Raw genomic sequence first — 270,629 nt, 5'->3', positions numbered from 1 at the left:
GGCAAGGGGTAGAAGGGATGGAGGAGAAGTGACAACTTCAGTGGTCTAGAGGAGCCAAATAGGTAATGTGAATAAAAAGTGGTGTGAACTGGATTTACGATGATCAGTGGTGATCAACCCTCATCCTCAGCATTGAGGAGCAATAGCGAAGCGACAGGAACTGTGAGGATGAATGCCCAAGGTGGTAGGTCTTACATTTGTCAAGAGAAATGGAAATCTTGATTTCTATGGGTGGTCTGTTGGCGCTTAAAAGTTGGCAACTGGTTCAATTTTTTAAAAATGATTTGGGCCGGGCATGGTGGCTCATGCCTGTAATCCCAGCACTCTGGGAGGCCGAGGTGGGTAGATCACCTGAGGTCGGGAGTTCAAGACCAGCCTGACCAACATGGAGAAACCCTGTCTCTACTAAAAATACAAAATTAGCTGGGCGTGGTGGCGTGTGCCTGTAATCCCAGCTACTCAGGAGGCTGAGGCAGGAGAGTCGCTTGAATCCAGGAGGTGGAGATTGCAGTGAGCCGAGATCACACCGTTGCACTCCAGCCTTGGCAACAAGATCAAAACTCCATCTCAAAAAAAAAAAAAAAAATGATTTGGAAGCAGGGTGCAGATGGTAAACTGCAATTCTGTGTCCTCTGATGTAGGTCACATGCCCCTGTCAACAGACATCCAGCACTGGCACCCGTGTGGCATCAGCCCTGCTTATGGTATTTTGTCCCTTCCATTCAGTATAAGGAGCCTTTCATTATGGGGCAGTGACCAGCCAGATAAGCAATGGCGCAGGAGCCAGGCCCAGAGACCCTCCACAGTGTCCCCATGGTTGCTGGGGTGAGGAAGCAGGCTCAACTTGTTCTTTCCCTCTTGCTTTCCCTGAGGGAACACTGCATGGCAGGTCAGGGGTCGCTCTGACCCTTTGCTTCTCTGTGTTCCTGTTACTAGTGGACATTCCAAGGTGGTAAAAGGATGTGTGAAAGGACTGGTTCACTGGATATCTGTATCTGAAAAGGGGAAACAATAGACATCTTAGTCTGCTGCTCTACAACAGTACTGACTGCCTAGGTTAGGAGAAACTGAAGTTCTCTCTGTCTGGAGCAAAAATGGTTGAAAGTTGGCTGCCAAGACCTCAACTAATTGCGAAAGGAACTTAACTCCCACCCCCTGGTCTCACTCTGTCGCCAGGCTGGAGTACAGTGGCGTGATCTCAGCTCACTGCAACCTCCACCTCCTGGGTTCAAGCAATTCTCCTGCCTCAGCCTCCCAAGTAGCTGAGACTACAGGCGTGTGCCACCACACCCAGCTGATTTTTTGTATTTTTACTAGAGGCGGGGTTCCACCATGTTGGCCAGGATGGTCTTGATCTCCTGACCTCGCAATGTGCCTGCCTCAGCCTTCCGAAGTGCTGGGATTACAGGTGTGAGCCACCACACCCGGCCTGACCTTGTTATTTTTAAACATGGGTACTACCACCTTAACTGGACTAAGTCCCATTCATCATGTGGTGTCTGCAGCTTGGTAGTTTTCTGAGAAGGTCAGAACATTGGCCCACAGCCTTTTCCTAGTTCCCTAGTCTGGGTCTAAAATGTTAACATTCTCCAATCTGAGAGTAGTTTGTCTGCTCAGAGAGAATAGTCATACCTTTGTTTTTTTGTTTTTTTGTTTTTTTTGAGACAGAGTTTTGCTCTTGTTGCGCAGGCTGGAGTGCAATGGCACGATCTCGGCTCACTGCAACCTCCGCCTCCCAGGTTCAAGTGATTCTCCTGCCTCAGCCTCCCAAGTACCTGGGATTACAGGGATGCACCACCATACCTCGCTTTTTTTTTTTTTTTTTTTTTTGGTATTTTTAGTAGACACAGGGTTTCTCCATGTTGGTAAGGCTGGTCTTGAACTCCTGACCTTAGGTGATCCACCCACCTCAGCCTCCCAAAGTTCTGGGATTACAGGCATGAGCCACTGCACCCAGCCACCTTTGTTTCATTATAATTCAAGGTAGAATAGTTCCCAAATCTAGATCATTTATTTAAAATACTGGTTCTCTGGCCTCACCTCTTGGGCATTCTGATTCAGCATGTCTAAAAGAAAGCTTTAGAATCTATTTTATTAAATAAAAAAAAACTGCAATTGATTCAAATATAACTCACCCATATATCAGCCACTGGGAACTGTCAACCTGAACTGTTTCAGTTAAACATCTAAGCAACCAAAGTCCAACTTACTCAGCCAACTTGAGAGTTTATTCTAAGCCTTTTTTCTGAATTTTTTTTTTTCATAGAAATTACTGGGGGTTTTTTTCTTTTACTTTTGTTTTTTCTTTATTGTTATTATTTTTTTTTAATGAGACCAGGTCTTGCTATGTTGCCCAGGCTGGTCTCAAACTCCTGCACTCAAACAATCCACCCACCTTGGCCTCCCAAAGTGCTGGGATTACAGGTGTGAGCCACCACACCCAGCCTATAGGTTTATTTATACGTAATGATAACTGAAAGACCAATCGTTTCTTTTTCAAAATATCTTATAAAAATGCTGAAAACGGCCGGGCATGGTGACTCATGCCTGTAATCCCAGCACTTTGGGAGGCCGAGGCGGGCGGATCACGAGGTCAGGAGATTGAGACTATCCTGGCTAACATGGTGAAACCCCATCTCTACTAAAAATACAAAAAATTAGCCAGGCGTGGTGGTGGGCGCCTGTGGTCCCAGCTACTTGGGAGGCTGAGGCAGGAGAATGGTGTGAACATGGGAGGTGGAGCTTGCAGTGAGCCAAGATTGCGCCACTGCACTCCAGCCTGTGAGACAGCGAGATTCCATCTCAAAAAAAAAAAAAAAAGTTGAAAACAGTAGTTTTTATTGATAACAGTAAGGTATGCTCATTTCAGAAAATTTTAAATTCCTCAAATGCCTACCATGTGGAAATAACAGTTTTTATACTGAATGGTCTTCATTGGTTTTTCCATGCAGATATTTACATAGTAGAGATTGTACTACTAATATAATTTTGGCTGGGCACAGTGACTTGGGCCTGTAATCCCAACTACCCAGGAGGCTGAGCTGGGAGGATCACTTGAGCCCAGGAGTTTGAGGCTACAGTGAGCTATGATCTAAGTGAAAAGAATGAGCTTTGACCCCCTACTTAACAACATACACAAAAGTTTATTCAAGATGGATCAGAGATTTAAATGTGGAAGGTGAAACAATAAAACTTCTAGAAAAAAAAGTAGGCGCAGGCACCATGACTTATGCCTGTAATCCTAGCTCTTTGGGAAGCTGAGGCAGGAGGGTTGCTTAAGCCCAGGTGTTCAAGACCAGACTGGGCAACATAGTGAGACTCCGTCTCTTAAAAAAGGCAAAAGGGCAGGATGCAGTGGCTCACGCCTGTAATCCCAACACTTTGGGAAGCCAAGGCAGGCGGATCACCTGAGGGTCAAGAGTTCGAGACCAGCCTGGCCAACGTGGTAAAACCCCGTCTCTACTAAAAAATATATAAAAATTAGCCAGGCATGGTGGCGTGTGCCTGTAATCCCAACTACTCAGGAGGCTGAGGCAGGAGAATCACTTGAACCCAGGAGGTGAAGGTTGCAGTGAGCCAAGATCGCCATCATTGAACTCCAGCGTGATCAACAAGAGTGAAACTCTGTCTTAAAAAAGGGGGGGACTGGGTGCAGTGTAACACTCCTGTAATCCCAGCACTTTGGGAGGCCGAGACAGATGGATCACGAGGTCAGGAGTTTGAGACCAGCCTGACCGACATAGTGAAACCCCATATCTACTAAAAATACAAAAATTTAGCTGGGTGTGGTGGCACATGTCTGCAATCCCAGCTACTCAGGAGACTGAGGCAGGAGAATCGCTTGACTTGGATCTGGGAGGCAGTGGTTGCAGTGAGCCAAGATTGCACCCCTGCACTCCAGCCTAGGTGACACAATGCTATAAATAGAACAATGTCTTTTGTTTCCAAAGTTGATATACTAGAGCGATGCAAAAATAATTAAAAACGAGATATTTCATGGCAAATTTATCTCAGGGTAAATGCTGTGGCCACAAGCGTTGCCAGTTAGTATTCTCGGAGCAAAGAAGACAAGGGTTAAGGATTACCAGAGTTGAGTAATTTATAAAAATAGGTTTATTTGGCTTATGGTTTTACAAGCTGTACAAGAAGCATGACACCAGCATCTGCTCTGGTGAGGACTTCCGGCTTCTTTCACTCTTGGCAAAGGGGAGCTGGTGTAGGCAGACATCACTTGGTGAGACAGGAAGCAAGAGAGGGGCCAGGCTCCTCTAAACAGTGAGCTGGGAAGGAAACTTCTGCCAACTAATAGAGTGAGAATTCATTTCCATGAGGACAGCACCAAGCCATTCAAGAGGAATCTGCCCCCATCACCCAGACACTTCCCATTAGGCTCCACCTGCAACATTGGGGATCAATTTCAACATGAAATTTGGAGGGGTCAGATATCGAAACTATAGCATATTCCTATCCTATGCCCCAGCAATTCCATTCTTAGGTATACACTCAAGAGACATTCATATATGTCAACCCAAAGACATGAACGAGAACATACACAATACCTATTCTTAATTGCTGTATTAGTCTGTTTTCACACTGCTATAAAGAAATACCTGAGAGTGGCTGGGCACGGTAGCTCATGCCTGTAATCCCAGCACTTTGGGAGGCTGAGGCAGGTGGATCATGAGGTCAAGAGATTGAGCCCATCCTGGCCAACATGGTGAAACCCCGTCTCTACTGAAAATACAAAAATTAGCCAGGTGTGGTGGCACATGCCTGTAATCCTAGCTACTCAGGAGGCTGAGGCAGGAGAATCGCTTGAACCTGGGAGGAGGAGGTTTCAGGGAGCCGAGATTATGCTACTGCACTCCAGCCTGGGCAACAGAGCGAGACTCTTTCTCAAGAAAAAAGAAAAAAAGGCCGGGCGCGGTGGCTCAAGCCTGTAATCCCAGCACTTTGGGAGGCCGAGATGGGCGAATCATGAGGTCAGGAGATCGAGACCATCCTGGCTAACACGGTGAAACCCCGTCTCTACTAAAAAATACAAAAACTAGCCGGGCGAGGTGGCGGGCGCCTGTAGTCCCAGCTACTCGGGAGGCTGAGGCAGGAGAATGGCGTAAACCCGGGAGGCGGAGCTTGCAGTGAGCTGAGATCCGGCCACTGTACTCCAGCCTGGACGACAGAGCCAGACTCCGTCTCAAAAAAAAAAAAAAAGAAAAAAGAAAAAAAGAGAAATGCCTGAGACTGGATAATTTATAAAGCAAAGAGATTTAATTGACTAACTGTTCCACATGACTGGGAGGCCTCAGGAAACTTAACAATCGTGGCGTAAGTTGAAAGAGAGGCAGGGACCTTCTTCACATGGTGACAGGAGAGAGAAGTGTAAGCAGGGGAAATGCCAGATGCTTATAAAACCATCAGATCTCATGAGAAGTCACTCACTATCACGAGACTAGCATGGGGAAAACCACCCCCATGATCTAATCACCTCCCTCCCTCGACACATGGGGATTACAATTTGAGATGAGATTTGGGTGGGGACACAGAGCCAAACTATATCAATTGCCAACACTAAAAACAACCCAAGTATTCACCAACAGAAGAATGAATTTTTCTTTTAGAAGAATGGGTTTCTGGCTGGGCACAGTGACTCCTGCCTGTAATCCCAGCACTCTGGGAGGCCAAGGCAGGTGGATCGCCTGAGGTCAGGAGTTCAAGACCATCCTGGCCAACATGGCGATGAAACCCCATCTCTACTAAGAATGCAAAAGTTAGCTGGGCATGGCAGCGCACGCCTGTAGTCCCAGCTACTTGGGAGGCTGAGGCAGGAGAATCACTTGAACCTGGGGGTTGGAGGTTGCAGTGAGCCAAGATTGTGCCATTGAACTCCAGCTTGGGCGACAGAGTGAGTCTCTGTCTCAAAAACAAAAGAAAAAGAAGGATGAGTTTCTTAAAATTCACAGTCATAGGGGGGAAATACATATATAAATAACTACTTAGAGCAACCTGGATGAAGCTCACAGTATTGACCAAAAGAAACTAGACTCCAGTGAGCAAATACTGTATGATTTAATTTATATGAAGTTCATGAACTGGCAAAACTAATCTATGATGACATCAGCCAGAATAGTGGTTGCCTTTTCTAGAGGGGGATATTACCTGGGACACGAGAGGCTTCTGAGATGCTGGAAACGTTCTGTATCAATCTGAGTGGTGGTTGCATGTATGTATAAACACTTGTAAAAATTTCAGTTAAAATTTATTACATGTAAAGTTGTTCCTAACATAAAAGTAAATATATTTTTTAAAAGAACCAGCACAATATCTATTAAAAATGCTTAATCTGGCTGGACACAGTGACTCACACCTATAATCCCAGCACTTTGAGAGGATGAGGCGGGAGGATTGCTTAAGCTCAGGAGTTCAAGACCAGCCTGGGCAATATAGTGATACCCCATCTCTGAAAGAAAGATAAAATTTCTTAATCTGTCATAGGGATAAGAAAAAAAAATGCTCTAAGAGCTGTGCTAGAAATGTTTTAAATCTTGCTCTGGGTCATGGTTACAAAAGTGAATACATAAGTAAAAATTCATCGAGATGTATTGAATTTAATTAGTATATTTTACTCACTTTGCTATATGCATCTTACACTTCCATTTTTTTTTTTTTTTTTTTTTTTTTTTTTACGAAGTCTTGCTCTGTTGCTAGGCTGGAGTGCAGTGGCACAATTTCCCTCACTGCAACCTCTGCCTCCTGGGTTCAGGCGATTCTCCTGCTTCAACCTCCCGAGTAGCTGAGATTACAGGCACGTGCCACCACACCCGGCAAATTTTTGTATTTTTAGTAGAGACGGGGTTTCGCCATGTTGGCGAGAATGGTCTCAATCTCTTGATCTCATGATCCGCCCACCTCGGCCTCCCAAAGGGCTGGGATTACAGGCGTGAGCCACCAGGCCCGGCCCTAAAATAAGCTTTAAAAAATACTAGGAGAAAAAAAGGAATGGGAGAAACAAGGCAAATGAGCATACCAACGCAAGGAAAATAATGCCACAAAGAAAATGAAAATTCTGGCCATAGATTCTCACATATGTTGAACGTACTGAAAGACAATTATGTAAAGTAGAGATCAAGGAAGAAAAAAATTAATAAATAGAGAATTAAGTGAGTTGGCAGAGCTTAGGAAATAAGCGAAAGATAAAAACAAAACCAGGGCCAGGCATGGTGGCTCTCGCCCGTAATCCCAGCACTCTGGGAGGCCAAGGTGAGTGGATCACCTGAGGTCAGGAGTTTGAGACCAGCCTGGCCAACGTGGTGAAACCCCGTCTCTACTGCAAATACAAAAATTAGCCGGGTGTGGTGGCGGGCGCCTGTAATCCCAGCTACTTGGGAGGCTGAGGCAGAAGAATCGTTGGTACCTGGGAGGCGGAGGCTGCAGTGAGCCAAGGTCACACCATTGCACTCCAACCTGGGCGACAAGAGCGAAACTCCATCTGAAAAATAAATAAATACATACATACATACATACCGGGGCCAGGTGCGGTGGCTCACACCTATAATCCCAGCACTTTGGGAGGCCGAGGTGGGCGGATCATGAGGTCAGGAGATGGAGACCATCCTGGCTAACAGTGAAACCCTGTCTCTACTAAAAAAATACAAAAAAATTAGCCGGGTATGATGGCAGGCACCTATAGTCCCAGCTACTCAGGAGGCTGAGGCAGAGGAATCACTTGAACCCGAGAGGCAGAGCTTGCAGTGAGCCGAGATCACGTCACTGCACTCCAGCCTGGGCAACAGAGCAAGACTCCATCTCAAAAAAAAAACAAAAAAAACATGGTTTTATTTAAAATGGTAAAAACTTGCTGTCAAGTCCCCAGTGAGGTGGTAGCCTTGGGGAATCTACAGACAGGAAGTCCATTCTGTAGCTGGGTACAGTAGCATGAGCCTGTGGTCCCAGCTATTTGGGAGGCTGAGGCAGGATGATCACTTAGGTCCAGGAGTTTAAGTCCAGTCTGGGTAACGTAGTGAGACCTTGTCTCTAAAAAAGAATTTTTTTTAATTAAAAAATATAGGCGAGGTGTGGTGGCTCACTCCTATAATCCTAGCACTCTGGGAGGCCAAGGCAGGAGGATCACTTGAGACCAGGAGTTCGAGACCAGCTTGGGCAACATGGTGAAACCATATCTCTACTAAAAATACAAAAATTAGTTGGCTGTGGTGGTGCACTGCCTACAGTCCCAGCTACTCGGGAAGCTAAGGTGGGAGAATCGCTTGAACCTGGGAGGTGGAGGTGACAGTGAGCCGAGATTGCACCACAGCACTCCAGCCTGGGGGACAGAGAGACTCCGTCTCAAAAAAAAAAAATTGTAAAAAGTATATCTACACTAAAGAAAAAAAATGAAATGAAGGCCATTCTCTAAATGTCCAAATCTAAAAAAGGAAGTTACTCAATATCCAAAGACCTTTTTGGACCAATTCCTGGGGCAATGTGAGGAATTTCAGCTGAGAATTTCTGTCAGGCTTATATTTAACAATCCCTTACCTTTATTTACATGGCACTTAAAAATGGACATGATCAGCCAGGCGCAGTGCCTCATGCCTGTAATTACAGCACTTTGGGAGGCTGAGGCAGGCAGATCACTTGAGTTCAGGAGCTCAAGACCAGCCTGGCCAACATGGTGAAACCCCATCATTACTAAAAATACAAAAATTAGCCGGATGTAGTGGTGGGCACCTGTAATCCCAGCTACTCAGGACGCCGAGGCAGGGAGAATCACTTGAACCCAGGAGGCAGAGGTTGCAGTAAGCCAAGATCACACCATTGCACTCCAGCCTGGGCGACAGTGAGACTCCGTCTCAAAAAAAAAAAAAGTACATGATCTTATTTGATGCCCGTGGCAACCTTCAATAAATATTTTCGAGCAAATACTGTGGCAGGTCATTTGTGCTTAGAACTCGAAGGCACCCTTTATTGTTTTCCCCTGTCTTGGCTTTGAGACTATAGACTTTATCAATTAGGGCTCCTTTGGTTGCAAGTGCCAAAAGCCAGCTTGACTGGCACAAGAATAAAAAGGGAATTAGCTCATGTACATGTACTGGAGAACAGCCCAAGGCTGATGTAATGGTAGCTCTAGATCTCTAGCTGCTGGGTCTAACAGCCAGAGCTAAGTGCTCCGTGTTGCCAAGAATCTGCCTCCATTTGTCAGCTTCACTTTTTTTGCTGCTGCTGCTGGCACTGGCTTCAATCTTTTTTTTTTAAGAGATAGAGTCTTGCTCAGACACCCAGGCTGGAGTGATTGCAGTGGTGCGATCTTGGCTCACTACAATCTTTGCCTCCCAGGTTCAAGCAATTCTCCTGCCTCAGCCTCCCAAGTAGCTGGGATTACAAGTGCCTGCCACCACACCCAGCTAATTTTTTGTATTTTTAGTAGAGACGGGGTTTCACCGTGTTGGCCAGGCTAGTCTCAGACTCCTGACCTCGAGTGATCCACCTGCTTCGGCCTCCCAAAGTGGTGGGATTACAGGCGTGAGCCACAGCGCCTGGCGGGTGCTGGCTTCATTCTTGAGAAGGCTGTCCTCTCAACAGTGAGAAGATACTCACTAGCAGGTCCTGGAGTTTTTTCTAATAACTCCACTCCCTCTCAAAAAAAAAGAGAGACAAAAAGAAAGAAAGCTTCTCTTTCTCAATTTCAACAAATGTCTGAAGACCTATTCTGAGTTGGCTCAGTTTAGGATATTCCACAGCAGATGCAAAAGCATAATGGAAGGCCTGGAAACAAGTTAGAGCTCAAAAATGGGAGCAGCAAGAGATCTGCCTAGCGGGGCAGGCAGAGGCCACACCACCAAGTGCATTATGTCTTCTTAAGGAATGACTGGATCCTGTAGGCAAAAGGGTTTAAGGAACAAAGTCATCTGCTCCATCTCAATTTGGTTGCATCATATGAACCTTGATCCCCATCCAAACTCTTAATCTAAACTGGATGAAGTGGAAAATAAAGAACGATTCTTGGCCGGGTGTCGTGGGTCATGCCTGTAATCCCAACACTCTGGGAGGCCGAGGTGGGTGGATCACCTGAGGTCAGGAGTTCAAGACCATCCTGGCCAACATGGTGAAACCCCGTCTATATTAAAAATTCCAAAAATTAGCCGGGTGTGGTGGCGGGTGCCTGTAATCCCAGCTTCCTGGGAGACTGAGGCAGGAGAATCGCTTGAACCCGGGAGGCGGAGGTTGCAGTGAGCCAAGATCGCACCACTGCACTCCAATCTGGGCAACAAGAGTGAAAATCCATCTCAAAAAAAAAAAAAAAAAAAAAAAAAAAAAAAAGAATGATTCTTACCAGAGCATTTTTGAAATGGCAGAATGTGGAAGAGAGAATCCTGTCTTCCATAAAAGCTATGAGAATACTGTCAAAAATTGCCAAAATCAACACTCTGGGAATGAAGCAAAGGCTTCCAACAATCCCAGGAGAGTTTATTCAAGAAAAATGACAATCTCAGTCAGAACGGCAAGACTTGTGTCATTTAACGCCCTATTCCCATCCCCCTCCTCCCAGCTCCATGGTAGCCTTAGAAACCAAAAGACTCAAAACTGGTTTCAGGGACCGGTGCGGTAGCTCATGCCTGTAATCCCAGCCCTTTGGGAGGCCAAGGCAGGCGGATCTCTTGAGCTCAAGAGTTTGAGACCAGCCTGGGCAACACAGTGAAACCCATCTCTACTAAAAATACAAAAATTAGCTGGGTACACAGGTGCACACCTGTATTCCTAGCTACTCAGGAGGCTGAGGCACGAGACTCATTTGAACTGGGAGGCGGAGGTTGCAGTGAGCCGAGATCGTTTCACTGCACTCCAGCCTGGGTGACAGAGCAAGAGCTGGTCTCAAAAAAACTAAGAAAGGAAAAAAAAAATAACTTCAAAAGAAAAAAACTGGGAAATAAAGGTGTCTATAGAGGCCTTTAAAAAGTTTTGAGTGGCTCACACCTGTAATCCCAACATTTTGGGAGACCAAGGCAGGAGGATCACTTGAGCCCAGGAGGTCAAAGCTGCAGTGAGCCATGATCATTGCCACTGCACTCAAGTCTGGATGACAAAGTGAGATCCTGTCTCAGTAAGTAAGGGCCAGGCACAGTGGCTCACAACTGTAATCCCAGCGCTTTGAGAAGCCAAGGCGGGCAGATACTTGGGGTCAGGAGTTCAAGACCAGCCTGGCCAACATAGTGTAAGCCAGTCTTTATGAAAAAATGCAAAAAAATTAGCTGAGCATGATGGCGCACACCTGTAGTCCCAGCTACTCAGGAGGCTGAGGTGGGAGAATCGCTTGAACTGGGAAGGGGATGTTGCAGTGAGCCAAGATTGTGCCACTACACTCCAGCCTGGGGCAACAGAGTGAGACTCTGTCTCAAAAACAGTAAGTAAGTAAAAGTTTGTCATGCTTCTGGAAAACTAGAAAACCATGAACAGTTACAGGCTGTGCACATGTCCAGGTAAGATCTAAGAACATCCTAATCTCTCACTTCTGACTGGCCTTGAGGCTCTGTGCAAACAGTAAGTGAAGTCCAGGACAGAGGGATAAACTGCCAACCAGAGAATTAAACAGACTTTCAGTAAAGGCTGGGATACTTACTGGTTCAAGGCCATTTAAGGAAATTATCAAATTAACTAAACTAACTCAGAGGAGACTTCAGTGACCACACACAACAAAGAATAAAGACTTTACAGAATTAGTCCAGGAAGGTCACTAAACAAAAGGAAGCAGCAACAAACTCCAATTTTTGGATATCCATATTATATTATTTTTCAATGTCTAGTCTTCAAAAACTTTATGAAAAATGTAAAGAAATGGGAAAGTATGGTCCACACATAGGGAAAAAAGCAGTCAATAGAAACTGTCCCTGAGTAAGCCCAAGCCCAGGCATTAGGCTTACTAGACAAAGACTTTGAATCACATAGGCAAAGAATGAAAGGAAATTATGTCTGAACAGCTACAGAAAAGTATGAGAACAGTGTCCTGCCAAATAGAGACTATCATGAATAGATATTATTAAAAAGACCCAAATAGAAATTCTGGAGTTAAAATGTACAATAATAACTGAAATTAAAAATTTAATAGAAGGGCTCAATAGTAAATTTGTGCTGATAGAAGAATCAGTAAACATAAGGATACATCAGTTGAGATTGTCCGTCCTGTGGAAGAGAAAGAAAAAAAATGAAGAAAAATGAGGGCTGGGTGTACCTGTAATCCCAGCACTTTGGGAGGCCAAGGAGGGCAGATCACTTGAAGCCAGGAGTTCCACAGCAGCCTGGCCAACATGGTGAAACCCCATCTCTACTAAAAATATGGAAATTAGCCGAGCATGGTGGCATGTGCCTGTAATCCCAGCTACTCGGGAGGCTGAGGCATGAGAATCATTTGAACCCAGGAGACGGAGGTTGTAGTAAGCCAAGATCACAACAATGCACTCCAGCCTGGGTTACTGAACCAGACTGTCTCAAAAAAAAAGAGGAAAAATGAACAGAATTTCAGAGACCTGCAAGACACCATCAGGCATACCAACATATACATAATGGCAGTCTCAGGAGAAAGAGAAAGAAAGGAGCAGAAAGAATATTTGAAGAAATAATGGTGGAAAACTTTCCAAACTTGAGAAAAACATTATCTACACATCCAAGAAACTCTAAGATAATCTTAAAATGATCCATACCTAGAAACATCATAAACTGTCCAAAGACAGAGAAATTTGAAAGCAGCAAGAGAAGGAACACATACAGGGCTCCTCAGTGAGCTTAACAACTGGTTTCTCATCAGAAACCATGGAGGCCTGAGGCAGTGAGGAGACGCATGCAAAGTGCTCAGAGAAAAAGACCATAAATTAAGAATTCTCATCCAGCAAAACTATCCTTCAAAAACAAGAGAAATTAAGATATTCCCAGATGAAAACAGAAAATTGTTGCTAGCAAGTCTGCCCTATAAGAAATATTCAAGGAAATCCTTAAGGCTGAAATAACAGGACACTTGACAGTAATTTGAATGAAGAAATAAAGAGCACCAGTAAAAGTAACTACATAGTAAATATTAAGAATAGTACAAATGCATTTTTTGTTTATAACACTTTTCTTGTGCTCCCTACTTATTTTTTAAAACAGAGTCTCACTCTGTCCCCTGGGCTGGAGTACTGTGGTATGACCTCAGCTCACTACAACCTCTGCCTCCCAGGCTCAGCAATTCTCTTACCTCAGCCTCTCCAATAGCTGGGACTACAGGTGCACACCACCATACCCAGATAATTTTTTTTTTTTTTAGTAGAGATGGGGTTTCACCCTGTTGCCCTGGCAGATCTCAAACTCCTGGGCTCAAGTGATCCACCCACATCCACCTCTTAGAGTACTGGGATGACAGGCATGAGCCATCACACCCAGCCATGCTGTCTCATTTAAAAGGCAACTGCATAAAGTAAGAATTATAAAACTATGTTGATGGAGCCAAGCTCAGTGGCTCATCCCTGTAATCCCAGCACTTTGGGAGGCCAAGGTGGGCAGATAACTTGAGGTCAGGAGTTTGAGACCAGCCTGATCAACATGGTGAAACCCTGTCTCTACTAAAAATACAGAAACTAGGTATTTTCAGTGTAATGCATGCCTATAGTCCCAGCTACTCAGGAGGCTGAGATGGGAGAATAGCTTGAACCCATGAGACAGAGGTTGCAGTGAGTCAGGATCACGCCACTGTACTCCAGCCTGCATGACAGAGTGAGACCCTGTCTCAGAAAAAGAATTTTTTAAATTTCAAAATAGAACTATGTTGATGGGTTTATAATGTATGTAAACTGTTGTCATATTTGTATGACTAGAGTAGCATATGGGGGAAAGAGAACAAAAGGATATAGAAGCAAAGATTTGCATCCAAGTGAATTAAATTGGTATTAATTCTAGAGTGTTGTTCTAATGTTAATTGTAATCCACAGGGCAACCACTAAGAAAATCACTCAAAACTGTGTATAGTAAATGTCTTAGTCCATTTTGAGTTGCTATAACAGAATACCACAGACTGGAGAATGTATAAGCAATAGAAGTTTATTTGGCTCATGGTTCTGGAGACTGGGAAGTCCAAGAGCATGGTGCTGCCATCTGGTGAGGGCCTTCATGCTGAGTCATCCCATGGCCAAAGATGGAACACTTTTATTTTTATTTTTATTTTAAGACAGGATCTCTCTCTGTCACTCAGGCTGGAGTACAGTGGCAGGATCGTAGTTCACTGCAACCTCAACCTCCTGAGCTCAAGCAATCCTCCTGCCTCAGCTTCCTGAATAGTTGGGACTACAGGCATGAGACAGCCTGCCTGGCTACTTTTCCTTTTCTACAGAGACAGCTGTGTTCACTGGGCTGGTCTTGAACTCCTGGCCTCAAGAGAGGCCTACCTTGGCCTCCCAAAGTGCTGAAATTACAGGTGTGAGCCACTGTCCCCAGTCCAGAACTTGCTTCTCTAATAAGCCCAATCTCATGATAACTAACCCACTCCCACAATAATTATATTAGTCCATTCATCAGGGCAGAGCGCTCATGACCTAATCACCTCTTATGTGGCCCCACCTCCCAACACTGTTGTATTAGGTATTAAGTTTCTGACACATGAATTTTGGGGGACACATTCAAACCATGACAGTAAAAGAAATCACAAGAGAATAAAATGATAGACTAGAAAATATGTACTTAATACAAAATAAGACAGTAATGGAGGAACAGAGGAATAACAACAACGAAAAGACATATAGAGAGAACAAACAGCACAATGGCAGATGTAAAGCCTAACTTACTAGTAATTACATTAAATGTAAAGGAATCAAACACTACAATTAAAAGACAGATATTAGCAGAAGGGATTTTTTTATGTAAAAGATCGAACTATATGCTGTTGACAAAAGACAATCTTTTTTTTTCTTTTCTTTGAGACGGGGTCTTGCTCTGTCACCCAGGCTGGAGTGCAATGACATGAGCACAATTCCAGTCTCGAACTTCCTGGGCTCAAGCAATCCTCCCATCTCATCTTCCTGAGTAGCTGGGACCACAGGCATGTGCCATTACACCTGGCTAATTTTTTTAATTTTTAGTAGAAATGAGATGTCACTATGTTGCCCAGGCTGGTCTCGAACCACTGAGCTCAACAATCCTCCTGCCTCAGCCTCTGAAACTGATTGGATTATGGGCATGAGCCATGGCTCCCAGCCTCATACTTTCAAGAATGGATATAACAACTGGGCAGAACGTCAACAAAAGAGAAGGCTTCAACAATACCGTAAATCAACCAACTACACCTAGTAGACAATCTATAGAACACTTGACCCAACAGGAGCAGAATATGCAATCTTCTCAAGTGCACATGGAACATTCTCCAGGACAGCCCATACATTAGGCCATAAAACACGTCTCCATAAACATAAAAGGACTGAAATCATACAAAGTATGTTCTCCGACCACAGTGGAATGAAACTAGGAATCAATCACAAAAGGAAATTTGGGAAATTTATAAATATGTGGATGTTGAACAGTACACTACTAAATAACATCAGTTAAAGAAGAAATCAAAAGGGAAATTAGAAAACATTTTCATGAAAACACATATCAAATCTTCCGGGATATAGTTAAAGCAGTGCATAGCTATAAATGCCTATGTTAAAAAAAAGAAGAAAGATGTTGGCCAGACACGTTGGCTCATGCCTGTAATCCAAGCACTTTGGGAGGCCAAGGCAGGTGGATCACCTGAGGTCAGGAATTTGAGACCAGTCTGGCCAATGTGGTAAAACCCCGTCTCTAGTAAAAATACAAAAAATTACCCAGGCATGGTGGTGTGTGCCTGTAATCCCAGCTACTTGGGAGGCTGAGGCAGGAGAACCGCTTGAACCCAGGAGGCAGAGGTTGCAGTGAGCTGAGATCGCGCCACTGCACTCCAGCCTGTGCGACAGAGCAAGACTCTGTCTCAAAAAAAAAAAAAAAAAAAGAAGAAGAAAGATCTTAATTCAATAACCTAATGTTCCATCTTAAGAAACTAGTAAATAAAAGATCAAACCCAAAGCAAGCAGAAGAAAATAATAAAAACTAGAGCTAAAATAAATTAAACAGAATAGAAAAATAGAGAAAATCAACAAAATCAAAAGTTTCTTTTTAAGAATCAACAAAATTGACAAAGCTTTAACTACACTGACCAAGAAAGAGAAGACTCATATTGCTAAAATCAGGAATGAGATAAAAGCCATTAATACTGCCCTTACAGAAATAAAAAAGATTATAAGAGAATATTATGAAAATTATATGTCAACAAGCCAAATAACCTACATTAAATGGACAAATTCCTAGAAAAACACTACCCAAACTGGCTAGGCCTGGTGGCTCACACCTGTAATCCCAGCACTTTGGGAGGCCGAGGTGGGCAGATCACTTGAGGTCAGGAGTTCGACACCAGCCTGGCCAACATGGCAAAATTCCATCTTTACCAGAAATACAAAAAATTAGCCAGGCATGGTGGCGCATGCCTGTGGTCCCAGCTACTTGGGAGATGGCAGGATCACTTGAGCGCAGGAGGCAAAGGTTGCAGTTAGCCAAGATCGCACCACTGCACTCCAGTCTGGGTGACAGCTTGAGACCCCATCTCAAAGCAAAACACTACTAAAACTGACTCAAAGAGAAATACAAAATTTGAATAGACTTACAATTAAGAGATTGAATGAATAATCCAAAGACTTCCCACCAAGAAAAGCTAAGGATTTGACAGCTTCACATAGACTACACCACCACCAAGAAGTATTAATCCCAGGAATGCAAAATTGATTCAACATAGGAAAATCAACGTACATACCGTATCAATAAAATAAAGTAGAAACATTACATAATTATCTCAATAGAAGCAGAGAAAAAAAAACACCATTTGACAAGATCCAACACCCATTCGTGATAAAAACACTCAACACACTAGGAATAAGCAGGAAATTCCTACCCTGATAAAAGGCATCTACAAATAATCCACAGGCAACATCATACTTAATAATGAATCGCTGAATGATTGTCTTCTGAAACAAGGAACAAAACAAGGATGTCCACTCTCATCATTTCATTCAACATTGTACTGGAGGTTCTAGTACAGTCAAGGCTAGAAAATAAAAGGAATCCAGAGTAGAAAGGAAGATAAAAATTATCTCTATTTACAGATTTATAATTTTTTTTTTTTTTTTTTTGAGACGGAGTCTCGCTCTGTCACCCAGGCTGGAGTGCAGTGGCCGGATCTCAGCTCACTGCAAGCTCTGCCTCCCGGTTTTAGCCATTCTTCTGCCTCAGCCTCCCGAGTAGCTGGGACTACAGGCGCCTGCCACTTCGCCCGGCTAGTTTTTTGTATTTTTTAGTAGAGACGGGGTTTCACCGTGTTAGCCAGGATGGTCTCGATCTCCTGACCTCGTGATCCGCCCGTCTCGGCCTTCCCAGATTTATAATCTTATGTTGAAGATTCCACTAATAAAACTATTAGAGCTAGTAAATAAGTTCAGCAGAATTGTAGGGTATAAGATCAATATACAAAACTGTTGTAGGACTGGCCCAGTGGCTCACACCTGTAATCCTAGCACTTTGGGAGGCTGAGGTGGAAGGATTGCCTGAGCCCAGGATTTCAAGACTAGCCTGGACAACACAGCAAGACCCTGTCTTTGCAAAAAATTTAAAAATTAGCTGGACATGGTGGCACACATCTGCAGTCCCAGCTGCTCGGCTAGAGCGCAGTGGTGCAATCTCGGCTTACTGCAGCCTCCACCTCCCTGGTTCAAACAATTCTCCTGCCTCAGCCTCCCGAGTAGCGGGGACTACAGGCGCATGCCACCACACCCGGCTAATGTTTTTGTATTTTTAGTAGAGACGGGGTTTCACCATGTTAGCCAGGATGGTCTCGATCTCTTAACATCATGATCCACCCGCCTCAGCCTCCCAAAGTGCTGGGATTACAGGTGTGAGCCACTGCGCCCTGCCAATAAAATAATTTTTAAAAGGTTAAACATAGAGTTACCATCTGATCTATCAATTCCACTTCTACATGTATACCCGAGAGAAATGAAAACATATGTCCACACAAAAAGTAGTCCATGAGGGTGGCCAAGGTGGGCGGATCACCCGAAGTCAGGAGCTCGAGACCAGCCTGGCCAATGTGGTGAAACCCCGTTTCTACTTAAAATACAAAATTAGTCGGGCATGGTGGTAGGCGCCTGTAATCCTACCTACTCAGGAGGCTGAGGCAGGAGAATCGCTTGAACCCAGGAGGCGGAGGTTGCAGTGAGCCAAGATCATGCCATTGCACTCCACCCTGGGCAAAAAGAGCGAAACTCTATCTCAAAAAAAAAAACAACCTGTACATGAATGTGCACAGCACCATTATTCACAGTAGCTAAAAAGAAAATATAACACAAATGTAAACTACTGAACAGATAAACAAAATGTGGTGTAATGAGAAAAACACTGAATTGTATGAAAAGCTTCCCCCCAAACTTGGAGGCAGTCGAGAGACCAGAGAATGACTCAGGCAAGTCCAGCTTGGCGAGTAGATGAGTTTGAGGACTTACATATGGGACACTCCTGGACAGCAGCAGGACAGTGCTACAGATCCGCGCCACCTCCCATCTCTAAGCTGTTTTTAAGCTAATTTTCTAGCTCTTTGCCTACTGAGTGTATGCAGTGGGACTGTTTTCCTTGGTAGGTTCTCAGATCGTGTCCAGGATGTTTGAGTCCTCAGGAATATCTGCTCCTAGGCTGGGCACCATGGCCTTGGCTCACCACCCAGCATTCAGTATTCAAGCAATGGACATACACTCCCAAGTAACCTGATGGGGGACCTGCCACACTACATGTGGTATAGCCACACAACAGAACATTATTCAGCAATAAAAGTGAATGAAATACTGATTCATGTTCCAACTAGGATGAGCCCTGAAAACACGATGCTCAGTGAAAGAAGCAGACAGAACAGGTCACATATTGCGTGACTCAATTTATAGGAAAGGTCAAGAATAGGTAAACCCACAGAAGCAAAAAGTAGATTCAGAGTTGCCAGGGACTTGGTGGAGGGGGAGATGGCGAGTGACTACTAACGGGTTCAGGATTTCAGTTTTAGTAGAGGACGGTGATCACAATATTCTGAAATTAGATAGTGGTCATCATTGCACAATTCTGAAGAAATGCACCTTATTGGACGCATTTAAAGGGTGGATTTTATGGCATACGAATATGTCAACAAAACTTTTTTATTTTTTTAATTTTTTTTTTTCCGAGACAGAGTTTCACTCTGTTGCCCAGGTTGGAGTGCAGTGGCATGATCTTGGCTCACTGCAGTCTCCACCTCCTGGGTTCAAGCGATTCTCACAGCCTCAACACAGTTTGAGGCTGGTCTCGAACTCCTGATATCAAGTGATCATCCTGCCTTGGCCTCCCAAAGTGCTGGGATTACAGGTGTGAGCCACCACACCCAACCAGTATGATTCAATTTATATAAATTTTTTGGAGGCCAGGCACGGTGGCTCATGCCTGTTATCCCAGCACTTTGGGAGGCCGAGACGAGTGGATCACTCGAGGTCAGGAGTTCGAGACCAACCCGGCCAACATGGCGAAACCCCATCTCTACTAAAAATACAAAAATTAGCTGGGTGTCGTGGTGCGCACCAGTAAGTCCCAGCTACTTGGGAAGCTGAGGCAGGAGAATCACTTGAACCCAGGAGGTGGAGGTTACAGTGAGCAGAGATTGTGCCGCTGCACTCCAGCCTGGGAGACAGAGTAAGACTCTGTCTCAAAAAAATAAAAAATAAAAAATAAGATATGACTTGGGTTTCTAAGGATTCCCAGCGTGTCCTCATCGGTTGGACCTCTGATGCATGAAGAGGTAGGTGCAGTGGAGAGCATATCCACAAAACAGAAATGAGGCTATTGGGATGCTGGAGATTACATGACAACTTATGAGTGACACACAACCAAGAACAGAACCGGGACTGGATGCCCGTTTCTTCATTCAACAAGTATTTATTGAGCACCCACAAACCCTCAAAAACTGTTCTAGGACCTAAATCCTGGGGTCATAGTCATGCCCCCAGCCCACTCTCTTGCGGGAAAGACCATGGCTCAAGGTCCCCCACATTACTGGTTAAAAAACACTCCAGTGCTCTGGCCGTGTCCTTGCGGACAGAGACCGGGAGGATAATGAGGCCAAATAGCTTTGGCCCACCGCCCCGGGACTGGCAAAGACGCCAGACCTCCTAACGCTCTTCCTTGGAAGAAGGAGCAGTGCTTGATTTGGTCAAGAGGCCAACACGAACAGTAAGAGGATAAACACGAGCTGGCTGGACGCGAGGCTGGCTCAGGGCAATGCTGTTGGGCTGAGGATTCAGGGAGCTGGTGTGGTCCAAGAGTCACACTTGCGGAAACTACAACTCCCAGCGTGTCCCGCGGCCGCCCAAGCGGGCGTCATGTGATCCATGCTCACGTGTCTCCGCAGCCGGCTCGGGAAAGAATCCCCAAAGGTAAGTGGCCGGAGACAGGCTCTGGAGGGTGGAAGTGTTCGATCCCCGAGGTCTCTGGAGCCCCTCAGCCCCCGCCACCGCGGCAGTGCTCAGGCCCTTTCCCTGCAGAGGTCCGGATCCCGGCGTCCTCGCCCCACGCCCGTCCCTCGGTTGGCCGGCTCTGCCGCGCCTTAGCCCAGCCAGCGGGTCTCCACCCAGTCCTAGGCCGGAATCGAGTCCCGGAGCTCCTCCCCAGTTTACCCCACAGTAGCCCACCCGCCTCACTCCAGGCCTGGGAATCGCCCCGCCCCGGCCTCCTGGCCCGGGTGCGCCCTGGCTCACCTCACAAAGCAGCCCACCCTTTCTATTTCAGGGCTCCAACCCCAGGCTGGACTGGGAGCACACTCCAGTTGGGATCTGAGGGGCCTACATCTCTGGCCTGAGCATGTGGGCATCAGGCTTCTATTCTGGCTCCGCCACCTGCCCACTGTGACCTTAGTCTAACCTCTCCCTCCTGGGCCTGTTTTCCTGTCTGACCTGAGGCTCCAGTCCATGGGTAAGAGTGAGAGCCGCTCAGTCTCCTCCAGCTCTGCTAAAGCCAGCGCAGAAGTAGCCCAAACTCTTCTCTCTGCTGACAGCAAATTGTAGGCAAGGTCTTGAGAAAGAAGAAATTGGGGCCAGAAAGGGAAGTGAGGAGAACCAGATCCCAGACCTTTGGAGAGAAGGAGCAAACCCCCTCTGGCACAGCCCATCAGGGAGAAAGCAGGTAAGGTGCAAAGGTGGACTGAGTAATTTGCCAGTGAGCATTGGGGGTGCCCAGAGATCTTGAACCAAGGCAGAGAGTCCGCAAGAGATGAGACCCCCAGCTTCTGAGTTCCATGAGGACCCCAGCCTGTACTCTCATGTGGGTGGCAGGAGAGGCTGGCAGATGGTGCAGGACTTGGGCAGGGCTGCCAAAGGGAAACATTTTGGTTGGAGAGTCAGGAAGCCGCACCAAGCCTTGTGACCTTGGACGAGTCACTCTGTAGACCTCTGTGTCTGACATGAGCAGCGGGGAGGAGGTGGTCACAGCTCTGGCAGCACTCACTTTGCAGGGTTCCTTCTCTAACTGCACGGGAAGCCTGGGAGTCCCAAGACTCTGCCTTCACTGCTCACTGCTTTGATTTTGCTGAGTTGCTGGCTGGGTGACAGGATGTGTAAGAGGAAGAAGCCCTGTGACATCTGACAGATCTTTCTGGGTTTAGAGCCAGCAGAGGGATGTTTCCTCTGGTGCCATGGTTCCATGCTTGATGACAGATGGTTGAGAGCACATGAATTTTCCCCCTTTCCCTCTCAAGAGTGGATGGTCCCCAGCTTTGTTTGTCCATCATCAGGAGGAGCGATGGGAAGTAGCCCAAGTGGTTTTGTTAACCATTTTAAACCCCCAGTGGGCTGAAGGCATCAGAGAGGAAGGTCCAATGGTTAGGGCAGTCATTATGGCTGAATCTGCTCAGTTCCCTTTTCTTCCCTCTGGGCTGTAAAGACTAAACCAGGCCAGGGGCTGTGGCTCAAGCCTATAATCCCAGCACTTTGGGAGGCCAAGGCAGCAGGATTGCTTGAGCACAGGAGTTCAAGACCAGCCTGGGCAACATAGTGAGACCTCCTCATGTCTACAGAAAATTTAAACACGACCGGCATGGGGGGCTTGTCACATGGGAGAAGTCACATGGGAGAAGAGTTGAGAATTGGCCTGAATTTTGAAGGGCCAATTTTGTTCCCCACAGGAACAAAAAATGTAAAAGGTTGGCCAGGCACGGTGGCTCACTCCTGTAATCCTAGCACTTTGGGAGGCCGAGGCAGGGGGATCACAAGGTCAGGAGTTCGAGACCAGCCTGGCCAACATGGCAAAACCCCATCTCTACTAAAAATACAAAAATTAGCCAGGCATGGTGGCAGGCACCTGTAATCCCAGCTACTCAGGAGGCTGAGGCAGGAAAATCTCTTGAACCCGGGAGGTAGGGGTTGCAGTGAGCTGAGATCGTGTCATTGCACTCCAGCCTGGGCAACGAGAGCAAGACTCCATCTCAAAAAAAAAAAAAAAAAAAAAATTAAAAAGTTAGCTGGCTGTGGTGGCACACACCTGTAGTCCCTGGTACTCAGGAAGTTGAGGTGGGAGGATTGCTTGAGCCTGGGAGATTGAGGCTGCAGTGAGCTCTGATTGTGCCACTGCACTCCAGCCTGAGCAACAGATTGAGACCCTGTCTCTAAATAAATAAAGACTAAACCGGAGAGGGAGTAGGGACTGAAATGGAGTTTTGTATGAGTACCCTGAAATCGGGACTCAGGAATGAGGAGACTCTCAGAGGGGTCTTTAGCAGATTTTGCCAGCCTGGGTGGTAACCAGCTAATAGTAGCCTCTGGGGAAGACTGCACTGGCTCCTCCCTGCCCCCTTAGTCCCTGCCCTTGTAATCTGGGCTTCTTCCTGCTCTTTCTCCCATTAGCTATCCCAGGGCCTCTGTGCCCATTGTTACCTGGCCAATAGCACCAGGCTCTGGTTTGGGGTTTTTTGTTGTTGTTTGTGTGTTTGTTTGTTTGTTTTGAGACAGAGTCTTACTCTGTCGCCCAGCCTGGAGTGCAGTGGCATGATCTGGGCCCACTACAACCTCCATCTCCCGATTTCAGGCCATTCTCCTGCCTCAGCCTCCTGTGTAGCTGGGACTACAGGGGCGAACCACCGCACCTGGCTAATTTTTGTATTTTTAGCAGAGATGGAGTTTCACCATGTTGGCCAGGCTGGTCTCAAACTCCTGACCTCAGGTGATCTGCCCACCTTGGCCTCCCAAAGTGCTGGGATTCCAGATGTGAGCCACCGCACCCGGCCCAGGCTCTGGTTTTGATCGGTGTTCTACTCTTAGCTTGCTTAGGGCTGGAGAGTCTCAGGCATGGTTGGTAGTGGGCAACATGGGAAAGGGCATCTGCAGAAATAACAGCAGCAGTGACCATTTATTGAGTGTTAAACCCTTACTGATATTAACACACGCCCCACAGGAACATATGATGTAAAGGCTTAGAGGGGCGAGGTGACTTGCCCAGGGTCACACAGATAGGCAGCGGAGGAGTCAGCATTCTGAAGGCAGAGCCTACTTAGAGACCCAGATCACAGCCCTGTCCAGGGCTGCTCTTGATCTGGGGGTGGACTTGATTCTTTAGGACCATCATTTCTCTGTGAGTCTCAGGCTATGAGCTGACCCTTGAGAACACTGAAGGTCTTTTTTCAGGGCTGGGCTCCTCAGAGCCTCAGAAGATTCTTGGAAGAAAAAAAAAACTGCATCTCAACAGTGTTTAGCCAGAGAGCAAAGAGAATCATTCGAGTGATAAGCCTGTTATCTAAGTTCCGCCACACCCAAGGTACTGTCTTGGACTCAGGAGTGGGGCAGATACAAACGGATGGATGCCCTGTGCTCAGACAGGCCTGGGTTTGAATCCCAGCTCCACCACTGACCACTGTATGACTCAGGGGAGAATGGTTGTCCCTTCTGGGATTCAGCTTCCTCTTTGGTAAAATGGTGACTGTCATGTCTACCTTTTAGGGCTGCATTGAGGATTGAATGAGAAAGCATTCCATAGCTGCAGCAATAGTGGTTTATAGTAACAAACAGCACTGCATGTTGAGCACCGATCATTGTAATCTAGCCCAGGAGAGCAAGCCTAATGGCCAGTGAGATGCTAGCACATGAGAGAGTACTGAGAAGAAACCAACTTGAGTGGTGCTGGGCCCCTATATGGCACCAAGAAGAGCTCAGTGAGTGACCCAGGAAATGGGGAAGAAATAGGACCTAAAAGGGTGGCTGGCAAAGGAGTTGGGAGCATTCCAAGCATGGGATGAATCATTGTTTTCCTGAAGATGCAAACATGACAGGCATGGGGGCTTGTCACATGAGAGGAGTTGAGAATTGGCCTGAATTTCAAAGGTCCTCGAAAGTCACAGAATTTAGACTCTGGGCCACCGGGAGGCATGCTGGACTGTAATATGTTGAATTTCAGTTCTTGGCGAGAGGTCCTTTTGGGACCCTGTGGTGTGAAAACAGGCTGGGAAGCCAGGCAGATCCGGATCCAAATCCTGCTGTGCAACTTGCTAATATATGACCCTGGGTCAGTGATGGGATCTCTCCAAACCTTTTGACCATAAGACTGTCCTAAGGATTGAATGAGATAAAGTATATCCATGACACACCTGCCCGACATGGGGCCTCTCTCTAGTGCTGATGTGTTAGTACCCACTTTATGTTGACATCTAACTGGCCCAATGAGTCTGTATGCCTGAAACAAGCATGATTTACACCTGATCTGTTTCTGTGTCTGTCTCCCCATACTCTGGCACCCAGTGCACTGTCTGCACAGAGGCATACCTGGGTTTGGATCCTACCCATGTGATCTTGGGCAAGTTATTTCACTTTTTTGTTCCCCAGTTCCCCCATCTTAGGATAACAGTAGTGCTTGCCTTTGTCCCATCTAGGTTGAGAAGAGTCCTAGGCTAACAGCCCCAAACAGGTGGGTGTTGCTCAGCTGCCTGGGGCATGTGGTTGTAAGGCAGAACCCACAGACCTTGCAGGAAGAAGGCTTTTGGGGCCATGGCCCAGGCCAGCATCAACAGTGACTACAGTGAGTGGGGCTTGAGCACAGATGCCGGGGAGCGGGCCCGGCTGCTTCAGAGTCCCTGTGTGGACACAGCCCCCAAGAGTGAGTGGGAAGCCTCTTCTGGGGGTCCAGACAGAGGCACCACTTCCACACTTGGGGCTGTCTTCATCGTCGTCAACGCGTGCCTGGGCGCAGGACTACTCAACTTCCCAGCAGCCTTCAGCACTGCGGGGGGCGTGGCAGCAGGCATCGCACTGCAGATGGTGAGTGCACTGGCCGGGAGGGCAGAGGTGCAGTTCAGGCGGGCACTTTGCCTCAAAAGGGAGGCTTTGAGTCAGGAATGGCCAGTAAGTGATACAGCACTGCTCTCCCCTCCCTCACATGTGGCAGACATGACTAATCTATTCTAGTATTCTTTCTTCTGACCCAAATGAGGCTTCAAAAGCCTTCCAACAATCAGAGAAATTTGAACATCAATTACATCTCTAATTTTTTAGGCAAAACATTGATTTTGTGGTATGTTTACAAAGAGGGCCCTTATCTTTTAGAACTGCACACTGAAATATTTATGGATGAAATGATATGATAGCTTATATTGGCTTCACAATAAATGCAGAGTGGGAGGGAAAGGGAATGATGAAACAGGTTGGCTATGCATTGATCATTTTTGAAGCTGAGTGATGGATACATGCCAGTTCTTTTTAACTATTCTCTTTACCTTTTTTTTTTTTTTTTTTTTTTTTTGAGATGGTGTCTTGCTTTTTCACCCAGACTGGAGTGCAGTGGCCTGATCTCAGCTTACTGTAGCCTCCGCCTTCCAATTTCAAGTGATTCTCCTGCCTCAGCCTCCCAAGTCGCTGGCATTACAGGCACCCACCACCATGCCCAGCTAATTTTTGTATTTTTAGTAGAGACAGGGTTTCACCATGTTGGCCAGGCTGGTCTCAAACTCCTGACTTCAAGTGATCCTCCTGCCTCAGCCTCCCAAAGTGCTGGGATTACAGGCACGAGTCATCGTGTCCGGCCTATTCTCTTTACTTTTGTATGTTTGTAATTTTTCACAAAACTTTTTGTTTTTAAAGAAAATCTCTGGCCGGGCGCGGTGGCTCAAGCCTGTAATCCCAGCACTTTGGGAGGCCGAGGCAGGCGGATCACGAGGTCAGGAGATCGAGACCATCCTGGCTAACACGGTGAAACCCCGTCTCTACTAAAAATACAAAAAACTAGCCGGGCGCGGTGGCAGGCGCCTGTAGTCCCAGCTACTCGGGAGGCTGAGGCAGGAGAATGGCGTAAACCCGGGAGGCGGAGCTTGCAGTGAGCTGAGATCCGGCCACTGCACTCCAGCCTGGGTGACAGAGCAAGACTCCGTCTCAAAAAAAAAAAAAAAAAAAAAAAAAGAAAATCTCAACTCAGCATCGTCTAGCAGTCTCTTAAAATTGCCCTTGGGATTTGGCAAGCTTGCTTTGGGCACTGGCCCAGTAAATGCGAGGCGAGCCCAGGGCGCCCTCTGCTGCCAGGCCTGTCCCACAAGCTCTTGTTCTGCCTCCGCCTGCAGGGTATGCTGGTTTTCATCATCAGCGGCCTTGTCATCCTGGCCTACTGCTCCCAGGCCAGCAATGAGAGGACCTACCAGGAGGTGGTGTGGGCTGTGTGTGGCAAGCTGACAGGTGTGCTGTGTGAGGTGGCCATCGCTGTCTACACCTTTGGCACCTGCATCGCCTTCCTAATCATCATTGGTGACCAGCAGGACAAGAGTGAGCTTCCCCCTCAGTCCCTACCCCATCTCTTATCAGCCCTGCGGGGGAGGGAAAAGGTGCTGAACACCTTTCCAGGACTTACCTGGGCCCAGCATTCATCTGGGAATCCTCCCTCCAGGCAGAGGGAGGTCCTGGGACCCAGCGGAGCAGGAGGGCCACACCCCGTGATGGCCTGGCTTGACATTCCCTCCTTCCTCCCTGTGTAGTTATAGCTGTGATGGCAAAAGAGCCGGAGGGGGCCAGCGGCCCTTGGTACACAGACCGCAAGTTCACCATCAGCCTCACTGCCTTCCTCTTCATCCTGCCCCTCTCCATTCCCAGGGAGATCGGCTTCCAGAAATATGCCAGGTATGGAGGCCCCAGCCCCGGTCAGACAGAAGCTGTGATCCTGGGCAGCTGTAGACCCAAGGGCTCCTGGGGAACCCTGCTCCTCCATGCCACCTTACCTTGGGGAGCAAGAGTAGGCAAAGCAGGGCAGACCGGGGCTTGCAGGGTTTCAGATAAGACCATCCTTTTCTGTCTCCATCACAGAAAAGGATGCATCCGTGAGAGATTCAGTTCTAAGTGTCCTTTTGCATCCGTGAGAAATTCAGTTCTAAGTGTCCTTGTCAAAGAAAGAACAGGTGGTATCTGGATGGTGAAGGCGGCCTCCTGGCTTTCCCTGGGAGGAAGGGATTTGGGTCTTTGAGATTGTCAGCCTGGCAGCATCTTACCTGCAGCTTGGCATGAAGGAAGGAAACTGGTTTCCTGTCTCAGCATCTGAAAGGCTGTGGGATTCTAGGCTTCCCCGTCTGTAAGTGCAGGGGCCATGCTCCACTCTCTCCCAGGCTCCCATAAATGTTGACACAAAAGTGTTTGTACTCTCAACCCTCTTACCTCTGGCATCTCGTAGTTCTCAAAGGCCAGGCTCAGAGGATGGGCTGCCCACAACCCCTGCCCAGGCTGGGCTGCTCTGATTCAAGTCCCAGGTGTGCTTTGGAGCCCTGCTCTCTGCATTGTCTCTGAGCCATGGAGCTGAACCAGCACTTCCCAATGACCAGAGATGATGATCGGGTCCCCTCTTGGCTGTCCAGCTCCCTCCTAGCTGTGGCAGGTTTCTCTGAAACTACTTCTCAGGCATTTACTGAGTCTTTGCTTGGCATAGTTCCTGGTTCATTCAGTGGACACTTGTGGTCACTAGAGCTGAAGGTGGATGTCCCTAGGGGTGGAATCAGATAAGAGGCAGCTGGGGATGAGGACACTTAGTCTCTCCTTCCCGGCAGCTTCCTGAGCGTCGTGGGTACCTGGTACGTCACAGCCATCGTTATCATCAAGTACATCTGGCCAGATAAAGAGATGACCCCAGGGGACATCCTGACCAGGTGAGGGTGAGGGCCCTAGGAGACATGGGGAAGAAGCCACCACTTGGGCCCCAGCAGGTGCTGGGTCAGGAACCAGAAGGCCACACAGGTGCTCTTCTCAAGGCTCATGAGCTCATCAGGGCTGACTTGGTCATTGTAGGAAGGAGGAAAGAGCCCCTGATCTCATGTTACTAGAGGGAAGAGCAAGAATCAGAGACAGGAGGCACTTTGCCACCCACATCCAACAGATGAACCAGTGTGAGGCTAGGCCTGGGTTGTGGAGGAACCTGAGGGTGGAATCCCAGGGTGGAATTGCCCATGTTTCCAGCATGTGCTTATCTGTAATTTCTATATCTTTGAGGGTGAATTTATTATTTAAAAAAAAAAAAAAAAAAAAAAACCAGGGCCAGGTGCAGTGGCTCACGCCTGTAATCCCAGCACTTCGGGAGGCCGAGGCAGGCGGATCATGAGGTCAGGAGATAGAGACCATCCTGCCTAACATGGTGAAACTACGTCTCTACTAAAAAAATACAAAATATTAGCCGGGCGTGGTGGCGGGCGCCTGTAGTCCCAGCTACTCAGGAGGCTGAGGCAGGGGAATGGCTCGAACCCAGGAGGCAGAAATTGCAGTGGGCTGAGATGGCACCACTGCACTCCAGCCTGAGCGACAGAGCGAGACTCCGTCTCAAAAAAAAAAAAAAAATTTCCTTTTTTTGAGAGAAACAAACCAGTGAAGCAAAATCCCCAGTCCAGGAGCCAGGAATTCTGGATTTTGGTCCTAGGGGGCTTTTTGGAGCCTCCAGGCCCCCTCCCAGCGGGGCCTGGGACAGAGGGATGCCTCTTTTCCCTGTTCCCAGAATTCTGTGGGTGGAACCTATAGAATGCCAGTTGCTGGAGACCATGGTAGGCTGAATGAAAAGTGAGGGTGTGGGGTGGGTTGGTGGCTCCGAGGAGTTCCCAGGTGGCAGCACCTTGTGTGTTTGTTCACAGGCCGGCTTCCTGGATGGCTGTGTTCAATGCCATGCCCACCATCTGCTTCGGATTTCAGGTGCCAGTGCCAGTTGCAAGGTCCCTGCTGTCCTCTTAGGTCACCCCACCCCAGGTTGGAACCCAGGAAGGAGGAGGAACCCAGGCAGGATGGAGGAAATCCTGGGGGGAAGGACAGAGCAGGGGCCTCAGGACTTGCCCCTTGTCCCTGGGGTCTTTGTTCCCAAGGTACCTTCCTCTGGAAACTGGGGGTGAGGTCATTTCCCCACCATGACCGTGCCCTTCGCCTGGACAGTGCCACGTCAGCAGTGTGCCCGTCTTCAACAGCATGCAGCGGCCGGAAGTGAAGACCTGGGGTGGAGTGGTGACAGCTGCCATGGTCATAGCCCTCGCTGTCTACATGGGGACAGGTGAGTGCTCCCCCCTAGACCTGGGACTGGAGTGCTCTCACTTCCACAGGTGTCCGCAGGTCCTGGGGCCCAGCTTTCCTGGGGACAGCCCTGCATTCCCAGCATGATTTGTGCAGGCACTGGCTTGAACTTGGCCTGCCTGGGGCCTCCTCCTGCCAAGATGAGAGTGGCGTATTCATCCATTCATTCACCAGTTCTAAGTTGGTGCCTAGGAAGTGCCAGGAACTGTTCTCAGTGTGGGGGATGCCATGGAGAGAGATGGAGCTGGTCTTGCCCTCATGGAGTTGACATTCTTGTTGGAGAGACAGTCATGCAGGAGTAACTAGGGAATCAGTAAGGAATTCCAGATGGTGGCGAGCATCCTGATGACAGTGAAATCGGGGAGGTGTATTTTGTTTTGTTCTATTTTGTTGTGTTTTGAGAAAGGGTCTCAGAAACTGTCACCCAGGCTGGAGTGCAGTGGCATGATCATAGCTCACTGTAACCTCAACCTGCCGAGTTCAAGTGATCCTCCTGTCTTAGCCTCCAGAGTAGCTGGGACTACAGCCATGTGCCACCATGCCCAGCTAATTTTTTGTTTTGTTTTGTTTTGTTTTAGCAGAGACAAGGTCTCACTCTGTTCCCCAGACTAGTCTTGAATTCCTGGGCTCAAGCAATTCTTCTGCCTCGGCCTCCCAAAGTACTGGGGTTACAGGCGTGAGCCACCAACCCAGCCTAAAATGGGGAAGGTATGAATGGGACTGGATGGGTGGCTTTGGGAGTGGTTCATAGAAAGTTCTTCTCAGAGGAGGCCCAAATGATGAGAAAGAGCCAGAAGAGGAGGGGCTGGGGGAGAACGGTTCTAGACAGAAGAACCACAAAACACCAAATCACTGAGGCGGGGCCAGGAAGAAGGTCTGCGTGGCTGGAGTGGTGTGTGATGGGGGCAGGTAACAGGCAGTGAGGCCAGACAGGCACTGGCAACCAGATCCTGTTGGACCTTGAGGGCTTCTGGGAGTCAGAGAGGAAGCGTTTTAAGCAGGGGGGATGGTTCGGGGAAAGATGGCTCTGGCTGCAGTGTGGAGAGTGGTTGGGATGAGTGAGCAAGTCTAGGAGACCCCGGAAGAAGGATCCCCTGAGTTCTTTCCATGGACAGACAATAGGAGCTGCCTGGGCCAGTACTGTTCTAGCCTCTGAATACACAGCCAGGAATAAGAGAGGCAAATAGCCAAATCCCTGTTCTCCTGGAGCTCATATTCTGACTGGGGAGACAGAAAATAAGCCTGTGAAAAAAATTAATTTTTTTTTTATTGTTTACTTAAAGACCAGTGTAATAGTACAGTTTAAAAAAAAAAAATTAGAAAGAGATGAGGCTGATCACTGTGGTTCACACCTATAATCTCAGCTATGGGAGGCCAAGATGGGAGGTTCTCTTGAGCCCAGGAGGTCAAGACAGGCCAGGCAACATGGTGAAACTCCATCTCTACAAAAAAATTTAAAAATTAGCCAGGTGTGGTGACATGCACCTGTGGACCCAGCTGCTTGGAGGCTGAGGTGGGAGGATCGCTTGAGCCTATGAGATAAAGGCTGTAGAGACCCATGATCATGCCGCTACACTCCAACCTGGGCAACAGAGCGAGACCCTGTCTCTAAAAAAGAGAGAGAAATGAGTGTTAGGGGACAGGCACAGTGATTCATGCCTATAATCCCAACACTTGGAAAAGCTGAGATGAGAGAACCGCTTGAGGCCAGGAGTTCAAGACCAGCCTCGGCAACATAGTGAGACTCATCTCTACAAAAATTAAAGAATTAGCCAGGCATTGGCCAGGCACGGTGGCTCACTCCTGTAATCCCAGCACTTTGAGAGGCCAAGGTGGGCGAATCACTTGAGACCAGGAGTTCAAGACCAGCCTGTCCCAACATGGCAAAACCCTGTCTCTACTAAAATTACAAAAATTAACTAGGCGTGGTGGCAGGTGCCTGTAAGCCCAGCTACTCAGGAGGCTAAGGCATGAGAATCGCTTGAACGTGGGAGGCAGAGGTTGCAGTAAGCCAAGTTCACGCCACTGTACTCTAGCCTGGGGGATAGAGTGAGACTCTGTCTTCAAAAAAAAAAAAAATTAGCCGGGCGTGGTGGCATGTGTCTGTGCCTGTAGTCCCAGCGACTTGGGAGGCCAAGTCGGGAGGCACTCGAGCCTAAGAATTCAAGGCTACTATGGAACTATGATTGTACCACTTCACTCCAGCCTGAGTGACAGAGCAAGGTCCTGTCTTTAAAAAAAAAAAAAAAAAACGGCCAGGCACCGTGGCTCACACCTGTAATCCCAGCACTTTGGGAAGCCAAGGTAGGCAGATCACATTAGGTCAGGAGTTCAAGACCAGCCTAGCCAACATGGGGAAACCCCATCTCTACTAAAATTACAAAAATTAGGGCCAGGCACAGTGTCTCACGCCTGTAATCCCAGCACTTTGGGAGGCTGAGGCGGGCAGATCACAAGGTCAGGAGTTCGAGACCAGCCTAGCCAACATGGCGAAACCCCATCTCTACTAAAAATACAAAAATTAGCCAGGCGTGGTGGCAGGCGCCTGTAATCCCAGCTACTTGGGAGGCTGAGGCAGGAGAATCACTTGAAACCGGAAGGCAGAGGTTGCAGTGAGCCGAAATCACACCACTGCACTCCAGCCTGGGCGAAAGAGCGAAACTCCATCTCAAAAAAAAAAAAAATTAGCCAGGCGTTGGCGGCAGGTGCCTGTAACCCCAGCTGCTCAGGAGGCTGAGGCATGAGAACCCAGGAGGCCAGACTGGGCACGACAGAGCAAGACTCTGTCTCAAAAAAAAAAAAAAAAAAGAGCCAGGCATGGTGGCGTGCACCTGCTGTAATCCCAGCTACTCAGGAGGCTGAGGCGGGAGAATCACTTGAACCTAGAAAGTGGCGGTTGCAGTGAGCCGAGATCATGCCACTGCGCTCCAGCCTGGGCAACAAGAGCGAAACTCCATCTCAAAAAAAAAAAAAGAAAAAAGGCCAGGTGTGGTGGCTCATGCCTGTAATCTCAGCACTTTGGGAGGCTGAGGCAGGTGAATCACAAGGTCAGGAGTTCAAGACCAGCCTGGTTTATATGGTGAAACCCCATCTCTACTAAAAATACAAAAATTAGCCAGGCGTGGTGGCGAGTGCCTGTAGTCCCAGCTACTTGGGAGGCTGAAGCAGGAGAATTGTTTGAACCTGGGAGGCTGAGGTTGCAGTGAGCCGAGATTGCACCACTGCACTCCAGCCTGGGCCACAAAGGAAGACTGTTTCAAAAAAAAAAAAAAAAAAGAAGGCTGGGCGTGGTGGCTCACACTTTGGGAGGGTGAGGTAGGAGGATTGCTTGAGCCCAGGAGTTTGAGACCAGACTGGGCAATATAGCACAACCCCATCTCTACAAAAAAATTAACTGGATGTGGTGGCATCTGCCTGTAGTCCTAGCTACTTGGGAGGCTCAGGTGGGAGAATCACTTGAGCTGAGGAGGTCAAGGCTGCGGTGAGCCATGATCACACTACTGCACTCTAGTCTGGGTAACAGAGCAAGACTGTGTCTCAAAAAAGAAAAGAAAAATAGGACAAGGTGATGTGAGAGAGTACCTGGGGTGGGGGTCATTGTATCATGGTAGCTGGACTGGCAGGAAGCATTCTCTGAGGAAGGACATCTAAACTGAAACCCGCATGATGAGGAGATGGCATCTGAAGCTCTGCCAGACAGAACAGTCAGTGCCGAGGCGCTGAGGTGGGAATGTGCTGGGCAAGTTTAAGCTCACAAAGCTGGGGGCTAGAGGGCTTCCAGTGATGGGGGATATGAGAAGTCAGGGAGGGAGGCATCTGATCAGAGCCCCATCTCCCACTCTGAGCCTCCGTCTAAGTGTCCAGAGCTGCTACAGCAGCCTCCCAGCTGATGTTGTCCCTAGGTGGAGTGCACAGTCCACCCCACTACCCTCCCACGGTTGCCCTGACCCAGCTGTTCCGGCCCCCAGGCATCTGTGGCTTCCTGACCTTTGGAGCTACTGTGGATCCTGACGTGCTCCTGTCCTACCCCTCGGAGGACATGGCTGTGGCCGTTGCCCGAGCCTTCATCATCCTGAGCGTGCTCACCTCCTACCCTATCCTGCACTTCTGTGGGCGGTGAGCCCCCTTCCACTCCCCAGGGCCCCTCCGAGCCCCTGTGAGCCCTTCCAGCATGGTCCTTTGGCCTTGTGTGGACCCCATCCTGTAGAAGGAGAAACTGAAGCCTGTAGGAAAGGGTCAGTGCCTAGGATGGGTCCCTACGTATCCCAAGACAGGTCTCAGAAGCGCCCTTTGTCCTGGGGTCACCAGAACATTCCGTGAGTCCTGTAAGAATATCCAGGGCGGCCGGGCGCGGTGGCTCAAGCCTGTAATCCCAGCACTTTGGGAGGCCGAGACGGGCGGATCACGAGGTCAGGAGATCGAGACCATCCTGGCTAACACAATGAAACCCCGTCTCTACTAAAAATACAAAAAAATTAGCCGGGCGAGGTGGCGGGCGCCTGTAGTCCCAGCTACTCGGGAGGCTGAGGCAGGAGAATGGCGTAAACCCGGGAGGCGGAGCTTGCAGTGAGCCGAGATAGCGCCACTGCACTCCAGCCTGGGCGACAGAGCGAGACTCCGTCTCAAAAAAAAAAAAAAAAAAGAATATCCAGGGCATGGCACGGTGGCTCATGTCTCTAATCCCAGCACTTTTGGAGGCTGAGGCAGAAGGATCACTTGAGCCCAGGAGTTCAAGACCACCTGGGCAACCTAGTGAGACCCCCATCTCTACACAAAATAAAATAAATAGCCAGGTGTGGTGGCATGCACCTGTGGTCCCAGCTACTCAGCCACTTGGGAGGCTGAGGCAGAAGGATGGCTGGAGCCCAGGAGTTCAAGGCTGCAGTGAGCCAAGATTGCACCACCGCACTCCAGCCTGGGTGAGAGAGCCAGACCCTGTCTCAGAAAAAAACAAAAGAATCTCTATCCAGATCCTTTCCTGAGCTTTCACGTGGACACCCTGCCCTTTGCATACCCCAGAGAGTTCCTTTTAAGGAAAAAACTATATCAGTTTCCATGTGATGTAAAGCAAAGTGCTAAGCTCTCCACATTCACCATCTCTAGTCCCCATGGTAAACAGAATGCTGGTGGCCCATTTTACAGAAGAGGAAACTGAGGCTCAGGAATGGGGCTTTCCCTGCCGTCTACCCAATTAGGAGTCTGGCTCCTGTGAGCTAGAGGTGGGAGGCTGCTAGCGGCAGGAGCACCTCTAAGCCCCTCTCCATGTGGGCAGGGCGGTGGTGGAAGGTCTGTGGCTGCGCTACCAGGGGGTGCCAGTGGAGGAGGACGTGGGGCGGGAGCGGCGGCGGCGAGTGCTGCAGACGCTGGTCTGGTTCCTGCTCACCCTGCTGCTGGCGCTCTTCATCCCTGACATCGGCAAGGTGATCTCAGTCATTGGAGGCCTGGCCGCCTGCTTCATCTTCGTCTTCCCAGGTGCGGACCCCTGGCGCCCCATCACAGCCCCACAGCACAGACTCCCAGGGCCTCCCTAGCCTCTGCTCCCTACTTAATCCAAACATGCAGGAGAGAGTAACCACCATCACTGACTAATCACCTGCCTCACCTCTGTGATGGCCCCTGTCCAAGCATTATCTCCTGGAAAGAAGGTGTAGTTGTGATCTCCAGTTTACCTGGAAAGAAGGTGTAGTTGTGATCTCCAGTTTACCTGGAAAGAAGGTGTAGTTGTGATCTCCAGTTTACTGATGGCACGTGGGGCTCAGAAAGGGTCACAGACTTGCCTAGAGCTTAACAAACTCGACTAGTAACAAACCTTTTCCATCCCACACTGTCTGGGTTCAGAGTCTGTTCTCTTAACCATTCATTCAGGTGTCTGCTGCTCCCTAACTGAGGGATCTGTCTGGCTGGTTCAGCCCATTACAGCCCAGAGGGCAGTAGGGTCTAGGGGTGACACCCTGACACAGACATCAGAGGACCTGGGTTCCAGACACAGATCTACCACCAGATCCCTGGAGAAGTGTCCTGTTGGCCCAGCCATGAGTTCTACCCTTACCCAACTTGTCTTTATCCAGGAAGCCACCCTCAAAGCCCCAGCTACTTTGCTGGAGCAGGGGAGCCAGATCTGCTCGGAAGTGTACTGGGAAGACCCCTGGGGTTGGGCCACCACTGAGTCACCATTGAGTGCTGTCCCTTTAGCTCTGAGTCTAGCATGCTGCCCAAGGGATCTTATCAGATGCTGGCCTGTCATGGGAGAGCAGATGCCAGACGTCCCCAGGTGGATGTGGCATGGGGGCAGAGATGGAATTTCTAGAAGAGTAAACATGGGCCTTTCTCCATCCAGCACTGCTTCTTGGGAAAGGGGAAGGTTAGGAGGGAGGGAGCCCTCTCCCCTCAAGAATGCTCAGGGCCACTTCTTCTCTTCTAGGGCTGTGCCTCATTCAAGCCAAACTCTCCGAGATGGAAGAGGTCAAACCAGCCAGGTAAAGCAGGGCCCAGTCCTTGATCCTCTCAGGGAGGCACTGGATTGGAACATGGCTTTGTGGGGGCCTTAAAACAGATAGGAGTCAGAGGCTTGTGTACTTAGAAATCATGGGTTTGGTTTTGTTTTGTTTTTGAGACGGAGTCTCGCCCTGTCGCCCAGGCTGGAGTGCAGTGGCACAGTCTCGGCTCACTGCAAGCTCCGCCTCCCAGGTTCATGCCATTCTCCTGCCTCAGCCTCCCGAGTAGCTGGGACTACAGATGCCCGCCACCACACCCAGCTAATTTTTGTATTTTTAGTAGAGATAAGATTTCACCATGTTGGCCAGGCTGGTCTCGAACTCCTGACCTTAGGTGATCCTCCTTCCTTGGCCTCCCAAAGTGCTGGCATTACAGGTGTGAGCCACCACACCCAGCTGGGTTGTTTTTTTTGTTTTTTTTTTTAATACTTTTAAAAATTGGGTAGTGTGCTAGTTGTTAACAATTTGAACATTAATAAAGGGCTTAATAGAAAAAGATGGAAGTCCCAGTTCCCCCACAACCCACTCGCCCCCACATCCCTTCTCCTGAGATAGCTCCATGTTACCAGTACGGTCTGTGTCCTTCTCAACCACTTGTGTACATGTGTGCATGTCTGTGTACACATAGCTATGCAGATGTATACACAGTTGCAGGGCATTTGTTTTGTTTTATGAAAAATGATTTCAGCCTGGTGCAGTGGCTCACACCTGTAATCCCAACACTCTGGGAGGCCAAGGCAGGTGGATCACCTGAGGTCAGGAGTTCAAGACCAGGCTGGCCAATGTGGTGAAACCACGTCTCTACTAAAAATACAAAAAAAATTACCTGCGCATAGTGGTGGCCACCTGTAGTCCCAGCTACTCGGGAGGCTGAGGCAGGAGACTCGCTTGAACCTGGGAGGAGGAGGTTGCGGTGAACCAAGATCGCACCATTGCACTCTAGCCTGGTGACAAAGTGAACCTCTATCTCAAAAAAAAAAAATGATTTCAGGTTCAGGTTTCGCTTTCCTGTTCTAGTCCCGTTGTTCCAGTTTCTAGTCAGATCTCCACCCCTTACAGTCCCATACCACGTTCAAACAGGTTTTGTTAAAGCTCTTATCCCACCTTTCTCAGCCTATACCCCCACTGCCTCAGACCCAGACCCCGCCTCCCCAGCTCCTATAATTTGTCCCACAGCCTCTCTAATGATCCCCTGCTCTTCAGCAGGACCTGGCGCCTGGGCTTCTCTCAGCCCTTTCTGGCTATCAGCTTTTTCCAGCCTCCTCTTCCATATCCCTGCACTGACCAATGCCAGTCCACACCAATCTGCATTTTCTGGACTTAAAATTAGTATTGTATAGACAGCAGTTAATTCTCTTAACTTCCCAATGCTTTCTTTTTTTCCCTCTTGTGTAGGGGGTGAGCTCAGGGACCCCCCCAGCCCCAATCTAGTAGTGGAACAGTAGTTACCGATTGAAGTAACTGACATGTTTATTTTTGTTGTTGTTGTTGTTTTGTTTGTTTGTTTTTGAGTTGGAGTTTTGCTCTTTTTGCCCAGGCTGGAGTGCAATGGTGCGATCTCAGGTCACCAACCTCCTCCTCCTAGGTTCAAGTGATTTTCCTGCCTCGGCCTCCCGAGTAGCTGAGATTACAGGCACGCACCACCACACCTGGCTAATTTTGTATTTTTATTTTTATTTTTATTTTTGAGACAGAGTCTCGTTCTGTCGTCCAGGCTGGAATGCAGTGGTGTGATCTTGGCTCACTGCAACCTCCACCTCCTGGGTTCAAGTGATTCTCCTTCCTCAGCCTCCCGAGTACCTGGAACTACAGGCACACGCCACCACGCCCAACTAATTTTTTTTGTATTTTTAGTAGACACGGGATTTCACCATATTGGTCAGCCGGTCTTGAATGCCTGACCTCATGATCTGCCTGCCTTGGCCTCCCAAAGTGCTGGGATTACAGGTGTGAGCCACTGTGCCCAGCTTAATTTTGTATTTTTAGTAGTGATGGGGTTTCACCATGTTGGCCAGGCTAGTCTTGAACTCCTGACCTCAGGTGATCTGCCTGCCTCAGCCTCCCAAAGTGCTGGGATTACAGGCTTGAGCCACCACGCCTGGCCACTGACGTTCGTTTTTACCATAAAAAATATTTAAAGGCCTTAGGAGGAGTATTGCCCCCCAAAATCATTTGAAGACAGATCTCAGGTCCCATTTGTTTATTTTGTTCAGGTAGTTTGTTTAAAACCTCTGGACAGCTCGAAGGCCAGAAAAAAAAAAAAAAAAAAGATGTTTTGATCTTCAAAGGCCATATGCAAAAACAAGGACTGAGCTCCCCCTCAACACTGTTTTTCTTTATGACACAGGCTCTTACTATGTTGCGTAAGCTGACCTTGCACTCTTGAATTCAAGTGTTCCTCCTGCCTCAGCCTCCTAAAGTGCTGGGATTACAAGCCTGAGCCGCGGCATCTGGTCTGCCACTTGCTGTTTTTCACTCAACTGCATCAGCATAAGAAGATCTGCTGCTTAAAATTTTTATTTATTTATTTATTTTAAGAAAGATTGAATGATGAAGTCTTGGAAGACAAAAAAAATTAAAAATTACAAAAAAATTTTGTCCCAACCCTGTGGCTCACACCTGTAATCCCAGCATTTTGGGAGGCCGAGGCGGGTGGATCACTTGAAGTCAGGAGTTCAAAACCAGCCTGACCAACATGGGGAAACCACGTGTCTGCTAAAATTACAAAATTAGCCATGCGTGGTGGTGCATGCCTACAATCCCTGCTACTTGGGAGGTTGAGGCAGGAGAATCGCTTGAACCCGGAAGGCGGAGGTTGCAGTGAGCCGAGATCATGCCATTGCACTCCAGCCTAGGCAACAAGAGTGAAACTCCATCTCAAAAAAAAAAATTTTTTTAGAGACAGGGTCTTGCTCTGTCACCCAGGCTAGAGTGCAGTGGTGCAGTCATAGCTCACTGCAGCCTCAACCCCTGGGTTCCAGTGATCCTTCCACCTCAGCCTTCCAAGTAGCTGAGACTACAGGCATGCATCACTACACCCAGCTACTTATTTTATTTTTTGTAGAGGCAGCGTTTGTTTTGTTTTGTTTTTGAAATGGAGTCTTGCTTTGTTGCTCAGGCTGGAGTGCTAGAGTGTAGTGGCATGATCTTGGTTCACTACAACATCTGTCTCCTGGGCTCAAGCAATTCTCCTGCCTCAGCCTCCTGGGTAGCTGGGATTACAGGCGCCCACTACCACGCCCGGCTAATTTTTTATATTTTTAGTAGAGACGGGGTTTCACCATGTTGGCCAGGCTAGTCTCGAACTTCTGACCTCAGGTGATCCACCCGCCTTGGCCTCCCAAAGTGCTGGGATTACAGGCATGAGCCACCGAGCCCAGCCAAGACAGTGTGTTACTTTGTTGCCCAGGCTGGTCTCAAACTCCTTGGCTTCATGAGATCACCTGCATCGGCCTCCCAAAGTTCTGAAATTACAGGTGTGAGCCACCACTCCTGGCCATGCTTTTTCCTTTTTTAAATGGCTGTAGAATATACTCTTGTATGAAACTGTCCTGAATGTGATACTCTTATACTTCTTGGTACATATGTTCAAGGATTTGGGTAGATCAGTTCTTAGATGGAAACTGTGAGGTCATAAACCACGTTCATTTTACTTTGGCACATGGGTTCATATTATCCTCCAAAAAGGCAGTGCTAGTTAGAGTCCCAGCAGCAGTGAATGGGAGTCCCCGTTTCCTCACACCCCTGCCTGCACTGGATAGTACAACCTTTCTAAGTTTTGCTAGACAGAGGGACAAAAAACACGTTGTTTTCATGTACACATTTCCCTGAATAGTAGAAAGCTTGAGAACAGGTGCATGCTTTTAAAGAACTTGTTACATAAAAGAGCCAGGCGTGGTGGCTCACGCCTGTAATCTCAGTGGGCAGGTCACATGAGGTCAGGAGTTCGAGACCAGCCTGGCCAACATGTAGAAACCCCGTCTCTACTAAAAATACAGGCCGGGCGCGGTGGCTCAAGCCTGTAATCCCAGCACTTTGGGAGGCCGAGACGGGCGGATCACGAGGTCAGGAGATCGAGACCATCCTGGCTAACACGGTGAAACCCTGTCTCTACTAAAAAATACAAAAAAACTAGCCGGGTGAGGTGGCGGGCGCCTGTAGTCCCAGCTACTCAGGAGGCTGAGGCAGGAGAATGGCGTGAACCCGGGAGGCGGAGCTTGCAGTGAGCTGAGATCCGGCCACAGCACTCCAGCCTGGGTGACAGAGCGAGACTCGGTCTCAAAAAAAAAAAAAAAAAAAAAATACAAAAATTAGCCAGGCATGGTGGCACATGCCTGTAATCCCAGCTACTCGGGAGGCTGAGGCAGGAGAATTGCTTGAACCCAGGAGTTGGATGTTACAGTGAGCCGAGCTTGCACCACTACACTCCAGCCTGGGTGACAGAGCGAGACTCCGTCTCAACAACAACAACAAAAAAAACGTATTACATAACAATACTTGTTCATTGTAAAAAACTTTGTTTGTTCATTGTAAAAATACAAACATGTCGGCTGGGCACAGTAGCTCACGCCTATAATCCCAGCACTTTGGGAGGCCAAGATGGGCCAATCACCTGAGGTCAGGAGTTCGAGACCAGCCTAACCAACATGGTGAAACCCCATCTCTACTAAAAATACAAAATTAGCCGGACATGGTAGCACATGCCTGTAATCCCAGCGACTTGGGAGACTGAGGCAGAAGAATTGCTTGAACCCAGGAGGTGGAGGTTGCAGTGAGCCGAGATCACGCCATTGCACTCCAGCCTGAGTAACAAGAGGGAAACTCCATCCCCCCCAAAAAAATACAAACATGTCTAAAGAAGAAAAAAAATCGGCCAGGAACAGTGGCTCACGCCTGTAATCCCAGCACTTTGGGAGGCCAAGACAGGCAAATCACCTGAGGTCAAGAGTTCGAGACCAGCCTGGCCAACATGGCAAAACCCTGTCTCTACTAAAAATACAAAAATTACCTGGGTGTGGTGGCGGATTCCTGTAGTCCCAGCTCGGGAGGCTGAGGCAGGAGAATTGCTTGAACCTCAGAGGCGGAGATTGCAATAAGTGGAGATCGCGCCACTGCACTCCAGCCTGGACAACAGAGCAAAACTCCATCTCAAAAAAAAAAAAGACGAAGATAAAAAATCACCCTTTTTTTTTTTGAGGTGGAGTTTCACTTGTTGCCCAGGCTGGAGTGCAGTGGTGCAATCTCTGCTCACTCCAACAACCTCCGCCTCCCAGGTTCAAGTGATTCTCCTGCCTTAGCCTCCCAAGTAGCTGGGATTACAGGCATGTGCCACCACACCCAGCTAATTTTTTGGGTTTGTTGTTGTTGTTGTTTTGAGATGGAATCTCGCTCTGTCACCCAGGCTGGAGTGCAGTGGCACGATCTCGGCTCACCGCAACCTCCACCTCCTGGGATCAAGCGATTCTTGTGCCTCAGCATCCAGGGTACCTGGGACTACAGGTGTGCTCCACCACAGCTGGCTAATTTTTGTATTTTTGGTAGAGACAGGGTTTCACCATATTGGCTAGGCTGGTCTCAAACTCCTGACCTCAGGTGATCCACCCACCTTGGCCTCCCAAAGTTCTGGGATTACAGGCGTGAGCCACCACAGCTGGCCATTTTTTGTATTTTTTTTTTGAGTAGAAACAGGGTTTCATCACGTTGGCCAGGCTGGTCTCAAAATCCTGACCTCAGGTGATCGATCCACCTGCCTCGGCCTCCCGAAGTGCTGGGATTACAGACATGAGCCACGGCAGCCAGCCTAATTTTTCTATTTTTAGTATAGATGGGGTTTTGCCATCTTGCCCGGGCTGGTCTTGAACTCCTGACCTCATTGGAGAAGGGTGATCCACCCACCTTGGCCTCCCAAAGTGCTGGGATTACAGGCGTGAGCCACCGCGCCTGGCCGGAAATCACCCTTTATTTCAATTCCGTTTTATCCCTGTTGCTGTTATTGGTACATACATTTGCAGATGTCTACTTTTTGTTTCCTTTTTTAATGAAATAGACCACATTCCATGTGACCTGCTTTTTTCTGAACATCTTTCCATCAGGATGCCTACATTCGAATCCTGGCATGATGTGACCAATCAGTTACTCCCATTAGATCTTGGTCTTCTTACCTATGGACTAGGGACAATACACCTGGCCCCACACTACCTTCGTATTGAAGTCTTTGGGAAATAGGAAGTGTTCTACCAACACGAGAAGTGGGATAATTACAGTAATTAACAGTTATATATATTGAAGTCTGCAGTCACGGGATGGGATGACTGATCAGACCTCTCTCACCCTCTGTTCTCTAGCTGGTGGGTGCTGGTCAGCTACGGAGTCCTCTTGGTCACCCTGGGAGCCTTCATCTTCGGCCAGACCACAGCCAATGCCATCTTTGTGGATCTCTTGGCATAACCACTGCCTCCCAGGGAACACAAGGCCTTTGCCATTGGTCGCAGGAACCCATCTCTTAGAGCTATGGGGCCTTTGTTAGTCCACGATCATTCCAACTGGTGGGATGACATCCGGACATCCTCTTCCAGGGACTGGGGCAAACTCAGGCCCCACACCTCTGGACAGCTCAAACCCGGTCCTCTTCCTGCTCCCCGGTGCTGGCAGTGCTGTGGATGTTGGCAGGAAGTCTCACATCATAGAGGAACCTTCTTCCTCTCCCAGTTCTCAGCTTCTCCATGCCTGGAATCCATGGGTGAAGAGAGTCGGTAGATCTCGTAAGAAAGAATCCAGTCTGACTTCCTGACTTCCCTCTGGAGAATGACTATGGACAGAAGGCCACCATCCTCCACAGAGCACCCTATCCTGAGTAGGGGCTGTGCTTATTACCCCAGGCCAGTGGTAGCTTCCTCAGGAGCCTGGTCATTTCCAAAGGTAGCACTGAAGTCATACAAATGCATAGTCAGGTAGATTCAGGCCTTGCCCACATCTTCCTGGGCAACCCCCACCATGAACCCGTCAGCCTCTTTCCCATAGCTAATGGACATTTCCCAGGCCTTGAGGGGCCTCACCGTGTCTCTTTCACCAAACCTGATGGTCCAGGCTGGGCATCTCTCCTCCATCCCCAGACATCACCAGGTCTATTGTTTACAAACGGTGCCAGCCCGGCTCTGAAGCCAAGGGCCGCCCCGTGCCATGGTGCTGTGAGTATTCCTCTGTTAGCTTTCCCCATAAGGTTGGGGGATATCTGCTTTTCTGTCTGAGATGGGCCCCTCTTTTCAGAGGCCCCAGGGTGGGTGATGGAGAAGGCTGGGAACATTTCAGCCCCTCTGTGTGGGCTGGGCTGATGAGAATCAGGGTGTACCTCCCCGACACCTTTTTCACTGATGTTTTCTCTTCTCCCTGCCTCTCCTCTGCCTCCTCCCCCGCCAGCCCTAGCCTGACTACCCAGAGACCAAAAAAAATAGGCAGGGCCGGGTGCGGTGGCTCACGCCTGTAATCCCAGCACTTTGGGAGGCCAAGGCGGGCAGATGACTTGAGGTCAGGAGGTTGAGACCAGCCTGGCCAACATGGCGAAACCCCTTCCCTACTAAAAATACAAAAAATTAGCCGGGCATGGTGGCGGGCACCTGTAATCCCAGATACTACTGCACTCAAACCCAGGAGGCAGAGATTGCAGTGAGCTGAGATCGTGCCATTGCACTCCAGCTTGGGCAACAAGAGTGAAACTTCATCTCAAAAAAACAAAAACAAAAAGGCAGCTGGGTTGTCACCAATGGGCAGCATTTGAGCCTGCCACACTGGCCTGGAAATTTCCCTTCCAGTCTGGATTTTGTCTGCTCCTTTCCCCTCACCCCGTCACCTCTTCACCTCCCATCCCATTTCACTGTATAGCTCAGTCTCTCCCACGCACATAATTGGGGGCAGAGGGGGGCTCTCTTATCAGCCTCTTCAGCAACACATGTCCATCAGGCCTGGCCTCAGTGGCCAGCCACATTGATGTCACATTGGAATTGTTACCCCAGGCAGGGTGAAGAGATAGGCTATCTCCCCACCTCCCACCCCCCTCCCCACTATATTCTTGTTTTGACCACCTCAGCCCCTCAGCTACCCCCTCTCACTTTGGCCAATCCCAGGCACCAATCAGGCTTCCTCCTCCACCTGGAGCCCCTAGCGTTTCCTTGGCCCCTCTTCCCCAAAACCTCTGTACAGGGTATGAGAGGGACCTCCTGCCCAGCCACCCACCACTCAGGGCAGTCCGATCTAAGAAGCAGAAGCTGGTTGAGGCTGGCCGGGCTTCTGTCCAGTCTCCAGATGGATAAACTGCCTTTTCTCACATCCCCTCTTGGTGCCTGATCTTCTCTGCCCACGGGGTCAGACCCACGGTACTGTTTTCTGTCAGTCTCCGGCACAGCACCAAGCTCTGCCAGCACCAGTCCCTGACAGGGCTAGGAGGACAGCCTGGTCAGCAGGGCTGCAGTCCCCCAGTGCCGTGTTTCGGGGGTTGAGGGATGTAAGTGGAGTCATTGCACAGAGACAGACTAGTCAGGAGAAGGAGCTGGAATCTGGCCTCTTGGCCTAACCTCAGGAGCCCCCTCCCATCCTCTCCCCACTCTCCCTGTCGGGGTACTTCACTGTTTATTTTCTACTTGTGTATACTCGGGAAAGGGAAGATGGTTAATAAAAGGGATTTGTGCTGCTGAGCTGTGTCCCCTGTGTCTGGTTCAGGGGACAGAGTCCGTGCCACTGCCAGGAGGAGGAAGGGCTGGGGTAGGAGGTGTAGATGGCACGTCACTGTCTCTGACCCCGTCTCCGGAATGGCACCACCATGCTCCCTCTACCAAGCAGGGACCTGCAAGTGGCTCTTGCCACCCCTGCTTTCTTCCACATTCTACCTGTCCTTCTCCAATGACTTAGGAATGTATCGCAGTCTACAGTCCTGCGACCTCTGCCTTCACTCAAGCCCTCACTGTGTCTTTCCTGTGCCTTTGTGGTCTCAGACTGTCTCCCTGACTTCAGATCTTGGCAAGAGCTTCAAACTCCTGAGTATCCACCCCCATCTTTTCAGAGGCCTGTGCTGAGCAGGTCCCAGCTGTCTTGATTTTGGAGCCACCAGTCACCATGCTCAGTGCTGGCAAGAAAACCAGCAACGGTGGTCTGGGTGTGGTGGCTCATGCCTGTAATCCTAGCACTTTGGGAGAACAGGGTGGGGAGATCACCTGAGGTCAGAAGTTTAAGACCAGTCTGGCCAACATGGTGAAACCCTGTCTCTACTAAAAATACAAAAAATAGCCGGGCGTGGTAGCGCATGCCTGTAATCCCAGCTACTTGGGAGACTGAGACAGGAGAATTGCTTGAACCTGGGAGGTAGAGGTTGCGGTGAGCCAAGATCGTGCCATTGCACTCCAGCCTGGACAAGAGTGAAACTCTGTCTCAAAAAAGAAAAAACAGCAAAACAGACTCCAGCACTGCTCTCGGCCTAGTTGTGGGAAGACTGATGCCAAGCAAGCAGTGACACAAATATACACTTCCAAACCGTGATACGTGCCAAGGAGCGAAAATACAGTGTGTTAGTCTGGGGTCTTGAAGTTGTCTGGGGAGTCGAGGAAGACTTCCTGGAGGAAGTGATGTTTGAGCTGGCCTGTGACTGATGAGTAGGAATTAGTGAAGAGAGGTGGGGAAACTTTGCCAAGCAATGGAAACTGCATGTGCAAAGGCCTTGAGCTGGGAGGAATATGACTTCAGGAACTGAAAAGTGGCCAAGGTAGGCAGACATTTACTGTGTGTTGGGAGGGTCTTAAATGACTCCTCCTTGCCTTTAGGGTCAAGTCTAACCAGCTCATCTCTCACCACACTTCCCCTCTCTGCTCCAGCCACACTCAAGTGAAGGTCAGGCTCCAACTCCTAGTAAGAGTGGGGGACTGACCTTGCAAGGAAGAAATACTTCAGAAGAGCCTGAAGGCTTTGGGCTTTGGGCATTAGGCCTAACTAGGGGGTGAATAACTGGAGGTTGAGTTTCACCTTCTCTGAACAGAAGGAAGGAAAGGATACGTCTATGCTAAAGGCATACTCCAGTGCAAACAGCCAAATTCATCCACTCATACACTTCACTGGACATCCTCATCCTAGTGTGATGGGTGGATAATGAGAAATTACTTAATGGACACAATGTCCATTATTTGGGTGATGGATACACTAAAATCCCAGACTTCACCACTTATGCAATATAGCCATGTAACAAAATGGTATTTGTACTCCTAAAATGTATACAAAATTCTTTTTTTTTGAGACAGAGTTTCACTCTTGTTTCCCATGCCGTAGCACTCTTGTTGCCCAGGCTGGAGTGCAATGGTACGATCTTGGCTCACTGCAACCTCCGCCTGCTGGGTTCAAGCAATTCTCCTACCTCAGCCTCCCTAATAGCTGGGATTACAGGCACCCACCACCACACCCGGCAAATTTTTGTATTTTTAGTAGAGATGGGGTTTCAGCATGTTGGTCAGGCTGGTCTCAAACTCCTGACCTCAGGTGATCCACCCACCTCGGCCTTCCAAAGTGTTGGGATTACAGGCGTGAGCCACTGTGCCCAGCCTACAGATTTTTTAAAAAAGACATCCCCATCCTAATGTCCCAAATACTCATAAGCACTTGGTTAATGTCTGTCTCTCCCATTAGACTATAAGCTCTATTAGAGTAGGCCTATGTCTTCTTTACCCACCAGTGCTGGTGCCTGGCATGAGCGCTCAGTAGTTACTGAAAGAATGAATGAATGAATAGCAGCATTTGTTGAGTTCTTATATTGTGCTGACACTTTACTTGCACAGTCATCTGGTCTTCAAATTTCTATGAAGAAGCAAAAGCTAAGAGAAGTTAAATATTTTGCCCACGGTCACACAGGTTGTAAGACTGGAGGTAGACGGCACTTTTAACTTGCATGAATAGACAAGTGAGCAGGCCAGGTGCAGTGGCTCAGGTCTGTAATTGCAGCACTTTGGGAGGTGGATTGCATAAGACTAGGAGTTCAAGGCCAGCCTGGGCAACATAATAAGACCCATCTCTACAAAAAAAAATATGAAAAAAGCCGGGCACAGTGGCTCACACCTATAATCCCAGCACTTTGGGAGGCTGAGACGGGCGGATCACTTGAGGTCAGAAGTTCGAGACCAGCCTGGCCAACATGGTGAAACCCCATCTCTACTAAAAATACAAAAATTAGTCAGGCATGGTGGCGGGCGCCTATAATCCCAGCTACTCAGGAGGCTGAGTCAGGAGAATCACTTGAACCCAGGAGGCAAAGGTTGCAGTGAGCCAAGATTGTGCCACTGCACTCCAGCTTCAGCAACAGCGAGACTCTGTCTCAAGAAAAATAAAAAAAAAAAACATATATATATAGTGCATATCTGTAGTCCTAGCTACTCAGGAGGCTGAGGCAGGAGGATCACTTGAGCCTAGGAGTTTAAGGTTACAGTGAGCTGTGATTGTGTCACTGCTCTCCAGCCTGGATGACAGAGCAAGATCCTGTCTCTCAAAAAAAAAGAAAAGCAATGTACAAATTTAACTTCTTCCCAAGAGGACCCATGTTGGGGTCTCCCTGCCACCTCCTGGGAGTCAGGGTGTTTCTAAGACTTTTTTTTTTTTTTTTTTTTTTTTGAAATGGAGTCTCACTCTGACACCCAGGCTGGAGTGCAGTGGCCCAATCTCGGCTCACTGCAACCTCCGTCTCCCGGGTTCAAGCAATTCTCCTGCCTCAGCCTCCTGAGTAGCTGGAACTACAGGCGCACACCACCACGCCCAGCTAATTTTTATATTTTTAGTAGAGACAGGGTTTCACCATGTTGATCAGAATAGTCTCGATCTCTTGACCTCGTGATCCGCCCACCTTGGCCTCCCAAAGTGCTGGGATTACAGGCATGAGCCACTGTGCCTGGCCTGTTTCTAAGACTTTAACATGCAGTGCACACAATTATCACAAATCCCCTGGTGGCTCTCCTTGGGCTACAAATTCTGATTCACTAGGTCTGGAGTGGGGCCTGAGGTATACATCGCTAACACTCCCAAAGATGCCAATGCTCTGGTAATCCCTGGGCCACACTTTTGAGTGGCAGGTGCCTCGAGGACAGTGCAAAGTCATTGGCATCAGACAGACCTGACTTGAATCCTAGTGATGCCTCTTAACATTGTGAGAACTCAGGGAGTTACTTCACTTCCCTGAACTTCCATTTCCTCATCTATAAAGCAGGGTGATGATGCCTACTTTGTAGATGCAGACATTACAAATGCAAGGATGATGGCATAATAGTACATATCAAGTGCCTGGCCGACAGCAGTGACTATGTTAGTCTTTTTGCTGAACTAGAAGGAACAGGGAGTGTGTAACAGCCGTGTCTTCCTTTGGTCAGTAGAGGTCACCTTTGCATAATCTCTGCTCATGAAAGTGGGAACCCTGTGGCCACAGAAGAGACTACAGGCCTCTGAGTCACTGGGGCTCCTGGAGACTTGGCTGCTGCTTGGTACATCTGAGTGACACCCGTATACTAAGGCAAGGCCACTCTCAGTCATGGCCCACAGCCTGGTGGGGGAATCAGACCAACTGAATAATCACAGATGCTAATGTTATAGGTACATATACTAGATATAGATATGGATATTACAAACCCAGATTTGGTACTGAAATAATTTGGTAATAATGTTAGGTGTGATACAATAAAGAAAATGTCGGCCGGGCGAGGTGGCTCAAGCCTGTAATCCCAGCACTTTGGGAGGCCGAGACGGGTGGATCACGAGGTCAGGAGATCGAGACCATCCTGGCTAACACAGTGAAACCCCGTCTCTACTAAAAATACAAAAACTTAGCCGGGCGAGGTGGCAGGCGCCTGTAGTCCCAGCTACTCGGGAGGCTGAGGCAGGAGAATGGCGTGAACCCGGGAGGCGGAGCTTGCAGTGAGCTGAGATCCGGCCACTGCACTCCAGCCTGGGTGACAGAGCGAGACTCCGTCTCAAAAAAAAAAAAAAAAAAAAAAAGAAAATGTCAGCCGGGCACGGTGACTCATGACTGTAATCCCAGCACTTTGGGAGGTGGAGATGGGCAGATCACCTAAGGTCAGGAGTTCGAGACCAGCCTGACCGACATGGAGAAACCCCGTCTCTACTAAAAAAAAATAGTAATACAATATTAGCCCAGTGTGGTGGCACACATCTGCAGTCCCAGCTACTTGGGAGGCTGAGGTGAGAGAGTTGCTTGAACCTGGGAGGCGGAGGTTGCGGTGAGCCGAGATCACGCCATTGTACTCCAGCCTGCAACGAGAGCGAAACTCCATCTCAAGACAAAAAAAAAAAAAGAAAGAAAATATCAGTAGATGTGGAGGAAGGCCAGAGACTTTGCAGACAGGAAGAAGGTAGATGCCCTGTCCTCCAAACTTGTCAAGTTTCCTGGGGGAAACAAACACAAGATTCATCTATTTGATCCTTACCCCATTAAAAACAAAATTGGGGGCCCGGCACGGTGGCTCATGCCTGTAATCCCAGCACTCTGGGAGGCCGAGGCGGCTGGATCACAAGGTCAATAGATCAAGACCATCCTGGCCATCATGCTGAAACCCCATCTCTACTAAAACTACAAAAACTTAGCTGGGCATGGTGGCACAGGCCTATAGTCCCAGCTACTCAGGAGGCTGAGGCAGGAGAATCGCTTGAACCCGGAAGGCAGAGGTTGCAGTGAGCCGAGGTCGCGCCACTGCACTCCAGCCTGGGCGATAGAGTGAGACTCCGTCTCAAAAAAAAAAGAAAAATAAATTGGGCTGGGTGCAGTGGCTCACACCTTTAACCCCAGCACTTTGAGAGGCAGAGGTGGGCAGATCACTTGAGGCCAGAAGATCGAGACCAGCCTGGCCGGCATGACGAAACCTGTCTCTACTAAAAATACAAAAATTAGGCCAGTAATGGTGGCTTACGCCTGTAATCCCAGCACTTTGGGAGGCCAAGGTGGGTGGATCCTGAGGTCAGGAGTGCCTGGCCAACATGGCAGAACACCGTCTCTACTAAAAATACAAAATAAATTAGCCGGGCCTGGTGGTATGCACCTGTAGTCTCAGCTACTCGGGAGGCTGAGGCAGGAGAATAACTTGAACCTGGGAGGCAGAGGTTGCAGTGAGTCAAGATGGTGCCACTGCACTCCAGCCTGGTTGAATGTAAGATTCCATCTCAAAAAAAAAAAAAAAAAAATTAGCCCAGCATGGTGGTACACACCTATAGTCCCAGCTACTCAGGAGGCTGAGGCACGAGAATCGCTTGAACCTGGGAGGCAGAGGTTGCAGTGAGTCAAGATCGCCCCACTGCACTCCAGTCTGGGTGAGAGAGCAAGACTCTGTCTCAAAGAAAAAAAAAAAAGATGCATTAGTTAAGAGATGCTACAGATAAAACCTAAAATCTCAGTGGCTCAACACCATAAACATTCATATCTCACTGATGTCACAATCCAATGCAGGTGGCCCTGCTCAGGCACATGGAAGGCTAGGGTGAGGCTTGGGGCTAGCAGGTGGGTGGTTGAAAATAATACAAATTGCCGGGCGCAGTGTCTCATGCCTGTAATTCCAGCACTTTGGGAGGCCGAGGCGGGCAGATCACGAGATCAAGAGATCGAGACCATCCTGGCCAACATGGTAAAACCCCATCTCTGCTAAAAATACAAAAATTAGCTGGGCGTGATGGTGCATGCCTGTAGTCTCAGCTACTCGGGAGGCTGAGGCAGGAGAATTGCTCGAAACTGGGAGGCAGAGGTTGCAGTGAGCTGAGATCACGCCACTGCACTCCAGCCTGGCAACAGAGTGAGACTCCATTTCAAAGAAAAAAAAAACAGACATCCCCATCCCAATGTCCCACATACTTGTAAGCACTTGGTGTGGGAGTTAGATATGGAGAAAAGCCCGCTGAGCAGAATGCATAAAAGCTTGGGCTTTGGAGACCAAAAACTCAAAGTCTGACTCCCAACTAATTTCTCCATTGGCTCCTTAGCTATGTGACCTCAAGGAAGTTGTTTAACTTCCCTGGATCGTAATTTCATCAGCTGCAAAAACGGGAATAATATCATCTGATGTTTAGCTTTCTCGTCTCTCCAGTTCTCTATTGTTGCATAATAAGCCACCCCAAAACTCAGAGGCTTTAAACAAAAGTTTACTTTCTGTAACAGTTCTGTGGGTTGACCAGGATCAGCTGGGTGGTTCTTCTTTTCTGTGTAGTGTTAGTTAGAGCTAGGGCTGCAGCCATGTGGAGGCTTGCTTGGGGCACGGTGTCCAAGATGGCGTACTCACTTGCTGGCTGCTGGCTGGGAACTCGCCTGAGCTGTTACATGGAGCATCTGCACATGATCTCTCCATGCGGCTTCAACTTCTCATAATGTGGTGGCTGCATTCTTGGGAGAGTCCCAACAGTGCTGTGATCTCGGCTCACTGCAACCTCTGCTTCCCTGATCCTCCCACCTCAGCCTCCCGAGTAGCTGGGACTACAGGGGCATGCCACCACACCCAGCTAATTGTTTGTATTTTTTTGTAGGGGTCTTTTGTATTTTCTTGATGGGGTCTCGCCATGTTGCCCAGGCTGATCTTGAATTCCTGAGTGCAAAGCAATCTGCCCACTTCAGTCTCCCAAAGTGCTAGGATTATAGGTGTGAGCCACCACGCCAGGCCCAACAGTGAGCATTTCAAGAGACCCGGAGAGAAGCATCTTCAGCTACAGGAGTCCCAGAATGCCACTTTTGTAGCATTCTCTCAGGCAAATGAGTCACAGGGCCCAAAAAGATTCTAGTGGAGAGGAACTAGACCCCATCTCTTCAAGAGAGAAGTGACAAAGAACTTGTGGCCATTTTATCTAGCACATAATCTGGAAAATATACACAAATACTGGGATCAAAGGGTTTTTGCAAGAATTATATGGAATTTGTAAAAAGTACCTTGCCCGTAATGAGGGATATTGAAGAAATAAATGAAAAAATAAATAACCATTGACTGTCGTTATTCTTTTAAAAGGTTACATTTGGCGTCAAAGAGTACCTTAAGTAAATCAGGATGGAATTCTTCACATAAGAGGATTCACCTCACATCAGTCTAAATAGCCAGCTTCCCTAGTTCCTGGAAAAGAGGACCTGGGTCGTGTGTCCTTTCACTGACATCCCACTAACTATAGCTACACCCTTCACACTCAATGGGGTCTCTTCTGAAGGCCCAACGTGGAGAAAGAGGGTCTTGCTGGGAATGTGACTAGTTCCATCTCCTGGAGGGTCAGTGGTTGGACCAGGAACCTGATTCCCAGCCACCAGCTAAAACCGAATGACATCCCTTGGGCTTTGGTTGTTGGTCAAAAATGAGAATGGGGTAGGGTGCAGTGGCTCACGCCTGTAATCCTAGCACTTTGGGAGGCCTAGGTGGGTGGATCACTTGAGGCCAGGAGTTCAAGACCAGTCCAGGCAACATGGTGAAACCCCATTTCTACTAAAAATACAAAAATTAGCTGGGCATGGTGGCACACGTCTGTAATCCCAGCTACTCGGGAAGCCAAGGCATGAGAGTCGTTTGAACCCAGGAAGTGGAGGTTGCAGTGACCTGAGATTGCACCATTGCACTCCAGCCTGGGTGACAGAGCAAGACTCCATCTCAAAAAAAAAAAAAAAAAAGTCATAGCCTCATCCTCAATAAACCCCATTTTATTATGGGAGACAGGGAACGGGATTCATTTGTTTAAAATAAAATGATTAAGATGATACAAGAGGGCCAGGCACAGTGGCTCACACCTGTAATCCCAGCATTTTGGGAAGCCAAGGTAGGTGAGTCACTTGAGCCCAAGAGTTCAAGACCAATCTGGGAAACATGGCGAAACCTCATCTCTATTAAAAATACAAACAATGAGCTGGGTATGGTGCCACATGCCTGTAGTCCCAGCTACTTGGGAGTCTGAGGTGGGAAGATCACCTGATCTTGGGAAGTCAAGGCTGCAGCAGGCCAAGATTGCACCATTGCACTCCAGCCTGGGTGACCAGAGTGAGACCAGTCTTAAAAAAAAAAAAAAAAAAAAAAGGTGATACAAGGGCGAAGAAGGAACATGGAATTACACTCTGTCAATAAACAGATAAGGAGCGCCAGAGGACTCTGAACTCCTTCCTAGCTCCCTCATGAATGACCTCTGAGCCAGGAGGAAGTTCTGCAGTCTCCTCCTCTGAAAGCCAGGAGCTTCTCCAACCTTTCAGCATTCCTGTTTTTAGACTCCATGGGCTGTGCTTTGGGTTAGTGATCCTATGGCCAGCTCTCGACTTTTCTCTTCCCAGGTCACCCTGCATTCCATTCAGCCAGTTCATGCACATATGTATCCATGCATCCATCCATGTATCCATCTGTCCTTCATCCATTCATCCATGTATCTTTCTTTATTTATCGCCCCCGCCCCACTCCCCCCACCCTGCCCCAAGACGGAGTCTTGCTCTGTCCCCGAGGCTGGAGTACAGTGGCACAATCTCGGCTCACTGAAACCTCTGCCTCCCTTGTTCAAGCTGTTCTCCTGTCTCAAGCTGTTCTGTCTCAACCTCCCGAGTAGCTGGGATTAATAGGTGCACCACCACATCTGGCTAATTTTTGTATTTTTACTAGAGATGGGGTTTAACCATGTTGGCCAGACTGGTCTCGAACTCCTGAATTCGTGATTCACCCGCCTCAGCCTCCCAAAGTGCTGGAATTACAGGCGTGAGCCACCATGCCAGGACCTTTTTTTTTTTTTTTTGAGACAGAGTCTTTCTCTGTTGCCCAGGCTGGAGTGCGGGTGGCACCTTCTTGGCTCACTGCAATCACTGCCTCCCTGGTTCAAGGGATTCTCCTGCCTTAGCCTCCCAAGCAGCTGGGATTACAGGCATGCACCACTATATCTATTTTTTGTATTTTTATTAGAGATGGAGTTTCACCATGTTAGCCAAGCTGGTCTCGAACTCCTGATCTCAAGTGATCCACCTGCCTCGGCCTCCCAAAGTGCTGGGATTACAGGCATAAGCCATCACACCCAACCTAGTCCTAGCTTTGATTCAAGAGTTTTGATTATGGCCAGGTGCTGTGGCTCACACCTGTAATTTCAACACTTTGGGAGACTGAGGCAGGCAGATCACTTGAGGTCAGGAGTTGGAGACCAGCCTGGCCAACATGGTGAAACCCCGTCTCTAAGAAAAATGTAAAAAATTATCCAGGTGTGGTGGTACATGCCTGTAATCCTAGCTATTCAGGAGACTGAGGCAGGAGAATGGCTTGAACCTGGGAGGAGGAGGTTGCAGTGAATCGAGATCGCACCATTGCACTCCAGTCTGGGTGGCAGACTCCGTCTCAGGAAAAAATAAATAAATAAATCTCAACCTTTTCTTTTTTTGATGGGGATAGAAATTTTATTTATCCAGGCCGGGCGCGGTGGCTCAAGCCTGTAATCCCAGCACTTTGGGAGGCCGAGGCGGGCGGATCACAAGGTCAGGAGATCGAGACCACAGTGAAACCCCGTCTCTACTAAAAATACAAAAAATTAGCCGGGCGCGGTGGCGGGCGCCTGTAGTCCCAGCTACTCAGGAGGCTGAGGCAGGAGAATGGCGGGAACCCGGGAGGCGGAGCTTGCAGTGAGCTGAGATCTGGCCACTGCACTCCAGCCTGGGTGACAGAGCGAGACTCTGTCTCAAAAAAAAAACAAAACAAAACAAAACAAAAAAAACCTGGGAGACAGAGCTTGCAGTGAGCTGAGATCCGGCCACTGTACTCCAGCCTGGGTGACAGAGCGAGACTCCGTCTCAAAAAAAAAAAAAAAAAGAAAGAAAACTGAGGCCCCGTGAGGGAAGGTGACTTATCAAGGTCACCAGCAGTTAATGGCAGCCTGGAAGCCAGGCCTCCAGCCTCCTAGTCTAATGGTTAATGTTTAGCTGGCTGAGTCTCTGTCTCCGCCTATGTTCTTGATGCTCATTCCAGGGAATGGAAAGATGTGGATATGAGGAGGAAGCCCTGAGATCCTTCTCTGTCCTTTTTCCTCAAAACAACAGACTCAGCAGTGACCTATTTCAGAAAAAGCGCAAAACAGCAGCTGGCTGCCCATGGGTAGAGTCTGCAGAATCTACTCCTCCTCTGTTCCCCCAGCTCTCTCCCCACAGGTAGGGCTGTGGTCATGGGAAAAGGACTCAAGCAGGAGCTGCCAGGACAGACAGTGGCGGGACCTACCTGGAATGGAATCTTAGCTTAGAGGCCCTCTGCCACCAAAGAAGCTAAGGTGAGAGGAAGACATTGCATTCTGTGAGGACCCCAGCTCCCAGCATTTGTAGACAAATGATTATTTCCTTTCATCTTCTGAGTTGAGACACAGCCATTCACCATAGAACAAAGGCACTCGCTTTCTGTAGCTACCATCAGGGCTCTTTGCACTGGGAACAGGGCCAAACAGGGGCAAACTGTAAAAATAGTAAAAGGGCAAGATCCCCCAAAGCAAACGCTCAGTGTGTACAAGGCACACCCTCAGAACTGAGGTAGATGCTTCACACAGCAGATGGGAAGACAGACAGCAGACCAGACAAGTGACCAAGTCTGCGGGACTGGTGCAATCTCCATGAAATAAAGCACCAGCCCCGCCCGAGGGAGAGCACGGCTTTTCCCGCTGCCTCCCAGTTCCCTCATCTTCGCTGCCGGGAAGTTCTTTACAACTAATTCCAATCTCTCTGCTGCAAATCTCTACCCTCTAATTCAGCCTCAGGGACTGAAATCCTCCTTTTGGATGGAGCCTGGGCCCTGGCTTCCAGTGCTGGCTCCAGCACTGACCACTGCCTGACCTTGGGCAGGCCCCTCTGCACTGGTCCCTCATTTGTGAGATGGTGAGATTCTGTGATTCCTTCCAGCTCTGGCTGATTAAATTGTCCTCAGCCTTCTCCTCCCCAGAGGTTGTAAATAGAAGCTGTTGTGTGCTGATATTTCGGGGGGAAAAAATAAACTGGAAGAGAAGAAAGACTAAGAAAAAAGAAAGAAGGGAGAAAGAAAGAAGAGGAGGAAGAGGAAGGTAGGGAAAGGGGAGAAGAAGAAGAAACATTTAAAAACTAAGAGCTGGGGCTGGGCGGGGTGGCTCATGACTGTAATCCCAGCACTTTGGGAGGCCAAGGCGGGTGGATCACCTGAGGTCAGGAGTTCAAGACTAGCCTGGCCAACATGGTGAAACCCCATCTCTACTAAAAATACAAAATTAGCCAGGCACAGTGGCATGTGCCTGTAATCCCAGTTACTCGGGAGGCTGAAGCAGGAGAATCACTTGAACATGGGAGTGGAAGTTGCAGTGAGCCAAGATCGTGCCACTGCACTCCAGCCTGGGCACAAGAGTGAAACTCCATAACCCCCCCCACCAAAAAAAAAAAAAAAAACAAAGCTGGGCCGGGTGCAATGGCTCATGCCTGTAATCCCAGCACTTTGGGAGGCCAAGGCAAGTGGATCATTTGAGGCTAGGAGTTCAAGACCAGCCTGGCCAACATGGTGAAACCCCATCTCTACTAAAAATACAAAAATTAGCCAGACATAGTGACGTGTGCCTGTAATTCCAGCTACTCGAGAGGCTGAGGCACAAGCATTTCTTGAGCCTGGGAGGCAGAGGTTGCAGTGAGCCGAGATCACGCCACTGTGCTCCAGCCTGGGCAACAGAGCAAGACTGTTTCAAAAAAAACAAAAATAAAAATAAAGTATCTTAATGTCTGGCTTCTCTGAGAAATTGGAATTTCCGGCAACCCTGGTCCTCATTCCTGCTTGGAAACCATGAGCTAGAGTTGGATGGACCCCTGCCCTCAAGTTCACTACGGTTCCAACCTGGCAGCTTTTCTCCTGTATGTGTCCTGCCTGCCCCCAGGGAACATCTGGATTTTAAAGAACTACAATTGACCTTGAACCAAATCAGCCAATTCCAGCCCACCCTTTGCTTCCCTGCACCCTAGCGTTCACCCTGGGGCACTGAAATGCCAGTAACTGAGCAGAGGTCTGCATCAGAGCCAGCTGTCCGATCAGCCTCTGCTCAGAAGCTCAGGCTGACAAAGGGAATGGGACTGACCAGGAAAACTAGCCAAGGGCTGTGCAGGGAGTGAGGTGAGACAGATGCAGCCTCTCAGCTTCACCATAAATTTTAGCAGTTCACGAATCCCAGCATCTTCCTTACTTGTCTGGCTGCTCAATTAACAGAAGCCCAGGGAGAAGCTGACTCTACCTTCTCTTCAACCACACCCAAGATATTGGTATAAAGGAAGCTGGCACCATGAGTATTAGTATAAAGGAGGCTTCCGAGTTCTGCGCTAATACAGCTGGACCTCAAACAACCAGAACCTAATGACCATTGTATGTAACTGAATTCCTGATTGATATGGGTTTAGTCTTCTAACCTGTATATTCCTTGATGTTTCAAATAAATAATCTTAACATGTGTTAGAAATCCTTTCTTCTAGCCAAGTGTGGTGGAATGCACCTGTAGTCCTAGCTACTTAGGAAGCTGAGGCGGGAGGATCCCTTGAGCCCAGGAGTTTGAGGCCTATCTGGACAACACAGTGAGACCCATCTCTACAAAAAGAAATAAATCCTTTCTTCTTGAGCAAACCTCATGAATAAAACCGAATCTTTTTTGGCTGATTTAAGGTCTGGTAAAGAGCTTCCTTTCCTGCAAAAGTTGTTTTTAAGTACCTATGACGTGTCACCCCTGTCTAGCCTTGAGAACCGAGAGGGTGCAGGCAACGGGCCAGAGTGAGTACTAACCACAGAATGTTCCTGAGAAGTTGCCTTCATAGACTAATTCTAGTTTGTGTTTGTTTTTATTTTGAGACAAAGTCTTGCTTTGTCTCCCAGGCTGGGGAATGCAGTGTGTGATCTTGACTCACTGCAACCTCCGCCTCATGGGTCCAAGCAATTATTGTGCCTCAGCCTCCCAAGTAGCTGAGATTACAGGCACACATCACCATGTCTGGCTAATTTTTGTATTTTTAGTAAAGACGGGGTTTCACCATGTTGGCCAGGCTGGTCTCGAACTCCTGCCCTCAAGTGATCTGAGCCTCCCAAAGTGCTGGGATTACAGGCTTGAGCTACCACGCCCAGCCTATAGACTAATTCTAGTTTGAATGCCTTGCCTATAGACTAATTCTAGTTTGAATGCCTTGCCTATAGACTAATTCTAGTTTGAATGCCTTGCTTCCAGCCCTTACTTCCGGGTTCTAGGTTGATTAGAGCTCCTTAGGGACCTTCACTTCAGTACAAGCCAGAGCTTGTACTGAATCCTAGTTTGTGTCTTGAGGATTTGCTTTTTTTTTTTGTCCTAAGGATTGAAACCCCAGGGGGGGGAAAATCAAACTAATTGTGAGCTCTGGATAGCTGAGTTCAAATTAACTGAGGTTTAACTGAACAGGTCTTGGGCCCTGGGACAGTCTTGATAATTGAAATAGAGCAGAGTTGGAATTGGATACGTCTGAATATGAATCCTGGTTTTACCATTTCCAGTCAGTAGGATCTTACATAACTTACCTTTCTCAAGCATTTACTATGTATGCACTTAGCACTGTGTATAACACTTCCCATGCATTATCATTTGATCAGTGAGCTCTAAAAGCATTGCATAAGAAGCCTCAGGAAAGACACTTTACCTCTCTGAGTCCGAATTTCTACATCTACATGGTGAAAACAAAAATAAACATCGGACAGGTTTCTCGGGTGAATTAAGTGAGCTCAGTGCTGGAACGTCCTCAGCATCTGGGCTGGCCCAGGGCGTGTGCACTGCAGGTGTGGCCACCAGAACACGGAATACACCACTCTATCAAATGCATCCTGCCAGGGTGCTCTGCTGGGTAGTCAGGTTTGGGTTGTTGATTTTCTTTTTTTTTGAGACGGAGTTTCGCTCTTGTTGCCCAGGCTGGTGGCAGGCACCTGTAGTCCCAGCTACTCGGGAGGCTAAGGCAGGAGAATTGCTTGAACCTGGGAGGCAGAGGTTGCAGTGAGCCAAGATTGTGCCACTGCACTCCAGCCTGGGTGACAGAGCGAGACTCTGTCTCAAAAAAAAAAAAAAAAAAAAAAGAAGTTGATACAGCAAAGGCTGGGGCATGATGTTTAAGAGGCAGGAACTGAGGAGCTCTGTAGGGTCCAATTATGGAGGGTCGTTCAAGCCCCAGCAGGGTTAAAGATAATAGGAAGCTTTTGAAGGGTATGAAGCCCAGGCTGTCATGATCAACTCTACTGAGACCAGTGAAATATGCAGATGAGTAGATGACCTGTCTCATCCCTTGCCTGGAGCAGGGAAGCCTGTTTGAGAATCTTTCCCATCATGACCAGCTGCTGGGAGTCTGCTTCCTTTCTGTTCAGGTGGCTGCCGACAACCACCAGGCACTGGCGAGCTTCTTTGGAAAGTTCTCCACTTTTGCCAGCCATGACTGCTGTTTTTGGAAAATGTGACAGGGGTGTGTATGTGCTCTCCCTGAGTGTGCAAATTGTCAAGGGTCTGTTTTCCATCAATTTCAAAGTAAGCCTCAAGCCTCAGCTGAGCAGGAATTAACACCAGCAAAACCTTGAGTTCCTTATCCTTTGCTTCAAGGCTTCCTCGATCCTATAAATATGTATTGAGCACCCCATCTGTGCCAGGAACTGATGTGGCACTGGGAATATGGCAGTGACCAAGACAGACATAATCTCTGCCTTCTAGGTGGGAGGAAATAGGCAGTGAACACAAACACACACATACAAAAAGGTCGTTTAGAACACTAACTGCAGTGAAGGGCCTCCTTAGCATCCTTGGAAGCCTTCCTGAGAAGGAAACAGGTGAGTTGAAGGATGAGGAACAGCTAGAGAAGATTGGTCCAGGAGGAGAGAAAAGGAGTGTGTCTGGGCATGGTGGCTCATGCCTGTAATCCCAGTACTTTGGGAGGCCACGGCGGGCAAATTGCTTGAGCCCAGGAGTTAGAGACCAGACTGGGCAACAAAGTGAGAGTCCGTCTCTACTAAAAATACAAAAAGTTAGCCGGGCGTGGTGGCTCATGCCTGTAATCCTACCACTTTGGGAGGCCGAGGCAGGTGAATCACCTGAGGTCAGGAGTTTGAGACCAGCCTCACCAACATGGTGAAATCCCATCTTTACTAAAAATTAGCCAGGCGTGGTGGCGGGCACCTATAATCCCAGTTACTAAACAGGGTGAGGCAGGAGAATCACTTGAACCCGGGGCGGGTGGAGGTTGCAGTGAGCCAAGATCACAACACTGCACTCCAGCCTGGGCGACAGAGCAAAACTCTGTCAAGAAAAACAAAAAACAAAAACAAACAAACAAACAAACAAATTGGCTGAGCGCGGTGGCTCACGCCTGTAATCCCAGCACTTTGGGAGGTCAAGGTGGATTATGAGGTCGGGAGATGGAGATCATCCTGGCCAACATGGTGAAAGCCCATCTCTACTAAAAATACAAAAATTAGCTGGGCGTGGTGGCACGTGGCTGTAATATCAGCTACTCGGGAGGATGAGGCAGCAGAATTGCTTGAACCAGGGAGTCGGAGGTTGCACTGAGCCAAGATCCCGCCACTGCACTCCAGTTTGGTGATAGAGTGAGACTCCATCTCAAAAAATAAAAAAAAATTAAAAAATTAGCCAGGTGTGGTGGTGCACACTTGTAGTCCAAGCTACTCGGGAGGCTGAAGGGGAGGATTACCTGAGCCTGAGGAGGTCAAGGCTGAGTGATCGCACCATTGCCCTCCAGCCTGGGTGACCGAATGAGACCCACCTCAGTGTTGGGGATGGACAGTAAGAAAGAGGCTCTTGTGGTAGGTGGGGGCCTTGTAAGCCATGTAAAGATTATATAGGGAGCTATTAGAAGGATTTTAGCAGAAGGATAGTTTATGGAGGAGCAGGGCAGAGTACAAAGATGGAGACCAATCAGGGCGTGCTGTGGTCCAGGCAGAGATGACAGAGACACATGGACTAGAATGAGAACATGGGAGATAGAGATCAATGGGAAGAGTGGGGATATATTCAGAGGATAGTGACTGATCTCTGACCTTGATCCTCATCCCCCTCTACTGCAATCTGAAAGGTGTCAGCTGCTCTGAGGTTCTGAGTGTGGCTCTGTGTTAACCCTGCAGGAGGCAATGTAGCCAAGTGGCTACAAGTGTAGATCTGGACATCACACCAATCTGGGTTTGAATCCTGGCACTGCCTCTGACTGACTGTGGCCTTGAGCAAGCTCTTTACCGTCCCTTTGCCTCAATTTCCTTGTCTGCAAAATGGGAATGCACAGGCCGGGCACGGTGGTTCATGCATGTAATCCCAGGAATTTGGGAGGCCAAGGCGAGTGGATCACCTGAGGCCGGGAGCTCGAGACCAGCCTGCCAACACGGTGAAACCCTGTCTCTAGTAAAAATACAAAACTTAGCCAGTCGTGGTGACCCATGTCTGTAATCCCAGCTACTTGGGACGCTGAGACAGGAGAATCGCTTAAACCTGGGAGGCTGAGGTTGCAGTGAACCGAGATCGCGCCACTGCACTCCAGCTTAGGCAGTGGAGTGAGACTCTGTCTCAAAAAAAAAAAAAAAATGGGAATGCACAGAGTAGTACCTGCTTCACAGGGTTATGGTAAATAAAAAAGACAATTAAAATGAAGGACTCAAGGCAGGGTCTGGCAGACAGCGAGTGCTCAGTCAAGGTGTGTCATTATCACTGTCATGATCAAGTAGAGGCATTTACTTGTCCCTCCTGGTTTTAGGCCAATTACACTGACGGAATTTGGTTACAATGGCCTCATTGGCAAAGAGTAAGTTTTGTCTCCTTCCAGTCCTTATCTTTGGCACCTTGTGGTACACCTACTTGTGAGGCAGGTGGCTCTCTGCCATCCTTAAGTCAGAGACAGGTGATGCCACCATGCAGACCAATTTAGAAATGGCAGGAAATGGGGTGACTTCCATGGGAATGGAGGTGGGTCCAGTGGCCCCCTGCTGTCACTGTCCGACTTTCCAGACCTCTGTCCACAGCCTCTGGCCATTCCTCACATCTACTGCTGCTCTGAGGGCACCTGCAACTTCAGCAACACAGAGAACCACTGCCTGAAAGCGGTGAGTCACCTCCTCTCCTCAGAATCAGAGGAAGGTTAGAATGAGGGTGTCTCGGCCGGGAGCAGTGGCTCACGCCTGTCATCTCAGCACTTTGGGGGACTGAGGCGGGTGGGTTACCTGAGGTCGGGAGTTCAAGACCAGCCTAGCCAACATGGAGAAACCCCATCTCTACTAAAAATACAAAATTAGCCAGGTATGGAGGCACATGCCTGTAATCCCAGCTTCTCGGGAGGCTGAGGCGGGAGAATTCCTTGAACCTGTGAGGCGGAGGTTGCGGTAAGCCAAGATCGCACCATTGCACTCTAGCCTGGGCAACAAGAGCGAAACTCCATCTCAAAAAAAAAAAAAAAAAAATTAAACTGAGACAGGGTCTCTCTGCTATGCTGCCCAGGCTGGTCTGGAACTGCTGGGCTCAAGCAATCCTCCCACTTTGGCCTCCGAAAGTGCTAGAACTACAGGCATGAGCTATTGTACCTGGCCAGGAGGTCTCTTTCCTGCTCAGGTGTCAGAAGAGCAAAAAGAGGAGCTTAGAACCCCAGTGCATAGTGCTGTACACACACGCGCACACACGCATGCACAAACACACACACACATACACACACACTCTTCCAATTCACAGTTTACAAAGCGTGACATTTCCTCCTTTGCACCATACAGCAACCCTGTGAAGCAGGCAGATTGGTTGGGCCCACAGTGTTGTTTTAAAAAATCGTGTTCCAGCCAGGTGCCGTGGCTCACGCCTGTAATCCCAGCACTTTGGGAGACAGAGGCAGGCAGATCACAAGGTCAGGAGATCGAGACCATCCTGGCTAACAGGGTGAAACCCCGTCTCTACTAAAAATACAAAAAAATTAGCCGGGCATGGTGGCGGATGCCTGTAGTCCCAGCTACTCGGGAGGCTGAGGCAGGAGAATAGCGGGAACCTGGGAGGCGGAGCTTGCAGTGAGCCGAGATTGTACCCCTGCACTCCAGCCTGGGTGACAGAGTGAGACTCTGTCTCAAAAAAAAAAAAAAAAAAAAAAAACAAGAACAAAAAAAAAAAAATTGTGCTCCTAGGCCAGGCCCAGTGACTCACGCCTGTAATTCCAGCACTTTGTGAGGCCAAGGCGGGCGGATCACCTGAGGTCAGGAGTTCAAAACCAGCCTGGACAACATGGTAAAACCCTGTCTCTACTAAAAATACAAAATTAGCCTTGTGTGGTGGCACACACCTGTAATCCCAGCTACTCGGGAGGCTGAGGCAGGAGAATTGCTTGAACCCAGGAGGCAGAGGTTGTGGTGAGCCAAGATTGCACCATTGCACTCCAGCCTGGACAACAAGAGTGAAACTCCATCTCAAAAGAAAAAAAAAAAAAAATTCCTGGGCTGGGCATGGTGGCTCATGCCTGTAATACCAGCACTTTGAGAGGCCAAGGCGGGTGGATCACCTGAGGTCAGGAGTTCAAGACCAGCCTGGTCAACATGTTGCAACCCCTTCTCTACTAATAATACAAAAATTAGTTGGGCGTGGTGGCATGTGCCTGTAATCCCAGCTACTCAGGAGGCTAAGGCAGAATAATTGCTTGAACCAAGGAGGCAGAGGTTACAGTGAGCCGAGATCACGCCATTGCACTCCAGCCTGGGCAACAAGAGCAAAAATCCGTAAATAAAATAAAATAAAATAAAATAAAATAAAATAAAATATTGTTTTACTGGCCAGGCATGGTGGCTCATGCCTGTAATCCCAACACTTTGGGAAGCCGAGGTGGGACCAGACTACCTGGTCAACATAGTGAGGCTCTGTCTCTATAAAAAAATTAAATATAGGCCGGACGCAGTGGCTCACACCTGTAATCCCAGCACTGTGGGAGGCCAAGGCGGGCAGATAATGAGGTCAGGAGTTCAAGACCAGCCTGGCCAACATGGTGAAACCCTGTCTCTACTAAAAATACAAAAAAAAAAAAAAAAAAACAAAACTTGCTGGGCGTGGTGGCACGTGCCTGTAATCCCAGCTACTCTGGAGACTACAGGAGAATTGCTTGAACCGGGATCTGGGAGGCAGAGGTTGCAGTGAGCAGAGATCACGCCACTGCACTCCAGACTGGGCAACAGAGGCAGACTCTGTCTCAAAAAAAAAAAAAAATAGTAAATTTAAAAATAAATAGGCTGGCACAGTGGCTCATGCCTGTAATTCCAGCACTTTGGGAGGCTGAGGCAGGTGGATCACCTGAGGCCAGGAATTCAAGACCAGCCTGGTCAACATGGCAAAACTCCGTCTCTACTGAAAATACAAAAATTAGCCGGACTTGGTGGTATGCGCCTGTAATCCCAGCTACTTCGAAGGCTAAGGCAAGAAAATTGCTTGAACCCCAGAGGCAGAGGTTGCAGTGAGCCAAGATTGTGCCATTGCACTCCAGCCTGGGCAACAGAGCAAGACTGTCTCAAAAACAAAAACAAAAACAAAAATTAAAAAATATAAAGCAGCAGGAGGTCTCACAAGGAACGGTGACAATTTAGAGAAGACTGCCCTAGAGCAGTGATTTCATCTGTGCTCCCTGCCTGCTGCTGGGCCCTCAAGTTCTGATTATCCGTTGCTGGAATCTGAATATTCCAAGTGCCTTCGATTTCCATTTGACCCTTGACAAAGGATTATTGTGCATGGGGAGTTATTACAGGCCACCAAAATTTGGTTTTCAAATAGAATTAGCATTTGAGGAGTGTTTACTGGGCACAGTCAGATTTCTGCCAAGAAGTTTGGTTGCCATGCAGCCTTGCAAACTTTCTGCTGTGTATGCCCAAGTGGAGATAGTTTTACCCCTATTAAGACTGACAATGGGGGAGATGATAGGACCATAGAGTCTTTGGCTCTACCTAAATAGGCCAATTAAATAAAATCATGGGGCCAGGCACATTGGCCTGTTCCTATAATCCCAGCACTTTGGGAGGCTGAGGCAGGAAGATCGCTTGAACCCAGGATTTGAGACCAGCCTGGGCAACATAGCAAGATCCTATCTCTAAAAAATTTTTTTTTAATTGGCTGGGCAAGTTGGCCCATGTCTGTAGTCCTAGCTGCTTGGGAGGCTGAGGCAGGAGGATCGATTGAGCCCAGGAGTTTGAGGTGGCAGTAAGCTATGACTGTGCAACTGTACTGCAGCCTGGGCAACAGAGTGAGACCCTGTCTCTAAAAAAAGAAGAAAAAGAAAAATTGTGAGCCCTGGCCCCTACAGCGTAATCCAGCCCACTGCCTTGGTGATGCTAGTTGATACTTAGTAGCTCTCTCCTGGGTGGGAAAGGGCTGCAGCTTCTCCCAGCTCCCTGTGGTATGGCATGGGTGTGTCTCCTGGAGTCAGCTCCAAGACTGCCCTTCCCTCTAGGAAGCCACAGGGCACAAGCTCAGGTCCCATATGCTCTGCTGGTAGCTTCTATCATGTGGGATGTCAGAGGGATTAGGACCTTGATGTCAATTGGTGTTGGCCAGGAAGTATAGCAAGTTGTATTTCACCCTCAACCCCAGAAAGACTCTGGACTGATTCTTCTCTGCAGGTCCTAGAAGCTTATGGCATGATTCAGGGCATTGGCCTCAACATTTACCACCTCTACTCACCCTGGTGGAAGGCATCAGGGGCATTACACCACTGTCATGAGCAACCTGTTCCGAAGATACCAGTTCAATGTGGTCACCTGGGTAAGTGGTTGGTGAGGTGGGATGTGGGATGGTGGAGGCTGCATCCTATAATCTGGAGATAATTATTATAGATAATGCTTCTCTCTACCTTTACAACTAGTCCGGTCCACCATCGTCTCTTGCCTGGACCATTACAATCTACCTCTAATTTGGAGATTCCTGATTCCATCCTTGTTCTCCTATAGTCTTTTTCCTCTTGCAGCAGCCTTTATTTATTTATTTATTTATTTATTATTTTATTTATTTATTTTTTTCAGACATAGTCTCACTGTGTCTCCCAGGCTGGAGTGCAGTGGCACGATCTTGGCCCAGCACCCAGCATTTTTGGAGGCTGAGGCAGGAAGATTGCTTAAGCTCAGGAATTCCAGACCAGCCTGATCCATAGCAAGACCCCAACTTTAAAAAAGCAAAATTCAAAATAAATTAATAAATAATAAAGGAGTCAGACTCCTGAGGTTCATATTCCAGCTTTACCCTAGGTAACCATGCACTACGACACCGCCTCTCTGAGCTTCAGTGCCTTCATCTGTGAAATGGGATGACAGCAGTACATAGCCATAGGGTAGAGGATCTTCATGAGGGTTAAATGAGATAAAGTATGTAAAATACCCAATGTCTAGTGTAGAGGAAGATTTTGTTGCTGTCGTTGTTTTGAGACGAAGTATCGCTCTGGTGCCCAGGCTGGTCTGGAATTCCTGAGCTCAAGCAATCTTCCTGCCTCAGCCTCCAAAAATGCTGGGTGCTGGGATCACAGGCATGACCCACTGCATGCTGCACACAGCCTCTTTTTTTTAATTTTTACTTTTTTTTTTTTTTTTTTTTTTGAGACGGAGTCTCGTTCTGTCGCCCAGGGCTGGAGTGCAGTGGCGCGATCTCGGCTCACTGCAAGCTCCGCCTCCCGGGTTCCCGCCATTCTCCTGCCTCAGCCTCCCGAGTAGCTGGGACTACAGGGGCCCGCCACCGCGCCCGGCTAATTTTTTTTTTTTTTTTTTGTATTTTTAGTAGAGACGGGGTTTCACTGTGGTCTCGATCTCCTGACCTTGTGATCCGCCCGCCTCGGCCTCCCAAAGTGCTGGGATTACAGGCTTGAGCCACCGCGCCCGGCCTTATTTTTACTTTTTTTTAGAGACAGGATCTCACTCTGTTGCCCAGGTTGGACTGCAGTGGTGCCATCATAGTTCACTGCAGCCTCAAAACTCGTGGGCTCAAAGGATCCTTCTGCCCCAGCCTACCGAGTAGCTGGGACTACAGGCATACACTACTATGCTCAGCTAATTAGAAGTCTGACTCCTGAGCCCAGACTGTAGTACTCAAGGTACCTCATTCTGGCCTCCCTGGAAGCATCCTTGGGGCCAGTTTTCCGTGCTGAGGCAGTCTTGGACTGGAGACAGCACAGTCTTGAACCTGAAAGGGATCAAGGTGGTGGGATGCTCAGGTGGTGGAAATGAAGGACAGGCAGCACTTCCCCAGGGTCCCCTATCCAAGGCAGGTACACCCTGGGCCCTACCTCTTAGGAATATTGGATGGCAATGGAGGCAGAAAGGAAGGCATGCAGAGGGCCTTACTGCCTCTCCTCTTTCCACCTCACTTTTCCTGGGTTACTCTCTCTGAGAACCCTCATTTGGAGTACAGTGTGGACCAGGGGCTACTGTGACTCAGAACAGTTCCAAGTGGAAATGACTTAGCGATCATCCTAGCCAATTCCTCTGTTTTACAGAAAGATTCTGAGACTTAGAGAGGAAGAAAGACTTGGTCTATATGGGAATGGCATGAGCAAAGGTGTAATTGCTTCATCATGGGTTCTTCCTGCCTGTTGCACAAACAAAATCAGTTCACTGAGACTGTGATATTGCAGGAGAGAGTTTTATTAACTCAAGGCTGGTCGTGCAGTAGTTGGAGTTATTACTCAAATCAGTGTCTCTGAGAAGTCAGAGGCTGGGCTTTTTATGAACAAGTTGGTGGGCAGGGGGCAGGGAATCAGTTGGAGATAGCACAGAAGTGTAGAAAATGGGCCTCCTGTACTGAGTCTGCCTCCAGGTGGGGCCACAGGACTGGTTGAGGCATGAGTCACAGGTTGGGGCAGGATCAGCCAGTTGCCAAAAAATCTGGGGAAAAAAAAATCTGGGCCAAGAACGATGTCTCATGCCTGTAATCCCAGCACTTTGGGAGGCCGAGGTGGTCGGATCACGAGGTCAGGAGTTTGAGACCAGCCTGACCAACATGGTGAAACCCTGTCTCTACTAAAAATACAAAAACTAGCCGGGCATGGTGGCACACTCTTGTAATCCCAGCTACTCAGGAGGCTGAGGCAGGAGAATCTCTTGAACCTGGGAGGTGGAGGTTGCAGTGAGCCAAGATCGCACCACTGCACTCTAGCCTGGGCGACAGAGGGAGACTCCGTCTCAAGAAAAAAGAAATCTCAAAAGACAAATCTTAAATTTCACAAGTAATGTTATCTATAGGAGCAAGAGGAAGTCACAAATCCTGTGGCCTCTGGCCACATGACTGCTGAGCATAAGGGATTATAGAAACTATGCCTACATTTAGCAGAACTCGGGCCCGTCCCATACTCCTAATCTTGTGGACTTTCATTAGTCCTTTTTTGCTTTTTGTGTTTTTTTGTGTGTGTTTTTTGTTTTTTGTTTTTTTTGAGACAAAGTTCTGCTCTGTCGTCTAGGCTGAAGTGCAATGGCATAATCACAGCTCACTGCCTCAAACCATCTTCCTACCTCAGCCTCCCAAGTAGCTGGGACTAGAGGTGTGCACCACCACATATTGCTAATTTTTTATTTAAAAAGTTTCTTTCTTTTCTTTCTTTTTTTTTTGAGATGGAGTTTCACTCTGTCACCCAGGTTGGAGTGCAGTTGCGTGATCTCTGCTCACTGCAACCCCTGGCTCCCAAGTAGCTTAGATTACAGGCATCTACCGTCATGCCCAGCTCATTTTTGTATTTTTAGTAGAGACGGGGTTTCACCATGTTGGCCAAGCTGGTCTCAAACTCCTGACCTCAGGCGATCCACCTGCCTCAGCCTCCCAAAGTGCTGGGATTACAGGTGTGAGCCACCATGCCCAGCCTAGAGGAGGTTAGTTTTAAAGGAGGACTATTATCATCCTTGCTTTCAAATTAAACTATTAATATCAGGGCATGGTGGCTCATGCCTGTAATCCTAACATTTTGCGAGGCCAAGATGGGAGGATCGCTTGAGGCCAGGAGTTCGAGACCAGCCTAGTCAACATAGTGAGACCTCATCTCTTTATTTCTATTTATTTTATTTATTTATTTATTTATTTATTTATTTATTTATTTATTTATTTTGAATCAGAGTCTTGCTCCATTGCCCAGGCTGGAGTGCAGTGGCGCAATCTTGGCTCACTGCAGCCTCTGCCTCCCTGGTTCAAGTGATCCTCTTGCCTCAGTCTCCCGAGTATCTGGGATTACAGACATGTGCCACTTACACCCAGCTAATTTTTGTATTTTTAGTAGAGCCAGGGTTTCACCATGTTGGATAGGCTGTTCTCAAACTCCTGACCTCAGGTGACCCGCCCACCTCAGCCTCCCAAAGTGCTGGGATTATAGGCGTGAACCACCACACCCAGCTGAGACCCCATCTCCATTTTTTTTTTAAATTAAACTATCAACTAAATTCCTCCCATGATTAGCTTGGCCTATGCCCAGGAATGAATGGAAGAGAGCCAGCCTGTGAGGCTAGAAGCAAGATGGAGTCAGCCATGTGAGACTTTTCTCACTGTCACAATCTTTGCAAAGGCAATTTCAAAAGTACAGAAACAGAGCAGGGGTATAGAACTTGGAAAACGTTTGCAGGATTCCAAAAGAGCATCTTCATGGGATTCACCAAGTCTGGGGGGCCTGGTCATGGAACAATGGGATGGAGGGATAATGTGTCTCTGGCTTTGAATTCTATAAACCCCTACTGCACTCTCTTCCTCCAGTCTCCTAATGGTCCCATCCCTGGGGTACCCGAATGCATTAATACCACTGCCATATGGATGTCAGGGATGTGGCTGAAATGCTCTCTGTTTTCCTGACTCCCTCCCTGCCTGGAAACCATGCAGTTGAGTCTAAGATCTGGTCAGCCAATGGTAGAGGCATGACAGCTGGGCTGTGGCCTCAAAGGATTAAGGGGCTTTCTTGAGGGAGAGCTAGGGCACGTAAGCACTCAGTTATTTGTTGAAAGAAGAAATAAGTGAGGGTGTGAAAGGAAAATAAAATCTCAAAATCCTCAAATCACTAAACCAAAGGGAAAAGTCAAGCTGGGAACTGTGTCAGGCAAACCTGCCTTCCATTCTATTCCTCAATAAGATAGCTACAAAGATATGTCCACTGCAGCCTCGACTGCCTAGGCTCAAGTCATCCTCCCACCTCAGCCTCCTGAGTAGCTGGGACTACAGATGTGCACCAACACAAAAATTCCTTGTGGGCCTCAAGGTCCTTACCCTGTTGAATTTCACCCTGGCAATGTAAATTGATAGCTTATCTTCACAGGTGAGGGACAAAGGACAGAATTCAAAGTCATCCCTCTGCTCACCTGGGACAAATCCATATCTGATTGCCCCCTCTCCCCTATTGTTTATGTAAAAATGCAGATTCACTGAGCTGGACTAAGGCATAAGTGACCATTCCTCTACCCCCCTCTCACATGTAAATTGTATGTTTAGTAAAATGCTAATCTGAGACTCAAAGAAATGCAACCTTTTGTCTCTTATCTACAGATGACCCTGATGCAGAAGCCCCCACTTTGAGCTGTCGCAACCTTTCCAGATGGAACCAAAGTACATCTTACACATACTGATTGATGCCTTATGTCTCCCTAAAATGTATGAAACCAAGCTGCGCCCCAGCCACCTTGGACACGTGTTGTCAGGATCTCCTGAGGCTGTGTCATGGGTTAACCTTGGCAAAATAAACTTTCTAAACTGATTGAGACCTGTCTCAGATAGTTTTGGGTTAAGAAGGGAGAGTGCTATGTGGCAGTTGGAGAGGATTCAGGGGTGAAGGTCGGGGGAGTCCCAGGGTCCAGGAAGAGGGTGTGGGTGAGAGTTGTGATCCTGGGAGGAGTGTGAGTGTGCCCATGTCTAGCAGCAACTTTGTGCTGGTTGGGAGGCGGGGTTGACCAGGGCCCCCGGGAATCCCAGTTCTCAGTTTCCCTAAGACCCAGAGTAGACACAGCCATCCTCAGCTGCTTCTCCCTGCAGTACTATGCGGACATGTCCCCTTTCTACCGGAAGCTGCTGCAGCACAACCTCCGTGCCCCATGTGACAAACGCCAAGTCATCTGACTGGGGAGAGGTTTGTGGAGACCCTCTGCCCCAGGGGAGGGGAAGAGTGGATTCTAGTTGGGGGGGTTTGGTGGGGATTGGGGGTGGAGGTGGAGTAGTCCTTCATTCTTCCAGAAGTCGGCAGCCTGGGGAAGAGTCCTAGTGCTGCTCCTAAAGGCAGCCATCCTGGAAGCCTTCTGCCTCAGGGAAGAATCAAGTGGAGGAGAGCTGGGAAGATGATCAAAGTTCAAGCATTTCTTCCTTTTCATGGGTATCCAAAAGGAGATCTTGTCCTTTCAACTATCTAAAGCTGGGCTCCACCCAGATCACAGACAAGAGATAACTTTCCAAAAGAGCTTCATTAGCATTTAAATGTGTGCCAATCTCATCATCTAAAAAACAAAAATAGAACCCTCTCCTCCAGCTATAGCTCTCCTCCCCTTTCCCAGACTCACAGGCCACTTCCATCTGGCTTTGGTCTCCCCTCATTCCACAGAAAGGACTCTCGCTAAGGTCACCATGGCCAAGCTGAGCTGTCACACAGCCCAAGGACCTTGTCAATTCCCTCCTTGCTTGACTGCTCAAAGACACTGAGCCTCTCAGTTCTCTTGGCCTCCAGTAGCCCTCAGGCCTCTTGGGCTGGGCTGCTCTTTCACGCCTTCTTTGCGGGAGGCTCTTCCACACTTAACCTTGAGCTCCAGCAGGATTCTTTTCAGGTCCTGGCTTCTGCTCTCTGCAAGCTCCCACTGGGCGGCAGCTCTACCAGCCTGGGCCTGTCAGTAACTGCATGCTCTGTTTCCAGAGTCTTCCCGAGTGTTAGCTCCTTGGAGGTCACAGGACATCTCCACTTGGGTTGAATCATAACTACCTTCAACACCTGCACTAAACTCACCATCTCTTCTCCCAAACTTCCCCAGTCTCCTAGTCTCATAGGGAGAAAGGCACCTAGTAGCAGACAATTTTTTTTTTTTTTTTTTGAGACAGTCTTGCTCTGTCGCCCACGCTGGAGTGTAGTGTGCAGGGGCGCGATCTCGGGTCACTGCAACCTCCACCTCCCGGATTCAAGCGATCCTCCCGCCTCAGCCTCTCTAGTAGCTGGGACTACAGGTACGCGCCACCACGCCTGCTTAATTTTTGTATTTTTGTAGAGTTAGGGTTTCATCATGTTGGCCAGGCTAGTCTCAAACTCCTGACCTCAGCTGATCTGCCCACCTCAGCCTCCCAAAATGCTGGGATTACAGGCATGAGCCACCGTGCCCAGCCCCTTCATTTATTTTCTCTTACCTTTCACACTCTATCAATTACCAAAGTCCGACAATTTCACTTCCCATATCTGTTGTGGTCCCAGTTCTCCCCATTCCCACTGCACTATCTCCCCTGGACTCTAAGATCAGCTTCCTGGTTAGTTTCCCAGCCCTTCCTCCACTTCACAGCCAATGTGACCTTAAAAAAAATGCAAATATAAGCCTGTCCGCTGCTCCACCCAACCCTTCAAAGGCTTCCCAGAGCTCTTAGGATAAAGGGCTGACCACAGCAGCCCTAGATGGGCTTCTGGCTACCACTCTGGGTTCCAACCTTCCTGGTCTTTTAGCTCCTCACAGATGCCCAAAGATGCTGTATCATCTCTGGAAGGCCTAGCTCTTTGCTAGAATGTAACCCTCCCCTCCACTCTTCCTCTGTAACTCCTACTCCATGCCCAGCCAGGCTTTTACTTTTTAAAATATATATATATATTATATTTTTTATTGTACTTTAAGTTCTGGGATACAAGTGCAAAATGTGTAGGTTTGTTACACAGGTATATATGTGCCATGGTGGTTTGCTGCACCTATCAACCCATCATCTCGGTTTTAAGCCCTGCTTATATTAGCTATTTGTCCTAATGCTCTCCTTCTCCTTGCCCCTCACCCTCTGACTGGCCCCCATGTGTCATGTTCCCCTCCCTGTGCCCATGTGTTCTCATTGTTCAACTCCTGCTTATGAGTGAGAACATATGGTGTTCAGTTTTCTGTTCCTGTGTTAGTTTGCTGAGGATGATGGCTTCCAGTTTCACCCATGTCCCTGCAAAGGACATGGTCTCATTTCCTTTTTATGGCTGCAGGTTTCTGAATTTCTCAGTGGGCTTTTTGCAGTGTGCCTCCCTGGACATTTGTAGCTCCCAGAGCTACAAATGTCCTACTAAAGCTTCAGCGCCCAGGGAATCAGAGGGATTGAGGCAAGGCAGTGGTAATGGGCTGGATTTAGAGTTAGGCTGTCAATGGGTAGCTCTGGATAAGAGAGAGAATCCTAAGGTAGTTAAAACTACTGTAAATTGAAGTTACTGACTAACCTGAAAAATGAGACTGAAAAACAGGAACATGAAATAATAAGGCCTTGTATTTCTTGCATTCTTTTTTATGTATTTCTTTATTTTTTGAGACAAGGTATCAGTCTGTTGCCGAGACTGGAGTGTACTGGTACAATCATGGCTCACTGCAGCCTTGACCTTCTGGCCTCAGGGGATCCTCCCACCTCAGCCTCCTAAGTAGCTGCAACTACAGGTATGCAGCACCATGCCTGGCGAATTTTTCTTTTTCTTTTTTGTAGAATTAGAGTCTTGCTGTGTTTCCCAGGCTGGTCTTTAACTCCTGGGCTCAAGTAGTCCTCCCACCTTGGCCTCCCAAAGTGCTGGGATTACAGGCGTAAGCCACTATGCCCAAAGGCCTTGTATTTCCATTCACCTTTCTTCCAAGCACTTTGAAACATACTATAATATAATTTGCACAGATCTCAAAGCCTCAAAATTCTTTGTCTTCTAAGTATTTTTTGTTCCCCTCCCTAACCTAATTAAACAAGACTTTTGTTTTCAGCATTTACATTTCTCTCTCTGGGCTATTTTGGGAAACAATGAAAAGTTTCCTAAAACCAGAGTCTCCTCTCTAGCCAGGCTGGAGTGCAGTGGCGTGATCTTGGCTCACTGCAACTGCCTTCTGGCTTCAAGCAACTCCCCCCCCCCCCCCCCCCCCCTCAGCCTCCCGAGTAGCTGGGACCACAGGCATGCGCCACCATGTCCGGCTAAGTTTTTGTATTTTAGTGGAGACGGGGTTTCACCATGTTGACCAGGATGGTCTCGATCTCTTGACCTCATGATCGGCCCACCCTGGCCTCTCAAAGTGCTGGGATTATAGGCATGAACCACCACACCCGGCGAGAGTTTTGTAAATTCTTCCAGAGCCTGGGATGCAGTTACTTGGGGAGAAGTGAAAGACTGGAAGAAGATGAAGGAAAGAGGCCAGGAAAGTAATTAACGGCTAGCTAAAATATCCTGTTTCTTTCTTTTTTTTTTTTTTTTTGAGACGGAGTCTCGCTCTGTCGCCCAGGCTGGAGTGCAGTGGCGCGATCTCGGCTCACTGCAAGCTCCGCCTCCCGGGTTCCCGCCATTCTCCTGCCTCAGCCTCCCGAGTAGCTGGGACTACAGGCGCCCACAACCGCGCCCGGCTAATTTTTTGTATTTTTAGTAGAGACGGGGTTTCACCGTGGTCTCGATCTCCTGACCTTGTGATCCGCCCGCCTCGGCCTCCCAAAGTGCTGGGATTACAGGCGTGAGCCACCGCGCCCGGCCTTTTTTTTTTTTATTTAGTAGAGACGGGGTTTCACCGTGTTAGCCAGGATGGTCTTGATCTCCTGACCTTGTGATCCTCCCTCCTCGGCCTCCCAAAGTGCTGGGATTACAGGCTCGAGCCACCGCGCCCGGCCTCACCTTCTGTCTCTTAAAAAAAAAAAATTTTTGGCCGGGCGCGGTGGCTCAAGCCTGTAATCCCAGCACTTTGGGAGGCCGAGACGGGCGGATCACGAGGTCAGGAAATCGAGACCATCCTGGCTAACACGGTGAAACCCCGTCTCTACTAAAAAATACAAAAAACTAGCCGGGCGCGGTGGCGGGCGCCTGTAGTCCCAGCTACTTCGGAGGCTGAGGCAGGAGAATGGCGTGAACCCGGGAGGCGGAGCTTGCAGTGAGCTGAGATCCGGCCACTGCACTCCAGCCTGGGCGACAGAGCGAGACTCCGTCTCAAAAAAAAAAAAAAAAAAAAAAAAATTTTGGCTGGGCACAGTGGCGCATGCCTGTAATCCCAGCACTTTGGGAGGCTGAGGCGGGTGGATCATGAGGTCAGGAGATCGAGACCATGCTGGCTAACATGGTGAAACCCCGTCTCTACTAAAAATACAAAAAATTAGCCAGGTGTGGTGGCGGGCGCCTGTAGTCCCAGCTACTCAGGAGGCTGAGGCAGGAGAATGGTGTGAACCTGTGAAGCAGAGCTTGCAGTGAGCTGAGATTGCACCACTGCACTCCAGCCTGGGTGACAGAGTGAGACTCCCTCTCAAAAAAAAAAAAAAAAAAAAAAAAATCTTAAAGTGGGGTGTGGTGGTTCAAACCTGCAACCCCAGCCCTTTGGGAGGCCTACGTGTGGGGAATCACTTGAGGCCAGGAGTTGGAGACCAGACTGAGTGAGATCCCATCTCTACAAAAAAAAGTTTTTAATTCATTTAAAAAAGTATTTAAAATTATACAAATAAAACATAAATACATACTCTTTGTAAAAAGTTCAAATAGTGGCCAGGTGCAGTGGCTCACGCCTGTAATCTCAGCACTTTGGGAGTCTGAGGTGGGTGGATCACCTAAGGTCAGGCATTCCAGACCAGCCTGGCCAACATGCTGAAACCCTGTCTCTACTAAAAATACAAAAAATTAGCTGGGCATGGTGGCAGGTGCCTGTAATCCCAGCTGATTGGGAGGCTGAAGCAGGAGAATCCCTTGTACCTGGGAGGCAGAGGTTGCAGTGAGTCAAGACCATGCCATTGCACTCCAGCCTAGGCAAAAAAAGAAAAGAAAAAAAAAAAAAAGTACAGTCATCTATAGAATAAAAAGCACAGTTTCCTTTTACCGTTCCTCATTCCCACTTCTATCCCTACAGACAACCATTAGTGTTAGTTGGGGTGGGGGGAGGAGTATATCTTTTCAAATGTTTTGATGCATTTAGTTATATAGAAATATAGACAGTTATTTTCTTCCACACAAATGATAACATAATGATTATATATTTTTTCTTTCCTGCATCTAACTTTCTAATTTAGCAATAAATCTTAGAACCATTCCATATAAGCAAATACAGACTTACCTCATTTTTTAATTATTATTTTTTTGAATCTTGCTCTGTTGCCTAGGCTGGAGTGCAATGGCACAATCTTGGCTCACTGCAACCTCCGCCTCCCAGGTTCAAGTGATTCTCCTGCCTCAGCTTCCTGAGTAGCTGGGATTATAGGTGCCCGCCACCACGCCTGGCTAATTTTTGTATTTTTATTAGAGATGTGGTTTCACCATGCTGGCCAGGCTGATCTCAAACTCCGGACCTCAGGCGATCCACCCGCTTCGGTCTCCCAAAGTGCTGGGATTACAAGTGTGAGCCACAGTGCCCAGCCGACTTACCTCATTTAAACAAAAACAAAAACAAAAAAGCCGGGTGCGATGGCTCATGCCTGTAATCCCAGCACTTTGGGAGGCTGAGGTGGGTGGATCACGAGGTCAGGAGATCGATACCACTCTGGCTAACAAGGTGAAACCCAGTCTGTACTAAAAATACAAAAATTAGCTGGGCATGGTGGCAGGCGCCTGTAGTCCCAGGTACTTGGGAGGCTGAGGCAGGAGGCTGAGGCAGGAGAACCGCGTGAACCTGGGAGGCGGAGCTTGCAGTGAGCCAAGATGGCGCCACTGTACTCCAGCCTGAGTGACACTCAGTTAAAAAAAAAAATTCATAATATTCCATAAAAAAGTACGATATTTATTTATTTATTTTTGAGTCACAGTCTCACTCTGTCACCCAGACTTGAGTGTAGTGGTGCGATCTCGGCTCATTGCAGCTTCTGTCTCTCGGGTTCAAGCGATTCTCTTGCCACAGCTCCCGACTAGCTGGGATTACGGGTGCCTGCCACCACACCTGGCTAATTTTTGTATTTTTAGTAGAGACGGGGTCTGGCCCAAAGTACCATACATTTTAGTAATCAGTTTATTATTGTTTCCAATCTTTTGGGTCCCCATAAACAATGCTTCCATGTGTATGTGTATGCATTCTACACACATTTGCAATGTTCATCTGTGGAGTAAATTCTTAGACATGGAATTATTGGGTCAGTGGGGTTGGCGTTTTCACTTTTGATAAACTCGGCCAAAATGCTGCTATACATAGGGGTTTTGGCAACTTTTACTAGCAACAGGGCAGGGAAGGGCCTTATTCCTCGTCCTTGTTCTGTTTAGGGGACCTTTTACTTCTTCTTTTTTTTTTTTTTTTTTTTTTTTTTTGAGACGGAGTCTCACGCTGTTGCCCAGGCTGGAGTGCAGTGGCGCGATCTCGGCTCACTGCAAGCTCCGCCTCCCGGGTTCCCGCCATTCTCCTGCCTCAGCCTCCTGAGTAGCTGGGACTACAGGCGCCCGCCACCGCGCCCGGCTAATTTTTTGTATTTTTAGTAGAGACGGGGTTTCACTGTGGTCTCGATCTCCTGACCTTGTGATCCGCCCGCCTCGGCCTCCCAAAGTGCTGGGATTACAGGCTTGAGCCACCGCGCCCGGCCTGGGACCTTTTACTTCTAAGAATACAATGTTGTAAGTCGATTTCTCCCTTTAGTACCCTGCAAGGGTTATTTGCACATATGCCTACCATGTGCCAGGCACAATGCTAGGTGCTGAGAATACAGCTATGAACAAGACTGAAGCGATCCTTTTTCTTACTATAGGTGGGGTCCCTGGCTCTTGCACAGTTCTGGCTCTTGCACGGTTGCTTGAAAACACGAGGGACTCAGTAAATGTATGCTGAAAGACCTGGCCTCCAACTAAGGAAAGGTACATGTCGAAAAGTATTTTTAGGCTGGGCTTGGTGGCTCATGCCTGTAATCCCAGCACTTTGGGAGGCTGAGGTGGATTACCTGAGGTCAGGAGTTCAAGACCAGCCTGACCAAGATGGTGAAACCCCGTCTCTACTAAAAGTACAAAAACTAGCTGGGTGTGGTGGCACGTGCCTGCAATCTCAGCTACTTGGGAGGCTAAGGCAGAGTCTCACTTGAACCAGGGAGGCGGAGGTTGCAGTGAGCTGAGATTGCACCATGCATTCCAGCCTGGGCAACTAGAGCAAAACTCCATCTCAAAAAAAAAAAAAAAAAAAGAAAAGAAAAGATGTATTTTTAGGACATTATGTTCAGTTAAATAGGCCAGTCACAAAAAAACAAATACTGCATGATTTCACTTATATGAGGTATCTAAAGTAATCAAACTCAGAAACATAAAGAAGAATGGTGATTGCCAGGGACTAGGGGGAGGGGGAAATGGAAGGTGTTAAACAACAGATACAGTTTCAGTTCTGCAAGATGAAAAAGTTCTAGAGATCTGTTGTACAACAATATGCATATAGTTAATACTACCGTATTCTACACTTAAAAATGATTAAGATGGTAAATTTCATGTGTTTCTTACCATAATTTTTTTGAAGTCTTTTTTTGGGCACCAGAGGTAATATGAGACAGATGGCCAGGAGACCACCTACTGAGCCTAGCCTGAGGACAGGGGTGAGCAGAGGGATAGGTCTGAATTTCTTTTTCTTTCTTTCTTTCTTTTTTTTCTGGAGATGGAGTCTCGCTCAGTCGCCCAGGCTGAAGTGCAGTGGCACAATCTCGGCTCACTGCAACCTCCCCCTCCAGGGTTCACACCATCCTCCTGCCTCAGCCTCCCGAGTAGCTGGGACTACAGGCGCCCGCCACTACGCCCGGCTAATTTTTCTGTATTTTTAGTAGAGACGGGGTTTCACCGTGTTAGCCGGGATGGTATCGATCTCCTGACCTCATGTTCCGCCCGTCTCGGCCTCCCAAAGTGCTGGGATTACAGGCGCGAGCCACCGCGCTTGGCCTTTTTTTTTTTTTTTTTTTTTTTTTTGAGATAGAGTCTCGTTCTGTTGCTCAGGCTGGAGTGCAGTGGCGCGATCTCTGCTCATTGCAAGCCACGCCTCCCGGGTTCAAGCGATTCTCCTGCCTCGCCTCCTAAGTAGCTGGGATTACAGGCCTGAGCCACCACGCCCGGCTATTTTTTTTTTTTGCATTTTAGTAGAGATGGGGTTTCACCGTTGTTAGCCAGGATGGTCTCGATCTCCTGACCTCGTGATCCACCCGCTTCAGCCTCCCAAAGTGCTGGGATTACAAGCGTGAGCCACCGTGCCCGGACTTAATTTCAAAAGGTAATACAGCTAACCAGTCAACACTTCCTTCCCAATCCTTTCTCTTTGGGGTACAGGTGAGTATAAAATCTTACCAACTATCATAGATAAGAAACAAACCAAAGCAAAATATGTCTCTATGCTTTTTCTCTTGAGAGCGAAGGACATGGGTATCCTTTCTTAGAAGGCTTCTAGGACTTAAGCCAGTAAGAGAACTTGCGTCTCCTACGTCTCTGGAAGGCGTCTCTGGAAGGTGTCCTTTCTTCAATAGGCAGAACTAAAACAAAGTTCCCTTGACCAACGCGAAGCAAGCGAGGACAAGGTGGCCACCTGGGTGACTACATCCCCCAGCATGCACTGCTCCTTCTAGGTCGCAGCCAGTGACGGAAGAAGTCGCATTACTTCTGAGATGGGAACGGGGTAGGGGAGCGCGACTACACATCCCAGGATGCAAAGCGCCCCAACTCTAGTCGCAACCTGGCTTGCTTTCTGGCTGGCGTTCCCCGCCAAAGGGACACTAGGGGAGGGGAATGTTTCGGTTGGGAATCCCCGAAGTCTGCTGGATCGTGACATTTCGAAAGAGGAAGGAAAGTGGAGGAAGGCTGTTTCACTGTAACTCAAAGTAGTTCCCGCGCAGGGTGGCGAGGAGTTATGGACCCCTTCCATAATTTATTGTTCCTCAAAGGCAATGCCAAGCCCCACTGGTTGCAGCCCTCGAGGGCAGGTGGGAAGTACGTGAAGCCCCAAATCGAAGTTACTAGCGTCTCCTTATTGGCCCTCGCCTCGAGCGCAGGCGCGAGGGCTCTGACTCTGGTGCCCTGGGCCTGGTGAGCGGCAATTGGCCAAAGTCCGCGAAGTAAGAGTCCGGATTGGTAGTTGCTAGCAGGAGCCTGGTTTCTCCCTCGACTTCTGCAAGTGATAGAGTGTGATTGGTTTAAATCCGCGGGCACCTGTCGGTGATTGGCTAGGAGCCACAGGCGGGGCGCGGCCATTGGCTGGCACTGGGGCCATCCCTCCTCGGGCGGGCAGCGAATGATGAAATGGGAACGGGGAGGGGAAAGGCCGCGACGTGAGCGCGCGACCTCCGGCGCCATTTTGTAGAGAAACAAGCGGAGTTAACCGAAGAGGGGGTCGAGGAGAGCCGGAGTCGGGGACCCAGGAGTTTCCTGTGTCCAGCGCTGCCGGAGCCGCCTGAGGTGAGGCGGGCTGGCGTCAGGGGCTACGGTAGGGTGGCGGTGACAGCTTGGGAACGCGAGTTTCGGTGGGAAGAGGAATAGGGGTGGACCTGGGGCCACTGGAAGCGTTTCCCGGAGCTCCAGGGAGTGAGAGGCAGCCGGGACGGGGAATTGGGACGAGGCGGGAGAGGGCGGACTCTTCTCCGCACGGCTCTCGGAGGCTTCGCGCTCTGAAAATTAGAGGCCAGCCAGAAGGCTCCAGGGAGCGGAGAGCAGAGCTCGGGGTGAGACCCGGGGTGGTCTCTGTCCCGGGCCTGGAGGCTCAGGGGGCGGCAGTGGCGGCAGTTCGTGTCGCTGGGCCTGGCTTCGCGCGGGTTGCACCCTCCTGAGACCTCCACGAGCTCCTCAACTCCTCTGTCTGTCTCTGCTCCCGGATGGTTGCAGTGGGCATCGGCTCCCGAGGCCTAGCGCTTCGGGCGAGGGGCACCGTGTTTGGAGTTTTTGCACGTTTCCAGTTCTTCTCCGTGTACTCGGAGCTGCCACTCTCCCCCTCTGACGCCCCCAGCACGTTGTCAAAGCCCCCCAGGTTTCGGGTGTCCCCGGATGGGAAGGGCGGGCGGGAGCGAGCACTTCCTTATTACTTGCTACAGGTTTTGTTCCACTCGCGCGCCTGGGCGCTCACACTTTCTTTGAAGTCGGCCCCCACCTACTCGGTCCGGTGTCTGCAGTAGTGGCGGCCCTGCTCACCCAGGACAAGTGTCCTGCTAGTGAGCTGAACACTTGTAGGCCTCAAGGCTGATGAGATCCACTGCAGATCTTGTAGAGGTACTTAAGGCCAAACACAAATAATACTTTTTCAGTACCACCTCCTCTGCAGAATTTACCCAAGAGGGCTCACCGATACTAACTCCACGAGGAGTAAGCTTTGTAGATTAAAAAAGAATGCTTGACATCTGTGTGTTTGAAAATGTTGTATTTAAAATAAACTTTATGACAAACTTTTCCCATGAAGTTACTTCAATCAAATGTCCCATTTCTTAGGACTCTAATCAATTAAGGTCTGTTTTCTTCCTGAAAACTGAGCAACAATGCTTAACCTACCCTGCCGATTTCTCTACAATTCGATCGCCTGTGACTACTTGGGTTTTTTTTAAAGTCAATAATTGAGTGAATATAATTATACTGTTTGAAAAAATGCCGAAAGTTTTCCTTATGACAGCCTCCTTGATAGGAATAGGGAATATATGTATTAAAACAAAGAAGGAGGGCAAGTGAAATATTAGGAAGAAGATGAAACAGATTAAGAACAATTTTTTTGTATGGGTACGTGGGTTTAATACTTAAGTGGTCTGTGGTCCAGGTTGGCATTCCTACCCTTTTAGAGATTGGCAGCAGAGTATTTTAGCTATTAAGAAGACGTGGTAACAGTTTAAATAATTATGTCTTAGGACACTGCAAATTGTTACCTTGTCTAAGGAGAACGTGCATTGATGATACATGGTTTTAGGTGACTAGCTGTGTTTTCAGTGAAATGGTAGCATGTTGATAAAACTAGTTTGGGCAGTTGATCCCTTTTCAACAAGTGTGAGTCCCCCAAGTCATAGTGGAAACAAGTCTAGAATCGACTGGGTGCGATGGTTCACGCCTGTAGTCCCAGTACTTATGGAGGCCGAGGTGGGTGAATCACCAGAGGTCAGGAGTTCGAGACCAGCCTGGCCAACATGGTGAAACCTCGTCTCTACTAGAAATACAAAAATTAGTCGGGTGTGGTGGCAGGTGCCTGTAATCCCAGCTACTTGGGAGGCTGAGGCGGGAGAATCGCTTGAACCCGGGAGGTGGAGGTTGCAGTGAGCCGAGACAGAGCCACTGCACTCCAGCCTGGGGGACAGGGAGACTTTGTCTCAAAAAAAAAAAAAAAAAAAGTCTAGAATCAAGGCACAAAGACATGTCTATTTGTAACTGAAAATTTTTCCTTTTCTTACCTAAGATTGTAATCTTAGAAGTTTTAAGGTACAGTTTTGTGGCATTATGGTGGAAAAGAATTGAAATACGTTCTTTTTGGTTCCCAGCTTACCACCCTGGGTTCATTTTCTTTTTTTCTGGTTTCTAAATTTCTCCTGGGGGTTTAGATCCTAGTCTCTTTAATATAAATGTTGTTGGCCGGGCGCGGTGGCTCAAGCCTGTAATCCCAGCACTTTGGGAGGCCGAGACAGGCGGATCACAAGGTCAGGAGATCGAGACCATCCTGGCTAACACGGCGAAACCCCGTCTCTACTAAAAACACAAAAAATTAGCCGGGCGAGGTGGCGGCGCCTGTGGTCCCAGCTACTCGGGAGGCTGAGGCAGGAGAATGGCGGGAACCCGGGAGGCGGAGCTTGCAGTGAGCTGAGATCTGGCCACTGCACTCCAGCCTGGGCGACAGAGCGAGACTCCGTCTCAAAAAAAAAAAAAAAAAAAAAAAAAAAAATATATATAAATGTTGTCAAGCTAAGTAATAAGACATCCTTATTTGGAGTCAAGTCATTAAAAAAAACTATGAAAACAAATGGAAATGCTTGCCATCTTCTCAAAACATGCTTTAAAGTCTGATTTCAAATTATGTTGCATTTTACTTTTTCTGAGTATGTTTTTGGATAGATTCTGATCTGTTTATGATAAACTTTTTTTTTAAGATGGAGCCTCGCTCTGTCGCTAGGCTGGAGTGCAGTGGTGCGCAATCTCGGTTCACTGCAACCTCTGCCTCCAGGGTTCAAGCAATTCTCCTGACTTGGCCCCCTGAGTAGCTGGGACTACTGGCGCCCGCCACCATGCCCAGCTGATTTTTGTATTTTAATAGAGATGGGGTTTCACCATGTTGGCCAGGATGGTCTCGAACTCTTAACCTCGTGAACCGCCCGCCTCACCCTCCCAAAGTGCTGGGATTACAGATACGAGCCACTGCGCCCAACCAAGAAGCTTTCTTTTTAACCAGTTTAAATTTATGAACTTAATTATTTCTTTCTATGAAGTAACAGGTCTTCGATACCCAATGCCAGAGAGTGGAATTTGTCCACAATAATTCTGATTGAATGCTGTCATATTTTGAGACTAATTTTTTTGGCCCAGGCAAGTGGCTCAAGCCTGTATCCTAGCTTTTTGGGAGGATGAGGGAGGAGGATGCTTGAGACTAGGAGTTAGAGACCAGCCTGGGCAATATAGTGAGACCCTTTCTTTACAAAAAAGAAAATTAAATTTAAAAAAATTAAGTTTTTGCAAAATATTTATTATGAATATTTTGTCCCAGATTAACAAAAAGAGTAGTCTGCCATTTTGAAATGCTGTATTTTATGAACTTGGTATATCTTTTTTTTTTTTTTTTTGAGACGCAGTCTCGCTCTGTTGTCCAGGCTGGAGTGCAATGTGGGATCTTTGTTCATTGCAACCCTCACCTCCCAGGTTCAAGCAATTCTCCTGTTTTGGCCTCCTGAGTAGCTGGATTACAGGCACCCATCACCACGGCCAGCTAGTTTTTGTATTTTTAGTAGAGAAGAGGTTTCAACGTGTTGGCCAGGCTGATCTCGAACTCCTGACCTCGGGATCCACCTGCCTTGGTCCCCCAAAGTGCTGGGATTACAGGCGTGAGCCATAGCGCCCAGCATGAACTTGGTATATACTTTTATTAAAAAAAAGACTTTCAAGCCGTATATATTAACTGAGACATTTCTTTAATGACCCTCTGACCAAACTAAACTTCCTGCTGTGAAGTTTCAAAATGGCATCCCATTGAGTGACTCTATATATAGAAGAATCTAGCAATTCCTTTTCTGTTTGCTCACAATTTTAAAGATGAATCTTTGAAAGTTAAAAGGGGCTCAAAACCTGCCCCCCAGTGTATACAATAGTTTTTTTTTTTTTTCTGAGACAGGATTTCACTTCAATGCCTACGCTGGAGTGCAGCGGCACAATCACTGCCCACTGCAGCCTTGGTATTCTGGTCTCAGGTGATTCTCCCACCTCAGCCCCTGAGTAGCTGGGACTACAGGTGCATGCTACTACATGTGTCAAAAATTTTTTTCTTTTTTTTTTGAGATAGTGTTTTGCTCTTCTCCCCCAGGCTGGAGTGCAGTGGTGCGGTCTTGGCTTGCTGCAACTTCTGCCTCAGCTTCCCAAGTAGCTGGGATTACAGGTGTGCGCCATCATGCCTGACTAATTATATATATATGTTTTTTTAAAACAGGGTTTTGCTCTTGTTGCCCAGGCTGGAGTTCAGTGGTGTGATTTCTGCTCAATGCAACCTCTGGCTCCTGGATTCAAGCAATTCTCCTGCCTCAGCCTCCCGAGTAGCTGGGATTACAGGCGCACGCCACCGTGCCCGGCTAATTTTTTGTATTTAGTAGAGACAGGGTTTCACCATGTTAGTCAGGGTGGTCTCAAACTCCTGACCTCAGGTGATCCACCTGCCTCAGCCTCCCAAAGTGCTGGGATTACAGGCGTGAGCCACTGCACTGGCCTGTAGTTTTAGTAGAGATGGGGTTTTACCATGTTGGCTGGTCTGATCTTGAACTCCTGACCTCAAGTGACCTACTTGCCTCAGCTTCCCAAAATTCTGGGATTACAGGTGTGAGCCACCGTGCCTGGCCTAATTTTTGTATTTTTTTTGTTAGAGATGAGGTTTCACCGTGTTTTCCAGGCGAGTCTGAAACTCCTGGCCTCAAGCGATATGTCCACCAAGACCTCCCAGAGTGCTGTGATTACAGATGTGAGCCACCATGCTGGCCTATGATACTTTTTTTTTTTTAAGTGTACTTTTCACTCAAATTTGCAAGAATGTAGCAAACCAAATAAAGCATTGTTCACTGGAAAGCATAGTTTGAGAAGGCAGTAATTAGAGGTGTAGACTTAATATGAAGCCCTTTGTTGAGTTTTTTGTTTGTTTGTGTGTTAATGTGGAGTCTCGGTCTGTTGCCCAGGCTGGACTGCAGTGGTGTGATCTTGGCTCACTGCAACCTCTGCCTCCCGGGTTCAAGTGATTCTCCTCCCTCAGCCTCCTGAGTAGCTGGGATTATAGGCGTGTGCCATCACGGCCAGGTAATTTTTTTTTTTTTTTTTTTTTTTTTGAGACGGAGTCTTGCTCTGTCGCCCAGGCTGGAGTGCAGTGGCTGGATCTCAGCTCACTGCAAGCTCCGCCTCCCGGGTTTGCGCCATTCTCCTGCCTCAGCCTCCCGAGTAGCTGGGACTACAGGCGCCCGCCACCTCGCCCAGCTAGTTTTTTGCATTTTTTAGTAGAGACGGGGTTTCACTGTGTTAGCCAGGATGGTCTCGATCTCCTGACCTCATGATCCGCCTGTCTCGGCCTCCCAAAGTGCTGGGATTACAGGCTTGAGCCACCGTGCCTTGCCATGGCCCGGTAATTTTTGTATTTTTGGTAGAGATGTGGTTCACCACATTGGTCAGGCTGGTCTCAAACTCCTGACATTGTGATCCACTCACCTCGGCCTCCCAAAGTGCTGGGATTACAGGCATTAGCCACCACACCTGGCAGTGATTTAAAGGAATGTAGTGCATATATTTAAGAAATGCATTTATGTCTTTAATTCTGGAAAACACAGCATTAACCTCCAGGATACCTGTTGCTTAATTGTGTTACAGTTGTTACAGGGAAATTCCTAAAATGTTGAATACGATGTTCAACCGTGTAGGATAATTTTTTGTTGATTCTGAGAATATAGATATAAACTTTTTCTTCCAGTATATTCTCACAACACCAGATGCGTGGGGTTTTCCCCTGCACATCAAACAAGCTATTCAGCAATGGACACCACATGGGTATCCTCTAATTCAGTATGATTCTGACATGGTGTACCTGAAGAGAGCATCAGATTCCACAGGTTGAAGGCTCAAGTCCCATAGACAGTCCCCCACTTCCAATGCTAATCTCAAGCCCCAGGTTGTTTTACCTGTGTTTCTGACCAACTGACTGTAAATTGAGTTCCTAAGTACTCCTTCTTTTGTTCAATTAACTTGCTAGAGTGGCTTATATAATTTAGAACTCTGGGAAATACTTAGGTTTTTTTTTTTTTTGAGCCGGAGTCTTGGCTCTGTCACCCAGGCTGGAGTGCAGTGGCACGATCTAGGCTCACTGCAACCTCTGCCACTCTGGTTCAAGCAATTCTCCTGCCTCGGCCTCCCAAGTAGCTGGGATTATGGGCATGCGCCACCACACCTGGCTAATTTTTTATATTTTTGATAGAGACGGGGTTTCATCATGTTTGCCAGGCTGGTCTCGAATTCTTGACCTCAAGTGATTGACCCACCTCAGCCTCCCAAAGTGCTAGGATTACAGACGTGAGCCAGCACTGTACCTGGCCAACACGTAGGTTTGGGTTTATTATAAAGGATATGGATGAGGAGGTGCATAGGAGAAGTAAGAGCTGTGGAACTTCCATGCCCTCCCCTGGCTACACTATGCCTCAACTATCTGGAAGCTCTCTGAACCCAGTCATTTATGGACTTTTATGGAGGCTTCATTACATAGGCACAGTTGATTAAATCATTGGCCTTTGGTGGTCACCTTAATCTTCAGCACGTTTCCCCTCCCTGGAGTTTGGAGGAGGTGGGGCTAAAAGTCCTAACCCTCTAATCTTGCCTTGGTCTTTCAGGTGACCAGCACCCATGCAAAAACTACCTAGAAGTTGCCAAGCTATCAGTCAACTCAGCATACAAAAAGAAATTTACCATTCTAAGGATCTTAGAAGTTGTATGGCAGGAAATGGGATGAAGACCAAATGTATATCTCACAATATTACAGTAATGTTGAACTAATTATTTGAAATATAAAAGTGGGATTAAAGTATTTTCTTTTCTTTTCTTTTCTTTTTTTGGAGGCAGAGTCTTGCTCTATTCCCCAGGCTGGAGTGCAGTGGCACGATCTCGGCTCACTGCAACCTCCTGCTCCCAGGTTCAAGCGATTCTTTTGCCTCAGCCTTCTGAGTAGGTGGGATTATGGGTGCCCACCACTACACCCAGCTAATTTTTGTATTTTTGGTAGAGACATGGTTTCGCCATATTGGTCAGCCTGGTCTCGAACTCCTGACCTTAGATGATCCGCCTGCCTTGGCCTCCCAAAGTGCTGGGATTACAGGCGTGAGCCACCGCGCCCAGCCTCTAATATTCTTTTTTTTTTTTTTTTGAGACAGAGTCTCGCTCTGCCGCCCAGGCTGGAGTGCAGTGGCGTGATCTTGGCTCACTGCAAGCTCCGCCTCCCGGGTTCACGCCATTCTCCTGCCTCAGCCTCCCGAGTAGCTGGGACTACAGGCGCCCGCCACCTCGCCCGGCTAGTTTTTTTGTATTTTTTAGTAGAGACGGGGTTTCACTGTGTCAGCCAGGATGGTCTCGATCTCCTGACCTCGTGATCCGCCCGTCTCGGCCTCCCAAAGTGCTGGGATTACAGGCTTGAGCCACCGCGCCCGGCCCAGCCTCTAATATTCTTAAGCTTTATATTCAGAACTCGGCGGTTTCCCAGTCAGATAATTAAACATTTGCTCCCTTAGATTTATAGCGTCTAGGTTTTGGGTTTTTTTTCTTAATTGGATTATTTTATTTTATAGAGCAGTTTTGGGTTCACAGTAAAAATGATCAGAAAGTACGGAGGTTTCCCATATTATCTCCTGTCCCAATACATGCTTTGCCTTCCCCATTATCAACACCCCCCCCCCACTAGAGTGATACATTTCTTATAATTGATGAACCTACACTGATACATCATTATCATCCAAAGTCTCTAGTTTACATTGGAATTCACTCTTGGTGTTGTATAGGCTGGATTTGGACAAAATATAGGGCCTGGTTTTGCTAACGAATAGTTGCCAGGCGTGGTGGCTCACACCTGTAATCCTAACACTTTGGGAGGCTGAGGCGGGCAGATCACCTGAGGTCAGTATTTTGAGACCAGCCTGACCAACATGGAGAAACCCCGTCTCTACTAAAAATACAAAATTAGCTGGGCGTGGTGGCGCATGCCTGTAATCCCAGCTACTCAGGAGGCTGAGGCAGGAGAATCGCTTGACCCTGGGAGGTAGAGGTTGTGATGAGCCGAGATCGAGCCATTGCACTCCAGCCTAGGCAACAACAGCAAAACTCTGTCTCAAAAAAAAAAAAAAAAAAAACCAGGCTGGGCGCAGTGGCTCACGCCTGTAATCCCAGCACTTTGGGAGGCCAAGACGGGTGGATCACCTGAGGTCAGGAGTTCGAGATGAGCCTGACCAACATGGTGAAACCCCATCTCTACTAAATACAAAAAATTAGCCGGGCATGGTGGTGCGTGCCTGTTGTCCCAGCTACTTGGGAGGCTGAGGCAGGAGAATTGCTTGAACTCGGGAGATGGAGGTTGCAGTGAGCTGAGATTGCGCCATTGCACTCCAGCCAGGGCAACAAGAGCGAAACTGTCTTAAAAAAAAAAACAAAAACAAAAACAAAGAATAGTTAGCTGGGCCAGCGCAGTGGCTCACACCTGCAATACTAACACTTTTGGGAGGCAGAGGTGTACAAATCACTTAAGCCCAGGAGTTTCAGACCACCCTGGACAAACCACCCTAGAGATGGGAAACCCCATCTCTTCTAAAAATACAAAACCTGAGGTGGGAGGATCACCTGAGCCTGGGGGGGTCGAGGCTGCAGTGGGCCGTTATTATTGCACTCCAGCCTGGGTGACAGACTCTGTCTCAAAAAAAAAAAGTTAACCTTTTGTCTAGTTTCAGGCTCTTTTGTCTTTTTTGAAATAACTTTCTAACTAATCTCCGTTGTAGTTTCTTTATCATTGGTTTTTGGGTTTATTTCAAAAATAATATGTGGATAGTCTGATTGTAAAAGATTCTAGGAATGCAGTTAATTTTTTATATTTCTGCCAAGATTCCACCTAAATTATTACTTTGAAAATATCCTGGCCGGGCGCGGTGGCTCAAGCCTGTAATCCCAGCACTTTGGGAGGCCGAGACGGGCGGATCACGAGGTCGGGAGATTGAGACCATCCTGGTTAACACGGTGAAACCCCGTCTCTACTAAAAAATACAAAAAACTAGCCGGGCAAGGTGGCGGGCGCCTGTAGTCCCAGCTACTCGGGAGGCTGAGGCAGGAGAATGGCGTGAACCCGGGAGGCGGAGCTTGCAGTGAGCTGAGATCCGGCCACTGCACTCCAGCCTGGGTGACAGAGCGAGACTCCGTCTCAAAAAAAAAAAAAAAGAAAAGAAAATATCCTTTCTTTGTTCAGAAGTCATTCTAATACCTGAAGTTATAAGTGTTGATTCCTCCTTCCCTGTGGTACTACTGTGTTGTGTTATAGCGAAAAGACTGTTAAGCAGTGGTCCCCAAAAAATCTTTGTCCTTTTTTTTTTTTTTCTTTAAATGAGACGAAGTCTTTGCTGCGTCACCCAGGCTGGAATGTAGTGTTGTGATCTTGGTTCACTGCCATACAACCACCTCCTTCCGGGTTCAAATGATTCTTCTGCCTTATCCCCTGCCGAGTAGCTGGGATAACAGGCGCCTGCCATGCCACACCTGGCTAATTTTTGGTTTCATCATCTTGACCAGGCTGGTCCTGAACCCCTGACCTCAGGTCATCTGCCTACCTCGGCCTCCCAAAGTGTTGGGATTACAGGTGTGAGCCACCGCACCCAGCCTCTTTGTCTTTTTACATCTGGAATGTCATCTCTACCAAAACTGTATCATTCTAGTCCAAACTCAGATGTACTATCTATAAGTCCCTAATTTCCTTAAGCAAAATTGATTTTTTGCCATCCTTGTCCAGTTTCACTTATGTGCACCCTACACTGCCTTTTTAAGTTTTCTGTCTCATAGTGAGTAAGGAGTCTCCCTTTCCCCAGTGCATACATACAGTTGAACTGTAATTGAATAGTGCTTCATTTATTACAGTGGGTAAATTGATAGAATATAGCATTCTTGGAAATCAATACTCTTTGGTTTTTCTTTTTTTCGTACTGCTTGAATGAGCAAGTAACATTTGAGAGGAAAAGATAGATCTATCATTGGTGGTTCATTATGTAGGTCAGGATTTTAGTTTCATTTGTGCATTGGATTTTAGAATATCATGACTAACTCTAGTAGTCTACAGAGTTAACTATTTACATCTTGGCAATTCCTTGAATTGATTAGGGAGATCGATCTTTACCCCCAACCTTTTATTTGGATAGAGTTTTCTTAGTTGTGACCAAAGCAAATAAGGTTTTTTCCCCAGCAATTTTTTAGAGGACTGGAAACAAGATTTGAATTTTTCATTGCCTCACTATGAAAATGCAAAACTCGGCTAGGCGCGGTTGGTCACGCCTGTAATCCCAGTACTTTGGGAGGCCGAGGCGGGCAGATCACTAGGTCAGGAGTTCAAGACCAACCTGGCCAAGATGTTGAAACCCTGTCTCCACTAAAAATATAAAAATTAGCCGGGAGTGGCCGGGCGCGGTGGCTCAAGCCTGTAATCCCAGCACTTTGGGAGGCCGAGACGGGCGGATCACAAGGTCAGGAGATCGAGACCAGCCTGGCTAATACGGAGAAACCCCGTCTCTACTAAAAAATACAAAAAACTAGCCGGGTGAGGTGGCGGGCGCCTGTAGTCCCAGCTACTCGGGAGGCTGAGGCAGGAGAATGGCGTAGACCCGGGAGGCGGAGCTTGCAGTGAGCTGAGATGCGGCCACTGCACTCCAGCCTGGGCGACAGAGCGAGACTCCGTCTCAAAAAAAAAAAAAAAAAAAAAAAAATTAGCCGGGAGTGGTGGCAGGTGCCTATAATCCCAGTTACTTGGGAGGCTGAGGCAGAGAATTGCTTGAACACAGGAGGCGAGGTTGCAGTGAGCTGACATCATGCCACTGCACTCCAGCCTGGGCAACAGAGCGAGACTCTAAAAAAAACAAACAAAAAAAACAAGAGTCCTTGCAATTTCTTATTTTTTATTTTTTTGGTAGTCAGTGTCTTGCTCTGTCATCCAGGCTGGAGGACAGTGGCCTGATCATAGCTCACTGCAAGCTCGGACACTTGGGCTCAAACAGTCCTCCCCCTTTAGCCTCTTTAGTAGCTAGGGCTACAGGCATTTGCCACTGCACCCTGCTAATTAAAAAAAAAAAAAAAAAGTAGAGATGGGGTTATTCTATGTTGCCTAGGCTGGTCTTGAACTCCTGGCCCCAAGCCGTCCTCCCTTCTTGGCCTCCCAAAGCGCTGGGATTAGAGATGTGAGCTACTGTGTCTGGCCTGCTGTTTCTTGAGTACATTAGCTTCTCTTTTCCTTCCATGTTCATGGCTTTCCTGTGACCTTATCTTTCCTTTCTTGGTATTTCTCATCATCAAGAGTAACTTCTAAAAAATGTTCATTTGACCATTTTGTCTGTTATTAGGCAAAACAGGCCTAAAACATATCCAGGATAACGGCGGCTTAACAGAGTAAAAATGTATTTCTTTCTCAAATAATTTTCATTGAGGATGTTTGTGCAAATTTCATTGAGGATGTTTCATTGAGGATCCTGTGCAATAACTCAAGAACTCTGCCTTCATCTGTCATATTGTGACATCCTCCTCCTCTAGGTCTTGGGGCTTATTCATCGAGCAGATAGTGAAAAATGAGAGAATCATGAGTGAGGTTTTATGAGCTAGGTCTGAAAGTGCCACATACCGTATTTGGTGTATACTTTGTGGGTTAGGAACTAAGTCTTGCAGCCAAACCAATACAAGAGAAGCTGAGAAATGTATTCTAATTTTTTAGCCAGGAAGAGGAAACAGTTTGGTGAGCATCTAGTCCATCTCTGCATCACCTTGTTAACTAAAACAGACCCAAACCAATAGAAATAGCTTCCCAGATCATTTTTGTGATAAGATTCAACATTCTTAAATGGATTCTCCATGTGCTAGACAGGAAATCCACAATTTGGGTCCCATTTACCTCCAGAAGATATTTCATCTCTGCCACTAGCTGGGCGAGAGTGTTGGGAGCAGTCCCCAAGTCCACCTGCAGGTTTGGTAATTCACTAGGAGGACAGACAGCCCAGGGCCATGATTTTTTTTTTTTTAATAGCAAAGGATACAGTCCCGCTGCTGTGGCTGACCAGCACTTTAGGAGACCGTGGCAGGCAGATCATTTGAGGCCAGGCGTTCAAGGCCAGCCAGGCCAACATGGTGAAACCCTGTCTCTAGTAAAAATACAAAAAATTAGTCAGATGTAGTGGCTTACGCCTGTGGTCCCAGCTACTCTGGAAGCTGAGGCAGGAGATCACTTGAGCCTGGCAGGTAGAGGCCACAGTGAGCCCAGCTCAGGCCACTGGGAACTCTTCTGAAAGTTATCAGAGACCAGTCAAGGGCCAACTATGCAAGCCTTTCTAAGGACAGCAGGCTCAGGCCATCTGTGTTACCTCTTTTCTTTCTTTCTTTTTTTTTTTTTTTTTTGAGACGGAGTCTCGCTTTGTCGCCCAGGCTGGAGTGCAGTGGCCGGATCTCAGCTCACTGCAAGCTCCGCCTCCCGGGTTTACACCATTCTCCTGCCTCAGCCTCCCGAGTAGCTGGGACTACAGGCGCCCACCACCTCGCCCGGCTAGTTTTTTGTATTTTTAGTAGAGACGGGGTTTCACCATATTAGCCAGGATGGTCTCGATCTGACCTCGTGATCCGCCCGTCTCGGCCTCCCAAAGTGCTGGGATTACAGGCTTGAGCCACCGCGCCCGGCCTGTGTTACCTCTTTTCTACAGTGAGTGAGGTGAATGGCTTCCATAGGTTGGGATTTTGCATAGAGAGTCTTGGAATATGCAAAGCTTCTGGTGTAATATTTTTTGGTTTTGAGAGTTAATTTTCTACTTTGGAAAAAAAAATTCAATTCCTTTCTCAACTATTTTATGTAACTTTTCAAAAGTTATTAGATACTTTGTGTATATAAGAACATAATCTAAATAGACCACTGTTATGTGACCGTTTTTTTCCCCCTCAATAGATAATTTCTATTATTTATGGGTCTCTCTTTTTTTTTTTTTTTTTTTTTTTTTTTTTGATACAGAGTCTCGCTTTTTCGCCCAGGCTGGAGTGCAGTGCTGCAATCTGGGCTCACTACAAGCTCTGCCTCCTGGGTTCAGGCCATTGTTCTGCCTCAGCCTCCTGAGTAGCTGGGACTACAGGCGCCTGCCACCAGGCCCGGCTAATTTTTTTTGTATTTTTAGTAGAGATGGGGTTTCACCGCATTAGCCAGGATGGTCTCGATCGCCTGACCTCGTGATCCACCCACCTCGGCCTCCCAAAGTGCTGGGATTACAGGCGTGAGCCACCGTGCCCGGCTGGGTCCCTTTTTTAGTTATTACATAGTATGCCATTTTATGATTTACTTAATCAGCGCCCTTTTGATGTATATTTAGGCTTTCAGTTGATAGTTTTTAAAGAGTTGGTCTCTGGTTGCCTGGAGAAAAAGTAATGAATTAAAAGGTGACTCCTAAGTATTCAGTGCAGAAGTATAATACAGATGGTTTAGGGGCTGAAAGCTCTTCTGTGAGGGTGGAGATGCTTACTGATAGCAGGAATTGGTATTAAAACAATTATTTAGACTTGTACAAATTGATTTTGAAACTATAATACGAGGATTTTTGCTGGTTTTTTTTTTTAAACTTAGCTCTAGGCCAGATGTGGTGGCTCAAGCCTGCAGTCCCAGCACTTTGGGAGCCTGAGGTGGGCAGATCATGAGGTCAGGAGTTCAAGACCAGCGTGGCCAACATGGTGAAACCCCATCTCTACTGAAAATAAAAAAAAAATTAGCCGGGCATGTTGGTGCGCGCCTGTAATCCCAGTTACTTAGGAGGCTGAGGCAGGAGAATCGTGGGAACCTGGGAGGGGAAGGTTGCAGTGAGCCAAGATCATGCCACTGCACTCCAGCCTGGGCAACACAGCGAGTCTCAAAAACAAAAACAAACAAAAAACTTAACCTCTACTGCTCAATATCTTCAAAATTATACTACTTATTATCTGAAAGTTAAACTATTCTTTATCTGTAAAGTTTGGGTAATATCACCCTTGAGTTGTGAGGATTAAATAAACACGTAAAGTGCTTAGACCAATTCTACTTAGTATTTATTATACTTGCATAAGTTATCCTATTATGTACACAGTAGTTATAACTAAGATTTTAATAAGTGAACCAACCTTTTGGAACTGCCTCATAAATCTAGAATCTTTGCCTCTTGGAGAAGTAGTTAATATCAGTAAGTGTATAATCAGCCTTCCATAGAAGTTTTGCTCTTGTCGCCTGGTCTGGAGTGCAGTGGCACGATCTCGGCTCACTGCAACCTCCACCTCCTGGGTTCAAGCTATTCTCCTGCCTTAGCCTCCTGAGTAGCTGGGATTACAGGTGCGTGCCACCACGCCTGGCCAATTTTTGTACTTTTAGTAGAGATGGGGTTTCGCCATATTGGCCAGGCTGGTCTTGAACTCGTGACCTCAGGTGATTCATCCTCCTTGGCTTCCCAAGGTGCTGGGATTACAGGCGTGAGCTACCGCGCCTGTCCGATGTAGAACATTTTCATAATTGCAGAAGGAGAGTGAAAAAAAGACAAGGCTCAGATTGACCTATTTTAGGTCAGAATGCTTCTTTGGAAGTCACGAATTTTCAAGGTCAAACTTAGTTGGTGTAAGTATTCTGTATTTTTTATTAGTATTGGAAGTTGGCAGCCTTGGGTCTTGCCTACTTGTCTTTTTAAAGTGCCTGATATTTAAATGTAGAGCAAGGTAGGTAGTAGAACATTGCTGGCATCAGTGCTGTGGGAAACCAAACTGCCTTTAGATCGATGTCTTTGCAGCGTGGCATGGTGGCATGTTCTTGTAGGTCCGGCTACTTGGGAGGTTCAGGCGGGAGGATCACTTGAGTCTAGAAGTTTGAGGTTGGCAGTGAGGTGTGGTCACACCACTAGACTCCAGCCTGGATAACAGAGCAAGACCACCTCTGTTAAAGGAAAAAACAAACAAATAGATGTCTTTGGTTCAGTTGGAGGGAGTTAAGGGGAGAAAAAGGAGGTGTGAGGGGCATTCCTTGTCCCCAAAGAAGAGATTGCATCAAACTACAGTATCCTTTTCTTAAATGTTTCTTTTTTTTTTTTTTTCCCCCGAGATGGAGGCTCCTCTGTTACCTAGGCTAGAGTATGGTGGTGTGATCTCGGCTAACTGCAAGCTCCACCTCCCAGGTTCATACATTTCTCCTGCCTCAGCCTCCCGAGTAGCTGGGACTACAGGTGCCTACCACTGTGCCTGGCTAATTTTTTGTATTTTTAGTAGAGACAGGGTTTCACCATGGTCTCAATCTCCTGACCTTCTGATCTGCCCGCCTTGGCCTCCCAAAGTGCTGAGATTACAGGTGTGAGCCACCACGCCCGGCTTCTTAAATATTTCTAAAACCTGTTAGCAAGGAAGAACCTGACACTGCTCCTTAGGTCAGTGGTTCTCAGGAATTGACTGGGGAGTTTATTTATTTTATTTATTTATTTTTGGAGATGGAGTCTCGCTCTGTCGCCCAGGCTGGAGTACGGTGGTGTGATCTTGGCTCAGTGTAACCTCTGCCTCCCGGGTTCAAGCAGTTCTCCTGCCTCAGCCTCCCTAGTAGCTGGGACTACAGGTGTACGCTGTCACGCCCTGCTAACTTTTTGTATTTTAGTAGAGACTGGGTTTCACTGTATTGCCCAGGCTGATCTCAAACTCCTGAGCTCAGGCAATTCACCCACCTTGGCCTCCCAAAGCGGTAGGATTACAGGCGTGAGTCATCATGCTCAGCCTGACTGGGGAGTTTAAAACAGCCTGTACTCCCTTTCTCCAGCAGTGTTGACTCTCTTGGTCTTGGGTGGTGCTTAGGAGTCAGCATTTTATTTATTTATTTAGAGACCGAGTCTCGCTCTGTTGCACAGGCTGGAGTGCAGTGGTGCGATCTTGGCTCACTGCAACCTCCGCCTCCCGGGTTTAAGCGATTCTCCTGCCTCAGCCTCCCAAGTAGCTGGGATAACAGGCGCCTGCCACCATGCCTGGCTAATTTTTCATATTTTCAGCAGAGACAGAATTTCACCATGTTAGCAAGGATGATCTCAATCTCCTGACCTCAAGTGATCCACCTACCTCGTCCTCCCAAAGTGGTGTGATTGCAGGCATGAGCCACCACGCCTCGCCTATTTATTTCTTTATTGAGGCAGAGTCTTGCTCTGTCGCCCAGGCTGGAGTGCATTGGTGCGATCTCATCTCACTGCAACCCCCCACCTCCTGGGTACCTGGGATTACAGGTGTGTACCACCATGCCTGGCTAGTTTTTTGTATTTTTAGTAGAGATGGGGTTTTGCCATGTTGGCAAGGCCGGTCTTGAACTCCTGACTTAAAGTGATTCACCTGTCTCAGCCTCCTGAAGTGTTGGAATTACAGGCGTGAGCCTCCTTGCCCACCTTGCCCAACCAGGAATCAGCATTTTAAATATTGCCCTCTCTCCCCCTTTCCAGTTCTTATACATAGCTGCCTTAGTTGAATAGCATTATAGTAAAGTCAGTATTTATTACATTAAGACTCTTGGTCAATGTTTTCTTTTTTTTTTTTTTTTTTTTTTTTTTTTTGAGACGGAGTCTCGCTCTGTCGCCCAGCCCAGGCTGGAGTGCAGTGGCGCGATCTCGGCTCACTGCAAGCTCCGCCTCCCGGGTTCACGCCATTCTCCTGCCTCAGCCTCCCGAGTAGCTGGGACTACAGGCGCCCACAACCGTGCCCGGCTAATTTTTTGTATTTTTAGTAGAGACGGGGTTTCACCGTGGTCTCGATCTCCTGTTGGTCAATGTTTTCTTTCGTGTATTCTATAATACCTAAAGTGAGTACATGGTGTATAGGTAGGGCTCAAATGTTTGAGTTGTTAGGAATGCTCACTTTAGTAGATAATGATGTATTTGTATGTTTATTAGTAATATGTTAATGTATTATAATATATATATATTTTTTATATATTTTTGTATATATATATATCTCACCCTAAGTGATCCCAGAAGGATATTCCTTCATGATAAAAGAAGGAATGGGAATAGTACAGTTTTCCAGTTAAAAATGTTTTCTGGCCAAATAGTTCATGCCTATAATCCCAACACTTTGGGTGGCTGAGGTAGGAGGATTACTTGAGTTCAGGAGTTCCAGACCAGCCTGGGCGACAAAGTGAGACCCCGTGTCTGCAAAAAAATAAAATAAGTAGCCAGGCATGGTGGCATGTACCTGTAGTCCCAGCTACTTGGGAGGCTAAGGTGGGAGGATCACTTGAGCCTAAGAGAGCAAGGCTGCATGAGCCATGATCACGCCATTGCACTTCAGCCTGGGTGACAAGCTCGAAACTCTGTCCCACCCCTCCAAAATTTTTATTTCCATAGGTTATTGGGGGACAGGTGGTATGGGTTACATGAGTAAGTTTTTTTTTGTTTTTTTTTTTGTTTTTTTTGGAGACAGAGTCTCTCTCTGTCACCCAGGCTGGAATGCAGTGGCAAGATCTTGGCTCACTGCAACCTCCCCGTCCCAGGTTCAAGCGATTCTCCTGCCTCAGCCTCCCAAGTAGCTGGGATTATAGGTGTGTGCCACCACACCTGACTAATTTTTGTGTTTTTAGTAGAGATGGAGTTTGTCACCATGTTGGTCAGGCTGGTCTCGAACTCCTGACCTCGTGATCCACCTGCTTTGGCCTCCTCAAGTGCTGGGATTACAGGCGTGAGCCACTGCACCCGGCGAGTAAGTTCTTTAGTGGTGATTTGTGAGAATTTGGTGAACCCATCACCTGAGCAGTGTATACTGTACCCACTTTGTAGTCTTTTATTCCTCATCCCCTTCCCACACTTTCCCCCTGAATCCCCAAGGTCTATTGTGTCATTCTTATGCTTTTGCATCCTCATAGCTTAGCTCCAACTTACAAGTGAGAACATATGATGTTTGGTTTTCCATTCCTGAGTTACTTCGCTTAGAATAATAGTCTCCAGTCTCATCCAGGTCGCTGCGAATGCCTTTAATTCATTCCTTTTTATGGCTGAGTACTACTTCGTTGTGTGTGTATATGTATACCACAGTTTGTTTATCCACTCGTTGATGGATGGGCATTTGGATTGGTTCCATGTTTTGCAGTTGCGAATTGTGCTGCTATAAACGTGTGTGCAAGTATCTTTTTTGTATAATAACTTATTTTCCTCTGGACAGATACCCAGTAGTGGGATTGCTGGATCAAATGATAGTTCTATTTTTAGTTCTTATTTTATTTTACTGTTTTTTGAGACAGAGTCTCACTGCATCACCCAGACTGGAGTGCAGTGATGCGATCTTGGCTCACTGCAACCTCAACCTCCCAGGCTCAATAATTTTCAGCCTCCCGAGTAGCTGGTATTATAGGCACGTGACACTATGCCCGGCTAATTTTTTGTATTTTTAGTAGAGGCAGGGTTTCACCATGTTGGCCAGGGTGGTCTTGAATTCATGACCTCAAGTTATCTGCCTGCTTTGGTCTCCCATGGTACTGGGATTACATTGTGAGCCACCGTGCCTGGTTCACTGTGTTTTGTAATACAGATTGGATACTCAGGTTTATTTGTTTTAGTTTATTTTTCTTTAAATTCTCTTTTTCTTTTTTAAATTGAGACAGTCTCTCTGTCACCCTGGCTGGAGTGAAATGGCATAATCTCGGCTCATTGCAACCTCCGTTGCCCGGGTTCAAGCGATTCTCATGCCTTAGCCTCCCGAGTAGCTGGGACTACAGGCGCCTGCTACCACACCTGGCTAATTTTTTTGTATTTTTTAGTAGAGACAGGGTTTCACCATGTTGGCCAGGTTGGTCTTGAACTCCTGGCTTCAGGTAATCCTCCAACCTCACCCTCCCAAAGTGCTGGGATTATAGGCGTGAGCCACCGCGCCTGGCCTTTTCTTAAAATTTTCAATCATGCAATATATTTACATGGCTCAGAAATAAATCAAAACCAAAAATAAAAGATATAATCAGTGAATTTTTGTTCTGACTTCTGTCTCTTCTCCTTTTTTCTCACCCATTCCCTTTTAGATAGCCCCTTTGCTTTGCTTTCCTTTCCTTTCTCCTTTCCTTTCCTTTCCCTTCCTCTTTCTTCTTTCCTCTTTCCTCTTTGAGACGGAGTTTCGCTCTTGTTCCCCAGGCTGGAGTACAATGGCATGATCTCCACTCACTGCAACCTCCACCCCCTGGGTTCAAGCGATTCTCCTGCCTCAGTCTCCTAAGTAGCTGGGATTACAGGCATGTGCCACCACGCCTAGCTAATTTTGTATTTTTAGTAGTGATGGGATTTCTGCATGTTGGCCATGCAGAAATGGCGATTGCCTGCCTTGGCCTCCTGAAGTGCTGGGATTGCAGCCGTGAGCCACCTTGCCCAGCTCAGATAGCCATTTTCATAGGCTTGTAGTTTATTATTTTCACAAAAAGGCAACTATATATATGTGTGCATGTATACAAACAAAAGTTAGTGTTTATACAAGTGCTTAAACAAAGACACATGACTATATACACTGTCCAGGATGTTTATTCACCAGTCACCTAGTCCTCGCCAGCCATCTTTCATGCTCTGACAGATACTGCTACAGTAAATAATACCATCCATGTGTTATACTTTTGGAGGTGTGTAGATTTCTGGACCTTTTTTTAGTGGGATTTTAAGTGAAAGCTTCTATGTAACTACTGTTAATCGAGACCTTATTTGGGATCATGCTATTTAAGAGTTCTGCAGCTTTTCACTTAGCGACTTAGTGTCATGAGTATACTTTTTTGTTGACATTTAGCAAACTATGTACCACAGCTGCTCTTGGTTCTTTTTAGCTTGAATGTTCAATAGACAATTAGTAATATTGTATAGTGTTCTCTAGTGAAAATGTGAATGCCATTTTATAATCCTTTTTCCCCCCAGCTCTGCAGTAGGTAGTGGTTTATGTATGGTAAAACTATATTTGAATTGGACATTAAGCATGTGGGTGGGTGTCCCATTGCATGTATGAAGATAATCTTTTTTTTTTTTTTTGAGACTGTGTCTTGCTCTGTTGTCCAGGCTAGAGTGCAATGGCGTGAACTCAGCTCACTGCAACCTCCGCCTCCCATGTTCAAGCGATTCTCCCTGCCTCAGCCTCTCTGGTAGCTGGGATTACAGGTGCCTGTCACCACGCCTGGCTAATTTTTGTGTGTTTAGTAGAGACAGGGTTTTGCCATGTTGGCCAGGCTGATCTTGAACTCCTGACCTCAGGTGATCTTCCCGTCTCAGCCTCCCTAAGTGGTGGGATTACAGGCATGAGCCAGTGCACCTGGCCTGAAGATAATCTTTACACTCATTTATATTTGGGTGATTTATAGTATTTTAGTATTAGGAAAAGTACTGAGAATGGCCTTGTACAATCTTTGTTCCCCTCAGTTGCTGTTTTACTTATTTTTTGTTTTTTAAGGGATGGGGTCTCACTGTATTGCCCAGACTGGCCTCAAACTCCTGGGCTCAGGCAATCTTTTTGCTTGAGCTTTCTGAGTAGCAGGGAGTAACCAGTGTGTGCCATCTCACCCAGCTATTATTTTACTTTTTATTTCTTATATTTTAATTATAGAGACACTGTCTCACTATGTTGCTCAGACATGTCTTGAACTCTTGAGCTCAAGTGATCCTCCTGCCTTGGCCTCCCAAAGTGCTAGGATTACAGGTGTTGAACCACCGTGCTTGGTTACTTTATATTATCGTAAGCATATAGTTGGTAAATTTTTTGATATCATTGTTCAGGTAGCAGTTGACTTGTAGTATATTATTGTCAAATGTCAGTGACCTTTTATTTGCACTGTACATTGTTTAATTGAGAAGTGCTGTGAGAAGACTTAAGGAAACAAGGTAATTTGACTGGGTGCGGTGGCTCATGCCTGTAATCCTAGCACTTTGGGAGGCCTAGGCAGAGGGATCGCTGAGCCCCAGAGTTTAAGACCAGCCTGCGAAACATGGCAAAACCCCATCTCTACAAAAAATACGAAAATTAGCCGTGTGGTGGCAGGCGCTTGTAGTCCTGCCTACTCAGGAAGCTGAGGTGGGAGGATCACCTGAGCCAGGGAGGCTGCGGTAAGCCGTGATTGTGCCACTGCCCTCCAGCCTGGGTGACAGAGACCCTGTCTTAAAAGAAAAATAGATAATTTATTGCTTGGAAAGGATTTAGCATTTTTATTGTACGATTGCTGCTGTTACCTTATTTTCCTTAGAATTATAGTTGTTTCCCATGTTGAAATATCAGTGGCATGATAATGACAAGTCCTCTGGAGTTTTGGAAGGATGTATATATGTGTTTTTATTTTATTTTATTTTATTAATTTATTTATTTATTTATTTTTTTTTTGAGACGGAGTCTCGCTGTGTCGCCCAGGCTGGAGTGCAGTGGCCGGATCTCAGCTCACTGCAAGCTCTGCCTCCCGGGTTTTTACGCCATTCTCCTGCCTCAGCCTCCCGAGTAGCCGGGACTACAGGCGCCCGCCACCTCGCCCGGCTAGTTTTTTGTATTTTTTAGTAGAGACGGGGTTTCACCATGTTAGCCAGGATGTTCTCGAACTCCTGACCTCGTGATCCGCCCGTCTCGGCCTCCCAAAGTGCTGGGATTACAGGCTTGAGCCACCGCGCCCGGCCTTATTTTATTTTTTTTTGAGACAGTCTTGCTTTGTTGTCTAGGCTGGAGTGCAGTGGTGGCGTGATCTCGGCTCACTTTAGCCTCCGCCTCCCGGGTTCGTTCAAGGGATTCTCCTGCCTCAGCCTCCTGAGTAGCTGGGATTACAAGTGCGCACCACCACACTCGGCCAATTTTTGTATTTTTAGTAGAGATGGGGTTTCACCATGTTGGCCAGGCTGGTCTCGAACTCCTGACCTCAGGTGATCCACCCGCCTCAGCCTCCCAAAGTGCTGGGATTGTAGGTGTGAGCCACCACACCCAGCAATATGTGTTTTTAATGATGAAGATTAGGAGATTTGTTGAAATGGTAGCCATTTTTGGAGTGGTGGTGGTGGTGGTGTTTTTTTGAGATGGAGTTTCGCTCTTGTTGCCCAGGCTGGAGTGCAATGGCGCGATCTTGGCCCACCGCAACCTCCACCTCCGGGGTTCAAGCGATTCTTCTGCCGTTCAAGCCTCCCAAGTAGCTGGGATGCTGGGATTACAGGCATATGCCACCACGCGTGGCTAATTTTGTGTTTTTTTTTTTTTTTTAAGCAGAGATGGGGTTTCTCCATGTTAGTCAGGCTGGTCTCCAACTCCTGACCTCAGGTCATTCGCCCTCCTTGGCCTTCCAAAGTGCTGGGATTACAGGCATGAGCCACCACGCCCGGCCTTTTGGAGTGTTTTTTTTTAAGGCTTTGGCCTGGATATGAAGTTAATCATTAAAACTATCTGAGTCCCTGGCATGTAAAGAGCCAATAGTACACAAATAGAATGATCCTGCACTACAGATCCCTTATAGTGAATGAATATCTTGGAATCTCAATTTTAATGATCTTAAAATAATTAACTCTCTAAATAAATATTTTTGTGATGAACTTGTTGGAAAGTGACTATAGCTTTTTGTTACAGTATTTAAAAATGGCCTATAAATAATGACATGTGACCTAACTCTGTATACACATAATGCTAGAGGTTTATTGGAAGGCTGTTTACACCTTTGTAGTAGTATATGCTACTAAGGCTAAATCACTTATTGTCTATTCTCATGTAATTGTTGTATATGACTAGCAGTATTTCAGTGGATTTTCGTGTTTTTTTGGTAGAGTTAAAATACAGGTTAAAAAATCCTAAGCTTCAATTTATATCTTATTCATTGAACAAATATTTAGTGAGTTCTTACTATGGGACATGAAGTATGTATAATAAATTGGCACAGAGTAAATAATTACTATCGTTGTATGTAACTTATATCCTAATATGAGGACACAAGAAAAATATAAATATGATACATGTTAGTTGATATGTGGAAAAATGCATGGGGCAGGGGTGTGGGGATTACAATTTTGCATAGGATAGTCAGAGTGGTCTTCAATGAGAAGGTGATGTTTGAGTAAAGACTTAAAGAGAGGTAGTTAGCCATATTGCTATCCACAAGAAGGGCATTCCAGACTGACGTATCAGTTTGGTGCAGAGGCATTAAGGTGAGAGTGTACCTGAGAAGCAACAAGGAGGAGGCCACTGTGGCCAGACAGAACTGAGTAGGGGAAGAAGAGTATAAGAGGAAGCCAGAAGAGTAACAGTGGTTAGGTTAACATTAACAGTGGTTAACCTAACCACTGTTTATTCATTGGACATTTTAAAGACTTCGGCTTCTTTCCATTCTTTGAGTCAGTGGAGGGTTTTGAGGACAGGGTGACACATCTGAGTTCTAGACACACACACATACACTTTTTTTTTTTTTTTTTTGAGACGGAGTCTTGCTCTGTCGCCCAGGCTGGAGTGCAGTGGCGCAATCTCGGCTCACTGCAAGCTCCGCCTCCCGGGTTCACGCCATTCTCCTGCCTCAGCCTCCCGAGTAGCTGGGACTACAGGCGCCCGCCACTGCGCCCGGCTAATTTTTTTCTATTTTTAGTAGAGACGGGGTTTCACCATGGTCTCGATCTCCTGACCTTGTGATCCGCCCGCCTCGGCCTCCCAAAGTGCTGGGATTACAGGCGTGAGCCACCGCGCCCGGCCACACATACACTTTTAAATTGTAGAGGTAGGGTCTAGGTATGTTATCCCAGGCTGGAATGCACGTGATGTGATCATAGCTAACTGCAGTGTTGAACTCCTGCGTTCAAGCAGTCCTGCCTCAGCATCACAAGTAGCTAGGACTTCAAGTGTGAGCCACCATGCCTGGGTTTTGAGTTTTTTGTTTTTTGTTTTTTGTTTTGGGACGGAGTTTCACTCTGTCACCCAGGCTGGAGTGCAGTGGCGCTCTCTTGGCTCACTGCAAACTCCACTTCCCAGGTTCACACCATTCTGCCTCAACCTCCCAAGTAGCTGGGACTACAGGCACCCGCCACCATGCCCGGCTAATTTTTTGTATTTTCAGTAGAGACGGGGTTTCACCGTGTTAGCCAGGATGGTCTTGATCTCCTGACCTCGTGATCTGCCCGCCTCAGCCTTCCAAAGTGCTGGGATCACAAGCGTGAGCCACTGCGCCTGGCCGATTTTGAGTTTTTTGTTTGAAAATTATTTTTCTCAGGACATTGTGTTGAGAATAGACCATAGGAAGCAAGTGTAGCAGGGAGACCAAGTTAGAGGGCTGTCATAGTAATCCAGGTGAGAGATTGATGGTCTTTATCATAGCTTGGATATTGTGAGCAATGGTTGGATTCTGGTTGTATTTTATAGGCAGAGCCAAAAGAATTTCCTGTCAGATTGGCTATAGGGAGTAGGAGGACTCTTAAGATTTTGACCTGAGTAAGTTAAGGGTGAAATTAGCACCAACTGAGATGGAGAGTGCTTTGCAGGGTGTGACATCATTAAGTGGGGGGAAGACAAGGAGCTTTTTTTTGAACACGATATGTTTGAGATGTGAAGTAGAGATTATATTATACAAATTTGGACACTATGAGAGAGGTTTGGGCTGAAGATAGAACTTTTGAGTTATCGATATAGATGATTTTTTCTTAAAAAATTTTTTTTAATGTATTCTTTTATTTTATTTTTTGAGACAGAGTCTCGCTCTGTTGCCCAGGCTGGAGTGCAGTGGCACAGTCTCGGCTCACTACAGCCTCCACCTCCTAGGTTTAAGTGATTCTCCTGCCTCAACCTCCTGGGTAGCTGGGATTATAGATGTGCACCATCACATCTGGCTAATTTATAGATTTTTTTTTTTTTTTTTTGGAGACAGTCTTGCTCTGTTGACCAGGCTGGAGTGCGGTGGCATGATCTCGGCTTACTGCAACCTCCGCCTCCCAGGTTCAGGCAGTTCTCCTGTCTCAGCCTCCCGAGTAGCTGGGATTATAGGCTTGCGCCACCACGCCCGGCCTATAGATGATTTTTTAAGCCATAAGACTGCAGTAGGCCGGATGCGGTGGCTCACGCCTATAATCCCAACACTTTGGGAGGCCGAGATGGGCGGATCACCTGAGGTCGGGAGTTCGAGACCAGCCTGACCATCATGGAGAAACCCCGTCTCTACTAAAAAAAAAAAAAAAACACAATTAGCCAGTCGTGGTGGCGCATGCCAGTAATCCCAGCTACTCAGGAGGCTGAGGCAGGAGAATTGTTTGAACCCGGGAGGTGGAGGTTGCAGTGAGCTGAGATTGCACCATTGCACTCCAGCCTGGGCAAGAGCGAAAGCTGAGATTGTGCCGTTTCACTCCAGCCAGGGCAACAGGAGCGAAACGGTCTTTAAAAAAAAAAAAAAAAAAAAAAAAAAGACTGAAGTAGATTACTAAGAAAGTTAATCTAGAGAAGAAAAGTTCAAGGACTCCAATATTGTGAAGCCAAAAGTCATCAGAGTAGACTAGAGAGACCAGTGAAATGCCGTATTAGGAACAAAATAAGTGTATCCATCATCTTTTTATTGTTAAAAGTATTTCACTTCTTTTTTTTTTTTTTTTTTTTTTAATAGGGTCTCGCCATGTTGCCCAGGCTGGTCTCAAACTCCTGGGCTCAAGTGATCCTCTTGCCTCAGGCTCCCAAAGTGCTGGGATTACAGGTGTTAGCCACAGTGCACAAGCCTTTTTGTTTGTTTGTTTGTTTGTTTGTTTTAGGTGGGTATGGAGCAGTAGCATATGTAGAACCTTTGATTTGTCTAGATAAAACTATGTAGCCTTTATACATTAAACTGTTACCTTTGCTTTGTCTTGATAAAACTATGTAACCTTTATACATTAAGAAACTGTTAGAGATAAAGGTTTTAAATGGCCTCTTAAAGGGGCTTTAATCTTCCTGAGTTTACTGCATCTTACATGGTGAGTTTCGATTGTAATGAAACTGCAAGTGGACTTCAGAACACAAAGCTGTGGATAAGCTCAGCTCCTTTCCTTCAGAGATTTTTGTGTTTCAGTGGTTCTTGGTGAATTCCTTAAAAAATGGGTGTTGTAGCTGGGCACGGTGGCTCACACCTGTAATCCCAGCACTTTGGGAGGCCGAGGAGGGCGGATCATGAGGTCAGGAGTTAAAGACCAGCCTGGACATCATGGCGAAACCCTGTCTCTACTAAAAATACAAAAACTAGCCAGGATGCAGGCTCCATGACTCATGCCTGTAGTCCCAGCGTTTTGGAAGGCTGAAGCAGATGGATCGCATGAGGTCAGGAGTTCAAGACCAGCCTGGCCAACATGGTGAAACCCCTTCTTTACTAAAAATACACAAAATTAGCTGGGCATGGTGGCTGTTGCCTGTGATTCCAGCTACTCGGGAGGCTGAGACAGGAGGATCAGTTGAACCCAGGAGGCCGAGGTTGCAGTGAGCTGAGACTGCGCCATTGAACTCCACCCTCGGCAACAAGAGCGAAACTCTGTCTCAAACAACAACAACAACAAATAGAGATGCGCTCTCACTATGGTGTTCAGGCTTTTCTCAAACTCCTGGCTTCAAGCAATCCTTCCACCTCCCACCTCAACCTCCCAGAGTGTTGGGATTAAAACACTTTGGTGTGAGCCACTGCACAGCCACATTTGTCTTTTTATAGAGAATAGTTGTCATTCAGTAGATGGCTGGAGTTAAACTGATAATCATCCTGTCATTTTAGCTGTACTGCTACTTTGGGCTTCCCTTTCTGAATTCTCCCAGTGAACAGTTTCAACAATGCAGGACGCAATTTGGCTTCTGGAGTCATTACTTGTACAGCCATTCAAATACCTAAGGTATAAGACCAAACTACCTGATTCTGAAGCAGTAACGTAAAGAATAAAGTGAATACATAGTGTCTTATAAATAGGTCGCAGATACCATGGAAAGAGAGTCTGAAAATGAGAGGTGAATGTTCTTTCCACAAACCTTAGTTTCAAGTAAGTTTCCACTTGCTGCTTCCAAAGGGTGTAGTAGAAATTATTTTGAAATAGGTAAAATAGAAATTTTAAGTGTTACAAGTTGTCTTACTAAAGTGAAACTCTTTGGTTGAGTATTTTCACGGAGTCCTGCTCTCTCACCTAGGCTGGAGTGCAGTGGCATAATCTTGGCTCACCGCAATCTCCACCTCCCTGGTTCAAGCAATTCCCCTGCCTCAGCCTCTTGAGTAGCTGGGATTACAGGCACACACCACCATGCCTGGCCAAATTTTTTTGTATTCTTAGTAGAGACGGGGTTTCACCATGTTGGCCAGACTGGTCACAAACTCCTGATCTCAGGCAATCCACACACCTTGGCCTGCCAAAGTGCTGGGATTACAGGCATATTTTTTCCCCCCAGATGGAGTCTTGCTCTCGCCCAAAGCTGAAGTGCAATGGCGCAGTCTCAGCTGACTGCACCCTCCGCCTCCCAGGTTCAAGCAATCCTGCCTCAGCCTCCTGGGTAGCTGGGATTACAGGCATGCGCCAGCATACCTGGCTGATTTTTGTATTTTTAGGAGAGACGGGTTTCACCATGTTGGCCGGGCTAGTCTCGAACTCCTGCCCTTGTGATCTGTCCGCCTTGGCCTCGCAAAGTGCTGGGATTACAGACATGAGCCACCACACCCAGCCACGTATTTTATTTTTATACCTGCCCTGCCTAATTGAGAAACTTGGCATCTCTTATCAACAGTGGTTGAGCTACTTTATTGTCTTTTTAAAGTCCTTAGTAACATTTTAGGTACTAACACAGAGGTGATGGTAGTTTAACCCTATTCTCTTCCAATTATTATTTTTTTTTATGGCTAGTCGAGTGAAGCAGTGGGAATGGCAAGGAACAAAGAAATCTGCAACTAGTTGTGATCAGTTAGTTGTAAACATCACTGCACTTGGACCAACCTCCTTTTTCCTTTAATTTAAAAAATCTGGATTTGTGTGTGTGTGTTTTTTTTTAAACAGGTGCCATGTTTCAGAACAGAGTAAGACTCCTGGTAAAGAAGAACTGAAGATATTATACAGATACCAGATATAGCCTAATTACAAAGAAAGCATTAACCTGCCTCTGAGGTGACTAAAGGGGAATAATGGTGATTTTGCGCCGGGCTCGGCCGCCTGCTTCCGCCCCAACCAGCAATGAATCTTGACTCGCTCTCGCTGGCCTTGTCTCAAATCAGCTACCTGGTGGACAATTTAACCAAGAAAAATTACCGAGCCAGCCAGCAGGAAATACAGCATGTAAGTAAACTAGCCAGAAAACAAATGCCATTGAAGGAATGAATAGACAGTGGAAAGAAAACCACACATTTATGTGGGCATGTTGCATGAAAGGTAACAAACTTTTGCCCCTTATTTCAAGTGATTTCTGTCATCATCTGTAAAACAGCTCTTAGCCCAGTCTTTTTTTTTTTTGGAGACAGTCTTACTCTGTCACCCAAGCTGGAGTGCAGTGGCATGATCTTGGCTCACTGCATCCTCTGCCTCCCGGCTTCAAGCAGTTCTCCTGCCTCAGCCTCCCGAGTAGCTGGGATTACAGGCATGTGCCACCACGCCTGGCTGTATTTAGTAGAGACGGGGTTTCACCGTGTTGGTCAGTCTGGTCTCGAACTCCCAACCTCAAGTGATCCGCCTCGGCCTTATTCTGGGATTACAGGCATGAGCCACCACGCCCAGCCCAATGTTTTTTTTAAAAAAGATTTTTCAGCCGGGCATGGTGGCTCAAGCCTGTAATCCCAGCACTTTGGGAGGCCGAGACGGGTGGATCACGAGGTCAGGAGATCGAGACCATCCTGGTGAACACAGTGAAACCCCGTCTCTACTAAAACTACAAAAAAACTAGCTGGGCGAGGTGGCGGGCGCCTGTAGTCCCAGCTACTCGGGAGGCTGAGGCAGGAGAATGGCGTGAACCCGGGAGGCGGAGCTTGCAGTGAGCTGAGATCCGGCCACTGCACTCCAGCCTGGGCGACAGAGCGAGACTCCGTCTCAAAAAAAAAAAAAAAAAAAAAGATTTTTCACAGCTTTTTATTTTCCATGGAAATTATAAAATAGGTCTGACCTGTCTTTGGGCTGGTGCTCAGGGCCCAGAGAAACCTGCTAGCTAGGGTTTTCCTTTCTTTACTTTTTTTTTTTTTGAGATAGAGTTGCCCAGGCTAGTGTGCAGTGGCGCAATTTCGGCTTACCACGACCTCCGCCTCCCAGAGGAGCCTGAGCTCTTTCGCTCAGGCAGGAGTGCAGCGAAGTGATCTCGGCTTACTGCAACCTCCTCCTCCTGGGTTCAAGCGATTCTCATGCCTCAGCCTCCTGAGTAGCTGGGACTACAGGCGCCCGCCACCACACCCAGCTAATTTTTTTTTTTTTTTTTTTTTGAGACGTAGTCTTGTTCAGCTTCCCAGGAGTGCAGTGGTGCGATCTTAGCTCACTGCAACCACCATCTCCCAAGTTCAAGCGATTCTTCTGTCTTAACCTTCCGAGTAGCTGGGATTATAGGCATGCACCATCACGCCTGGCTAATTTTTGTATTTTAGTAGAGGTGAGGTTTCACCATGTTGGCTAGGCTGGTCTTGAACTCCTGACCTCAGGTGATCTGCCTGCCTTGGCCTCCCAAAGTGCTAGGATTACAGGTGTGAGCCACCACGCCCGGCAGATTTTTATATTTTTAGTAGAGACGGGGTGTCACCATGTTGGCCAGGCTGATCTGAAACTCCTGACCTCAGGTGATCTGCCCGCCTTGGCCTCCCAAGGTGCTGGGATTATAGGCGTGAGGTCTTGCGCCTGGCTCCCAGGCTTTTCTTAAACAGGGTTGGGGATGGTCCCCAACCAACTTCATGTCTGGGTTTTTCATGATAGTGAAGTCGGAAGCCAGCAGTGCAGCTGCCACCTACTTCTGTCCAGACAGACCCTTGCCCTTGCTGATCACAGTCCTGGGGCTGGACTGCTTCACATAAGTTGTCTTTTGGCCTTGGAGTATCCTTTATCAGAGCCTTGGGCCCCTGGGCTCCTTCACTCAGTACTTGGTGGGCCACCATCACACCCTCCCGTGCAGTAGGTATTGGCTTGCCTGGCTGAGTCATGTGGGAGAGTCCTTGTATGGTTCCTACAGACTTTCCTCTTTGAGATAGCGTTTCTCCATGTTTGATTGCTTAGAGATCAAAGTGCCAAAAACGAACCTCAAGATAGCTGAAAGTTTTCTTTACGCTTTTACATTTATTCTCAACATTTTTTGTGTGTTGGGGAGGGTGGTGAAGTGTTTATCCAGTGATCTTTCTATTTTTTTTTTTTTTTTTTTTTGAGATAGTTTTACTCTGTCGCTGAGGCTGGAGTACAGTGGTGCTCACTGCAGCCTCGTTCTCCTGGGTTTGAGCAATCTTCCTATTTCAGCCTCCCGAGTAGCTGGGATTACAGGCTTCTGCCACCACAACCAGCTAATTTTTTGTATTTTTAGTAGAGAGGGAGTTTTACCATGTTGGCCACACTGGTCTCGAACTCCTGATCTCAGGCCATTTGCCCGCCTCGGCCTCCCAAAGTGCTGTGATTACAGGCATGAGCCATCGTGCCCGGCCAATCTTTGTACTTTCTAGAAATTGTCCTTCAAAGCTATTTAAGCTAGTTAGTCCTTTTTTTTTATCTTTTTCTTTTTAAATGCCCTGGTTGAGCTTGAATAGACCAGTTGTTAAAAAAGAAATAGAAAAAGATTTTAGCAGTTCAGTCCTATTTGGCAAGAGGACTTCCAGTTACCTTCTTATGGTTCTTGACTATCAGGACCCTTGTGTCCTCTGGGGTAAGCCACATGTTAAATTGACTTTCTTTTTTTTTGGGACGGAGTCTCGCTTTGTCGACCAGGCTGGAGTGCAGTGGTGTGATCTTGGCTCACTTCAAGCTCCGCCTCCTGGGTTCATGCCATTCTCCTGCCTCAGCCTCCCAAGTAGCTGGGACTACAGGTGCCTGCCACCACACCCGGCTAATTTTTTTGTATTTTTAGTAGAGACGGGGTTTCACCGTGTTAGCCAGGATGGTCTCGATCTGACCTCGTGATCCACCTGCCTCGGCCTTCCAAAGTGCTGAATTACGGGTGTGAGCCACCGCGCCCAGCCGTAAATGGACTTTTTAGTATGTATACCTTTGCCCCCACCTTCTGATGAGAATACCTTGCCCTCACCACCACTATTTACCTCTCTTTTCCCAATTATTTTTCTACCTTGCTGGAACAAGATAAAGTGACACTTCCACCGTACATCAATTCCATACACTTTTATTAGGTACCTGTGAGGTAGGATTTTATCCTTTCAAACTTACATTTCTCATGCTATAGAGAAAGATAAGGAAGATGAGCAAGTTCCCAGAACGTGGCAGGCTGAGTGGTGACACAGGCATGGAGCACATGCTGAGAACCTAGAGGGAAGGACTGCAGAGTGCCATCCTGGATGCTGCAGCTGGAAGTGGTCCTTCCCGCCACTTGGCCCCTGACACCATGCTCTGTAGTGTGCAGGGGTCTGATGGCACTGCTAGATTGCTCCTTCAGCTAAGGGCCACATCTTAGACAGCTTTACTTTTCCCTTCAGCACTTGTCCCACTGCCTTGCACACAGGTGCTGTATCAGTGTTCATTGAACAAAGGAGGGAAACTGATTTCAATTTCACTTGTTCAGTATCATTCCAGTTTTTTTTTTTTTTTTTTTTTTGAGACGGAGTCTCACTCTGTCGCCCAGGCTGGAGTGCAGTGGCCGGATCTCAGCTCACTGCAAGCTCCACCTCCCGGGTTTACGCCATTCTCCTGCCTCAGCCTCCCGAGTAGCTGGGACTACAGGCGCCCGCCACCTCGCCCGGCTAAGTTTTCGTATTTTTTAGTAGAGATGGGGTTTCACCGTGTCAGCCAGGATGGTCTCGATCTGCTGACCTCGTGATCCGCCCGTCTCGGCCTCCCAAAGTGCTGGGATTACAGGCTTGAGCCACCGCGCCCGGCCATCATTCCAGTTTTTATGTGAAAATTGCACAACCCATTTGGGGTACCTTCATCTCAAAAGAAAAGTACAAGACTGCCTTTGATACCTTTCTGTGGATTCTGTGGTGAAAAACCTTTATGCTTTTCATACTTTTCTATTCTCCGTAACTTTCTTCAAAAGTATCTCTTTCCACCTTTCTTACTCAAACACAAAAGCATTCCTGTTTTAGAGATTCTGGCCCGTGGGTTATCTGGCTAGTTACGGCCTCTCCCGTTCACCTGGTTATACTTTATTACTGGTGACTGGTTGGAGAGGCAGGATCACTGACTCTGTCACCCCTAGGAGCCATTAGGACCCCTTCCCTGGAGGACGGCCTGCTTGTTCTCTGGGGACTAGTCCTCATTTCCCTTCCATGATACAGTGGGGCAGGTTATTTTTATTAAGCAAGCATTTATGAGAACCCCCTCCCCAAAATAAAGTCCCCAAGTAAAGCACAACTCTGAGAGGTTGTGGACTATGAATTGTTTCTAGGGAAGATAAATTTCTGCAAATATATTTTAATCTTTCCCTCTGTCTTGTGATTAAGGGGTTGCTTTTTGGTAAGGATTTTTTTTTTCTTTAAATTGAGATGGAGTTTTCTTTTTTTTTTTTGAGATGGAAAACAAATTTTTTTTTTTTTTTTTTTTGAGACGGAGTCTCGCTCTGTCGCCCAGGCTGGAGTGCAGTGGCCGGATCTCAGCTCACTGCAAGCTCCGCCTCCCGGGTTCACGCCATTCTCCTGCCTCAGCCTCCCGAGTAGCTGGGACTACAGGCGCCCGCCACCTCGCCCGGCTAGTTTTTTGTATTTTTTAGTAGAGATGGGGTTTCACCGTGTTAGCCAGGATAGTCTCGATCTCCTGACCTCGTGATCCTCCCGTCTCGGCCTCCCAAAGTGCTGGGATTACAGGCTTGAGCCACCGCGCCCGGCCACAAAATTTTTTTGATCATAGAGTTAGGCATTATGGAAATTCAAGCCAGATTTTTAAAAACCTGGTCATCTCCGAAGAAGAATACTGACAGTAATAGTGGTGCAGGGAACAATATGGTAGATTATTGAATGAAACAGATTAACTTGAATAAAATGCTGTGACTTGCATCTCTAAAACAAATTATAAAATGTGATCAGACTTGTTTTGGTCTGCTTCCTCTTTTTTTTCTTTATTGGTTCCTTTATTTTTCACATTTTAAAAAAATTGAAATATCCACAGGTTGTAAAAATCCCTTTTTTTTTTTTTTTTTTTTTTTTGAGACGGAGTCTCGCTCTGTCGCCCAGGCTGGAGTGCAGTGGCCAGATCTCAGCTCACTGCAAGCTCCGCCTCCCGGGTTCCCGCCATTCTCCTGCCTCAGCCTCCCGAGTAGCTGGGACCACAGGCGCCCGCCACCTCGCCCGGCTAATTTTTTGTGTTTTTAGTAGAGACGGGGTTTCACCGTGTTAGCCAGGATGGTCTCGATCTCCTGACCTTGTGATCCGCCCGTCTCGGCCTCCCAAAGTGCTGGGATTACAGGCTTGAGCCACCGCGCCCGGCCTTTTTTTTGTTTTTGACGGAGTCTCGCTCTGTCTCCCAGGCTAGAGTGCAGTGGCGTGATCTCCACTCACTGCAACCTCCACCTCTCGGGTTAAAGCAATTCTCCGCCTCAGCCTCCCGAGTAGCTTACAGGCACCCACTACCATGCCCAGGTAATTTTTTTGTATTTTTAGTACAGATGGGGTTTTCACCATCTTGGCCAGGCTGCTCTTGAACTCCTTACCTTGTGATCCACCTGCCTCAGCCTCCCAAAGTGCTGGGATGCTGGGATTACAGGCGTGAGCCACTGTGCCCAGCTTTCTTTTCTTTTTCTTTTTCTTTTCTTTTTTTTTGAGATGGAGTTTCACTTTGCTTCCCAGGCTGGAGTGCAATGGTGTGATCTTGGCTCACTGCAACCTTCACCTCCTGGGTTCAGGACAATCTCCTGCCTCAACTTCCCGAGTAGCTGGAATTACAGGCATCCACCACAATGCCTGGCTAAATTTTTTTGTGTTTTTAGCAGAGACGGGGTTTCACCATGTTGGCCAGGCTGGTCTCAAACTCCTGACCTCAGGTGATCCACCCACCTTGGCCTCCCAGAGTGCTGGGCTTACAGGCATGAGCCACCATGCCCAGCCTCTTTTTTTTTTTTTTTTTAAATGAGACAGTATTGGTCTGTTTCCCAGGCTGGAGTGCAGTGGTATAATCTCAGCTGACTGCAATCTCCGCCTCCCGGGTTCAAGTGATTTCCAAGCCTCTCTCTCCGCAGTAGCTGGGATTACAGGTGTGCACCACCACATCGGCTTATTTTTGTTTGTAGTAAAGATGGGGTTTCACCGTGTAGGCCAGGTTGGTCTCAAACTTCTGGCCTCATGTGATCCACCTGCCTCGGCCTCCCAAAGCGCTGGGATTAAAGACATGAGCCACCACGCCTGGCCAGATTCACCTTTTAAAATACATAATTTGGTAGTTTTTTAGATTCACAAAGTTGTGCAACCATAACCACTATCTAATTTCAGAACATTTTCATTACCTCAGAAAGAAATACCTGGGTTAATTTGCACTCATTATTCTTTTCCTCCTCCGTCTAGCGCTTAGTGACCACTATTCTATTTCTGCCTTGATGGATTTGCATATTCTGAACATTTCATATAAATGGAATCGTACTATATGTGGCCTTCTGTGTCTGCGTTTCTTTTTTTGTTTTTTTGATTTTGGTTTGAGATGAGAGTTTCACTCTTGTTGCCCAGGCTGGAGTGCAATGGCGTGATCTCCACTCACCGCAACCTCCACCTCCTGGGTTCAAGCGATTCTCCTGCCTCAGCCTCCAGAGTTGCTGAGATTACAGGCATGCGCCACCACGCCCAGCTAATTTTGTATTTTTAGTAGAGACGGGGTTTTTCCGTGTTGATCAGGCTGGTCTTGAACTCCCAACCTCAGGTGACCCGCCTGCCTCAGTCCCCTTAATTCCTCTGAAATTAAGCCCTACACATTTTTGCTTAAAATAGAAACCATTCTACCAGTTGGTAAGGGGAGACTAGTAAAATAATTAAAAAACTGTATTAAACACCTTACAATCTGGTAGCAAAATCTTAGGCTATATGAAAAATTAAGTATATCAAAGGCTTTTTGCAGTATTTCTATAATGTTTCGATTTATGACTGTAGTAAAACATATTGTGATCTAGGAGCCACATATTAAGAGGGATATTAGCAAATAAGTCTATGATGTCAGAGATTTAGAAAATTATATGGAATGGTTGAAAAAAATCATACTGAATGGTAGACACTATTTGACCTAAAGAAGACACATGAGGGAGGATTAAGACTTAGAGTGTATCAAACATATGTGCCACACAAATAATGGAGTATCTCCATAGTTAACTTTTTTTTTGAAACGGGTTTCGCTCTTGTTGCCCAAGCTGGAGTGCAATGGCGCGATCTCGGCTTACTGCAAACTCCGGCTCCTCGGTTCAAGCGATTCTCCAACCGCAGCCTCCTGAGTAGCTGGGATTAGGAGAGCACGCCACCACGTCTGGCTAATTTTTGTATTTTTAGTAGAGATGGGGTTTCACCATGTTGGTCAGGCTGGTCTCGAACTCTTGACCTCAGGTGATCCGCCCACCTTGGCCCCACAAAGTGCTGGGAGTACAGGCGTGAGCCACTGCGCCCGGTGTGTAGTTAACTTTGAAAACGTATTCTGCCTCTTAAAAATATTCATTCCAGGTTTTTATTGTATAATTCACATGGGAAAAAAATTAAGCAAGAAACAAATGTAAGGATAACGGGATTTTAGTAAATCTTTGCTGATCCTAGTGAAGCAAAAGCTTGAAACTTTTTTATTCTTTGGCCATTGACAGTGTGATGAAATGTGCCTTCTATTTTTTAGATTGATAACACAGTCTCAGACAAGTCAGTGTATTCATTAACCATGATCTGGCCCCCTGATTCCGTCTGAACTTTTTTCTTATCTTCAGAGTTCTTTTCTGTTTCTGTGCTTTTGCACTCTAGGTTTTTGCTTCTCCCTGGATTGTTTTTTCTTTTCTTTTTTTTTTTTTTTTTTTGAGACGGAGTCTCGCTCTGTCGCCCAGGCTGGAGTGCAGTGGCCGGATCTCAGCTCACTGCAAGCTCCGCCTCCCGGGTTCGGGCCATTCTCCTGTCTCAGCCTCCTGAGTAGCTGGGACTACAGGCGCCCGCCACCTCGCCCGGCTAGTTTTATGTATTTTTTAGTAGAGACGGGGTTTCACCGTGTTAGCCAGGATGGTCTCGATCTCCTGACCTAGTGATCCGCCCGTCTCAGCCTCCCAAAGTGCTGGGATTACAGGCTTGAGCCACCGCGCCCGGCCTGGATTGTTTTTTCTTCACCCGTATCTATGGTGGTTTCAGCTCACAGGTCTCACCTTAGAAGGTCTCTGAGATAACCCCCTGCATCAATATGAGCAAGCTCTGTTTTATTTTCTTTTTGTAACAGATAATGTTGTCAGAAATTTTTTGCCTGTACTTCTCCCACAAAAATTGGCTTAGTGAGAATTTGGATCCTATTAGTCTCCTCTGCTGCTGTGTTTACAGCTAGAATAGTGTGTAGCATATACTCAACAAATGTAGGTTGAACCAGATTATCGTATTTTTTCAAGGGTGAGAGATCTGGTTAATTGGATCATAGTTAATTCTGTTCTTTCTTTATTTATTTTTTGTTTGTTTGTTTGTTTGTTTTGAGACGGAGTCTCGCTCTGTTACCCAGGCTGGAGTGCAGTGGCACGATCTGGGCTCACTGCAAACTCTGCCTCCTGGGTTCAAGCCATTCTCCCACCTCAACCTCCCTGGTAACTAGGACTACAGGTGCCTGCCATCACACCTGGCTAATTTTTTTGTATTTTTTAGTAGAGACGGGGTTTCACTGTGTTACCCAGGATGGTCTCGTTCTCCTGACCTTGTGATCTGCCCGCCTCGGCCTCCCAAAGTGCTGGGATTACGGGTATGAGCCACCTTGCCTGTCCTTTTGTTTTATTTTTTATTGAGACAGGGTACTGCTTTGTCCCCCAAGGTGGGAGCACAGTGGCACCATCATAGCTCACTGTAACCTTGAACTCCTGGGTTCATGTGATCCTCCAGCCTCAGCCTCCCAAGGTGTTTGGATTACGGGTGTAAGCCACTGCGCCTGGCTTCTATTCTCTTTTTTTTATTTTTTGGAGACAGAGTTTCACTCCCTCATCCAGGCTGGAGTGCAGTGGCGCAGTCTCTGCTTACTGCAACCTCTGCCTCCCAGGTTCAAGCAATTCTCGTACCTCAGCCTGTCAAGTAGCTGGAAATTATAGGTGTACATCACCATGCCTAGCTATTTTTTTTGGTAGAGATGGTCTTTCTTAACTTCCATATTTTCTGAATGAGGAGACGGGAAACTGAAATAAGCTAAGAACTTAGCCAGCTTTCATGTTGTTATCGTGATATAGTGGGAAGATCATAGCCTTTGAAGTTGGACTATAAATCCAGATTCTTCAGCTCATAGTCTTGGATTTTTGGTTCAAGGAGTCTGTTTTAACTGTGTCAACCCGTTATCCGTGGGGATAGAGGGTGGTAAATGTTAGCAGTTGTTGAAGATTAAGCCAGGAAAGCTCAGTGCAATATCTAGCCCAACGTGTAGGTAGTATGTGGCTCTTAGTAAACATGATTACTCTGCACATATACTGTGCTCAAGTCTTTTCTAGACTAGATGTGCAGAAGTGAACACAGCTACAGAAAATTTCAGTAAATTAGCAGGTAGTAGTAATTGCTGTGGAGAAAAAGTAAAGCAGAATAAGGAGTGATGCTGGGGCAGGTCATATTGCTATTTTAGGAATGGTAATAAGACCTCACTGATAAGGTGGCTTTAGAGTAGAAACCTAAATGAAGTGAAAGAACAAACCATGATAGCTATCTGGAGTTTTTCATTTAGAGAGAATAACAAATACCAACAAACATGGGTAAATTTGAGGAAGAGCAGGAAACTAATTGAGCTCTAGGGCAGCATCTAAATCACTGAAGTCTGATCTGGTGGCAGCTTCATTTAAGGCTGTGCCGTGTAGCGTTACAGTTGTATTAGCAGAGAGAATTTGTGTTATGTAAAATTGTTGTCTTAAAAAAAAATCTTTGTTACACATTTGATCAATGCTACTTGGTGTTTTTGGTGTAGATGTTGAGCAAAGTACAGAGTTGCATGGTAAAATTACTGTAGTTTTTCTACTCTTCTTCCTGCCAGTGACTGACTATAGGAAACTTTTTTTTTTTTGAGATGAAGTTTCACTCTTGTTGGCCAGGCTAGACTACAATGGCACGATCTCGGCTCGCTGCAACCTCTGCCTCCCGGGTTCAAGTGATTCTCCTGCCTCAGCCTTGCAAGTAACTGGGATTACAGGCACCCACCACCATGCTTGGCTAATTTTTGTGTATTTAGTAGAGACGGGGTTTCCCCATGTTGACCAGGCTGGTCTTGAACGCCTGACCTCAGGTAACCCACCTGCCTTGGCCTCCCAAAGTGCTGGGATTATAGGCGTGAGCCACTGCGCCCAGCACAGGAAACATTTGAAAAATATTGAATTACAGGTGGAAGCAGTGGTGTATGCCTGTGATCCTAGCTACTCAGAAGGGTGAGGCAAGGAGATTCTGTGAGTCCAGGAATTCGATATCAGCCTGGGCAATACGGACCCTCTCTAAAAAAAAAAAAAATTAATTATAACTTATGGGCACTTCCATCAATAATTCCTTTAACTTCAAAAATGAGTAATTAATGTAAATTGGAATTTTGCCTTGGAGGTTGATTTTCTTTTTTGAAACTTTTTTTTCTTTTTAAATTCTCTCTTAAACATACTATGTTTGGTCATTTTAGATTGTGAATCGGCACGGTCCTGAGGCAGACAGGCATTTATTACGCTGCCTATTTTCGCATGTGGATTTCAGTGGCGATGGTAAAAGCAGTGGCAAAGATTTCCATCAGGTATTTGGGGCTTACAAAGTTCGTGTCCACTTAGCTGTAATTGTTAAATGAATTTTGGGCATAGTGTATGTAGCATATGACACATACAAAATAGCATCCAGAAGTAATTGTAGCTGGAGGGTGAAAAGGTGTTAGATTTTTCCTTTTTTTTCTGTGCGTCCCTTCTTCTGCCTGCCTGTAGACTATAACAGGTACCTAGTTCAGATTTCAAGAGGTACGAATCAGACTTGCCTGAAGGAAGCAGGAATGTGGGGGTTCCCTGCCTGAAAAGTTAGTAAGGCAGAGGGGATCTCATGTCCTGGATTGAATCTGTAGCTTTATTTCCCATCTAGCAAGAGTTTGTCATTATACTGTTTCTTACAGTAATCTTATCAATGAGCTCTTCTTTTCTGGAAGTTTTGCTGGTAATAGACTTTGAGTAGTGTAATGAGTTTTTTAAAAAACCTCTATTTTTATAACATTTTTTTTTTTTTTTTTTTTTGAGACGGAGTCTCGCTCTGTCGCCCGGGCTGGAGTGCAGTGGCCGGATCTCAGCTCACTGCAAGCTCCGCCTTCCCGGTTCACGCCATTCTCCTGCCTCAGCCTCCGGAGTAGCTGGGACTACAGGCGCCGCCACCTCGCCCGGCTAGTTTTTTTGTATTTTTTTAGTAGAGACGGGGTTTCACCATGTTAGCCAGGATGGTCTTGATCTCCTGACCTCGTGATCCGCCCATCTCGGCCTCCCAAAGTGCTGGGATTACAGGCTTGAGCCACCGCGCCCGGCCTTATTTTTATTTTTATTTTTTTATTATTTCCTGGTTCCTTTTACCTTGGGTGTTGTTGAGACAGAGTCTCTCGTCACCCAGGCTGGAGTGTGGTGGCACAATCATGGCTCACTGCAACTTCTGCCTCCTGGATTCAAGCGATTCTCCTGCCTCAGCCTCCCAAGTAGCGGAGATTATAGGTGCCTGGCACCACTCCTGGCTAATTTTTGTATTTTTAGTAGAGACAGGGTTTTACCATGTTGGCCAGGCAGGTCTTGAATTCCTGGCCTCAGGTGATCCACCTGCTTTAGCTTCTCAAAGCGCTGGGATTATGGGCATCAACCACTGCGCCTGGTGAGATTTTTAAAGAGCTGATTTTGATAAGATATAACAGTATATAGTGTTAGATCACAGTTTAGTGTTCTGAGTACCTCAGCTTCTGTTTGTTCTTAGATGACGTTTAGTGCTAATGAAAGTCATTTTTTATTTTTAAAGACTCAGTTTCTGATTCAGGAGTGTGCGTTGCTGATTACAAAGCCAAATTTTATCTCGACGCTGTCCTATGCCATTGATAATCCATTGCACTATCAGAAGGTTGGTATTACTATTATCTTTAAGAATGTGATCTCAGGCTTTCTAAAAAGGCCCTAAGCCTTGATCTGTTAATGTGATGTCTTAATATAAAAATTTCAGGTTATTTTGGGATGTCTTTCATAGCTTTGTAACAAAATTAAGACAGTTCATTTAATAATAAATAGAATCTTACTAAAACCAGATCATGTGAAGACTTAAGTTTGTCATAGTTTTAGGACATAGTGTGATGTTTCTAGCAACACTACAGAATTAAGCAACTCCTATGTAGTGCCATCCTTGAGCAAACAGATAGGTTGTTAAAAATTTTTTGAAAAAACAAGTTCTTATTTTAAACTAAAATTTGGTTTGTTTCAGAGTTTAAAACCTGCACCCCACTTATTTGCCCAGCTGAGTAAAGTGCTCAAATTAAGCAAAGTACAAGAGGTGAGTGAGTTAAGAAAAGAGACGTAGACAGAATTAGAATTAGAAACAGCCATTTGACTCTTTGGTTAATCTAACCCTTCTTGTTTCAGGTAATTTTTGGCCTTGCCCTGTTGAATTCTTCCAGCTCAGATCTTAGAGGTTTCGGTGAGTTACTTTTCCAAAAATATCATGAAGTGAGACTTTAAAATACATGGGTTTTTAATCATGAGCCTCTGTGGTTTAGACTTACTAAGATAATCTGAAATTAATTTCTCTCTATGGTAAAAAACACGTAATATAAATGTTACCTCATAACAGAATTTTTTTTTTTTTGAGACGGAGTCTCGTTCTCTCTGTCACCCAGGCTGTAGTGCAGTGGCGTGATCTCGGCTCACTGGAAGTTCCGCCTCCTAGGTTCACACCATTCTTCTGCCTCAGTCTCCTGAGTAGCTAGGACTACAGGCGCCCGCCACCATGCCCAGCTAATTTTTTGGTATTTTTTAGTGGAGACGGGGTTTCACTATGTTAGCCAGGGTGGTCTCGATCTCCTGACCTTGTGATCTGCCCACCTCGGCCTCCCAAAGTGCTGGGATTACAGGTGTGAGCCACCGCACCCGGCCCCCTCATAATTAAGTGTAAATTTCCATAATGATAATTGTATTTAGGTTGTGTAACAGATCTCTAGAACGTTATCTTGCCAAACAGAACTATGCCTATCAACAACTCTCCCATTTTCCCCTCACCACAGCCGGTCCCTGGCCATTACTTTCTTTATACTTGTCAGCTAGAGAAAGCATTAGAGAGATGGGTGAGCTGGTGAATGAGAAGGGTGATTATCTGCATTTTGATGGTATGTGCCTTTTTAACCCATTGTGGTGCAAAAATAACTTGTGGTTTTTGGTTTACCTGACTTCTAGCTGCCCAGTTTATCAAACAGAAGCTTCCAGATCTTCTGCGTTCTTACATTGACGCAGACGTCAGTGGAAATCAAGAAGGTGGCTTCCAAGATATAGCAATAGAGGTCCTACACCTCCTCCTCTCCCATCTCCTCTTTGGGCAGAAGGGAGCCTTTGGAGTTGGACAAGAACAGATAGACGCTTTTCTTAAGACGCTGCGCAGAGGTAAGGGAGTCTTTGTAGCCTACAGTGGATGGTTTTCTTGGATGACCACAGACACATCACAAAACCATTTTTTTCTCTTCTCTTTTCTCTCCTCTCTTTTCTCTTCTCCCCTCTCCCTCTCCCCTTCCCCTCCCTTCTCCCCTTCCCCTCCCTTCTCCCCCTCCCCCTCTTTCTTTCTCTTTTTGAAAAAGAGACAACATCAGCTGGGCACAGTGGCTCAGGCCAGTAATCCCAGCACTTTGGGAAGCTCAGGAGAGCATGACACCATGCCTAGCCTTACATGCTGTTTTTTTTTTTTTTTTTTTTTTTTTTTGAGACAGAGTCTTGTTCTGTCCCCCAGGCTGGAGTGCAGTGGCGCGATCTCGGCTTACTGCAAGCTCCGCCTCCTGGGTTTATGCCATTCTCCTGCCTCAGCCTCCCGAGTAGCTAGGACTACAGGCGCCCGCCACCTCGCCCGGCTAGTTTTTTGTATTTTTAGTAGAGACGGGGTTTCACCGTGTTAGCCAGGATGGTCTCGATCTCCTGACCTTGTGATCCGCCCGCCTCGGCCTCCCAAAGTGCTGGGATTACAGGCTTGAGCCACCGCGCCCGGCCTTACATGCTGTTTTTAGCTTAAAAAATTGGTCACTTTCGATATGCTCACTTCACCTCCTTGGATATTGGCATTGTAAAGTTAAGATAAATTCTAGTTATTTTGTTGCCTCTGAGCTTTCATGTTTGAGAAAGATTAAGAATTCTTTTTAAAACAAATCTGGTAGTGGATTAACATCCATTCTCATGGTTATTTTTATTTACTTCCTAATGTTTATATAGTTTAATGTACATTAACATTCTCACTAGTGGGAAACTCCACTTGCCAGTGAAATAAATAGACTGATATTCTGTTTGTTTGCTTTCTCTGCATGGGAAGTGATAGCCCTGTTGTGAAAATTTAAAGTAATATTTAGGGTATGAGTTGGTCAATAGATGGAATCCCAATATCAAATGTTAAAGGTACACTGATGAGCATTTTTTGTGATATAAAAGTATTCAAATTTTGAAAGTGATGTTAAAGTCATAACTTGGGCTAATAGGCTGGAAAAAATGAAATAAGCTTGCCTTTGATATGAACTTGTGAGAGAATTGGGTTTGAGGGGATTTTGGATAGAGCAAAAGAGGATTGTTTGTTTTTAATTAATATAGCAGTTGTAACCTTTTTCTTCCCTCAGATTTTCCCCAAGAACGCTGTCCTGTGGTGCTCGCACCACTTTTATACCCTGAAAAACGGGACATTCTAATGGACAGGATCCTGCCTGATTCCGGAGGGGTAGCTAAAACCATGATGGAGAGCTCTTTGGCTGATTTCATGCAAGAAGTAGGCTATGGCTTTTGTGCAAGGTTGGTAGTAAAACATGTTAAGTTTCTGATTATTCTTGTGCAAAACATGTATGATGTAATTGTTTAAAAAAAGTCTCTAAAATTCCTTAATCATCTTTTCCTCTCAAGAGGCATGCTTCTAAATTTTAATCTTCCACAAACTAGTATGTGTGACAGCTGTAAACATGCTGGGTGTTAAATGTTTATCTCCTTCACCTCTCCAGTTTCTCAAAATTAGGAGTCAGTGGTTTCTAGGCTAGTTGCCACGATAGGCATATTTTAGCTTTTGGAAGGAAGAGAGAGCATTGAAGCAAGTTAGTATTTATGGAACTTGTATCGCTTTACACTTAATGTGACTAATTTTCTCCTCTCTGACCCCCACCCCTCTAATTTCTTCATCCTGCCTTCATCTGTGGCTTCCTTCCTTTTCTGCCTCTTTTATACCCTGTCTCTTGCGTATTTTTCTCACTTGCTTAGGGCATCAAAGGATATTATTTCGCATTGTTAGTAGCACTTAAGACTGTGATATACTGGATTATTAATATTTTTCTAAAAGCAAATTATTAAGGATGTTAATGTGCTTTGCTTTGACTTAAAAATCCTTATGTTTTAAAAACCCTCAGACAGGCCGGGCGCGGTGGCTCAAGCCTGTAATCCCAGCACTTTGGGAGGCCGAGGCGGGTGGATCACGAGGTCAGGAGATCGAGACTATCCTGGCTAACATGGTGAAACCCCGTCTCTACTAAAAATACAAAAAACTAGCCGGGCGTGGTGGCGGGCGCCTGTAGTCTCAGCTACTTGGGAGGCTGAGGCGGGAGAATGGCGGGAACCCGGGAGGCGGAGCTTGCAGTGAGCCGAGATCACGCCACTGCACTCCAGCCTGGGAGACACAGCGAGACTCCGTCTCAAAAAAAAAAAAAACCCTCAGACAAACCACATTCTCACTTAGGTTTGAAGTAGTGCATTTGTGAGTGTTGTACTTGTGCCTGGCATATAACTTTTGTTAATCAAACTGAATAAGATGCATAGTGAAATGTTAGGATGCAGACCGGGCACGGTGGCTCATGCCTGTAGTCCCAGCACTTAGGGAGGCCGAGGTGGGCGGATCACATGAGGTCGGGGTTCAAGACCAGCCCGACCAACATGGTAAAAACCCTGTCTATACTAAAAATACAAAAATTAGCTGGGCATGGTGGCACGCGCCTATAATCCGAGCTACTCAGGAGGCTGAGGCAGGAGAATCGCTTGAACCCAGGAGGCGGAGATTGCAGTGAGCCAAGATCGTGCCACTGCACCCAGCCTGGGCATCAGGGTGAGACTTCATCTCAAAAAAAAAAAAGTTAGGATGGATGTTCAAGGTTTTGTACATATCAGAATAATCAAACTCACTTGGGATGTTAAAATCTTAATGAAGATTGAGGATAATTTTGTCATTGTGAAAGAGAGCATCACTCATGAGTCTTATTTTCTTCCACTGATTTTTTTTTTTTTTTTTTTTGAGATGAAGTCTTGCTCTGTTGCCCAGGCTGGAGTGCAGTGGCACAATCTCAGCTTACTGCAACCTCCGTCTCCCGGGTTCAAGTGATTTTCCTGCCTCAGCCTCCCGAGCAGCTGGGACTACAGGTGCGTGCCACCATGCCCAGATAATTTTTTGTATTTTTAGTAGAGATGGGGTTTCCCTGTGTTAGCCAGGATGGTCTTGGTCTGACCTTGTGATCTGCCCGCCTCAGCCTCCCAAAGTGCTGGGATTGCAGGCGTGAGCCACCACATCCGGCTCTTACACTGAGTTTTAAAAATCGTTTGCCTTTTAAAAAAATTTTCAGGCTGGGCATTGTGGCTCATGCCTGTAATCCGGGCACTTTGGGAGGCCGAGGCGGGTGGATCACTTGGGGCCAGGAGTTTGAGATCAGTCTGGCCAACGTGGTGAAACCCCGTCTCCACTAAAAATACAAAAATTAGCCAGGTGTGGTGGTGCGTGCTTGTAATCCCAGCTACTTGGGAGGCTGAGGCAGGAGGATGATTTAAACTTGGGAAGTGAAGGTTGCAGTGAGCCAAGATCGTGCCACTGTACTCCAGTACTCTTGTACTCCACAAGAGGTGGAGCCCAAGTGGAAATACTTGCTCACTTCCTGCTGTGTGGATGGTTCCTAACAGGCCACAGACTGATAATGGTCCATGGCTGGGGATTCAGAAGCTCGCTGCATTATATCATTCTTACGCCTTTGCATCCTCATAGCTTATCTCCCATCTAACAAGTGAGAACATACAATATTTGGTTTTCCATTCCCTAGTTACTTAGAATAATGACTTTTGCCATTTTCTTACCGAAGTAGATGGTTTTTACATTCCTAACTGTATAAATATAACAAGAAATGACACTTACTGCTCTGCCTGTTTTATTTAGTAAAACTAAGGATTTCAAACAAGGTTCATTTAATGCCAGAATTTCTCAATCTTGATGTTGAGGCTGGTAGCATTTTTCTGAAGTTACATTTCTGTTTCAGTATTGAAGAATGTCGCAATATAATCATGCAGTTTGGTGTTCGGGAGGTCACAGCTGCCCAGGTTGCAAGGGTTTTGGGAATGATGGCTCGAACTCATTCAGGATTAACAGATGGCATTCCATTACAGGTGTGTTGAATTCAGCTATTTTACCAAGTGAGTTAATGTCCTGTCCTCTTTATTTTTTTTATTAAATTACAATATGATTGATTGCTGTGTCGACCAGAAGTGAACATATGGAGTAGTTGGGTTTGTTTAATTCAAGTTTTACTTCTACAGAGTATTTCTGCTCCAGGCAGTGGGATCTGGAGTGATGGGAAAGATAAAAGTGATGGAGCACAGGCACACACGTGGAATGTAGAAGTCTTGATTGATGTTCTTAAAGAACTGGTGAGTATATGTGATGATGGTTTTTGATTTGTGGTATTTGGATGATATAGTCCAAAGAAAGCAAATTTTTAAGAATTTTCCACCTTTGTTAACTCAAAAAGTAATAAAGTGTCCAAGTTAATTGTGTACTGGAGACAGTACATAATCAAATTTAAATTTTTTCATTAGGGTTGTTACCTTGTAACTTGGGGTGCTACTGCTAAATTACTCTTTGTCTATGGTAAATAAGAATAACGAAAATCATTTATCTTGCCGCTTCTACTTTGGTTGTAAACTGAATGAAAAATAAACAAAGTACCTCTATTGAAATATTGAAGGGCTTAAATAAGACATAAAGGAATTGAACTGTATTTATTTTTGCTTTTGCTATGTTGCCCATATTGGACTTTAACTCCTGGGCTCTAGTTAGTGATCCTCCCACTTTTGGGAGCAAAGGGTTGGGATTACAAGCGTGAGCCATTGTGCCTGGCCTAGAATGGAACTTTTGTTTTTGTTTTCTTTTTTAGATGAAGTCTCACTCTGTTGGCCAGGCTGAAGTGCAGTGGCATTATCATGGCTCACGGCATCCTCTGCCTCCTGGGTTCAAGCATTTCTCTTGCCTCAGCCTCCCAAGTAGCTGGGTCTATAGGCATGTGCCACCATGCTTGGCTACTTTTTTTTTTTTTTTTTTTTGTATTTTTAGTAGAGACAGGGTTTCATTATGTTGGCCAGGCTGGTCTCAAACTCCTGACCTCAGGCAATCCGCCCTCCTTCCAAAGTGCTGTGATTATAGGCATAAGCCACTGCACGTGACCCTAGAATGGAACTTTTAGATATTAAGAGGTAGTGTGTGTAATAAGCCAGGTGTGGTGGCTCACTCCTGTAATCCCAGCACTTTGGAGGCCGAGGCAGGTGGATCACATGAGGCCAAGAGTTTGATACCATCCTGGCCAGCATGGCGAAAACTTGTCTCTACTAAAATTAAAAAAAATTACCTGGGCATGTTGGTGTACTTCTGTAATCCCAGCTACTTTGGAGGCTGAGGCACGAGAATCTATCGAACCCAGGAGGCAGAAGTTGCAGTGAGCTGAGATCATGCCACTGCAGTCCAACCTGAGTGACAGAGTGAGACTCTGTTTCAAAGAAGAAAAAAAAGAATGGGTTTCTTAAAATTCACATTTAAAATTTTGTAAGTAGAACATCTAAATTGAATTTCAGATTTAATATGGCCTTTGGGACAATGTATCAAAATATACACACATTCATTACATTTTAAACTGCTTTGGTCTTTTTTAGAATCCGAGTTTGAATTTCAAGGAAGTAACTTATGAACTGGACCATCCTGGATTTCAAATTCGTGACAGTAAAGGACTTCATAATGTGGTTTATGGCATTCAGAGGGGTTTGGGTATGGAAGTGTTCCCAGTAGACCTCATATATAGACCTTGGAAACATGCTGAAGGCCAGGTGAGTGAGTGAGTGGTATATAGCTATAGAAGGGGGGATAAAACATGACTTATTCGATATGTAGTGCCATCTACCCATTGATTGAAATATTCTTGTAAAGTAGAATATGTTATACATAGCACAGAAAAGCAAGGACTGTCATAAGTATTGAAGGAATATTATCATAGTTTTAGTACTAGTCAGACTCCTTTAAGCTGTAACTGTCAAGGTGTTTTCCCAATAGTTTAATGATGTGTTCGTTTCCAAGGCAACATTAAGTTTCCCTAATTGGCTCAAAAAAGTCTTTTAACAGTTATGATTGAGAATCCACACAGGGTTTCATTGTGCACCTTTCATGTGTCTGAATTGTGTGTGGTTTTCAAAGGGCAGGTAATTAAGAATTTTTTTTTTTTTGAGGCGGAGTCTCGCTCTGTCGCCCAGGCTGGAGTGCAGTGGTGCAATCTCACTACAAGCTCACTGCAAGCTCCGCCTCCCGGGTTCACGCCGTTCTCCTGCCTCAGCCTCCCGAGTAGCTGGGACTACAGGCGCCCGCCACCATGCCTGACTATTTTTTTTTTTTTTGTATTTTTAGTAGAGACAGGGTTTTACCATGTTAGCCAGGATGGTCTCGATCTCCTGACCTCGTGATCCGCCCGCCTCGGCCTCCCAAAGTGCTGGGATTACAGGCATGAGCCACCATGCCTGGCCATAATTAAGATTTTAAAAGGGAAATTACCATGCTAATAACCTTAAGATTGACAATAGCCTAATGAAAACATTTCAGATTTTATAGCATTCACAGTCATTTATGGTGGTAAGCATTTTCTTTCATTGCAGCTCTCCTTCATTCAACATTCCCTTATAAATCCAGAGATCTTCTGTTTTGCTGACTATCCCTGTCATACTGTTGCCACTGATATTCTGAAAGCACCACCAGAGGATGACAATCGAGAAATTGCCACGTGGTAAACACTTTGATTCAGCTTTCATTTAAAGGATTACTTCTTCTTTTGTGAAATATAAAGTTAATAGTAAGCCAAATACATAGTTAACAGGTTTAAATGAAGCAGTAGTTTTAGTGACCCTACTTAAGTATTTATAGAGGGGATTGTTGGATAACTTATTTTTCAGTCCCTATCGTTAGTTATATCTTGTAGGGTCTGTCCTTAGGTGTTCTTTTAAAAGCATCAAATCTGAAAGTATCAAATGTTGGAAAGAGGTTTGTACTTCTTCCTTTCTCCCTTAATGTTGAGATTTCTTCTCTGTAGAGCTTATGCCTTTTTTTTGATTTGTAAGTTGCTCAAGGTGCCCAACCTGTCAAATATAATAGTTTTCTTTTCTTTTCTTATTTATTTTATATTTTTGGGATGGAGTCTCACTCTGTTGCCCAGGCTGGAGTGCAGTGGCACAATCTCAGCTCACTGCAACCTCCACCTCCTGGATTTAAGCGATTCTTCTGCCTCAGCCTCCTGAGTAGCTAGGATTACAGATGTTCACCACCGTCCTCGGCTAAGTTTATATATATATATATATTTATATATATATATATATATGTATTTTTTTTTTTTTTGAGACGGAGTCTTGCTCTGTGGCCCAGGCTGGAATGCAGTGGCGCCATCTTGGCTCACTGCAAGCCCCGCCTCCCAGGTTCACACCATTCTCCTGCCTCAGCCTCCTGAGTAGCTGGGACTACAGACACCGGCCACCACGCCCGGATAATTTTTTGTATTTTTAATAGAGACAGGGTTTCACAGTGTTAGCCAGGATGGTCTCGATCTCCTGACCTCATGATCCGCCCGCCTCAGCCTCCCAAAGTGCTGGGATTACAGGCATGAGCCACCACACCCGGCATATATATATATTTTTTTTTATTGAGATGGTGTCTCGCTCTGTTGCCCAGGCTGGAGTGCTGTGGCGCAATCTCGGCTCATTGCAAGCTCCGTCTCCCGGGTTCACACCATTCTCCTGCCTCACCCTTCCGAGTAGCTGGGACTACAGGCGTCCGCCACCATGCCTGGCTAATTTTTTTGTATTTTTAGTAGAGACGGGGTTTCACCGTGTTAGCCAGGATGCTCACGATCTGATCTTGTGATCCGCCCACCTTAGCCTCCCAAAGTGCTGGGATTATAGGCGTGAGCCACCCCGCCTGGCCTAGTTTTATATTTTTATTAGAGATGGAGTTTTACCATGTTGGCCAGGCTGGTCTTAAACTCCTGACGTCAAGTGATCCATCCGCCTCGGTCTCTCAAAGTGCTGGGATTGCAGGCTTGAGCTACTGCACCTGGCCGAATCTAATACTTTTCAGCTAAAGTATCTAGTTTCTCTGAGTTCTAGTTTCAAATTTTCGAGGTAGAATCTTAGTCCTGCCCAGTGTCTAGATCAGGTTTCTCTTGGAACTCTGTCCCATCATTCCTCTCTGCGAATGTGTGAAGAAAGAATGGTACAAGTACTTTCATCATTGTTGAAGTACACAGGGCTACAGGGAGAGAGCGTGGCCTGAATTTTTCCCCAACGGGATCTAGTTCATAATGTATCTTCAATTTTTTTCTATCTACCCTCCCAGAACACGTTTCTGTTATTTATTTTATTTTATTTTATTTTTTTTTTTGAGACGGAGTCTCGCTCTGTCGCCCGGGCTGGAGTGCAGTGGCCGGATCTCAGCTCACTGCAAGCTCTGCCTCCCGGGTTTACGCCATTCTCCTGAATCAGCCTCCCGAATAGCTGGGACTACAGGCGCCCGCCACCTCGCCCGGCTAGTTTTTTGTATTTTTTTTAGTAGAGACGGGGTTTCACCGTGTTACCCAGGATGGTCTCCATCTCCTGACCTCGTGATCCGCCCGCCTCGGCCTCCCAGAGTGCTGGGATTACAGGCTTGAGCCACCGCGCCCGGCCACGTTTCTGTTATTGATCAAATAATTGTCTTTACTTTTTTTGGTGGTGGTGTGTCCTTTTCTTAGGTGGTAGCCAACATTAGATTTGTAAGCTTGCTTATTTTTTTCCTTATGAGTCTGATGTATATAGTAGTATTTCTTCTTCATTTTATTTGAACAGATAAAGGCCTCTTTCCATTTTTATAAAACTTAAATACCATTATCACTTTAACAAATAACAGTTCCTTAATATACCTAGTTATTTACATTTAAGTTCTGCAATTGGCTCAATAATGTCTTTTAATCTTTCTGTGATTGAGAATCCAGACACGGTCCATAGTATCTTTTATTCTGTAAATCTATCTTTGTTCTCTCTTTTAAATTTATTTTTTGCCATTGATTTGATAGAGAAATATGGCATTTGTTCTCTAGTCTACCCCATGTTATTTTCTTACTTGTTTTCTTGTGGTATTTACTTCATTCTCTATCCCCATGTTTTTCATGGGCTGAGGATAGAGTTAGATCTTCAGGCTCAGTTAAAGTCAACCAGATTCAACCTCTTGGGGCAAAAATAATTCTTAAGAGAGTGCTGTGGACTTCAAACTTCTAATATTAAAACATGACACCAACTTGGTTTTGTGCTTACAAGCTGTTATCACTTATTTTGAAAATTAATCTGTATACTTGGATGTTCATTGATAAAGCATGTTTCTTCCTTTCTCGTTAGGAAGAGCTTGGATTTGATTGAATCTCTGCTGAGGCTTGCAGAGGTTGGGCAGTATGAGCAAGTCAAACAGCTCTTCAGCTTCCCTATCAAACACTGTCCAGACATGCTGGTATTGGCCTTACTACAAATTAACACCTCTTGGCATACCTTGCGCCATGAACTTATCTCCACTCTGATGCCAATTTTCCTTGGAAACCATCCTAACTCAGCTATTATTTTGCACTATGCATGGCATGGGCAGGTAAGATGTGACCTTGTGCTTACCATTTTTTCATCTGAATAATTGACTTTCAGAGTGTTGAGGAAGCTCAAGCAGAGAACTTTTTTTTTTTACATCTCTGAATTATTATGACTTTAGAAGTCATACTGTCATAAAACTTGTTTTATCTGTTAGAATCATGTGAGGAATAAAATATAAGATCCAAAAAGCAAGGAGGCAAAATAATATTTAATGATTTTATTTTCTTTCCCCCCCCTTTTTTTTTTTTTTGAGATGGTGTCTTGCTCTGTCGCCCAGGCGGGAGTGCGGTCTGGCTCACTGCAACCTCCATCTCTTGGGTTCAAGTGATTCTCCTGCCTCAGCCTCCTGAGGAGCTGGGATTACAGGCATGCACCACCTTGCCTGGCTAATTTTTGTATTTTTGGTAGAAGCGGGATTTCACCATGTTGGCCAGGATAGTCTCGAACTCCTGACCTCAAATGATCCATCCACCTCGGCCTCCCAAAGTGCTGGGATTACAGGCATGAGCCACCACACCCGGCCAATATTTAATAATTTCAGTATTAAGAAAGGTCTGTATTGCTGGGGCATCCCTTTTCTTTTTATACTAAGGAACTTAAACATCTATCATGGAGGCAGAAGGTACTGATGTCGTATTTTCACGGGAAATGAAAGAAGATCACAGATCAATTTAATTAGCATTCTTTTCTAATTTATCTAAATCCAACATTTACATTTTATTTCAGTTTGTGCTGAAATGCCTTTCAAGCCCCTGTGCTTTTCACCTCTAATTTTGTAGAATGTGTTTGGCAAGTAAGTATTCTTTTGTCCACTGATTTTTTTCTCTCCCCCACTTTTTTTTTTTTTTTTTGGAGAGAGGATCTTGCCCTGTCACTTAGGCTGGAGTGCAGTGGTGCAACCATGTCTCACTGCAGCCTCAACCTCCTGGGCTCAGTCAGTCATCCTGCCTCAGCCATCCCGAGTAGATGGGACCACAGGCACAAGCCACCATACCCAGTTAATTTTTTGGATTTTTGTAGAGACAGAGTCTTGCCAAGTTTCCCAAGCTAATATCCTACATTATATGATACATGTAGAAAAAAAAATTTTTCTTTGCCTTTACCTCAGGTGTCCTTTTTAGTTACTTTTTATCCTTTACCCATTCTTGTAATAGTTTATATTATATACAAGTGCTTTTTACAACTTAATGAAATAAGGCTCTTTATTGTAAGTGAAAAATGATAGCCTTAGTTCTAGGTCATTCAGTTAGTTTCTCCTCCTTTCCTAGAGACTCAATTAACATTGTAGACTTAACAGTTTACAAAATGCATGATAAACATTTAACCAAGCATTTGCAGTCCAGATGGTCTTCATTCCTTTCTCACCAAAGCTGTGAGGTAGAAAGGGCTGGTAAACAAGCTGCATCTCCTCACTTGTGATTGAATACTTGTTCTAGCAGACCATCTGCCACTCTAGGACAATTAACTGGGATATTACTTGGACATAGCAATAGTAATGATCTTGCTGTTGCTTCTATGATAAATACTCACTGAGTTCCAGCTATTTGCATCATTCATGGTTATTTCTGAAAACCAGTCTACCTGCCAGTAAAAAAAAAGAAATGGAATAAAAAAAAATCAAAGATTCTTGTTTGTGGAAATAAGATTTAGAATGTGTGTACAGGTGCCATTCCCAGAAGTGGTGATACATCCAACACTATACTGTGCAACATGAGAAATAGTTACCTCAAACTGTTTTGTTTTTATTCATATACCAGTAATTTGCATTTTAAGTAATTATGTAAACTTTATGTAACCTCATGTTCACATAATCTAGTTCACATTTTATTTTTGAAAATGATAGGCAGACTTAATATAGGACAGATAAGTTTGATGAATGACTGTATGACCGAAGTTTAGGAACAGGCTTTATTTGGAATATGTAGAGGTAACTTGGCTTTGCCATAAAGAATATCATGGTAATTGCATAGTTTGAGGCCTGAACGTAATGTCAGCACCGGTATACCTGATTTTTATACAAGTTCTAGTAAAATTAACCGGGCATTTGTAATAATATCTATCACAGTGTTTAGCGGTATATCTATTTAATCTTTCTTCCCCTTCTTAGGGACAGTCTCCCTCAATTCGCCAACTTATCATGCATGCAATGGCAGAATGGTACATGAGAGGGGAGCAGTATGATCAGGCCAAATTGTCTCGAATACTTGATGTGGCCCAGGACTTGAAGGTGAGTTCAGCAGGACAGAGTGACACCAATTTATTTACTAATGAGAAATAAAGGCTGGGCGCGGCAGCTCAATCCTGTAATCCCAGCACTTTGGGAGGCCGAGGTGGGCGGATCCACGAGGTCAGGAGTTCGAGACCAGCCTTACCAAAACTTGGTGAAACATCATCTCTACTAAAAACAGAAAAATTAGCCGGGCGTGGTGGTGCACGCCTGTAATCCCAGCTACTCGGGAGGCTGAGGCAGGAGAATCGCTTGAATCTGGGAGGTGTAGGTTGTGGTGAGCCAAGATTGTGCCACTGCACTCCAGCCTGGGCGACAGAGCAAGACTTCATCTCAAAAAAAAGAAGAAAAAAAGGAAAAAAAGTAAATGCTTATGTAACAAAGATGCTCTAGGAATAATTCACATGTAACTAACTCCTAGAATGAGTTGAGATTTAGAGGTTTCTTGAAAAGGATAGGAAGGAGAGTGACTTTAGGTAGATAAAAGTGTTTTTGATTGATCTTCCATATATTGTAAAGCTGTTTTATAGTGAAAAATTAGCTTTTCTCATAAGTTATATTAGATGCAGTTTTTGGAGAAAACTAGGCATGTTTTTCCCCTTAAGCAACTGTCTGAGAATCAACAGGATCTTTTGATGAATTACTCTGTGTCTTTTTTTTTTTTGAGATGGAAACTTAGTCACCCAGACTGGAGTGTCGTGGTGCCTCTTGGCTCACTGCAACCTCTGCCTCCCAGGTTCAAGTGATTCTTCTGCCTCAGCCTCCCGAGTAGCTGTGACTACAGGCGCCTGCCACCATGCCTGGCTAATTTTTGTATTTTTAGTAGAGACAGGGTTTCACCATGTTGGCCAGGCTGGTCTTGAACCCCTGACCTCAGGTGATCCACCCGCCTTGCCTCCCAAAGTTCTGGGATTACAGTCGTGAGCCACCATGCACAGCATGGACTCTATATTATTAATCACTAGGTGCATTAATGTACTGGTGATGTAGTCGTGCTTAAACCTGTGTTTAGATTTTGAAAAATGGGTAGGGATAATTATTCATGCTTTCAGTCTTATTCTGCTCTAGGTTTAGTTATTTTAAGAAGTACGGTAAAGTTTGTTTGGAAGGTAGTGTCATGTATTCACCTTTAAAATGTGATCATTATTTTAGAAAATAATGACTAATGTTACCACCGAATTGTGCTAAGCTGTTTAAATTGTGACCAAGGAAGTATTAGCAGTGTGTTTTATTTGAACTTTGTGGAAAGCAAGAAACAGAATGTGGGACAGAGATAGTTTCTTAATTGCTCCACTTGCATTTTCTAATATGCTTTGTCCTTTAGGCCTTGTCAATGCTGCTAAATGGTACTCCATTTGCCTTTGTTATTGACCTTGCTGCACTTGCTTCACGTCGTGAATACCTCAAACTTGATAAGTGGCTCACAGATAAAATTCGAGAGCATGGGGTAAGCAGGATTTGTTCATTTATTTTTCCTCTTAAATTTTGGTGGCTAAAATGACTAAAGTACAAGTTTCAAAATTTGTGCAGCAGTAATAAACTAAAAGTAGAAAAATTTAAAAGAAACAACTTTTTGCAGTGGCAATGCAGATGTTATATATTTTGGATTTTAGTTATAGTGCTTGGTAGTTATCTTTAATCCAAAAACATTTAATATAAATTTTAAATACACTGAGAGACTTTTCTCTTCCTCAGGAGCCTTTTATCCAGGCATGTATGACTTTTTTAAAGAGACGGTGTCCTTCTATTTTGGGTGGACTTGCCCCAGAAAAAGACCAGCCCAAAAGTGCTCAACTTCCTCCAGAAACTCTGGCGACAATGTTGGCCTGTCTGCAAGCTTGTGCGGGGTAAGAAGTACATGGATGAATATGACTGTCTTTGAATTGGATTATATGAATAATTGTAGATTTGTGGAAGAAGAGGTTCAGTGAAAGTTACAGCAGTTTAAGATGGTCCAATGTTTTTTAAGTCCAAAGTCCTATACTATTTATGATACATACTAGATCCATTTGAGTTAAGGTTTTGTATCTGGTGTGAGATGGAGGTCCAAATTCATCTTTTGCATGTGAATATCCAGTTGTTTCAGGAGCATTTGTTGAGACCACTACTTTCTCTTTTGAATTATCTCAAAGCAATTGCCTGTAGTGCATGGGTTTGTTTGTGGTCTCTCTCTTTTAAGTGGCAAGGTCTTGCTGTCGACTAGGCTGGAGTACAGTGGTGCAATCATAGCTCACTGCAACCTCAAACTCCTGTATTAAGCGATCCTCCCACCTCAGCCTCCCAAGTACCTGGGACCACAGGCACATGCCACCCCTCAGCTGTTTAAATCATCTTTTTTTTTTTTCTTTTTTTAGAGATGAGGTCTCAGTATGTTGCCCGAGCTGATCTCAAACTCCTGGGCTCAAGTGATCCTCCTGCCTCAGCCTCCAAAAGTGCTGGGATTACAGGTGCGAGTCACCACACCCGGGCTGTTTTTGGTTTCTTAATTCTGTTGATCTGTGTCTCTTAGGCCAGTTCCACAGTCTTGATCACAATAGATTTTCAGTAAGTTTTGAAATTGGGGATTATGAATTTCCCAGGTTTGTTCTTTTTTAAGATTGTTGCAGCTCTTCTGGGTTCCTTGAATTTTCCTAGAAATTTTAAAATCAGCTAGTCAAGCCTGGGTGCGGTGGCTCACGCCTGTAATCCCAACACTTTGGGAGGCCGAGGTGGGTGAATCACGAGATCAGGAGATCAAGACCATCCTGGCTAACACAGTGAAACCCCGTCTCTACTAAAAATACAAAAAAATTAGCCACGCGTGGTGGCAGGCACCTGTTGTCCCAACTTCTGGGGAGACTGAGGCAGGAGAATGGCATGAACCCAGGAGGCAGAGCTTGCAGTGAGCCGAGATCCCACCGCTGCACTCCAGCCTGGGCGACAGAATGAGACTCCGTATCAAAAAAAAAAAAAAAAAAAAAAAAAAAAAATGGGAGATCAGCTAGTCAATTTTTGCAAAAAATTTGCAAAACAGCCTACTGGGAATGTCGAGAGTATTATGTTGAATTTTTAGCTCATTTTCGTAAGTACTGCCATCTTAATAATAATGTCTTTTTAATCCATGAATCTGGAATGGTTTTCTACTTATTTAGGTCTTTTAATTTTTTTTTTTTTTCTTTTTGAGATGTTGTTTCACTCTTGTCGCCCGGGCTGGAGTGCATTGGTGCGATTTCGGCTCACTGCAACCTCCGCCTCCCGGGGTCAAGTGATTCTCCTGCCTCAGCCTGCCGAGTAGCTGGGATTACAAGTGTGCACCACCACACGCATCTAGTTCTTGTATTTTTAGTAGAGACAGGGTTTCGCCATGTTGGCCAGGCTGGTTTCAAACTCCTGACGTCAGGTGATCTGCCTCAGCTTCCCAAAGTGCTGGGATTACGTGTGTGAGCCACCACGCCCGGCCTCTTTAATTTTTTTCAATGATATTTTTTCATTTCAGTGTACATCTTGCACTGATTTTGTTAAATTTATTAAGTATTTATTTAACTTAATTTTTTTTTTTTTTTTTTGGAGACAGAGTCTTGCTGTCTCGCCCAGGCTGGAGTACAGTGGTACGATCTTGGCTCGCTACAACTTCTGCCTTGCAGGATTAAGTGATTTTCCTGCCTGAGCCTCCCAAATAGCTTGGACTATAGGGATACACCACCCCTCCCAACTAATTTTTGTATTTTTAGTAGAGATCAGGTTTCACCATGTTGGCCAGGCTGGTCTCATCATCCTGACCTCTAGTGATCTGCCCGCCTTGACCTCCCAAAGTGCTGGGATTACAGGCGTGAGCCACCACGCCTAGCATTAACTTAATTTTTGTGTGTGTGTATGTTCCCCAGGCTGGAGTACAGTGGCATGATCATGGCTCACTGCAACCTCCACCTCCCCCGCTCAAACTTCAGAGTAGCTGGCATTACAGGTATGCACCACCATGCCCAGCTGATTTTTTATTTTTTGTAGAGACAGGATTTCACTGTCTTACCCAGGCTAGTGTTGAACTCCTGGGCTCAAGGCATCCTACCACTTTGGCCTCCAAAAGTGCTTCAATTAATTATAGGCATGACCTTCTGCACCTGGCCTATCTTTGTAGCTCTATCTGTTACTGAAAGTGGAGTATAGAAGTATTCAATTTTTTTTTTTTTTTTTTTTTGAGTTGGAGTTTTGCTCTTGTTGCCCAGGCTGGAGTGCAGTGGCGTGATCTCGGCTCACTGCAACCTCCACCTCCTGGGTTCAAGCAATTCTCCTGCCTCAGCCTCCTGAGTAGCTGGGATTACAGGCATGCGCCACCAAGCCCAGCTAATTTTGTATATTTAGTAGGGACGGGGTTTTTCCATATTGGTCAGGCAGGTCTCGGACTCCTGACCTCAGGTGATCCGCCCACCTTGGCGTCCCAAAGTGCTGGGATTACAGGTGTGAGCCACCATGCCCGGCCCAATTTTTTTTTTTTTTAATTTTTTTACTTTTTTGAGACGGAGTCTGGCTCTGTCCCCCAGGCTGGAGTGCAGTGGTGTGATCTTGGTTCACAGCAACCTCCGCCTCCTAGGTTCAAGTGATTCTTGTGCCTCAGCCTCCTGAGTAGCTGGGATTACAGGTGCTCACCACCACACCCAGATGATTTTTAAATTTTTAGTAGAGATGGGATTTCAACATATTGGCCTGACTGGTCCCAAACTCCTGACTTCAAGTGATCCACTCGCCTCAGCTTCCCAAAGTGCTGGGATTACAGGCGTGAGCTACTGTGTCCGGCCTCCTGTTATTTTTTTGACCGTCTTTTTCTCCCTTCAGTTTTGTCAGTTTTTCCTTCATGTGTTTGGGGCTTTGTTTTTAAGTATATGTTTTTGTAATTGTTACATACTTCTTTATTTTATTATTATTTTTGAGATGGAGTCTTGTGTCTCGCTCTGTCGCCCTGGCTGCGGTGTGGTAGCACTGTCTTGTCTCACTGCAACCTCCTCCTCCTACGTTTCATTGATTCTCCTGCCTCAGCCTCTGGAGTAGCTGGGACTACAGGCGTGCGCCACCATGCCCAGCTAATTTTTTTTTTTGTACTTTTAGTAGAGATGGAGTTTCACCATGTTTCCCAGTGTGTCCTTGAACTCCTGACCTCAGGTGATCTACCCGCCTTGGCCTCCCAAAGTGATGGGATTGCAGTCATGAGCCACCATGCCCGGCCTTAATGGTTACATATTTCTGATGGATTGACCCTTATTGTAAAATGTCTTTGTCTCTATTAACAGTTTTTTTCTTAAACGTTTGTTTTGTGTGATACTAGTATAACCATTATAGTTATCTATAGTGGTTTGCTTGGTATATCTTTGTTTTTGTTTTTGTTTTTTTTTTCCTCAAGCTATATGTGTCTTAATCTGAAGCAGGTCTCTTTTAGAGAAGGTATGGTTGGAGTGTGTGAATTTGTGTGTGTATTTACTACATTCTGCCTGTCTTGCATTTAATATATTTATTGACAATGTAGGGCTCTTTTGCTGTTAATCTTTCTATCTCTTGTCACCTTTGTCCCTCTGTTCTTCTATTATTGCCTGTCTTACTGTTAAATAAATATTTTGTAGCGTACCATCTTAACTCCTTTGTTTCTTTGACTTTATTTTTTGTTTTGTTTCTTAGTGGCTGCCTTGGGTATTAAAACTAACATTTTAACTTATTCCAATCTTTTAGTTTCAGTAGGATCCAAAATTTTCCTTTAGTATGGCTTCGTCCCCTTTGCCTTGATTTTTGCCATTATTGTCATACAAATTATACCTTTATACATTATATGATCACCAAAAGGTTTATAATTCATGCAGTTATTTTTTTGAGGCAGGGTTTCATTCTGTTGCCCACACAGGACACGATCACAGCTCAGTGCAGCCTCAGCCCTCCAGACTCAAAGCAATCCTCCCAGGTAGCTGGGACCACAAACATGTGCCACCACACCTGATAAATTTTTTTATTTTTTGTAAAGTTGAGGTCTCAGTATGTTGCCCAGTCTGGTCTCGAACCTCTGGGCTCAAACTGATCTCCCGTTTTAGCTTCCCAAAGTGTTTGGATTACAGCAATGAGCCACTGCACCCAACCCGGTTGTTCTTTAATTAGAAGATTCATACTGTCCTTCATATTTACCTGTGTATCTTTGCCAGTATTTTTTCATACGGATTCAGGTCAGTGTTCAGTGTCTTTTCATTTCAGCCAGGATTCTTGAATTTTTCTTGTTTCAGCAGGACTGCTAGCAATGAATTACCTCTTTTTGTTATCTAGGGAATATCCTAATTCCTCCTGTATCTTTGGGGATAGCTTTGCCAGATGAAGGATTCCTGGTTGGCATTCCTTTTCTTTGAACATTTTGAATATGCTCCCCCACTGCTTTCTGTCCTCCATGGTTTCTGATGAGACATCAGCTGTTAATTTATTGAGTATTGTATGTGATGAGTTGCTTCTGTCTTGCTGCTGGTAAGATACTCTCCTTGTCTTTTTTCTTTCATCAGCTTGATTATGTTGTTCTAGGTGTGAATCTCTTTGAGTTTATTCTGCTTAGAATTTATTGAATTTCTTGGATGTCTAGATTAATGTATTTTAAAAAACTTACAGGGTTTTCAGTCATTATTTCTACAAATCTTTCCGTACCTTTTTCTTCTCTCTTTGTACTCCCTTTATGTTTGTGGTGGCACACTCAGTGGTGCTCCACATGTCTCTTGAGTTCTCAGCCCCTCCCACCCCGTTTTTTTTTTTTTCTTTTTTTTTTTTTCATTTTCTCAGGCTAGATAATTTTAATTGATCCATCTTCAAATGAACTCTTTTGTCTGCTTGAATGTATGGTGGTTAGTGAAACTTTATTACAGTTACTGTACTTTTTCTGTTTGGTACGTTGTAGAGTGTAGTGTCTGACGGGAAAAAACAAATTTCTGTTTGGTTCTTGGCTTTTTTTTTTTTTTTGGCTAATTTCTATGGACATGCTTTTTGAGATAATATTCTTATGCTTTCCTTCAGTTCTTTTGATATACTTTCCTTTAAATGTGTTCAGTAGTGGCTGGGTGTCGTGGCTTCAGCCTGTAATCCCAGCAGCCCTTTGGGAGGGCTGGATCACCTGAGATCAGGAGTTTAAGACCAGCCTGACCAACATGGCAAAACCCCGTCTTCATTAAAAATGCAAAAATTAGGCAGGTGTAGTGACAGGCAACTGTAGTCCCAGCTATTTGGGAGGCTGAGGCAGGAGAATTGGTTGAACCCAGGAGGCGGAGGTTGCAGTGAGCCAAGTTTGTGCCACTGCACTGCAGCCTGGGCAACAGAGTAAGACTCTGTCTCAAAAATAAATAAAATAAAATAAAAATAAAATAAATAAAATGCAAATAAATGTGTTCTCTGAACCTATTTAAGGTAACCGATTTGAATTCCGTGTCTAGTAAGGCCAACAGCTGTGCTTCCTCAAGGATCATTTCTGCTGATAGCTTTCCAGCCCTTCGTGTGGGACACCCTTTTGTTTCTTTACAGGTCTTGTAATTTTTTTGTTGAAAACAGACAACTTTAAATAATATGACATTTCCTGAAATCAGATCTTCCCTCTTCAGCAGAGCGTATTGTTCGTTATTACCCTTTTTCTGTTTAGTGACTTTCCTAAACTAATTCTCTTCTTTATAATAGTTGGCTACTGAAGTTCCTGCTTGGTTAGCCTTGTTGTCAGCTAAGATTGAGAGATTTTCTTAAACCTAATCTTGGGAATCAATAATTAGTTTTTACTCTGGGAGAGTATTAGATGTTCTTTGGGGCTGACTTTCAGCACTAAGCCAGGCAGTTCACAGCCACCTTAGTCTTTACTTCCAAAGTTTTTTTTCCTCTCTCTCTCTCTTTTTTCTTTTTTTTTTTTTAATTGAGACAGAGTCTCACTCTGTTGACCAGGATAGAGAGCAGTGGCACGATCTCAGCTCACTACAACCTCCACCTCCACCTCCCGGGTTCAAGCGATTCTCCTGCCTCAGCCTCCCGAGTAGCTGGGATTATAGGTGCACACCACCACGCCTGGCTAATTTTTGTATTTTTAGTAGAGACAGAGTTTCACCATGTTGGCCAGGATGGTCTCGATCTCTTGACCTCGTGATCTGCCTGCCTCGGCCTCCCAAAGTGCTGGGATTACAGGCTTGAGTCACCGCACCCGGCCCAAAGTTTTTTACAGATTTTTTTTTTTTTTCCGAGATGAAGTTTTGCTCTTGTTGCCCAGGCTGGAGTGCCAGTGGTGCAATCTTGGCTCACTGCAACCTCCACCTCCTGGGTTCAAGCTGTTCTCCTGCCTCAGCCTCCCAAGTAGCTAGGATTGCAAGCATGAACCATTACGCCCAGCTAATTTTGTATTTCTTTTAGTAGAGGCGGTTTCTTATGTTGATCAGGCTGGTCTCGAACTCCCAACCTCGGATGGTTCGCCCACCTCCCAAAGTGGTGGGATTACAGGTGTGAACCACCGTGCCTGGCCTTCTTTACAGATTTTTAGTTAGCCTGTGGTTTGCTCCAACTGTGATAGTCTTCCATCTCGGACAGGCAGTCAGTTTCAGACAATTACTTTCAAATGTTTTTTGCAAACACCTCATGCAGAAAAGGTTTTTGTTTGGGTCAGTTTTTAGATCAAATAAATCCAACCATGTCATGGTGTTCTCACACAGACTCCCTATACAGGTGAAATCATGACAGTTCACTGAGAAGGAGACTTTGATGTTTTAACCCTGGTTTGACTCACTTCTCAGGCTTCTGGTTTTCATTGTGATTGAGAGCTGTTAGCTTCTAAGCTTGCTGTGTAGCTGGAGATGGGAATAATAGGGTAAATTAATATGCTAGAAAGCTTGATAGTCTCTTGAATAAACGTTTCCTACTTGTTTATAAGCCTTTGGTTAATTTCCAAAGTTCTGAAAAAGTTGATTCAGATACTTTTCTAGTTGCTTGTATGAAGGAGAGGAAGTCAGCCCATACCCTATCGTTTTGCCTTGTGAGAATGTATTTTTTTTTTCTTTTTTTTGAGACGATGTCTTGCTCTGTTGCCTCCGATTAGCTGGGATTACAGGCAAATACCACCATCCTCGCCTTTTTTTTTTTTTTTTTTTAATGGAGCTTCACCATGTTGCCCAGGATGGTCTCAAACTCCTGAGCCGAGGCACTCTTCCTATGCTGGGATTACAGGTATGAGCCACCACACCCGGCCAGCATTATTTCTTTTTGTTGTTGTTTGAATAGTCTCGCTCCGTTACCCAGACTAGAGTTTAGTGATGTGATCATGGCTCACTCACAGGCTCAAACAATCCTCTCTGCATCCTAAAGTCCTGGGATTATTGGCATAAGCCACCTATGCTCAGCCTTTTTTTTTTTCCCCCCTTGAGGTCTTACTGTGTTGTTGAACAGCCTGAAGTTCAACAGGCACAATCATAGCTCAGTGCAACCTTGAACTCCTGGCTTAGTCTTCCTGCCTGAGCCTTGTGAATAGGTGGTCCTATAGACGCATGCCACCATGCTTGGCCTGATGGTCTTTTTGTCATAATTAGAGAGAAACATGCCTCTAACACCTAGTAGTAGAAACCAATGATACTAGGCTGGGTGCAGTGGCTCACACCTGTAATCCCAGCACTTTGGGAGGCTGAGGGTGGGTCACCTGAGGTTGGGAGCTCAAGACCAGCCTGATAAACATGGAGAAACCCCGTCTTTACTAAAAATTAGCCGGGCGTGGTGGTGCATGCCTGAAATCCCAGCTACTCGGGAGGCTGAGGCAGGAGAATCGCTTCAACCGGCAGAGGCAGAGGTTGGGGTGAGCCAAGATCTTGCCATTGCACTCCTGCCTGGGCAACAAGAGTGAAACTCTGTCTCAGAAATAAAATAATAAAAGAAACCAATGATACTGTCTACAAACATTCCACATTGCACAAGACTGCCTTGTACAAGAAATAATTATTCATTCCAAAGCACTCTGCTCTATAAGCTCTAAATGTTCTGCAGTTTCAAGTTCTAAAGTGTAGCCTTTTACATTTATACATTTTAATCCATCTGCAGTGGAATATTCTGCAGAGTTAATTGCTTGCTAAAATTGCACAGAATGTTTTTATTGTAAGAAGGCAGTTTACCTAACTTTTGGGTTTCAATTAATTTCTTTTTTTTTTTTTTTTTTTTTTGAGACGGAGTCTTGCTCTGTCACCCAGGCTGGAGTGCAGTGGCCGGATCTCAGCTCACTGCAAGCTCCGCCTCCCGGGTTCACGCCATTCTCCTGCCTCAGCCTCCCGAGTAGCTGGGACTACAGGTGCTCGCCACCTCGCCCCACTAGTTTTTTTTATTTTTTAGTAGAGACGGGGTTTCACCGTGTTAGCCAGGATGGTCTCGATCTCCTGACCTCGTGATCCGCCCGTCTCGGCCTCCCAAAGTGCTGGGATTACAGGCTTGAGCCACCGCGCCCGGCCTCAATTAATTTCTTTAATTGATCTCTTAGCAGTACTTGTTGAAAAATTTAATAAGATAATGTATCCAAAGTATTCTGAATCTATACTGATGATAATAAATGCCAGAGAAGGAAAGTTATTTCAGCTAATACATACAGAAGTTACTATGATGGAGTTGTAATTGTTAATGTGTGCTAATAGTAATGGGTATATGTTTGAAGAGCAGGATAATTATGTAGTTTGAAAATATCTCTCCACAAATTACATTGTAATTACAAAGGGGGAAAACAACTTCAGCGGAGAAACCTGTCAGATACCATGTTAATCTGTTGATCAAAGTGATCACCATGTGAAACCTACATCATGTGTTTCATAGAATGCACTGAGAAGAATTCAAGGTAATTTATGCCGTAAGGTTGTGATACCTAATTTGAATTTAGAATATCAGACAAATCAAGGGACATTCTACAAAACAACTGACTTGTACTTCCCCCCCTTTTTTTTTGAGGCAGGGTCTTGCTCTCTTGTCCAGGCTGGAATGCAGTTGCGAACTTGGCTCACTGCAACCCCTGCTTCCTGGGTTCAAGCGATTCCCTCAACCTCCTGAGTAGCTGGGACTACAGGCGCACACCACCACACCTGGCTAATTTTTTGTATTTTTGGTAGAGATGGGGTTTTGCCATGTTGGCCAGGCTGCTCTTGAACTCCTGACCTGAAGTGATCCACCTGCCTCTGCCTCTGAAAGTGCTGGGATGACAGGTGTGAACCATTACACTTGATCCTGACTTGTACTTAAAAGAATAAAGTCAAGAAGGACACGTAAAGGCTAAGAAAATCTTTCAGATTAAATGACCTGAAGAGAGGTGACAACTTAATGCAATGGAATGGATCCTGTTCCAAGGGAAAAATAGCTTCGAAGAGCATTGTGGGAATAGTTGGTATAATGTGAACATGGCCTGTTTATTTTATCATTGTTAAGCTTCTGATGTTTGATTTTACATGGCTATGTAGGAAAATGTTTTTCTTATAGAAAATACATAGTGAAGGCTGAGAATGGTGGCTCACACCTGTAACCCCAGCACTTTAGGAGACTGAGGTGGGCAAATTGCTTGAGCTTAGGATTTTGAGACCAGCCTGGGCAACGTCGCAAAACCCCGTCTCTGAAAAAAACATTTAAAAATTAGCTGGGCGTGGTCTGTATGTGTGGAATCGCAGCAACTGGGGAGGCTGAGGTTGGAGGATCATCTGAACTCAGGAGGCAGAGGCTACAGTGAACTGTAATTGCACCACTGCATTGCTGCCTGTGCGACAGTGAGACCCTGTCTCAAAAAAAGAAGAAAACATGTAGTGAAGCATTTAGGGATAAATTCATGATATATCCAAACCAATGCTGCAGGACAAAAAGTATAGAAAGAATGGTTAGATTAATAGGGCAAATGTATACCCTTGGCATGAAAAGCATTTGTGGGAGTTAATTGTAATATTCTTGCTGCCTTGCCACTTCTTTTTTTTTTTTTGTTTTGTTTTTTTGTTTTTTTTTTTTTGAGACGGAGTCTCGCTCTGTTGCCCAGGCTGGAGTGCAGTGGCCGGATCTCAGCTCACTGCAAGCTCCGCCTCCCGGGTTCACGCCATTCTCCTGCCTCAGCCTCCCGAGTAGCTGGGACTACAGGCGTCCGCCACCTCGCCCAGCTAGTTTTTTTTTTTTGTACTTTTTAGTAGAGACGGGGTTTCACTGTGTTCGCCAGGATGGTCTCGATCTCCTGACCTCGTGATCCCCCCGTCTCGGCCTCCCAAAGTGCTGGGATTACAGGCTTGAGCCACTGCGCCCGGCGACACTTCTTTTATTATTTATTTATTTTTTTTGAGACGGAGTTTTTCTCTTGTTGCCCAAGCTGGGGTGCAATGGTGCCATCTTGGCTCACTACAACATCCACCTCCCAGGTTCAAGCTATTCTCCTGCCTCAGCCCCCTGAGTAGTTGGGATTACAGGTGCATGCCACCATGCCCAGCTAATTAATTTTTTTGCATTTTTAGTAGAGAGGGGGTTTCAGCATGTTGGTCAGGCTGGTCTCGAACTCCTGACCACAGGTGATCCACTGCGCCTGGCCAGTTCTTGCCACTTCTAAGTTTGAAACTCTGTCAGAAATAAGAATTTATCCCTAAATAATAAAGGTGAATATTTTAATTTACTATAGTTTATTCTAAAGTGCCCATTTTATTTTTCTTCCTACTTTAATTTCTGAAACGATGTGTCTTATTGGTGATGTGTCTTATAATTGGTGGAATTACTTTTTTTGTTTTTCCATAAGACATAAAATATTAGTGTGGCTTACACAGTTGAAGGCATTTGGATTCAATGTAGTATAATATAATTACCATCTACTGCTTTGTAGCCGGTTTTTCTGACCCGTGGCATTGGTCTTTTTGGAACAGTTTTTTTTAAATTTAATGGTTTGTTTGCTTGCATTTGTTTTCGTGATTGGTAAAACATAGATGTGGTTTTAAAGTCAAAACTCTAAAGCAAGATACATTTGGAGAAATCTTACTTTGAACTCTGATACCTCTACCTTGTTCTCCTTTTCTCCTGTAGTTAGCCACTGTCATTAATTATTTTGCATTATCTTATATTAAAAACACATACTCATTTGTATATTTATCCTTCACTGTAGAAGAGATAATATACAACTTGCTTCTTGATCTTATATCCTAGAGTTCACTCCATACAATTAGAGAGCTTCCTTGTTTCTTTTAATTGCTGCATAATACTCCATTGAATGAGTATTCTGTACTTTAGTCAACCAGTCTCCTACTGGTGAAAATTCACTTTGTTTTCGCTCTTTGTATCACATATAGTGTTGTAGTGAGCAGTGTTTTGCACCCATCATTTTTACCAGTGTGTAATTGGACTACTAGAAGTGGATGTGTCAGAATAATAGGTAAATTCGTGTGCGATTGTGTTAGGTATTGCACAGTTTTCCTCTATAGGGATTTTTCTATGTTGTAAAACCAGCAGTGTTACAGCGTCTGTTTCCCCACAGCCTTGCTAATACAGTATGTCCCCATTGTTATGGTGAGATATGGGACAACATGGAGATACGGTATCTCTATGAAGTTTTAATTGTTGTGGAGTATTTGGAATGCAGATACATTTGTAAGTGAAGATTCAGAGGGCCTCTTGTTTCCTTAAATTTGAAATACCTTTAATTATTTTGAGCATTTTTGTGGAAACTAATGTTCTACTTGTTTCTAAAGTAAATAAGTAGACCAATACCTTTTTTTTTTTTTGACGCGGAGTCTTGCTCTGTGCCCCAGGCTGGAGTGCAGTGGCGCGATCTCGGCTCACTGCAAGCTCCGCTCCCCCGGGTTCACGCCATTCTCCTGCCTCAGCCTCCCGAGTAGCTGGGACTACAGGCGCCCGCCACCTCGCCCGGCTAATTTTCTTGTATTTTTAGTAGAGACGGGGTTTCACCGTGTTAGCCAGGATGGTCTCGATCTCCTGACCTCATGATCCGCCCATCTCGGCCTCCCAAAGTGCTGGGATTACAGGCTTGAGCCACCGCGCCCGGCCGTAGACCAATACCTTTAGGAGTGTGAGGCTCCCTTTTCTTTTTTGTGGTCTGCATAGCGTAACAATAGGAATGCATTTCTGAGATATGTGTCATTAGACAATTCTGTCTTTGTGTGAGCATTATATAGTATACTGGTAACAAACCTAGATGGTATAATGTACTGTATACAGTTTGCCTATGTGGTATGGCCTATTCCTCCTAAGCTACCAACCTGTACAGTGATGTTACTATACTGAATAATTTGAAGGCAATTATAACACAGTGGTATTTGTATATTTAAACAGAAAAGGTACAGCAAAATATGATATTAGAATTTGTGGGACAACCATTATATATGTGGTCCCATATACCATTTTGTTGACTGAAATGTCATTATATGGTACGGGACTGTATTTTTCTTCCTGGCTTCAATGGACATAAAACAACTTGTTTATTTCATTTGTTTCTATGTTCAAACTATTGTTATTTTGCTGGCACAAGTAAAAATTTTCATAGATTTTTCTCTATCGATTTAATGTAATACAGGCTTATTCAGTACTGTTAGCACCCTAGTCTTTTTGTTTTTTTTTTTCCTCCAAATGTGAAACCACTTTCTTTTCTGAGTGATCACTTTTACTTCTTAATGCCACTAGTAACATTCTGAATTTAGGTGGGAAGATTTAAGACTAAGTTCATGTACAGCTGCTACTGCTTTTTTTTGTTGTTTAAGACAGAGTCTCTCACTGTCGCCCAGGCTTGAGTGCAGTGGTGTGATCTCGGGTCACTGCAACCTCCGCCTCCCAGGTTCAAGCAATTCTCCTGCTTCAGCCTCCCGAGTAGCTGGGATTACAGGCACCTGCCACCACACCTGGCTAATTTTTTGTATTTTTAGTAAAGAAGGGATTTCACTGTGTTGGCCGGGCTGGTCTCAAACTCCTGACCTTGTGATCCACCCATCTCTGTCTCCCGAAGTGCTGGGATTACAGGCATGAGCCACCGTGCCTTGCCCTTTTTTTTTTTTAATTAATTTTTTTAGAGACAGGGTCTTCTTCTTTCTCTAAGACTGGAGTGCATTGATGTGATCATAGCTCACTACAGCCTTGAAATCCTGGGCTCAAGCACTCCTCCCGCCTCAGCCTCCCAAGTGGTTAGGACTACCGTCATGTACCAACACACCTGGCTAATTTTGAAAATTTTTTGTAGAGATGAATTCTTGCTGTGTTCACAGGCTGGTCTTGACGCTCCTTCCTCAAGCGATCCTCCCACTACCGCCTTCCTCCCAAAGTGCTAGGATTATAGGTGTAAGCCACCTCCACCTCCCAGCTTATCATGTAGAGCTTCTGTTTTTTTTTTTTTGATATGGAGTCTCACACTCTGTTGCCCAGGCTGGAGTACAGTAGTGCAGTCTCGGCTCCCGGGTTCAAGCAATTCTCCTGCCTCAGTCTCCTGAGTAGCTGGGATTAGAGGTGCCTGCCACTCGCCCGGCTGATTTTTGTAATTTTAGTAGAGATGGAGTTTCACCATGTTGGCCAGGCTGGTCTCGAGCTTCTGACCTCAGGTGATCCGCCTGCCTTAGCCTCCCAAAGTGCTAGGATTATAGGCATGAGCCACCGCTCATGATCCAAGTAGAGCTTCTAAATACAAAGGACCCCATGGTTGTATGAGGCAATACAGACTGAGTATCCCTTCTTGGAAATGCTTGGGATCAGAAGTGTTTTGGGTTTTGGGTTAAAAAAAATTTTTTTTAACCATTTGCATTATACTTGCTTAATATACACCTTCAGTTCAAAAATCCAAACTCCAAAATGCTCCAATGAGCATTTCCTTTAAACATTGGCATTCAAAAAGTTTTAGATTTTGTAGTGTTTGGGATTCAGATTTTCGGATTTGGGATGCTCAACCTGTGATAGCAACCTAAGATAGGAAAATTGGTTTAACTGTCAAGTAAACATTTACCCTACTTGACATTTGTTTTAGAGGTCAGTCGCTTCTTCATGTGCTTGTTAAAGGTAATGACTATGCATGGTGTTTTTGTCTATAAGTAAGTACATATATTATCTTAGACTGTGATATACTAGTATAAAAATTGCATGCCTGTTTGCTTTGATATGTTTGGGTTTGGGCATAATGTTTGACAAAGTGGTTGAAGCTGTGGAATGTTTCTTGGAGAATTTTAAAATATTTTGGTTGTACTGTGTACTAGTTCATTTCAGAAGTGCAAATTAGTTTCAAGAGAAAGCCAGCACTCAGAAAATTCTAGTGATGAGTGACAAGTGCAGAGGGATAGGATGTGGCAGAAATTTGGCTACATGTTCCAGCAAGTTTTCTTTCCCCTTTCCCTTTACTTCTCATCTCTTACCCAGGCTGAAATGCTGTGGTGTGATTATAGCTCATTGCAGCCTCGAACTCCTGCACTCTATCAATCCTCCCAACTCAGCCTCCCAAGTAGCTGGGAGTACAGGCGCATGCCACGAGACCAGGCTCACTTTTGTTTTGTTTTGTTTTGTTTTGGAGATGGAATCTTGCTCTGTCACCCAGGCTGGAGTGCAGTGGCGTGATCTCGGTTCACTGCAGTCTCTGCCTCCCAGGTTCAAGTGATTCTTCTGCCTCAGCCTCCTGAGTAGCTGGAACTACAGGCGTGCACCACCATGCCTGGCTAATTTTTGTGTTTTTAGTAGAGATGGGATTTCACCATGTTAGCCAGACTGGTCTTGAACTCCTGACCTTAGGCAAACCGCCCACCTTGGCCTCCCAAAGTGCTGGGATTACAGGCGTGAGCCATTACGTCCAGCCTCGACTTTTTAATACTTATTTAATATTTGTAGACATGGGATCTTGCTATCTTGCCCAAGGTTGGCCTCAAACTCCTGGCTCAAGCAATCCTTCCACCTCAGTCTTTCAAAGCAATGGGACTACAGGTATGAGCCACTGTGCCCGGCCTCAACAAAGTTTATTTATTAGAAAATCAGATTGGTACTCAGGAGGCTGAGGCAGAAGAATTGCCTGAACCCTGCGGGGCAGAGGTTGCAGTGAACTGATACCGTGCCACTGCACTCCAGTCTGGGTGACAGAGTGAGACTCCATCTCAAAAAGAAACAAAAAAAATAAAAATCAGATTGGTTTACTTACATGTTCTGGGGAATAGGAACTGATTTTTTTTACTTTTTCCCCTCTATTTTAGGAGTGTTTCTCAGGAGCTATCGGAAACTATCCTCACCATGGTAGCCAATTGCAGCAATGTTATGAATAAGGCCAGACAACCACCACCTGGAGTTATGCCAAAAGGCCGTCCTCCTAGTGCTAGCAGCTTAGATGCCATTTCTCCTGTTCAGGTAAATGAGTGCTACATTCGATACATCTTCATTTGCCATAGATTTGGAATAGAATAAGCTTCTATGTCTTTAATAAATTGTCTGAATTTGTTACATTTTAGATAACTGCATGTCTAGCATCCACTTATTTTAAAGGAGATATGTAAATAGGCATTGTAGTTAAGAATAGATTTTATCATCAAATAGAACGTGACGCTAAGAGGAAATATACAAACAACTTATTTAGGTAAATGAAGAGGGTTTCTTTTTAAAATATGAATTACATAGACTCTTGAGACCTAAGCACTGCCTTTGAACCTGATGTGTCTTGTTTGTAGCTTCACGGGCCAAGCAACAGTGCTAGAGCATAACGACTTGTTATAACTGGGGCTCTTCAGCTCTCAACTGAACTGCTCTTTTAAAAACAAGGTACATTTAAGTTACTCCCTGACATCAACCACCCCCTTCTCTCTGGGAGCAACATATTGCGCTTCTATTTTCAGATGCATTGAATGGCATATTGGGTTTTAAGGAAAGAAAGAGGCTAAAACTTAGTGATTCAGTGGCTATTTCCCTATAAAAGGCATTTGCTTGTCACATTCTATAGCCATGAAGGTATGAAGTAGTGCCACAAACTTAAGCCTGGAAGTGCAGTTATTAGATATTTTAAAAATACATATTTTGGTGAATAACATACCTTGTTTTTGTTTTCAAAATTGGAGCTGATCTTCCCCCACCTCCAAAATCCCCAAATTTTGACTAAATTTATTTTGACTGGGAGATTTGTTTCTAATTTCTAATATTTCTATTTATGTTGAAACTTAAATTTAGCTTGAGAGATTGTTTTAAAGTGACTTATTGGAATTTGTGAGGATTTATTAATATAACTGTCCCATGTCACCACTAAAAGTTTAGGGCAGTTCATCTTAAGTGTTGTTCATTAGATTTTATAGCCCTTTTTATGGCTCTGTTATAGGTTGAGCATCCTTAATCTGTAAATCTAGAATGCTCCAAAATCAAACTTTTGGAGCACTGACATGACACACCACAAGTAGAAAATTCCATACCTAATCTGATGTTATGTGTTGAATCAGAACATAGTCATAGTTTTGTTTCACGCACAAAATGCTTAAAAAAATATTTTATAAGATTACATTCTGGTTATGTGTATATAGGTATATGTGAAACAAGTGAATTTCGTGCTTTGACATGGGTCCCCTCCCCATGATGGGATTGTTATGATACCTGGTTATGTGTGTGCAAATATTCCAAAATCCAAAATTGAAAACTTTTCTGGTCCCAAGTATTTTCGATAAGGGATTCTCAACCTGAACTTTGTCAAAGGCAAACTCTTTAAACCTATTCCATATGTAACACAGTAAGAAAAGTGACTGACACGCTTGACTTGATAACTGGGATTTAAGTATCATTGTGATTGAGTGGGTGTAATAGTTTGCTTTTTAAGAGTATGAAGAGATGTTGTTAAAGACTGCTTTATGTGTGTCTGCCTTTCCTCGAAGTATGTTTAATACATTTTTATAATGTTTTTCTTTAGATTGACCCTCTTGCTGGAATGACATCTCTTAGTATAGGTGGTTCAGCTGCCCCTCACACCCAGAGTATGCAGGGTTTTCCTCCAAATTTGGGTTCTGCATTCAGTACCCCTCAGTCACCAGCAAAAGCATTTCCACCCCTTTCAACCCCCAATCAAACCACTGCATTCAGTGGTATTGGAGGACTTTCATCACAGCTTCCAGGTAAGGGGGAGGCAAATGAGAGCGTGGATTATTCATAAGTTTCATTATGCCTTACTATTTCGTAAGGGGTTTGGAGTCACTATGACAAGGAAAGCTGTTTAAATGAAATTGTGAAAGCTCCTTCAGTATCCAAAGTTAGGAAAAGAAAAACAGATTATATTCCATTCAGTCTAATTGGAGGAAAGAATTAGGATATTTGTAGTTGTAAAGTTAATTGAATTATTTAGTAAGGATTTTGTGTTAACATGATAATATAAATGGTAACATGTATGTTAATCACTTTCTAAAGGGCTTAGATCAAGAACAGCTTTATGAATTCAGGTTGGTATAATAAAGTTAGAAACTATTGTACATATCAGGTTCAGGCATATGTTCTGCCTGCCTTATTGCATTTCACCAACCTTGAAGATGATAGGACATCCTAAAAACATTTTAAGGTTTTTTTTTTTTTTTTTTTTTTTTTGCGGGGGACGGGGTTTCGCTCTTGTTGCCCAGGCTGGAGTGCAGTGGCGCTATTTCGGCTCACTGCAACCTCAGCCTCCCAGGTTTAAGCGATTCTCCTGCCTCACCTCCTGAGTAGCTGGGATTACAGGCACCGGCCACCATGGCTTGCTAGTTTTTTGTATTTTTAGTAGAGACAGGGTTTCACCATGTTGGCCAGGCTCGTCTCAAATTCCTGACCTCAGGTGATCCACCCACCTTGGCCCCCCAAAGTGCTGGGATTACAGACGTGAGCCACCGCACCTGGCCACGTTTTCAGTTTTTTTCCCAGATACCGTGGCATGTAACTTCACATTGAAGTAAAAGCTACATTTTTTTGGTTGTTGTGGTTGTTTGTTACCTACATCTTCTTAGCCCCCTGTACCTGTTATGTTGACACTGTAAGTTCGGGCACTAAAACCTAAGGACTTCAGTGTTATCATTGACTCTGATCTAGTTAACATTGCTGCTCTGTGCTTCTGGCTTTTATGATTAATTCATTTAAATAAACGTTACTGAACTTACTAAGGCCTTCCTAGCAAAGCTCTAATTACTGTAAGATTCCGTTTGTCAGAGTTGAGAGGAATAAAGAAGTTTTGAGACTCATGGTAACTTTAAAAGATGGTATCATGAAATTATCTGATTTGAATAATTGAGAAAAGCTAGCCACCTCCTTATTTTAACTACCTTGGGTATGGGAGTATGTGCTTCGAGAATGTATACTTAATTTTTTGCACATTATCAAGAATATAAATAATTCCAGATGCTGAAGAAATTTGGATTATCTGTTGTTACTGCCTAGTTTGTAGGCTCTGTAAAATTGAATAGATGTAATAAGGGAATTAACAAAGGCTCTGACTTTTAAAGTAAGAGTTATTATGACTATTTTAAAAGTCAGTCTTATTAATACATCTGAGATGTTAATAAAATCAAGAATATGAATAATGATAGGATTTGTGGCTGCCTTCGTTCTCTCTAGTAGGTGGTCTTGGCACAGGCAGCCTGACTGGTATAGGAACTGGTGCTCTTGGACTCCCTGCAGTGAATAACGACCCTTTTGTACAGAGGAAATTGGGCACCTCTGGACTGAATCAGCCTACATTCCAGCAGAGTAAGATGAAACCTTGTAAGTGGTAGTGTTGTCTGTGATTGTGAAGTGTGACTGATAAAAATGTTTAGTTGTATGTCTCATTTGTGTTAGTAGGGCCATATGTTGATGTGCCTTCTAGACCAGTGGGAATAAATTCACAAATTTGAATTATTAAAATAAAAGTTAGAGATATCAATCCACTTTTGCTGTGGATTCCCAGAACAAAGTCATGGTTAGTAAGAGGCTGCATCCTGAGGGTGTTTGTCCTAAAAGTAAGAAATAGATAAGATAAAGAGAAATTAATATGTGGTAGATAAATGAATGTAACTCTTGTACTTAACCTAAACATGTGTTGAGTTTTTTTTAAAGCAAGTCAGGAGTGACAAGGAAAATTTCAGATTTCTGTTTCCAATTTTTGTTTCACCTCCTTAGTGATTTTTTATCCTAACTAAATTCATAGAAGTCATCTTTATAAATCCATAGGTATAATTGACTGAAGTCCTTGTCATTGGGACTGTGTAGTCATGACACGAGATTTGAAAGTATTCCAGCTGACTTGATAACGTTAGTGTGAAAGTCTTGTCTGAATGTTATGTTTTGTAGCATGCTTTGTGTTTACATCAGTCTTTCATGCACATGCATGATAATTATATGTTAAATGTGATTTTTATTATAAAGTGATAAAGATTTGTTAACTTAATGAGGTTGTATTAAGGGTAAGTGCATTATGAGTTTGAACCAAGTTAACTTTTGTGTTGTAATGAGTCCTGATGAAGATAATACTAATGTAGAATTATGGAAGGCACTTTGTTAAGGATCTTTTATGTCTACCCTAGAACACGTTAATACTGAAACTTGACCACTTAATACCTTTTTCAGTTTTTTTATATTTCCCTTAAAGTTAGAACTGCAATAGTCTCTGGCTGTCTGTGTTTTATGGGGAAGTGGAAGAAGGGCTTAAATACCCACTGATGCCTTTTTTGTTTCCAACAGCGGACTTGTCTCAGGTGTGGCCAGAGGCAAACCAGCACTTTAGTAAAGAGATAGATGATGAAGCAAACAGCTATTTTCAGCGAATATATAATCATCCACCACATCCAACCATGTCTGTTGATGAGGTGAGTGTCTAGGATGATCCGATTATTTATTGTTTAAGCCAGTCTTAAATAAATGTCCTTTTCAGTGTTTTTAGAAATCCAGCTCGGCCGGGCGTGGTGGCTCAAGCCTGTAATCCCAGCACTTTGGGAGGCCGAGACGGGCGGATCACGAGGTCAGGAGATCGAGACCATCCTGGGTAACACAGTGAAACCCCGTCTCTACTAAAAATACAAAAACTTAGCCGGGCGAGGTGGCAGGCGCCTGTAGTCCCAGCTACTCGGGAGGCTGAGGCAGGAGAATGGCGTGAACCCGGGAGGCGGAGCTTGCAGTGAGCTGAGATCCGGCCACTGCACTCCAGCCTGGGTGACAGAGCGAGACTCCGTCTCAAAAAAAAAAAAAAAAAAAAAAAAGAAATCCAGCTCAAAGTGCTCTGATATAGCAATGTGTGTTTTGAAACCTTAATATTTGTCTCAAGCTCTTTTGGTAAATATTCTACTTAACAGTCTTTTGTCAAGGATATTTGAGAAAGGCACTTAGTAATTGTTTCCTTTATGTGTGCGTTGTTTTTTTGTCTTGCTTTTCCAGGTATTAGAAATGCTGCAGAGATTTAAAGACTCTACTATAAAGAGGGAACGAGAAGTGTTTAACTGTATGCTAAGGAACTTGTTTGAAGAATATCGTTTTTTCCCCCAGTATCCTGATAAAGAGTTACATATAACAGCCTGCCTGTTTGGTGGTATAATTGAGAAAGGACTGGTCACTTACATGGCACTAGGTCTGGCTCTACGATATGTTCTTGAAGCCTTACGCAAGCCTTTTGGATCCAAAATGTATTATTTCGGGATTGCTGCACTAGATAGATTTAAAAACAGGTAAGTGGATAGGTTTCCTATGAAGTGTCTCTTCCCTGACCCCACAGACAGAGTCTTAACTCTTACCCAGGCTGGAGTGCAGTGGCACGATCTTGGCTCACTGCAGCCTTGACCTCGCGGGCTCAAGTGATTCTCTCACTTCAGCCTCCTGAGTAGCTGGTACCACAGGTGCATACCACTATGCCCAGCCTTTTGTATTTTTTGTACAGACAGAGTTTCACCATGTTACTCAATCTGGTCTTAAACTCCCGCCTCGGTCTCTGAAAGTTCTGGGATTATGGTGTGAGCCACTGTGCCTGGCCTGAAGCTTTTTTTTTTTTTTTTTTTTTTGAGATGGGGTCTTGCTCTGTTGCCCAGGCTGGAGTGCAGTGGTGCGATCTGGGCTCACTGCAACCTCTACCTCCGGAGTTCAAGCGATTCTCCTGCCTCAACCTCCCGAGTAGCTGGGATTAGAGACGCGTGCCGCTACACCCAGCTAATTTTTGTATTTTTAGTAGAGACAGGGTTCCATCATGTTGGCCAGGCTTGAACTCCTGATGTCAGGTGATCCATCTGCCTCGGCCTCCCAGAGTGCTGGGATTGTAGGTGTGAGCCACTGGGCCCGGCTAAAGCTTCTCTTTTTAAAAATAAGTGGTAGGAAAACTAAAATGAGAGCAGAGGTTTTTGGTTGGATATTTATGAGGTATACTTTGTACAGTAGAAGTCTTCCCTTTTAGGTGTATAGTTCTTTGAATTTTGGCAAATTTATGTAGTTCTGTAACTCCCACCACAATCAAGATACAGAATATTTTGGAACTCCTGAATTCAAGTGATTGTCCTGCCGCGGCCTCCCAAAGTGATGAGATTATAGGCATAAATCAGCATGCCTGGCTGATGCAGAATATTTTCATCATCTCCCAAGAGGTTTCCTTGTTCCCCTTTGTAGTTAGTCCCCTTCCCTGACTCGCAATCTCTGATAATCTCTAAAGTTTTTCTAGAATGTCATTTACACGGAGTCATAGAAATATGTAGTTTTTTGAGATTTATGTTACTACATGTTTCAGTAGTCTTTGTGTAGTATTCTATATGAGTTGACTACAAATTATTTTTCCATTCGTATGTAGGTGAAAATTTGAATTGTTTCCAGATAAGTGGCTCATTTTAATCTATTTTTAAGTAAAATATAGCCTTTAAAAATCAAAGGTAGTGTCTTTTCTGATGTAAATCCAGTGAAAATCATCAGTATTTTCTCCTTCTACTTTTGTTTTCTTCCCTTTGACATTTTCTTCAAATAAGTTATTCATAGGTAAGATGGAGAAAATGACCTAGATTAGCATTTGGACAAAAACATTTTGTTAGTGCTGCTTCTGTTCTGACACGAAATGATGGCAGAATGATTTTGTTGGCAGATTGAAGGACTATCCCCAGTATTGTCAGCATTTGGCTTCTATCAGTCACTTTATGCAATTTCCACATCATTTACAGGAGGTAAGTGCCCTCTGTACCTAAAACCCAAATAGCTGTGTAGTATTTGGAGGGTTTAATATTTTGGCTTTTTTTGTAGACTTGATGGTAGTGGCATTAAGATTTCTTAATAATTGGCATGATATAGGTATACATATTAGTTGAGGTTGTTCATTTTGTGGCCTTACAAGAGAACATGAAAAAATAATCATTCTTGGATTATCTTTTCTAAGTAGCAGGCTTACTTCAAAAACTTTTTACTCATTCTTTTAACCTGATAATGGAGTTGAAGAATAAACAGTTCTACTAAGAGAATCTTTATCTTAGGTAAAGTACAGACACCCTGCCTCATTCTAAAAGGGGATTGGAGTGGGAATCTTGTGTGTAAAAATGTGAAATTTTTATGAGTTAATATGAGCCAAAGCTGTTACGCATAAGACTTAGATCTTGTTTATTAAAAATAAAGGCTTCTTAACACTTCCTTAGATTCCTTTGAGGTGTGGTTTTTGTTTTGTTTTTGTTTTTGTTTTGAGATGGAATCTTGCTCTGTCGCCCAGGCTGGAGTGAGACAATCTTGGCTCACTGCAACATCTTCCTCCCGGGTTCAAGTGATTCTCCCATCTCAGCTTCCTGAGTAGCTGCGATTACAGGCGCCTGCCATCATGCCTGGCTAATTTTTGTCTTTTTGTAGAGACGAAGTTTCACCCTGTTGACCAGGCTGGTCTTGAACTCCTGACCTCAGGTGATCTGCCCACCTCCGCCCTGCAGAGTGCTGGGATTACAGGTGTAAACCACCGCACCCGCCTGAGATGCTTATTTAAAAGGAGTCAGTCCCTGGGAAAATAGACCTAGGGAATATACATTTTAAAAACCATTTTATATGATCGTTATTTTTACTGAAATTTGAGAAGCTTGTTGCAGTGACTGATTTTAGGTTAATTGGTAAGCATTATCTATACCTTTGTCTTGGTTTTGGTCAACATCAGTTTACATAGAACAGGGAAGTTGGTTAATTGACTATTTTTAACATGCAGTAGACAACTTTATAAGATCTTATTTTAAGAAATCAGGATGATCAGAATTTGAACCTACTTGATATTCTGTATTTTAATTTAGTTCAGTGCTCCCTACCTCATCCTTCTAGATTTATTAGGAGGGCAGGGTTATTGTAATGACTTAATCTCTGGGAATGTGGAGTATATTCATTCAAGTGAGTGGACTGAGACAAATTAAGAGACAGGAATATGGAACTTGAAAGACTTGGAGAAAGAGTGAGTTAGCAGGAGAGCGATCACTCAAAACTAGTCCCTAGCACCCACTGTATGTAGCAAGATAGCCAGAGAGAGAGGAGAGAGAGAGAGCATCACTTTCTGTACTTTGTCAGCATAAAGGGCTATACTTTCTTCTGAGACTCTCTTTCCTACTTTAGAAATGTCCCTCTAAAAAGAAAACTGTTGTATACATAATTGGTAGGTTTAGTTCTGCTAGGTAAGGACTGTTGAAATAGCTTCGGGATCCTTATGTCAGCACTCTAAATTGTGTGGGGATGGGCTCTGTATTTTTTTGTAATAGCTTTATTGAGATAATAACTCATACTACCACGGTTTTTGTTTTTTAAGACCTTTGGTTTCTCATTTCTGCCTAATTAGAAAAGAGATGAGTTTACTGTATGAATTATTAAGACTTTTAAAGTTTGCATTTTTTAAGGAGTTTAAAGGCATTTATATGCAGTATCTGGGGCTGCTGCTTTAGAAGTTGTTTTGCTGTAGTTCTCTCATAAATACTAAGATTTTATCGCTGAAGGAGTTCATGGAATCTACTTACGTACTAGTGCCAGGGTATGGGGCAAAGAGTATGGAGCTAGATGAACCAAAAAAGCATTCATGCATGTTTTTTACCCTCTCAGAAAAGAGGGACATATAATCCAGACTTAGCAATTAAGGTTAACTCTTTTTCCTCTCCCTACCCTTTTAGTATATTGAGTATGGACAGCAGTCTAGAGATCCTCCTGTGAAAATGCAAGGCTCTATCACAACCCCTGGAAGTATTGCACTGGCTCAGGCCCAGGCTCAGGCCCAGGTTCCAGCAAAAGCTCCTCTTGCTGGTCAAGTTAGCACTATGGTTACCACCTCAACAACCACCACTGTTGCTAAAACGGTTACAGTCACCAGGCCAACTGGAGTCAGCTTTAAGAAAGATGTGCCAGTAAGTAGATCTGTCTTTTTTCTCTTCTAGGATTTATGATTATATCACTAGTGAACATGTATTAGAATTTTATCATAACATGCCTACCAAAAAAGATATAAAAGACCAACATTTCTTCCTTTGTATCTCCCATCCTTATATTTCCCAGAGGCAAACATTATTAATAGTTCACTATTCTTGCCCACGTTTCTAATATACAATCATACCATGTGTATTTTTTAACACTAAGTCTGTATACATTATTGTACTTTTTTCAGAGAAGCACTTCAACTTATTTGCTTTATGTACTTTATTGTTTTTTTTTTAGCCTTCTATTAATACTACAAATATAGATACGTTGCTTGTAGCCACAGATCAAACTGAGAGAATTGTGGAGCCCCCGGAAAATATCCAGGAGAAAATTGCTTTTATTTTCAATAATCTCTCCCAGTCAAATATGACACAAAAGGTGAGCATGCTGTCATAGTTTATAAATTCCTTCTCTTTTCCTTAATGGACTAAAGGATATATTGTTGACCCTTTTACATACTCATTTTAAAGGTAGAGGTAATAAACTCAAAGGGAATATGTGTATTTAACCTAGTGGTTTTGGTAAACATTAAATAGTACCAATTTTTAAGGTTTTGTTTTGCAGCTTTTTGAAATAAGCTTAATGTTCTCATGGTGATAGAAAGTTTCATTTGTACTAGTCATTAGTCAAAACTCATTTTCTCCCAGAGACTATTCAGAGTATTTATTACAACCTAATAACTGAGGCTGACTTTGTGAAAAGCATAAAGAATGCCACTTGCCTCCTCAGATTACATGGTAAGACAGTATAGTTGACCCTTGAGCAACATGGGGGTTAGGGTTGCCAATCCTCTATGTAGCCAAATCCTGGTATAACTTTTTATTCCCCCAGAGCTTAACTATTAACAGCCTACTGTTGACCAGAAGCCTTACTGTGATAACACAAATAGTTGATTAACACATATCTTATATGCATATAATACTGTATTCTTAGAATAAAATAAACTGGAAAAAAATATTATGAAGGAAAATTATAAGGAAGAAAAGATATATTTACTATCTGTTAAGTGGAAATGATCATCATACAGGTCTTTATCTTCATGAGGAGGAGAAGAGGAAGTCTTGGTGTCTCCGAGGTAGTGGAGGTATTAACAGAAGAAAATATACATTTAATTTTACTCTGTGTCATTCATATCCTTGTTCAAGGGTCATCTGTACTTGGAAACACCAGAGTTAGCTAAAGATTCCTGTAGATGGAAATTTAGGAAAACATGGTTCTGGAATTTTCCCCATTCTTGGTTACACTGTGGGTCTGTTAATGGCAGCTTGTAGATTAGTAATTCAGGTGGAGATAGGGGACTACATGTTTTATGATTTTAAAGCTGAAAATGACCATAAATGTTTCAGTCCCAATCACCTATGGGTTGAGTTGTGATTGACTATGGAATTGAGCATACTCTTCTTCATAGCATCTATCTGGTGTGAAGGAAAGTCATGCTTTAGTATCTAGTTAGTTTTGCAAGGAGCCATTATAGTTAGTGCTGTAGAGAGTGCTGTATAGTATGGTTCATAGAAACCAAATGTTATTTTATCATAGTGTAATTCTGTGCTTCCCATGTCGTATTGACTGGCTAGGTTGAAGAGCTGAAGGAAACCGTGAAAGAAGAATTTATGCCTTGGGTTTCACAGTATCTGGTTATGAAGAGAGTCAGTATTGAGCCAAACTTTCATAGCCTGTATTCAAACTTCCTTGACACGCTGAAGAATCCTGAATTTAACAAGATGGTTCTGAATGAGACCTACAGAAACATTAAAGTAAGAGTTGGTTCTTGTATTTTCTTTAATTATTGCTTTGAATTTAGAAATATTTGATTATATAGGTAGGATTTTTGATATTTTTTGATATATATTGTCAATATTATGTACCTCTGGAAATTGCTGTAGATTTTGTTTCTTACATGGAACTAAATTTTATGAAGAACTTAAACTTATAGGCATACCCTGTGCATTTTCTTTGAAAGTAACCACTATTATAAATTGTTTTTGTCATGCCATACATGATTTTAGAACTTTACCATTGTTATGCATAAACAGCATAGTATTGGTTAGCATATTCTGTATGGTGTCACCCTCTGTACATCCTTTTCACTTTTTTTTAGCTTGCTTTTTTTTTCTCCCCTGGATATTATTCGTGATAATGCTCTTTGCTGTAGTCCTTTGTTTTTTTTTCTTTTTAATTTTTTTGAGGCGTGGTCTCACTCTGTTGTCTAGGCTGGAGTGCAGTGGTGCGATCTCGGCTCACTGCAGCCCTCACCTCCCAGGTTCAAGCTATTCTCTTACCTCAGCCTCCCGAGTAGCTGGGATTACAGGTGTACCACCACGTCCAGTTAATTTTTGTATTTTTAGTAGAGACGGGGTTTCACCATATTGGCCAGGCTGGTCCCGAACTCCTGACCTCAGGTGTTCCACCCTCCTCAGCCTCCCAAAGTGCTGGGATTACAGGCATGAGCCACTGTGTCTGGCCAGTCCTCTTTTTTAAAAAACAGAAAATATAGTCTTGTGGAAAACCATTGTATGGATTTGTATTGCTGCTGGGCATTTTGTTGTTAATCACTTCAACTATTATAAACAATACTGTCCTGAATGTTTTCATTTGTATCTTGTGGTCTTCAAGTGCCAGATATCTTTATACTCAAATCTGTTTGTGGAATAGCTGTTATCTAGGATTCTGTGCAGTTTAAGATCAAACTCTACTGAGCCGAGGCTTATTCAACAAAATTCAAGTATTTTAATTTCTAAACCATCATTTATTTCTTAGGAGGAAAAACTTCTAGAACCAGCATACAAGCATACAGCTATGGTCATTCTTTGCTCAATAACTTGGGTCATTGGTTTAGGAACCAGCACTATATTTAAACCTGTGGATGGAAATATTCCCCATTCTTGGTTACGCTGTAGTGCAAAAGAATTCCTGGCTCTCTGTTGCACAGCTGACTTGTGCCATTCTGCTGTTGCTGTATGGAGTTAAGGAACATGGCTCTATTTCGTTTTTATTATCTGATAGCAAGGGCGGTTGGGATACATAAAAGTTTTCACATACTCCACAGCAAAGTTTCAAGACCTTGGTTTTTAAACAGAAGTTTAAATATAACCCTAAATCAAGAGGTACCACAGAGTAGATGGGTATATACGTGTGTGCATACCTGCAGCCAAAACACTCTCCTATGTTAATTCTGTCCCCCTTAGAAAAACAGTAACTGGAGAATCAATTAAATGGTTTGGGTTTTTTAGAAATTTGAAAAGAAGTATATAAACAGTATTATACTCTATCTCAGAAAGTTATCTTAGTTGACTGCAGAGATTTGTTAATGCCTGGATATACTGAGGATTGCAATAGGAGGGTAATTTGATTATATTCCTTTGTATACTTGCTTCCTTTAAGGACTTAAGCATGGCTATCATCCTCATTTAAATTAAGTTAGCACTTCAAAATAGCTTTGTAGTTAGGTCTCTGCTTTAAACCTAGCTAAGGTTTTCAGAGTTGAAAATACTTTTCTAGGGGAGGATAGCTGACACATAAGTTTGTGTTCCTTTTGAATTTTGTACAATGTGTTTGTACCTATTTTGAAAAAAAATGTAAAGACTTCTTAAAGGTAAAAATGGCACTGTTGAATCATGAACACAGCAAAATGATATTGATAATGATATACAGAGTAATTCTACTTTGGGGCCTGTTGTTAGAAATGATGACTTGTCTTTAGGATAATGGAATTCTCAAATACTTAGTTGAGTTTTCTTTCATAAGCTCATTCTCATATCTTTCTTAATCTTACACTATTTCAGGTGCTCCTGACCTCAGATAAAGCTGCGGCCAATTTCTCAGATCGTTCTTTGCTGAAGAACTTGGGACATTGGCTAGGAATGATCACATTAGCTAAAAACAAACCCATCTTACACACTGTGAGTTTCAGCTAAATGTGTAAAAATTGAGAATCTTCAGCACATTATGATTACAAGTATTGGCTGTTTGGAGCTATTTGATGATTATTGGGGTTTTATAAGACCTTGGCCCATGTTTTGAGTTGTTAACCCCTTTTTGTAAGACAAGGACTAGACATTATGTTGATTCCTGTTTTGGGGATAAGCTTGGCAAAATACTTTTCTTTGGTTATGTTATTTTTTTCTTTGGTTATGTCATTTTGGGGGGGTATATTCCCAGCTTTTGAAAGTATTTTTCTTATTCTAGGACTTGGATGTGAAATCATTGCTGCTAGAGGCTTATGTTAAAGGACAACAAGAATTGCTCTACGTGGTGCCCTTTGTTGCCAAAGTCTTAGAATCTAGCATTCGTAGTGTGGTGAGTAGATTTTAATATTTTATTTATGGCTAATTCCTAAGCATTGCTTTGTTTTAGCATGAGATCAAGAGATTATATTCTTAGTTCTTGTGAGGTAAAGCTAGTTAAGTCTGTTTTCCTTTATGGCACTTGGATTTCCAATTTGAGAGGCTGGGTAAAAGAGGAAAGATTGTGATGGTTGGCTTTGGTTTTTGGTGTTTTGTTTTGTTTTGTTTTGTTTTTGAAATGTGATATAGGTGAGAAGGCTAGGGGTTTTGTTATGGCTACACAGGTATAAGTGTTTATTTATTTATTTTTTTAATCCTTGTTTTTTGTTTTTTATTTGTTTTACCCCCCCCCCCACCCACTTATGTTGTGTTGAATTGTTTTAAATAATCCAAATTAAAGGGCACCTTTTGGGCCAGCTTAACATAATAGCTCTTCTTTAGGTTTTTAGGCCACCAAACCCTTGGACAATGGCAATTATGAATGTATTAGCTGAGCTACATCAGGAGCATGACTTAAAGGTAATTTACTGCTTCCTTGTCCTCTGGAACATTCTTTGCCTTCACATTATTAAAACTTGCAGTGAAGGCAGGGTATTTTGGGGGAAGTACTATAGTAACTGAAAGTAGCATATATTATGAATAAAACTAAAATTTTCTTTTAAAAATTCTAATCCAACTCTGGAACTATGCAGTTAAACTTGAAGTTTGAAATTGAGGTTCTCTGCAAGAACCTTGCATTAGACATCAATGAGCTAAAACCTGGAAACCTCCTAAAGGATAAAGATCGCCTGAAGAATTTAGATGAGCAACTCTCCGCTCCAAAGAAAGATGTCAAGCAGCCAGAAGAACTCCCTCCCATCACAACCACAAGTAAGTGTGCTAAGTAGTCAAGGAAGGCTTCTGTCAGCCAGGATATTCTCTTAAATGGTACATGTCCACGTCTATAGCAAACTATAATTTCCCACATAATGTAGTGGTGAAACTTTGTATGCATTTTGGTGAGCCTTCTAATTATCAAGCAAAAGTAATGACTACGCCTTGTGTTACCATCTTAGATTCTATCCTGGCAGTTCATGCATATTATTAACTAAATGTGATTTAATCAGTTGCCTCTCATATCCTAGCTAGGCTGGTTATCTCTGTTGTGTGAAGTTCCGGAAATAACTGCATACTATGATGGCCTGTTAACCCCTCAAATCTGGGTATGGCTACACCTGCTCAATCTGCCAAGGGAATTGGACTGTTTTATCTACATGAAGAAGATGAGAGAAGGGTGCAGGAGTGTTGGATGATTGGGAGTTGTGGTTAGAATAAATTGAGCTTTTCTTTCTCAGTCCTCAGCAGCTGAGAATCCCCAGATAAACCAAGAAACAGGCTAGGTTGAAAACAGACATCTTAATATAGACTTGAGTTTGTAGGACTTGGGCCTGAGAATGTGGCATGGCTGCTCAGTTGATTTCTGTGCTGTGGGGCACTGCCACTGACATACTTCTAACGTGCTTGGTGTATATCTCTGTTACAACAGAATTTCCCTTTCAGGGTGGGAAAAATAAGACCTGCTACATCCTTCCCTCCTCCCCCAATTAGTTTAATTAGATAATGACCACTTAATATTAAGCTAATTTTATAGTAAAGTCAACAAATGTACTTTTAAAATCTCTTTTTATTACTTTACATTTAGCAACTTCTACTACACCAGCTACCAACACCACTTGTACAGCCACGGTTCCACCACAGCCACAGTACAGCTACCATGACATCAATGTCTATTCCCTTGCGGGCCTGGCACCACACATTACTCTAAATCCAACAGTAAGTAAACACTGCTTCATTCTCCCAGCTTCTAGTTTGTGATAAAGTAAACTTTGTTTGGTCACCTTTTCCTCAGCTCTTTGCCCTTCCCTCTGGATTCCTAGGTTGTAGAGTTTGTCAGAGAGGATGGAGATCTAGAACTGCTGTGTAGTTCAGTTGGGATTTTTCTTCTTCCCTTAAGAAATAGAGTGACTAGATGTTGGTTATATTGGTTCCTCATATCCAAACCCATGATACTAAAATTTAGCTGTCAATAAAATCACAATCTCCAGGAATTCCTTACACAGAGTAAAAGATGCTTAATGTATACCATAGCTTTTTATTTTCTTTATCTTGTCACTTTAGCCTTCTGCAGTAAGCCATTTCTTCCAGCTGAAGGCTGGAAATGAGCTGATCATGCATGTGTATAAAATTTGTAGGCTAAGATCTCGAAGTAGGACTTAGTACTTTGAGTTATGTTGTTGTGGCCTGGGTTCCGGAAGGAGGTCTGATATAATATGGTCATGTAAGATGACCGCTCATCAATCCTTTTTCCTATACTTAGTATTTGCTTTGTACATTCAAGGGGAAATTGTATTATTATCTTTAGTCTTTTATTCTACTTAACAGAATATATAATCCAGAATCAGGTGAGTGGAGTTTTCGTTGTCCTTACTTTTTAGAAACTGAAAATGTTCACAAATACAGGAGTAACATTAATACATTGAGCTTTTTATTAAAAGGAATTGAAAGGGTATCAGAGAAATCATTTTAACCTTTTGTCCACCCCCCCGCCAATAGACATGCTACTTAGTTTTAGAGGGGCGGAGTGAGAGGCAGTGAGATACCTAGATCCAAAATTATGATTCATCTTTAGAATACTCTCAGTGTTCTGAACACTGTTATATGCTAGTTTATTTTATTGTTTTAATTCAACAAGTTAAAGGGACCAAGTAAGTTTTGGGGCATAATTTATGCCTACAATAAAAGATTAGAAACAGCCTTTCAAGTGAAGCCAAACATTTCAGTGGGTACTGTAAAATGCTCACTATTCTGATGAATTAATTTTAATATTAATAGTTTTTGTGGGAAGTCTTTTTTCTGTAAATTTGATTCTTTTTATATTTTTCAAGCTAATAGAGAAGTTGCTTTCTTTTAAGAGCACTTGAGCCACAAATTTTAAATAAGCCAGCAGTGTGTCTTTAAGTAGTTAATGCATTATTATAATGAACAGCTTGTCCATTAAACTTGGATTTTAAAAAAAGACATATATATATTATTGCGTATCATAGGGTATACCGAATACTTTTCCCTGTGTGGAGCCCAGTTTTCTGTTACCCAAATTTTCCATTGGTTAACTTTTAAGTAGAAACTGGTAGTTTTTGGTTAACCTTGATTTACAAAATCATGAGTGTGTTTGCCAGTAGGAATTGGATTGTCTTATTTAAACAAGGTGTTGACTTTGTCCTCCCCAACCCCCCAGATTCCCTTGTTTCAGGCCCATCCGCAGTTGAAGCAGTGTGTGCGTCAGGCAATTGAACGGGCTGTCCAGGAGCTGGTCCATCCTGTGGTTGATCGATCAATTAAGATTGCCATGACTACTTGTGAGCAAATAGTCAGGAAGGATTTTGCTCTGGATTCAGAGGAATCTCGAATGCGAATAGCAGCTCATCACATGATGCGTAACTTGACAGCTGGAATGGCAATGATTACATGCAGGGAACCTTTGCTCATGAGCATATCTACCAACCTAAAAAACAGTTTTGCCTCAGCCCTTCGTGTAAGTTGGCTATTTCGTTGATATAGGTACAAAACATATTACTACTTGTCTGTAATAAGTTTTTTCTTTGCCTGTATATGGCACTGGGCATTACCACTTATTGTTAATAATCACTATATTTGTTTGATAACTTCCATCATTTTGGATTGTAATTCTGTGAGGCAAAGCATCATGGCTGTGCTTTTTTTTTTTCTTTTTTTGCTGTTGTATCCTCAACACAATGTTTGACAGATAGTAGATACCCATATATTTATTGGTTTAAATAAATTAAGATTTAAAAAGGAAATGTGAAATCTAACAATACTCATTTCTGTTAATCAGGAAGGATGAAAGCTGTTTGAGAAGGCTGATACAAAATGACTTAAAGTGATGTTGCATGTGCACACACTTTTCAGATAATTCACTTACTAGTTTTGAGTCTCAGATATCATGGTTATTCAGGTATCATGATTAGTAATTTGTTTACTGCTTACTGATTTTTTTTGGGGTTTTTGCCTTTTTTTTTTAATGTTTGTTTCATGAGACAGGGTCTCACTCTGTAGCTTAGGCTAGAATGCAGTGGTGCAGTCTTGGCTCACTGCATCCTCCACCTCTGAGGTTCAACTGATTCTCATGCTTCAGCCTCCCAAGTAACTGGGATTACAGACGTGCTACCATGCCCAGCTAATTTATGTATTTTTTTAGTAGAGAAGTGCTTTCACCATGTTGGCTAGGCTGGTCTCGAACTCCTGGCCTCAAGTGGTCTACCTGCCTCGGCCTCCCAAAGTACTGGGATTACAGGTGTGAGCCACCATGTCTGGCCTGCTTTACTGATTTTAAGACATGTTCACCATAAACTGATAAGGTGTCTAGGATATTTTTGTCTTAAAAGTGAGAAAGCTGTTAAGACTATTTCAAGATCACAGCTGATTGATTCATAAGTAGAGTCAGAACTTAAAATGCATTTGCCAAATGCACTGCATTTTCTACTATCCTGTCTGTCCACATTAACTTTCAAGTCTTTTTTTTTCTATTCTCCCCACTCCCCCACCTCCATTAATAGACTGCTTCCCCACAACAAAGGGAAATGATGGATCAGGCAGCTGCTCAGTTAGCTCAGGACAATTGTGAGTTGGCTTGCTGTTTTATTCAGAAGACTGCAGTAGAAAAAGCAGGCCCTGAGATGGACAAGAGATTAGCAACTGTAAGTGTTTAGAATTTGCCTTTTAAGATTTTATTTCTTAATTTAGGGAAGTGCCTTATAACAAGAACCTCAGTGACTTTTTTTGTTTGCAGGAATTTGAGCTGAGAAAACATGCTAGGCAAGAAGGACGCAGATACTGTGATCCTGTTGTTTTAACATATCAAGCCGAACGGATGCCAGAGCAAATCAGGCTGAAAGTGAGAATTGGGGCCGTGTCTCTCCCCATTCTGTCTTTGTTTTATTTTTAATGTTCTTGTTGATTGAACTCCTTACTGGGACTAGGACAGCAGGGTTAAATGTTGTTTATGAGAAAACATCTTAACTTGTTAGCATTTCACTTAATGGCTGCCTGTGGAGCAGGTATGGAAATAGCTCTAAATTCCCTTGCTCCTCCAAAGTTGTTGAAATGCTACTACTGTAAGGAGTTCATGTGCCTTAACTAGTTTTCATGTTTCCCACCTTGGGCTTCTCACATTAATGGTTGCTTATTGTTCCCAATGAGACAGTGATAAATCTGATAATACTTACCAACTCCAAGGGAGAATTGCACTGGCATCGTCCCATGTGAGGCACTTTCCAAGAGAAACTTTCAGTTAATTTATAAATGAGGTGACTCTTAGCAGGATTCAGGGAAATGAGAAGCCCTCTTCTGAACTGCATTTGTTAGTGTGCATGTATGCTTAATCATACTGTTACATGTTGTAATGACTCTTGTGTCCCTGAGCTTACTCACATGCAGACTTTCCACTTTCAAAACAGTTTATTTTGATTATTGAGTGAATTCTGTCAAAATAGATTTTCTTCTTTCAAGGTTGGTGGTGTGGATCCAAAGCAGTTGGCTGTTTACGAAGAGTTTGCACGCAATGTTCCTGGCTTCTTGCCTACAAATGACTTAAGTCAGCCCACAGGATTTTTAGCCCAGCCCATGAAGGTAAATGTGTTTTAGATTAAATTGAGTGTTTTGCCAATTAATTTAAATGTTTTTGACATTTAATATATGTTTTTGACTTGCTTCCTGGGAGAATAATTTACAGGGGAACCTATAGTTTTTGAGTTGTAGGTATTCTTTGTGTCCAATTAAGTATGACATACAGGGGATTAAAGAAAAAATTGACGTGGGTGTGGGTGATTTATCTTTAATGTTTGGCCTAATTAGAGGAATTTGCATGGTAACATAATAACTTTTGGGTTTTTATTTTTAAATTTTATTATTTATTTTTTTGAGACAAGGTCTTTCTCTGTCACCCAGGCTGGAGTGCAGTGGCGCAGTCTCAGCTCATTGCAACCTCCACCTCCCAGGCTCAAGCCATCCTCCCACCTCAGCCTCTTGAGGAGCTAGGACTACAGGCGTGCACCACCTTGCTGAGCTAATTTTTGTATTTTTTATAAAGATGGGGTTTTGCCATGTTACACAGGCTAGACTCAAATTCCTGACCTCAAGTGATTGCCCATCTCAGCCTCGTAAAGTGCTAAGATTACAGGCCTGAGCCATTATGCCCAGACTTCCCATTTTTTAAATAAAAGAATTTTCTAAAATTTTCAAAGGCGTTTACAGAAAACTTGGAAATATAGGGAAAAACATTTTCCAGCTGAACCAGTTGAGAGTAAGTTGCTGACCTGATAGCCCTATCACTCCTGAATCCTTTGGTTTGTATTTCTTATAAAACCTTTTTCCTGTGTGACCACAGCACAACCATTAAGGTCAGAAATGAATACTAATACCTTACTCCATGTAATTCATAGACCTCATTCAAGTTTCACCAAGTATCCCAATAATGTTTAGTAAAAGACCTGTTTTAGAATCACACATTTCTTCAGTTGTCATATTTTTAAAGTCTCCCTCAGTTCTAGCTGGTATAGGTAACTCAGTTTTTCCTTATCTTTCATGACCATAACACTTCTGAAGATTATAGGCTAATTATTTTCTTTTTTTTTTTTTTCTTGAGACGGAGTCTTGCTCTGTCGCCCAGGCTGGGGTGCAGTGGCCGGATCTCAGCTCACTGCAAGCTCCGCCTCCCAGGTTTACGCCATTCTCCTACCTCAGCCTCCCGAGTAGCTGGGACTACAGGCGCCCGCCAACCCGCCCGGCTAGTTTTTTTTTCTTTTTTTTTTTTTTTTTTTTTTTTTTTTTGAGACGGAGTCTCGCTCTGCCGCCCAGGCTGGCGTACAGTGGCCGGATCTCGGCTCACTGCAAGCTCCGCCTCCCGGGTTCACGCCATTCTCCTGCCTCAGCCTCCCGAGTAGCTGGGACTACAGGAGCCCGCCACCTCGCCCGGCTAGTTTTTCGTATTTTTCAGTAGAGACGGGGTTTCACCGTGTTAACCAGGATGGTCTCGATCTCCTGACCTCGTGATCCACCCATCTCGGCCTCCCAAAGTGCTGGGATTACAGGCTTGAGCCACCGTTTTTTGCATTTTTTAGTAGAGACGGGGTTTCACCGTGTTAGCCAGGATGGTCTCGATCTCCTGACCTTGTGATCCGCCCGTCTCGGCCTCCCAAAGTGCTGGGATTACAGGCTTGAGCCACCGCGCCCGGCCAGGCTAATTATTTTCTAAATGGCTTGATTTATTTGTCCAGTGTATTCTCATGGCTAGATTCAGATAATGCATTTTAAAAAATAGGAATAGCTCAGAAGTAATGCTGTATTCTTATTCTGTCCTATCAGGCTTTGACAGCTGGACTGAGTACTATACTTTTCATGGTTTGAAACACTTTCTTAGGATGTAGAGGGCTTAGTAGATGGTGCAAGTGGTGCCGCCCTCAGTCTGTCCCATTATTACTAATGCTCTCTTTTATCACTTGATTATGCTGCTGTCTGCCAGGTTTTCCTCTCTCAAATGAAACACCTCTTCCTTTGTGCCACCTTGTACCGCCCCACTTGATAGTATTAATTCTGAATAGCTCAGGAAGAAGGAAAAGAAGAGGCCCTCCATGTTCGAATGTAAAAATAAGAAAAAGGGAGTAAACATACTAATAGACCTCTATTTGATACATGTGTCAATAAAAAACCTTAACATTCTTTTGTCTCTTGTTGGTTGTTTCCTTCTCTAAAACAGCAAGCTTGGGCAACAGATGATGTAGCTCAGATTTATGATAAGTGTATTACAGAACTGGAACAGCATCTACATGCCATCCCACCAACTTTGGCCATGAACCCTCAAGCTCAGGCTCTTCGAAGTCTCTTGGAGGTTGTAGTTTTATCTCGAAACTCTCGGGATGCCATAGCTGCTCTTGGATTGCTCCAAAAGGTTGGTTCTTAAGCTATTACTTTTAGAAAATGCTAGGTGTGTAAACATTTATTGACCTGCACCACCGTCTACATATTTATACAGTTAAGCTTAAGATTTCATAATATAAATCAAGTTCTATAAGTAGGTGATTTTTTTTTCCCAACGTAGAATGTAGTCATAGAAGTTTTGAATGGTAAAATTGGAAATCTTTATTTTTTTCTTAAAGATATTCCTGAGATATGATTTGAAGAAACTTTAAAAGCCCTTCAGTTGTGTGTGTGTGTGTGTGTGTGTGTGTGTGTGTGTGTGTGTGTGTTTAAGAGACAGGGTCTCTCTCTGTCACCCAGGCTTGAGTGCAGTGACGTGATCATGGACTCAAGTGAGCCTCCCACTTTACCCTCTCGAGTAGCTGGGATTACAGGTGCGCACTGCCAAGCCAAGTTAATTTTTAATTTTTTTTGTAGAGACGGGTCTTGCTTTGTTGCCCAGGTTGTTCTCAATCTCCTGGGCTCAAGTGGCCTTCCCTCCTGAGCCTCCCAAAGCATTGGCATTATAGGCATGAGCCACTGAGCCCAGCTGCCCTTTAGATTTTGAGGGACAAGTTGATCCAAGAATTTGGGTCAGGGTAGGTAGGGAGCCCTGGGTTTTAACTACAGCAAAGCCTTTTATGACAATGAAGAGCACAGAATGAACTTAAACCAGATAGAATTTAGAGTGTGTGTGATAGGCAACTGAAGGGGATGTTTGGAGAGTGGAAAGGACAGGGAGGCTTTGGAAGGTATTTGGTACTTGGCATTGAGATTTGGTTTCTGGCTATGATAGTTGGGCCAAGCACCATATTTTCCATGGGTCTGAACACTTTCTTTCTCCCATAGGCTGTAGAGGGCTTACTAGATGCCACAAGTGGTGCTGATGCTGACCTGCTGCTGCGCTACAGGGAATGCCACCTCTTGGTACTAAAAGCTCTGCAGGATGGCCGGGCATATGGGTCTCCATGGTGCAACAAACAGATCACAAGGTCAGTAGCCATCTTCGAAAAGTAGTGAGTATTGGATCGCGACTGCCTTTTGACATAGATAGTACTGTTTATGTCCAGGGGTTTCCCTTTTTTCTAGTAGGTAGGTGGGACACTTGGACTTCCTACTTCTGAGAGGTGAGAATTGTTAAGTAGTTGTTTTCCATCTGGTCTCTACCTTCTCCCCATGTTGGATATAGAAAACTAGTACCTTATTTTGGGCAATAAATTGTAGGTCATTGTTTTAAAAGGTTTCAGTGATTTCTCAGAAGTGGTATTCATGTATAAGTATTTTAATGTCTTAAATGGAATCCTCTGTATCCTAGGTTTTGAAAGCAAAGCCTGGGCTATCTGTTCTATTTCATTACTGGCTGTTTTTCAATTTGGACACTGATTTACAGTTGAATCTCAAGGCATTCTTAATTTGGAGCACATTTCCATTGAGTACAATGGGCACATACAGTATGGTTAAGCCTATATGAGTAAAGATACTGAATTTTTTCTAGGTGCCTAATTGAATGTCGGGATGAATATAAATATAATGTGGAGGCTGTGGAGCTGCTAATTCGTAATCATTTGGTTAATATGCAGCAGTATGATCTTCACCTAGCGCAGGTATGGAAGGAATTTACTTGCAAGGACAAAAGGACTCAGGGAAGTATGTTTGCTCTTAAGTGTTTTCCCTCTTACGTTGTGTTTTCTGTGTTGCCAGTCAATGGAGAATGGCTTAAACTACATGGCTGTGGCATTCGCTATGCAATTGGTAAAAATCCTGCTGGTGGATGAAAGGAGTGTTGCTCATGTTACTGAGGCAGATCTGTTCCACACCATTGAAACCCTCATGAGGATTAACGCTCATTCCAGAGGCAATGCTCCAGAAGGGTGAGGATTAAACACTTTGAGATCCCTGTGCATTTAGTAGTCTCCTAATACCTTTAGGGATGAATGTGCAGACTTACTAACATTACTTGTTAAAACTGTTTTACCAACCACATATGGGTGGGTAGCTTTGGTAAGGGCTAATATTGTCACTTGAAGTATGAACGCTTAATTGACTGCGAAGTCTTCTTGGCACAGAGCAGTACATATGGTACCAGACTTAGTGTCAGAGTCCTGTGTTTAAGCCCTGGTCATGCCACTTAAAAGATTTCTGATTTTAGGCAAATTGACTCACCCTCCTTAAAACTATTCTTTATAGAAAATGGGAATAATTTCTCAACTATTGGAAATCAAGAGAAGTAACGTAAAGAAAGCGTGGTACATACTAGGCAAGCAGTGAATATTTGCTGACTCTGAACATCAGCTTCATTTAAATGAACACTTTTTTGGGCAAGAAGTAGCTTAACTGAGGGCAGTCGTTTGCATGTTACGTGCTCATGAGCAAGCGGATAAGAGACTAAGGATAGTTTTGTTTCAGTGTGGAAGTGGTAAAGCAAAGTGGTAAACCACCACTCTTGTGGTTGCTGTTAAATAAGTAAACTGTACATCTGTATGTCTGTAAAATCACAGCTATGGGTAGACTGATTTTCACCCTGGATTTATTGTACTAGATTGCCCCAGCTGATGGAAGTAGTGCGATCCAACTATGAAGCAATGATTGATCGTGCTCACGGAGGCCCAAACTTTATGATGCATTCTGGGATCTCTCAAGCCTCAGAGTATGATGACCCTCCAGGCCTGAGGGAGAAGGCAGAGTATCTTCTGAGGGAATGGGTGAATCTCTACCATTCAGCAGCAGCTGGCCGCGACAGCACCAAAGCTTTCTCTGCGTTTGTTGGACAGGTAGAGCTTTTGGAAAGAAAGGTGCTTTTTATTCAACATAAGTAGGGTGTGATGCCTCCAATATTAAAGCTCAGTATTACGTACCTGTGGTCAGACAGTTACCTCCATACTCATGCAAACCCAGTCATCATTGTATGGTTAAATTACAGCCTGTTTTCTCATGGTTGATCACTAAGCAATAAAGGCAACATTCCCTCTCACCATTGATTCTGTATTCCATTTCAGTTGTCACAGCTACAAAGTACAATGGGTCAGATAATGAATAATGAAACTACAAAGTGTATTTACTAGCACTGATGGGACTGTGGGCTAATAAATATGTGAAATTCTCACAATAGCCCACATTAAAAAAAATGACAAAAATGCTTACTTAAATGGTAGAATGTTTTATTGTATTTTCTAATTTAAATATCTACCTAAATTAGACATGTTCCTTTGGAAAATATCTACCTAAATTAGTGACATGTTCCTTTGGAAAATAATTTTCAGTATTTTCATTAGATTTGATACAAATTGGACTTTGACTTAAAAGTGTTAGGAACAAAGCTCCTAGCTGAAAATCAGATTTGGCAGGAATGTCTGTGAATAGGATGAACAGGAAAAATGTCAGAACCAAGCCATAGTACCATTTAGCATTCTGTTTTTGATCGTCACTGGTTGCTTTCAGTGACTGTGAGGGAATCACACAATAAGTTCATGTGTCCTAATTATAATATAACTTGGCAAGAGTGGTACTTTTCCTGAATTGACCTTGGAATTTCCTTTATTAGAACTGTAGGAATTCTTTTTCAGGGTGAGTTGTCTGCTTATTTCTGCAGATTGACCATTATATTTCTTCAGACTGAACCCAAAACTTTTAGGTATATTGCTAAAGAAAGATTACAAATTAGGTCTCTTTTCAAATTAATGACAATTGAATGTGGAAGAGCTGACTTCAGTTCTAGAAGTTATTTGAAATTAGGTTTACTTTTCAAAATGAATGTTACTTAGTAAATCATACTGAGTATACTTCTCCCCTAAAAGAATCCAGGGAATTACAAAGCATACCCTACTGAAAAGTTATTACTGCATGTTTATAGTCTGATTTGTAATTTGAATGGAAAAAATTGGAATCCATTGGTCTTTCCGATCATTACTATTTCATGGGTATGGATGTGGCACCTGTCTCAGCCCTTCCTGCTGGCTTATTTGCTCTCATTTCATCTTTCTCTTGAAAACGATAGTGTATTATACTTTTCTGTGCTGTTTTGTGTCCTTCTGAAAATTCTTTCCTTCTTGTGCTCCTACTTGACCATAGTACTCTGTCCTTATTCCTCAGTCACTTTTAGTTTTTTTTACAGATACCAATGTAGACAAAGTCCCTTTGCCATGCTGGCATTCTGTCCTAGTAGGGTACAGTATTATCATAGTCTAACCAATTCAGTTATCTTTATTGCTTATCAGGGACAGTTGTTTCAGAAATTTCAAGGTAACCTTGAAGTTTTTTTTTCTGAACTTGGTTTCTCTGTTTAGTAAGTACTGACCTGTTCTTCCTCTGTAGCCTTAATGCATATTTCACTGTTGTCTTTTTTGTTTGTTTGTTTTAAAGGAGTGAGGGGAACTAGCCAAATAACATTCCCGCTGTGCTTCACTTCTAGTTCATATGTCATATAGTTTCTAATTTTTCCTTTCTTTTAAATAAACTTGTGTTTCCCACATTATTTTAACTTAGTATAACATTTTATTACATTAAAATACCTAGATCAGATTTGTGTGTATTTCCATTTGGTACTTACCTATTGTACAAATTATTGATTTTTCTGGGGGTAGCTTGTTGGAGTTTTAAAAGCTTTGTTATTAAGTCAGTTTGAGGAAATTATCTTCAAATCCTTGAGAAGTAAATTACCTTAAATTCTGTGAGAAAGTAAAATACATGCAATTTAGTCTCCTCTTTGGAGTCCACAATGTCTTAATATGACTTAAAGTTACGAACAGTTGGTTTTATTTGCATGGTTAATTTTCCACATTATTTGGTGGGGACATACTGTTCAAAATTGCCATGATAATCTGTCAGTTTCCATCTTCCCTGTTCTACATTAAACTTAAAACTGGAGGAATTGTGTCATGGCACCTTAATGGGAAAATAATTCTGATAATACATTTATTACAATGTAAGAATTAGAAATATGACAGGAGGAACAAATGAGAATATCTCTTAAGCATGAAAATTAAAGGTATATCAAGTTTATTTGTGTGTGTTATCTCATTGTGTCTTTATTTTTTGTTCCTGTGGTAGATGCACCAGCAAGGAATACTGAAGACTGATGATCTCATAACAAGGTTCTTTCGTCTGTGTACTGAAATGTGTGTTGAAATCAGTTACCGTGCTCAGGCTGAGCAGCAGCACAATCCTGCTGCTAATCCCACCATGATCCGAGCCAAGTGCTATCACAACCTGGATGCCTTTGTTCGACTCATTGCACTGCTCGTGAAACACTCAGGGGAGGCCACCAACACTGTCACAAAGATTAATCTGCTGAACAAGGTCTGAAACCCTTTCTTGCCTTAGTCTTGGTCTACATCAGTGGGATTTTTTTTTTTTTTTTTTTTTTAAAGAGTCTCACTCTGTCACCCAGGCTGGAGTGCCTCCCAAGTAGCTGGGAATACAGGCATGAGCCACGATGCCTGGAGCTTTTCTATTTTTAGTAGAGACAGGGTCTCACCATGTTGCCCAAGCAGGTCTCAAACTCTTGGCCTCGAGTGATCCACCTGCCTTGGCTTCCCAGAGTGCTAGGATTATGGGGATGAACCACCATGCCCGGCCACATCAGTGGTTTCTTTTTTTCTTTTTTTTTTGAGACGGAGTCTCACTCTGTCGCCCAGGCTGGAGTGCAGTGGTGCGATCTTGGCTCACTGCAAACTCTGCCTCCTAGATTTGTATCTACCTCCTCTCTACACCATTCTCCTGCCTCAGCCTCGTGAGTAGCTGAGACTACAGGCACTCACTACCACGCCCGGCTAATTTTTTTGTATTTTTTGTTTTGTTTGTTTTATGTTTTTTGAGACGGAGTCTCATTCTGTCACCCAGGTTGCAGTGCAGTGGCGCAATCTCGGCTCACTGCAAACTCTGCCTCCCAGGTTCACACCATTCTCCTGCCTCAGCCTCCCGTGCAGCTGGGATTACAGGCGTCCACCACTGCGCCCTGCTAATTTTCTGTATTTTTAGTAGAGACAGGGTTTCACCGTGTTAGCCAGGATGATCTTGATCTCCCGACCTCGTGATCCGCCAGCCTCGGCCTCCCAAAGTGCCTGGATTACAGGCGTGAACCACCGAGCCGGGTCACATCAGTGGTTCTTAACCCTATTTGAGTCCCTCAAGTGATCTGCCTGCCTCAGCTTCCCAAAGTGCTGGGATTACAGGCATGAGCCACCATGCCTGGCCACATCAGTGGTTCTTAACCCTATTGAGGCCAACCCTTCCCCAAAACATTTTGTTAACTCCTCTTTTCTGTCCTGAAATTAAATTTGTAGATAATATGTAAACATATCCGCTCTGTCTTAGAAACAGAATATAGTGCCTTAATAGAACCACAAAAAGAGATCATAATGTATTTCAGTATGTTAATGCTTGGGAGTGACTACAGTATGAATTTGCCCCATACACAGAATCACTGTGAGTGGGTGGCTAGAAGTGCCCCCTGCTGATAGATTGGCAACTCAAGTACGTGAGTGACATTAGCCATTGGCTTATTTACACAGTGGAGTTCTTGGAAATCTGAATATTAAAGCAGTGCAAAAATACGTGTAAAAATGGATTTTGATTTTGGATTTGGGAAATTAGAGATGTGTTCTTCAAGCCCCTCACTGTTCAGTGGGCAAGTCAAGTGGAATGAGATCTCTGCAGCCTAACAGCTTTCCTGGCCCCTGCCTACTAAATGCCAAGATAAGTGTAAATCATTGCCACATGTCAACTTCATGTCAGACCAGACAAATTAGATTGTTATATTGTGTTTAACATGGTGAAATGTAAGGGGGCCTTGCTGATTTCTAGAGCTGAAGAAAAACCATTGGGCGTTTGTAGAGAGTATTCAGGTGTGGTCCAAGGATGTTGAAATTCAAAGAAACATACAAAACACTGAAGGTGGAGTCAGACCAATTTATGGCCCCATCGGTTGCCAGCATGTAATTTTGTATTCAAATTGTATATATGCTTTCTTTTAATGTTGGGTTTAAGAATGCAGAGTTTAAAAAGCATGACATCAAAGTGGTAAGTGAATTATCCGAATGATTTACAAGCTCTAATTTGTATTTTATATAGGTCCTTGGTATAGTAGTGGGAGTTCTCCTTCAGGATCATGATGTTCGTCAGAGTGAATTTCAGCAGCTTCCCTACCATCGAATTTTTATCATGCTTCTCTTGGAACTCAATGCACCTGAGCATGTGTTGGAAACCATTAATTTCCAGACACTTACAGCTTTCTGGTGAGAATTGCGTTTGAAATTTTGTGTTAAGGTTTGCTGGATTAATGTAGTAAAATTTGGGGAGTAGAACCCTTGAGCATTTTGAGCCTACATTCATGTGCTGTTCACTGTATTTAAGTTGGACTGTGCTTCTGACTAAGGTTTTTCTTCTTTCAGCAATACATTCCACATCTTGAGGCCTACCAAAGCCCCTGGCTTTGTATATGCCTGGCTTGAACTGATTTCTCATCGGATATTTATTGCAAGAATGCTGGCACATACGCCACAGCAGAAGGTGTGGCTGCAGTTTATCTCCTGTACATGAAGACTATGACTACCTGGGCTTATTTATTAGCATTGCCTATAGATTTCTGTTAGTCATTTAGTAGTAATTGTACTTCTTCCAAACTTAGTTGGGAATTCTATTAAGTGTTCACTCAAGTCAAGTACTTGACTGTCTCTGCCTGAAAGCCATTCTTCAGTGATTAGGTGTTGCTGCTTCAAGGTTGTGGGCCCCCTGTGTCAGTCTCTCAAGTTTTTTAAAATTGTTTTTTCCTTTCTTTTAAAATGTTTTGCTTCTTTATACACAGGAATGATTTATTTTACATATTTGTCAGTTAAGGGGTTTTTTGGGGTGGTAGGGGTGTTGTTTTTAAAGTTGAAATCCATGTGTGCCCTCATAAATATCTGAATAAATCTCTGGGTAATAGGGCTCTGGAGCTTGTTGATTTTAGACTCTCACTTTAAATGTGGAAGGCTCTCAAACTAAGGTTGAGGACTACTGGGCTATGTTATTTTGAAGGATTATGATCCAGTTCTATTTAAAAGTTCTTTATCTAATTGGTAATACAACAGTTAACATGAGAAGTTCTTTTCCTCCCATCTTGGAATTAAATTGGCAAATGAGTACTGCAGAAAGTACCATTTTTTGGCCCCTCAGATCAGAAGAAATGTGACTGCTATGTAATGGAGTGAACTTGACAAAGAAGGTGAAATAGCTCTTAAATGAAGTTGGTTTTGTTTGGTGGAGAAGGGTATTCTAGGAGACAGAAACACAACATATTAAATACAATTATCCAGGAATTAATTGAACATAATTGGTATAGTTGGGGGAGGGTGAGCAGGCCGACTTTGGCTGAAAAGAGAGAATTCATGTTGTGGACTCAACAAGGTTATTTGCAAAGAGTTGAGGAGTTGAAGGAGGGAAAAGAAATGGCTGAGACTTAATAAGGAATTAAGAAAACACATTTCTAGTTGTGAGTTTCTGCAGTTGACTGTTTTGTGTTCTATCAGAAGTTTCCTCTTTAAATTTTTAAATTTTGCTGCAGGTACACAGGGACCATTATGTCTTGAAATCTCTGGAGCCAGTTTGTTTCAAATATTATTTCCCACTATCTCTGTAATAACTTGGTCCTTTTTAATCTTTTTAATGCCAGTCTTTTTTCTTTTCTTTTTTTTTGAGACGGAGTTCTGCTCTTGTTGTCCAGGCTGGAGTGCAGTGCCGCGACCTCGGCTCACTGCAACCTCTGCCTCCCAGGTTGAAGTAATTCTCATGCCTTAGCCTCTGGAGTAGCTGGGATTACAGGTGACCAGCACCACGCCTGGCTAATTTTTTGTATTTTTAGTAGAGACAGGGTTTCAACATGTTGGCCAGGCTGGTCGCGAACTCCTGACTTCAGGTGATCCAGCGGCACTCAGCCTCCCAGAATGCTGGGATTACAGGCGTGAGCCATTGTGCCTGGCCTTTAATGCTGATCTTTAGTAGAGATACTTCCTCTGTTAAGTTAAGAAGTTAAGTCAGTGTAGCTGCTTGGGCAGCTTGTAGTGGCTGAAAAAAAGCTGAGTATAATTATGACTCATACATTTCTTTCTTTCAGGGGTGGCCTATGTATGCACAGCTACTGATTGATTTATTCAAATATTTAGCGCCTTTCCTTAGAAATGTGGAACTCACCAAACCTATGCAAATCCTCTACAAGGTAATTAACTTGTATTTATTACAAATTAAAATAACTGAGATCTTAAAAATACACTTTAGGAATCTGAGGCCTTATTTTTATTAAGCCTTTAAGGCAAGACATACATTCAGAAAAGTGTAAAAACCAAGTGTACTTGCATAATCAGCACCCAGATTGTACAGTGTTTGTATGTTCAACTTTAGAAGATACTACAGTTTTACAAAGTGTTTGTATCAGTTTACACTTTTAAACAGCACAGAGGAGTTACTCTTTTTCCCACATCTTGCCATATCTGGTATTGTCTGTTTTTCATTTTAGCCATTTTGGCAGTTGTATTGTGAGATCTCATTGTGGATTTAATTTCCTTGGTGATTTATCTCCTTTTTTTTGGGGGGGGAGACAGTCTTACTCCGAAACCCAGGCTGGAGTGCAGTGGCATGATCTCAGCTTACTGCAACCTCCGCCTCCCAGGTTCAAGTGATTCTTGTTCCTCAGCCTCCCTAGTAGCGGAGACTACAGGCATGTGCCACCACGCTTGGCTAATTTTTTGTATTTTTAGTAGACATGGGGTCTCATCACGTTGGCTACGCTCGTCTCAAACTCCTGACCTTAAGTGATCGGTCCGCCTCAGCCTCCTGAAGTGCTGGGATTACAGGCCTGAGCCACTGCACCCAGCCTCCTTGATGATTTCTTTTTTTTTTTTTTTTTTTTTTTTGTGAGACGGAGTCTCGCTCTGTAGCCCAGGCTGGAGTGCAGTGGCCGGATCTCAGCTCACTGCAAGCTCCGCCTCCCGGGTTCACGCCATTCTCCGGCCTCAGCCTCCCGAGTAGCTGGGACTACAGGCGCTGCCACCTCGCCCGGCTATTTTTTGTATTTCTTAGTAGAGACGGGGTTTCACCGTGTTAGCCAGGATGGTCTCGATCTCCTGACCTCGTGATCTGCCCGTCTCGGCCTCCCAAAGTGCTGGGATTACAGGCTTGAGCCACCGCGCCCGGCCAATGATTTCTTAATGAGGTTTTCATGTGTAGATCAGCCATGGATATCACCTTTTTGTGGTGCTCCTCTTCCAGTCTTGGCTCTTGTTTGTATTTTTATTTATTAAATAATTCTTTATATGTTTTAAATGCAAGCCCTTTGTTACTGTATATTCAGACATCTCCCATTCTCACAGCTTGCCCTTTTACTCCCTTAAAGGGGAGGTGTCTTTTGAGGATCGGAAGCTTTAAAATTTATTGTAGTCAAAATTGCAGATTTTTAAACTTTTATTAAAAGTTGCTTTTTGTGACTTGTGTAGGAAATCTTTGCGTGTCTCAACATGCTAAGGTGTTCTATTTTCCACCTATCTGAATTGTCAGATTTATGAGCATAAAATCATTTAATGTTCTGAAACTATTTTTTATGACTGTAGGATCTGTAATGTGTCACTTCTCACATTAATTTTTGTGTTTTCTCTGTCAGTCTTGGTTAGGGTTTATCAATTTATTTTTTCTAATAACTATCTTGGGCTTTGATTTTCTCCCTTTTGGTACTTTAAAAAAATTATTATACGCTTTTACTCTGCTTTGATTTTCGTTAGTTCTTTTTTTTTTTTTGAAGCTTCTGAAGATGCTTATTACATCATTGTTATCTTTGTTTTTTGTCCAGCCTCCTCTTCTAGCATATTCATTTCAGCCTGTAAACTCCTGATGCCTAGTTTTTCGTCATACGTAAATGGAAATATTTGATAAATTGTCTGTGATAATGTTAATTAAAGCCTAAAACTTTTTAAGAAATGTTACTAAAGTATACTTTATTCTTTTTGTGGGGGGGGGGGAGCTTAACGTTATAATAGGAAAATGTTACTCCATTTTCCTTACTTAGTGTGGAAATATTTTTCTTGTTTTTTAAAAATAGGGCACTTTAAGAGTGCTGCTGGTTCTTTTGCATGATTTCCCAGAGTTCCTTTGTGATTACCATTATGGGTTCTGTGATGTGATCCCACCTAATTGTATCCAGTTAAGAAATTTGATCCTGAGTGCCTTTCCACGAAACATGAGGCTCCCCGACCCATTCACTCCTAATCTAAAGGTAAGGTTCTAACTAGTTAAAGGAAAACTTGTGTCTTAGTATTTCAGTCCTTTCTCTGATAAGTAGACTGTTCCGCACTTCCCTACCCACATAACATGCATACTGTTAAGGGTACTCTTTAAAGGAAATAATCATGTTATTAAGCCTGATACAGGGTATGATATTGTTGCTATTGCTGTTGCTGGTGAATGTTGATTCACAGTCTTTTTCTAGTTGCTAGTTTTCATATTAATTTTGATATTAATCGGCCAGGCGCGGTGGCTCAAGCCTGTAATCCCAGCACTTTGGGAGGCCGAGACGGGCGGATCACGAGGTCAGGAGATCGAGACCATCCTGGCTAACACGGTGAAACCCCATCTCTACTAAAAAAATACAAAAAACTAGCCGGGCGAGGTGGCGGGCGCCTGTAGTCCCAGCTACTCGGGAGGCTGAGGCAGGAGAATGGCGTAAACCCAGGAGGCGGAGCTTGCAATGAGCTGAGATCCGGCCACTGCACTCCAGCCTGGGCGACAGAGCGAGACTCCGTCTCAAAAAAAAAAAAAAAAAAATTTTTTTTGATATTAAATTTAGCTCTATTTACAGAACCCCAGCTTAGGTGTTTGGGCAGTCATTTGCTGGGTGTGCCCCCCATGGCAAAGAATTCCAGAACAAACAGACCTTTGTAATCTTTTTCTGTTTTTGAGGCAGTCTTACTCTGTGACCCAGGCTGGAGTGCAGTGGTGCAATCTTGGCTCACTGCAACCTCCCCTTCGCTGGTTCAAGCTATCCTCCCGCCTCAGCCTCCCAAGTAGCTGGGATTGCGCCACCACACCTGGCTAATTTTTGTATGTGTTTAGTAGATATGGGGTTTCGCCTTGTTAGCCAGGTTGGTTTCAAGCTCCTGACCTCAAGTGATCTGCCTGCCTTGGCCTCCTAAAATGCTGGGATTACAGGCGTGAGCCACCACGCCCTGCCATAGTCTCCATATTTCACAGTTTTGTGTATCTGTGTGTTTGTGTGAGTTGTTCCTTGGTCCCTTGCTGTTCTTGGAGGATTGGTTCTAGGACCCACTGGGACATCGAATTTTAAGTAAGCTTAAGTCTCGTATGTAAAGTGGCATACAACCTTTGCGTATCCCCTTAAATGACATCTGTATTGCTTATGATACCTAATGTAGTGTAATGCTATTATGGAAATAACTATTTTAAACTATATTAGTAACTTACTAAAATTTGTGTTTTTTAATTGTATTATTTTATTATTTATTTATTTATTTTGAGAAGGAGTCTTGCTCTTTTGCCCAGGCTGAAGTGCAGTGGCACAATCTCGGCTCACTGCAACCTCTGCCTCCTTGGGTCCAGTGATTTTCCTGCCTCAGCCTCCCAAGCATCTGGTACTATAGGTGCCCGCCACCATGCCTGGCTAATTTTTTTTTGTAGTTTTAGTAGTACGGGGTTTCACTAGTTGGCTAGGCTGGTCTCAAACTCCTGCCCTCATGATCTGCCTGCCCTGACCTCCCAGAGTGCTGGGATTACAGGCATGAGCCACCACACCCGGCCTTTATTGTTGTATTATTTTTTATTGACCCCATCATCTGCCTCTACCTTCATCCTCCATATTTTCTATTTGAGGTTAATTGGATATGGAACCTAAGGGTATGGAGAACCCACTGTATTTTTTTAAGTCATTGGAATAAAGGAGAGAGAGGACCACTTAAAATCTCAACACCCTGACATGGCTACTATAGTTAGTTTGTTTAAGAGAGGGGGTTCTCACTGTGTTGCCCAGACTGAAGGGCAGTGACTATTCACAGGTGCGAACATAGTGCACTTCAGCCTCAGGCTCCTATGCTCAAGCTGTCCTCCTGCCTCAGCCTCCAGAGTAGCTGGGACTAGAGGTGCACACCACTAGAAGAGCCCAGCTATAGTTTAAATGTAGTCTCTACTCTGTCACATGCATTTGTTTGTTTGTTTTTGTTTTGAGACAGAGTTTCGCTCGTTGCCCAGGCTGGAGTGCAATGGCGCGATCTCCGGCTCACTGCAACCTCTGCCTCCTGGGTTCAAGCGATTCTCCTGCCTCAGCCTCCCGAGCAGCTGGGATTACAGGCACCACACCCAGCTAATTTTGTATTTTTAGTAGAGAAGGGGTTTCTTCATGTTGGTCAGGGTGGTCTCGAACTCTGAACCTCAGGTGATCCACCCGCCTCAGCCTCCCAAAGTGCTGGGATTACAGGCGTAAGCCACCACGCCTGGCTTCATTTTTTTTTTTTTTTTTTAAAAGGAGTAAGTGTGATGTCTTGTCTTGCTGGGGCTTCTTTTCAAAGACTCTTGGTGAGTGAGGAATGTTATTCTGGATTATTATTTTGAAATCCAAGTCCAGGAAAAGTCAGTTGTGCAAATTAGACCTTTGCCCAAAAGGCATCTTGCTTCTGGAAAGGAAAAACATTATGGAGTGAGAAATTTTTATCATTTTGTACCAAGATTCTTCTAAAGAAAGAAAGACTGATTAAAGTAATAAAATGTGGCAGCTGTGCCCTTCAAGGCATTTATAGTGTATCTAGTTTTAGAAAAACAGTCCCATCACTTTTTAGCATAGATGTAATTTACTAATAAAAATGACTCTGCTTGTGATTCTTGCATTTTATCTGTGGCAGGTGGACATGTTGAGTGAAATTAACATTGCTCCCCGGATTCTCACCAATTTCACTGGAGTAATGCCACCTCAGTTCAAAAAGGATTTGGATTCCTATCTTAAAACTCGATCACCAGTCACTTTTCTGTCTGATCTGCGCAGCAACCTACAGGTTAATTGGTTTGGCTTAAAACTCAGCTATGTCTTCCATAGAAAGCACTTTCTATGTATGGTTCTGTGTGTGGTCCATTTGGGAGTTAGTCTTTTATTGTCATTTCCATCAGTTGGGTGAGGTTAACTGGATTTATGTATTTTACTAGTTCATTTCATCAGTGATATTTTGCTACAGCTTTGGACGAGACAGCCCTATAAGAGTAGACCACTGACAGTCATTAGCTGTTGGTACTTCCAGGGTTTTTCTGAATATGTGGATGCTGATTTACATTTCTCTGTAGGGTATTTGGAAAGATATATATTTACAATCTGTATATGCCATGCAACTACAACTTTCTCTCCAAATCTTTAATTGACACAGTGCATATTTTGATTTTATAAACTTTAGAGTTGTGCCTTGAGTACAGTGATAGAAGCTTTGGCTTTCTGAGGGAAATCACATTTCTCTTACTGATACAACCACCTTTGGAGCATCTGTGTATTTGTTAAATAATCTCAAAAATTCGAGAAAGTGAATCACCGTGAATGTTCAGCCTTTCCATGAAGGTGTAAGAAGGGTTTAGAAATACTGGTGCTAGAATTGGTCCTCTGCAGGAGTAAGCATAAAGAGTTCTGTTTTGCTCATTTTAAGGTATCCAATGAACCTGGGAATCGCTACAACCTCCAGCTTATCAATGCACTGGTGCTCTATGTCGGGACTCAGGCCATTGCACACATCCACAACAAGGGCAGCACGCCTTCAATGAGCACCATCACTCACTCAGCACACATGGATATCTTCCAGAATTTGGCTGTGGACTTGGACACTGAGGGTGAGTGAAGCCTGCCAGTTTTCAGAGTAGAGTTCTCTGTGCTTTTTGCTATAGTCTGATCAAAAATGTAAAAATGCTTCAAGCCACAATAGTTGAAGGAATGTTCTGTCAGTATATTTATTTACAGGTCTGGCTGATTATTTTATCTTTAATTGGACATTATCTGCTCAGTGCAGAAAATACAAAAAAGCATAAAGGAAAGAATTATCCAGAATCATGCAGTATCAGTTTTGGTGTATGTGACTGAAGTTTTTCAGTGTGAAAATAAACTTAAAGTCCCTTTAAACATAGGCTCTTGTTACATTGTTTTGTTAGGCTGCCTTAAATAATAGCATTTTTATTGGTGCCTGTTTGGCAGGTATCTTGTTAAATGTTCATGTATAAAGATTAATAAATAGGACTCTCCTGTTCTGCAAAAAGCTCACAGTATAACTCTTGTTGCAGGTTGCAGCTTTTCTGCTTGAGCTACATTTCTTTTGGTCCTCTATGTGTATCTTATATAATAGAGACCCCAGTTAGGTGCTAACTAGTTGTGCAGTCCTGTCCAGTTTTTGCATACATATATTTTAGGGGGACACTACTCTTTAACTTTGCTTATTGATTCTTGAGAGATACATTATTGTTGCATATATGCTGCATGCCTGTATGTGGGATGGATTTAAGACAGCTTCACTCAAGATATAACAAAATTGAATACCATCACGTCCAGAGCTCGGCAATGAAAGGACGGAAGCCTTTAGAGAAACGTGTCACTGTGATAGACTCACAAACACGAGTAATGTCAAGCAGAGGCAGACAACCAAACCAAATTAAGATAATACTTACTCCGATGTAGTTTAGATTAATGGTTCTCAAAATGTGGGCTGGGTACCCTTAGGGTGTCAAGACCTTTTTAGGAGGGCTGTGAGGTCAAAAACCGTTTTTTTTTTTTTTTTTTTTAAAAGCAATAGAGTCTTGCTGTCTTACCCAGGCTGGAAGGCAGTGGCTAAATATCGGCTCACCACAACTTCCGCCTCCTGGGTTCAAGCGATTCTCCTGCCTCAGCCCCGAGGAGCTGGGATTACAGGCACGTGCCATCACGCCCAGCTTATTTTCTGTATTTTTAGTAGAGATGGGGTTTCACCATGTTGGCCAGGCTGTTCTTGAGCCCCTCATCTCAAGTGATCCACTTGGCTCAGCCTCCCAAAGTGCTGGGATTACAGGCGTGAGCCACCCCGCCCGGCCCAAAACTGTTTTCATCATAAAACAGCATTTACATTTTTGGGTCTATTCTGTCATGTGTACAGTTGAATTTCTCAGAGGTTACATGAAATATACTGTAACAAGTTGAACACAGAAGCAGAAATGAAAATCCAGTTGTCTTTTATTAAGCAAGACTTAGAGATCTGCAAAATGTAGAAAAACGTAGTGATGAGTGTCACCAGAAAATAGTTCATGTTACTTATATTAGCATATAGTGGGTCTGTTTTTAAAAATGAATATTTAAAAAAACCTAATTTCTAATGTGGAAAATACTGAAATAAAACTCACAGAAATGAGAACTCTTCGGGGTCCCGAGAACCACTGCTTTAAACCAAAGATTAATTTGAAAGCCTCTGTCAGAAACCCAAACCCTAGCCAGTTAGAACTGTTTTCCCATGTTGGCCTTTCAGACTAAGTCCTAAGTCAAGGTTTCTTAATTTCTAGGTCGCTATCTCTTTTTGAATGCAATTGCAAATCAGCTCCGGTACCCAAATAGCCACACTCACTACTTCAGTTGCACCATGCTGTACCTTTTTGCAGAGGCCAATACGGAAGCCATCCAAGAACAGATCACAAGGTAAGAAAGCAGCTTATTTTTTAAATGCTTCAAAAGGGTTTTCTTCCTTTCATCTTAAATTCTTTTTTTTTTTTTTAAATTCTCTATGCTTTCAGTGTTCAGTGAAAATCTATTGTTTGGTTGGTTTGGGTGTTTTTGTTTTTGTTTTTTTGGGAGATGGAGTGTTGCTCTGTCACTGAGTCTGGAATGCAATGGTGCGATCTTGGCTCAATGCAACCTCCACCTCCCAGGTTCAACCTTTCTCGTGCCTTAGCCTCTCAAGTAGCTGGGATTCCAGGCACCTGCCACCATGCCCAGCTAATTTTTGTATTTTAGTAGAGACGGGGTTTCACCATGTTGGCCAGGCTGGTCTTGAACTTCTGACCTCAAGTGATCCGCCCACCTCAGCCTCCCAAAATGCTGGCATTACAGGTGTGAGCCACTGCACCTGGCCTTCAGTGAAAATCTTTTACATGTCCAATAATGTGTTAAGTGTGGGATACAATTGTGAGCAAAATGGGGATGGTTGCTGCCCTCCTAATACTCATTCTGATGAACATGTATCTATCACAAGTAGAGAATTATAAATCGTAATCATGGCTTAAATGAAAAGTAGTTTACACCACAAGGCACATTTTGATTAAAGGTCAGGAGTTTCTCTGAGTTGGTGGTGATAACCAGTCCTAAATCATGCATGCCTATGGAAGACTGTGTTAAGGACCTTGGACTTTTCCTCATTACCTCTGGGTTGAAAGCAGTAGCAATAACAGGAAATAACAATAGTTAGGAATCTGTTGCCGGATTGCCTAGACTATATATAGCATTAGAGAGATTGTGATATATATATACACACACACACACACACACACACAAACACTTTAAAAATTGGACTAGACTCTTAAAACTTGCTCATTTGCCTAATAATACCTATGATGCTAAATATGGTATTCCTTTGTGTACTAAAATTTAATATCTTATTGGATGCTTAGATGATGATGATCCATTTTGTTTATATAAAGCTGCAGTAAGTCTCCTTGGGCTTGTAATCTTTGTTATGCTTCATGTACAGTTGGTATGTGAAAGGATATAAAAGCCAATACTGGCATTCAGAAAAATTTTACCAATTTACACGTGCACTAGCAATGTTAGAATTCTTTTGAGACAGTCTCACTTTGTCGCCCAGGCTGGAGTGCAGTGCCTCAATGTCGGCTCTCTACAACCTCTTCCTCCTGGGTTCAAGCAATTCTCTGCCTCAGCCTCCTGAGTAGCTGGGATTATAGGCACCTGCCACCACGCCTGGTTAATTTGTTGCATTTTTAGTAGAGACGGGGTTTCACCATTTTGGCCAGGCTGGTCTTGAATTCCTGACCTTGTGATCCACCCGTCTCAGCCTCCCAGAGTACTGGGATTACAGGCGTGAGCCACCGCGTCCAGCCTGCAGTGTTAGAATTATTATTTTCTATTTCCTTACTTTTCATTGAGAGTGAGCTTGCTTGCTTATTTATGTGAGACAGAGTCTCTGTCGCCTAGGCTGGAGTATAGTGGCATGATCTCGGCCTACCACAACTTCCCACCTACCAGGTTCAAGTGATTCTCCTGCCTCAGTCTCCGACTGCTGGGATTACAGGCATGTGCCACCATGCCTAATTTTTGTATTTGTAGCAGAGACGTGGTTTCACTATGTTGGCCAGGTTGGTCTTGAACTCCTGACCTCAGATGATCCACCTGCCTCAGCCTCCCAAAGTGCTGGGATTACAGGCATGAGCCACTATGCCTGGCCTGGGAGCTTATTCTGGAAATTACTTTTTGTACTAACTTCGTGTGCCATGTACTCTGGGCTTTATGTGGCTTCCTCTCCCCCATCACCCCTTATTCTGAACAGTTCTGAGATAGATACCATTATCTGCACTTGACATTAATACTTAAGTCTTCTAGGGCTAAGAGCAAGGTTCAAACCCAGGTATTCCATCCCATGCCATTTGGAGTATATTGATTAATCCACCTGTCTTTACTACTAAAGGTGAAAACTTTTGCCTGTGGTTTAATAATCAGGGAGAAGTTAGAAAAAAGGGTAATGGAAGAATCATCATGAATTTGTATGCTTCTCTGCATTAACTAGCTCTTTTCTCCCCTTTCCCAGAGTTCTCTTGGAACGGTTGATTGTAAATAGGCCACATCCTTGGGGTCTTCTTATTACCTTCATTGAGCTGATTAAAAACCCAGCGTTTAAGTTCTGGAACCATGAATTTGTACACTGTGCCCCAGAAATCGAAAAGTGAGTTCAAAGTAATTTTTAATTGTCTAGGAATGAGACTGGAGACTGAAAACCTTATTTGTCTCTAGGTTGGGTCAGTGATTAGTAGTTGAATGAGATGCAGGGTATTGTTAGGCCTACTCTTTAATCACAGATTTGTAACTGTCTTCATCCTTCAGGTTATTCCAGTCGGTCGCACAGTGCTGCATGGGACAGAAGCAGGCCCAGCAAGTAATGGAAGGGACAGGTGCCAGTTAGATGAAACTGCATCTCCGTTGTACGTGTGTCAGCCTAGAGGTCTCACTGCACCGAGTTCACAAACTGAAGAATCCTTTCAGCTCTTCCTGACTTTCCCAGCCCTTTGGTTTGCGGGTATCTGCCCCAACTACTGTTGGGATCAGCCTCCTGTCTTATGTGGGCACGTTCCAAAGTTTAAATGCATTTTTTTGACTCTTGGCCAAAATTTAGAAGATGCTGTGAATATCATTTTGAACTTGTGTAAATACATGAAAGAGAAAACCTTTGTCTGGAACTTCTTGGCTTTGTGCAAGCTGTGTCCAAGGCAAGTACATAAACTGGTACCTTGTAATAAAGAGGCAGCTGATGCCATGCACTTGTCTGAGGGCATAGCTCCATGTCCTCTGACATTCCTGGTGTCCCAAAGAATAGCAAATGCCAGTTTGAATATTATGTAACTTATTTTTTTAATGTGGACAGGGGACCTTAAAAATCACTAAGTTATTAAAAATGTGGATGTGCTAGAATTTGATATGTCTGGGAACATGGGAAGGGCTCACAATTGGAATCCCATGAGTTTGTTTTTCTCTACCCAAACCCATTCCAAAGCTGACTGCATTTGTACCATCTTACTTATTTTGGGGATTACACACCTCAGCCGCGTGAGATGGGGGTCAGCTCTTTATAATAAAGGGAAACTAGACCAGGCCTAAAGCCCACCCCCTACCCTCACCCCTACATCCCTCTTCTGAAACTTAAAAACAGTGGGAATATAGGAAAGGGAACCAAATCTCATTAATTGTTCTCCCCATTACCCCAATGAATGGCCATACAGGCTAAGCTGAATAATGACAAAGTTGAAAGGACCAATACAGCCCCTTTTGTAAGGGTTTTGAACGTTTTGCAAATGTATTGGTCCCTGTGCTGTATTTTGTAGCCTTTTCCCGGGCTTCAGCTCCCCTACTTCTTGTATGTGTATGCATACTGTAGCTAACCATTAAAGTCATGACACACACGAGTCCACTGTGCCTTTCTCAGTAGCAGCAGCCAGTGCTGGTGGTGAGGAGGAAAAGTGGACAGTCCAGCCTTGCAGACCTTGGGGCCATGGGGGACCATCAACTACTTGCTGAATGATAGGTCATTCCCACTAACTAAGCTGGCATGTTTAAGGAAACTATTTTTCTTCCTATTTCAACACTGGAAAATTGCTGGAGCAGGTTTCTCTGGTTAAACAGAATTTAAAATGCCCAGTTTTAATACCCCCCAGGTATTTTGGTATTTTTTCTTTTTAAAGAAAATGAGTAGATGTGTATTTTAAAACTTAACCCACTTAAAATTTGCCTTACCTTTCATGACTGTCAAGTTTTACAGCCAGAGAGGACAAAATAGTTCAAAATTAAATAATTGAAGTCCTCCATGAGTGATGTCTTAGGGTTTATTCCCTGAGGGGTGGTTTGTGCCATCTAGAGTGAACTTCGGGTAACTGATCATTGAGTGCCAGTTACACAGCTTATTAAATCCAGTCTTTTAAATAAAGGTTAAGTGATTTCCTCAAACTAGACTTAGATTTAAACCAGGGTCTACCTCCAAAGTCTATTATGAAATGCTGAAACACAACTGGAAGACCTATTACTACCGTATTTCCACTGGCTTTGGTTAAAACAGAACAAAATAGCTGTAACATGCTTTAACAATTAGCAGTGATTCCCAAGTCTGCTGTTCTCAATCCTAAAACACATCACCCTTACCTCAGTTTATCCTAGCACACCACGTTTGCTACTTTTCCTCTTGGTGTTTAATAAGAAAAAGATCCAAATTTTCCCTTTTTCAAACATCAATGAGTACTAGCTTAGAATAAAAGTTCTTATTGCTGTTCCTTCAGGGAACAGGGAAACTGCCAACTTGTGTCAGTTCCAACAACTGATGTAAGATCATCTTCTGACCATAGCGAACCTGTAAGGCTTGCTGTTCCCTCCAGCTGAGTTGGGCATAGACTTCCTTATTACTGAGTAAATCTTGGTCAGTTTTTAAGTCTGTGGCATAGGTCTGTAAGGTCAATAGAACACTGTTTCGTAGCAGCTGTCTCCACGATGCTTTGAGCTTGGGAATATTTGTGATCGTCAGGCTGCCCTCTTCCCTTTTATTATCTCCCCCTCCATCCTGGTCTTTAAGCTCTCTGAACTCCTCAGCAGGCATGCACAGTACCTAGAAACAACCACAGAGCCCTTTAATTAGGATGTACTACTTTTGTACTTCCAAAATGATTCAGGAGATTAAACCCATCTTAGCATTTATTAAAAACCCCACATTTCATCTTCTAGCTGTTTTGCTTTAAATACTTAGATTATCAGCATTAAATGGCCATTTTCAGCCCTTTACCTTTAGTGTGGTGATCAGCTCCTCTTCAGTTAGCACCTCCTCCCTCCCTATCACAAAGGCGCCTTCTTCCCCTACCATCTCCAGTTTGCATAGGAAATCCCAGCGCTCATACGCTAGGAGCCTTTCAGCTTCAGTTTTTGTTCCTGTAGATGACATAGCAATGTGAAAGGCTCAGTACACCCAATGGCTCTTTTTTTCTTTAGTCTGCCACCCAGTCTACAAAGTCAACTGCTATTTAGCAAAGCTGTTTAACCTGAGGTGTGGGTATAGACACACCATCAGTGTCAAATATTGAGTTAACAATACACTCACCCTGTAATGCTGCCTCACGAACTGTCACCATCTGAATGTCAGCTGTGTCATCTGTGTTGTCAGGATATGGTTCAACAAAACCGTACATATGAATCAGCTGCCAGTTAGCCATTTGCCCATAAGTGTTGAAAATCTCATGGCCTTTAGGAATGGGCTGAGTGGCTACCATCCGAAGACAATTCTGAGGTGAAAGGGAGAAGCTGGGGCCATGCCTTTCACGGGCCAGCCCCATGAAGATTACTTCCACTTAAGAGCCTTTAGCAGGTGTAGTTCAGCCATGGGACTGATGCTGTTAGCTACCAAAGTTCTACCTTTAGTTCCTGTTAGACCCTGAACTGTGAAACAAAAAAGGGTTAGGCTAACTTTCAAAGGCCAGCTTCATGTTTAAGTGGGTGGATTTCTGCACAGTCCTCTTCAGCACTTAAAAAGTTGCTAGCTTTAAAAATGAAATTTTTGGCCGGGTGTGGTGGCTTACACCTGTAATCCCAGCACTTTGGGAGGCCAAGGTGGGTGGATCACCTGAGGTCAGGAGTTCCAAGACCAGCCTGGCCAACATGGCGAAACGCTGTCACTACTAAAAAATACAAAAATTAGCCGGGCATGGTGGCGGGAGCCTGTAATCCCAGCTACTTGGGAGGTTGAAGCAGGGAGAATTGCTTGAACCCGGGAGGCGGAAGTTGTAGTGAGCTGAGATCACGCCACTGCACTCCAGCCTGGGTGACACAGCGAGACTCCTTCTGGGCGTGGGGTGGGGCGGGGGAATGAAACTTTCGCATATCAAAGTGGGAAAGGAAAATGGAGGCAAGGATTAAGAAATAACCATACTTAACTAATTTTCGATCCTATAAATGTGTCATCTTTTCAGGCAACTTTCCGTATAGAACAGAGCTGGTAAAAACACAGCTTTATACCAGTTCTAGGATCATCTTAGACCTCTGGCCTGTGAATGTCCTCATCCCTACAAAACACGGAGACTATCACTGTTCCAGGCTGCTATCCACAGAGCCACACACAGTCTGGGCTCACTGATGTGATCAGCCAGCAGGGAATGAAGCATGGCTATGCAGACCACCCAATCTCTAGCACTAAATAAATGATGGTAGTATAGTTTATCAGAGGGTTAACCCCAACTTACTTTGAGGACTTTAAAATGTTTTGCATTCAAATGATTCTACAGTAATAAGCACACTAAAAGTACATACAGGAGGAGCTGATTTCACCTACTCATTTTGTAGCATTAGTAAGAGAATGGAGCCTAAGACACAATGGCTTGAATCATGCTTAGTGCACCAATAAGAACTCCACTCACCGCAGAATATTCTAAATTGGCATTGTGATTGGCTAAGTGGTTTAGTATGTCTGCAGCAGGCACCATCACTGGGGAGTTGGGCTCCTTTTCATCCTCCTCCTCTTCCAGTGGTTCCTGAAAGCTGCCATTGACAGAACCTGGCTAAGGTCCTGTCTTGGGTGAGGGATTGGGGGTGGATTTCATTGTTTTTCCCCTTTTGTCCCTCTCTACAGTTCTAAAGAAAAGGGTTCCGTCCTCAGAGGCCCCACCCACTGACCTATAGGCCATCACAAGGGCCACGAGCTGATGGTAGAGTTCTAGGGAGCGAACCCTGAGGCTGAAGAGATCGGGGTGGGCTTCCATGAAGGGCAGCACGATGGAGTGGTACTCGCTGCGGATGTTGGCCAAATCCTTCTCCACGGCCTCAGGTACGCCTGTGCCCTGCAGCAGGCACCGGCGCTCCTCCTCTGGCCTGCAGGGACACCCACACCCAGGTTCCCTTCATCCCTTCACACACTTTACTGGGCAGGACTGGTGCAGGGGCGGGTGGCGGGGAAACTTCCTGCAGCAGGCTACGGTGCAGGCGTTCCCCAACCCCTCCCAAAGTTCTCACCAGAACATCGGGTGCTCCAAGCGGCCCAGCTCGGGCCAGAGCGCAAAGTACGGCCTCCAGCGTGAGGCCGGGGCCTGCAGCTCGTGGAGGAGCGCCAGCAGCAGTGGCACCCAGCCCGACTGGCTCTGCAGCGCGCCTCGCTCTGAGGGAGACACAGGTGTGAGCGCCCCGGCGCGGCCTCGCGGGCCCGCCCCGCCCAGCCCCAGAGCCCTAGCCCGCCGCCGTGCCCACCTCGCTCCAGCAGGCCGCCAATGGAGCAGGTGTGCTGCGACAGAAGCGCGGCCCGCGGTACCACGAACAGCAGCTCTCCGGCCTGCACGCTCTCCCGGGCCACCATGCCGTAGCCGGCCACCGTGCCCTGCCGGCTGACCGCCACCTGAGCCGGAGGAGGGCTGGTCAGGGCAGCCCGCGCCCCGCCGCGGGTCCTCCGCCCGCCGGCTCGCTCGCTCACCTTGGGACTCAGCTCCAGCCCCACCCGCCGGCACCAGTTCAGGAAACCGACCACAGGATCCGGATCGCCGCAGTCCACAGGCCCCGCCACCTGAGATAAGTGCGCGCAGTGACCAGGCCCGGCCCCAGAGAGCCGGCTGGGAACGGCAGGAGACCGCGACGCGCGCGCGCAGAACGGGCTTTGGGTGGAGATGGGGACGAGCGGAGAGGGGCGCGGGACCCGCGGGAGGGAGCGGAGGGGGCGCAGGCGCATGGCCCTGCGGGCGGAGGAGGGGTGAGGCGCGAAGGAGAAGGCTGGACCCCGCACCCGCCACTCACCCGTGGGCGCTTCGTCTGGGTCGCCATGGTCTGAAAGCGCGCCGCCCGGTGGGCCCGTGGAGCGCGCGGCCACTTCCGGCGTCTCTGGCCCCGCCCCGGCGCCAGAACCACGTGGTGCCTGTTTTGGCGTCCACGCTGCAGACCGGCCGGTGTTAGCGCTGGCTGGAATCGTTCCTACTGAAAACATCTTGAGTCCAGGATCTCCAATTGCACTCACGCGGTCAGAGTGCAGAAGGAGCGTCCCGTGCCGCTTGGAGCCTGGTTCTGAGCCAGGTACAACCATGGCCTTTGGTCTGTCCCCGAGGGCTGAGGCTTCTTGCGGTCTGGGTGTAGGAACAAAATACGGTTTCTGGATCGGAAGCCGAGGGTCTGGCGGCCGGCCGGTGGTGAGCGACGCATCTGGGCGGCCAGCGACCTCCTGATCTCGACTCCTTGTTACCGATGGCCATGGAATCGTTTTACTGGTGGTATGCGTTCAGAGCAGTTTTCGTGTGTGTTTCGGAATAGCGTGGCCTAGAGGGCTCCTGGATCCAGAATAGATCCTGTCTGCCCTTATTTGCCAGTACATCCTCGTTTTTTAATCTACTGCATAGCACGTGGTGGGTTTTATTAGCTGACATAGTAAGGACTCAGTATCTACCTATTGGGTAAATAAATGAATAAAACAAATGGTGGTTAAACCTGGGGAAGTAGCATGCTGTTAAGTTTAAGAAAACGAGGCTGTGAATAAATAAACGAGGTTACAGGAATGGGTTTTGAAACCAAGCAACGCCGGAGCTCAACACTCAGTGTTTTTTTTTTTTTTCTCTTTTTTGGGGAGGTGGGGAGACGGAGTCTCGATCTGTCGCCCAGGCTGGAGTGCGTGGTGCAGTCTCGGCTCACTGCAACCTCCACCTCCCGGGTTCAAGCAATTCTGCCTTAGCCTCCCGAGTAGCTGGGACTACAGGACTACAGGCGTAGGCTGCCACGCCCAGCTCATTTTTTGTATTTATTTTTAGTAGGGTCGGGGTTTCACCGCGTTGCCCAGGCTGGTCTCGAACTCCTGAGCTCAGGCAATCCGCCCGCCTCGGCTTCCCAAAGTGCTAGGATTATAGGCGTGAGCCATCGCGCCCGGCCTGGTCTATTATTAAGGCAGATCCTTTTTCCTGAAGCTTAGTCTCCTCACCTGTGAAACTAAGATAATACCTACCCTGTAGGATTAATGTAAGGACTGGTATGTTGACTGAAGAAAAAATATTAAGTTTTTAGATAATTAAAATTAGTTTTATTTAGAAGCCTTACTGAGGACTATAGACTGAGGCCTGTAGCCCAGGAGTAATCTTGTGAGGCTGCTGTAACAGGGTATTTTAGTTTAGGTTATATGTAGTTGAAGATTTAGTATGTGTAAAATCATATCAAAGTTTAGGGATAAGTATATCTGGTTATAGATTGCAGAAGTATAATCATTAACCCTGTCAGACATGATCGTATGTTTAGGAGAAGGCAAAGAACAGGTCATTTATCTTTGAAGGAATGTAGTGACTCAGGCAAGAGATTTGGAGGGCAGGGGTGTTTTGTTTTTAAGGCTTTTTTTTTTTCTGGAAAGCTGTATTTTTTTATTTTGAGACAGAGTCTCACTCTGTCACCCAGGCTGGAGTGCAGTGGCATGATCTCCGCTCACTACCACCTCTGCCTCCCGTGTTCAAGAGATTCTTCTGCTTCAGCCTCCCGAGTAGCTGGGATTACAGGCACGTGCCACCACGCCTGGCTAATTTTTATATTTTTAGTAGAGACAGGGTTTCACCATGTTGCCCAGGCTGGTCTTTAACTGCTGGCCTCAAGTGATCTGCCCGCCTCAGCCTCCCAAAGTGCTGGGATTACAGGCTTGAGCAACCGCGCCTGGCTGAGGAGAGCTGTATTTTGTCACAGAGTCAGGGGTTTAAGCAGAAATTAGCACATAAGGCTTTTAATGTTTGTCACACTCTCCTCTCACTGGTAAAAGAATGTGATATGTACTGGAAATAGAAAGATGGGTGGAGACCATCCTCTCCTAGCACCCTCACCCCAAACCAAGCAGCACCAGCAGCCCCTGCCCAAACATTCTGTCACTCCAAAAGCTTCCCACGATGGGCATGGCATCACCACACTGGAATTCTTAGGTTCTTTATTAGTTTTTCAGCACAGTTAACTCTTTCTACGTTGACTAGAGTTTTGTTTTACATTTTGTCATCTCATGACAGCAGCCACCAGAATACACAGAATTAGGCTCTTTGTGCGGAGAAGAAAATAATAAACATTAACAGTTCACCTTGACCAAAGAGACAGCCTCCGGAGGACCACCACACATGGGAGGACCCAACGTACACACACACACACACATCTATATATATAATGTATAGATATTTATAGATATTTCATCTGGAAACACAGCAAAAAACAAAACAAAAATCCACGATTTGCAGTGCTATCTACAGTAAGAGGGATGAATTCTACCAGCTTTCAACCAGTCACATTCAGTATTCAGAAGCAGCACATGAGGGGGTAGAACTCGGCACAAACTAACACATCACCAGGCTAGTCATGGCTTAAGATTACAGAAGGGGGGTGATGTGTATAGAGGAAATACGCATATAGGTGTCCTCTCAGCCTCAGAACACCTGCCACAACCCTCCCCCTCCACAGCCCTTCATGTTTTCATTGCTCTCTCCCCTCTCTGTTTTGAGGTTTGTGACCATTGATTTAGGGTCTGAGACAAATGGCTCTGGTTTCTGGGCCGCAAGATGCTATAGGGTAAGGTGGGTGGATGGAAAGCATACAACACAGTCCTGGGCTTCAGGGGACAGCAGGGGGCTGGGGTGTGGGGGAAGCCTTTCTCCTCTACCTGGCTCTTGTTCGTGTCCAGAATCATCAGCCTCCAGTAAGCCCCAGCCCAGGGGGCTATGGGGTATGGGACTGTAGAAGTCTCGCTGCCTTGGGCCAGTTGACTGAATAAACTCTCTCTTCCTTAGTGATGCTTCCAGGACATGCTGGCACAGCCTGGCCAGAGCTCTGCCTGAAACACCACACTGCTACTGATGGCATTGCCCTCTGGGGAACCTGGGGGCAAAAAAGGGGTCTCCAGGAACTCAGCTACCCCTGCCTCTGGCCACCTGCGGGCTCCCAAAGGCAGACACCACGATGTTCTCAGGGCATACACGCCACACATGGGCTCTCTCTTCCTTCTCCCTCACCCCCAGTCAGGTCACTGTGGGGACAGACGACCAGGCAACTTCTGCCTCCGGGAGGCCTTGGCTCAGAAATGGGAGAGGGCCAGGAGGTGGCAGAGTGTGGGCTGGAAGGGACGGTCTGTGGGGTTCCTGCCCTCACGGTTCTCCATGTTCTGTCTTCCTTGGGCAGAGAAACCCCGACGCCCCTGCCTGCCTGGCCCTACAGCACCAGCTGGGCCCAGAGAGCACCAGGAAAGTGGCTGCCTGGTCCGAGCGCCCCCTTGTGGCTATTGTCCAGATGATTGTCACATGTGCTATGAGACAGAAACGGGTGTGCTTGGTGGAGAGTGGGGGAAGGGGTCTCCCAGGGCTCCCACTCCAGTGCCTGAGCTGGCCCTGCACCCCTGTGGGCCCAGTAACCACCCTCTCGAAGCCTCTCCCATCTGCAAACCTGCCTGCCCAAGGGCTCACCCAGGAATGGCCTGGATCCTTAGAGAATCTCCCTCCCTATGGCCCTGCCCTCCTGTGCCTGGGCCACAGGGAGTGAGATGAGAGGGGTCAAGTCAGCCAAGTTACCACGGAGAGTGAGATGGGGTGGGGAGGAGTGAGCCCCTCAAAACACCTGGAGACTGTTCCGCTGAAGGATCTAAGATAGATCCCCTCATTTTTTTCAAACAGAACCCCATTTCCTCCCCTTTGCCCTCACAAAAATAAACTAAAGGGAACATGAGCCGGCGCAAGGATGGCGGTGGGGCCTCGACGTGGGCGGACAGGTGGGCGTCGTCAGCGGGATCGAGGGCTTCAACAGGACACCTCCATGGTGTGGTTGATCTGGCCCAGCCCCTCGCTGCTCTCCGAGTGGGTGCAGGCCTGTGGGCGGCTGCCATCCACCGAGCTGGCACTGGTGAGGGATGCAGTGCGGGAGCGTGCCAGGCGGGTCATGCTGGCTGAGGGCACTGTGGACAGAGACAGGGTGGGCCTGAGGACTGGCGGGCAGGGCCAGGCGCCTCTGGTGGGAAAAGTAGGCTGCAAGCAAAGCGGCTAGCAAACCGTTTCTCAAAGGCACAAAGGGCCCCTCCCGAGCCAGGAGGCTGGCGACAGCTGTCGGACCGGGGGCATGCAGGGCCAGCGACAGTGAGTGGGCCTAGGGGGCTGTGGCCAGCAGGGCCCTCTCAAGCAGCTGACCAGGCAGCCCTGAGCAGCTGGTGCAGGGAGGTGCTGGGTTTCCAGCCGTGCCTCCCTTGAGGATGCCGGTGGAGAAGTAGGACTGCTTCTGTAAAGGAGGACACGGAGCAGTGGTCACCCTCAATTCAGACTCTGCCCTTGTTCGGAGTTTCACAAGCAAGACTTGCGGGCAGCAAACTCTACCCTCCTGAACGCTCCTGGCCACCTCTGGCTCAGGCAGGGCCAGACCTGGGCTCTACCTCTAAGGAGGGTCTGTTTCCAATCCCCAGAGCTCTGGAAGCTACGAGGCTCATGACAACCTAGAAGCAAGACTGCTCTGCAGCCCAGCCAACCTAGAGGCCAAGTCTGCAGAAACACAAGAATCTGTGGGCTTTCTGAGTGGAACAGGACACAAGAAGGTTCCAAACCACAGCAAGATGCGGCCTGGCTGCAGCAGGAGCGGGGGAGGGGGAGGCTAGGTGTCCATGCATCAGGGGAAGGGCTGTGGGGCTACCTGCTCCTCCACTCAGCCTTCGGTCCTTCAAGTACGCAACTAAGAGAGAAGACAGAGCCAGACAGGGGGCGGGGTGGGGGAGACACAACACAGTGAACAGCGTGGTCCACTGAGGCCAGGGCATTGAGATGAGCCGGAGAGATGGGACAAAGGACAGGCACAGAGAGGCTGGGGGCAGGGTCAGAGGCTCTGGAAGCCCACCCAGCAGTGGTCCCCAGAAGGATCTCTGACCCAAGGAAGCCCTGACAGCCGGTGGGGTGCTTATCCCCTCACCATTCTGCTGGGCCTCAGTCTCCTGTGTACAGAACTGGGGAGACCTGCCCCTCTGTGCCTCTCCCAGCTCGGGGCTGCCTGGTGGTTTCTCCCCAGGACCCTGAGAACGCATCTCAGCGCCTGACAAGCTTCCTCCATTCACCTCACAAATGCTTGCTGTGCCCTGATCCCAGCCTCTGCGCTCCTGCAGAGCCCCCCTGCGGGCCCCAGGGCTCGCCCTGCTCCAGAGAGCACTGTATTCCTGGGTGTCCTCCCCAGCCTTCCCACAGGCCGCCCCCTGTTTGCCCTGGAGATACCAGCTCCAGAGGCTAAAGTCTGGAGGGCAATAAAAAACAAACTGAGAAGAGGAAGTTTGCCACCTGGCAGTGGGGAGCTGGAAACAGGTATGTCTTAGAGGGAAGGGGAAGTCGAGGAGACACCCAAGGGGTGTGTGTGTCTGTGTGTGTGTACCTGGTTCTACCCCAGACCCAGATTTTCAGATCTGCCAACTCAGGTTCAGCTGCTTTCAGCTCTCTGAATGCCCAGGCGGCCCCAATTGCCTTCCCTGGCCCCAGGCTCCAAGCCCACTCCTATGACGCCCTGGGTGCAGCCACCAGTTGTTTCAAAAGGCCTTCTCAGGTGCCGTAGGCCCAACTCTGACCCCAAGCCCTGGGGCAGATGAGGGGAGTGTGCCTCACCCCCAGACAGGCTTCCCTGGCAGGACGTGGCCCTTGGACCTGGACCCTCAGCACAGAGAGAAGGGTCCCTTCCCCCAGTATGCCCATCACTGCCATCAGAACAGTGTGCCAAGTCCTCCCTAAGGGCAAAGGGGAGCTGGGCACAGCGTGGGATGCGCAACTTGCAACTCAGGTGGCATCTGTGGGGCCCAGCATCCGGGGCCCAGGTCACACAAAACTATGCCTGTGGGCTCCCCAGTACCCCCTGACACCACGTGCCAGCCCTGCAAACAGGACCCCCCACCCCAGCACTGACTGCCCACTGGTCTCTAGGTGTGGTGGGGTGGAAATGTACTCACTGTAGCCCATGCCTTGCAGGAAGTATTTGAAGGCTTCAGTCAGCTTCCCTGGCTGCGGAGGGCAGGACAAGCACATGCTTTCATTGGCTGCCTAGGATTAGCGGGGAGGGTAGAGGCTTCCCCCACCCCATAGATGGAAGGGCAGGAGGGCCAAAAGTCTCACCTGTGTGACCTGGGGCAGCCCTCCGGAGTCTGCCATCTGCAAGGGAGAGAGTGGGGTGACTTGAGCAGGGCCCTCACTCCAGGACAAGCTCCCACCTGGCTGGGACCCCAGGCAAGCCCCTCCCTGAGGTTGGGCCCATGCTAGGGAAGCTGGCCTAGGGCTGGGGAAGAAAGCCTCACCTTCAGGAAGGTCGTGGTGGTCGGGTCCAGTTTGGAGTTGCACTCCACCTGGGGACAAGGAGCCAGCTTCAGCAACAGCCCCGGCCCCTCCCCACCCCTGTGGCTAAGGCAGGTTTGATGCCCCAAGCTGGGGAGGAGAGGGGGTGCAGGGAGGCAGAGGGAGACCCAGCACCTGTGACAGGCTGCTTCTCCCAGGGCTCCCCACGTTCTTGGAGACCAGTTTAGCAGCGCCCCTGAAGGTACTGGGACCCTTGGAGCCCACTCACAACTGCTAGGAGTGGGAGTCAGGCAAAGGCTGGGCTGCCGTGGTGGGACTGGCCTGGGAAAAAGTCCTGGGGCCCTCAGCAGTGAGGTGAGGGGTGCCGAGGGTCTGAAAGAGACCGGGTGGAGAGGGCTGGCACAGCCCACCACCGCACTCTTCCAGGACCTCCCGGTGGGCATGGGAAAGCCTGGTATTTCCACGGCGCATGGGGCTGCTCGGGCACTTCCGGACCCTGCAGCTTCCCAGCAGCTCTGTGCTGATGGGGCCTCACAGCCCCAGGCCACCTGCTCCCAGAGTTCCAGCAGGAGGGGTGACACGTGGTCCCCAAACGTAACAGGTGCAGGTGATGGGGAAAGGGAGACTGTGCCGCTGTATGCATTAATGATTTATAATGACTCAATCACATTTCAGAAAAAAGAGAGATCGTAGGCCCTGGGCCTGAGGTGGGTAGGGACCAAGTTGGGGCTGTGCTGCTGGGGAGGGAAGAGGGGACCTTCTGATGGCCCGGCCCTGGCCCCAGCCCTCCCCATTTCCAGGCCTCCCCCGCCAGAAGGATGGGGGCTATGCCAGATGTGAGGCTTGGCAAGACTGGGGAAGTGGACGAGAAGCCCACCATCCACTGCCAGCCCTGGAGGCTCCCCTGGGCTGGGTCAAGAATTGCCCCTGCTGGACAGAGGCCATGAGCCCCTCACCCCTACCTCACACCCCCAGTGAGCCCACAGCCCCTCACTCACCACCCCGTCCTCAGCAGGTGCATTATCCCCGACCACCAGCATCACGGGGCAGCTGCAGATACAGAGGAAAAGGGCTGTCTGGCTGGGTCACGGGGGCAAAGGCTGGGGCAGGCCAGAGGGCCAGGAGGCACTCACCGGAGCGTCTTGGCATTGAGCACTGTTCCAGGCCGGTTAATGTCCAGGTCTCTGCGGCTGTGGGGGAGGGGGAGGGGAGGGGCAGAGGTGGGCACCCCAGGACAGGATGAGGGGCATCCCAAGCCCAACACTGCCAACTGGTAAAGCAGGGAGGCATGGACCTGCTCTGCATAAATGAACTGGAGGCCCCCTATGCACGGCTTTTTGGACTCCCCAGCACATACCAGGTGGGCTCTCAAATTTTGCTATCCCCCTCAGAGCCAGGGGTACCGCCACCTGTGCTGTGGGAGGTTCTGCTACTGGTCTGTCTCCTGGACCATATGGGATGGCAGGCCCTGGGTCTCTTTATTCTCTATTGTTTTCCTAGCACCATGCATACAGCAGGTGCTTAGTATTTGTAGAAGAATGAGAAGGAGGGCAGGTGAGTGAGGGGGCCTGGCCACCTCCCTGCAGGGCAGGGCAGCCCCTAAAGGGGGCTCCAAGGAGCATAGCTTGCAAACCACAGGCTCATCCGACCTCGTCCCCATTTTGCAGACGTCAATATCAAGGCTGGGTTACTGCAGTCAGGGATGTCACCAACACCCCCAACACTCCCACGCAGGAAGCCCCCAGGGGAGGAGGAAAAGTGGAAGAACCCAAGGCCCGGAGTCTGAAGACCTGTTCCCCTCTGCCCCTCACAGGGTGTGACCTTGTGCAGGAAATGACCTCCTCTGAAGCCCAATATGGTGCCCATCTACAAACCAGGGCAAGGGTGTTGCCTGCCTGCCTCCCTCAGGGGGCAGTGTGCAAGGGCCCCCACTGGGGTGTGCTGGGTCCCAGGGCTGCTGACCCCACCCGCACCTGTTGTACATGTTCCAGAAGAGCTGCAGGTTGGCCTGGTTCACCACGTTCCCAATCTGCTGCCGGTAGCTCTGCACCAACTCTGTGTTGTTCACTAGCTCCTCCTAGGCCCAGGGGGATAGATGGGGGCGTGCAGAAGAGCAGACAGACAGAGGGACGCAGGCTCAGAGGGGGCCGGCAGATGTCACTGCCAGAGTGGCCCTTGCCCCACTCAGCAGGCAGGGGAGAGAGAGTGTGGGCAAGTAGGAGGTGGGGCCTTGGGAGGGGATGTCTGTCTTTCAGATGCCTCAGCATCATGGAGATGCAATCTGGAGTGAGCCACGTCAGATGCCAAGTACACCCGCCTGCCTCCTGCCAAGCCGGGAGGGGCAAATCCCAGAGTGCCCCAGATCCGCAGAAGGCCCCGCCCCCTTACCTGGCTGAAGAGGTGGGAGAGCACCGTGTCAGGTAAAGTGCTAGTTAGGCCGGAGAGCTGCAGGGAGCAGGGCGCCAGCGTGAGTGCCACCCCTCACCCCACCCTAGGTACACCCACCCCATCCCTGGTCACCACACACACCTTGGTGGCAGCCCAGTCTATCCAGCCTTTGCCGTTGGGGTCGATGTTCACCAGCACCAGCCCCTCCACCAGGTCAGGGAAGATGAGCTGCAGTAAGAGGGGAAACAGGGCTGGGCGAGGCCAGGATGGGTGCAGACGGTGGAAATGCTCTGTGAAGTCTTCAAGGTGCCGCTGATCAGCCGCCTGGCTGCAGCTGGGTCCGTGCGCGCATACCCATGTCCAGATGCCCTGCCTGTCCTCCTCTCACCCAACCCTTCACAGTTCTTGGATTTATTTAGAATCTCTATCATTGTTTCCACCCCTCCACATACACACACACACATGCTCTTTCAACAGAATCAGCTCTTAATATATTTTTGAAGATGGTGCTATTGCAAAATTGAGTATTAAACATCTTAAAATCTTAAGCATGTTGTTTTTTTGCTTTTATAGAAAATGAAGCCCTGGCCAGGCGCCATGGCTCATGCCTGTAATCCCGGCACTTTGGGAGGCGAAGGTGGGTTGATCACCTGAGGTCAGGCATTCGAGACCAACCTGGTCAATATGGTGAAACCCTGTCTCCACTAAAATACAAAAATTAGCCAGGCGTGGTGGCATGCGCCTGTAGTCCCAGCTACTCAGGAGGCTGAGGCAGAATTACTTGAACCAGGGAGGTGGAGGTTGCAGTGAGCCGAGATTGTGCCACTGCACTCCAGCCTGGGCAACAGAGCGAGACTCCATCTCAAAAAAAAAAAAAAAAAAAAAGAAAGAAAGAAAATGAAGCCCTCATGATATAAATTAAGAAAAAAATCAATCTTTTAAAGCCTATTTTGCCTTAGGCATTGCAAAAGAGGGATTTTCTCTTCAACTGTTAGACCATGTTTAAAGAAAAACAGCATAGCCACATCAAGCTTGTCTAGGGTGGCAGGGAATGGCCTCCAGTTAACAAAATGATTAAGTGCTGACATTGCAACTGGATTGAAAATTCTTGGTCATTTCTTTTGAAGTAGGAAATGTCTTAGATCCTGAAAAATTAAGTTTTTTTTTTTTTTTTTTGGCTTGTTTTTAGAGATGAAAAGCTTGTGAATTTCTATCCAATAATGATGTTTTTGAAATGTGCTTCTTTAAACCTCCCAACCACAATAAAATTTTTTGCTGAAAAAATTATTCATGTTGAAATACCATGGCAATTAGTGAAGGACGATCCTTATTTAGTGGCTAGAGCAGCAGTTAGTTGTATAGTTTGTTGCTACTAGAAATTCTGGCTTTGGATAATAGTTTAAGCAAGTTATAGTTTGTAGTCTCTCGAGAAAACCATATGGAGAAAGGAACCTCTTTTTAAAAAAAGTTAATTTCCCTGGAGGAAAAAAGAAAAAAGAGGTTTTCTACATAAAGAAGAGGTGGGAGGAGGAGAAGCAAGAGCAGAGACAGTTCCTCAAGGCTGAAGGGTTCCCCGGTCCCCACCACAGGGAGATCCCTGGCTTGCCCGGGTGTTTGGGGTAATGGGGGCATGGGGACACTCACTGCAAACTTGGCCAGCACATAGGCTCCGGCACCCACTCCAATGCCAATCACGTACTTGAACCTGGTACAGAACAGGCTGGTCACTCTAGGGCTAGGGGTGCCATTTCCCATACATGTCACCCAGAGCAGGCCCTGCCCACAGCCTGAAGCCCTCAGCTGAAGCCGGGTGGCTCTGCAGTCGGGGTAGGCACCCCTGGGCCCTAGCACTCACCCGAAATGCTGCACCACGCTAGGGAGCATGGCAGCCAGCTGCTCCATGGAGGGGAACTGGTACCTGCAGGCACAGCAGGAGGTCAGGGCCCAGGTGTGGCCTGGGGTGCAGAGCTGGAGACAGGCGGAGGGGGCTCCGGGTACCTACCCCTGAGGAAACTGCGACGCCCCCACCTGTTGTCCAGGAGCATCCACGTGACACACCACAAAGTGCTTGGTGATCTCCTGCATGTCCTCGAAGTTGAAGAAGGTGTTGAAGCATAGTTTGTCTGCAAAGACACACCTCCACTATGGCTGAGCAGAGGGGCCGGGGGACTGGAAGGGAGGCCAGGCCCCCAGAGGGCTCACAAGGCAGAAGTGTCAGCCTCAGGTCCATCGGGGAAATGGAGGCCCAGAGGGCGAAGGCAACAGAGCTAAGTGCGAGTGGGATTGACAGGGCCCTGTGGGGAGGGCGCGGGCCTCACTGCTGATGGGAGGCAGAGGAGGGCTGACTGAGGCTGGGCTGCACTTACGGTTGAGGCCCACATCGTGGTAGGTGAGGATGGCTGGGCGGTTCCCCTTGGGGGAGCCCCGGATCACCACGTGCAGAAGGCCGTAGGGCGTCTCGATGTCGTGTTCCTGGAGGGGAGAGACCGCGCTGGACACCGGGCAGCCCCGCTCCTGGCTCCTCTGGGGAATGAGGTGGTGCAGCCTGGTGCCTGTCAGGCATGTGGTAGAACCCCTACTTGGGGCATCCTGTTCTCATCACCCCAAGAAGCCCCCAGAGAGGACTGAATGGATGGAACACCCCTTCTCAGGCCTGTTCAGCACAGAGACGACATGAACTGGTCTGCGTGGGGAAGTTCTGGACCTCTCTGCAAACCAACCAGCAGTTTGTGCCGCCACTGTCCTCAGCCCTTGAGGGTCCAAGGAGGCTGTTTTTCTCCATCTTGCAGCAGCCCCTCCTGGACAGCTCTGCCTCCCCAGCCCAAGCCCCTCTCTCACTCAGAAATCTCAGGCGCTTCCTGCTGCTGCAGGGGAACGGCCTCAGTGGTCCTGCCTGGAATCCTCAGTAAACACCCCATGCCAGCCAAGCCTAGCCCCGGCCCCCACACTGCCCCTGGTTCCCACTCTAAGGCTCTTGCACATGCGGTTGCTTCCACCTTGAACGCCCTTCTCTGTGAGCCCAGCATCCCCAAGGGCTCCCTTCAGGCAGGCCCGGTCAGACCCCCGTCCCCATCTCCTCTAGAGGCCTTCTGCAGAGCCTCCTCTGGGATCCTGAGTTCACAACTTTGGTTTTGCTGCTCAAGGTCATTACTTCCTCAGGAAGACCTGGCTCGACCCCTTACTTGTGCATCTGAGCATGTCACGTTACTTCTCTGCTGTGCCTCAGCATCTCCATCCAGAACCACCTCATAGGCACTTTGTGAGAACTAGACAAGCCAACATCTGTGGAGCATTTAGCACTTGGAGAAAGTCCCGGAAAAGGGGCTATTATGCTAGGGCATCCCTGGGCCTTGGGGGGATGCCCTCCTCATTGGTCCCTTTGCAAACTGGGCATTCTTAGACACTTGGATGGGCAACCTTCAAGAGGGGCCGTCTGAGCTGAATAAACAGATCCTCTCTGCATCATCGTGAGCCCTGGGAACCATGTGAGTGGCCCAGTGAGTTGGAGATAAGGCTGGGGTCAAGGACATGAAAGAAACATCAAGTGACTGAGCACCTACTGTGTGCCAGGCTTCCTGCACGTTACCCAAGAGACAGGAACCCTAGTGTTTTGCAGATGAGGATACTTTGGTTTAGAAAGAACCTGAGTTGCTGCCTCCGAATGGGAAAGGAGATTTAGACAGCGGGAGACAGCTGCTCAGGGGCTGGCATTAGTGGGTCTGGTCTCAGAGGACAACTGTCCAGGCCTATGTCTCCAGTATGGAGTGACAAGCTGGCACCAACCTGCTGGCCAAAGGCTCTACCCTGGGGGCCACGTTTTGGCTTACAGGCCCTGTTTATTTCCCTGTCGTCCTCCAGGAGGGCCCTGGTAATGAGCCTTAGGGTGAGCCATGTGGCTCAGGGGATGAGGAGGCCACACCAGGGCTGAGAGGGGACAGGCCACACAGTCCCTCCCATCCCAGGCCTGTCCTTTCTCCGGGCCCATCAAATCCAGGAACACTTCCCAGTCACTGACCACTGACCCACACTTTTCTCATTTACTTCCCACATAGACCCAAGCCATAGAGGAGGAAATTGAGGCTGGGAAAGAGGAATGACTTGCCCAAGGTCAATCCCAGAGTAGGGAGGGTGGCCCTGCCAGGTGCCAGTCTCAGGGGCCAGGACGGTGCACTGAAGGTTGCATGTTCACAGGAGATCAGGTTCCACGCGAGGGAGCTCCTGACCAGGCAGCCCCTTCACAGCACCCTGTGAGCTCTCTCAGCTTTGGAGGGTGGGACTGCAGAACAGCTGCAATGCGCCTCCGGCTGCATAAAGGACAGTTATCCTCCCGGGTTCAGACGTCAAGAGCCCAGGGCGGTGTCTTCCAAACCCAGATCCGCAGCCTGCGGGTCAACGTGAGGGCTGCGAGGGGTGTCTGCCCTCCGCTGCTGAGCAGGTTCCGACTGTCTCTTCCCACCCCTGGTGTGGCCGCCCCGTCCCCATCCCTCTGAGGTGACGTGGTCAGACCCTACTAGGGCTCATCTCCCAGGATGGGAAGTGCTGGGGCTGGGGCTGGGCCTGGGCGTCGCCGGGCTGCCTGTCCTACAAAGCCCAGTGACCTTCGCTGAACCCTGCTGCCCACCTCCCTAACGCCTTCTCTGACCCTCTGCGGGGAGCTCAGGACTCAGTTCAGCCCAATCGAAGCCAAGCATCCCCGTCCCTTGGAGCACTGCGCAAGGGCAGCGCCCCAAGGGCCACAGTGCGGTGCACTCTGAGGCCCCCAACCCTCAGGGCCCAGCACTCCCATTGGCTCTGGGTGACGTCAGAGCCGGCCCCGCCTCCAGGTGGGCGCAGGCGGGAAGCACTGCGGCAGCAGGGAAGGGGGCTGTGGCGGCTCCTCTCGGCCTGTTCGTCTCCCCTCGCCTGTGACCTTGAGCACTGCAGGGGACGGGGGGTGCTTTGAGCCGGGCTTTCCGCCGGTGTGGGAGTTGGTGGTGGTGCTGCTGTGGTTCGGCCTGTCAGCCGCATCAATAATTCAGGGGACAGGGTCTGCATGGGCGGGCAGGTGCTGACGTCGTCGCCTCGGGGTGTGCGGGGTGACCTATGGTCTGCGGAACCGGCAGGGCAGGCGTGTGGGGCCCGGGGGTGGGGGTGAGTCTGCCCCTGCCTCTCCCTCCTGAGGAAGAAAGGAGCCGGGGTACCTGATGCCCCGGCGAGAGGAGGTGCCCTGGGTTCCACCTGGGGTCCCCTAGCCCTGCCAGCTTCACGGGTCCAGCGTTGCCTTCCCCCACCTACAAAATAAGGCACGCAGGCAACCCCTCCTCGTTCCTCCCCAGCAGGGACCCCTGCCTGAGGCTATCATTCCTGTGTGGCCCAGACCTCCTTGCCTCTGCCCGGCTGGCGCAGCAGAGCCCTGGGAACTGTGAGGCAACTCCTAAGGAAAAGGCTGCCCGTCCTTCCCATCACACTGGCACAGCCATCCAAACAAGCTAGACGGCCGCCCACTCGGACGGCAGCCCCTGCACGCACACTGGGTACACAGCCTCGGGGGCTGACCAAAAACCCCCCCGCCCCCTGGCCTGATGGCCCCAGGCACCACCAAGGCAGACACCATCCAAGCGCACACCAGAGGGCACACGGTCAGTGGGACGTGCAGGCACTGGCGCCCGGGTCCACACGGCAATGCAGCCAAATCAGACTGTGCCTTCCGTGTTCCATTTCCTGCAGATATGTCACCCACCCCCCACCCACCCACTCCCCCTAGCCCCTGCTATGGGCTCTGACTAGCAGCTGCCCCCAGCCACTCCTGCAAACAGGATCACCAGGGAGCCTGGAGCCCTCTGGCCGTGTCTCAGGGACCCCAGGGTGAGGCTATTGAAGGCAGGGCTGCCACCAGATGTGGGCTGAGGGGGGCACTTCCTCCCTACAGTGGGTCATAAGGATGCACCATCCTCCCGGCCCACCTCACTGCCCGTAGCGCTCTCACTCACCCCATCCCAGCACTCCGGCATCTTGCCGAGGGAGGGAACCCGCCTCTACCAGGAAGGACAAACAAAGGCCTGAGTCACTCGGGTCCAGAGGGCGGGGACAGCTTGAGTGGGAGATGGTCGGCTCTGAGATGGGGCACAGCTCCTGGGCCATTTATACAGGGATCCTGGCCCAGCCTAGCTGGCCCCTCCTCCCCGCAGGGTTTCCGAGCAGCCACTCGCTTGCCCGGAGCCCCGGCTCCCAGATTGGCTGCTGGGAGACAAGCCTGGCTCCAATTGGCTTCTGAAGTCCTCCTTGCCCCAGCCCTGTCACTGCTCCTCCCACCCCAGCCACATATCATCCTTGATGGTCCCCAGCCCCTGCATCCGCCCCCAGCACACAGGCACACGCCAAGAGCTGCAGCTCATATAGGATCCTCCAAACACAGGAGCCGAGGTCACACGTACCAACTCACCCATGTCAGGTACACACAGGGTCCTCACGGACATGCACAGCTCACCAATGCGGGGCAGGGCAGGGTGCATGGGCACTGCCCAGACAGCTACAGCCCTTGACCCACACCTTGGGGAGTATAGAGGGCCCGAGAGGGCCCCAAGCACAGGATCTTGGGGACCAGATCCCCAGGCCCAGCCTCCCCATCAGGAAGGTTGCATCGCTTAACCTTGAGGAGGCCTGGGGAGCTGCTGCTTTCTGGGGCAACTTGGGTTATCACCCTGCTTCAGAGAGCTGCTCCTCCACCCACCAGGGTTTTCTCCCACCTTGCCCACGCAGATGCAGGATCTTCCCCACACACTGAAAGTGGAGTTTGGGGGCCAGGGGCCCTGGGCAGATAGCAGGGCCAAGGGTATGGTCAGGCACACACCAGCTCTGTCCTCCCCACCCTCACCCTGCTGACAGGGGCTCCAGGCCACCAGGGAGATGAAGCGGGGCTAGGAGGCAGCTTCTTGACATTGACATGCCCACCTCCTGTAGACCCACCAGGCCCTCGTTCCCAGAGGCAACCAGTTTGGGGCTTGGCTCTCGGGTCTCTGGGGAGCAGAACACTAGGGCTATCTCAGGCTCCGTGCCCTATCCTCCTGGGAAGCAAGGATCTGGGTGGTGAGCTCACCCGAGGTCTGCAGGTGGAGTGAGCAGAGGAGAATAAAGACCAAGAAGTGCACGGGAGGAGAGGAAATAGGCCAGGGAGAGGAGCAGAGGAGGGGGCCTAAGGCTGGGAGAGCAGGAGCCACAGAGAGAAGGGGGATGCTGCGTGCCCGTGCTCCCAAATATAGTCCATGAGGATTATATGTATTATCGTTGCAACTCCCTGTGCAGTAGGCACTGCTGTTTCTTCCATTTACATATGGAGGTTCAGAGAGGTTGACTGACTTGCCCAAGGTCACACAGCAAAGAAGTGGCAGACCTGTGAGTGGCATCAGGGTTTGGCTGGCAAGACCTGACCCTGCCTTGTCTGGCCACTGTAACTGCACAACCACCAGAAAACGGCCAACAATTTGGAGAGGCACACAGACTGCCCCATTTCTCTCCTGCCAGGGCCTGAGCAGGGGTGGGATCAGGGCACAGAGCCTAAGATAGCCCTAGTGTCCTGCTCCCCAGAGACCCGAGAGTCAAGCCCCAAACTGGTTGCCTCCAGGAACGAGGGCCGGGTGGGTCTACAGGAGGTGGGCATATCAACATCAGTAGCTGCCTCCTATCCGGCTTCCTCTCCCTGTCTTGCTGAAGAAGGAACACACCACTCACCCCAGCCCATGCTGACAGCCCTGCATGCTGGCCGACTGCCCTTAGAGAAAGTGGTCATCTCCTCATCTCTGGGTACCTGGTGACCTGGTCGATACCTGTTATGTACACTATTGCTGGCCATGCCCTCTGCCTGGGAGCACCTACTCCATCTCTCACCTCTCACTCTGGAGACCTAGGGCAGACTGATAGGCCCTGTGCTCCCCAGGGCAGCAGGGAAGTACAATGGGGAGTCCCCCTGGCCCATCACCTCCTGGCTATGCTCCCCATTCCTGCAGCCACTGTGGCACAGGAAGAGGCTTGCAAAACAGGCACAGCCCTGCCCTCTGCTCTGCCCACAAAGCCCTCCCATGTCCCCCAAAGCCCCACCCAATCCTATGCCCACTCCAACTTCTGATCCCTGAGTGGCCTCTCCCCACCTTTGGACCCAGGTGACAAGCTGAACTGCGACACTGACCATTCCAAGCCACAGCCTCCATGACTGCTCAGCTCACTGCCTGCAAACTCACAGACCTGGGTTTAAGTCCCTCGTGGCCCCCTATTAGCTGGGTGACCTTGGGCAAGACTTTTTTTTAACCTCTCTGTGCCTCAGGCTTCTAACTGTAAAGCAGGGACTGTGTGCCTTTCTCACCAGCCTGCTGTAAGAATCAGAAAAAACTGCACAAATCACTCCAGATCTGACCCCATCCCTGCCCAGGCCCTGGCAAGGGAGAAATGGGGCAGTCTGTGTGCCTCTCCAAATTGTTGGCCCTTTTTTCTGGCGGTTGTGCAGTTATAGTGGCCAGACAAGGTAGCCTCAGGTCTTGCCAGCCAAACCCTGATGCCATTCATAGCTCTGCCACTTTTTTGCTGTGTGACCTTGGGGAAGTCAGTCAACCTCTCTGAGCCTCCATATGTAAATGGGAGAAACAGCAGTGCCTACTGCACAGGCAGTTGCAAGGATAATACATATAATCCTCATGGACCTAGAGAAAGGATGAGGAAACTGAGAGATGGAGACATTAGGTAATTTTGTCACTTGGCTAGTAAGCAGCGGCAGCTACTAGTACCTCAGCACTCTGGGTGGGCCTGAGGTCTCAGAATCAAGAGTGGTAAACACTATGTTCAAATGTCCTGTAGGTGACAGGCTTTCTTTGAGCACTTTACCCATCTCTATCCCTCTTTTTTTTTTTTTTTGAGACACGGTCTTGCTCTGTTGCCCAGGCTGGAGTGCAATGGTGCGATCTCTGCTCACTGCAACCTCCGCCTCCCAGGTTCAAACCATTCTCCTGCTTCAGCCTCCCAAGTAGCTGGGACTACCAGCGCCTGCCACCACACCTGGCTAATTATTGTATTTTTAGTAGAGACGGGGTTTCATCATATTGGCCAGGCTGGCCTCAAACTCCTGACCTCAAGTGATCTACCTGCCTCAGCTCCCAAAGTGCTGAGATTACGGGTATGAGTCACCGCACCCAGCCTGTATCCTCTTTTTGGAAGATATTTTTTATTTTAAGTACGGAAGGCTTCACGAATATGTGGGTCATTCTTGTACAGGGGTCATGCTCGTCTTCTCTATATCACTCCAATTTTGGTATATGTGCTGCTGGGGCAAGCACTCATTTTATCTCCTAATACCCTCTTTACAAATGAGGCAGATAAGGACAGAGAGGTTTGGTAATCTGCCTAATGTCACACAGCTAGTGGGCACAGAGCCAGGAACCACACCCAGGCAGTTTGGTGCTAACTCCACACTCTAGTGGTCATTCGTCACGGTCAGCTGAGTGTCCATATGAGGGGCCCGTGGACACCATCGCCTTAGATACACTCGGGAAGTCCGTGCTGCCTGTCTCCATGAAAATGCGGTGGATGAGTGGAGTGACTTGGGCTGGAGGTCACATGCTTGGAAGTGGCGAGGCCAGAACCTAGGTCTGTCTGGCTCATATTAGTCCCTCTGCTACACTACCTCCCCCACTGGCTGCCCCCACAGAGGCAGGGGACAGTGACAACGCCTGCCATGGTGAGCAGGAGATAAAATCCCTGCCAGGCTTTGGCCCAGATAACAACCATCCATTCTTGTGGCTGCTTTTCTAAAACAAAAAACGAAAACAATGCTGCCTCCATGTGGTGTGACAGGAGGGGACAGGAAGGTGCCTTTTAACGCAACCTGCCTTTTACCGAGCAAAGGTCCTGAGAACCGGGGTCCACATAACCCGGGCCCCGCAACTCCAGGGCTGCAGCTCAGAGGGCTCGGTGGGCAGAGTCAGCTTCACAGCAGCAGTTGGGCACCCAGAGGTCTCCTCCACAACTCCAGGAATGCCCTCTGCCTGTCCCCCACACCGTAGGCCTGTGTGCTGGGGCTGGCATCAGCACTGTTGCTGTCAGCCTCCCACGCTGTGGGATCAGTGTGTTGAGGCACTGGCTGGGTGCTCTAGGATTTTACTTGGCCAACCCCTTCCTCCAGGGCCCATTTGCCTGCACGGCCCATCCTCATGTGCAGCATGGAGGACAAAGAAAATCCCCTGGTGAGCCTGTCCTGATCTCCAGTTGTCCCTTTCCACCAGCCTGGGCCGGCTCCCGACCACTTCCTTCCCATCCCTCCTCCCAGGCTCCCGTTCACTCCCCACTGCTGGAACCCCGGCCTCTCCTTCCAGCTCCAGAGCCCTTTCTGCTTGCAGATGGCATTCCCAGGGGATCTGAGCACATGTACACTGGCTGCCCTGAGTCTCCCCTCTCGTCCTTGAAGTGGCACGTGACCGAGGGACCAGCACACAGGCCCAGATTCTCACACTGATCCTCACGTAGCTCCCACTGGGGGAGGAGCCAACAGGGAGCCCCGCCTCCGTGTCAGCCCTGCGTCCAGACCATGTGGCTGGTGCTGTCACGGGGCTTGGAGGCTGACCCCAAACCAGGTCAGGCCCAGGCAAGGACAGTGACCCGGGGGCTGGCTCCACCTTACAGAAGGAAGGGTCTGAATTGGTTTGGCATGTTGGGATTGCCAGTGGGGTCCCAGAACCCAACAGGGCTCCCTTGTGTAATTGGTTCAGCATGTTGGGGTGGCCAGCGGGGCCCTGGAACCCAGCAGGGTTCCCTTGTGTCTGCTGTCAGGCATTTTCCCAAACTCGGAAATCAACGGCCACTGTGGGACTCAGAGGAGAGACATGACTGGCCGAGTGAGCAACATCATCACCCAGAGGAATAAAAACAAAGGGCGTTTTCAGTTTTCACCGAGAACCTGGCATCAACTAAAGAGGACAGGGTTGTCCTGGCAACAGCTGTCATGGAAACAGGAGCTATTTTAGAGTCAACCTGCCTTTCATTGGAAGAAAATGCTGATTCAGATGACAACATCCCTCACTCTCTTTTCCATCCTCAGTCCCCCTAGAGACCCTGTCTCTTCCCTGCTATTCACAGAAGCAGGGCCAGTTCATCTCCCACCCCAGCATCTCTCTGTTAGGCAGGGGGCAGGCAGGGCCGCTATGAGCTCTGGGGGTGGTCCTGGCAACTGCTACAGGCTGGGGGCACACAGAAGGGCTGTGACCCTCCTCTGGGACCTGGCCAGGTGGGGAGAGGGGCTGGCCAGCTGTCAGTCCCACATCTCGGGGGTCTGAGCCTTGACCTACCTTCCAGTCTGTGTCTGCAGCCAAGAGGAAGGCATCAGAGCTCTCCTAGGGGAAGGCAAACAGAGGGGGTGGCAAGTTAGGCCCTAGCTGGTCTGGGGAGCCCATGGGGCCTTAGCAGACTCAATTTCTGTCCCAATCTGTATTTTCTTTTCTTTCTTTCTTCTTTTTTTTTTTTTTTTTTTTTTTTTTTTTAAGAGACAGGGTCTCACTCTATCACCCAGGCTGGAGTGCAGTGGCACAATCATAGCTCACTGCATCCTCAAACTCCTAGGTTCAAATGATCCTCCTGCCTTGGCCTCCTAAAGCGCTGGGATTACAGACATGAAACATTGTGCCCAGCCCACCAGTCTGTCTCAATGTTAATGAAACTGACCAAGGGCTCACCAAGGTGCCAGGTATTGGCCACCAAGTACTTGGTGGAGGAGCCTGTGAGCGTCCTCATTAAGGATATGAGTATTCCATCTTATAGGCCACGAGGGTGAGGCTCAGAGAGGCTGAGTCACAGGCTAGAAAGTGCTGGAATCTCCCACTGCAAATCCTTGCTGTTGGTCACTCTGCCCTCCTGCTACCGTAGATGTTTTTCTGACCATCAGGGGACGAGGGTGGAAGAAAGGGAGGGAAGGGGAGAGGTGGGCGTGACTAACATGCCCACGTGTAGGGATGGGGAAGCTGAGGCCCACACAGTGAGGGGACTTTTCCAGTCCACACAAAGGTACAGTGGCAGCTGCTCCCACCTCTCCAGACCTGGTCGCTTTGCGCCTCAGATCACTGGAGCTTACTTCACAGTGAACCGTTTGAGTCTGGCTAATGCCTGTTCTGCCCACTGGACCACGGGCGTCACGAGGGTGGGACTACGTCTGGTTGTGCTCTCAGTATGAAGCTGGCATGGAAGGGGCTCGCCAGACACAAACAGATCTGGATGAACAATCAGGCTTCACCAATGAGGGGAGAGAGGCTCAAAATGCGCCCACAGGTTACGAGGCTGCACAGATGGCCAGGGGAGGAGCGGGGGCTGGAACCCCACATCTGAGTTGCCAGGCTCTCCCTGAAGCCAAGGGGAGGGTGGCTGTGCGACTCACCCGCTCTGGGTCCGTCTCCCTATCTGTATGACAAGGCAGCTGGCCAGCTCAAACTTGGGCCACTTTCGGGCCTGGGGAGGGAAACTAATCAGGAACCGGCACACGTCCAGGTAAAGGAAAACTCACAGGTCCTGCCTTGCCTTCCCTTGTGTCTGCCTAGAAACCTCTGTGCCCTGCTCTGCGAGGCTGTGAACTCACGGGCAGGTCACTCAGCCTCCAAGCCTCAGTGTTGTGAGGATTACAGGAGAAGCTTGGTGTTGCCCATCATTCTGCCCTTTGTATCCCAGCGCTGGACTGTGCCTGCTACAGATTCTTTTAAGGAATAAATAAATACAAGGATTGGCCAGGCATGCTGGCTCATGCCTATAATCCCAGCACTTTAGGAAGCTGAGGCAGGCAGATCACCTGAGGTCAGGAGTTCGAGATCAGCCTGGCCAACATGTCAAAACCCTGTCTCTACTAAAAATATAAAAATTAGCCGGGTGTGGTGGTACGTGCCTGTAATCCCAGCTGCTAGGGAGGCTGAGGCAGGAGAATCACTTGAACCTGGGAGGCGGAGGTTACAGTGAGCCGAGACTGTGCCACTGCACTCCAGCCTGGGTGATACAGTGAGACTCTGAATCAGAAACAAACAAACAAAATAACAAACCACGGATGACCGAGACAGTCACATGAGAAATAGGGTGCCACGGGAGGAAGAGGGAAGCAGTCAGCTAGGAAAGTACAAGGAGGAAAATGACCCCAAATCACAGGAGTGGGAGGGAGAAGAATGAAACCAGTATTTCTGCCATTTTTCCCAAAACAAGGAAGAGTTCAGCCACCTGCTTTCCAGCAGGCCAGGTGGTGGAGAAAATCAGAAGGAACTGGGGGTTCCCATACCCAAAGAGGAAAGCCAGGCTTTGGGCTGCCTGTGACTGTCACATAGAGAATGGCCGCACCCACTCGGGCTTCTGCAGATTCCTTCCAGGCCTGTGGGGGCTCTGCAGGGAGCAGGGGAGGAGAGGAGGGAAGGGATGGGGCTGGAGGGGGAGGACAAGGGCCTGGGGCTGATGATGAATGGATCCTCTCACCTTGCACAAAGGGGCTGAGGAGAAGACAGCGGAGATGTCTATACTCGGGACCTTAAGAGGGCCATTATCTCAGAGAAGGACAGAGGAGGCAGTTTTGTTACAAGCAAAAGCTAACAAAAAAGAAGGCCGGGTGTGGTCACTCACATCTGTAATCCCAGCACTCTGGGAGGCCTAGGCAGGAGGATCACTTGAGACTAGGAGGTCCAGGCTGCAGTGAGCTAGGATTGTGACACTACACTGCAGACTGGGTGACAGGGTGAGACCCTGACTGTCTGTCTGTCTGTCTCTCTCTCTCTCACACACACACACACACACACACACACACACACACACGTTGGAGCAGATAATGGCAGGGTGTGCTGTATGCTCTCTGGGTCTGGGGGCCCCAGGAGATGAAGGGTGTGGGAGGGGAAGGACCCAAAAGCCAAGAAAATGCAGGGTGTGCAGAGGGAGGCAGAGGAGTGGTGTGTGGGAGGCAGGATGGGGACACAGGCGCAGAGGGATCCACAGACAGGCCAGGCACTGGAGTCTCCAAAGGCAAAAGCCAGGCTCCAGTGGCGGGCAGGCAGGCTGTGAGTAAATGTGTGGGAATCCTCACTTCCCACTGGACTGAGAGAATTTATACCTGGCAAACGGCAGAACGTTTAAAAAGTGAACAGGGTGCCAGATGAAGTGGCTCACGATTGTAATCCCAGCTGCTTGGGAGGCTGAGGTGGGCCAGGAGTTCGAGACCAGCCTGGGCAACATAGCAAGATTACCTGTCTCTACAAAATAGAAAAATGAGCCAGGCATGGTGGTGCATGCCTGTAGTTCCAGCTACTCAGGAGGCTGAAGTGGGAGGATCGCTTGAGCCCTCTCTAGCCTCCTTGAAGGAGGAGGAGGCTGTTATGGTCACACCACTGCACTCTAGCCTGGGTGCCAGAGCCACACTTATCTCCAAACAAAAATAAAAAATAAATAGAAAGTGGAAAGGATGGGGCTGGGCACAGTGGATCACGCCTGTAATCCCAGCACTTTGGGAGGCCAAGGTGAGTGAATCACCTGAGGTAGGGAGTTTGAGGCCAGCCTGACCAACATGGAGAAACTCCATCTCTACTAAAAATACAAAATTAGCTGGGTGTGGTGGCGCACGCCTGTAATCCCAGCTACTCAGGAGGCTGAGGCAGGAGAATCGCTTGAATCTGGGAGGTGGAGGTTGCAGTGAGCTGAGATCGCGCCATTGCACTCCAGCCTGGACAACAAGAGCGAAACTGCATCTCAAAAAAAAAAAAAAAAATGCGAAAAGGATGGCTGCTTTCCGCACTGCAGCTGAAAAGGAGAATCTGTCTGTGAGAGCCAGAGAATCCTGCCTGAGCGCCAGACTAGCTCTTGAAGACAGAGAGAGGGGGTAGGACTGCATGGGGTGCCATGTCACAGCATCCAGGAGACTGTGTCGGGCATGGGGTGGGGCTTTGTTTTAGACAGAGTCACTCTGTCGCCCAGACTGGAGTGCAGTGGCGATATCTGGGCTGACTGCAACCTCCGCCTCCCGGGTTCAAGTGATTGTCCTGCCTCAGCCTCCCGAGTAGCTGGGATTATAGGAGCTCATCACCACATCTGGCTAATTTTGTATTTTTAGTAGAGACAGGGTTTCACCATGTTGGTCAGGCTGGTCTCGAACTCCTGACCTCAAGTGATCCACCCACCTCAGCCTCCCAAAGTGCTGGGATTATAGGTATGAGCCACCATGCCCGGTCGGCTTTTGTTTTGTTTTGTTTTTGAGACACAGTCTCGCTCTGTCGCCCAGGCTAGAGTGTAGTGGTGCAATCTCGGCTCACTACAACCTCCACCTCCCAGGGTCAAGCGATTCTGCTGCCTCAGCCTCCTGAATAGCAGGGATTACAGCACCACGCCCAGCTAGTTTTTGTAATTTTAGTAGAGATGGGGTTTCGCCATGTTGGCCAGGCTGGTCTTGAACTCCGGATCTCAGGTGACCGGCCCACCTTGGGCTCCCAAAGTGCTGGGATTACAGGCGTGAGCCAACATGTCTGGCAGGAATGGGGCTTTTAAGGTGCCTTTGGAAAAAGCAGATGTGCCCAGGCCCACAGCTTGGGGCCTGTGCTGACTCATGAAGGAGGGGAGAAGCCTCCACAGGATCTGAAACGGAGACCCTCATGCAGGGGTGAGGATGTCATGGTGGCAAACTCTGGTCCTGGTGATGGGTGGATAGAGACACTACCTGCAGTGGCGCCAGGCTGCTCAGTGGGCACGAACAGGCAGGAGTATGCCTGCTGAGTCAGGGAGGGAGGGGCGGCGAGGGCTGGGCCAGAATGAGGCAGAGAAGGGTGCCCAGCTGAGGTGGGCACTGGAAGAGACAGGCATGGAAGTTATCAGGCCAAGATGCCCTCAGCTCTCCCCATTGTGCTAGGGGGCCCTGCCGGGGCACAGAGGCACACCCCATACCGGCAGGCAGCACCTCTGTGCGGCTGTCCCGCAACCTGCACACTTCAGCACTTGTGATGGGATGCAGGGGTCCCCGAGGGCCCCTCACAGCAGAACTCTGCTTTCATGCCTCAAAAGATAGGCTGGCAGGCAGGCACAGAGGCTCGGGCCTGTCATCGCAGCACTTAGGAGGGCTGAGGTGGGAGGATCACTTGCACCCAGAAGTTCAAGACCAGTCTGGGCAACAGAGCAAGACTCATCTCTACAAAATGGAAAAATTAGCCAGGTGTGGTGGCACATGCCTATGATCCTGGCTACTCGGAAGGCTGAGGCAGGAGGATCACTTGAGCCCAGGAAGCTGAGGCTGCAGTGGGCTATGATGGCACCACTGCACGCCAGCCTGGGTGACAGAGTGAGACCCTGTTTCAGAAGAAAAAAAAAAAAGAAAGAAAGAAGGAAAAGAGAAGTCAGAAAGAAAGACACAGGCAGGAGTGGGCAGGAGGGACTTTTTAGAAAGTTCTGAGAAACTTCTTCCTTCGGAGCTGTATCACCATCTGTGGCCTCCACCCAGCCCATGTTTTTACTGAGAACCCACTGTGTGCTGTGTGGGGCACTGGGGAGACCTGGGGGTGCAAAACAGAATAGATCTCTGTCCTGGGAACCTGTGGGGCGGGGCACACACAAACCAGGCTAAGTGACACGGCCAGGGCCAGAGCGTGTTGGGGTTTCAATATTAGACCCAGGGGTTAGAGAGGGACTCTCTGAGGAGGGAGTATTTGAGCAGAGGCCTGAATAAAACAAGGAGTGGAGCCAGCCCTGCAAATTTCTGGGCTAGTGTATCCCAGGCAGATACACTGGGAATGTGATGGGCATGTTCAAGGAGGCTAGAGAGAAGCAAGCTGGGGACGGGCTTGGGAGACAGGCTGGGGAGCTGGTGCAATCCTGGGTTCCATTTCTGACTGAGATGGCTTGTTAAGCAGAGAATTGACACGGCTTGCTTTTTATTTATTTATGTTTTGAGACAGAGTCTTACTCTGTTGCCCAGGCTGGAGTGCAGCAGTGCAGTCTTGGGGTTGAACCTCCCGGGTTCAAGTGATTCAGCCTCCTGAGTAGCTGGGATTACAGGTGTCTACCACCACACCCGGCTAATTTTTGTATTTTTAGTAGAAACAGGGTTTCACCATGTTGGCCAGGCTGGTCTCGAACTCCTGACCTCATGTGATCTGCGCACCTTGGCCTCCCAAAGTGCTGCGATTATAGGTGTGAGCCACCATGCCCAGCTCATGGCTTATTTTTAAAGGGTACGGAGCAAAGGCAGAGGCAAAAAGACTATCAAGGAGGATCCTGCAAGCATCCTGGGGCAACAGCCGATGGAGGCTTAGACCAGGGAGCAAGTAAACTTAGAATAAAGGACTTGAAAAATGTGCAGTCGCCACCCCACCAGGGCAGCTTATCTGTGGCTACTCTCGGATAAGCTACGTCTTATCAGTTAACTCAAGGTTCTGTCTGTAAGATAACACTGCACTCTTCTTGGGGGCAGGACTGCCACCTCATGTGGTTGGATCCCTGGATCCCTGGCCGGCTGCACAGTTCCAATCCTGGCTGCTCAGCAGCTCCTGGGCTCCTCTCCTTGTGATGGAAGGCTGGGGAGGCAGGGCTGGGGAGGCAGGGCAGGGCAGAGGACAGCACCCTGTAGATTTGAGGGGCTGGGCTCCTGGCCTCCCCATCTGTAAAAGGAGGGGGTCTAGGCAGCATAACTTGCAGGGACCCCAGCCCTGATGCCTCAGAATCCAACAAGCAGGGAACCCATACTTTTTGCAAAGTGGTTTCTCTCACAGTCACCAGTATGATGGCACTGGGAGGGAGGGAAAGGGAAGGTGGACAGGGTGTTGTCACAACAAAAAAGGGTGGCATGAAAGTCACTCTGGCCTCTAACACCTTGTCCCATGACGGAGGGGTCTTTGGGACAAAATCATAACCTGTGATGCCTCTGTCCCACTGCCCTGGGTGGCACCGTTGGTTAGACCTGCCCAGGTGCCACAGAGGCTTGGGAGGCTGATAAGGAAAAGAACGCACAGACGGGGGAGCAGCGTGCTCTGCTGGGGCCAGCACTGCCCGGTTGTTACCTCTTGGGGCTCCTGGGCTGTCCACAAACAGGGGTTGATACGGCCTCATTCCCCCACTAGCTGTGTGACCTTGGCCAACTGGGTTCACCTCTCTGTGCATCAGTTTTCTTGTCATTAAAGCGGGAATAACTCTCCTGTAGCACCTTTAGCCTCAAAGACGGCTGAAGCCACCTTGAGGCTGGCTGGGTCTGCGTGGCACTCAGGCCTCCCGGAACTCCCCCTCCCGAGGCAGGGACAGGGCTTCTTGGGGTGGCCGGCCCTGGGGAGGGTCAGCTGCAGGGAAGGCGCGCGGTCTCCCTCTTGGCCACGAGGTGGCGCGCTCGGCCCTAAGACCTCAAAGGCGCGACTCCAACTCACCAGCTCGGTGGCGTCCTGGCCCCGCAGCAGCGGCTTCTCCTCAGGGAATCGCAGCTCCTGCAGCCCGGCCATGGTCACGTCGTGGAGCAGGAGGCCTAGGGAGGGAGGGCAAGGTTGAGGTCTGCTGCGGCGGGGACGCCCGGGCGGAGAAGGACAGCGCAAGCCAGGGCTGGGGCAGGAGCGCGGGGACCAGACGCATTGTCCCCCTGGCCCCCAAGCGTTGCCCACCCAGGCACTCAGGGCCCCCAGGCCTCCGTCTGCAAGCCCGGCCTGTCTGGCTTGGGGGATACCATTATAGTATTTGTTTTCTCGTTGTTTTTTTTTTTTTTTTTAACACTGAGTCTCGCTCTGTCGCCCAGGCTGGAGTGCAGTGGCGCAATCTCGGCTCACTGCAACCTTCGCCTCCTGGGTTCAAGCGATTCTCCCGCCTCAGCTTCCCAAGGAGCTGAGATTATGGGTGTGCACCACCACCTTGCTAAGCTTTGTGTTTTTAGTAGAGACGGGGTTTCAACATGTTGGTCAGCCTGGTCTCAAACTCCTGACCTCAAGTGATCCACCCGCCTCGGTCTCCCAAAGTGTTAAGATTTCAGGTGTGAGATACCACGCCCAGCCTATTATTTGCTCTTAAAAATTAAAACATGTTTCCAAATAAAAGAGAAAAGCAACGTCATGATTCCTAAAACAACTACAAGCAAAATTCTGCCTTTATTGAGAAGCAGAAGGGTACGTGCGGGGAGGCCAAACACAGGGTCAGACGCAGACAGAGTCCCCTGCCGAGGGCCTCTGCTGTCTGAAGGGGACAGTGGGGCTCTGGAGGATAGAGAGACTGGAGAGGAACAGAGCTGAGAGCTCCCCGGAGGGCTCGCAAGACGAGCCTGTGTGAAGATGGGCCAGGGAGGGGTGGGAGTAGAGGCTCTGGTGGTGTCACAGGTTGAGGGATGTTGAGAGCGGGGGTGCAGGTCTCAATTCAGGCCACCAGCAGGGAGGGGGTGACACACAGGGGCTGCTCAGCTGCCAGAGGGTGGGCCTGGGAAATTCCAGGGGTTTCTGAACCTCAGAAGAAGAATGGGTCATACACGCAGGCGTGTGTGTGTGTGTGCAGCAGCCAGTGGTAGAGGAAAGAAGACAGAGGGTCCCAGGACCCCATAATTCCTCTAGGAACGGCACCATCATCCCTCAATTTCAGGATGGCAGAGGTCAGAATGCACCAAGAGAAAAACTAGCCAAGAACATGATCTAGAAATTCATAAAAGAATTAAAAATGGCCAGTACCTACATGGAAAAATATTCAAGCTCACTAGAAGTCAAAGAAATTTAAATTAAGATACTTTTTTTTTTTTTGGCCACGCACCGTGGCTCATGCCTATAATCCCAGTATTTTGGGCAGCTAAGGCTGGAGGAGCACTTGAGCCCAGAGGTTCAGGACCAACCTGGACAACATAGCAAGACCCCATCTCTACGAAAAAACTAAAGTAGCTGGGTGTGGTGGTGACAGCCTATGGTCCCAGCTACTCAGGAGGCTGAGGTGGGAGGATCACTTGAGACCAGGAGTTCAAGGTTACAGGGAGCTATGATTACACCACTCCACTCCAGCCTGAGTGACAGAGCAAGACCCTGTCTCGAATGAATGAATGGATAGCTCTTTCTTTTTTTGCCAATGGCATTGGCAAAGTTTACATGGCTAGCAAAGGTGTACTAAAACAGGCACTTCTTATATGGCTTGTTAAGTATATAAATGGACATATATTTTTGGAGGGCAGTTTTGCAAATGAATTAAAATCATTTAAAAGGTTCATACTCTCAGACTCAGCAATCCTCTCCCGTGGAGAAATCGCCTAAAGAAACCAGAGATGGCAACAAATCATTTATCTATAAGAATTCTCAGCACAGTGCCATTTATAATAGAGAAAAAAATTGAAAAAAAAAAAAGTCTATCAATAGGGTACAAGATAAACTGTGTGTCAATAATAAAAGATGATTTAATATAATAAGAAAATTCCTGTTACAATAAATAGAAAAGCAGGCCTGGGTCCCTGCGCACGTGCCATGCCGGAGTCCCGGCTCCCAGTGGTTTCCGAGGAAACCAGCTAACACAATGCAGATGGGCTGTATTTTTAGAAAGGCATCCTTGAGGCTCTCCCGCTCCCATTTCCATCCTTTCTGATGTGTGCACGCTCACCCATCCATCCAGGGCATGGGGGCTGGGAGAGCTGAAAGAAGGGTCGCCTCCTTGGAAAACTCTTCTGCATCAGGACATCTTAGCCACCTGCTTTCCTGAACACCCATCTCAATTAAAGTCCTTGGTAGCCCTGGGGTATCCCTGTGGCCCCGCACCCCCAGCCTGTTATGAAACCACCCTGGACACCATCCTCCCCAAGGACCATGCTATTAAAAGGGCTGAGAGTGGGCAGTGCAGGGACAGATGGCCTGTGACGGAGGTGGTGGCGGGGAAGGGGGCAGAGAGAGACCTCATCATCCGGAGAACGGGGAATGGCTCAGCCCATGAAAAACAGACAGTCCAGGGCTTGGCTGGAGTTGCGGGGCTCCAGGACAAAGAGGCCAGAGCAGACATTTCCACAGCAGGGTGGCAGAGAAGTTTCTTTTAAAGAAAGTTACGATTTTTTTTTTTTTTTTTTTTTAAGAAGCTATGTGATAAGTTATAAGAAAATGAGAGTCGTACTCATGAAGCCTGGCTAAGGTCCCCAAGGAGTTAAGTAGCACAGAAGTGGGAAGACGCCAGGGTCTATGAAGCGGCCAACAATGGCTCTTTCCACTCTGTCATGCTTTCCCCCTTCTTGATCTCTTATTCCCTAAAGGGACGGGAGCCGCCCTGTCCAGCCCCCAGTGCAAAGACAAGAGCTCTTCCAGGAGACGCGTGTGCAGGGACCTGCTGGGCAGGCAGAAGCTGTAAACACCGAATGGGCCTGGGGTAAGTCCCAGCGCTTCTACTTCTCAGGGGTAAGATCTGGAGCCACTGAAGCCAGGCCATCATTTCTACCCTATCATTCAATGGCTAGCTTTATTTTGGGCAAATCACTCAAAGCCTCATTTATTTGCAATATGAGATCATGTTGCCCACCTCAGAAAAGTCTGAGGTGCAACAGAAACAATAAATATATAAATAACTTTTTTTTTTTAGACGGATTCTTACTCTGTCACCCAGGCTGGCGTGCAGTGGCATGATCTCGGCTCACTGCAGCCTCTGCCTCCTGGGTTCAAGTGATTCTCCTGCTCCATCCTCCCAAGTAGTTGGGATTACAGGCACCTGCCACCACGCCAGCTTTTTTTTTGTGTGTGTGTATTTTTAGTAGAAATGAGTTTTTGCCATGTTGGCCAGGTTGGTCTTGAACTCTTGACCTCAGGTGATCCATCTGCCTCAGCCTCCTAAAGTGTAAAAATGACCTTTTTTTGTTTGCTCAGAGGGTCTTGGTCAAAACAAACCCTGGCTCTGCTCTAAGCAAACTCCAGGCTGGAGTGCAGTGGTACAATCATCGCTCACGGCAGCCTCAAACTCCTGGGCTTAAGTGATCCTCCCACCTCAGCCTCCCAAGTAGCTGGGACCACAGGTGTGTGCCACCAGAGCCCCACTATTTTTTTTCATTTTTTGTAGAGATGGGGTCTCACTATGTTGGCCAGGCTGGTCTCAAATTCCTGGGCTCAAGCAATCCTCCTACCTCAGCCTCCCAAAGCACTGGGATTACTGGTGTGAGCCACCATGCCCAGCCTAAAATGCCTTTTAAATGAAAGATTTTTGTACATATTTGAATGGAACAAAAATCACATAGATGATCAGGGTGTTCCTTGCCTTTCCCTGCCGATTTAAGATAACTTTGGAGTTTTGTTTTTTGTTTTTTTCCTCGTTTCTGTTAGATTCACAGCTGCACGCAGAGGGGCGAAGCTGATGTACATAGGGGAGGGATGGTACAAGGGATGAGGGAGAGGAAACAGCCCCTTTGGCTGGGGGACAGTGACATGTGAGAGGCCCCTGAAGGGCAAAAGAGCACCGGGGACTGTGGAAATGGGCTCCTGTGCTGTGTTAGTGTGGGTGGATTCCTTAAGAGGAATTGCATTTCAGTTTAATCACTTCTGGTTGCTGATTTGTGTTTTTTCTCCTTTCCTTCTTCTTTTCTCAAGGCAAACAGGAGCACTCGGCTCCCACCATGCAGCCAGCAGGCCCCTCCCGCTATGCTTCTGTAACTGTGATTCCATGCTGAGACCCCAGCCAGGTGAATCCTCTGATTTATTAGGGTTAAAAATAGAAGCAATGACTGTGGTCATTCCTGGAACTATCCCATAAATGCTTAAATTGATCAGCAGTAGTTACACATCCTACAGAAAAAAGCAATTGCTGAATCGGGAGAACAAGTGCAGTAGTCCTAGGAGATGGTGGGGGTGTTTGAAAATACACTGGGGGGCCGGGCGCAGTGGCTCACACCTGTAATCCTGGCACTTTGGGGGGCCAAGGCAGGCAGATCACTTGAAGCCAGGAGTTCGAGACCAGCCCAGCCAACATGGCAAAACCCTGTCTCTACTAAAAATTCAGAAATTAGCTGGGCGTGATGGTGGGTGCCTGTAATCCCAGCTACTTGGGAGGCTGAGACAGGAGAATTACTTAAGCCCAGGAGGTGGAGGTTGCAGTGAGCTGAGATTGCATCACTGCACTCCAGCCTGGGTGACAAAGCAAGACTCTGAGGAAGAAAGTAGGAAAGAAGGGAAAGAAGGGAAAGAAGGGAAAGAAGGGAAGGAAGGAAGGAAGGAAGGAAGGAAGGAAGGAAGGAAGGAAGGAAGGAAGGAAGGAAGGAAGGAAGGAAGGAAGGGAGGGAGGGAGGGAGGGAGGGAGGGAGGGAGGGAGGGAGGGAGGGAGGGAGGGGAAAAGAAAGAAAAGAAAGAAAGGAAGGAAGGAAAGAAAGGAAAGAAAACAAAGAAAAGAAGGAAAGAAAGATGAAGGAAGGAAGGAAAGAAGGGAGGGAGGGAGGAAGAAAGGAAAGAGAGAAGAGAAGAGAAAAAAATGAAAATACATTGAAGAATTTGGGTGGTCTCAGTGACTGAGGGTCCTACATTCAGTGCCCAGGGACCACGGGTGAGAAGGGTCATGCAATGTGGGGACAGTGCTACACATGAAGGATCACTCCCCACGCCAGCCCCCATAGCTGCACAGTGAGAAACGCTAGAACTGAAAGAGAAGAGAGTAGGACATAAATGGAGTGAAGTTAGAGGATACAGGAGAAGCCAGACAGAGGAACCAGGCCTGTGGGACAGGAAGAGACCAAATAAGAAGAGGTAGAACTGTGGAATGGCTGGTGTTCTTTCAACCACAGAGGTGAAGGGGACCCACAGGTCAGGGGCAAGGTCCGGTCCACGCTGCCTTGAGTATGCCACACTCCTGAGTTAAAAGGTCTCATTATTACGAGAAATGACACAGGCAAATGAAATGAGCCATACCCAGGTCTGGCCAGCTCCACCCTGGGGGAGGGGTCCGTACCTCCCCCGGATGTGGCTGAGTGGGAGCGTGTGACTCATGTCCAGGCCTGTGCACCCAGGCACCGCAGACCTGGTGTATCTCTACTGCTTGGATCAGAGTTGGTGCTCAGTGATACACGGGCCACCGTCCCTACCCGACGCTACACCAGTGCCTGGTTGGAAAAGAAGCCCCAGAAATCTGGGACCCCGGAAATTGGGGAATCACCTTCCAACTGCACTATATAGGGGGTCTGGAACTGTCCAGGGAGCTGGACTCTCTTATTACTCTCCCTGTCCTTATCCTGATCTCCTAGGCCTGGGACAGCACTGAGGGTGGGACAGGGATAGGGACTCCATCTTCTCTTGGGATTCCCAGTTCACAGATGAGAAATAAGAGGCACAGGAAGGAGCGACTGACCGATGCAAGTTCTCCTGTGGCCGACCCAGGCTGGGGATCCAGAGTGCATGCTCCCACCCGCCTACATGCATTCTGCCTCCCTGGCTGGGTGGCAGGATGGGAGGATGCGGGCGACATTACTTTCTCTAGCCCAGGCTCCATTTCTCTCTCTAGGTATGGCTCCTTGATTTACGCCAAACTTGAACTTGGCCAGTTCTGCTTTTTCCTTGGGTTGAGCCTATGAATCCCTATGCCCCCACCAACCACACCACCACCCTGCATACATGCACGTGCGCACACACACACACCCCCAGCACATTCCACCGTCTTAGGCAGTCGTATTTGGATTCTGGCACTCCTGGCTAAAGACCCGGGCTGACTCAGTAGGCGCATCCTCCCCACGGGAAGCACATGCCTTTGTTCATGCTCTTCCCTCTGCCTGGAATGCCTTTCCCCACCATATCCCTACAAGGGGAGCAATATGGAAAACAGTCCTTAATATTCCTGAACGCCGTGTTCCAGGCATTTTACATGTATAAGCTCGTTTACTCCTCCTGACTCCTCATAGAGGTAGGTACTACTACTGTCCTCATTTTGTGGCTGAGGAAGTGAGGCATACAGAGGTGACATCACCAGCCCAAGGTATTACGACTGGTAAGTGACGGAACCTGGATTTGAACCCATGATGTCTGGGTCTGGAGCTCATATGCTCATGTGTGGACTCTATCATCTTTCTTTTTTCTTCTTTTTTAAGATAGAGTCTCACTCTGTTACCTAGGATGGAGTGCAGTGGTGCGATCTCAGCTCATTGCAACCACCACCTTCTGAGTCCAAGTTAATTCTCATCCCTCGGCCTCCCAACATAGCTGGGATTACAGAATTCTGCCACCAGGTCCAGCTAATTTTTGTACTTTTAGTAGTGATGGGGTTTCGCTATGTTGGCCAGGCTGGGACTCTATGGTCTTGCTAACCCACTGATGCATGGATGAGTGGTTTAATCTCCCTACTGTCACCTCCCAGAGGACAGCGACCTGATCTTGTTCATCTGTCCAACCCCATCAGAGTCCAAACACACACAGGCTTAATAACTGGGAAATTAGATGTAGGACAGGCCAGAAATCTCCATGGCTGACCCGCCCACAAAAGCTATAGGAAAGCACAGGATAAACATTTTTGTTGCTCAAATGTCACTGTTCCAATGTCAGTTATAGGCATAAAACAGTATTCAAATGCACACCACCAAGGTGGTGAGGCCACTCTGATACGAGGTTGTTTGATGGGGCTGGCTGTCAAGAGGCTTCCAGGGCAGTAAGTTTGGCCACAAAACTTGGAGGGGGCAGGGCTGGGCGCGGTAGCTCATGCCTGTAATCCCAGCACTTTGGGAGACAAAGGCAGGCAGATCACTTGAGGTCAGGAGTTCGAGACCAGCCTGGCCAACACAGTGAAACCCTGTTTCTACTAAAAATTCAAGAATTAGCTGGGTGTGGTGGCAGGCACCTGTAATCCCAGCTACTCAGGAGGCTGAAGCAGGAGAATCACTTGAACCTGGGAGGCGGAGGTTGCAGTGAGCCGAGATCCTGCCACTGTACTCCAGCCTGGGTGACAGAGCAAGACTCCATCTCAAAAACAAACAAACGAACAAAAGAAAACTTGGAGGGGCAGATGCAGCCTCAGCACATTCCCCACCTCCTGCAGGTTGGTCTGGGCTCTCTCCTTCCTCTCAAATCCTACCTGTGTCTCCAGTCTCCCCATGGCGTTTGCCAAAATCCCTTAAAGCACTCCCATTCTAGGGCTCAATAAGGAGAAAGAAAATACTATGCACTCAATGGAAAAGTGGGCAAAGGTCTGGGATGGGAATTCAGAGAAGAAACAACAAGGGCAAAGCATCTGCCCTGCCTCACTGGCCGTCAGAGAAATGCATGTGAAACAATGAGCAATATGACCTGCTCAGACCGCAGCTTCTCAGACACTCCTAGAGGACAAGCACTACATCTGTTTTGTTCACTGGGATGTCCCCTGTGTCTATGACAGTGCTGGGCACAGGGCAGACACTCAACATTTCTGTTCAATGAAATAAGTAAATGAACGAATGAACCATTCTTCATACAGACCACAAATTACTAAAAGATGGATAATATGCAAGGTTGGTGAGGTTCTGGGAAAATGGGCACACCCTCGTGCTGCTGGCTGGATGGCAGTGGGTTCAGCTTTATTTGGAGAACAACTTGGTAGTCTGTTAAATGCAAATATCTGTCAATTCTGCAATTCTGTGTCTAGGTATTTATCCTAAAGAAAAACACCCATGTGTACACTAAGAGGCAGCACACAAGGGTGCTCACCGCACAGCTGAGTGGAGCAGTGCCCTCTGGAAACCACCTCAGTGAGCACCAGGAAGATGGTGAAATAAATTATGGAACATCTACGCACTGGAGGACCATGCAGCCATTAAATAAACAAGGCAGTTCCACTCAAACAGAGCGGGAAAGCATTCTAAAATATGCAATTAAGAAAAAAAGGCATGTCACCAAATAATGTGTAAAATTAATCCCATTTATGGCTGGGTGCAGGCTCACACCTGTAATCCCAGCACTTTGGGAGGCCAAGGCAGGAGAGTTGCTTGAACCCGGGAGGCGAAGGTTGCAGTGAGCCGAGATCACGCCATTGTACTCCAGCCTGGGCAACAGAGTGAGATTCTGTCTCCAAATAATCTCATTTATATAAAAATTATATGCATTGAACAAGTATATATATTGGCAACTTCCAAAAAAAAATCCTCAAAAGACTCAGGGTAAACTGTAACAATGCTTATCTCTGGGGAAGGATATGGGGAAGGGTATAAAAGGGAGATTCGTTTTTTAATCCGGTGCACCAGATTTTATCAAATCTAAGATATCACTGATTACAAGTGACACTAATTTTTATGAATCAATAAGAAAAAAAAAAAAACCCACCGCCGGTTAAATTAAGACATAATACTTTCCCCCTTTTAAGTTATTTTGAAAAACATTAGGCTTGCAAAAAAATTACAACAAAACAAAAAACAAAACCAAAAAAGCACAGAAACGCAGAAATTTCCCACATACCCTTCACTCAGCTTCCCCCAATGTTATCATGATACAGAACCACAATACAATTGAGAAACCAGGAAATTAAACACTGATACATACTGTTAGGTAATATACAGAACTTACATATATTTTACCAGTTTTCCCAATAATGCCTTTTTTGGGTCTAGGACCCAACCCAGGATGCCACATCATATTTAGTTGGTATGTCTCCCTGGATAGTTTATCAGTCCATCTTTTATAACCTTAACACTTATTATTATTTTTTTTTTTTTTGAGATGGAGTCTTGTACTGGAGTATAATGGTGTGATCTCGGCTCAATGCAACCTCTCCCTCCTGCATTCAAGTGATTCTCCTGCCTCAATCTCCTGAGTAGCTGGGATTACAGGTGCCCACCACCACGCCCAGCTAATTTTTGAATTTTTAGTAGAAACAGGGTTTCACCATATTGGCCAGGCTGGTCTCAAACTCCTGACCTCGTGATCCAGCCACCTTGGCCTCCCAAAGTGCTGGGATTACAGGCGTGAGCCACCAGCCCAGCCGACCTTGACACTTTTGAAAAGTATTGGCCAGTTAATCAGTAGAATGTCCTCGCTTTGGGTTTGTTTGTTGTTTTCTCATGATTAGACTGAGGTTATAAATTTTTGGCAAGAATACGACAGAATGAGGTGCCCTTCTCGGTTTGTATCAGCAGGCACATTATGTCAATCCGTCTTGTTACAGAGGATGTTAACCTTGATCCCTTGATAAGGAGCTCTCTGCCAGGTTTCTCCACTGAAATGTTACTATTTTTCCCTTTGTAAGCAGTGTGGGAAGATACTTTGACACTATGTAAACATCCTATGTCTCATGATACTTCCTCACCCCCTCCACCCCCTTACCCCTGCTAATTTTAACAACTATTGATTCTTGCCTACAGCAATTATTACTTTGATGGTTGCCTAATGATAATTTTCTTTTTTTTCCTGCTGAGGAAAAGGAAAAAGATAATTTTCTATTTCCATAATCTCTTCTATGCTTATTAGAATTATCCTGTAAGAAAGAGTCATCCTGACCAGGCGCGGTGGCTCATGCCTGTAATCCCAGCACTTTGGGAGGCCAAGGCGGGTGGATCACTGTTGCAGGAAGTCAGGGACCCCGAAAGGAGGGACTGGCTGAAGCCGCGGCAGAAGAACATAAATTGTGAAGATTTCATGGACATTTATTAGTTCCCCAAATTAATACTTTTATAATTTCTTACGCCTGTCTTTACTGCAATCTCTGAACATAAATTGTGAAGATTTCATGGACACTTATCACTTCCCCAATCAATACCCTTGTGATTTCCTATGCCTGTCTGTACTTTAATCTCTTAATCCTGTCATCTTCGTAAGATGAGGAGGATGTATGTCGCCTAAGGACCCTGTGATGACTGTGTTAACTGCACAAATTGTTTGTAGAGCATGTGTGCTTGAACAATATGAAATGTGGGTGCCTTGAAAAAAGGAACAGGATTAACAGCAGTGTTCAGGGAACAAGGGAGATGGCCTTGGACTCTGACTGCTGGTGAGCCAGGTGGAACAGAGCCATATTTCTCTTCTTTCAAAAGCAAATAGGAGAAATATCGCTGAATTCTTTTTCTCAGCAAGGAACATCCTGAGAAAGAGAATGCACACTGAGGGTAGGTCTATAGAAGGCCCCCTTGAGGCAGCTGCCTTTTACGGTCGAAGCCAAAGGGATGAAATAAGCCCCGGTCTCCTGTAGCGCTCCCAGGCTTATTAGGACGAGGAAATTCCCGCCTAATAAATTTTGGTCAGACAGGTTGTCTGCTCTCAAACCCTGTCTCCTGATAAGATGTTATCGTTATCAATGACAATATGTGCCCGAAACTTCATTAGCAATTTTAATTTCGCCCCATTCTGTGGTCCTGTGATCTCGCCCTGCCTCCATTTGCTTTCTGATATTTTATTACCTTGTGAAGTATGTGATCTCTGTGACCCATACCCTATTCGTGCACTCCCTCCCCTTTTGAAAATCGCTAATAAAAACTTGCTGGTTGGCCAGGCGCGGTGGCTCACGCCTGTAATCCCAGCACTTTGGGAGGCCGAGGCGGGCGGATCACGAGGTCGGGAGTTCGAGACCATCCTGGCTAGCATGGTGAAACCCCATCTGTACTAAAAATACAAAAAATTAGCCAGGCGTGGTGGCAGACACCTGTGGCCCCAGGTGTGTAGGAGGCTGAGGCAGGAGAATGGTGTGAACCTGGGAGGCGGAGCTTGCAGTGAGCTAAGATCGCGCCACTGCACTCCAGCCTGGGCGACAGAGCAAGACTCCATCTCAAAAAAAACAAAAACAAAAACAAAAACAAAAAAAAAACTTGCTGGTTTTACAGCTCAGGGAGCATCACAGAACCTGCTGACGTGTGATGTCTCCCCCAGACACCCAGCTTTAAATTTCTCTCTCTTGTGCTCTTTCCCTTTATTTCTCAAACCAGCCGAGACACCTAGGAAATAGAAAAGAACCCACGATAAATATCGGGGGTGGGGTTTCCCCCGACAGATCACGAGGTCAGGAGATCGAGACCATCCTGGCTAACACAGTGAAACCCTGTCTCTACTAAAAAATACAAAAAATTAGCCAGGCATTGTGGCGGGTACCTGTAGTCCCAGCTACTCGGGAGGCTGAGGCAGGAGAACAGCCTGAACCCAGGAGGTGGAGCTTGCAGTGAGTCAAGATAGTGCCAGTGCATTCCAGCCTGGGTGACAGAGCGAGACTCTGTCTCAAAAGGAAAAAAAAAAAAAGAGTTGTCCTTTCTCCTCCTTTATTCAATTACTTATTTACATCAATATGGATTCATGGATATTTATTTTACCCTGTGGGTTAAAAGCCATTGCTATCATTATTTCATTGTTCAAACTGGGCCAGGTTTGGCCACTGGGAGTTCCCTCAAGGTGGCTCTTGAATGCTTTCAACATGTACCCATTATTTTTTGAGTTTCAAATATTCTAGCCTCATTACATGTTCTAAACTCATCTTGTACTTTCTCTGCCTCAACCGTGAAATCAACCATTTCTCCAAGGAGCCCTAGTTCCCTTTATTGGAGAATGATGTTTAGAAACCAAGATCTGGACACCAGGTGTGCTCACTGCTACTGCGGTGTCATTGGTCTAGGGCCTCTCAGCAGGCAGAGCTATGAAACGTATGCAAGATACTAACACACACAATTTACTTCTAACTATATATATCTCTCTCTCCATATATATCAGATATATATACATCTGCAATCTGGAATTTATACTGATACCTTTAACTCTACTTCAACACCACAGAGTGCATTCTAGCTTCCCCACTTTGATTGCAATTTTTTTTTCTCCAGTGGTGAGAAACCTGGCTCTCACCCATAATATTTCTGCTTATTTGTTCATTTCTGGGATACATTCAAAATAGTGTCAGAACTGCTCCTTCTATGATGAGTTCCCTGTCATTCAGGGTTTTTTTGTACTTACTGAAAGAACTCTTTTAGAATATATTAGATCCAGATTTTAAAAAGGCATCTATCGCTCTTGTAAATTTTTAAAAAGGCAAATATAACTGAAATAAATTGTTTAAGGGATTCCTTTTCACATTTCGAGTCCAATGTCTCTTAATCTCTCTATCTTGGAGTTTTTAATGCTGTGCTATTCCACACAGCCTGGGCTTCTCCAGCATCAAGAATGCTCTACTACTATCTCTGGGATTTCCTTCTGAGCTGCCGACATCCACTCACAAATTCTGATGTTCGTGTGATGGCAGTAACAGCATGATGCCCCCCTTGCCAACAGAGACTGTATGATGCATCCCAATCTTAGAGATGTTAAAGTACGAAAAAAAAAGGTGCATCTTAGAAAGGACATAACATAGCTCTTTCATAAAGTAAGAAGGTGACATATAGCACCAACGTGTAAACTGTTTCTCTACACAACACGACTCCAGGTGTTACGCACAGACATTACAGTAGACACAACAGGCCTCTAATTCTAAGACCAAGGGCAAGGGAGATGGAACTAGAATTCCAGTAACACATTCCATCTGGGCAGCTTCTATAAGGAACTAGTGAAAGAGTCCTCCTGCAGCAGAGACTGCTAATTGTCCCCCCATATCTGTTCTCCCCTTCTTCCTGAATAACAATCCCCATATTTTAGATGAGTAGGTGGACGATGGGAAGAAAGTTTGTTTATGATGACGTGGTGTTCTGCCAGTGAGAGGTAAATGGAAGCACGGGACTTTCAGGCAGTGTTCTTAAAAGGGCATGGTGGCTCATGCTTATAATCCCAGCACTTTGGGAGGCTGAGGGGGGCGGATCACCTGAGGTCAGGAGTTTGAGACCAGCCTGGGCAACATGGCGAAACCCCATCTCTACTGAAAATACAAAAAGTAGCCAAGCATGGTGGCACGTGCCTGTAATCCCAGCTACTCGGGAGGCTGAGGCAGGAGAATTGCTTGAACCCGGGGGATGGAGGTGCAGTGAACTGAGATCATGCCACTGCACTCCAGCCTGGGTAGCAGAAGACTCTGTCTCAAAAAAAAAAAAAAGTGGGGGAGACACGGCCAGGCGCGCTGGCTCATGCCTGTAATCCCAGCACTTTGGGAGGCCAAGGCAGGTGGATCACGTGAGGTCAGGAGTTCAAGACGACCAGCCTGGCCAACATGGCGAAACCCTATCTCTGTTAAAAATACAAAAATGAGCCGGGTATGGTGGCTGGCACCTGTAATCCCAGCTATTCGGGAGGCTGAGGCAGGAGAATCACTTGAACCTGGGAGGCAGAAGTTGTACTGTGCCAAGATCATGCCACTGCACTCCAGCCTAGGCAACAGAGTGAGACTATATCTTAAAAAAAAAAAGCGGGGGGGGGGGCAGACACGCCATTCTTTGACTCCTCTTCCCGCCTCCTGGCTGGAATACAGATGTGATGGCAGGAGCTTGAACTGCCATTTTAGGCTCAAAGGCAGGATTCTAAAGGTGGTAAAGTAGCGATATAGAATAAAGAGTCAAGGTACCTGAGAATCATGAAGCCATGATTTGGGAATCCTCTATTTTGAGATCCTGGTTATGAAAGAGAAAAATATACTTTTATCTTGCTTATTATTATCATGGGTTTACTGTTACACACAGTTGACGCTAATCTGAACTTGGGATATTTTTCTTGGAGACCCACCCTATTGTCCTAAAGGAAGTCAAGGAAAAAGGAAAGGGTGGGGCTTTCCCAAAGAAAAACAGGGAAATGCTAGAGCGAACCTGCAACTTCCTCTCTCCGGCAGGCAGCATAATCCATGATGCCATTCTCTCCCGGCAGTTTAAACCGGCGAGCAGCCCCTCGTAACCCACACCTCACAAGCTCACAATAATTGTACTGACATGGGTAACCATGACCTACATTAAAAGGTTAAAAGCAATTGGCACTTTTTGTCACAAATTCTCACATTTCTTTTACACGGGTGCCTCACGCAATTCAGCTGTGTATCTTCGCCTAATCTGGCAAATTTCCCAGATACACGTTCTGAGGGGTATCTTTCTTACTGGGCATTTTTGTCACGGAAAGCCCCATACTTCTCTGAAATGCCTAATTTATTAGCATTTGAGGAATGACATTCATCTGGCAGAGAGGGACTCTGTTCCAAGCAACTCCCAGAGCTTTCCTGCCTCAAATGCAATGTCTGCAGAGGGGGCTACCTGCATTGGTCCCCACCTGACACCGAGGTCCTTTCTTCTAACAGCACCTGGGTTTCCTTTTGGGAAACCTCCCTTCCCCATGCTCAGTACATGTGTTTCGGGCCTGAATGACCATACCCCAGGAGTGGCCCAGGCCTAAGGCATTCATTCATTCACCAGATACTGATTTGGCACCTACTGCATTCTAGGACTGGAGATAAAATACTGACCATTATAGACAAACATATCTACCTTCGGGAGCTTTCTGGGTGCTGGGGGGGAGGCAAACAATCAACAAACCTAGGTAAATTCAAGGCATGTCAGACGACCTAAGAGCAAAGCAGGAAGCAGCTTCACAGGAGGGGAGAGGGAGGGATGTAGAACAGGGTGGTAAGAGTGAGAAGCCACCTGCTGAGAAGGGGATGCGAGCAAGACTTGAAGAAGATCCAGGAGTGAGCCTTGGGATGTCGGGAAGGGCACTCAGGGCAGGGGGAACAGCAAGTGCAAATGCCAGGAGGCAGGCGCCTGCATGTTTGAGCAAATGAAAGGAAGCCAGCCAGGCGCAGTGGCTCACGCCTGTAATCCCAGCACTTTGGGAGGCTGAGGCAGGCAGATGGCTTGAGGCCAGGAGTTCGAGACCAGCCTGGCCAACATGGTGAAACCCCGTGTCTACTAAAAATACAAAAGTTAGCCGGGAATGTGGTGTGTGGTGCACACCTGTAATCCCAGCTACTTGGGAGGCTGAGGCAGGAGAATCACTTGAACCTGGGAGGCAGAGGTTGCAGTGAGCCGAGATTGCACCACTGGACTCCTGCCTGGGTAACAGAGACTCTCTCTCTCTCTCAAAAAATAAAAAGAAAAGAAAAGTAACAAAGCCAGGGTGGCTGAAGCAGAGCGAGCCAGGAGGCGAGGAGATGAGGACAGGGGTGGTAAGGGTTGGGGTGCTCGTCCCGTTCAGCCCTGAAGGTTGTTAGGGAGACTTTGGCTTTTACTCAGAGTATAAACATGCACTGGAGGGTTTTGAGCAGACGGGTGATGTGATACAATTTTCATCATGCAGGACTCCCCCTCCTGCAATGTGCAGAATAGACCTGTGGGGTTAGGGCGGAAATGGGGAGACAGTTATTGAGGCGCTGCTGGCTTGCCACACAGCGGTAGTGCAGGAGGTGGCCGAAGTCCTCATCTTCTGGTATGTTCTGAAGGTAAAGCTAGAGGGACTCATGGATCCATCGGACATGGGCGGGAGAGGAAGAGGAGTTAGGGTGACTTGGTGGAGCCACGGAGAGGTAGAGCTACCGTTTATGATTTAGGGAAGAACTTGTGAAGAAGAGGTTTGGGGGAAAGATAAGCGGTGTGGTTTTAGACCTGAGCCAGGTGGAGCTGCCCATGGGCAGGTGGATGTAAGAGTTTGTGCTTCAGGTTGGCATAGTGGCTCAGGCCTGTAATCCCAGCACTTTGGGAGGCCAAAGTGGGAGGATTACTTGAGCCCAGGAGTTCAAGACCAGCCTGGGCAACATAGTGGGACCCTGTCTCTACAAAAATTTAAAAATTAGCTGGGCGTGGTGATGCATGCCTGTGGTCTCAGCTACTTGGGGGTGGGGGCTGAAGTGTGAGGATCACTTGAGCCCAGGAGATCGAGGCTGCAGTGAGCTGTGATCATGCCACTGCACGCCAGCCTGGGCAACAAAGACCCTGTCTTCCTAAAGAAAGAAATGAAGGGAAGAGAAAGGGAGCAAGGAGGAGGAGGAGGAGGAATGGAGGGGAGAGGAGGGAAGGAGAATACATAATACAGTTTTAAAAAAACAATTTGTACTTCAGAACCTTGGGAGGAACCACTTCAAAGATACCATAGAGAGAATAGATGAGGTCATCTAGGGAGTGAACGAGGACAGGGAAGAAGGTGTCCCAGCACTGAGCCCCAGAAGGCAATGAGGAGAAAGCAGCAAAGCCAGTGAGAAGCCACTGAGGCAGCAGACACCACCGAGGGGTGGAGTGGCCTGGAAACCAAGTGGACCGAGCCCTGGGCCCCATCCCAAAGGCCTTTGCTGGAATCCTTGGAGAGGGGAAGCTCTTCCCCAGCAATGGGGTTTTCAGGAGGATAGTCTGTGAGCCAGCAACCACACTGCCCTTGCGAGGAAGGGCCTGACTTAGAGCTCAACAAATCCAGAGAACCAAACTAATAGGAATGAGGGAGAGAGAGACAGAGCCCGATGGCCCTGTGTCCACTGTGCTGGCCGGGGACAGCCCATGTTCCTCTCTTTGTATCACTCTAAGTTCGGTTTCTGTCACTTGCGCCCAAGACACCTCACGTACCTTCTAAGTTATTTTCTCCTGCGTGGTCCTGGGGGGCCGGGTGAAGCCAGCATCCCGCCTCTCCCTTTGGCAATCACACACAGGCAGCCGGGCCCCAGTGCAGGGTCAGAGGGCCCTACGTGCTTGATGGCAGGCCTTTCCCACCACGCTCGAATGGCAACACCATGCTCCACTCCAGGGTAGTTCAGGCCTTTCCCAACCCAGGCACTTTCACTAAGCTGTGATGGGGAAAAGCACCCCCAGGCCATCCTGGTCATCCTCCTGGGTGCTCACCTTGGGTTGTGGGTTGCAGGGGACCTCTGGGTCATCCCTGACAACGGCTCCTCTGCTCTGTCCGCATGGGCCAAGCACAGTGTGAATACTCTGCAGCTGGTAAAGACTTTGGGCGCAGTGGGCTGAGCGCACTTCTTTTATGGAAGAGGCAAAGGCTGGTGCGAGAGCTCTTCCAAAAACCTGAAGGGGAGCCTGCTGGCTTCCCTCTCCCTACCCCAGAGCCCAGGCCCCAACAGCACATTTATCCTCCAGAACACCACGTGGCCAACATTGTTAAAAGTCACTTCTGGCACCCCTAGAGCTGTCAGGAAACAATTTGGGGTGCACAGAGTATGATCCTAGGGATTGCAAACCCTGGACTTGGTTATGGGACTCTTCCACTCCCTTCTATCTCTCTCTCTCACACACACACACACACACACTCTCTCTCTCTCTGGGGAGAATACACCCCAGAAATATTCCCTCTGTCCCCTCCAAAGAGGCTGGCTCCCTACCTTCCCCATCTCACTGCCTAGGACGGGTCCTATCAGCAGACACACAGCACCTGCCCTGCCACCCCTGCCAACAGGTGAACTGAAGCAGCATCTAGGGCCCCAGGGGTATTTGTTATGGGGATTAAGACACCCAATCACGCTGACTGGCAGATACATTCCACCTGTGGTTTGGAATCTAAAGCACTGAGGATTAAGAGGCGGGGAGGGGGTGGTGTATGATGAGAGCTTTCCTGGCTCTGTGAGGAGACCAGGTTTATGCTAGGCTGGGTGGAAGTGCTCATCCCACTTAGGTTTGTGTGATGCTCTTCAGTTTACATAACAGTGTCATGGTGCTCTCCCAGCTGATCCCTTGACTACCCTGGGGGCAAAGCCAGGCTCAGGTCAAGGTAACACAGTCAGAGAGATCAGAACGAGGCTTGCAGACTCCAACCCACGGTGCTGCCCTCAGTGCAGGCTGAGGCATGAGTCTGATCTGCACACACCCCTGCTGCTTTCCTGTGGCTGCTATAATAAATCACCACAAAATTGGTGACTTAAAGCAGCACACATTCAAGCTGAGATCGTGCCACACTGCCCTCCAGCCTGGGCAACAGAGTAAGACCCTGTCTTCAAAGGAAAAAAAAAAAAGCAACACACGTTCATTCTCTTATAGTTCTGGAGGTCAGAAGTCCAAAACCAATTTCTCTGGGTTGAAATTAACATGTTGGCAAGCTGTCTCCCTCCAGAGGTTCTGGGGAGAATCTGTTCCCCTGCCTTTTCCAGCTTCCAGAGCTGCATTCCTTGGCTGGCAGCCCCTTCCTTCACCTTCAAGTCCAACAGCAGAGCTTCTTGCTGAAGCAATCATATCTCCTCTTTTTCTGTTTTTGAATATCCCTTGCTTCCCTCTTTTTTTTTTTTTTTTTGAGATGGAGTCTTGCTCTGTTGCCCAGGCTGGAGTGCAATGGCATGATCTTGGCTCACTGCAACCTCTGTCTCCCAGGTTCAAGCGATCCTCCTGCCTCAGCCCCCTTAATAGCTGGGATTACAGGCACGTGCCACTATGCCTGGCTAATTTTTGTATTTTTAGCAGAGATGGGGTTTTGCCATGATTGGCCAGGCCAATCTTGAACTCCTGACCTCAGGTGATCCACCCACCTCGGCCTCCCAAAGTGCTGGGATTACAGGCGTTACCCACCGCACCTGGCCCTGCTTCTCTCTTATAAAGACACATGTGGTTTCACTTAGAGCCCGCCTGAATAATTCTGCAAAACAGCTCCAACTCAAGATCCTCAATCATGCCTGCAAAGCCTCTTTTGCCACATCAGGTAACATTTACAAGTTCTAGCGATTAGGATATCTTTGGGGGCTATTATTCAGCCCAGCACACCCTCCCTCCAAAGTTCCACGGCTCCACCTTTGCCTCTGTTTTTCACTTTGCTGGTTCCTCCTCCTTAGACTTTAAGGAAAGCCAACTTCCCATCTGCCTTGAACCATTCCTCCTCCTGTCCTTTTCCTCTCTGTCCACTGGACTCCAGCTCGTCTTCAGAATTCCCACGGGATTGGTTCTTATCAGCATCTAGTGCTTTGCATTAATTTTTAGTTTTTTTAAATATTAGCCTCCAGATGAGAATTTTTTCGTTTTTAAAAACAGAATTTGAATTTCTTGTAACACACATTCACTGAGAAAAATGAGAAAAACAGAAGACCAAAAACAAGAAAGTAAAAACCGCATGCAATCCTGTTAATAGAAGCAGCCGCTATTAATGTGTCTCTAATACAAACCAACAGAAAATATGTTTCGAAACATCTGTTGGACTCTGGAGTCAAGATATTCTGGTTCAAATTCCAGCCAGCCACTCACCATCTGTGTGCTCTTTGGCAAGTTACTTAACCCCTCTGTGCCTCACTTTACCTATCTGTAAAAAAGAAGAAATGATAGCACATACCTCCTAGGGTTGTTATGATGATGAGTTAACATACAGCATGTGGTTAAGACTGTGCCTGGCACACAGCAAATGCCATATACGTGTGAGCTGTCATCACCATTAGTATTACACTATTTAAGGGGACATCTGTTCAGATGGATAAATAACGTTTGGCAGTATAATTCGTAGCTACCTGGGGTTCTCTGGTATGAATGCACTGCTGCTCTACTTTTAGGCATTTAGGTTGTTTCCAGTTTTTTTCTTTTTTGCTTCTATAAACAATGAAGGGATAACCATCCTTGAACAAACACCTTTGCACACATCTTTATTTGCTCCTAAAAACTCAACTGCTGGGTCAGAGATCACACATATTTTTAAGCTATTGATACATCATTGCCAACCTGACCTTTATAATTCTCTACCCAGTGGAACAGCATGTCCCTCTCCCCACACCCACCCTCCCTGGGCACACCCAATGACCCTCATGTCTCCCCTCTCCTCCAAGGGACCACATTTCCTTACTCAACCATATATGTGCCCCCACATCAACATCACAGCACCCCAGTGAAGCAGAGAAGCAGACGAACTGGAAATGAGGATTCAGGGTCCTGCTTTCAGCCTCCTAGGGCAAACCCATGCCTCAGTTTCCACATTGTAAAATGTGGGTCAACACATCTGCCAACAAACACTAAAATCGTCTATAAAGTTGACTGGGGCTAGATATTCCATGGATTCAAATGAAACCAAAATTCTAAACAACAGGTAAAACTTTTGTTTCTTAATCACACATCAAGTATATTTTTAAAAATTTCCAAGATCCACTACTGAGGCTCCCCAGGGACCATTTCAGAGCCCAGATCTGCCATTTTAGAGCTCTGACTCTGAACCATTTTGGAAACATACTGCTCGAGTGCCGACGTGCAGAAACAATTGCCTTCCTACTTGCGAAAAGACCAGTGTCCCACTTTCACATATTACACTAAAAAACAAAAAAATCACCCAGCTACCGAAGGCACCAGGAATCTGCCCTCTGAGAATTGTAATGAGCTCGTGTGCAGGTGTGACCGTGTCCTGGGCTCCCCACAATATATATATTTTTGAGACTCACTCTGTTGCCCAGCCTGGTGGGCAGTGATGCAATCTCAGCTCACTGCAACCTCTACCTCTCAGGTTCAAGCAATTCTCCTGCCTCAGCCTCCCCAGTAGCTGGGACTACAGGCACACACGACCAAGCCTGGTTCATTTTTGTATTTTTGGTAGAGAAAGGGTTTTGCCATGTTGACCAGGCTGGTCTAGAACTCCTGACCTCAGGTGATCCACCCATCTGGGCCTCCCAAAGTGCTGGGATTACAGGCATGAGCCAACTGCTTTGGCCTCACACTGTTAATGAGGGCTATTATTCCCATTTTACTGATAAGACTGAGGCTGAAAGAAGGTAAGAATTGCCCGGGAGCTGAGAAGCAGAGAGGAGACCCTGAAATTCACATCCTCCGATTCCAAAACCCCTGCCTTCCTTGTCCTTGTTGCAGCAAGACCCCTCTGAGGGGCCTGGAAATGGCCTCGATAAGCATTCGTGATTTATGAAGCCTCCAGATGGACCCAACAGCCTCCTCTTCTCCCCAGAACAAAGAGACATGCTGGGTCTGGGCACGACAACCCATGGTCTCCTTCTAGTCCCATATGTGAAGGGGTACCTGGCCTTCCCCACGATGTCAGAGCTGTAGGTGTCTGGCTGGAAGGGCCCCACCCCGAGGCCATGCCCCTCTCACAGGAACCTGAGACCTAAGTAGGGTCCCCCAGAGACACATCTCAGAGAGGCCTGGACTGGTGCGAGAACCCAGTGAAGGAACTGGAACACCCTGGGGGGAGGGAATCTGGAAACTGGAGCACAGCGGAAGAAGGGTCCTGACTCCTCTACCAGGAGATGAGGGAACAGTGCATGGGGTCTCCAAAGCCTAGACCCCTCCTTGAGCCCCCTACACATGTCTCCTGTGAGCATTTCTCATCCAGGCCCTTTGGGGGCAGGAAGAGGGGGAGGAGAGAGGAACCAGGAGATCCGTTCACCATGCAGGGCTCTAAAAACCCATGGTGGGGGCCGGGTGCGGTGGCTCACGCCTGTAATCCCAGCACTTTGGGAGCAGGAATCACATGAGATCAGAAGTTTGAGACCAGCCTGGCCAACACGGTGAAACTCATCTCTACCAAGAACACAAAAATTAGCCATGCATGGTCGCGTGCCTGTAATCCCAGCTACTCGGGAAGCTGAGGCAGGAGAATCCCTTGATCCTGGGAGACGGAGGTTGCAGGGAGCCGAGACTATGCCACTGCACTCCAACCTGGGTGACAGAGTGGGACGCCATCTCAAAACAAAACAAACAAACAAACAAACAACCCATGGAACTGTAAGCCTTCCTAGGGGGTTAACAAGTTCAGCGGCCTGTGCTGTTCCCTTCCAAGCTGGGTGAGCTGGGCCTGCCTTAAGTGGGCTCCACAAAGAAAAAGTTGGCAAGGGATTGGAGGGGGTGCCAGCCCCGTGGCTAACTGGGCACAGCGCTGGCACTTCTGAGCACCCAGCCCGTTTCCAGTGTCCCAGGAACAGCCTGCACCTTCCCTTCTCTACAAGTCTGTCACGAGCTATTGCTGCTTTATTTATTTATTTTTTTGTAAAGATGGGGTCTCCCTATGCTACCCAGGCTGGTCTTGAACTCCTGGCCTTAAGCGATCCTCTGACCTCGGTCTCCCAAAGTGCTGGGATTACAGGCATGAGCCACTGCGCCTGGCCTGCTACTGCTGATTTAATAAAACCTCACCCCCACCCCCACCTTTTAGCCCCCTCCCCCCAACACACACGCACATTCCAGGCCATTCAGCCTCCATACCTCTCCCGGATCAAGCCTCTCTCACAGCCCAGAGCATGGGCCAGTCCCTTGATCCTGAACCCATAATGCCACCTCCGTCTTCATTAACAGAAATTGTTTTTCGAGATCTTCAAAAGCTGCCCCCGACTCAGATTCCACCCTGTTTCCTGAGTGCACCCACAGCCTTGTAACAGGGCTCCGGGGCTCTGCTCCCTCATCGGCCATTAATGTCCTCGAAGGCAGTGATCAGCCCCCTCCCCCAAGTGTCGGAGGACACTTACTGGAATCTGTGCTCATCTGACATACATGGATGGGGCACCTACAAGTCCCAGGCCTGGAGGAAGCCGGGCTGCTTTCCTTTCCTCCTGTCTGGGTCTCTCCACACCGGGGAGAACACAGAAGTCACTCCTCGAATCCTCCCCTGTCCCTTTCCCACCTCCTTTTCCTGACCGTTCTCTCTTGCTCTCCAGCCACTGCCCCCTGGATGTGAGTTTCCAGCAGGGCAACTGATCACGTCTCCAGAGGGACTCCAAGGCTGAGGGTCCCCAGTTAGTAGGGTCCAATCTGGCTTCCCACTTCCCAGGCCACTTGGCCTCCGCTCCCAGCAAGAAACTTCTCCCCCCCAAGAGAAAGACGGCCCAGATTGTCACAGGGGGCAGAAATAAGAGGTTCATGGCGCGGGTCCTGCCAGGAGCCCACGGGTCCTTTCTTAGAGGACAAGCGACACTGATTGGAGGGCAAGAGCCCTGAGCTAGCTTTCAGGGTCCTGACCCGAGCTCCGCTGGTCGGAGACCCCAAGGGGCCACTCCCTGACCGGTGCTCCTGCAGCCCGGACGCCGGCGCAAGGGACTCGCCACAGCCTCAAGTCCTCTTCCCGGGCCGGGCTCCGCACAGAAACAGGTAGCACAAAACTAGGAATCAGTGGGGATCCGCACCCCTTCCTGCTCGGACCCGAGCCGCCCCAGTCCCCGGCCGCCGCGCCCGGAGCCCGCTCCAACTCGGAAAGTGGCGGGCGGCTGCGGGGCAGGCGGGCGGTACCTGTGAGCAGCTCCAGCCTGTGTCCCAGCACCTTCATCTCGGCTCCTGGCGCGGCCCGGCTCTGGGTGGCGGCGTCGGGGCAGCGCGCTCCGCCGAGCCGGGGAGAGGAGCGCGGGAGACCCGGAGCGGAGCGGCAGGAAAGCGCGGAGCAAAGCGGGAGGAGCAGCTCACAGCAAGGAGCGCTCTCCCGCCCCCAACGCCGCGCTCCCCCTTCCAAAACGGTTTAAAAAAATCCACCAATTGCATGGCCGCGCACCCCCAAAAGGCACCCGCCGCCACCTGGTCCGGGTGAACTCCAGGAGGCGGAGGGAGGGCACGGGGTGGGTGCGGTGACACCGTGGGAGGGGTCCCCCGAGCCCGGCGCCCGAACAAAGAGACCCGCCGCCTCCGGGCGTCGCGGTTGGGGGCGCGCGGACGGCGGCTGGGTGTCCCCAGCGCAGCTGGGAAGGCGAAGAGGGAGAGCGGGGGCCGCGGGCAGGAGAGGGCGCCGTCCCTGCGGAGGCGAAATGTGGCGGGAGCCAGTGGGTGCGGGGCTCGCGGGGCTGGGGTTGTGCGCGGGGCTGGGGTTGTGCGCGGGGCTGGGGTCGTGCGCGGGACTGTGCTCGGTTGGGCGGGGACGCGCGCAGCAGCCGCGGCGGCGAGAGGAACGGGACCTGGGCGCAGGAGCTAGGGCGCCGCCGACTCACCGTGGAGATGCGGGCGAGACAGACGCGCAGGCGGGTAGCGGGGCCTCGGCGCCGCCGACGCGCGGGTGCAGGTGCGGGCAGCCGGGAGCCCCTCCGCGTGCCCGCGGCTGCCGGGGCGGAGGCCGGGCTGGGGGCGGTGCGCCGTGGGGGGCGTGCCGGCGTGGGTTTGGCGGGTGTGGGCGCTCGGCCAGCGGGGCGGCGCCCGACCTGGGGCTGGCCCCGGACGGACCACGGTACCTCGCGCGTGGTTTCCGCCTCCTGCGCGGCTAGTGCGCCCGGTGGGCCGGTGGGCCGGTGGGCCGGTGGGCGGGCGGGGACCGCGACGCGGAGCCTGGGGGCACACCCTGATCGATCCGCGCCCCTGCCCACTTCTCACCCGCTCCGCCGCGCGGACTGTGCTGGGTGCGCTGCAAGGCCCTGCCCACCCCTCCAGGCCCCCTGTGGCCGCGCGGCGTCGGGTTCCCGGGGGAGGGGACGGCGCTGCCTTAGTCTTTGTTTAGACTCCCGAGGGGAACCTCAGCCCTGCAGAGACATCCCTACCCCACCGCCCCTGCGCCTGCTGCTCCGCGCCACCCGCCGTCGCCGCCTGGGAACCGAGGGAGAAAAGCCGTGGGGGTCGGAAAGAACAAGGGGCTCAGGGGCCCTTGGGGCGTCGTCCCCCTCGCCCCGTTTTCGGAGCCCGAGGGTGCCCTTGGGGAACTTGTGCAGGAGTGGGGAGGGACATCCCCTAGCAAAGGTGTCCCGGGCCCTCAGGGTCCCACCCTGAAGATGGGGAGGTCCCTGCTCCCCTCAATTCACATCCATTACCTGAGCGGGAAAGGGAACATGGGGACCCGTGTCTTCCTCAGGCTCATCCTGCTCGGGACCCCGGGGCACTCCTCCCTCCTGCCACACCCCTCACCACCCTGCCTTTGGTCCCAGATGAAGTCCCACTCTGGGGAGTATGGAAATCTGATGGCCTGAAAAATTTTATTTGGGCAAGACAGCTCAAGACAGGACTCCTGGAGACCCGGGTTCTGTTCAGGCTCGGCCTGTGACTTTGGGCGGGGCTCTGCTCCTCCCTGGGTTCCAGCCTTTTCCATGCAGGTCATCTTGGAGGTCCTGAATGGCGGTGGGGTTGAGGGTGCAGAGGGGCCTTCAGGCTTCCGGGCCCTTCCGCAGACCTCTCTCTGGGCTGGTTTGCGGAGAGGCCCTGGTTTTCTTTCCTCCATCTCCAGGGGGCTGTGGCCGTGAATTAACCCATCCACCAGCTGAGAAAGCTGGTAAGATTTTGGTGGCCCCAGGTGGGGCACATGTTCCCGCTTGGGTTACAGCTTTGTCCTTGGGTTACCCCTACAGCTTGGGGTGCAGTGTATAAATCACAGGAGGCAGCAATTTGGGTTCCTTGCTTTGCGGAAATCCCTGCCTCTCAGTTTCCTCCTTTGCAAAGGGGTGGAGGGAGGTCGGTGATGACAGAAGTGAACCTCTATTTCTGACACCTCCACCAGGCTTAGTTCTATATATAGCAGCCAGGAGCCAGTCCTTAGGAGCACAGGCTGGTCCTATTGCTTCCTGGCTGTGGGATGTCTGGCAAGCTGCTTACCCTCTCTGAGACTTCATGTCATACTCTGTGAAATTGGGATGATGCTGACCTCAGGATTCCTGTAAAGATTAAATAACAGAATATAAAGAAAATGCTTAATATAGTGCCAGACACATAAGTTTAAGTGTTCAATAAATGGTCATTATTATTACTCGTGATGAAATTGTTATTATCGCATGAGAGATTCTTTCAGGCTTACCTAAGTCCTACCCTTTTCAGTCATTAAAGACTTTGTTATTGGACAAAATTGTTGATGTTCTAATGACATAATTCGCGGGGCCTAGGCTGTTCTGCAGGCTTCCTAACAGGAGCTTTGACACTATGACACACCTGTCTGTATGAGACACGGTGTCTGCAGTGACCTTGAACTCATGCAGACTATCCACGTAGCTCAGATAGTTCATGAACTCCTGTGAGCATTCCAGTGAGTCAGATTGTGGATTTGAACTCCTAAAAGTGGAGACAATAGGGCCGGGCGTGGTGGCTCATGCCTGTAATCCCAGCACTTTGGGAGGCCAAGGCAGGTGGATCACCTGAGGTCAGGAGTTCAAGACCAGCCTGGCCAACATGGTGAAACCCCATCTCTACTAAAAATACAAAAATTAGCTGGGCGTGGTGGCACATACCTGTAATCCCAGCTGCTCGGGAGGCTGAGGCAGGAGAATCACTTGAACCCAGGAGGCGGAGGTTGCAGTGAGCCAAGATTGCGCCACTGCACTCCGGCCTGGGTGACAGAGTTTAAAAAAAAAAAAAAAAAAAAGTGGAGACAATAGATGATGAAGAAATGTAATTGTGAGGGTTCCCAGGGCTGTTGTGTCAAGCAAAGGTGCTTAGGGAATAGGCAGGTGGAGGAGGCCCTGACCCTTCTGGAAACATCAGTCATGCCAGGCAGAGGAGTCACTGCCAAGTCAGCAGAAGGGCAAGCTCTGGGTCCCCCGTGCCGCTGGGCTCTCTTCATCTTCAGCACCCTGGGGAGGAGGCGTGATGTTTGGGAGCAGGTTGGATTAACAGTGGAAAGTAGAACAGTGCAGAAGGCTGAGCTGTTGCCTGGAACAGGAGGCCTCTAACAAAGTGTCCCCCCAGCCTTGCTCCTAATTACTTGAAACATGCTTCCTTTTACACTGCCTTGTAAAATGGGCAGAAGATCACTGGCCTGCACCCAGGTTGGAGTTGAGATAACCTTTCTGAAGATCTCAAATGAGCCTTCAGTTTCTCATCTGTAAACTCGGGCTGATATATCAGTCAGGGTGTTTAATTGCAAGAAATAGAGACCTACTCTGGCTAATTGAAGCAGAAAAAGACTTTGTTAAAAGGAGGATAGGCTGGGCATGGTGGCTTATGCCTGTAATCCCAGCACTCTGGGGGGCTGAGGCGGGCAGCTCTCTTGAGGTCAGGAGTTCGAGACCAGTCTGGCCAACATGGTGAAGCTCCATCTTCACTGCAAATACAAAAATTAGCCGGGTGTGGTGACAAGTGCCACCACACACGTAATCCCAGCTGCTCGGGAGGCTGAGGCAGGAGAATTGACTGAACCAAGGAGGCAGAGGTTGCAGTGAGCTGAGATCCTGCCACTGCACTCCAGCCTGGGCAAAAGAGTAAGACTCCATCTCAAAAAAGAAAAAGAAACAAAAAGGAGGGTGGGCAGCTCTTGGAATATCAGGTGCCAGGCCTGACACTGCAGTGTTGCCCTGATGTTAAAACCACCACTGCCATCCCCCGGCACAGAAACTGCAGCCAGTGCCACCCCTGCACATGGCCACTGGGCACTGACATCAGGATCTCCGCTGCTGCTTCCCCAGTCCTCACCACAGTGGATTCTGCATGGTCTTGGCTTCCTCGAGCCACTAGTTTCTAATTAACCAAGAACAGAGCATGCAGGTGCAGCGGCTCACACCTGTAATCCCAGACCTTTGGGAGACTGAGGCAAGAGGATTGCTCGAGCCCAGGAGTTCAAGACCAACCTGGGCAACATGGTGAAACCCCGTCTCTACAAAAAATACAAAAAGTAGCCAATCATGGTGGTACATGCCTGTGGTCCCACCTCCTTGGGAGATTGAGGCAGGAGACTTGCATGAACCTGGGAGACGGAGTTTGTAGTGAGACAAGATTGCACCACTACACTTCAGCCTGTGCAACAGAGCGAGACTCCGTCTCAATTAATCAATCAATCAATCAATAAAAAGAATGGAATGTCTGATTGGAGGAGCCCAGGTCATATACTTTGGCAAAGCAGTAAGCAAAGCTGGGGAAAGATGTTTTCAGTTTCTCTAGTGGGAGGTGGGCTCTGCCTTGTAGAAAGGGTGTGTCAGCTGCTGGGGGACAAGAGTGACCAGTGACCACTTTAGATAACAATGGTCTTGTGAAACTGTTGTGAGATGATGCACATGGACATTTGACTTGGAGCCTGGCATGGAGGGAACACAGGGATCTCAACGATCCCTGTCGTTGAGATTCATACCACACTGTAAATGTAAACCAGTGATACTCCTCCATTCTTTAAATTTTTGATTTTTCAGCAGATGAAAGACAAAAGGACCTTGAAAACAGTATGGCTTGCTGCCCTTCCACAGATAGAGGCAGCTCCGGTCCTGCTGCCAGGAGGACAGGTGACTGGGTTTTTCCATTGTGGTGATGAATTGGGCTGAGTCATCATCCCCTCGTGACCATGGCTGGGAGCAAGTAAAAAGAACCAGCTGATGGAGTCAGAGGTGCAGATGATGAACCTGGGGCTATTGAATCTTCATCCGTCAGCAGGGGTGGGGGAAGCAGAAACTGTCTCCCCCTCCCCACTAACACTCCCTACTCCAGAATCTTGAGCCACATGGCCTCAGGGAGAGAAGAGAGGCTCCTTTCTTTCCTTTCTACTATTGATTGAGTGTCTCTTTGGTGCTGTGGGGTTCAATGGAGAACAGAGCTGATCAGGACATTGACCTTGCCTTCAAATGGAAACCAGCTCAGAGTCCCGTAACCTCAGTACCAGGCAGACTCGGCTAAGATGAGTAATTGATGTTACCATGGAGTGCAGTGGAGGCCTGGAGGACTCAGCAAGGGTTTCCTGGAGGAAGAGGCACCTGAGCCCCCTAGAGGTGGAATATCAGTAGATGGAGATGGGAGGCGGGTGAAAGGGAGAGAACATCCATTCATCCATCTGTTCATTCATCTATCCATCCATCCATCCATCCATCCATCCATCCATCCATCCATCCTTCCTACAATGGGTCAGCCAGGCTCTGTGCTGAGTTCAGGGAGGCACAGAGCTAAGCACAGTGCAGTCCTGCCCCTCAACAGGAGCCCCTGAATTGAGGTGGAGAAGCCTAGGTATGCATGAGCAGATGGTGCAGAAGCTGGAACAAGGAAGTGGTGGGGGAGAGTGCCCGGCCTCAGCCTGGCTCTGGAATTTCACCAGTTACCAGATTATCTGCTCCCTGTTCCTGGGCCACCGTGGACGACTCACTGGTTATATTGCAATCCCCTTTCTCCCATGATATGTAAGGGCCCTCCTCCCTGCAGGGCCAGCCCTTTGCTATGTGGTGACTCTGGACACCCCACTATCTCCTCTGTTCCTGAGGACAGTAGAACCCCCTCTAGTGCCCTTTGCAAATGCCCCTCCACCTGCCCTGGAAACTTTAGCAGACTCATGGAAACCCGGTTGGTGCTGAGTCAAGGCAAGAAGTGGAACTGATAATATTTTTTTACAAATTGTAAGAGTTAAATATATTCAATGCATAAACCTTATGCAGGGGGAAAATAAAAATCACTAATAATTCCACTGCCTAACAATAGCCAGTGCTAACATTTTGGGGGTTTGACCTTCAACACTTTATATACGCACGCACACACACACACACATACATACATACAGTGGCCCTCTGTGTCTATGGGTTCCACATCCATGGATTCAACCAACCACAAATCAAAAATATTTTAAAAACCAATAAAATAATATAACTATGAAATAATGCAAATAAAAACAATACAGCATAACAACTATTTACACAGCATTTACATTGTATTAGTTTTTTCTTTTCAGATGGAGTTTCACTCTTGTTGCCCAGGCTGGAGTGCAGTGGCGTGATCTCGGCTCACTACAACCTCCGCCTCATTTCAAAGGCTGAGGTTTTGTTTTGATCTTTTTTTTTTTTTTTTTTTTTTTGTTTGTTTGTTTTTTGAGACGGAGTCTCGCTCTGTCACCCAGGCTGGAGTGCAGTGGCGCGATCTCGGCTCACTGCAAGCTCCGCCTCCTGGGTTTACGCCATTCTCCTGCCTCAGCCTCCTCAGTAGCTGGGACTACAGGCGCCCGCCACCGCGCCCGGCTAATTTTTTGTATTTTTAGTAGAGACGGGGTTTCACCGTGGTCTCGATCTCCTGACCTTGTGATCCGCCCGCCTCGGCCTCCCAAAGTGCTGGGATTACAGGCGTGAGCCACCGTGCCCGGCCTTGTTTTGATCTTGTATTATGATGTGTGTGTGTGTGTGTGTGTGTGTGTGTGTGGTTTTATTGTTTGTTCTTTTTGCTTTTTTGGTGGTGGTGGTTTTTTTTTTTTTTGAGATGGAGTCTCCTTCTGTCGCCTACACTGGAGTACAAGTGGCTTGATTTTGGCTCACTACAACCTCCGCCTCCCAGGTTCAAGTGATTCTCCTGCCTCAGCCTCCGGAGTAGCCAGGACTACAGTTGTACGCCACCACATCCAGCTAATTTTTGTATTTTTAGTTGATACAGGGTTTCACCATGTTGGCCAGGCTGGTCATGAAACTCCCGACCTCAAGCAATCCACCCACCTTGGCCTCCCAAAGTGCTGGGATTACAGGCATGAGCCACCGTGCCCAGCCTGATCTTTGTTATGGTTATGTAAGATGCTATCATTGGGAGAAACTGAGTGAAGCATACACTGGACCTCTGTGTACTTTTTTTTTTGCAACTTCCTGTAAATCTACAATCATTTCAAAATAACAACAACAAAAATTGAGGTAGGCCTGGGAATGAACTATTTGACCTCAGTTTCAGAAGCTTCTGTTTTAAACTCTACACTTTGTCACCAGAGCTAAGGTTTCCTCGTCTCAGTTTCCCTTGAAGGGTGGGACTTGGTCTAGGGAAAAGCACCCCTCATGGAGAGTGGCGGGTGACCATCCAGGCTCTCCGCCATCATAGTGCTCCTGCAGCCCAAGTGTGTGCTTGAGGGGCTGACCTACCCTGCTCTCTGCAGGAGGGGAGAACCTGGAGGGGAAAAGGGGAGACACGGTTTCCCTTGTGGGCTCCAGGGAGTTTCTAGGACAGGTAGGAATCTGGCAGAAAGCAGACGAAAAGATGAGATTTGCTCTTTGGAGCTGAGCAAAGCCTTCTCTTTCCTTAGGAAAACCCATGTGTCCAGAGAAACCTCTGTCCTGAAGGTCAGCTGGATAGGGGTCCCCTTTTGGCAGGCTCAGCCTTCTTGGGGTGTCATTGGCCCAGCCTCATCTTGGGCCTGAGCTAAAGCCATCCACAGAGCTGGGCATGGGCCTCTCCCCAGACCTGGGGCAGACTCAGTTCTATGACTCACCACCCAGGGGCACTCTCCGTTCTCAAGGGCTGCAGTTTCCCCGGTGTCCTGAGCACCATGACGACAGGGTTGGGTTGAATCAGAGGTTTCAAGCAAGTTTCCACATAACAGAAACTGGGGAGCCAACTTAGAATGCTGGCTTGAGAGTCTCCAAGATCATCCTCAGGCTTCATGATTTGCTAGGACTCACAGAACTCAGAAAACCCATTGTATTCGTGTTTATCATTTATTGTGGTGTAAGGATACACATCAAAATCAGTAAAAAGAAAAGGTACAAAAGCAAAGTCCCAGGGATATCAGGTGCATGCTTACAAGTGTCCCTTCCTAGTGGATTCACATGGGAACACACTAATTCTTCCAGCAACAATGTATGACAACACATGCAAGGTGTTAACAACCAGGGAAGCTCACCTGAGCCTTAGTATCCAGGGTTTTTATTGAGGTCAGTCATGTAAGTATGCATCACCCATATGACCAACCTTAGCCACCAGTCTCCAGGCCCCCAGAGATCAAACTGATACAGTGGCCTCAGACAAATAAAAACAGGCATTCATCACAAGTTACATTGTTAGTATAAACTCTGGTCAAACTGACACAGTGTGGCCCAAGGCCTCAGACATACAAAAACATTGTTATCAAACAGGATGCTACAAGGGCTAAGGTTTATCTCCTAGAAGGAGTCAAGGACCAGCTCCTTTTTGGAATGTGCAGGGTTTGAGCAATACCAGCCTTCTGAGCTAACTCTTTACTGGTCAGATGTCAATCATTTATTTTACCTAATACACACACAAATCATCTGTTAGCACCATGATTTCATAAAAGAAAGATTTAATGCCAAGAAGGTAGGTTGGACGTCACGACAGTGTGGGTGGAGGTCTGTGCTCTCCAAGAGAAAACAGTTGACTTGATGTTGCTGACTATGAAAATGAAGGGACCAGAAGCCACAAGTGTACACCGTGAACCCGACATGGGCTTTTTTTCTTGTTTGTCTGCACACCTTTGTCTCCAGTCAAGGAAGGGATGAGCTGAGAGGCTCAGCCCTGCCTCCGCTCCTGTGCTGGCTCTGAGTCAGATGTCCCTGCTCTTGGGCAGGACCAGGCCCTGCTGGGAATGGGGGGCATGGTGTGGCACCCTCCTCCCTTAAGCATCTAAGCCATTTGTCCTTTCTTTTTTTGGAACTTGTTACTGTTACAACTTATTCTGTCAAAGAAGGGAGTCTCTTCTTTTTTAGCAAGTACTCTGGCCTCTGCCCTGCCCCGTGCCCCAGGCTCTGGTCCCTACTAGGCTGACTCTATGACTCTAGAATAGAACAGCTATTCTTTTTTTTTTTCTTTTTGAGACAGGGTCTGGTTCCGTTGCTCAGGCTGGAGTGCAGTTGTGTGATCATAGCTCACTGTAGTCTCAACCTCCTAGGTTCAATCGATCTTCCCACCTCAGCCTCCTGAGTTGCTGGGACTACAGATGCGTGTCACCATGCCTGGCTAGTTTTTGTATTTTTTGTGGAGATAGGGTTTCCCCATGTTGCTCAGGCTGGTCTCAAACTCTTGGACTCAAGCGATTCTCCTACCTCAGCCTCCCAAAGTGCTGGGATTACAGGCATGAACCTCTGCGCCTGGCCAGAACAGCTATCCTTCTAAGGTCCCAACTCATCCTGCTTTCCTCACCATATATCCTGCATGCATGGAGCTGAGCATTAAAGGCCTAGGTTGCTGGCCTATGCAGGCTTCAAGGCTTGGAGACAGACAGCCCTGGGTTCCACCATCCACTACCTGGATGACCTTGAGCAAATAACCTAACCTTGCAGATCTCCCTGTTTCTCAAGTGGGTCTGATGATAAAGCTTTGGGGAATTAGTGAGTGGGTAACAGCCCAGGGCCTGGTGCCCTGTTTGATTCCATTGATTAGAAGCTGTGCGGATGATGAATCATGCAGTTTCAGGTGCAAAGCGTGGGGGCAAACAGAATCCTTGTGATGAGTGCAGTAGGTGCTGTGACACATCCAGCTACCTTGGAACTGGGTGCTGAGAAGTCAGGGGGGTTCTGGGGCTTCAAGACTTCTGGGGAGGGGGCACAACTCATGCACATGACAAGAAGAGAGCTGGTGGGGCTTTGGGGTCGTGAGGACTGAGGGGCTTGTTCACCGTGGGGTCTTTGCATGTATATTCTCTCTGTCCGGAGACCTCTTCCTTCCATTTTCTACACCTCCCCTGGCTAATCCCATTTATCTCTGGATTGTCCATTTAGACCTCAACTAACCCCTTCATTCCCTGACTCCCCGCCTCTGAGCCCCCTTTGAGCCCCATGCTTAGTTGTAATAATAATCTGCCATTTATTGCACCAGGGATAATGCAGAAGGCATTACCTACATATGTTATCTCCTTTGACTCTCTCAATAGTTAGAGAGTTAGCTGTGGCTTTATTTTTCTGATTTTACAGAAGAAGAAACAGACACACAGAAGTGAAGCAAGTGGCTCAACCGCCCTCCCTCACTCTGTACAGTGGTTGTCTGTGTGCAATTTCATCTGTGCCCTGAACGATGAACTTCCTGAGAGCAAGGAAGCTTGTTCACCGTTTAGCCCCAGATACCTAGTACGGGCTCAGTAGATGGGAGGCCTCCACCAGTCCTTGCTGAATGAATGAATGAATGAATGAATGAGTAGATGAATGTTTGTAAAGTGGCAATGCAAGCTTGGGATACCATGGACCATGGAATAAACAAATATTCGTACCTGTGATGGGCAGAATAATCCCCACCACCCCAAATATTAATCCCTGGAACCTATAAATGTTATGTTACTTGGCAGAGGGAAAGGAAGGTTGCAGATGGAATGAAAGTTGCCAATCAGCTGACTTTAAATAGGGACATGATCCCGGATTATCTAGGTGGGTCCAAAGTAATCACAGGGGTCATCAAAAGTGGAAGAGGGAGGCAGGAGGGAACAAAAGAAATGGCAGTGTGAAAAGGATGTGGCTTGACAATGTTGCTGGATTTGAAGATAGAGAAAGGGCCACAAAGGCAAGGAAAGCATGCAGGCTCTAGAAACTGGAAAAGGGACAGAAGGGGATTCTTCCCTACAGCTGCCAAAAGAAGGACAGCCCTGCTGACATCTTGATTTCAGCCCACAGAGAGACCCATTTCAGACTGAGGACCTCCAGAACTGTAGGCAAATATATTTGTGTTGTTTTAAGCCACAAATGTGTTTTTTTTTTTTTTTTTTTTTTTTTTTTTTTTTAATGGAGTTTTGCTCTGTTGCCCAGGCTAGAGTGCAATGGGACAATCTTGGTTCACTGCAACCTCCTCCTCCTAGGATCAAGCGATTCTCCTGCCTTGGCCTCACAAGTAGCTGGGATTTCAGGCATGCACCACCATGCTCTGCTAATTTTTTTTTTTTGTATTTAGTAGAGACGGGGATTCACCATGTTAGTCAGGCTGGTCTCAAACTCCTGACCTCAGGTGATCCACCTGCCTCCACCTCCCAATGTGCTGGGACTACAGGCATGAGCCACCACACCCGGCCCACAAATGTGATTTTTGACAGTTACCATAAAAAAATGAATATAATGCCCTATCCCTGATACCAAGAATCACATCTGACCCTTAGTGGTCACTTATGACATGATGGTTGAATTGCACTGGAGTATTGCTATAAGCACCCCCTTACTATCAGGAAAGATACATTAAACAAAGTGCTTTTAAAAAAGTTTATATATTGGGGTCTAACTGGGAGGTCTCAAGGTGGGTCAGAATTTGGTCCTGAGACAGAACCATTAGCTCAGCAGGTTGGGCTGGATGGATCACAGAGAGTGACACCAGGGGCCTTTGAGGGAAGGGAGTCATAGGCCGGTGAGTGAGCAGTGATGCTGGACGAGTGGATGTCAGCATCCTGGGACCACCTATGGCCTCAGGCCTGGGGTCCCTGCATAATCATTAGGGCCACCATGCGTTGAGTCTAGACCCTCTGCCAGACAGGATCCTAAGCTCCCTGTAACATCAGCCCAATAGCCCATTGTGTAGGCAACATGATGCTGCCTGCCTGTCAGAGGAAAGAACAGCCAGCCCTTGTGTACTCCTCCACTGTGCCGGACACTGTTCCAAGAGTGGCACAGCCTTAACCCATTCAGTCCTCATAACAGCCCCATGTGATGACTCCCATCATTGTCCCGTTTACAGATTAGGAAACTGAGGCCTAGAAAGGAAGTTACTTTCCCACTCGCATAGCCAGTAATTGGGTCTGAACTAAGGCAGTGTGGGCCCAGGGTCTCTGTTCTTTTTCTTTTTTGACACAGGATCTCCTACTGTCACCCAGGCTGGAGTGCAACGGTGCAATCATACTGCAGCCTTAACCTCTGGGCTTAAGCGATCCTCCCACCTCAGCCTCCAAGAGTGCTGAGATTACCAGCCTGAGCCACCAGGCTCAGCTGTGGGTCTCTTAACTACTATGCTTTACTGCCTGTCTAGATGGAATAATAATTACATCATAATTATGTATCTATTAATATAAAAGTATAATAGTATAACAATTTAATAATTATAGTACCAAAATATACCATTTTAGCACATTGGTTATTTTGAACTGAAGTCAACTGAGAAGAAGCAGATACAAGAAAAACTCTCTGGCCACCCCCTATTTGCCTAAAAGCAGGATATAAATGTGTAAAGGTAGCTCTTCTTCACTCTCTGCCAGGAAGAACAGAAGTTAATCAACATAGACAACTTTGGACCCTTAGCCCAGAGAGGGCAACAGAGGAATCTACAAAACAAACCTGACTCACCCACCCTATCTTCCCTTAGTTTCTCCGTGTATTTACCCTCCCACAACTTGCCTCCCTAGGAGCTCTAAGTCCTTTCACTTTGTCTTGTCACTTCTCTAATAATTTATTGTTCTTTTGTCAAGATGCTGCATAAGCCCAAGTTCTAGCCACTCCTTTCAGTTACTCGTCCCTGAGTATTTCCATGTGTATGCATGATGCACATGTTAATAAACTTCTGCTTGTTTTTTTTCTTGTTAATCTGTCTTTTGTCAGCCTTGTTTACAGGACTCCAGCCAGAAAATGTAGGAGGATGGAAGGAAAAATAATCTTTTTTCCCTCCCCTACAATACCACCTCCCATTTGGATCAAGCCTTTCTGTTTATGACACATTTTCTTGTTTTCTCTTGTCATCCTCCCAGTGGCTGGTTATGATCATGAGTGCCCTTGGCTCACATTTTGGGAAACAGAGTCCAGAAAGGGAGACACCCACCCATCTACTGTCCGAGATGAGGGTGGGATTCCTTCTGGGGTCTCCTGCCTCCAAGTCCAGAGTCGCCCACTCCCACTGGCTGCCCCTGTCTTCTCCTGGTGCATTATTTATGGGCCATTACCCACCTCCTGCAGGCGTCCAGATGCTGCCTGCCAGAGCTGTGACCTCAGTGTCCCCTGGAGAAGATCAATGGCTGCCCCCCAACCCCCTGCCAGCCCTACTCTCTGCTCTCCCCTCCAGCCGCTGCCTCTTTGGGTCTCTGCAGGCTCCTGGTGTGTGGCACAGCCTGTCCCCTGTCCCACCCACCAGAACCACCTTGTGAGCACAGCTTCCTCTTTGCCAAGCCAGCTGACGTATTCAGCAGGCTCCCGACTTGCTGAGCAAAGCAAGGGTAGTGGCGAATTCCAAGCTTGCCAGGCCCTCACCCTGACACGTGCAGGGGTGGCATAGGAGGTGTGGATGGTGTGTGTGTGCATGTGGGTGTGTGTCTTGAGAGGAGGGTGTGTGTGTGTGTGTGTGTGTGTTGTATGTGGGAGGGAGGTTTAAGCACTCATGGTTGAACCTATTTGCGTTGCCTCTTCTGGGTCTTGTAACTGAAAGTGTAACCAGCAAGGGTCATTTTCTTCTTCTCTGTCACCCAGGGGGGTGGGAAGAGGTGCTTAGATCTAGAGTTAAGGTTGGGAGCAGGGCCCCTGAGGACCCTGGGATCCCATAGCTTTGGAGCTGTGTGACGTTGTGCAAATTGCTGAATCTCTCTGAGCATTATTTTCCTTCTCTTTAACTACATCATTGAATCATGATGAAGATTAAATGAGAGTGCACAGAAAACAGTGAGCACAGAGCCTGAGGGAGAGCAAACACTGAAAATGAGCTTTTTTTTTTTTTTTTTTTTTTTTTTGGGGACGGAGTCTTGCTTTGTCACCCAGGCTGGAGTGCAGTGGCGCGATCTCCACTCACTGCAAGCTCCGCTTCCCGGGTCACACCATTCTCCTGCCTCAGCCTCCCGTGTAGCTGGGACTACAGGCGCCCGCCACCACGCCCAGCTCATTTTTTTAAATGTATTTTTAGTAGAGACGGGGTTTCACCGTGTTAGCCAGGATGGTCTCGATCTCCTGACCTCGTGATCCGCCCGTCTCGGCCTCCCAAAGTGCTGGGATTACAGGCGTGAGCCACTGCCCGGCCGAAAATGAGCTTTTGACGGTGCATGCGTTTGGATCACAAACTCCTGGAAGAAAGAGCACGAGGAGACGAGTAGCCCAGGGTTCCACAGGCAGGACTCATTGGGTTTTAGGCAGGAGTTGGGTCATCTTCACCTCAGTTTCCATGTCTATAAAATGGGCAATAGTTGAGTCGAGCAGTTGCTTAAAACCATGGCTAACATTATGGAATTCTAGAAAATAAAAGTGAAAACCCCAGGTCATCGCCAAAGTTTCCCCTTCTTGAATTGAACACTTCCCTCCCTTTTCCTCAGATTTGAAGGCATTTGGCAAGTGTTAGCACATAAAGCTGAAGGACAGGCATCTTGGTTTCTCCTCCCTACTTTAAAGCCCCTGGTTGAAGGTCTCAGAATCATCTGGAGACCTTGTGACTCACAAAGCCCCTGAGTCCTGACCCTGGGACCCTGGTTGGTAGGGGACGAGGGTACCAAAGCATCTGTGTCCTTAATAAGTTTCCCGAGTGAGTCCAAAGCAGGTGGCCACTGTGAGAAACTAGAGACCAAGTGCTCTGTTGGGGATTGTCCAGGGGCCCCTGGGAAGAGTCCTGGACTTCCAGAGTCCTGTCTCCAGGCTCCTTCTCCTCCATCCTAAGACCCTGAGAATTAAAGGAACGAGCTTTCCCAGACGTCACCATCTCTCACTTCCTCCTATTGAGCATTGTTGATCTCTGTATTTTGATCAATTTCCAATCACCATAACTGTTCTTGGATCCATGTCAATTGACACTGGTTCTGCAGATGCCTCACCCTGGAGGCACAGGTAAGTGAAGCTGGATCTACATCAAAGTCTTCCCCAGACTAGTGAGCACAACTTGAAAAGTCTGCTGTTCGGGTGATGAGACAACTGAGATAACAGTGTGGTCAGTGTCCAGGAAGCCACAAGCCCCAAGTGCCAGCATTTCATCATTGCATCCTGCGCCTGGTTGGGCTAGTGGGTGCCTGGTAAATAGGAGGCAGAGGAGGGGAATAGTACTGCAGCAATAGCTAACTGGTTTACCAGGAGCAACCCCCCCACCTTTTATTTTTTCTTAATAGATTCTGGAGGCTGGCTTTGTCTGCTTTAAATCTCATTGTATGGCCGGGTGTGATGGCTCACGCCTGTAATCCCAGCACTTTGGGAGACCGAGGCGGGTGGATCACAAGGTCAGGAGGTCAAGACCATTCTGGCTAACATGGTGAAACCCCATCTCTACTAAAAATACAAAAAATTAGCCGGGCATGGTGGCAGGCGCCTGTAGTCCCAGCTACTTGGGAGGCTGAGGCAGCAGAATGGCCTGAAACCGGGAGGTGGAGCTTGCAGTGAGCCGAGATCGCACCACTGTACTTCAGCCTGGGTGACAGAGCGAGACTCCTCCTTAAAAAAAAAAAAAAAAAAAAAAAAAAAAAAAAATCTCGTTGTATGATTTTTTTCCTGTAGTGAATCAGCAAGAGTCTAAGGTCTTAAGTGATTTCAGTGACCTTCACCACATTCAATGCCCTCTTAATCCAGAATCAACTGTGCCCCTTGTGAACACACACCTGCCCTTCCTCCATCTCATTCTTCATAGGAACAAGCACGATCATCAGCAAGCCTCAAAGGCTCACCATGGACTGCAAATCCATCTGAAAGGTTCTATATAGTTGCAACTACAATCCCATCAAGTAGGAATTTAGATTATCCCCATTTTACAGATGAGAAAACCAAGGCTTAAGGAAGTTAAGACTTAACTTGCTGACAGTCTTACAGTTGGTCAGTGGTGGAGCAAAGACTTGAGCCTGGATCTCCAAGCCCACACCTTTAACTACTCTGCCGAAGAGCATTTTCTTTTTTTTTTTTTTTTTTTTTTTGAGACGGAGTCTCGCTCTGTCACCCAGGCTGGAGTGCAGTGGCCGGATCTCAGCTCACTGCAAGCTCCGCCTCCTGGGTTCACGCCATTCTCCTGCCTCAGCCTCCCGAGTAGCTGGGACTACAGGCGCCTGCCACCTCGCCCGGCTAAGTTTTTGTATTTTTAGTAGAGACGGGGTTTCACTGTGTTAGCCAGGATGGTCTCGATCTCCTGACCTCGTGATCCGCCCGTTTCGGCCTCCCAAAGTGCTGTGATTACAGGCTTGAGCCACCGCGCCCGGCCAGAGCCTTTTCATATTGGTAGAAACACCTAGTTTTATAGGATAGCCCCTCACCCAAGCCCTCTTCTGTACACCCCTTCCCCAGGGCCACCTTCTAGCTAGCAGTCCTGCAGCCATTCCCACTTGCAGTGAATGTACTCCATCCCTACTGCCTGGAGTTAATTATCTCAAAAAGACATTTGGAAACTCAGCCTTGCTGAGTCTAATGTGTTCCCTTTTGCTAATTCAATAATCCTGTTTTTCAAATATGAGTGTGTTTTTTAAACCTGTCATTGGACTGATTACTCAGCAGATATTATCTGATCGTTGTTTTCTTCTTTGAACTCATGCTCATACAAGCCTGATGGATTTCAGAGCGGAGACCTGTGATTTATGACCGGGGTGTCTATTCACCAAGGGCAAGGCCTTGGCTCTCTGTATGCTGAGGCTCAGCAATCAGCCGGGACATAAGAGGGCCAGCCTGAAGCCCTGAAAAATATAACCTACCAAATCATGGCAGAAAGAAGCAGCTTGAGCTCCTACTGGTGCATTTGGTTCACCAAATGCTAAGAGTGATTATATCCAGGTGGTGGATTTTAAGGGAATTTTTAGTTTCTTCTTTATACTTATCTGTTTTATTTCCCACTGTTTTTAGTTTACAAAGTGTGTATAATTTTAATAACAAAATAAGAATACATTTATTGTGATTAAGGCGGGCGTAGTAGCTCATGCCTGTAATCCCAGCACTTTGGGAGGTCAAGGCAGCAGATTACTTGAGGTCAGGAGTTTGACACCAGCCTGGCCAAAATGGTGAAACCCTGTCTCAACTAAAAATACAAAAAAAAATTAGCCTGGTATTGTGGTGAGCACCTGTAATTCAAGCTACTCAGGAGGCTGAGGCAGGAGAATCACTTGAACCTGGGAGGCGGAGGTTACAGTGAGCCCAGATCGCGCCACTGCACTTCAGCCTGGGCGACAGAGAGAGACTTTGTCTCAAACAATAACACACACACCAAAAAATCATTTATTGTGATTAAAAATAAAGTTAATTCAAAAAGATAAATGTGATCCTTTAGGCAAAGCCTCAGGTGAGTCTGGCTTTTATGAACTTGTTAAAGCCGCTCCCAGAAGCAGACCCCTCCGAAAATGAGCAGAACTCGATGCGAAAAGAGAAAACAAGACCAAGGCTATTAATTATGTTCATATATTTCTGAAAACAGAATGAAATTTGAGCTTTTAAAATGTAGACTTTATCATTTGTTAAATCCTAGATGTCACTTTTGTTTACCCTCAGGCATGACTTACATAAATTTGCAAGTAGACTGTAGGGTGGATCTGTTTGTGTGTTTTTCATTCAACAAACACGGATTGAGCTTCGCCCTATACAAGTCAGTATTCTAGGCTTAAAGGATTCGAGAAGGAATGAGGATGGAGCCTCAGGATTGAGCACCTCCTAGTCTAGTGGGAGACAGTTATGCAAACAGTTACACAATTTGACAAGTGCTGTAGGAGTGCAATGGGGAAGCCCAAAAGAGGCGACCTTCGCTCTGCCTGAAGAACTCAAGGAAGGCTTCACAGAGGAGGTGACTCACACTTAGAATAGGAGTTTTCCAGGTAGAGAAGGTGGGGAAGACATTCTGGGCAAAGGGAAGAAGATATGCAAAATTACCTGGGGATGATGGTGATAGGAAAAGCTTGTGTCCATGAAATAGCAAGTTGTTGGTTGTGACTACAATTTAGAGTATATAGCATATGCATTTGTAGATGTTGGTTGGATGGTTAGGAACCTTGAATGATGGACTAAGAGGTTAACTTGAAGATAGGGAGCTATGAAAAGGTTTTAAGCAGTGGAATGGCATGATCAGATTTGCCTTCTAGAATGGCTGCTCAATGGATACATCCATGAAGGTCCACCTGGGAGACAGAAATCACATCATTTATTTGGACAGAGGGAATTTAATGTAAAGAATTATGAAGTAGGTCAATCTATCCATCCATCCCCCATCTGTCACATGTCGTTCATTAAAGCTCACTATTTTTTCAGTTCTTTTTTTACTTTTATAAATTTAAGGGTACAATTGCAATTTTGTTACATATGTAGTGTGTACAGTGGTGACGTCTTGGCTTTTAGTGTATTCATCACTCGAATAACATACCAGTTATTGTACCCATTTTTTCGTTTAATATGAACTTTACAAATAAATGCAAAAACCTTAAATATACATTTGCTAAGTTTTGACAGATGCGTACACCTGTCTAACTAAACTTTCTGTTGAAATATGAGACATTACCATCACCTGAAAAAGATCCTTCATGCCCATTCACAGGCAATCCCTGCTTTCACAGAGACCACAACCACGATTCTAGTTTTTTCCACCATAAAGTGGTTTAGTTGAGGTTTCTCAGCCTCAGCACTGCTGACATTGTGGCCCAAATAATTATTGGTTGTTGGGAATTGTCCTGTATGTTATTTAGCCTATACTAGAACTTCATACAAATGGAAGCCAAACTTTTTCGTTTGGCTTTTTTCACTTAACGTAATGTTGATGAGATTCTTCTATGTTGTTTTGTATATCGCTGGTTGTTCCTTTTTTTTTTTGAGATGGAGTCTGGCTTTGTCGCCCAGGCTGGAGTGCAGTGGCACGAACTCGACTCACCGCAAGTTCCACCTCCTGGGTTTATGCCATTCTCCTGCCTCAGCCTCCTGAGTAGCTGGGACTACAGGCGCCTGCCACCACGCCCAGCTAATTTTTTTTTTTTTTTTTTTTTTTTTGTAGTTTTTAGTAGAGACGGGGTTTCACCATGTTAGCCAGGATGGTCTCGGTCTCCTGACCTTGTGATCCGCCCGCCTCGGCCTCCCACAGTGCTGGGATTACAGGCATGAGCCATCGCGCCCAGCCTGTCAGTCTTTTTAATTTAGCTTTTCTGGTGAAAGTAACATAGTTTTTATTGTGGTTTAAATGTGCCTTTCCCTGATGAGTAATGATGTTGAACTCTTTTGCCATTCATAGATCTTCCTTTGTGAGTCTTTTGTTCAAATATTTTCCTCATTTTTTACCGGATTTCTTGAGACAGGGTCTCACTCTGTCATCTAGGCTGGAGTGCAGTGGCATGAACTCGGCTCACTGCAGCCTCTGCCTCCTGGGATCAAGCAATTCTCCCACCTCAGCCTCCTTAGTAGCTGGGACTACAGGCACACACCACCACACCTCGCCAATTTTTGTATTTTTTGGCAGAAACAGGGTTTCACTATGTTGGCCAGGCTGGTCTTGAACTCCTGATCTCAAGTGATCCGCCTGCCTTGGCCTTCCAAAGTGCTGGGATTACAGGCATGAGCCACTGTGCTGAATAAAGAGCCTTTTAAGTTTTTAAAGCCTTTTACATTTTATGATTAAGTCTTTGATCCATACATGCCGCTTGTTTTTTTTCCTAGACAAGGTCTCTCTTTATTGCCCAGGGTGGAGTGCAATGGCGCAATCATGGCTCAGTGCAACCTCAACCTCCTAAGCTCAAGCAATCCTCCCATCTCAGCTTCCTGAGTAGCTGGGACTACAGGTACGTGCCACATACCAACTAATTTTTAAATTTTTTCGTAGAGATATGGGCTCGCTATATTGCCCAGGCTGGTCTTAAACTCCTGGGCTTAAATGATCCTCCCACTTCAGCCTCCCAAAGTGTTGGGATGACAGGCGTGAGACACAGTGCCTGGCCCATATATTCCACTTTCTATGTCCCTCTTGGTTCGAGCCAGATCCAAGAGCACAGGGGCTTCTGAGTCAGGCATTTAGGTGGTGTCTTAGCCAATTTTCTGTTGCTATAACTAAATACCACAGACTGGGTAACTGATAAAGAATAGAGTTTAATTTAGTTCATGGTTCTAGAGGTTGGGAAATCCAAGGGCATGATGGCAGCTTCTGGTGAGGGCTTTGGTACTGCATCATAACATGGCAGAAAAGCGAAGGGCAAGAGAGCATGTGTGAAAGAACTCGCAAGAGCTAGCCAGGCTCATTTTACAACAATCCACTCTTGGGAGAATTAACTCACTCCTGCAATAAAGGCATTAATCTATTCATGATTCATGTGGGCTCCACCCTCATGACCCAATCCCCTCCCAAAGGCCCCACCTCTTAATATTATTACATTGGCAATTAAGTTTCCAACACATGAACTTTTGGGGGATGCATCCAAACCACAGCAGGAAGCATCCATCCTCCCCTCACCCCTGCTGAGCCTCAGAGCTACACAGGTGGCTGTGTCAGGATGTCCTCATGCTGGAGAGACATGAGCATTCACCTGAGTCATCAAGCTGCAGTTATGTGTCCACTCTGAAGGGACAGAGAATTGGTCTGCTCACCATTGACCATCAAACCCAGTTTCTGCCTTCCAGGTCTGGTAAAAAACTAGCTTTTGTCCTAGCCCTTATTAGACCTTGAGAAAGTCTCAGCCCTTATGGAGCTCCCTGATCTGTAAAAGGAGAGATCTTTGACATGAGGCAGCTCAGCCTAGCAATGAATCGATTAATTGTGAGGCTGTGGGTTCAGACTTCCTGCCTGGTTCAAATCCTGCTCTGTCTCTGCACCCAGTGCAAATGAACCCATCTTTGTGCTTTGGTTTCCCCATCAGCGAAGTGGGATTAACGACAGGGTCAACTTCGGAGATAAGACTCATATAGCTCTGGCTCACAGCACTCAACAGTTTCTAGCTGGTTCTCTTGCCTGCAGCATGTCCCTCGAATGAACAGAACAGCCCTGGGTGGTCAGAACTCTCATTGGCCTCATTGTACAAGTGAGAAAATCCAAGGTTGAGAACATTAGGGACTTATCCAAAGTCCTAAGTCTTAAAAGTGGCAAAGCTGGGATTGAACTTCAAAGGTTGCAAAGCTCTTGGGGAAAAGAAATCATTGAAAAAAGCTGTGCTGTATTAGCTCACATCCTCCCCTCGCTCCTTAGAATACCATAGCCAACTGAAAATTAAGCCTAGAAGAATATTTAAGATTTAATTTCACAGGCACAAGAAACAAGCCCAGAATCAGAGGAGCTACTGTCTCCCACAGCAAGATGAGGGATGCTCTGGGGATGAGGAGGACCATGGGGGAGCCAGACAGTCTGGGTGGGGACAAACCAAGGCAGAGGCTGCCAGCTGGTGGCCCCAAGTCTGTTGCAATCCAGGGATGCATTTATTTATTTATACAACCTAATTTTTTTTTTACTATTAATATATTAATCTGCTTTACTCAAAGGTTTTTGTTTTTTTTTTTTTTTTTTTTTTTAAGAATTGCAAACATTAAACAATCAGGATTTCTGTCTCTCACGTACATCACATGCACAAGCACAGACAAAATCTAGATATCTGGCTTCTCCTGAAAGCTCAGAAGATTTGGCAACACTGGGTAGCCACTGGCTGCAGCTGGCTTTATGAGGCATGAACACCTGGGTCCCCACAGTCCCCACCCCTTGCTGTCCTTTACACCTGACCCTGGAAGGCACTGGGTTTCGGACCTCTGACTCTCAGGTTTCAATGCTGCTATTCTCAGCTGGGGGCCTTCTCAGATAGGGTTCTTACCCTGGTGGCCACGGGTAAAAAGTGAAGGAACCTGTGAATTTGGATGGGTGTACTAAACATGTGTTTCCGATGTTTTGACATCTGAGAGTTTGCTGGCCCTGGGGAGACTCCTCCTTGCAGGGCCAGTCAATTCCTAGTGATAGTAAATGACTTTCTTTTTTTTTTTTTTTTTTTTTTTTGAGACGGAGTCTCACGCTGTTGCCCAGGCTGGAGTGCAGTGGCGCGATCTCGGCTCACTGCAAGCTCCGCCTCCCGGGTTCCCGCCATTCTCCTGCCTCAGCCTCCTGAGTAGCTGGGACTATAGGCGCCCGCCACCGCGCCCGGCTAATTTTTTGTAGTAAATGACTTTCTTAACCTCCAAAGCCTGAACACCACAGCTACCTCCTGCATCGGGTTTTTACACACCGGGCCACTCTTCTCCTGCCCTAATCACCTCCAGACAACTAGAGACGACCCCTATGCCATAGTAACCCCTGAAATTATTCAAACTGGCAAATTCTAAGCCTGTGTACCCTGTCTCACCCATTGCTTCCTGCAAAAGCCACAATAAAGGCCCTGGCCCAGTTTTCCTCCTGTTTGCTTTGCTTCCTGACCAACCCCATGTTGTCCTGCATGGCGTGGCGTGCCTCCTCCTCTGGGATCCGTTGTTGCAGGAAGTCAGGGACCCCGAATGGAGGGACTGGCTGAAGCCGTGGCAGAAGAACATAAATTGTGAAGATTTCATGGACATTTATCACTTCCCCAATTAATACTCTTTTTTCTTTTTTTTTTTTTTTTTTTGAGACGGAGTCTCGCTCTGTCGCCCAGGCTGGAGTACAGTGGCGCAATCTCGGCTCACTGCAAGCTCCGCCTCCCGGGTTCACGCCATTCTCCGGCCTCA

The 270,629-nt window shown here is 46.8% G+C and overlaps 4 protein-coding genes and 3 non-coding genes across 45 annotated transcripts; 4 read left to right on the top strand and 3 right to left on the bottom strand.

The window, feature by feature from the left end:
- The first annotated feature begins 20,468 nt into the window (after positions 1-20,468).
- On the top strand, positions 20,469-44,812 carry LOC105491500 (solute carrier family 38 member 7). Of its 5 annotated transcripts, none has more exons than XM_011757986.3 (12): positions 20,469-20,522; positions 21,140-21,267; positions 24,998-25,382; positions 26,675-26,873; positions 27,083-27,224; positions 28,139-28,237; positions 29,207-29,264; positions 29,499-29,613; positions 33,602-33,749; positions 34,906-35,105; positions 36,055-36,109; positions 42,472-44,812. In XM_011757986.3, exons 3-12 carry the CDS (start codon positions 25,113-25,115, stop codon positions 42,572-42,574), a joined length of 1,389 nt encoding a protein of 462 aa, XP_011756288.2. In that variant the 5' UTR covers positions 20,469-20,522; positions 21,140-21,267; positions 24,998-25,112; the 3' UTR covers positions 42,575-44,812. The 5 variants fall into 5 exon arrangements, with proteins under 5 accessions (XP_011756288.2, XP_011756286.2, XP_011756287.2 ...); XM_011757984.3 differs by having other exon boundaries at positions 20,479-20,522; positions 20,875-21,267; XM_011757985.2 differs by lacking the exon at positions 20,469-20,522 and adding an exon at positions 20,529-21,057.
- A 35,598-nt stretch (positions 44,813-80,410) lies between these two features.
- LOC105491503 (CCR4-NOT transcription complex subunit 1) lies at positions 80,411-192,058 on the top strand. Of its 6 annotated transcripts, none has more exons than XM_071084664.1 (49): positions 80,411-80,561; positions 108,488-108,763; positions 119,369-119,476; positions 120,715-120,813; positions 121,168-121,236; positions 121,326-121,380; positions 122,133-122,336; positions 123,545-123,713; positions 126,197-126,323; positions 126,474-126,584; positions 127,860-128,030; positions 128,847-128,974; positions 131,607-131,847; positions 133,954-134,073; positions 135,398-135,520; positions 135,769-135,920; positions 151,218-151,368; positions 152,903-153,104; positions 154,567-154,710; positions 155,668-155,792; positions 156,358-156,644; positions 158,033-158,111; positions 160,062-160,292; positions 160,600-160,740; positions 161,937-162,116; positions 164,145-164,261; positions 164,548-164,658; positions 165,087-165,164; positions 165,338-165,515; positions 166,327-166,457; positions 167,920-168,216; positions 169,259-169,399; positions 169,492-169,596; positions 170,211-170,330; positions 172,456-172,647; positions 173,505-173,647; positions 174,151-174,259; positions 174,357-174,526; positions 175,195-175,426; positions 177,702-177,950; positions 179,724-179,887; positions 180,044-180,161; positions 181,744-181,845; positions 183,718-183,891; positions 186,524-186,673; positions 187,307-187,487; positions 189,174-189,306; positions 191,426-191,560; positions 191,719-192,058. In XM_071084664.1, exons 2-49 carry the CDS (start codon positions 108,662-108,664, stop codon positions 191,795-191,797), a joined length of 7,128 nt encoding a protein of 2,375 aa, XP_070940765.1. In that variant the 5' UTR covers positions 80,411-80,561; positions 108,488-108,661; the 3' UTR covers positions 191,798-192,058. The 6 variants fall into 6 exon arrangements, with proteins under 6 accessions (XP_070940765.1, XP_070940762.1, XP_070940766.1 ...); XM_071084661.1 differs by having other exon boundaries at positions 175,195-175,447; XM_071084665.1 differs by having other exon boundaries at positions 154,564-154,695.
- LOC112428318 (small nucleolar RNA SNORA50) lies at positions 151,649-151,784 on the top strand. Its single transcript, XR_003020353.1, has one exon. It is a non-coding gene; the product is annotated as a small nucleolar RNA SNORA50 (small nucleolar RNA).
- LOC112428316 (small nucleolar RNA SNORA46) lies at positions 163,204-163,338 on the top strand. Its single transcript, XR_003020351.1, has one exon. It is a non-coding gene; the product is annotated as a small nucleolar RNA SNORA46 (small nucleolar RNA).
- A 1,139-nt stretch (positions 192,059-193,197) lies between the features above and the next one.
- Positions 193,198-199,122, bottom strand: LOC105491502 (SET domain containing 6, protein lysine methyltransferase). Of its 13 annotated transcripts, XM_011757990.3 has the most exons (9): positions 197,137-197,273; positions 196,820-196,909; positions 196,600-196,744; positions 196,369-196,510; positions 196,033-196,227; positions 195,777-195,897; positions 194,468-194,648; positions 194,156-194,298; positions 193,198-193,981 (listed from the first exon to the last, which is right to left on the bottom strand). In XM_011757990.3, exons 1-9 carry the CDS (start codon positions 197,161-197,163, stop codon positions 193,655-193,657), a joined length of 1,371 nt encoding a protein of 456 aa, XP_011756292.2. In that variant the 5' UTR covers positions 197,164-197,273; the 3' UTR covers positions 193,198-193,654. The 13 variants fall into 13 exon arrangements, 7 of the variants coding, with proteins under 7 accessions (XP_011756292.2, XP_024651716.2, XP_011756290.2 ...); XM_024795948.2 differs by having other exon boundaries at positions 196,820-198,016; XM_011757988.3 differs by having other exon boundaries at positions 196,600-196,909; positions 197,137-197,274.
- A 140-nt stretch (positions 199,123-199,262) lies between these two features.
- On the bottom strand, positions 199,263-248,668 carry LOC105491505 (NDRG family member 4). 18 transcript variants are annotated; one of them, XM_071084675.1, is made up of 18 exons: positions 248,529-248,668; positions 224,372-224,466; positions 217,319-217,363; positions 211,196-211,285; positions 208,382-208,487; positions 208,018-208,138; positions 207,871-207,933; positions 207,660-207,720; positions 206,157-206,243; positions 206,016-206,072; positions 205,601-205,704; positions 204,761-204,817; positions 204,626-204,677; positions 203,630-203,677; positions 203,451-203,486; positions 203,288-203,339; positions 202,000-202,038; positions 199,263-201,277 (listed from the first exon to the last, which is right to left on the bottom strand). In XM_071084675.1, exons 2-18 carry the CDS (start codon positions 224,441-224,443, stop codon positions 201,123-201,125), a joined length of 1,245 nt encoding a protein of 414 aa, XP_070940776.1. In that variant the 5' UTR covers positions 224,444-224,466; positions 248,529-248,668; the 3' UTR covers positions 199,263-201,122. The 18 variants fall into 18 exon arrangements, with proteins under 18 accessions (XP_070940776.1, XP_070940770.1, XP_070940771.1 ...); XM_071084669.1 differs by lacking the exon at positions 248,529-248,668 and adding an exon at positions 247,843-248,029; XM_071084670.1 differs by lacking the exon at positions 248,529-248,668 and adding an exon at positions 247,086-247,116.
- Positions 215,208-215,314, bottom strand: LOC112428302 (U6 spliceosomal RNA). Its single transcript, XR_003020341.2, has one exon. It is a non-coding gene; the product is annotated as a U6 spliceosomal RNA (small nuclear RNA).
- Positions 248,669-270,629: the final 21,961 nt, after the last annotated feature.

This window comes from Macaca nemestrina, chromosome 18, assembly GCF_043159975.1.
Source record: "Macaca nemestrina isolate mMacNem1 chromosome 18, mMacNem.hap1, whole genome shotgun sequence".
Classification (NCBI taxonomy): Eukaryota; Metazoa; Chordata; class Mammalia; order Primates; family Cercopithecidae; genus Macaca; species Macaca nemestrina.
The sequence above is the reverse complement of the archived record's forward strand: the minus strand, read 5'-3'. Positions and strand labels throughout refer to the sequence as shown.

What these genes read in the sequence shown, in the direction of transcription:
- LOC105491500 (XM_011757986.3), top strand. Translation starts at nt 25,113, where the DNA reads ATGGCCCAGGCCAGCATCAACAGTGACTACAGTGAGTGGGGCTTGAGC. An exon ending in CCATCTGCTTCGGATTTCAG is followed by an intron (nt 29,265 to 29,498) that starts GTGCCAGTGCCA and finishes TCGCCTGGACAG; the next exon opens with TGCCACGTCAGCAGTGTGCC. An exon ending in CTTCATCTTCGTCTTCCCAG is followed by an intron (nt 35,106 to 36,054) that starts GTGCGGACCCCT and finishes CTTCTCTTCTAG; the next exon opens with GGCTGTGCCTCATTCAAGCC.
- LOC105491503 (XM_071084660.1), top strand. Translation starts at nt 108,662, where the DNA reads ATGAATCTTGACTCGCTCTCGCTGGCCTTGTCTCAAATCAGCTACCTG. An exon ending in ATAAAATTCGAGAGCATGGG is followed by an intron (nt 135,521 to 135,768) that starts GTAAGCAGGATT and finishes TCTCTTCCTCAG; the next exon opens with GAGCCTTTTATCCAGGCATG. An exon ending in ATGATCTTCACCTAGCGCAG is followed by an intron (nt 174,260 to 174,356) that starts GTATGGAAGGAA and finishes CTGTGTTGCCAG; the next exon opens with TCAATGGAGAATGGCTTAAA.
- LOC105491502 (XM_024795948.2), bottom strand. Translation starts at nt 197,419, where the DNA reads ATGGTTGTACCTGGCTCAGAACCAGGCTCCAAGCGGCACGGGACGCTC. An exon ending in GGCTGGAGCTGAGTCCCAAG is followed by an intron (nt 196,745 to 196,819) that starts GTGAGCGAGCGA and finishes CCTCCGGCTCAG; the next exon opens with GTGGCGGTCAGCCGGCAGGG. An exon ending in TCGTGAGGCAGCATTACAGG is followed by an intron (nt 194,299 to 194,467) that starts GTGAGTGTATTG and finishes TGTCATCTACAG; the next exon opens with GAACAAAAACTGAAGCTGAA.
- LOC105491505 (XM_071084668.1), bottom strand. Translation starts at nt 247,478, where the DNA reads ATGAACCTCTTATTTCTGCCCCCTGTGACAATCTGGGCCGTCTTTCTC. An exon ending in ATGTGCTGGCCAAGTTTGCA is followed by an intron (nt 206,244 to 207,659) that starts GTGAGTGTCCCC and finishes CTCTTACTGCAG; the next exon opens with CTCATCTTCCCTGACCTGGT. An exon ending in CTCAATGCCAAGACGCTCCG is followed by an intron (nt 204,678 to 204,760) that starts GTGAGTGCCTCC and finishes CTGTATCTGCAG; the next exon opens with CTGCCCCGTGATGCTGGTGG.